Source organism: the organism of the source record quoted next, unplaced genomic scaffold (genome assembly GCF_019419815.1).
Source record: "Pyrus x bretschneideri cultivar Hongxiangsu unplaced genomic scaffold, Pyrus_bretschneideri_v1 Contig11, whole genome shotgun sequence".
Taxonomy (NCBI): domain Eukaryota; kingdom Viridiplantae; phylum Streptophyta; class Magnoliopsida; order Rosales; family Rosaceae; genus Pyrus; species Pyrus x bretschneideri.
Genome location: NW_025999402.1, coordinates 8845854 through 9121493, shown reverse-complemented (window position 1 = coordinate 9121493; position 275640 = coordinate 8845854). Strand labels below are relative to the sequence as shown.

General features: G+C 37.8%; 40 protein-coding genes and 3 long non-coding RNA genes across 64 annotated transcripts in view; 20 read left to right on the top strand and 23 right to left on the bottom strand.

The window, feature by feature from the left end:
• Positions 1-2075, top strand: part of LOC103930376 (fibronectin-binding protein PlpA) — a 3408-nt gene extending 1333 nt beyond the window's left edge. Inside the window, exons 2-4 of the mRNA XM_009339704.3 lie at positions 1-779; positions 900-1006; positions 1517-2075. The exon at positions 1-779 is cut by the window's left edge and continues 708 nt beyond it. Coding sequence (XP_009337979.2) covers positions 1-779; positions 900-1006; positions 1517-1744 — 1114 coding nt within the window. The 3' untranslated portion in view covers positions 1745-2075. The remainder of the gene's footprint in view (positions 780-899; positions 1007-1516) is intronic.
• Positions 2076-3535: 1460 nt separating this feature from the next.
• Positions 3536-6295, top strand: LOC103930375 (probable UDP-arabinopyranose mutase 5). Of its 2 annotated transcripts, none has more exons than XM_048577259.1 (3): positions 3536-3826; positions 4740-4853; positions 4954-6295. In XM_048577259.1, the coding sequence occupies exon 3, from the start codon at positions 5086-5088 to the stop codon at positions 6139-6141; it is 1056 nt and encodes a 351-aa protein (XP_048433216.1). In that variant the 5' UTR covers positions 3536-3826; positions 4740-4853; positions 4954-5085; the 3' UTR covers positions 6142-6295. The 2 variants fall into 2 exon arrangements, with proteins under 2 accessions (XP_048433216.1, XP_009337978.2); XM_009339703.3 differs by having other exon boundaries at positions 3537-3826; positions 4724-4857; positions 5100-6295.
• A 558-nt stretch (positions 6296-6853) lies between these two features.
• On the bottom strand, positions 6854-7396 carry LOC125473927 (wall-associated receptor kinase-like 6). The gene has a single exon (XM_048577351.1). It carries the CDS (start codon positions 7394-7396, stop codon positions 6854-6856), a length of 543 nt encoding a protein of 180 aa, XP_048433308.1.
• A 2125-nt stretch (positions 7397-9521) lies between these two features.
• Positions 9522-10682, top strand: LOC103930374 (uncharacterized protein At4g13230-like). The gene is made up of 3 exons (XM_009339701.3): positions 9522-9678; positions 9850-9909; positions 10003-10682. The coding sequence occupies exons 1-3, from the start codon at positions 9556-9558 to the stop codon at positions 10225-10227; spliced, it is 408 nt and encodes a 135-aa protein (XP_009337976.2). The 5' UTR covers positions 9522-9555; the 3' UTR covers positions 10228-10682.
• Positions 10683-11812: 1130 nt separating this feature from the next.
• Positions 11813-13684, top strand: LOC103930408 (probable rhamnogalacturonate lyase B). Its single transcript, XM_048577350.1, has one exon. The coding sequence runs from the start codon at positions 11813-11815 to the stop codon at positions 13682-13684; it is 1872 nt and encodes a 623-aa protein (XP_048433307.1).
• A 272-nt stretch (positions 13685-13956) lies between these two features.
• On the bottom strand, positions 13957-21699 carry LOC103930373 (DExH-box ATP-dependent RNA helicase DExH12). The gene is made up of 4 exons (XM_009339700.3): positions 21537-21699; positions 18343-21333; positions 17523-17912; positions 13957-17365 (listed from the first exon to the last, which is right to left on the bottom strand). Exons 2-4 carry the CDS (start codon positions 21301-21303, stop codon positions 14174-14176), a joined length of 6543 nt encoding a protein of 2180 aa, XP_009337975.2. The 5' UTR covers positions 21304-21333; positions 21537-21699; the 3' UTR covers positions 13957-14173.
• A 16560-nt stretch (positions 21700-38259) lies between these two features.
• On the top strand, positions 38260-43427 carry LOC103930371 (protein LUTEIN DEFICIENT 5, chloroplastic). The gene is made up of 16 exons (XM_048577255.1): positions 38260-38542; positions 38631-38793; positions 39146-39362; positions 39457-39528; positions 39637-39747; positions 40372-40563; positions 40688-40849; positions 41003-41098; positions 41173-41274; positions 41420-41452; positions 41573-41653; positions 41757-41839; positions 42070-42201; positions 42659-42719; positions 42816-42881; positions 43036-43427. Exons 1-16 carry the CDS (start codon positions 38275-38277, stop codon positions 43222-43224), a joined length of 2028 nt encoding a protein of 675 aa, XP_048433212.1. The 5' UTR covers positions 38260-38274; the 3' UTR covers positions 43225-43427.
• LOC103930372 (sterol 3-beta-glucosyltransferase UGT80A2-like) lies at positions 43424-49157 on the bottom strand. Of its 3 annotated transcripts, XM_048577257.1 has the most exons (15): positions 48905-49155; positions 48639-48811; positions 48286-48537; positions 47685-47796; positions 47194-47364; positions 46727-46790; positions 46409-46466; positions 46122-46299; positions 45624-45754; positions 45188-45290; positions 44990-45066; positions 44696-44743; positions 44458-44607; positions 44141-44325; positions 43424-43814 (listed from the first exon to the last, which is right to left on the bottom strand). In XM_048577257.1, the coding sequence occupies exons 1-15, from the start codon at positions 49023-49025 to the stop codon at positions 43727-43729; spliced, it is 1911 nt and encodes a 636-aa protein (XP_048433214.1). In that variant the 5' UTR covers positions 49026-49155; the 3' UTR covers positions 43424-43726. The 3 variants fall into 3 exon arrangements, with proteins under 3 accessions (XP_048433214.1, XP_048433213.1, XP_048433215.1); XM_048577256.1 differs by having other exon boundaries at positions 48639-49155; XM_048577258.1 differs by lacking the exons at positions 43424-43814; positions 44141-44325; positions 44458-44607; positions 44696-44743 and adding an exon at positions 44749-44875 and having other exon boundaries at positions 48639-49157.
• Positions 49158-50843: 1686 nt separating this feature from the next.
• Positions 50844-55082, top strand: LOC103930370 (ferrochelatase-2, chloroplastic). Its single transcript, XM_048577254.1, has 9 exons — positions 50844-51326; positions 51580-51723; positions 51873-51974; positions 52304-52407; positions 52488-52614; positions 53102-53254; positions 53870-53970; positions 54140-54341; positions 54518-55082. The coding sequence occupies exons 1-9, from the start codon at positions 50973-50975 to the stop codon at positions 54740-54742; spliced, it is 1512 nt and encodes a 503-aa protein (XP_048433211.1). The 5' UTR covers positions 50844-50972; the 3' UTR covers positions 54743-55082.
• Positions 55083-55986: 904 nt separating this feature from the next.
• Positions 55987-61055, top strand: LOC103930369. 2 transcript variants are annotated; one of them, XM_048577253.1, is made up of 4 exons: positions 55987-56195; positions 58139-59181; positions 59273-59583; positions 59662-61055. In XM_048577253.1, the coding sequence occupies exons 2-4, from the start codon at positions 58263-58265 to the stop codon at positions 60889-60891; spliced, it is 2460 nt and encodes an 819-aa protein (XP_048433210.1). In that variant the 5' UTR covers positions 55987-56195; positions 58139-58262; the 3' UTR covers positions 60892-61055. The 2 variants fall into 2 exon arrangements, with proteins under 2 accessions (XP_048433210.1, XP_009337970.2); XM_009339695.3 differs by having other exon boundaries at positions 55990-56195; positions 59276-59583.
• Positions 61037-63451, bottom strand: LOC103934943 (putative wall-associated receptor kinase-like 16). Its single transcript, XM_009344707.3, has 2 exons — positions 62517-63451; positions 61037-62288 (listed from the first exon to the last, which is right to left on the bottom strand). The coding sequence occupies exons 1-2, from the start codon at positions 63328-63330 to the stop codon at positions 61162-61164; spliced, it is 1941 nt and encodes a 646-aa protein (XP_009342982.2). The 5' UTR covers positions 63331-63451; the 3' UTR covers positions 61037-61161.
• Positions 63452-64859: 1408 nt separating this feature from the next.
• On the bottom strand, positions 64860-66080 carry LOC103930407 (receptor-like protein kinase FERONIA). Its single transcript, XM_048577251.1, has one exon. It carries the CDS (start codon positions 66002-66004, stop codon positions 64880-64882), a length of 1125 nt encoding a protein of 374 aa, XP_048433208.1. The 5' UTR covers positions 66005-66080; the 3' UTR covers positions 64860-64879.
• Positions 66081-67784: 1704 nt separating this feature from the next.
• On the bottom strand, positions 67785-69030 carry LOC103934967 (receptor-like protein kinase FERONIA). The gene has a single exon (XM_018644431.2). It carries the CDS (start codon positions 69028-69030, stop codon positions 67927-67929), a length of 1104 nt encoding a protein of 367 aa, XP_018499947.2. The 3' UTR covers positions 67785-67926.
• Positions 69031-92235: 23205 nt separating this feature from the next.
• LOC125473874 (receptor-like protein kinase FERONIA) lies at positions 92236-93859 on the bottom strand. Its single transcript, XM_048577250.1, has one exon. It carries the CDS (start codon positions 93378-93380, stop codon positions 92256-92258), a length of 1125 nt encoding a protein of 374 aa, XP_048433207.1. The 5' UTR covers positions 93381-93859; the 3' UTR covers positions 92236-92255.
• Positions 93860-95062: 1203 nt separating this feature from the next.
• Positions 95063-96610, bottom strand: LOC103930363 (receptor-like protein kinase ANXUR2). Its single transcript, XM_018643281.2, has one exon. The coding sequence runs from the start codon at positions 96477-96479 to the stop codon at positions 95100-95102; it is 1380 nt and encodes a 459-aa protein (XP_018498797.2). The 5' UTR covers positions 96480-96610; the 3' UTR covers positions 95063-95099.
• Positions 96611-97488: 878 nt separating this feature from the next.
• LOC103930364 (putative disease resistance protein At1g50180) lies at positions 97489-100963 on the top strand. 2 transcript variants are annotated; one of them, XM_048577249.1, is made up of 3 exons: positions 97489-98630; positions 98934-100715; positions 100945-100963. In XM_048577249.1, the coding sequence occupies exons 1-2, from the start codon at positions 97598-97600 to the stop codon at positions 100703-100705; spliced, it is 2805 nt and encodes a 934-aa protein (XP_048433206.1). In that variant the 5' UTR covers positions 97489-97597; the 3' UTR covers positions 100706-100715; positions 100945-100963. The 2 variants fall into 2 exon arrangements, with proteins under 2 accessions (XP_048433206.1, XP_009337964.2); XM_009339689.3 differs by lacking the exon at positions 100945-100963 and having other exon boundaries at positions 98934-100893.
• LOC103930367 (F-box protein At2g02240) lies at positions 100947-114635 on the top strand. Of its 2 annotated transcripts, XM_048577252.1 has the most exons (4): positions 100947-100957; positions 113153-113489; positions 113738-113856; positions 114057-114635. In XM_048577252.1, the coding sequence occupies exons 2-4, from the start codon at positions 113208-113210 to the stop codon at positions 114487-114489; spliced, it is 834 nt and encodes a 277-aa protein (XP_048433209.1). In that variant the 5' UTR covers positions 100947-100957; positions 113153-113207; the 3' UTR covers positions 114490-114635. The 2 variants fall into 2 exon arrangements, with proteins under 2 accessions (XP_048433209.1, XP_018498802.2); XM_018643286.2 differs by lacking the exon at positions 100947-100957 and having other exon boundaries at positions 113018-113489.
• LOC103934968 (receptor-like protein kinase ANXUR2) lies at positions 101470-102931 on the bottom strand. Its single transcript, XM_009344735.3, has one exon. The coding sequence runs from the start codon at positions 102840-102842 to the stop codon at positions 101817-101819; it is 1026 nt and encodes a 341-aa protein (XP_009343010.2). The 5' UTR covers positions 102843-102931; the 3' UTR covers positions 101470-101816.
• Positions 104010-112377, top strand: LOC103930365 (vacuolar protein sorting-associated protein 54, chloroplastic). Of its 3 annotated transcripts, none has more exons than XM_018643284.2 (19): positions 104013-104980; positions 105491-105553; positions 105664-105743; positions 106058-106175; positions 106737-106814; positions 106956-107112; positions 107293-107381; positions 108279-108535; positions 108774-108945; positions 109069-109152; positions 109241-109659; positions 109868-110021; positions 110323-110404; positions 110525-110604; positions 110978-111139; positions 111230-111297; positions 111469-111549; positions 111636-111884; positions 112045-112377. In XM_018643284.2, the coding sequence occupies exons 1-18, from the start codon at positions 104183-104185 to the stop codon at positions 111769-111771; spliced, it is 3078 nt and encodes a 1025-aa protein (XP_018498800.2). In that variant the 5' UTR covers positions 104013-104182; the 3' UTR covers positions 111772-111884; positions 112045-112377. The 3 variants fall into 3 exon arrangements, with proteins under 3 accessions (XP_018498801.2, XP_018498800.2, XP_009337967.2); XM_009339692.3 differs by having other exon boundaries at positions 104014-104980; positions 106740-106814; XM_018643285.2 differs by lacking the exons at positions 111230-111297; positions 111469-111549; positions 111636-111884; positions 112045-112377 and having other exon boundaries at positions 104010-104980; positions 110532-110604; positions 110978-111119.
• Positions 114636-115895: 1260 nt separating the features above from the next.
• LOC103930361 (putative F-box protein PP2-B12) lies at positions 115896-117586 on the top strand. Its single transcript, XM_048573254.1, is given in 4 exon segments — positions 115896-116313; positions 116316-116527; positions 116639-116757; positions 116900-117586. Coding segments are annotated over 4 exon segments (912 nt in total). The 5' UTR covers positions 115896-116222; the 3' UTR covers positions 117390-117586.
• Positions 117587-117859: 273 nt separating this feature from the next.
• Positions 117860-120644, bottom strand: LOC103934969 (subtilisin-like protease SBT3). Its single transcript, XM_009344736.3, has one exon. The coding sequence runs from the start codon at positions 120551-120553 to the stop codon at positions 118271-118273; it is 2283 nt and encodes a 760-aa protein (XP_009343011.2). The 5' UTR covers positions 120554-120644; the 3' UTR covers positions 117860-118270.
• Positions 120645-127814: 7170 nt separating this feature from the next.
• Positions 127815-130164, bottom strand: LOC103934952 (subtilisin-like protease SBT3). Its single transcript, XM_009344718.2, has one exon. The coding sequence runs from the start codon at positions 130122-130124 to the stop codon at positions 127830-127832; it is 2295 nt and encodes a 764-aa protein (XP_009342993.2). The 5' UTR covers positions 130125-130164; the 3' UTR covers positions 127815-127829.
• A 1680-nt stretch (positions 130165-131844) lies between these two features.
• LOC103934953 lies at positions 131845-136105 on the bottom strand. 2 transcript variants are annotated; one of them, XR_007255663.1, is made up of 4 exons: positions 135524-136105; positions 133063-133171; positions 132927-132971; positions 131845-132283 (listed from the first exon to the last, which is right to left on the bottom strand). It is a non-coding gene; the product is annotated as an uncharacterized LOC103934953 (long non-coding RNA). The 2 variants fall into 2 exon arrangements; XR_007255662.1 differs by lacking the exon at positions 135524-136105 and having other exon boundaries at positions 133063-133401.
• Positions 136106-138187: 2082 nt separating this feature from the next.
• On the top strand, positions 138188-141795 carry LOC103934954 (tryptophan--tRNA ligase, cytoplasmic). Its single transcript, XM_048577248.1, has 12 exons — positions 138188-138463; positions 138562-138681; positions 138865-139050; positions 139483-139534; positions 139636-139701; positions 140129-140215; positions 140428-140520; positions 140617-140697; positions 140815-140886; positions 141116-141184; positions 141267-141377; positions 141518-141795. Exons 1-12 carry the CDS (start codon positions 138237-138239, stop codon positions 141566-141568), a joined length of 1215 nt encoding a protein of 404 aa, XP_048433205.1. The 5' UTR covers positions 138188-138236; the 3' UTR covers positions 141569-141795.
• A 190-nt stretch (positions 141796-141985) lies between these two features.
• LOC103930355 lies at positions 141986-145394 on the bottom strand. 6 transcript variants are annotated; one of them, XM_048577246.1, is made up of 3 exons: positions 145258-145394; positions 144185-144318; positions 141986-144061 (listed from the first exon to the last, which is right to left on the bottom strand). In XM_048577246.1, exon 3 carries the CDS (start codon positions 143944-143946, stop codon positions 142156-142158), a length of 1791 nt encoding a protein of 596 aa, XP_048433203.1. In that variant the 5' UTR covers positions 143947-144061; positions 144185-144318; positions 145258-145394; the 3' UTR covers positions 141986-142155. The 6 variants fall into 6 exon arrangements, with proteins under 6 accessions (XP_048433203.1, XP_009337951.2, XP_009337950.2 ...); XM_009339676.3 differs by having other exon boundaries at positions 141986-144047; XM_009339675.3 differs by having other exon boundaries at positions 141986-144042.
• A 1361-nt stretch (positions 145395-146755) lies between these two features.
• LOC103930354 (F-box protein PP2-B10-like) lies at positions 146756-149447 on the bottom strand. Its single transcript, XM_009339674.3, has 3 exons — positions 149001-149447; positions 147534-147652; positions 146756-147364 (listed from the first exon to the last, which is right to left on the bottom strand). Exons 1-3 carry the CDS (start codon positions 149355-149357, stop codon positions 146854-146856), a joined length of 987 nt encoding a protein of 328 aa, XP_009337949.2. The 5' UTR covers positions 149358-149447; the 3' UTR covers positions 146756-146853.
• Positions 149448-158807: 9360 nt separating this feature from the next.
• LOC103930403 (probable serine/threonine-protein kinase PBL26) lies at positions 158808-162032 on the top strand. Its single transcript, XM_009339741.3, has 5 exons — positions 158808-159357; positions 159842-160020; positions 160121-160310; positions 160403-160794; positions 160918-162032. Exons 1-5 carry the CDS (start codon positions 159261-159263, stop codon positions 161809-161811), a joined length of 1752 nt encoding a protein of 583 aa, XP_009338016.2. The 5' UTR covers positions 158808-159260; the 3' UTR covers positions 161812-162032.
• Positions 162033-162864: 832 nt separating this feature from the next.
• On the top strand, positions 162865-164052 carry LOC125473926. The gene is made up of 2 exons (XM_048577349.1): positions 162865-163218; positions 163495-164052. The coding sequence occupies exons 1-2, from the start codon at positions 162865-162867 to the stop codon at positions 164050-164052; spliced, it is 912 nt and encodes a 303-aa protein (XP_048433306.1).
• An 11325-nt stretch (positions 164053-175377) lies between these two features.
• Positions 175378-178328, top strand: LOC103930350 (putative leucine-rich repeat receptor-like serine/threonine-protein kinase At2g19230). Of its 2 annotated transcripts, XM_048573239.1 has the most exons (8): positions 175378-175544; positions 175653-176237; positions 176363-176386; positions 176486-176917; positions 177024-177139; positions 177378-177638; positions 177724-177924; positions 178001-178328. In XM_048573239.1, exons 2-8 carry the CDS (start codon positions 175784-175786, stop codon positions 178073-178075), a joined length of 1563 nt encoding a protein of 520 aa, XP_048429196.1. In that variant the 5' UTR covers positions 175378-175544; positions 175653-175783; the 3' UTR covers positions 178076-178328. The 2 variants fall into 2 exon arrangements, with proteins under 2 accessions (XP_048429196.1, XP_009337946.2); XM_009339671.2 differs by having other exon boundaries at positions 175378-176237.
• Positions 178329-182695: 4367 nt separating this feature from the next.
• Positions 182696-184794, top strand: LOC103930351 (bidirectional sugar transporter NEC1). Its single transcript, XM_009339672.3, has 6 exons — positions 182696-182875; positions 183091-183127; positions 183241-183451; positions 183582-183743; positions 183841-183960; positions 184051-184794. The coding sequence occupies exons 1-6, from the start codon at positions 182827-182829 to the stop codon at positions 184273-184275; spliced, it is 804 nt and encodes a 267-aa protein (XP_009337947.2). The 5' UTR covers positions 182696-182826; the 3' UTR covers positions 184276-184794.
• Positions 184795-184940: 146 nt separating this feature from the next.
• LOC103930352 lies at positions 184941-188392 on the bottom strand. Of its 2 annotated transcripts, none has more exons than XM_018643279.2 (8): positions 188175-188392; positions 187248-187571; positions 186970-187141; positions 186437-186614; positions 186252-186335; positions 185844-185951; positions 185342-185611; positions 184941-185229 (listed from the first exon to the last, which is right to left on the bottom strand). In XM_018643279.2, exons 1-8 carry the CDS (start codon positions 188176-188178, stop codon positions 185116-185118), a joined length of 1254 nt encoding a protein of 417 aa, XP_018498795.2. In that variant the 5' UTR covers positions 188179-188392; the 3' UTR covers positions 184941-185115. The 2 variants fall into 2 exon arrangements, with proteins under 2 accessions (XP_018498795.2, XP_018498794.2); XM_018643278.2 differs by having other exon boundaries at positions 186970-187144; positions 188175-188390.
• Positions 188393-190345: 1953 nt separating this feature from the next.
• On the bottom strand, positions 190346-193190 carry LOC103930402 (transcription factor MYB1). 2 transcript variants are annotated; one of them, XM_048573226.1, is made up of 4 exons: positions 192687-193190; positions 191205-191334; positions 191016-191122; positions 190346-190925 (listed from the first exon to the last, which is right to left on the bottom strand). In XM_048573226.1, exons 1-4 carry the CDS (start codon positions 192784-192786, stop codon positions 190603-190605), a joined length of 660 nt encoding a protein of 219 aa, XP_048429183.1. In that variant the 5' UTR covers positions 192787-193190; the 3' UTR covers positions 190346-190602. The 2 variants fall into 2 exon arrangements, with proteins under 2 accessions (XP_048429183.1, XP_009338015.2); XM_009339740.2 differs by having other exon boundaries at positions 190346-191122; positions 192687-193188.
• Positions 193191-198929: 5739 nt separating this feature from the next.
• On the bottom strand, positions 198930-200190 carry LOC125473925 (lon protease 2-like). Its single transcript, XM_048577348.1, is given in 4 exon segments — positions 198930-198936; positions 199535-199979; positions 199982-200112; positions 200168-200190. Coding segments are annotated over 4 exon segments (606 nt in total).
• A 166-nt stretch (positions 200191-200356) lies between these two features.
• LOC125472135 lies at positions 200357-203260 on the top strand. Its single transcript, XR_007254068.1, has 3 exons — positions 200357-200547; positions 202034-202149; positions 202550-203260. It is a non-coding gene; the product is annotated as an uncharacterized LOC125472135 (long non-coding RNA).
• Positions 203261-209314: 6054 nt separating this feature from the next.
• Positions 209315-212365, top strand: LOC125473873. Of its 2 annotated transcripts, none has more exons than XR_007255661.1 (4): positions 209315-209614; positions 209756-209802; positions 210723-210809; positions 212098-212365. It is a non-coding gene; the product is annotated as an uncharacterized LOC125473873 (long non-coding RNA). The 2 variants fall into 2 exon arrangements; XR_007255660.1 differs by having other exon boundaries at positions 209318-209614; positions 212107-212365.
• A 6950-nt stretch (positions 212366-219315) lies between these two features.
• LOC103930349 lies at positions 219316-222021 on the top strand. Its single transcript, XM_009339670.2, has 4 exons — positions 219316-219755; positions 219864-220091; positions 220911-221201; positions 221687-222021. Exons 1-4 carry the CDS (start codon positions 219750-219752, stop codon positions 221735-221737), a joined length of 576 nt encoding a protein of 191 aa, XP_009337945.2. The 5' UTR covers positions 219316-219749; the 3' UTR covers positions 221738-222021.
• Positions 222022-224484: 2463 nt separating this feature from the next.
• Positions 224485-227444, bottom strand: LOC103930348 (U-box domain-containing protein 9). 2 transcript variants are annotated; one of them, XM_009339668.3, is made up of 2 exons: positions 226893-227444; positions 224485-225963 (listed from the first exon to the last, which is right to left on the bottom strand). In XM_009339668.3, exons 1-2 carry the CDS (start codon positions 227226-227228, stop codon positions 224884-224886), a joined length of 1416 nt encoding a protein of 471 aa, XP_009337943.2. In that variant the 5' UTR covers positions 227229-227444; the 3' UTR covers positions 224485-224883. The 2 variants fall into 2 exon arrangements, with proteins under 2 accessions (XP_009337943.2, XP_048433202.1); XM_048577245.1 differs by having other exon boundaries at positions 226886-227095.
• A 1277-nt stretch (positions 227445-228721) lies between these two features.
• Positions 228722-234429, bottom strand: LOC103930347 (U11/U12 small nuclear ribonucleoprotein 48 kDa protein). 3 transcript variants are annotated; one of them, XR_664666.3, is made up of 7 exons: positions 234295-234429; positions 232418-233825; positions 231875-231989; positions 231466-231573; positions 230148-230883; positions 229292-230046; positions 228722-229088 (listed from the first exon to the last, which is right to left on the bottom strand). XR_664666.3 is itself a non-coding variant. In XM_048577244.1 (6 exons), exons 2-5 carry the CDS (start codon positions 233764-233766, stop codon positions 230167-230169), a joined length of 2289 nt encoding a protein of 762 aa, XP_048433201.1. In that variant the 5' UTR covers positions 233767-233825; positions 234295-234429; the 3' UTR covers positions 228722-230046; positions 230148-230166. The 3 variants fall into 3 exon arrangements, 2 of the variants coding, with proteins under 2 accessions (XP_048433201.1, XP_009337942.2); XM_048577244.1 differs by having other exon boundaries at positions 228722-230046; XM_009339667.3 differs by lacking the exon at positions 229292-230046.
• An 18-nt stretch (positions 234430-234447) lies between these two features.
• On the top strand, positions 234448-236369 carry LOC103930346 (pentatricopeptide repeat-containing protein At5g18390, mitochondrial). Its single transcript, XM_009339666.3, has one exon. The coding sequence runs from the start codon at positions 234448-234450 to the stop codon at positions 235984-235986; it is 1539 nt and encodes a 512-aa protein (XP_009337941.2). The 3' UTR covers positions 235987-236369.
• Positions 236370-236503: 134 nt separating this feature from the next.
• Positions 236504-245010, bottom strand: LOC103930344 (probable UDP-N-acetylglucosamine--peptide N-acetylglucosaminyltransferase SEC). The gene is made up of 28 exons (XM_009339665.3): positions 244637-245010; positions 244186-244331; positions 243973-244071; positions 243830-243880; positions 243457-243573; positions 243259-243315; positions 242635-242754; positions 242426-242488; positions 242252-242330; positions 241648-241757; positions 241495-241548; positions 241344-241411; positions 241147-241249; positions 240516-240718; positions 240258-240354; positions 239815-239886; positions 239610-239686; positions 239396-239512; positions 239218-239302; positions 238974-239141; positions 238591-238701; positions 238422-238508; positions 238186-238313; positions 237988-238070; positions 237653-237758; positions 237400-237546; positions 237065-237185; positions 236504-236944 (listed from the first exon to the last, which is right to left on the bottom strand). Exons 1-28 carry the CDS (start codon positions 244791-244793, stop codon positions 236831-236833), a joined length of 2940 nt encoding a protein of 979 aa, XP_009337940.2. The 5' UTR covers positions 244794-245010; the 3' UTR covers positions 236504-236830.
• A 3371-nt stretch (positions 245011-248381) lies between these two features.
• On the bottom strand, positions 248382-249188 carry LOC125473924 (ankyrin repeat-containing protein BDA1-like). The gene has a single exon (XM_048577347.1). The coding sequence runs from the start codon at positions 249186-249188 to the stop codon at positions 248382-248384; it is 807 nt and encodes a 268-aa protein (XP_048433304.1).
• Positions 249189-256050: 6862 nt separating this feature from the next.
• Positions 256051-269789, bottom strand: LOC103968110 (probable leucine-rich repeat receptor-like protein kinase At5g63930). The gene is made up of 15 exons (XM_048577346.1): positions 269138-269789; positions 268864-269035; positions 268302-268519; positions 268024-268084; positions 267662-267734; positions 267208-267285; positions 266911-267068; positions 266202-266370; positions 265492-265957; positions 264923-265357; positions 264370-264573; positions 264063-264196; positions 263789-263933; positions 256817-259775; positions 256051-256685 (listed from the first exon to the last, which is right to left on the bottom strand). The coding sequence occupies exons 1-15, from the start codon at positions 269624-269626 to the stop codon at positions 256300-256302; spliced, it is 6147 nt and encodes a 2048-aa protein (XP_048433303.1). The 5' UTR covers positions 269627-269789; the 3' UTR covers positions 256051-256299.
• Positions 269790-270679: 890 nt separating this feature from the next.
• On the bottom strand, positions 270680-273096 carry LOC125472129 (GDSL esterase/lipase At5g18430-like). Its single transcript, XM_048573218.1, has 5 exons — positions 272820-273096; positions 272529-272659; positions 272055-272297; positions 271616-271868; positions 270680-271143 (listed from the first exon to the last, which is right to left on the bottom strand). Exons 1-5 carry the CDS (start codon positions 273094-273096, stop codon positions 270911-270913), a joined length of 1137 nt encoding a protein of 378 aa, XP_048429175.1. The 3' UTR covers positions 270680-270910.
• Between the last annotated feature and the right edge of the window lie 2544 nt (positions 273097-275640).

Sequence of the window (275640 nt, the reverse complement as noted above, 5' to 3'; positions counted from 1 at the left end):
TCAAATGGGAGTGGCACCGATTGAAGTGACTAGCGTAGTAATCGAAGAGAGCGAGGATCAAGAAAGAGTGAGTGATATTGTAGAAGATGAGGAGTTGGTGGAAGAGACAAGGGGATTGCTAGAAAAAATAAGGGATGAAGGCAACGCTGATAATGCAATGGAGATGAACAAGCAGTATGTGGGAGAAACTGGAGGAGGTGGGGAGGTAAGAAATAAAAAAATTGGTTCACATGCTGAAGACATTGAGATACCAGTTGAAGCTAGAATTGCTGGTATTGGATCGCAAGAACCGACTAGTATCTTGGAAGGTGGAGTTGGGGAAGTATCAGATGAATGTGAAGGTATGCAAGGATTCCAAGAAATGAGATATGCGAACGATGCAAAGACTGTTTCTGAAGATGTCAAACCGACTAGAGATATTGGGAGTGTTTCGGAAAGCAAGAATGCTGAGAAAAATTTAGAAGTGGAGAAGCCAATAGGGGAAACCAAGAATGTTAACGATGTTTTAGAGGAAGAAAAGAGAATGGCAGATAAGAGAAATATGAAACCTGTGGTGAGCAGCATTGTGGAAGACGAGCAAAAGCCTGTGATAATCAGAGAGGAACCAGTACAGGAAGGAAGGAGAACCAAGGATAGCATCAGTGACGTAGATTTTCGGTTGATTAAAGAGAAGGAAACTGTGGTATCCTCAAATTCATATGCAGGCGGGCTTCATTTGTTCAATGACAAAAATGTTTCTGGTCAGCAAGACTGGTGTGCTTCTTGTGAAACTTCTGAAGGTGAAGTTTTTAAAGCGATCATCACAGTAATTTTATGCACTGTAGTTTCTTTCTATTGCAAATAATTTGTTCCCAGTTCAGTAATTCTAGTATTAACTCATACTTTTGGAGGACCTTCAGGTAATGTGGGTGATGAAGCTACAGAACTTCCCGTTTCAGGCATTGCTCATGAATCTACAGATTCTGGGATGTCATCCGGGAAGGACTTCAACGTGCATTCAAATGGGGTTAGAGTTTATTTTATGTTCTACGAGCTTAAATAATAATCTCAGATACACTTGTTCTTAAATTAATAGGGAAAGGAGAATCCTTGCACCGATTTTTTCTCCTTGTAATGTTCTCGTTGAGTCTATCTGCATGCTTAAGCACATATAATTCTTTTTAGCATGACACTATTCAGTTACATATCACATTTGATTTGATAAAATGGTTGATTAGTTCATGTTCTATCACAAGTTTCACCCAGAATGTGAAGCATTCTATGGACACCGTTTGCGAGCCGATAGAAGTAAATTGACAATTAACAGAATAGAAATGATGTTGTAAGCCGAGTAAGAAAGCTGAAAATAAGAGAATCTACATGTTTCGTTGATTATTGAGTTGTCGACCTCGTTTTAGAGGGAAACTTAAACTGGTGATAAAAGCCCGCTGATCGAATAAGTATATTTATAGTTGCAAATTGTTTCAATAATTTAATGTGACCGATAGCTGAGTTGCTTCATTCGCTGCATCTTCAGGTACTGTACGATGAGGCTAAAATACGGGAGAAGATTGGTGCTGTGCGAAGTATAGTCGGATACAAGGGCACACCCCATGCAACATGCATAGAGGAACTGAAGGCTCTTTACCTCTTCACCGGGGTAGAACCCCCGACGATATCATTTGGTGACCCTCCCGATCTCGAACAAGTTAATCACAAACTTCGCTTTCTCATGTCCATCATCGGAGTTAAACTGGACTCGTGAGTTGCTGGCGGCTTGTACTTGTAGATTTTGTGTTGTCTGTTTCCGGTTTGATGTCAGATTAAGGGCAATTAGTAGATCATTAGATCGTGTGTATCGGTTTAGCATTTGTAAGCTGCAGATACCAGAAAACGTTTTGATCCAAAGTTTGTGCTCTCCGCAAGCTAGAAACTGTAAGATTTCACATCCTCTGCCGGCAACCGGCCCGCAGGGCGCTTTAGTCTCGGAAGTCTCAAGTTATCTGTAAACTTAAGTACCTGTAACTGCAAGAGTTGTATATTTGGCTCTACTTTTACCATTTTCGTCGGTCGATATAATGTTTGCTTCTCATGGTGGTTTCTTCTGTAATTATTTGAGGCTTTAAATCTCAGTCTACTAAACATGTCAACGGTATTGCGGTTTAAAATTCAATTGTAGAAGTGCAGAAAACCTAACAAATTGACTTCGACATAAAAAAAGCCTAACGAAATGGCTCGGTTAGGCTCTTGCCATAAAGGAAGTCAAAAGGTTTTAATAAGTGCTGCAAATTTTTCTTTAGGAATTTTAATACGGGATTGATTTCTAACACCTAACTTTTGCATCTTGTACTTCCCTTTTATTTCGTTCTTGGATTGGATAAATACTCAACTTAAAGAAATAAATTAAGCAGAAGAGGCTAGAAGATAGAGAAGGGAAGTACGAAAGTCACTTTTTTTATATATTTTAAGTGATTAAGTGAAAGTCTTTTATAATCTTGAAGAACTATAGATTTTTCGACTAAATGTAGTCAAAAGTATCTTTAGTTATCAATAAGATGTAAAACACGAATTTTATGGCATTTGACATATCTCATGTGATGTACTAAAACCTTTTTTTTTGGTAAAAATGTACTAAAACCTTTGACAGTAGGTTGAATGAGTTTGATTTACATATATATATATATATATATATATATATATATATATGCCATGATATGAAATAAAAGTACAAGTGCTCTTAGAGCATCTCCTAGGAACTTCTATTACCACCTTTAAAGACTTATGTAGGTACTAAAGAGAATCTTCGAGGTTATGTATAATAAAAAAGTCCATATAGTATAAATCCTAAATTTGAGAACTATATAATAAAAAACTCTAAGTTAAATCTAGACGATTTATTTATGGTAAAAAAAAATGTGAGGCCCAACCTGTAGGTGCGTCAACAGTGGTCTGGCGACTAGCATCCACACGCTGCTAGAGCAAGTGGATGAGCTGCAACATCGCTCAAACCCAATTTTTGGAAGAAGCATGCAACCTTTTATGTGGGTGGGCCTCCATCCCCATCCAAAGTTGTCCCTATTTATAGTCCTCAAATGTGAGGAAACTTTTGAGTACTCCCGCCAATCCCTATACTATAGGGGACTAGAACTCTGCCAAGCCACAAAGTCTCTAAATTTAAAGACATATGGTGATAGACAGTGGTAAGGATTATGGGACTTCATTAGAGATGTTTTTAGAAAAGCACTTGAAGTGCTCCATGTAAAAAACGTCTAACTGTGCTTCTTATAGAAAACACATTAGATAATTTTAAAACTCCAAAACATTTTTTCTTAGTGATTTTAAAACACTTCCAAACAATCGTTTTTTTTTTTTATACCAATTTTACGTTAAATAGAACATTATTGGATTATCGACCAAAAAAAAAGGAACTTTATTGGATTATCCAAGCTTAAATAAAACATGTCGGTCACACGTGCGAACGACAAGTGACGTGCAAACCCAAACACAGGTGGCCAATGGCCGTGATGGACGGAGAAAACACAGTCAGAAATCTCGAAATCTAAAAAACCAAAAAAAAGCGATCTTCCTTCTCTCGTCTTCCCTGCAGTCTCTGCAATCCCGGACAAACCACGTTGGACCAATTATTCTCTGCTATTAATTTTCGAGAGAGAGAAAGAGGAGAGAGAGAGAGTGATTTCTAGGCATAAATATTCATGTTTGTACGAGTGACTGAATGAGAACTCCGCCTTCTCTGCTATCTCTCACTATTGACTTAGCTGTCCTCAACCTCCCCAGTATATCCGATCTCTCTCCTCTCCCTGACCACATCCTCCTCGATCTCTTCCTGGTACTCTCTCTACCCTCCTCTATTTCTTCATTCATTCATTATTTTCACCTTACATGACCGATTGGTAATTTGGCATTCTTGTTCTTGATTTTACCGCGAAAGTAACTTTCTTTAGGGTCTCAAATGGATTGTTTGTTTTATTGTGGACATGGGCAGGCTTGATTTGGTGAGATATGAATTGGGTTTGTCTTAATTTTTGAAATTTTTATGTCAATCGACGTGGGTTGAAATTAATTGCTGATTCGCATGATTTGGGGATTTTAGGGATTTCTACCTCTTTTGGATTTTAGGTTTGTTTTGTAATAGCATATGTATGTTGTCATCCTGCATACATTTACTGAATTATTTCTTTTAAAGACCGTTTATCTGTCTAATCTTTTATGGTAAAGAATGTTGAATGTGTTAGCTTCCCGGATATTGGAGTGCTACCTGTATCATGTAAATTTGATGACTTTATCAATGTTTATATTCGATCTGTTCGTCGTGTAGCTCCACATGGACAATCATGGGACAGATGTGGACTGCCTATGATCAAGATTGTTGTGTTTCCTGCAATTTGTTGTAAAAAATTGCTCTCATTGATCACTAGTGGATAATGTCGATTTAGCAGAGAGAAAATAACATCATCCCCACCCTCAGCCCCCAACCGATCCCTCTCCCCATTGTGAAAGATCAGCAAGGTGTTCTGTGTTTGTTACGTTGTGAAACGTTGTGCTTGATGAGAATTATAGATTGAAATTTCAGATTTAGCTGAAATTGAAAAATAGTGTTTGATTGTTTGATTCTAATCAAGAGACCTTCGTCATTTTGGCTTTCTAAGGTCTCTGTTTGCCTTCTGCTTTCATGTATGATTATGCATTTGGTATATGGGAATAGTAATGTTCAGTTTAATGGCAGAAAACTTTGAGAGCAGGAAAGCTAAATGAGAAAGTGTTGAAGCTGTTTGTAGCAACTGGCAAGGAAGAAGTACTTTCACTAATCCGGGCACTTAATATTCGGCAGACCCTTACCCCTGTCCTTCCTACCAGTAAGTTTTGTTTGAAAATTTCCAGTGTCCTTCCTTTCCTGTAATATTTTGAAACCGATTTTGGCAGCCTTCTTCTGACCTACAATAATATCTCTTGCAGGATGCTCTGAAAAGTTTTGAGATTGGGTGTTATTGTGTGAGCAGAGTATATAACTTTTGGAAGACAAAGATCAACTAATTAAACAAGCACGTGCAAGTTTTGTTGTTTTTCTCTCCCAACTCCTGTTTGAAGATGTCTGACACAAGCATCAACCCCAGTGAGGTTGACATCGTGGTTGCAGCAATCAACTCCGACCTGACTCCATTCTTGAATGAATGGAGACCAATATTCTCCCCATTCCATCTGATTATTGTCAAAGACCCTGATATGGATGGGGAGCTCCATGTTCCAGAAGGATTTAACGTGGATGTCTTTACCAAATCTGACATAAATCGGATGGTGGGCTCTTCTCATTCCATTCTCTTCTCTGGTTACTCATGCAGGTATTTTGGTTACCTGGTCTCAAGGAAAAAATATATTATCTCAATTGATGATGACTGCATCCCGGCTAAGGACAACAATGGTCATATAGTAGATGTGGTGGCACAGCATATTACCAATCTCAAAGCTCCAGCTACCCCATTCTTTTTTAACACACTCTATGATCCGTATCGGAAGGGAGCAGATTTTGTTCGTGGTTACCCATTTAGCCTGAGGAGTGGGGTTACATGTGCGCTATCATGTGGACTGTGGCTCAATTTGGCAGACTATGATGCACCAACACAGGCCCTCAAGCCAGAGCAGAGGAATTCTCGATATGTGGATGCTGTAATGACTGTTCCGGTGAGATCTTTAATGCCTGTAAGTGGAATAAACATTGCTTTTGATCGTGAGGTGGTAGGGCCAGCTTTGTTCCCGGCTTTGAGGTTGTCAGCGGAAGGAAAGATCAGGTGGGAGACAGTGGAAGATATATGGTCTGGAATGTGTGTAAAGGTCATATGCGATCACCTGGGAATTGGCGTAAAAACTGGGATACCTTATGTATGGAGAAAGGAAAGAGGTGATGCCATTGAAAGCTTGAAGAAAGAGTGGGAGGGTGTGAAGCTGATGGAGGAAGTGGTTCCTTTCTTTCAGTCAGTTAGGTTGCCACGATCAGCCGTGACAGCAGAAGACTGTGTTGTCGACATGGCAAGGGCGGTGAAGGAGCAGTTGGGAAAGGTAGATCCTATGTTTGCTCGTGCAGGTGATGCCATGGCGGATTGGGTGAAGCTCTGGAAGTCGGTGGGATCCAGCGCACCGGAAGTTTAATGCCTGAATTCTGATTCAGCCTCTTCTGTTTTATTCCTTCTTTATTTGATACAGAATTTTCTAAGCTTCTAATGTTGATCTCCCTTGTAGACTGACTGATGATGAGATTATATGTGGGTGAAAATAATTGATACCTTGTTTGTTGTTGTTTTCATGAAGATGGTTTATATAATTTGGTCTTTTATGTTTTTCTAATGACTATTTTTCTAATAGAAGCAATTGTACTGTACTAAGTTAATCTAAACTACGGGGAGGGGAATATCAGACCGGTAGGACTAAACACAAAAGCTGATCCGAACAAGCACGTAGAAGTACATATTTAACAATGGGAAGTGATTTTAGTGTATCATTTTTCTTTTCTTTTCTCGATTGACCTCACAGTGGGCTTGTCATAATAATTTGGTTCGAATTAGACTTTTGGTAAGAATTGAACTTAAGATTTCTAATTTATAAGTGAAGAGAATTATCATTAGACTGTAATACTAAGCAATTATTTTAGGCCTTTTAGATTGAATAAATCATAATAGAATAAAGGGAGAGAAATAAACATGGAGTGCAAAGACAAAAAAGGACATGCGAAAATCATTTCACCAAACGATAAACCGTCAGAAAACATGTACCAAAGTTAGCAGCTTACTCATACGAGAAACAAAATACATAGCTCGATTTCTTTCACGCTCCGGCCTTGAAAAACAAATGACCTGCTGACCAGTTAGCAGCTCACTCTGAAACTATAAACGTCACTCTTTTCTGTTAGTTGGCTACTCAGAGAGTATTCCGGGTCCAAATATCCAAATGTTCCTCGTGCTAACGTAGTTAAGTGACTCTCATCGATCCAAATAAGCCTCGAAGTTCCAAAGTTGGAGATCTTTGCCGTGTAATCCTCATCCAGCAATATATTCGCAGTCTTCACGTCTCTATGTATGATAGCATTGATAGGTATGTAAGTTTCCGAGTGTAAGTGCAAAAGAGCTCCTGAAATCTTTATCGCAACTTTAAGACATGTTTGACACGAAAGAACCGAGGAAGAATATCCTTGCTTCCGATCATAAATGTGGCTGTAAAGATTCCCGTTCGTGATGGACTTGTACACAAGTAAGGGCACCCCCGTCTCCAAACAACAGCCTAAAAGCTTAACCACATTACGATGGTTTATCCAAGAAAGCACGATCACCGTGTTAACTGATAGAACTCCTTTGTAAACTGTTCCAAAACTTCCTTGGCCATGGACATTGTTTTTATCATAATTGTTCATGGCCTTTTCTAGTTCCTCCGCGCTAAAAATTTCGTCTCAACGGGTTCTCTATGATCGGAGAGTTGTTGTAGCAATAGCCCACCATTTTGTTTGAGCTTCATGCACCTTCTTCTCTTTATTCCCCAATAAATCCATAAACAGTCCCTATAACCGCCAAAAGGCATTGGCAAATGTATGCCTGAGCAAATTCTGAAAATGCTTATGATTTCGTTTTTTGAGAAGAGGACGGGCACAATGTCATGACTAAATATCTTAACCCACATATTTGAGAAATGTTAGTATTCAAATCAGACGAGCAAATCCTTCATCCTATTATCATATCATAAACTGCTACATGTAAGAAGCAAACGAATATAATCAAATTAAAGTACTTAATTACCTATTGCAATAGCAAGCCTTCTAAATGCAGTATCATCGTTTCGGACGCAACCTTTTTCATTTGTCAATCCATCCCCCTTGAATCCTTTTCGACATTTGCATTTTACGTCTCCAACCAAGTCTCTCTCTTGTGAAAGTCTAGAAGATCTGAAGACGAGAAGTTGTATTCATCAACTTCTACAACAAAGAATAATCGCACGGATGGCTATGTTGGAGTTAGGGAAATATGGTTGTCGTCGTCCGCTTTCTCTACTGTTACAAGCAATGAGAAAAGTTTATTCTAGAGATCTTTCAAAAGGATTGGGAATGTCGGTAAGATTGCCATAATTGCTTGAGCATCCGGGCATCACCATGATGATCATCATCATCATCCGGACTACTCGTTCGTGTTCTCTTGTTATCTTCGGTTATATAAGAACATTTAGTTTTCACACATCCCATTTTACTTTTCACACACCCTTCTAAGTTTCGGCCGTCGGATCGGATGAATTAAAAAAATCAACGGATAGAAATTAACGAGGGATGTGTAAGAAAAAAAATGAGGTGTGTGGATAGCACACCCCATGTATTTAATATTTACCGACTGAGAAAGAAACATGGACCCTTCCTAACCCGCTCACTGACAGACTAGAAGTTTAACAAACCTTATTCCTCTTTACTTGTAAACGAGAGGCTTTAGGTTTGAATCTCGTGGATGGCAAATTCAATACTAAATTAGGTTGCTCATTGTGTGGCTTTGCTGAACTCCCTCTAATTTAAAATATATTGTTGTATTAAAAAAAAAAACCCTATGTTTTTTATTTATTTAATTAAGTTTTTTATATAACGAGACCATTCATGAAATTTGAACTTACCTTCCATGATTACAAATGAAAAAAAAATATCATTAAACTATAGTCGTTTCGTAAAGAATATTATGGCGCCTAACCCGAGCTAGCCAACTTCTGAAATCAGATGTACAAGGCATAGTGGAGCATATCCATAGGATAACTACCTTCTTTTATCGAATAGTTGGTATAGATAGCAAATTAATTAAAGATTAATATTTAATTGAAAAAAAAAAGATTAATATTATTTATTAAAGACTTTGGGTGGAAATTTATATATAGATAAAAGAAAATGAACATATTCTTGGAGAGGTTACTTTCCAGAAGGGTTCAAAATCAATAATAAATCAAGGGAGAATCAAAATCAATAAATTAAATCCTGTATGAAGGCAACATTAAAACTTAAACGTTTACAGTTAAGTGTCAATTAAACCATGATATTCATCTTATTTGCTGAGCATTAAGTTAAGTGGCATATATAATACAAGCAATCGGAAAGTAGGGGAGAATCGAATTCGACACTCAGGTCTCAAGTTCAAGGATAAAAGCTCTTAACAAACTGAACAACAAAGTCTCTTCCTTCTAGCTTAGTGTTTAGGACGAACCATTTTTAGCTATATAGCCTGTGGCCCCTGTATTATATAAGTCATGTCTAAGAACAGCGCCTACTATTTTTACTAATTAATTAGCATTTGGCAAATCCTCAGAGTAATTTAGTGACAACATTAGTGAATCCCATTTCTTACTGACTGGGTCGTCCGATCGACCGTTAAAAGACCAATTTTCTAGCCAACCATTTACGGAAAATACTCCTCCATGCAATTTGCATGCATGCACATCCACACCATCTCACTTCTCTTGCTTCTTTATATACTTGGCTTCCTGCAATCTCTTACAAATTCAGTACAAGAATTAAGAAGCAAATCAACATTAATTAAGGATCGAAAAACAACGATGGCAAGCTTAACTAGTCTGTTTACCACCGTCCCCAAATCCGGCCTTGTCGGAGCATCCGTTGCAAGGAACGCCACTTCAACCCCTAGGATTTTTTTGGCTGCAGCCCCTAGACGTATTCAAGTAAGTATAAATTATATCACTAAACATGTCCCGATTTTATTGTTGTATTTTTTTTGTTTATACAAGCGGTACTAAGGGAGGGGGAATTGAACTCGGAGCCTCGGTTGCAATTTAGTGGACTTGATGACATTACATGTATAGAAGAACAATTAATTTGGTTCATGATCGCAGGCAAGTTCACAGCAAGATGCAGCTGCAGAAGTCAATGAAACTAGGAATGCTGCTGAAAATGTAAAAACAAGACTTACTCTACTGCGTAGCATGTAATTAACCACAAATTTCTCGGGAAATTTATAGTATTGACGATTCATCGCGTGATTCCAGGTTTCACAGACAGCCAAAGACATGGCCAGCAAGGTGTCAGCAACCGCACAAGATGTGTCTGAGAAAGCAAAGCAGACAGCACAAGATGCATGGAGCCAAGCTAAGGGCACCGCCCAGAAGGCGGCAGACACTGTCATGGGCAAGGCCGACGAATCCAAGGAATTCGTCAAAGAAAATGCTGAGCAGGTCAAGAAAAGCATGAATACCAAGAAAGAGACCATATAATTCGTCCTGTCCCTTGTTCATATTTCATATGTTAACCCTCCTTTTCAAAATTGTGTTATGTACGTATTTCCCGTTTCAAATGTATCCACTATGGGAGAGAGACTTACCTACATTACCGGGTGTGTTTTAGATTAATAACATGATGGCATGTTTTAGCCTCGTATAATTGGTCTGGAATACCACCATCTTAGGGTTTCACGTAAGTCCTTCTCCCGTTGTTGAGATATTTTGTTCCTTTTTTCGTTTTTTTATTTTATTTTGTTAAATTGGGATATTGTTCCTTACACTGCAAGAAAGTGTTTGGTCTCTCTCTTGTATCAAATGTAAAGGAAATTCCAGTGTCAATAAATCCTTCCCAATTATCTGTACAAATAGTTCAAAGCTGTTATTGTTTTGAGTTTTTTTCATTCTCAGTTTCTAAATAATTTAGATTCATGAGCGGCCACTCCTTGGCACAACCACAACCTGAGAAAAATAAGGCATTACGGGTTGCTGTAACCATTCACTAGAACCGAAAGCAAGCGAATTTTCGCAAATGCGTGCCTTATAGATGCGAGATTTATCATCAGCCAACACATGAGCCAAATGTTATAGAAACAGATAGCGCGCGGAAATTGAAAAACATAACAGAAGGAAAAATGTTCAGAAGAAAAAAAAGCATCTCATCCTCTCCCCGCAGAAGGAAAGATGTTCTGCAGGAGCAGCAATTCAAGCTTCACCTACCTTGACCTTTCTTTGCATCCTAACTCAACAAGGAAATTCAAACCGACACTAGACGGATTATCAATGGAGTATTACAGGAAACTAGTTGTTGGAAATTCTAATTAACAAAGAAACATAAAAGGAAAAGGGAAATCAGATGTCACCTGATCCTAGTCTACCCGAAGCTGCTCCATTTTAGCAAATACTAGGTTTAATTCGAAGGGAGACACCAACTGCTGGAACATGCTTAGCAGCACTCGAATCAAACCCGAGGATTTGAAACACAAAAATTATATACCAGAAAGCAATCAGAACTCTGCCAAAAATCAAACCCCCTAACCTGAGAGCAAGAAGGAGCCAAACCAACCAAACGGAAATCCTAACTTAACCAGGAAAATTCAAACCAAATCCTAAACAAATTAATTATCTACCGAATATTAAAAGGAACAAGGCATCCTAAATCGTCCAGGAAAACTTTTAAGTAACAAAGAAACATAAAAGCGGATGTATATTCTAATTTAAGGAAAATCAAACCAAACTCTAAATTAGGAGTTCCAACATCACGTGGAGTCTTAACTACATGAGGATGAATGTGCCTGACTATATAATATCGAATATAATCTGTTAATCTCAAAACAGAAAAACTACATTGATTTGTTATTACGAACAAGTATTCTATTTTTCCAAGCGGAGAGAGGGTGACATGCTTTCGATGGAGGAGGTGAGGCAATGGAGGAGACGGGGTATCCTCGGAGTTTTATCAGTCGCACTACTGGGTTTGCTCTTCTTCCTCCACAATAATAATGGTGCTTCTGAGACGATAACGATTTCTGGAAGGCGAGCACTCAGGAGTGTTAATGGTAATGAGCTCAACTTCAACCAGATGCTAACACAACAAACTCATAACACGGTGGAGCTGAACAATGGCATTGTCAGAGTCACTTTTTCTTATCCTGGAGGAGATGTCACTGGAATTCAATACAAGGGAATTGACAACTTGCTCGAAATCAAAAACCCCCCAAGCAATAGAGGTTACTGGGATCTTGTCTCGAAAAATGGCTTGGACAGACTACAAGGAACAACATTTAAGATTGTTACATCGACAGCAGACCAAATAGAGATTTCTTTTAATAAAACTTATGATATTTCCCTCGGTGATTCGACGCTACCCTTAAATGTTGACAAAAGATACATAATGCAGCGTGGCCGCGCTGGGTTCTATGCATATGCCATATATGAGCGTCTAGAAGGGTGGCCGGAATTGCACCTAGGTCAAACAAGACTGGTTTTGAAACTTCGAGAAGATAAATTTCAATTCATGGCTGTATCAGACGACAGACGAAGATTCATGCCAACAGCCAAAGATCGCGATGGAGACCACGCTCAGGCCCTTGCCTATCGCGAAGCTGTTCTTTTAACTAATCCAAGCAATCCCGAGTTTAAAGGAGAGGTGGATGACAAATACCAATACTCCAATGACATCAAAGACATCAAGGTTCACGGTTGGATTAGCACTGACGATGCTATAGGTCTTTGGATGATCACACCTAGTACTGAGTTTCGTTCAGCAGGGCCGTTCAAGCAGGAGCTTACCTCTCATGTGGGACCAACTTCCCTCACTGTGTTTCTTAGTAGTCACTACGTCGGGAGAGGTTTTGGACTGACCTGCGCAGAAGGTGAGGCTTGGAAGAAGGTTTTTGGTCCTGTCTTTGTGTATCTTAACTCGGACATTCCAAGCTCGAATGCATCCTTCTCTCTCTGGGAAAATGCAAAGGAACAGATGTATGAAGAAGTAAAGAGTTGGCCGTACAATTTCACTCAGTCCGAAGACTTTCCTAGCTCCGATGAACGTGGATCAGTTGCTGGTCAGTTACTAATACGGGATTCGTACATCCCCGAGGGCCTAGATTCAGCAAGTTATGCTTATGTGGGATTGGCTGCACGCGGATACGCGGGATCATGGCAAATGGAATGCAAGGGTTATCAGTTCTGGACTCAAGCTGACAAGCAAGGTTATTTCTACATAAAAGATGTTCGACCGGGGAACTATAGTTTGTATGCAACTGTTCCCGGCTTCATTGGGGACTACAAGTACGAGTATGATATTACAATTGAACCAGCAAGTGAAATTAACTTAGCTAATATTACCTTCGAACCTCCGAGAAATGGTCCAACCTTGTGGGAGATTGGCATCCCGGATCGGTCAGCCGCAGAGTTCAACATACCGGATCCATATCCAACCCTTGTGAACCGTTTCTTCACTGACAATTACGCAAACAAGTTTAGGCAATATGGCTTGTGGGAACGATACGGAGATTACTACCCTGACCATGATCTCATCTACACCGTCGGCACAGACAATTACAATGATGATTGGTTTTACGCTCATGTGACAAGAAACAGAAACGGTACATACGAGGCGACGACATGGCAAATTGTATTTCAACTTGAAGACGTTTGGACCGGTGATTATACGCTCCAATTGGCATTGGCTTCGGCAACCTATGCTGAACTGGAGGTTCGATTCAACAACCAGAACGACACACCTCATTTTTCGACAGGGCTAATAGGGAAGGACAATGCCATAGCAAGGCATGGAATTCATGGTTTGTACTGGCTTTTCAGTGTTGATGTGCCGAGCTATCGACTACAAGAAGGATACAACACCATATACCTTACTCAATCAAGAAACTGGGGACCTTTCGCCGGAGTTATGTACGACTACATCCGACTGGAAGGACCTCCACCAGAGTGATTGTACTTTTATGTATTACACTTCTATAGTAAATACGATTTACGATTTCTTTCATATTTGGTTTAAATGAGAACTTCAAATATACAATGTTTTGATAAGCTAAAGGCAAACTTGACGCAAAATTCAACGCAATAACGTTCTAAAATTCATACAGCTGACCTCACTTAACGAGACTAAGCTTGATTGTTGTATAATTTTAATTTCTTCCATATTTGTTTCAAATTTGTTTCATATTTATTTCAAATTAGAACTTTATAAATACAAAGCTTCGATAAGTTAATAACAAAATTATAAGCAGAAAATATATCGTTAGAAAAAACAGCCCCAACGAGCCCTTTAATCTAAAAGGGGGCATACGTGCAAAATTATCATCGTCCAGTAGAGTATATTACATCATATGGAACATACGAACCATAACCTTTAAGAAACAAAAACAGCGGAAATCGAAAAACGTAACAGGAGAAAATGCTTGGAAGAACAGGGAACATATCATTCGCTGCCGCTGTCGTCGTCAGGCCCTGCTGCATCTTTAATATCAAGAGTGAAATCATATTCCTGATCGCATCCCAAATATGAATCACACATGAAATAAAGAATGAAACTCTTCTCTCCGGGTTCGGCAGGAGCAGCAAACTCGAGCTTCACCTTGGCCCTCCGTTGCAGCGAAACTCTCTTGATGGCGAGCAACGAGTTTGTCTTGGTATCGCCGACCACAAGCCACCAGCCCTCTTCTTTTGCCTTGGGATACCTCAGGGCATCCACAGGACCTACCTCAGTCCTCCCTTCAAGGTCACGTTCGAGAGTAACTAGCAGAGTGATTTCTTCCCCGGCCCTTATGTTATCCCTATCAAGCACCTCATATACCATATCAATGTTGGGAAAGCGGTTGCAAAATCGTGCAATATCCAGCAGCTGCGAGTCTGACATTTGAAGTAGGTCGCGCCTTTCATCATCGTCCAACTCAACCAAATCAAACACTGTCTCTATACTCTTTCCTGGATTTTCCTGGCATCTCTTTGCCAACTCCTTTGTGAAGTGAGGAAGCTGTAGAAGCATCGAGTCCCTGTCCCACATGCCCTGAGTCACCATCTGGCTGACTTCCATGGCTAAGACAGCAAGGCTTAGCCAGCCATTGCTGGAAATGACATCAACCATCGCCTGAAGCAACCTACTAGCGGAAAGGATCACCTCTCGCTGGTCCAAAGCTAGGTTACCACCCAGAGGCTGCCTAGCAAAGTGGGCCTGAAGCAGAGCATTTGCTTTAACATGAGGATCTGTGCATTTGGGACTATCAAAGGAAAACCTCTGGTGGTTAATTAGCCTCCGAACTACCTCTTCCTCCCCTGGTCGAATAGGAAGTTGTGAATACTCCGAAGCGTGAGTTAGAATCTCAAGAAGACCCTTCATCTTTGTTTTGGAAGTTAAAGACGAACTGAAACGCTCAATGGTGGTATAACTGATGTAATAGTATGAAGCTATCATGCCAAGATTCAAAGGAGAGAGGTCCATGTCATCCTCAATTGCAACACACTTGCTTGCCTCCAAGTCGCTCAGTGTATTTTCAATAAGCTCCGAGAGGTGATCAGAAAGATGCCGCTGAGTAACTCCCTGCAGATTGTAATAGTTGGGATTTTGTGTGAGCCTCCGGTACAAGAAAGTCCATGTAAGGTAATCGACAGCATCTTGCTTGTTCTCAATTATTCCTGCAACAACTTCTGCATTCAGATTATCATGTAGATAATGGTGCAAATGGCTTTCAACAGGGAATGCTTCGTACAAGAACTTCTTGTAGTATTCTTTACGAGGCGCGTGGCAGAGGATGACACATTTCCCAGAATTATCTAGCAGAGGGCGACTAGCATGACCCATCATCTGCAACAGATCAGTAACAGGGTAATCAGTGTGAACATTTTCCCGGCCATCATAATACTGAGTTCCCATCACAACCACCAAATGGGCTGACAACGGCACTCCCCAGCACATTGAACTGCTCATGACACAAACTTGAATCCACCCAGCTTCAAACAGCTGTGACACAACTTCTTGGTCCAAACTGCTTAAACCTTCATGCAGGTAGCCCACTCCACTGCGCAAAGTGCCTTTCAAAATTTCATCACCAAGTCTTTCAATGAAAGGCTCAATATCATCCACAGACCGCAACAGAAATGACGGTTTCTCCCCACCATCTGCATTTGAGTAGGTCATCAGATCCACAGCCGTTAGTCGAACATGTTTCCTTGTAGGAACATAAACAAGAGCTGGTTTCCCATTCTTGGCATGCTGGACAATTGCTGTGTATGTGGGTTTTGCCATTGCTTGCATCCTGGCTTCGAAATTAGCCAGATCCACCCCCTGAATGTGTATTTCCAGAGGCACTGGGCGCACACCAGGAGGAAAATTGAAAAGGCCATGAGAGCTAGCCCCTATCCATTCTCCAAGATCCTTTGCATTTGCAAGAGAAGTTGACAGAGCCACAATACGAATCTTGTTCTCAGGTTGACTCGCTATGTATCTCATTCTAGAGACTATTACCTCCAAGATGGGACCACCCTGACCACCAATCAAGTGGAGTTCATCTACAATAAAAAGACTAACCTGTTGAACATGCTTTCTCTGTTTCCAGCGGCGGGATAAAGCATCCCATTTCTCTGGAGTGCTGATGATAATCTGACCTTTCTCAAGCAGTTTTAAGTCTGTGGCTGTTTCCCCTGTTAATAATTCAACACGCAGATTGAGACCCTTTCCAAACTTCTTCTCCCAGTCACGGTAACGTTCCTTAGCAAGAGCTTCAATAGGTGCAATATACACAACACGCATGACATTATCAGAGCCCTTCTGATGATTCCTCAATACAGCAAACTCTGCACATATGGTCTTCCCACTCCCTGTTGGTGCAGCAACCAAGACATTGTCATCTGAATTGTACAAAACAGTGAAAACCTGAGTTTGAACAGGATTGAAATGCTTGAAATCTTGATACAGAGCTTCATATAAGGGATTCCTTAATGCAGTCACGGGAAGTGGTTGCAAGTCCAATAACTCTGTTGGTGGAGGATACTTTTCAGGTAAAATGAGGTGTCTGAAAGAAACAGGTAAAACAGTCTGGGACCCAAGCCACCTATCAGACACAACACGAATGAAGTACTGAGGCGGAAGAGGCTCATATATTGGCACTGTAAAGTTCAAAGTATGATCCTCATCAATATACTGCTTCTTCAGAAGAAAATATTCATGATGAAGGACAAACTCGCCATCATTATCCTCCACTATTACCCAAAATGGCTCCACATATCCATGAACTTTGTCCTCCCATTGGAAATCTGGTGTTATAGTGAGCTCCACCCTCAATACAGTGCGAGTAATCGGCTGCACATGGGCTGCAAGGTTTAATTTGGGGAATTGGTGGATGAACTTATGAAGTGTTCTTCCCATCTTTGGCATACGAATAAGCTCCCCTAGCTCCTGTGAAGATAGATCATAATACCTATCCCAGGCCAAATCCTTCTTCTCCAGCTTCATCAAAATATCATTTGAAATACCAGTGAATTGGCGAAGAGGTGTTTGGACACTCCACATCTTCTTGTTAACCATCTTACACATGTTCAAAGCCTTTTCAGCTAGTTGAGCCCATCCTCGTTTCAAGACAATCTCAAAAAGAGCTCGTAGAAGACGCCCTGCACTCTGAACAAATCCAAAGCCGAAAAAAAAGAAGCAGAAAAATGAACAACAGGATAAGAGAGACAAAATAAATACGTAAGCTAGAACAAGCTGGCAGCACAATCCTAACTGTATCTCAAACAATAAATGAGAAAAGAGCATGAAATATAATAATACAAACCTGAGTAATGTAGACCATATCTGATGTCAACGAAAGCCCCTCAAGCTTCAGCTGTGAGATATATGCTTGCAGCAAGACATTGATCTTGGCACTGGGCTCTTCCAGGCTTTCCTTCACCGGAATGGGAACACGATCCAAAAGCTTTGCTAACTCCATCTTTTCATCCTGCCGCACAGTAACATACTTAAATTCTTCACTGAGTGAGAACAATCGACAAAGCTCAATATCCCCCATCGTAGGCTTCAAATGCTCATTATATGTGGATATTGTTCCATGAGTTATATAGTAATAACTCGCAATGCGACCCAAGTCTGTAACTTGGAAATATCCACTTTTTCTGTCGTACTTAATCAAATTATTCTTGTCCAAGATGGTTGCAGCGGAATGGATCTGCAAAATGAAATGGTTGAGACAAAATGAGAGATCCATAAGAAATACAGAATGCAGGAATCCAGATAAATGCTACGAAGTGCCACAGCAATGATAAGAACAGAATGGACGAGAACTAAATGAGTCCAAGAGAAACCAGATAGAATTAAAGATGACAAATATCAAAACCCAAAAACCATCATGGTCAACACAGACTCAAATGCCATAAAATATCTAATAGAATGGGACAAGCAAATTCCTATAACCAATACTACTTTTTGACATTACTGTGTCAAGCCCCTTATGTTCGCGTGTTTCCTCTCCATTGATATGCACTTGTTTGTTATCTAGTGCAATTAAGAATATGGTTATATACTATACTACTATTACTAATGCTGCAAGGGAATGAAAATATCAACAGCAAATAATGCTAAGTTTGAGCGATTCTTACCAAATCAGCTCGTCTCTCCTCCAATGTAATATCTCTGGAGAGAACATCAGCTTCCAAACCATAGAGTGTGGGGTTCCGTAGCATGCGAACATACAGGTAAGTGTATCCTATCCAATTGCAAGCTTCTCTAGCATTTTGAACAGTTCCAAGAACGATTTCAGCATTAAGTTGGTCAGCCAATTTGGATATGAATTGACTTTCAATGGGAAGCTGTTGGTTCATCAAAGAAAGATAGTACTGAAGCTCATTGTGGCCAGTAATGATAATCCCTTCTCCATACGAATCGTACTGAGGTCTACCTGCACGCCCCAACATCTGCATGACATCCAAAGGACTTAGTTCAGTCCATGCTCCCTTTTCTGGATCATAGATCTGAGTCCCTTTGATTATCACAGTGTGAGCTGGCAGATTCACGCCCCAAGCAAGTGTTGCTGTTGAAACCAAAACTTGTACGTGCCCATCAGCAAAGAGATCCTCAACCAGTTGGCGATCTGCCCTGTTCAATCCAGCATGATGAATGGCAAAACCGTACGGCAGAAGATCTTTGAGATCATTGCTCTTGACCAAATCTGTATGAGTAGTTAGAATCTCTCGGCTAGCACTGTCTTCTTTAAGAAACCTGCCAAGGGTGTCCTTGGCAAGAGCAGTATCTCTTATAGCACGAGCTGTTTTGGCTGTTTCTTTCCTCGAATGGACAAAGATAAGGACTTGATGTTTTCCAGCTACAGCTACGACCTTCTCATAGCAGAGATCATTCATCAACTGGAACCTCTGTAATGGTTTCCTCACCATGATTCCAATATACTGTTGAGATAGGGGGACAGGTCTGTAACTGTTATCAAAATAAAACAGTCCCTTCTTAAGGTCAACACGCAAGAACAATGCCACATCTTCGTAGTTAGGGAGAGTAGCAGATAACCCCACCAACCGAATATGATCTTTCGTGGTCTCAATCTGCCTAACAGTTCTAGCAACAATACTTTCAAGAACGGGGCCTCTATTATCATGAAGGAGATGAATTTCATCAATGATAAGAAGTTTGACCAGTTGAGTGTAAGTCCGGTCTCCTGACTTTCGGGTAATGATATCCCACTTCTCAGGGGTTGTCACAATAATTTGAGTTTCTTCAATCTGTTGGCGAGTCAATGTCTGGTCACCACTTAGCTCCCGCACATTGACACCATAATCCTTCAAACGATTAGAAAGATTTCCAACAACTTCCGCAACAAGAGCTTTCATAGGCGCAACATATACAATCTTATAATCACTGTGGTTTATGGAACCGTCCTCCTTGTTCATGTTCAGCGCAAACTGCTGAAGTATAGTGAGCACTGCAACATTAGTTTTTCCAGCACCAGTAGGAGCACATAGCAGGATATTGTCCGCTTTGAAAAGGGCAGTCTCATAGACTCTACTCTGTACCCTGTTCAACTGGGTCATTCCTTTGAAAGCCGGCTGAGCCCACTCTGGCATGGCAGATATGTTTACAAGCTTCTCATCAGGATTAAATGGTCTCTGTTTCAAGGCTGGCACATGGATTTCTTCATATCCCTTGCTGGGATGTCTGTAAGACCCATCTGGAAGCACGCACTTCTTCGACACCAAAAGTCTACTTTGCTCTTGTGCAAGGCTGTCAAGATCAAGTAGCTCTGCCTGCCCCTTCAACCAACCACTGTCAGCATCTCTATCGACAAGGCCCCTCCTAACCCTGTCTCCATCTCCACCACTCTCATCCTTCAACCTGCGAGCCTCTTCTCTAATACTCTTCTCCAAGTTCTTTTGCCTCTCCTTTGCACTAGCCCTTGTGGCATGCAGCTGTTCTACAATTGCAGTCAAATCTGGACCCAACTGCAGCATTTCCTCCTCAATTTTCTTCCTCTCATCTTGGTCTTCGGCTCTGGCCAAACGCGTGCACCAGACAATCTTCAGCCTGTTTCGACATAGAAACTTAATAAGGCTGAATTTGTCAAACTGAAGGTGAACCAACAGCTTGGTTTCAACTTCCCTGTCATCACCTTCAGCGAGTATCTTGAGCACCTCTTCAGCAAGCTTCTGGCATTGTTGTGGATCGATCTGTTTCTCATAAGCTTCAGATATCTTCCTCTGAAGCCAATAAGCATCAATGTCCTGAACATTAAGGCCCATACCCTCGTTTGCTTCCTGCATTTCATCATCATCAATCCCACCACCCATTTGCATAGCCCCAGATTGATGTGGTTCAGCCACATCATCGTCGTCCTCTTCGTCGTCCTCCTGGACCATATCAAGATCACTCTCCTCATCATCATCTTCATTTTCTTCAAACTCAACCGCAACACCCACATCATCATCTAAGGCTTCATCACCATTAGCCACGGCAGACCCTCCAGCATCACCCCCATCTTGGAAGTCAGTAATCAACCTCCCAATTGAAACCAACTGATCAAAGACGGTGTTGGGTATAGGATTCAACATTTTCTCAATCTCCTTTTTCTTATCAGCATTCTTAAAGCTCTCGTTCTTAAGAACGGCCAAAATCTCGTCCGCAGCGCCGCTTATGATACTCGAAGGCTGGCCACCCAGCTGCTGCTGAATGACGCTGAGCATAGCCTCATAGGCAGCCCTCGTTTCCTTGGTCTTAGGCTGATAAACCCCTTCCTCAGTGGCCGTGAGCACGCTCTCTTCATGAAGCCGCCGCTTCTTACTCTGCCGAACTGGAGCAGGTTCAGCATTCGGGTCCCGCTCCTTCTTCTTCTTCGACTTCTTAAGCTTGTCATCGAGCTCCGGCGGCCTTCCCCTGTAAGCCCGGTCACCGAAATGCTTGGGGTCAATCTTTCCCCATAGAGACTCCGGCTCGCCGGTGGGCTCGTGCGTGTCACGTGGGCGAGAGTCGGTGGTCAGCACCAAACTCGAGTTAGCACGGTACTCGTATTGCTTGAACCGGGCGTGCGCCTCCGCACCGCCGCCCAAGTGCTGCGCCATTTCGAGATCTCAATCCGAATCTCAGAAACCCTAATGCACAAATTCAAAACCCCCAAACAAGTCAGTCTAGGGTTTTACTGCAACTCCAATTTCAAATTACGACGAAAACGTAAAATCTGAAATATATATAATACAAGTAAAAAAATAAAGATAAAAATAAAAACCCCAGAAAACGCAAACAGAAACCCTAGCAAAAAACGATGCAGAAAAGTAGAGAAGATGAAAGCACTCACAGCGAGTCGCGGTTTAATTACGAGCGTGCAACCGGTTCTTGTACTCGCTCTCCGTCGTCTCGGACGCCGCCTTCGGAAAGGGTGGCGGCCAGGTTTTTACTATTGGCCAGTTTGAGAGTGTAAACCGAATTTAACGATTGTTTGAATTTCTTCCTCCAATTTTCTTCTTTTTATCTCGGCTTTGATACGCAATTTCCACAGAAATGTGTAGAGAATAGGACCGCCTTGGATTGCTCGGGCCTAATGATGTTTGGTCTGCGTTTAGTTGTCGATGAAGTGTAGGGTTTTGTGGCCCAATATGATTTCTATGTGGTTTGTTTTGATGGCCTTCGGCACACAATTACCCAAAACAAAAAAAACTTTAATTTTCATTTTTTTTCCTCTCTTCTGCATTACTATTATTATGCATGTTTACTAATTAGTAGTTAGAGTGGGATGAATTGAATGGAGATTAATGAACTAAATTGAGGAGAAGTTGGATTGAAAAAGAGTCATAATCATATATTTTGTTGAAGTTATTTGTTAATTTATTAAAATTACAGTATGAATTCGTCTAACTGTGTCTTATAAGTTGTTTACTAATTTTCTTTGATTGAAATTAAAAACTCATACACCCTTTGTGCTTTTTTTTTTGGTTACAAAGGGGCCCAAAGCCCAAGTAGAAATGCTAAACAAGGAAGAACATCAACCCAAAAGGCTTACATAAATAGCCCGAGTCCTAGCAACCCCGGAAATATCATCTAGAAGTAAGCCAACAATTGAAGGAAGAGGGTCATCCAACATATAGCCCAAGTCCAAAGAAAAGCTCAACTTTGCCAAACCATCAGCCACCATATTCCTTTCCCTATAAATATGACTCAAATCACAGTGATCAAATTGAGTAGTCAAATGATTACAGCCATATAACAAATAAGCCAAGGGATGCAACTCATGCCCAGTACATTTGATGAGTGACATGAAAACATCAAAGTTAGATTCTACAAGTATTCTCCTAGCACCCTTATCCAAAGTCATTTTAAACCTAAAAAGAGACCTCACAGCTCGGCTTCAAGAACTTCTCCCACTTTCATATTAGCTGAAAAAACCCCAATCCAAGAGCCCTAATGATCTCTAAGTACTCTTCCTGAACCGATAGCATGGTTTTGCACTTGGCAAGAACCATCAATATTCCAATTTCAACCATCATTTGAAGAAACCCAAGGCAACAACTTTCAAGAATTTTGTGGGGCTTAGAATGACTAACCTTGTTAGCATCAGTCCACTCCCAGGCATACTTCAAAATAGTGTTCACAATGTCAAAGGGAGCTTGATATAATGGATTGAAGACAATACAATTTCTTCACTTCTAAATATTGCAACACGCAAACCAGAAAAGATTACACCATTACAACCCTCGATGAGTAAGAGTTTTACAATGTATGTTAGCACTTAGCAGCAATCCATCTTTCCAAGTCTAAATTGAAAGTAGAGCGGATATTACTAAGAACCTTCAATGAATTCCAAACAACTGTAGCTTTAGAGCACTCCCTCAAAAGATGAATTAAATTTTCATCAGGGCCACCACAAATAGGACAACTAGTATCTAATATGAAAAATTAAATATGTCAAATTAGTAATTTTGATTTAGATATGTCAAATTAAAGTAAATTAATTCAAATAAAAAATTAAATCCATACAATAAAATTAAAATTTTAAAAAATTTACGCTAGAAAATATTTTATTGTGCGAAAGATTAGTATAACAAACAATTGATATAATTAGGTTTTGTGTGATAAAAATTTTCGCCGCACGTTGCATAAATTTATGAGATAAGGACTTTCTAGATGAACCATGTGTCACATTTCAGACCCGACTCAACTCCACCGTAGCACGATATGGTCGACTTTGGGTCCCGACCACGTCCTCACAGTTTTGTTTATGAGAACTCAGACGAGAACTTCCCAATGGGTCATCCATCCTGGGAATGCTTTCGCCTGAACTCTTTTAACTTCAAGTTCCAATGGAACCCGAAGCCAGTAAGTTCCCAAAATACCTTGTGCTACCATGCGCTGCGAATTATTTTTCATCACAATAAGTGTTTTTTGTAGCAGTGGTAATGCAATCTCCCTAGCATTTTTCATATTGTTCAATTAATACACAATTAATCGACCAACTCTTTGACATTCACAAAACGGTATTATGATCGATCGCATAATTTGTTATGTATAAAAGTAAAAATAAATGATTCGGCCCATTGAAGTATAAAGGTGGGCATCATTTTATACCACACTATATATCTAGTAATTAAGAAGACATTAACATATATGCATACAAGAAATGCGACCAAATTATATGCATCCTCCCAACTTTTTATGGTAGATACAATTAAGACTTCATATGTGATTACCTTAATTGCTTAGTAAAAAAAAGACTACCTTAACTGATTCCATTACTAAATGTTATTACAGGAAGATATTAGAAATATATTAGTGAAAACAGTGTCCTATTTTGTCAACTTTATTAGTGAATGCGCTGTAAATTCATGAACTTTATCTGAGTAATTAGCTAGGCTAGACATCTGTAAGTACACTTGTAAATAAAATTTTCCATTTCTGAAATTAGACTTAATTACATGTGTCATTAAATTATTTTATAGATGAGTGCTTTACTTGTGATGTTAATCTATTCGATGCCTTTGTCTTTTCTTGTAGGTATATATAAATAGGACTACAAAGACAAAGCAGTGGAGTACTTCGAAGAGGCCAGTGAAGGTTAGTGAGTGCTTAGCTTCCTATAGTTCTTCTCTATATCAAGGCTTGCAGAGATATCAGAAACTTGCTCAGCCAACTAATTAAAAGGCTTTGATTCTGATTTCTATGATGCAGATCTAGCCATTTTATGCACCATTTTTCATCATCTTCTCTCTTTTTTCACTGTTTTTTTATCAGAAACATAGCCAACTATTTAAACAAACTCTGATTTACGTGATTTCTTTTTGTGTAGATTTACCTTTGGTTTTGATTTACGTGATTCTCGTTTTCCTTTTGTTAATGTTTATCATTTCACATAGCCAACTAAAAGGCTTTGGTTTTGATTGCTATGATGCGTATTTAGCCTTTCCAAATAACATTTTCATCATCTTTTTTTTTTCACTGTTTTTTTTATCAGACACACAGATAACCAACTGATTAAACAAGCTTTGATTTATGTATTTTCTTTTTTGTGTAGATTTACCTTTGTTTTGTAGCTAGAATTCTCATTTTTCTGTGATGCACATTTAAGCTTTGTATATACCATTCTCATGATTATCTCTTTTGCTTCTTCTTTTTCTCAATCAAATCATACTTTTTGATCATGTTATCCATCCTTGATGAAGAGATATTTAAGATCTGTATGTGTATCATATATTTTCTTGTTAATTATGTATTCACTCTAAACCCTCCTCTCTTCATCATGATCTGCAGGATTCAAGGTACTCAAGCTTTGGATTAATTTTGGAAGAATTCTTGCAAGCAACTAGCTAGAAGATAAAAAAATTAAAAAGTCAGTATGCTCTCTTTGACACTTGTAGTAAGATCTGTGCATGCATAGCATAAACTGTTCAGCATATCCTACTAGCTAACCTCTCTTAGTTGGTAACATGATTTCTTTGACACTTGCAATGCAATATTCATGCATGACACAATTTCCATGCTATACCTCTACCTAATTGTCAGATTTTACAAAATTTTGTTCTTATAGAGGACGACAGTGATGTACAATTACCATTTTAAATAATATTTAATTGTAGATAAACTACAAAATCCGACTTATCAATTAATTTATCAAATGTTTGAACTCGACTTTTCATATAGGATCATGTTTCACTTATTTTGATAGAAAAATCTATGCACACGTGGAGCATGTCATAGCTACATGCATCTTCAAATTAAGAGTACTTTATAATCTTTTATGAACTGAGTCTGAAAAAAGTGAAAAGATTGTAACATACACCTAATTTGAAGATACATATAGTTATGACATGTGTCATATGTTCATAATTAGCATTTACATTAAAAAAAAGAAGTGAAATATTATCCTACTTGAAAAGTCGAGCTCAAATATCTGATAAATTAACATTAAATTTTTGAATTCGACACATTAAAATTTTGCATCCAAGTTATATACCAGACATGCCATAAGCATTTCGTTGGATCTGAGTTGAGTGGTTAGTTGTTGCCTTAAGAACTAGGGTAATGAGAAAGAAACCAATATCGAGTTGATACGTCGAAAAAAACACTGGGTTTAAAATGGCCAATCATCAATTGGTTCGGTGAAACCTGGGGTGGGAAAAAACTCACACCTCTCTCTAGCCTTGCTCCGTCCTCCCCTCTGTCCTCATTCCTCACCTTCAGCCCCTATGTTCTTCCGTCCTATCTTCCCTTTCTCGCCGATTCCTCCTCCGTCTCATCTCCTATCCCATTTCCTCTTCTTCCACCGGCTTCTACAACACCTCTTTCTAGTTGGGTAGAGTCAGGTTATTATCTTTCTTATTGATAACGACCTAATTTTGTTTTCTCCTGCACTACTGAGCGTGTTGGTCGTGTCCACGGCGGTGGTAGTTCGGGTGTTCGTGGTTGTTCGATGTTCATGTCTGAAGCCATTGATCTCTCCGTTGGTTGGATTTAGTTTACTAAGGCATGCCCTTTGGAGGCTTCAACCTCGATCCTTTGGTTTTAGGTTAGTGATGTTGGCTGGCTACAACAGGTGTCGTCAGTGGCCTTGGCGTGGCATTCCTATGCTACGCACGCCACTCTTTGATGTCTTTGCCAAGCACATGGCCTCCAAGTTGAGGCCTTTGCCGTTGCCATTGAAAATTTGATGCACACTTGCCCAAGTCATTGCTTCAGTTTATGGGTAGTTGTCGGAATAATTCAGAAGATGACTTGAAAGATTTCAATTTTTTCATGTGGCCTTGGTGTTCATAGATCTTATATTTTTCCCAGTCAGCGAAAACCCTTGGCGGTTTTTGGTGCTAACGATTTTATACTTGTTACTATGGGCTCGTGGTGGCGACGATGACAATGTCGACGGTGGCTCTGGCGTGTTATGGGATCTACTCTGCCACTTAAGCCCCAAGCCCTTATTTTTCTTACTACCCACGCACCCACATGTTCCTGCAAACCACGCCTTTTGCCATGTCTGTACTCGTGTCTTCGCTAGGGACACGTCATCTACTTTAGTTTAGCTTTAAGCATTTGTTTGTAGTGCCGTGAGCGAGTTGGGTTAGTAGATTTTATGTTGCTCCGATAATATGTTACGATTTGTGTGGCCTTGATGACTTTATGTCAGGGTACCGGTGTAAGAATTGTTGCTTCTGCTGTCTTTGTGATAGTTTTACACGGTATTTTTGTTTGTGTTGGTTTATTATGGTAGCTGTATAGAGGTTTAAAATCATTTGCATCTTATGCAAATTATCTTCAGATCAAGAAATTAATCACTGAAGAAATTGTACCTATATTAATTTGATTGTTTTTAGTAATAAAACACTATATCTTTTCTATTAAAAGAAAAAAAAAAGGTGTCCAGACCGCCCTAACCATTGATTCGGTCAGTTTGTGGTCAAAACGATCACCCTCAGATAAGATTAATATACACAAACCAAAACTACTCTTATTGCTTAAGGAGAAGGATCTATAAAAGCGAGAGCCACTTGTGGGTTTTTGAAGAAAGAAGTTGGTTACACTATAAAATTATATGGTAACAAAAGGAGTAACCATGAGGGGTGGGTCTTGGGGTCGAGCTTCTTTCTTCTTTTGCACTCGATAGCCAGTTTCCGTATGACCTAAGGAAAACCTTTACATGCGTTTGTTACCTTTTGAGAGGCCTATGGCCCATAGAAACTATCTACTTGAGACTGTCCCTTAGCCCGTAGATCTTGACATGAAGAATTCTAACTCTTCTAAAGTGGTATCTCATTAATGGCTCGAACCCTCCCCAAGTTGTCTTCTTTGCCATCCACCCAAGCTGCATAAAAAACCAAGGCCAATCCCAGGGAATTGCCTGTATGAATTTTGACCTATCACTAGACTTTATCTTTCACACATTTCTCACAATTTATAAAGGAAAAGAATAGAAACAGCGCGAATAGTTGTAAAGAATTAGGAGTGACCCCCACTTATATGATTTTTTTTGTTTGTAAAAAATAGAATTCCATCTCCTAACGCAACCTACTTGTGTTCAATTATATACAAAATGAGGAACTCACAAATAGATTAGGATAAGTCTCTTGTACTCGCATCTTTATTCATGTGGTATTCGATAAATAATCATGTGGTCTTACTATAGCTAGATATTCCATTAATTTGTTAAATGCACATATTCTTATTTCTTCTTATATTAACAATTTTCCGTAAGGATTTTAATTTGATTGCCATACGTACTAGCTGTTAAAAATGGATTTGTCAATATATTTATGCAATTATGGAAGCTTTTTAAATATATATACATTCTATGTTTTATTCTAATTGTCTACCTTATTTATTTTTTTCTTTTTTCTTTTTTTTTTTGAGAAAAGATTTATTATTTTCTTTAGCATATTGTATATTGTTTATGTAATCACATTACTTTTTCACTTAGTTCTTTGTGATAGCCTTTTTTTTTTATTATTTTTTTAATTTATAATCGTTCATTTTATTTTGAACTTTTGTTGTCACACTTTTATTTTCTACGTAAATTTTGATTGACATTTTTTGCATTTTTTTTTTCCTTCAGGATCTCTATATATACTTTATTAGCTATGTCAACCAATCAGAGCAACTCCTGCAACAACATCCTTGAAGTCACTTCAAAACCTACAACCAAAAAAGGGGTAATGCGGGAATTCTAGCTTCAATATAAATGGATTTGTAATATGCATGCTTGCCTCCCATTATATATACAAATCTTAAGAATGTAACGATTAATTATTATTTTAATGTAATAAAAATTAATTATAACTCATTAAATACAAAAGCAAGAGCATACATGGCAACGTCAAGCGTCAGTTTGAGTGTTGTTCAATGAGATCGTATTATAATTTTGAAATTATGTTAGAGTAGTTGTTCATTATAAATTTTCATTAATTATGAAATTATGTTAGAGTAGTTGTTCAATGAGATCGCATTATAATTTTGCATATTTATTTTTTAAAATGTTTACTTTTAATCATTTTTCAGCAAGAGCATACGGATGGTACTAAAGTAGACGCATATAGCTAATTAATTACTGTATAAAAATAAGCTGATCAATTGTAATACTAATTAAACAAGTTGATCAAATTTTCTTAATTACAATTAAATGCCTGCAGCAGGAGCAAGTAGAAACTGCTGACCAGCATGTAATGGATGTAATTGTGGCTGATCCTGATTTTAAAGAACAAGTGACAGTTGCAGTTGATGAGAAAGTTCATGTTGTGGGAAATGAGCAAGTTGTTCTGAACAATGAACAAGTGGACGATCTACCTGAGCAAATAGAGATGATGAATGAAGATGAACAGGCAAATGAGAAACCAATTATTTCTGAGAACCAAGAGAATTTAATCGGCAGTGGTGGATTCGATGATGATGAGCAGGATTCTGCAGCAATGCTGCTTCAGCCTCATGATCAACAGTAATATTTATACATATCGTTGTACTATAGATTAATTTGTTCTCTAATTTTGGGTCTAATCATAGATTTAAATTGACATCTTACGATACACAAATAGGCCGGTGTTGGAAGAGCCCCAACCCCAAGAGGCATTTGAGATAGGTGTTGGCGCTGGCAGCAGTCCGGTTACTCCAGGGTACTACGGGATCCCTTCACTCTCCACTGATTCCGCATTAGCAGGGCCATGGTCAACCTTCTCTTCAACTGCGGTATTATCCCTCTCGTGTACTAATATTATATAGTTATTTCTATAAATAAATTCAAGGGAATTTTAGAATGATATATTTTTCCTAATATTTTTGTAAATTTGATGTGCATGATATATTTTGAAATGCCAATACACAGCAACTTCCATATGCATATATGTTATTCCTTTTACTTGATGAGGAATTACCATTTATTATTATTGTTTAGGTGAATTATGCACCTGCAGCCAAAGCGTCCATGAAGTACACACTCAACTCTGAGCAAATTCTCATGGGCCATATCCCTGGAAATAATCAGCAGTCAAGTGTTCCTCTGCCAAGCGGCATCCAGCAGTCTTTTCACCAACACTTTCAACAAATGCCTATGTATGTGTGTGTGCGCGTAAGCTAATTACCTCAGTATTTTATATTATATTTTTTTTGGACAATATGTATTATATAATTAATATTGACAACCATTTTTGTTGCCATATTAGCTATCAGTTATTCACCAATCACTATACTATGAATACTACCAATTCAATATAATATATAATTGTGATAATTGGTTCCCAATGAATCACATTAACCCTAGCTGCGTTTCTTACTTCTTTATTTAGTTTTCAACAAAACATGGCATCTGAAGACAGCCGAAGCAATCGTATGTTTTTTCCCATTGATGATCAAGTTCCACTGAGGAGCTTCGAAACTGGCGGTGCAAGTGGTTACACAAATGCCACCAACAATATCCCAGTGGTGAGGAATTAATTGATATTATTTTTATTTGTGAAATTCGATGATAAACATGGTCTTCATATCTTACATAAATTAATTTCATATTTTCTATTATGTTGGTCCTTGTCGATATATGCAGGCACAGTTGGATAATGGAAATGGTGGATCCCCCTACATGAGGACGCAGACAATTGCTCCCTTGAGTCCCCAGCAACCCATGCAGCTGCATCAGCCTGTAACTCTTTTTGGGTATAATTAATTAATTAATCACGTATCATAAGTGTCTATGAGTTTAATTCTTATAATATATAACTCTCTGTGTGTTTGTATATATTATACATATTTGAATTGAATCTTCTAGTTATTGTCTTATAGTTAAATAATTTTCTCCTATTGATTTTCAAATTTTAATTATTGTTTATAGTTAATTCCCGATTAATAAACCTGGCTGTTGGTATTATTATTATTTTTTTTATATTTTTTATGCTGAGTTATTTGGTAATTGGTAGTCTTTTCTTCTTCTTAAAGAGAGTGAGCGAAATGTTAACTCATATTAGTTATATATAAGAAAACGGAATGTTATACATAATATTAATCCCTTATATTTATATTGGAAAATAGAGAATATGTGAATTGATACATTGGACCTCCTTTTTTAAATTAAAAAAAGTTGAAAAATATTACCTTTGTATCGAGTCATATTTCAATTAAAATATCAAAATATTAGCTTTCCAAATATAGATTAAATGGAAATTAGTATTCACTAACTCAGTATTGTACTTGCTTTGGAAAAAAAAGAGTAATGTAGTTGCATCATATATATAGGTCCCCCGAAATCCAATTTCATGGGCTGATGGCAAATCAATCTGCTGCTGCATCCAATGGCAGCCTTCCATCGGCCGGATACCAGAACATCGCCATTCAAGTAAGCATTATTTCTTCCTAAAATTTATACTTTCTGTATAATTTTGTTTCCTTTGACACTGACAATCACGGAAACATATATATCACAGTTATGAAGTAGATGTGCTTGTTCTTGATTACGTTTAATTGGTCCTCACAGGAACGTGTTTTAAGTACCTTACATACCAGTAACACTTAAAAAACCCTAGAAAAATATTCAAGATATCATCACATTCACCTATAGATAGTAGCTCTGCCTCCTCCATATAAATACATGTAGCAATATTTAGACCTAGCAGACACACACATTACTTTCCACCACCGTTTTAGATCGATATATCTGGTTCCGAATCCTTTTTCAGCAAGGGATGCCTTCGAGCTTTACGAACGTGAATGCGTACGACCAGCTGGCGGGAGAGTTTCAGAGGCCTGCTGCAATGGTACGTACTACTCTAATTAATCTAATCTAGTGATTTTTCGTTTTGTCTCATTTTATCAGTGATATGATATATATTCTCCATTACATATACGTAGATTCCAACGAACAACTGGCAAGGGAGCATGAATTTTCCAGTTCCAAACTATAGCAACAGTGCTCCAGCTCCTCCCCCTAGGTAATTAATTATTAATCATCTTTTATTATCAAATTCATTGGTTAAATTAATTTCATATGCATGTTATTTTTAAAGAATATTGTCTTTGATGACTTATATTTTGCTTACCAATGCTGCAATGGCAGCATGGTTTATATACAGTTTGCATATACACGCATGCAATAAACAACAATAAAGGTGGCAGAAACTAAACAACAATAAGGGTGACAGAAACTAAACAACAATAAAGGCTTCAGAAGCCATGTGATTGTCTGGCTGGGAGTATTCCTTCTGTTGTCCAGGTTGTACAGCAGCTAGTGGGATTATTAGTGGACAGCATGGGATTATTAGTGGACAACATTAGCTTCATCATCCCCCCGCAAGCTCATGAGCGGACGACGAACGAGCTTGGACTTTAAGAAATGAAAACGATCAGCAGATAAGCCCTTGGTGAATATGTCTGCAATCTGAAAAGTAGTAGACACATGATAGACATTTAATGACTTTGCCACTACAAGCTCACGCACAAAATGATAATCCACAACAACATGTTTTGTTCGAGCATGGAACACGGGATTAGATGCCAATGCAATGGAGCTTGTGTTATCACACCAAATTAAAGGAGTCGAAATACGGATGCAAAGCTCCTGCAGCAGTTGTTGGATCCAAACAAGTTCAGTTGCAGTGATGGCCAACTGCCGATATTCGGATTCGGTACTTGAACGAGCAACTGTGCGTTGCTTTTTGGAGCTCCAAGATATTAAATTTGGACCAAAATATATGCAAAAACCACCAGTGGAGCGTCTAGTGTCTGGATCCCCGGCATAGTCCGAGTCTGAAAATCCAACCAAATCAGTACCATTGCGACTAAACTGAAGCCCGTCCTCAGGTGTGCCTTTTAAGTAACGAAGGATGCGTTTTACTGCAATCCAATGAACTGAGGTGGGCTGGTGCATATGCTGACATACCTGATTTACTGCATACGTGATGTCAGGTCTGGTGATGGTTAAGTATTGCAGAGCGCCGACCACACTGCGGTAGCTGGTAGGATTAGGCAAGGGAACACCATCAAGAGAATGAAGTGGGGAGCTAGATTGAGCTGGAGTAGCACAAGGCTTGGTGTCCAACATATCTACACGCTGCAACAAATCGAGAACATATTTTGTCTGCTTTAGATGTAACCCATCAGCTCCACGAGTTGCTTCAAGACCCAAGAAAAAATGGAGGGGTCCCAAATCTTTCATAGAAAAACTCTGACCAAGTGCATGGATAAGGGAGTCAACATGAGAGCATTGATTACCTGTGATAAGGATGTCGTCAACATAGATTAGAAGAATCAAATATACTCCATGATTATTAAAAATGAAGAGAGAATGATCTGCTTGTGATGCCACAAAACCCAAATCAAGAAGATATTTAGAAAAGCGATGAAACCATGCTCTTGGGGCTTGTTTCAAGCCATATAAGGACTTGCGTAAACGACAAACATGATGAGGATACTCGGGGTCTTCAAAACCACGTGGTTGTTTCATGAAAACTTCTTCAGAGAGATTCCCGTGCAAAAACGCATTTTGGACATCAAGTTGGCGTATAGGCCAATTATAAGAAACTGCAAGGGCAAGAACCAGACGAATGGTGACATGCTTAACCACCGGACTAAACGTCTCCGTGTAATCAACACCCATCGTTTGATGAAATCCATTGGCAACAAGACGAGCTTTATATCGCTCCACTGTACCGTCAGATTTCCGCTTTGTGCGATAGACCCACTTGCAAGGAAGAACATGAGTAGCAGTTGAAGAAGGTACCAACTCCCATGTACCAGCAGCTTTCAAGGCCTTAAACTCCAATGTCATTGCATCACGCCAATGAGATAATTGATTTGCCTCGCGAAACGAGGTTGGTTCAGAATCAGGAGCTTGTAATGATGTCAATAAAGCATATTTGGGGTTTGGTTTTCGAATGCTAGATTTAGACCGAGTGAGCATGGGATGGGGAGTAGAAGCGGAGGAAGGTGGAGGAGCCTCATTAATGGAAATCAAACTGTCAGAGCTATCAGGAGCAGGTTGAGAATGAGGTGGCGAGGAAAGTGAAGGTGTAGACAATGGTGAACTTGAGGAAGGTTGCAAGGGGAAGAGAGCTGCTGCACTAGAAGAGGATGTTAGAGTATGAGGAATAGAAATATGAGATGATGAAGGTACCTGAGGGAGAGGTGGTAAGGGAGAAGGAGTGATAACCACGGGAGAGTAAGCTTCTGACGGCAAGACTGAGGAGAATTGTGTAGGGTTGTCGAATGGAAAAGTTTCCTCATCAAAAACCACATGACGTGACAAATAAACTCGTCCATTTGACATATCATAACAGCGATAGCCCTGATGATGAAGTGAGTAACCAATGAAAACACATTTTTTTGAACGAAATTCCAATTTATTTTTATTATAAGGGCGTAAATAGGGAAAGCAAGCACAACCGAAAACACGAAGACATAAAAAAGAGGGCTTGCGACTATACAATTTTTCATAAGGCGAAATATAATTCAATTGGCGTGCTAGAAGACGGTTAATTAAATAAACTGAGGTGTTGAAAGCATCCACCCAAAAAGAAGAAGGCATTTTAGCAGTGGCAAGTAAAGTAAGACCCATGTCAACAATATGGCGTTGTTTCCGTTCAGCAGCACCATTTTGTTCAGGAGTATGAGGGCATGTTAACTGGTGCTCAATACCATTATTAATTAAAAATTGTTGAAATTCCTTACTCATAAATTCACCCCCGCCATCAGTTTGGAAAGATTTTATCTTATAAACAGTATGGATAAATAGAAGATTTTCAACAAGCAATTTAAATTTTTGAAAATAAGAAAAAGCTTCATGTTTAAATCTCATAGGAAATATCCAAGTATAACGAGAGTAATCATCAAGAAATATTATAAAATACTTGGAACCCTTAACAGAGACAATTGGTGAAGTCCAAACATCACAATGAATCAATTGAAGAGGACAAACTGAAACTGATGGAGACAAAGCAAATGGTAATTTAGTGCTTTTGCCCAATGGGCAAGTAGGGCAAAAACTAGGGAACTTAGAATCCTTAATAGGAATAGAGGACATATTTTTTTTAAAAATTGCAGGAGATAGATGACTGAAACGCTGATGCCACATAAATGAAGAGGTTCGTTGTCCAAATAATGCCACGTTCTTGAAAGGAAACTTCGACAAACCCACACGAAACGGATACAATCCATTCTCACTCTTGCCGTGGAAAAGCGTCTTCCCCGTGGATAGATCCTTCACAAAGAAATCAGTAGGAGTGAAAATGAAGTAGCAATGATTATCACAACAAAAGCGATGAACGCTCAGTAGATTAGTAGAAGCAGAAGGACAATGCAACACAGAATTTAAAGGAAATTGAGACACGAAACCGGAACCAATATGCTTTATAGACAAACCTGCACCATTACCAACCGCGACTTGGTCTTGGCCAATATATTCTGTGGAGAGGCTCAAATTAGCTAAATCATTGGTGATGTGTGACGATGCGCCACTGTCGGTATACCATGTAGGGGACCGTGCATTAACCACAGGAGAGGCAGCCATCATCGCATGAGATTGTGGATAGCGGCCTTCGGAAAAAGGAGACTTGAAACAATTTGCGGTAGAATGACGATGATCACCACAATAGTTACAAATATTAGAGGAAGATGGAGCATCCGCAGCATGGTTGGGAAGATAAGAAGAGCGACGAAGACCAGCATTTGGTGTAGGAAGAAGTCCTCGATTCTGAAACGAGCCACGACCGGATCCACCATGAAACAAACCACTGTTTGAACCACCACGACGACCAACAAAAGGATTACCAGCACCGCGACCTTGAAAAAAGCCACGACCTTGAAAACCACCACGACGGAATGAGAATGTATGACCATTTCCTTGGTGAAGTGTGGTTCCACGACCAGGATTAGGAGTGGAGCCAGTAGGGGCAAAGAGAGCTGTAGTGGTGTGATCAGGATTGAAAGTAGGGCTATAGTCGTCCATACGGCTTTCAGCGCTCAAGAGCAAAGCAACCATATCGTCAAGACTCATAGGATTTTCTCTTGCTTGAACCGAAGTAACTATACTTTCGAAAGCAGGACCAACACCATTCAAAATTAGTTCCATAAGATCATCGTCATCAACAGGTTTTCCCGCAAGAGCCAATTGATCAGCAAAGTTAGTTAATTTATCAACATAGTCTGTGATGGACATGTTACCTCTTTTAGTGGACTGCATCTGGTGCTTAAGTTGAAGAACACGGGTGCGAGATTGAGAAGCAAAACGTGTTTTCAGAGTATCCCAATCAGCTCGGGATGTGTCACAGGTTGCGACGATGGAAAGCACATTGGGTGTCAAAGTTGAGTTAATCCAACTCAACAATTGTTGGTCCTGTCGCTGCCAAGTTACGTACTCGGAATTCAGAGTAGTAGTATTCTCAAGAAACTTGGTTGGACATGTTTTTGTACCATCAACATAGGCAACAAGATCATTACTTTTAAGTAAGGGATTAAACTGGGCAAGCCACAACATGTAATTGGTTCGATCAAGTTTGATGGAAACCAGATAGGAAATATTAGGAAGGGAGCTGGTAAGAAGAGAAGAAGAAGCAGCCATGGAAGCGGAAGAAAATTTGAGAAGAAGAGAAGGCAGAAAAAAAAAGAAGAAAAAAAAAAAAATACAGTCGCGAGCTTGCTGGGTTAGAGGAAGGAGGAAACAGATGCAGGAGGTTTTGTCGTTAGACAAATGGCTCCGATACCATAAAGAATATTGTCTTTGATGACTTATATTTTGCTTACCAATGCTGCAATGGCAGCATGGTTTATATACAGTTTGCATATACACGCATGCAATAAACAACAATAAAGGTGGCAGAAACTAAACAACAATAAAGGCGTCAGAAGCCATGTGATTGTCTGGCTGGGAGTATTCCTTCTGTTGTCCAGGTTGTACAGCAGCTAGTGGGATTATTAGTGGACAGCATGGGATTATTAGTGGACAGCATTAGCTTCATCAATTTTCACTGTCATGTGTACTTTCTATATTCAGCAGTAATCTTCTCAAATTAATTATGTGTAATTTCCTGCAGGGCGATCAAGAACTCCCTGTATGATCCGAAGTACGAAGCCATGGGGTTACCCATTGATCCGCATCTGCGAATGTTTCTTGCTCAGCAGAGACGTGAAAATGGTGAGTATTCTCATTAAGTTCTACAGTAATCAGGGTTTATACGTACCAATTAATTAAGTTCAAAAATAGCTAAAAACAAATATATTAATATATTAAGCTTTATATTTTTGTGGTTGCAGGGGGAGAATGATAAGCCATAAGAGCAATGCGGGACAAAACAATAAGAGTTTAATTGCTATATTTTTGCTGGAGCCGCAGTTGCAGAAAAGTTGTCGTCTGATTTTTATTTAGTAGTAATAAAATGAAGAACCCCGGAAAGGGATGTGAGACCCAATATCATATACATTGGTGTTCTGGAAACTGTATTTGCATTGCATGGTTTTTATTGGTATTTTCGGATGACATATTAAGTTGAGTTTTGGTTAATTAATTATTTTGGTTATTCGTGTGAATATTTGATTGCATGTTTAATTTGCATAACAAATAGTCATCTTGCATCTATAATTCAGAACGTACGTATGCATGGTGATTTTTTTGCAATGTTAAATGCATTACGTGGTTGATGATCAACAAGTGAGTTATACTTTTCTGTGTACAATGTTGAATAATAGTGTTCTTAGTAATAATTAGTGTTTTTAGCCCCTTTCTGGGACTGGTGATAGTCTCTTTATAATCATTAGGGACATATCATTAGGTAGTGGCCTTTTTGGTTGTGAAGATAAACACATTTTTTTTCATTTTTTTTGCACATTTCTGCATAATTTCGCCGATTAGTCCGTTTGATTTATTTGATTTAATATTTATAAATAAAGAGGAGTGAGTGAGAATTTCAATATAATATGTGAAAATCACTTCTTTTTTCATATATAGAGTGAGAAGTTAGTTTCCACATTTTCAATTATAATATTCAAACAGTAAATATTTGTTAATTTAAGTGGATGGACAAATAAGTCCCGATGAGGGTATACCAACATTATCCTTCTAAATTTTACTCTACAAAATATTTTTTTTTAAAAAAATTCGAATGCGGAGTAAGGAACACATCCGTTCTAGCCATTTTAGCCACCGTGGCCTTTGCAATAAATTATTTAATTTTGGTTTGTTTCAAAACAAGACAACAGATTAGTGCCTTAGGTACCGTTTGGTACGTGGGACAGGACGGAATAGAGTGGGATAAGGCGTTCCGTCCCACGTTTGGTGCGCCTAAAACGGGTGGAACGAGCTGTTCCACGGGATGAGTTTTGGGTGAATTTTCGTTCCACCTCACCCCCCTGGAACGACTCGTTCCACATCCGTGGAACACAAAACTATAACCTCTCCGTCTCCTTCTTCTTCCTCCTTGTTTCCATCCGAAGGCATCTTTGCTCCCGCTCCGTTCCGTTCCGTCCTGTCCTGTCCCGTCCCGTCTGCATACCAAACGATACCTTAATGACAAGAATATTTTGACTTTGAGACAGGACAATGAAACCGAATTATGGGTGGTTGAGAAGATACCGAATCCGGACGCAATTGGATTTTAATGGGCGGGTATCTAACCGCGAACCCAGCCAAAAGATACTCTCTTGCCAACTTCTTGTTGCGCTTGAAAACGGCCATATTTGGCCTCTGGATTATCATCTTCTTCTTCCTCCTCCTCCCTTCCTCTCTTCCTAAACCTCCAATCCGGACGGCTGAAGGGACACCGCCAATGGCCGCTGCCGCCACTATTCCTCTGCTGCAGTTCGTCCCCGCCAAAACCTTCCAGGCCAAGCTCCACTCCAACGGGCTTCGACCCACCAAACAGAGAGGTCCATTTCTCCTAAAAGTTCCGATCTTTAAGCTTATTTTTGCTTAATTCGTACCTTTTTTAGCTGATAAGTTTGGTGGGTTTTGCAGGAAGGTTTGGGTTGTCCACGATTACATGCTCCACTTCTAATGGCAGAGAGCCTGATTCTGTCGACATCGGTGTGAAGACCGAGGAACGGTTGCTGGAAGAGAAGCGGCGCGCCGAGCCTTCTGCTCGGATTGCCTCAGGAGAATTCACAGTGGAGAAATCTGGGTAAATGATTAGTAGTGATTGAAATTCTGCGTTTAGTTTTGATCTGTTTTGGAAGTTTCAGCTGCTTTCGATCAAATTTGCTTAGTAGTTTGTTTAATGAATTTTGATTATACTAAATTATAGCAAAAGCAAGGTGTATAAGTTCAATTTTACTTAGATGTTATGTATTTGGTGGTGAAAAGTCGAAAACTTTTTTTGGTGTTCTTAGTTGTCTGAAGAAAGTCTATTACTTTCTTTTGTTGGATTTGTGGAAGTAGATTATTTTCTGGGGAACCTTTACTTTTGTATTATTATACATCCACATTTGTGTTTATGCATTCGTAACTCTGAGTCTCTTGAATGTTGTAATTAGTTTTCCATCTCAATTGAAGAGCGGTTTGTCGAAGGTTGGTGTTCCTACGGGGATACTAGATTTCTTGTTCAGCTGGGCTGATGCACCTGAAGACTATCCAAAAATTCCAGAGGCAAAAGAAGCGATCAGTGCCATTCGAAGTGAGGCCTTTTTCATCCCACTATATGAGCTTTACCTCACATATGGTGGAATTTACAGGCTGACGTTTGGACCAAAGGTTTTTATTTCTAATTTAGACCTCAAACTTAATGCATTGTTCCGATTTAAAAAGTTGCTATTCTCAGTGGATTACTTGTTGATTCTTGCTGCAGTCCTTTTTGATAGTTTCTGATCCGGCGATTGCCAAACATATATTAAGGGAGAATTCAAAGGCTTATTCAAAGGTTAATCAATTTGTTAATTTATTTTCCTGTCCCCTCTCTCTCTCTCTCTTTCTCTCTCTCCCCCCCTCTCTCTCTCCCTCTCTCAATTAATAGATACTTTGTGCACAGGGAATCTTGGCAGAAATTCTAGAATTTGTCATGGGGACTGGTCTCATTCCAGCAGACGGTGAAATATGGCGTAGACGGCGACGTGCTATAGTTCCTGCATTGCATCAGAAGGTAGTTTGTTCTTATCCGTTCTATTTCAGTTGCACCTTGTCAATCTTGTGGAAAAATGTCTCTGTTTTCATAAATTCAATGTTTCCAATAGCAAAACCATCGGGCAAGGCATCCCCAGGACAAAACCTCTTTTAAAATTGCATATCTATATTTGTAGTACAGGGGAAAAGTTGGATATTAAACATGACCAAGATCTCTGATATGGAAACCGGAATTAGAATGATTCCGAGAAATTCAATTGTTACTTGCATGAGAAGGTGTTGTGCACCTTGAAATTCTGATGCCAGGCATTCAGTTTTTCTCTAGAATGGCAACTCCTCCAAATTGTTCCTTGCAGTTTCTAAGATTAAAATATTGTATACGGTAACCAATCTTCAAAAGTTTGAAGAGCGTACTGATTTTGTTCATATATTAAAAATAATGCTCTTTCTTTATAACAAACACACATGATTATTAAGAAAACTGCACATAAGAATCTTATGAGCTTGTTCATTTTCTCATGCAATTTGAAGCTACCTCACTGTAAATGTAAACCTTGACACGTGACATAGGAACTATTTGTAACTTTCGTTTAATTGATCAATTCTTATTGTTGATATCTATTTTCTTATTTTGTAACTGTAGTATGTAACAGCTATGATTAATCTCTTCGGAGAAGCTACAGACAGGCTTTGCCAAAAGCTAGATGCTGCTGCATCTGATGGGGAAGATGTAGAGATGGAGTCACTTTTCTCCCGTTTGACACTGGATATCATTGGCAAGGCACTTTTTAATTATGATTTTGATTCATTAACAAATGACACTGGGATCGTCGAGGTACTCCTTTCCATTCCTTTTGTCTTAGTTCCAGTTATACGAGGTTCTTTCCTGTTTCGCATCCACTTATCTTCAATGATTCTCATGATCATTTATTGGTGTCAATCTATTTTGGCTAGAGCAGGCTGTTTACACTGTCCTGAGAGAATCAGAAGATCGTAGTATTTCACCAATACCAGTATGGGAGATCCCAATATGGAAAGACATTTCACCACGACAAAGAAAAGTCTCAACAGCCCTCAAATTAATTAATACTACACTGGATGATTTGATAGCAATTTGCAAGGTAAAGCCATCTCAATTGTTTGGCAAAACATGTTTCTGATCACACTCACACGTATGTATTTTCCTTCAAGATCATACATGGCTGGGCAAGGCTGCTAATCTGGTGCATTATTGCTTTATTTTTCATTTTTCATCTGTCATCTGTCATCTGCAGAGAATGGTAGACGAAGAAGAGCTACAGTTTCATGAGGAGTACATGAATGAACAAGATCCTAGTATTCTCCATTTCCTTTTGGCATCTGGCGATGATGTATGTAACCACAAACTATCAGACATGCTCGTCACTAGCTCATATGGTTGAACATTTTGCTCCACTGTTTGTAGGTTTCTAGCAAGCAACTCCGTGATGACTTGATGACAATGCTAATAGCTGGACATGAAACATCAGCTGCAGTCTTAACATGGACGTTTTATCTTCTTTCCAAGGTAGCAAATTTGACGCTTGGTAATGGAACTAATTTCTCAATTTTATATTCTTTAGAACATCGTAATACGGATTTTTTTACTTGAAGTGCATAAATACAACAACTTGTAAATCTCGGGTGCTTGCTAAATTTTTTACTGGCTGCAGGAACCTAGGGTCATGGCCAAGCTTCAAGAGGAGGTATGTTAATGTCTTAATATTAATGCATCCATATTTTTTCAAGAAGAATCGATAGGAGTCATAAATACTTTAGCCTATATCATACTGTTTCTTTTTAATTATAACACTTCATGTTCTTAGGTTGATTCCGTTCTGGGCGACAGATTTCCAACCATTGAAGACATGAAAAAACTCAAGTATGCAACTCGAGTGATTAACGAAGTAAGCAGATCATCTTTTCTCAGAATGACTAGAAGGCTAACCTTCTGATTAATTTTCAATACGATTGATTGTTTTTGGTTTGACCTTCCTTCTTCCTATGTAGTCCTTGAGGCTTTACCCACAACCACCAGTGCTAATTCGTCGTTCTCTTGAGGATGACAAGCTTGGAGACTTCCCTATTAAAAGGTCATACCTGGGATCTGTTGATATATTCTTTCTTAAACGAGCATATTATTTTTCAAAAGAAAATTTTCTTCCTTGATAGTGTGAAATTATCGTACCTAGCATTCACGGTTTTTTTTTGGGTTTCATGTATGGATTATTTGATACTATTGGAGAAGCTTGCTTTTAGAAAAACACATACATTGAATATTACTATGCAAAAACTAATTCCTTAATTATATTTTCATTTACAGGAATGAGGATATATTCATTTGTACTTGGAATCTGCATCGCAGTCCAAAACAATGGGATGATGCAGATAAGTTTTATCCGGAAAGATGGCCATTAGATGGACCCAATCCAAATGAGACGAACCAAAATTTTCGGTAATTTTTCTCTCTGCCTCTTGCATGAATCGGCTTCATGTCGCAAGATACTGTCTGGTATCATTAAACCTTTAAATGTGAACATACAACAACCACCACCACCAAGCCTTAGTGGGGTCGGTTGTATGACTGGAATGCCATTGCTCTCGGTTTTAAATGTGACATAAAATTATAAAATGGGCTACTACTGCAAATGTTAAGTTTCTTAAGTTACGTCTGAAGTTATTCTGTTTTGGAGCTAACGGAGGACTTGGCATAACACCCGACCACAGTGGCGTTCTAGGATTCATACAACTGACCCCACTTAGTGGGATAAGACTTTGTTGTTATTATTACTTGAAGTTATTCTGTGCTATCTTCGTTGAGATGGGATTGAGGATTAGATTTTCTCTTGAGGTTTCATGTAAAGTATCTATGTCTTTTTACAGATGAATGACTCTGGTAGTTATTGTTTCAGTTACTTGCCCTTTGGTGGAGGACCACGGAAATGCGTAGGTGACATGTTTGCCACATTCGAGGTAATGTAAATATTTGAACTTGGTGAATGAGAAACACTTACTTTTGCATGCTTCTCACGATGACCGTTTACAAACTTTCACGTTGCTGATTGCCAGACTGTTGTAGCTCTTTCGATGCTTGTTCAACGATTTAACTTCCAAATGGCACTAGGCGCTCCCGAGGCAAGTATCCCTGTGTCGTTTCGTGCGTGTATTATTTATAGCCTAACCGGAGCTTTTCGAAGCGTGATTCTTAAACACGGTAGTTGTTGGTGGTGTTGTGAAGAACCACAAGGAGTTTTTTATGATTCTATCTAACGAATGGTTCTCCGAGCAGGTCAAGATGACAACGGGAGCCACCATTCACACGACGGAAGGGTTGAGGATGACAGTCACTAGGAGGATAAAACCTCCGATAGTTCCCACATTGGAGACGCCTTCATTTGTAGTGGACACGCCCGGCGGTGTCCCAAAAGGGGATTCTTTAGTTGGTCAGGAAGGTGAGGTTTCTTCTGCTCATCCTTGATTATTTTACGTTCTGATGTGTTTGATGTGCTTCGGTTAAATCTTACGTTCGACGATGTGAGGTCTGTAGATAATGCTATAAATTGAGAGGGCGGTCGTGCCACAGAAAAGGGTTGCGAAACTTAGAAAGAAAATGTGTTTGTATAGTGCATTTTAAGCATATTCAACTCATCAATATAGTTCTTAATCAGCATTGTTGGTAAAGTCCCGCAACGAGTCATCGCGCTCTGTAAATCTGGCAATCTACTTTGTTTCTCATATGAATGAGGATCATTTGCTCGGAATTCTCGACGAACTGGAGGACTTACTCCAGTAGTTAGCTAACTTGACGAAACATACTGATGAACGTATCAAATGTCACCTGATCCTAGTCTATCTGAAGCTACTACATTTTAGCAGATGCTAAGTTAAATTTCAAGCGAGAGCCAACAGCCAGAACCTGCCTAGTAGCAACTGAACCCACCCGAGGAACTCGAACACACAAATTTTATGCCAGAAAGCAATCAGAACTCAGCCAAAAACCAACCCACAACCTGAAGAAGCAATCCAATGCAGAGAGAGCAAGCAGCAGCCAAGCCGATAAGGAAAATCCTATCAACCAGGAAACTAGGAACCCTAAATCGTCCAGTAAATTTAAGTAACAAATAAACATAAAAATGAAAGTATATCCTAATTTATCCAGGAATATCAAACCAAACTCTACGAAGGAGTTCCGACAACACGAGGATGAATGTGTGAACTATTTATATCAAATATAAGATTGATTTGTCATCAGTTAATCTCAAAACAGAACAAGTACATTGATTTGTTATTACGAACAAGTATTCTACTATTGCAAGCGAAAAGATACTAACATGCTTTCGATGGAGAAGGTGAGGCAATGGAGGTGGTGTAACGTTAAAGAAACCTACACTTACCATGTGTGGGAATAGCCAAAACATCTCCTGATAGATAATAACCCTTTTCTAGCTGGCAATGACTGATCGGGTTTGCCATCATTGAATTTATTGCAAGGAAAGTGCCTATGAAAGGCCTTCACTGCTCCAGTGACCCCGTCTTCGTTATCCATGGCCTTCGCAATTTCTACGGCACACTCTTTAACCTTTCAATGGAGAAGTTATGTACTTGTTACACTACTGCGTGTGCGGGTGTGAGAATTTTACATGAAAAAATGACAATTCAAAGCATCGACATTTGTGAATCACTTGAGGTTAGAAAAGAAAACGGTAAATACCTTTGGATCTAACATAAAGCGTATGGCATCAACCAACTTGTCAAGCGAGAATTCCTCAACCGGGATGGGTGCAGGACCTACACCTCTGGCATGCACCCTCTCACCCCAAAATGGCTGGTCCCCGAAGAATGGTATAATTGTAGTCGGACACTAAAAAGAACACAAGAGTATCACCCATATATAAGCCACTAAATCATTCACAAACATAAGATTCCCCAAGAATAGTATTATCAGTTACCGCAGCTTTCAGACCAGCAGCAGTTGTTCCAGCACCACCATGATGTACCTAAAATTTCCATATCCAATTGAAACCAAGTTCATTTGGAAAGCAAACAAAGTACACGCAAACGCTAAACCAAGGGGGAAAACCAACGACAAAAAAAGTGTGTCCAGCTTATGCATGACAAATGACAACAGACTGCAAAGGAGATACCATTTCAGCACAACTGTGAGAGAAGAGAATGACGTTGTGCACACCGCGCAGTGAAATCTCAAACAATCAAAATGAGTCTAAAAGCAAATTAGAATTTACCACAGCAGAGCATCGTTTGAATAGCCAATCATGGGGGCAATTGTCCACCAAGTACACAGAATCACTTGGTTCTACCGCTGGAAAGACAAATATATAATGGTTTTCAGATGTAAAGAAGCAACAATGTGCTTGTGAAAACCATAGATATAATATTATATGTATATATTTATCTTGTTTTATTAAAGAATCAAGACTTACAATTACCAAGGCCACCCCAGCCTCTGTTGATAATGCCTCTCTGTCCAGTTATTTCCAGAGCTTGAAGAATAATATCGGTCATTTTCTCCGGTTCTTGAAGAGGCTGTTACAATACAGCAACAAAGGGAAAACATTAGCATGTAGCAAGACAATTTAATAAATGTTCAATCAACTGACCTTAACTATACAATTCACGGGTATCCTCTGCATTAGAAATGTCTCATTAATATCAGATATGGAACAACTAAGCAAAGTGGACAATTTGTCATGAATAGAACCCCCACAGCCTCTTGGTTGGGGGGGACCAACATGATGGCGATCACTCGGTGGTGATGTGTGGTTTTGGCTATTACGGTTTCATTGGAATTAAACAAGTAGTTTTTTAGTGTATGGAGGAAACAAAATGAATAGAAAAAGCTTCAAAGAAAAAACTCACCAGGCTACCAAATCCAATATAGACAGGCTCGTCACCAGCTTCAAGCCACTTCACAAGTGGCTCTGGGGGTTCATAATTTGAAGCAAGGTCAAGAAAACAAAACCCAACAACATCAATCTTTGGTCCCCAATCTGCCAGACAAGTGAAAACCAAAGCATATTAGCAAATAATCAGCATACTGTGTTCTCATTTGGTCAAGCTAGTATATTTCTACGCTATCAAATCAAATTCCAGGAGGCTTGTGTAATAATATTAGCACACTATTTCTGGAACAAGAGGCCCATGTATCATGACAAAGCTTATCTAGTTCGCAACCACTATGAGTATTTTGAAATGACCATGTATCTCTATCATATCTTCAGCAAGAAATTCTAACCAATTAATTTTCCATTATGACATTCAATATCAGTTCATTTAACATCGAAGAATCTGTGACTTCATATCAAGTCAATACATGCAAAGTTTTCATCTGAAAGAAAAAGATTTAAAATATACGACCTTTAGGTTTGGGAACAAGATGAGGACTCCATATATACCCATAGGGCACGTCAGGAGGAGAACTATAGTTTCCACTTAAATATGTGATGGGTCTCAGCTTCAGCATTCTCTTCCTAAACTCATTTATCATGTCTTGAATTCCTAGCCAAATTAATGCATCGACTATTTGATACGATAGCTGGAAAGAAAAAAAAAATCTGTTTAATTACATAATATAGGCCTGGCAAACAAAAGCATCAATATAATCACAATCAGTAAGGTAGAAAAGGATATCATATGAGACTCACTCTATATCCAATTGGTTGCTTGACACGAGATAAAGGATGGGGGAATTCACTTGTCGGCCTGATAAAAGGTAAATAATTATCAAGTGATTGATCAAACAACAAAGAATATTTCATGATTTGCTGCTTTTCTCTCTTTTATCAGTACGTTTAAAGTACATATATATGCAATGAATAGTCCATATACCGAATAATCAACTGTGTGTGGTTGAGAATTATGTCACACCAAAATGGACAATGGACGATGAAATTGATATGCAACAAGATAATCATTGAGCAGAATATATCAGCATTTGATTTAACCCAGGAGACAACACTTACGTCCACGGCATTGTGAAAAATATATGAAGCGGTACTTTTAGTGCCTCAGCGACATGAAAGTGCCCTGGACAAGTGTTTTGCCAAGTTAGGAGTCTACTAAATGATTTCAAACAACATAAATATTCATTCTTCCTTGGATATAAAGTAAACCATGCAGATAATATATAAAGATCTTCTCGTAATTGTTATCTCCAAAGAACATAGGCATGGGAGTTTTGGAGCATTTCAAGTGGTTGAGGCTATGATCCCATGCATCCATCACCATTGTCAGTGGTAGATGCCTTAAACACATCAATATGTGATGAAAGATTCTTCAATTATTTCAACGATAATAAAAACCACAAACACACAAACACCTTGTGCTCTTAGAACTTAAAGCCAAATATTGCGCGGCAAATTCAACTTTTTGAAGAATTCCATTGATACTTGAAAACCCAAAAAAATACAATAAGATGATGAAATCTAACCGTAGGCTGGTGGGTTGGAAATTATTGCGTCTGCTTTAAATGGAACTTTGGAATCGGGATCAGGTTCCTTGCATGCAGGAAGTAAAGAAAAAATTATTTCCTTTAACTGATGTCGCTGAATTGATATTTCCGAAGGTCCTGATGGCAAGAAACCTTTGTTCTTGACCATATCTGTAAAGAAACAAATGCATTGCATCAATACAAAACCCGTAATAAGACGGGCATGTTACATTTGTGTTTTTTTTTTCTTTTTGTTAAGGAACATACAAACAAATGATCCTGAATCTTATGTGTTTATATTTCCAAGATTATTTCGTGATGATCCAAACAAGGAGAACAAGGTACATGAAAATTACACCCTCAATGTCTAAATAAGTTTGCAAAATAAGAATTTTAGCAATTACCAAATGATTAAATAACCAGACCAAAAGGCAAAAACTCATCATTAAAGTATGCAAGGCACCGAAAAAGAAAACAAATTCTGCACTTACAACCAGCAAGAACTTTTGGATCTCCACCTAAAGGATAGAACTCCAACCCAGTGGTAAGGACAAAATCTTTGAAATTTGCATGAGTTGCTAGCCTAACCCTATGGCCATATTCCTGCAAGCAAACACATCCATCAATTCACATAAAGTAAGGGATAAGCTTCGCAAGAAGAGCTATATTTTCTTTTCACTCATCGCCTCTGAAATTTCCATAATGAAAAGTCAAATTTTCAAAGTACTCAACTAAAAATTATATCTATTTATGCTTATATGAACACAACGCGCATAAGAAAGTAAATGAACGTGAGCAAATCCAAAGCGTTGCACTGAATCCAGAAATCAATGTCGTGGAACACTTCTCACAATAACGAACAGGTACAAACCAAGAAATAAATCGAAAAACGACTGAAATTTCACTGAAACAACATCAATTGTCATCATAAAATTAATCACCAGCAGAGAACACTAAGAAACCCGAACACGAGCATATATCCAGCAAAAGATCACAAATGATGTCAACATTGCTAAGTAACTAATTACACGTAAAATCATGAAACATTTTACTGATAAGTTCTAAATAGCTAAAAGCAAATCAATGCAAGACCTGCAAACGTTTTCCAATGGCAACAAACGGCTGCACATCTCCTCGGGTGCCGACAATAAGCATTACAATTTGCAACGGAGGAATATCTCGAACTTCAGCTTCTGTTTCGCCGAAAGCTTCTGCACCAGAAGCTGCTTCACTGTGAGCAGCTCCAGTTCCGAAATCCAGATACTGTGGCTTAATATCTCCCGGAACGTCAAATTGCACCGTTCCGTCATCTTTCACTGTTGCCAGCTGCTTTATATATTTCCGCTGCAGAATTTCAAAGAAGTTCCAATTAAATCCTAGAAATTTCAAGTAGTAAATTCTAAAAATATTAAATTTGAAAAACTTAAAAAATTTTAATTCAGTACCTTTTTTCTAAAAGGAGTTCTTTGATCGAAGAGCTTGGCGAGAGTCACAGACAACGCCTGGTTCTGACTCAATCTTGAGCTCGCAGTGAGTTGACTCGAACCGGACGATGTACGGACGGCGGATGATGATTCTCCGGAATTTCTCACTGTTTGCACATCCCTCTCCAACTTCCCTACGAAATCCACATTTTTCCACAAATTCGAAACCAAAATTACGAAAAAGACAATGCTTATGAAGAAGAAGACTAAGAAGGCAACGACGGCACCTGAGGAAGCGGTGGCATATTCGTCATTAGGATTGGGAGGGACTTCGGCTTTGAAATAGACGGACATGTCGCTGGAGCTGCCGGAATGGCTCCGGCGGTCGTCGGCGGAGGACTCCATCATGGATTCGCAGCGAGAGATAGATTCTCTCTCGAGGTTTGGCGATAAATGGGGAAGGTACCGGAATGTTTTTTCTGCCTCGAGTTGTTGGAGCAGTCGGAGATGTCACGTGGAGGGAAAAGAGTTGGAATTGCCTACTTGACACGTATCCTAACGAGAGGGCGCCAAATACAGTATTAAACCCGACTTAACCACCGACCAAACCGGGAAAAATGGCTCGTATTTTGGAAACTTTAACAAAAAGTTTAGTATTATTTATTTTAACGAAAAATTATATTTTTATACTAAAAAATTAATTTTGATACTATTCACTTTACCTTTTATTTTGTCCTTATCGTTAAAAGTTAAAATACAAGGTTTTCAAATCATTTTCATTAGTTTTCTTAAAAGAGAAAGTGACGAAAAGGGAAAAATAATGATAAGGACTTTAATTTTTTAGTGTAAAGATGTGGTTTTTCATTATAGTAAACAGTACTGTGAGTTTTTCGTTAGATTTATTATTATTATTTTTTCTTCAGAATACTTCATTTTAATCTTTAATAAATATGACTTTTGGATTAAAACTATGAATAAGATCAAAATCTAATTTTAGTCTCTTGATACATTAATAACCTCATTTATTAATTATATTTTGATTTTTAATTATTTCTCTTTTCCTTCCTAATTTTTAATGTATTAATTTTATTTCATAATAATTTTTATTTTCATTTCATTTATCGTAATATATTTTATTGTAAACATTTAGATAAATTAATTTTTGTTATACAATATATTTCCATGTACTTTGTTTTTTTTATTTAGGTACATTAATACATATCGGTGCATACATTTAGGTACACACATTTCGGTATATACATTTCGATACAAACATTTAGGTATATTAATTCAATATAATACATTTCGGTACACATATTTAGGTACATTAATTTAATATAATACATTTTTGTGCATATATTTTGGTATATATATTTCAGTACTAACATTTAAATACATTAGTTCAATATAATACATTTCGGTACACACATATAGGTACATTAATTGAGTCTTTTAAGTTTGAAGAATGTTAAATAAAATTAATAAATTAAAAACTCTTTTTTGGTAAAAAAAAAAAAATTTAAAATTTGTATATTAATAACTTTAAATATTTAGTGTACTGTATTCAATTGAGATTTTGAGTGATTTTAATTCTTTTAATGAATCTAGGGGTATTCAATTAGGATTTTAAGTGATTCTCTGAAATTCAAAGTGTATTCAATTAGAATTTTAAGATAGTTTATTTAAATCCTTAGAAATCCGGGTGTATTCAATTAGGATTTTAAAGAAGTTTATAACATTACATGTGTATTCAATTAGAAATTGATTTTTAAAGAATTTGAGAAAGTTGAGGAATTAAAGAGAATTAGAGAGATTTCGTAGTGTATTTTAAGCATCCATAAATCTCACCTCTCCCTAAAAGATTTTGAGAGAATTAGATCAAAATTTTATATGGAATCTATACAAATCAATTAAACTCTATAAAAATCCATTAAAGTCTTTCAAATTCTCAATTGAATACATCGCCCTTAATGTGAGACATTAAATAAAATACTCACCAATTATTTCGAACTAAAAATACATTAAGGGATTATAATCAATATGTAATCTAACACTAGATTTATCTTAAATTTCAAATTTTCTTAAAGGATTAAAGTTAAAAAGTCCTTTTTTTTCTTACCGCGAATCCGGGTAGGATTAAATGATGGGAGCGTCACGGGTCCGATTCAAACCCGATTGAATGGGGATTCAAATCCTCAGAAGTGAGAGAGAGAGTGAGTGAGAGTGGCTCCAAGCACGCCACGTGTATTAACGGCGCACTCAGCACCCATAGCCAAACGCCTACCGCTTGTTCTTCTCTCTCTGCTCTGTACACTCTGCAACTTGCCCTCTCACTCTCAGTCGAGGCCTCGAACAATGGCGGCCGAATCCATAGCAAGGCTACCGTGGACAATCTCCTCCTCCGTCGACCACCGCCTTCCGCGGCGCGGAGGTTTATTCTGTGCCTCTCACAGTCACACCTTGGCAGCTCCAGCTAGAAATTGCGTCGTGGCCAGATACTCCTCGACGCAATCCGCTCTGCTGCTCTCCAAGAGCTCGCTTCGGAAATCCCTGCCACCGCTAAAGGCGTTGGTGGCGTCGGAAACTTTGGATATTGCAACGACGCCGATCAACGGCGATGATAAAGTCGGAGTCTTGCTGCTTAACCTCGGTGGGCCCGAGACTCTCGACGACGTCCAGCCCTTCTTGTTTAACCTCTTCGCCGACCCGGTAACTTCCTCGGGCTTTTATTTTCGGGATTTTTTGAGTTTAATTTCTGAATTTAGTAACTTTAAAGTGTGTGAATTTGAATTTAGTAAATTTTAAGTGTGTGAATTTGAATTTAGTAACTTTAAAGTGTGTGAATTTGAATTTAGTAAATTTTAAGTGTGTGAATTTGAATTTAGTAACTTTAATGTGTGGATTTAAATTGAAACTTATTGTATTGGGTAGTGATTTTGAATGTGTGTGGAAAAATGGGCAGGATATCATTAGACTGCCAAGGTTGTTTCGGTTTCTTCAGAAGCCATTGGCGCAGTTTATATCCGCACTGAGGGCGCCAAAGAGTAAAGAAGGCTACGCCTCCATTGGTGGCGGCTCTCCTCTGCGACGAATAACTGATGCACAGGCATGAACTCTCTAACTTTCTCTTCACATTGACCTCAAGTTCTGTTAAATAACTTAAATTGCATGCATATCGTAGAAAGTGTAGCGCTTTGAGCTTGATGGAAATGCTGTCTAATCTGAATTTCATTTGGTTCTCTTTTCTTCATTCAGGCAGAAGAGTTGAGGAAGGCCCTTTATGCGAAGGATGTCTCGGCAAAAGTGTACGTGGGAATGCGTTATTGGCATCCATTTACTGAAGAAGCTATAGAAGAGGTATTTTGGTATGCTTTCATCTTGATTTTCGATGTATCTGTCAATGATATCAGAGTTATGTACTTATTATAGTTTACGTTGTCTTGTACAATAAACAAATATATAGTTCTTGTTGAATCATTCCACTTCAATTTTTGCTTCACAAATTACTTGAGACATGCTCTTCTGTCTTTAACTATGGTGCCACTTAATAATTATGGTTGTTCCGCACTGTTGCCAAGTCTTGGGTTAAGTCCACAGGTAACATGCAAATGTGTTATGAGATTTAGATTTTTGATTGGGGTTAAAAGTTCATGGATCTGGTTATTGATTTTAAAAATATGTTGTAGATAAAAAGAGATGGAATTACAAAACTTGTTGTCCTTCCACTTTATCCGCAATTTTCAATATCGACTAGTGGTTCAAGCCTTCGGCTCTTGGAGAGTATATTCCGGTGATGTCTAACTCTAACTATGTTTTCCCATATCAGTGCCTCAAATTATAATCTTTAAACTGACCCGATAAGTTCATCAGGGAGGATGAATATCTTGTCAACATGCAGCACACAGTTATACCATCTTGGTACCAGCGTGAAGGGTACATAACAGCAATGGCAAATTTGATTGAAAAAGAGCTTCAGCGTTTTGACAGCCCTGAGAAGGTACTGTTAAATCCTTCTTTTTTGCATTGATTTTCATGTCTCTAAGTGAGTTACTTATCCTGCATTTTGAACTAAATGAAAGAAAAACTACCTCATAGGGTTTTACAATTCTCATGGCAGACCAAAGGTTCCTTTAATATCTATTTAGTGGGGTATATTGGGAATTGTCTTATTATCCCATGTTTGCTCATAAGTTTTCAAACAAGGCTGCCTCAAAAAGCATGCTATCTCGCTGTAACTTTCCTTTCTTCTATTATAAAATGACACATTTGGATGTGGTTTCTTAGCGGTTGAGTGTTACTGTAGCAAGTTTTTAGTGCTGCGGGAGACTACAGTTATGGTGTATAAATGTGCGGTATGATATTCAATTTTTTTTCTGTTCTGCTGTAGCTTTTCTCTTACTGACACTGAAGTTCCAAAATGAAGTTACTTGTCATATCATCCTGTTGTAAATGTTAGTGTGCTTATTTAGTAATGTGCATTGCAGGTAATGATATTCTTTAGCGCGCATGGGGTGCCACTTGCATATGTGGAAGAGGCTGGTGATCCATACAAGGCGGAGATGGAGGAATGCATAGATTTGATAATGGAAGAGTTGGAAACGAGAAAAATAACTAATGCGTACACCCTTGCCTATCAGGTGCATTTGTGCTTTTAATTTGATCTGATTTTAATTATCTTCACATTTAGAACTATCAGTAGTTAAAGTTCACTTTATCTAGAGCTCCTTTTGTCTTTTAAATTCCAAACCATCTGGTAAGTACATTCAAATGAAGAGAAGAGTCATGAAACGAATCAAAACATCATAATATATGAGAAGAAAGGGAAACTAGAACTTGCTTAGTGCAGATGCAGTGGCCATTGAGTTGTGACATGTGAGTCCGCAGTGATGGAGAGGTGGAAGAGTGCAAAGCAATTCTGGACAATATATTTATGTAAATAAAAGAAGTAGCAGTTGTTGTAGCCCCTTATGCACATGTATACTTAAGATTTTTTTTCTTAAAGAAGTACATCAGAAAGTGATCCTTGATAAACAAGAAAACAAAATACTAATTCAAAATCAGAAATAATATCTAAATAAATCCTAGGAAACATGAATAGGGATACGTTAGGGCTTTCATGAATAGGGATAGGTTTTTCAAATATCATGTACTTATCATTTTTTGTTTAGATTTGTTTATTATTCCATATCTGTCTTATACATCCACGATATATTCTCTGTGACTTGGTTGATAGTTAGTGAATGTTCTTACAGAGCAGAGTTGGACCTGTGGAGTGGTTAAAACCTTACACGGATGAGACAATAATTGAGCTTGGGCAGAAGGGAGTTAAAAGGTTGCTGGCAGTCCCAATAAGGTAATTGTTGTCATCGTTTGTTTCCCCCATTGCTAGCTGTATATTAACTGCATACTCTCTCATATTGTGGAAATTAGTTCCGTGTCATTAAACCCCTTCCACATTCGAACATACGTATGAATTGTGGAAATTAGTTCCGTGTCATTAAAGTTTGATGCCTGATCCACAGCTTTGTCAGTGAGCATATTGAAACTCTAGAAGAAATCGATGTTGAGTACAAAGAATTGGCTCTGAAATCTGGTATAGATGTCTGGGGGCGTGTTCCTGCACTAGGATGTGAACCCACCTTCATTTCCGACTTGGCAGACGCGGTGATTGAGAGCTTGCCATATGTTGGAGCTATGGCAGTCTCACATATTGAAGCTCGACAGGTAAACTCTCTCCTGAACAATGTTGTGTTGTGTGTGCCGTCTGCGTGCTTGAGTGCATGGGTGGTGGCAGAAGCTGACTTAATAGTATCAGTTTTCATTTGTTTGCCCCTGCTGTTTTATAGTATCAGTTTTCATTTGTTTGTCTTTGGATGGTGGTTTCGGGTATTTTATTGCAGTCTTTAGTTCCACTTGGGAGTGTGGAAGAGTTGTTAGCGACATATGATTCACAGCGTAGGGAGCTACCGGCACCTGTGACAGTTTGGGAATGGGGTTGGACAAAAAGTGCCGAGACTTGGAACGGAAGAGCAGCTATGTTGGCAGTGGTGGTTCTTCTGGTCCTAGAAGTCACCACCGGGGAAGGGTTTCTGCACCAATGGGGCATATTGCCTTTACATCGTTAAATCTAACCTCTACATCTCTCTCCCTTCTCCCTTGCCCTCTTCTTCTTTCTATATCTTACTTAAGTGTACCTCTTCATAGTATTGAGCCTCCTTTTTTCTCTCCTCCCATACATGTAAGTTACATACTGATGCATTTGAGTCCCGCTTACACGATCGGATTTCAGCTGTCCGGGTGCAGCACTCTGGGGAAAAAAGTTGAAAACTTGTATGATGTATAAATCGTCTGTAATTTGTATCGCACAGTGTTCTGTGAAAGTTTTGAGCTCTACTTTGACACGTTTTCTTGGGGTTGAACTCTCATTGTTCAATGGCAAGAAGCTAGCCTAAATTCAAATATTCAGAGCAATTTGTGTACTTAGGCAGATGATTACTGGTTGAGTAGGAACCAACCTTACATGGTTTTCGGTTATTTTCATCTAGTTTGGACGTTAATGTGTGCACGTTGTTTTACACACACACACACACACACACATACCTATATATGTATATATGTATATATATATGATGACTCTTCATTTTTAACTATCGGATCAAATGAATCGAAAAAAATTAAATCACAAAAATTAATAAAGGGTGTGTAGGAGGTAAAAATGAGTGTGTGGATAACATCACTTTTGACTAAACTACATCAAACTAATGTTAAACCGTGCAAGATAGAGAGAACAAATTTATATGACATGAGCATATTCTCACGATATTGAGGATAGTATATCCATTGACGTTTGGTATACAATATTATATATCTATTCTACAATTTTCATAATATGTCACCGTTATAGGGTTCCTTAAAAGTGCTTTTAAAATGTCTGAAAGCACTTTTAATAAAATTGATTTTGAGTTCCAAAAGCATTATGTGTTTTTTGACCGAATGTTAGATATGTATTTTTTGCAAAAAGCCCTTAAAAATGTTTTTTTTAAAATCCACTTAAATTTTTACTAAAAGTTGGTTTTAAAAAACTTTTTCACTCAAAGCATTTTTAATTATTTAAAAATACTTTCAAATGAGCTCGTAGTATACCCTATCATGATCGTTAAGTGGATGTTCTTTCACATTAATAATTTATCATACGTTGATCTATGTATAGTGTACAATTTTTTGTACTTTTTGAACTCACATTAAACGTGATATTAATCATTCTTTAATATAAGAGAGCAATTTATATAAAATAAATTTAATTAGATATTATATTATATTATTAAATTAAAAAGTCACTGTGTTCCTTCTCTCGTGGTTGGGAGACTTTTAAAATTAGAAGCCGAAAAAGACGAAAAAAGAAGAAACGTTTCGATGAGTCACTCTGTCACTTCACACTCACTGATAGATGCTCTCTCTCTCTCTCCCCTCTGCCTTTCTACTGAGGAACAGCAAAGCACTCAAATTTTTCTACAAAAAACAGAGGTCTCACCGGCGGTGGGTGCACTGCTTCGACGTCGTTTTTTTCGCTGAGCTCCGGTTTGATCCATCTCCCTTTTTTTATCTGATGCTTTCTATTCAAGTGTATGTTTGTCTGTGGAAATTGCAGAATTTTCCTTTTATTGCTTCTTGAAAAATGAGGTAATTTTTCAATTGCTTCGTGGAAAACGAGGTTAATGCTGGAAAACAAAAACAAATTTAGAAAATTTAAACGGGAATGATGCTTGGCTGCTCAATGGAACATTTTGGGTGTTTAATTAGCAAACCCATGTGAGAAAATGTGTGTAAATCGCCCTCGAATTGCCAGAGGACATGGAGTTCTCTGCAATTTTGTAAGCTTAGAGAGAAGTCCATGAATTCAAAGTTGAATATTTAAGTAAAAGTTGTGTTCTTGGAATGTTTTATGGGTTTTGATTTGGTGGAGCATGTTTAGTTTATAAACAGGTATGCTTTTGTGTTGGGTTTTGGTTAAGGTAAAAATTGTGCTCTTGGTTGAATTTCGAGCTCTTCCTTGAAGTTCATGAATTCAAAGTGGAATACTAAAGTAAAAGTTGTGTTCTTGGAATGTTTTATGGGTTTTAATTTGGTATAGCATGTGTTGCTTGGAAACAGGTATGGTTTTCGTGTGCTAGGTAGTGTAAGTGCGCGTGTTTCGGTTTTGGTTTTGAGTAAATTTTGAATTTTTAGCTCTTCCTTGAAGTAAGAGTTGTGTTCTTGGTTGAGTTTCGAGCTCTTCCTTGAAGTTCATGAATTCAAAGTGGAATATTAAAGTAAAAGTTGTGTTCTTGGAATGTTTTATGTTTTTTTAATTTGGTATAGCATGTGTTGTTTGGAAACAGCTATGCTTTTCGTGTGCTAGGTAGCGCAAGTGTGCGTGTTTCGGTTTTGGATTTGGATAAATTTTGAATTTCCAGCTCTTCCTTGAAGTAAAAGTTGTGTTCTTGGTTGAATTTTGAGCTTTTCCTTGAAGTTCATGAATTCAAAGTGGAGTATTAAAGTAAAAGTTGTGTTCTTGGAATGTTTTATGGGTTTTAATTTGGTATAGCATGTGTTGTTTGGAAAGGGGTATGGTTTTCGTGTGCTAGGTGGTGTAAGTGTGTGTGTTTTGGTTTTGGGTAAATTTTGAATTTCTAGCTCTTCCTTGAGGTAAGAGTTGTGTTCTTGGTTGAGTTTCGAGCTCTTCCTTGAAGTTCATGAATTCAAAGTGGAATATTAAAGTAAAAGTTGTGTTCTTGGAATGTTTTATGTTTTTACTTTGGTATAGCATGTGTTGTTTGGAAACAGGTATGGTTTTCGTGTGCTAGGTAGTGTAAGTTTGTGTGTTTCGGTTTTGGATTTGGATAAATTTTGAATTTCCAGCTCTCCCTTGAAGTAAAAGTTATGTTCTTGGTTGAATTTTGAGCTTTTCCTTGAAGTTCATGAATTCAAAGTGGAATATTAAAGTAAAAGTTGTGTTATTGGAATGTTATATGGGTTTTAATTTGGTATAGCATGTGTTGTTTGGAAACAGGTATGGTTTTCGTGTGCTGGGTAGCGTAAGTGTGCGTGTTTCGGTTTTGGATTTGGATAAATTCTGAATTGGCAGCTCTTCCTTAGCATATAGAACTAAGGATTTACAGTAAAGTAGTCGAATTCTACATGGAGGCATGGACTATAGGGCCTATGTTTGATGACAATGAATATCATTACTATGAAGAAAAAAGAGAGACGGAATATATGAAAAGTAGAAGTGGGAACAAAAATCTCGTTTTTAACTATTCTAAACAGATTTTCTTTTTTCAAATTTAAATGCTTTTAGCTAGCAAATATTAGCGCTTATAAATGTCAAGTACCATTGGTATCTGCTGCAGTCCCTATGAAACTGATCACCATTTGGGAATAGAATGGGAATCTATCTTTTGCCTTCATCTGTCATTGACTTGTGTTTTATGAGTTTTAAATTGCTTTTTAGTTAACTAGATCTTCTTCCTTAACTTTTGCAGGTTTTTCTGTGTTGTAAATGTTAATGAATAGTGGAAGAACTAGATATTTCGTGTTGTAGAAGTGTGTTTTTGGATGGGGTCTTAAGGTTTGGAATTGCTGCAAGATTTCTCTTGAGAAGCTTAAATGTCAGGGACCAACGTGATTTTAACGTACAAGCGAAAGCGGCAATCAAGAAAAGATCTTGTAGAGGGACATGAGTGCCATGATGCTCTTTTTGTTGCTCCGAGTGATACTTCTCCATGTAGAGAAGACTTGCAAGTTCATTTGATTGAAGAGCGTTCAGCCAAAGACTATAGCAGACTGGAGGATAAGAAACAAGTTAAAGTATCTGAGCCGAGACAATTGACAATTAATTCCCATAAATTTCTGACAAGTCTCAATGAGGGTCCCTCCGAAAGGGATGCGTATGGATCGTCTTCTATGGACCTATCATTGGAGAATAAGTCAAGTCACCAGAAAGTTGGCTCATCCTCAAATACTAATAGTGAAGCGTTGGTTGATGATAGTAATGTTGGAGGGAGGTTAGTTTGCAGGTTGACAGGGAATGCCACTGAAATGACTACTGATTTTGTCCGACCGAAATCATCATCATCATCATTTGAAAGAAAAAGTGGCTCTAAATGTGTTGGTATATCACTAAGATTGAATGTATCAAACCTGGAAGACACTGATTCACTCTCTAAAAATAAGGTAGACAACTCATGTGGTGATTCAGCTGTGCAGACCAAGTCGACTGCCGCGTTGATTACTTTCTGCCGAAGGAAAAAAAGAAGAAAGGATACAGATAAGTCTGATATACAAAGAAAATCTGTGCCTGTGGAAAACAATTGCTCATTGGTAACCAAATTGAGTAATTCTGTTTGTGCTAATGCCGCTTCATGTGACGAAACTTCCCCTGAAAACTGCTCAGTAAATCATGAGACAGATTTGAAGCACTCCATAGACGAAGCTCAAGTTTTGTCAAGTGATGATCTTAAAGCGACAGAAATCCCTCGTTTAGGCAGATCACTTCCTTACTTGGACCTGTCTGTTATCCCAACTGGTAAGACTTCATAAATTTCTAGGCATGCATTATTGAACCAGTAACACTATTAATTCACATTCCATTTTAACTGACAAGACATTCTTACTAGCAGATTCATGCGGCACCGTGGACTGCAATTTTGACTTAAACTTGAGTCCTGCTAAGCAACCTGACGCTGATGTGCCAAAAACTGTGGGGGACTCGTTGGATTCTACTAGCAGAAATCATGCCGCTGTATTACATAAACTGTCTCCTCCACAAATGTTGGCTGAGAGAACTGGAAGAGTGGAAACTCAAGCCTCACAATTACACAGAGATAGATTTGAATTTTTAGAAGTTGGTGCCAGAGGCAAAGATGATGATGATAAAGTTGGTTCTCTGATTTCCGAGGAATATACTTCCAAAAATAAATGTCTGCAGGTACGTTTTGAAAGTCTTCTTGTTTGAATATTTGGGATTAGTTTGCCTGCCAAATAATTTTAGTTTATATCATTTCAGCTGTTTCCAGAAGAAAAAACCAGTGACATTTTTTGCCCTGTGATAACACATCCTGAGGTAGTTGCTTCTATAGCTACAGAACGGAGAAAAGTTCTTCAGTTGGGAGGCCAACATGATCAACCAAAACAAGGATCTCCTATGTTTTTGGGTCCATCCTTAACAGAAAAACCTGTATTTGCAGGATGTGCTGCCAATACCTGCTTCAATACATCTCCCTTCTTGAACTCCATCATTGGAACAAGAGAATTCATCCGAGATGCAGCGCTCCAATCTTCTTCAAGCCGTTTATCATCAGTTTTGAGGCACAAGCTTATGTATGACAGTGTAGTAAGCCAAGTAAAAGCTTTGAATGAAAAGGGTGGTTTTCATGACAAATATATGCCATATAATACCATGTGGTCTGAAGAAGAGTTGGATTTTCTATGGATGGGCGTGAGAAGATATGGACGGGACAATTGGAATGCTATGTTAAGGGATCCAAGATTGCACTTCTCACCACGGAGGGTGGAAAGGGACTTAGCTGAGCAGTGGGAAGAGGAACAATCAAAACTTTTTAGTGGCATTTGTGTTCCCCAATTGGGATGCAACTATTTCTCGGGTCCAAAAAGAGGAATATGGAAAGAAAATACAGCAGACATGACCCAAGTTTCACTTGGCGATGTTGATGCTTGTAGAGGAGGTGATGTCTCGAGGAGGCCACTATTCAAGTCGGCTTATACTTGCAACAATGGCAATGAAAACCACCGGAGGCCTCTTGGTTACACAAAGAGGACATCACGTTTTGAAATGGGAAGGGACACACATGAAGATGATGAATTTAGTATTCTAAATAGAAGTAGAAGAATTCGGAGGGGTGAGTTATTATCGACTGATGTCCCCACAACTTGCACTGGAGCACAGGGAAATTTGCCCCACTGGCTCAGAGAAGCTGTTGCTTCTCCACCCCCAAATGTGCCTTCAACTGTTTCATCAATTGCTCATTCAGACAGGTTGAATGTCACCCTTGCTGGTTTTGATCGTCGGGAATCACATTTGGCACCAAGGAATGAAATGAAGGTTACATGTGGTGGTTTAAGAGTAAATGCTCCTCTTTTCAACTACTCATCGGTAGGACTTGGGACGGGGAAACAGAGAAGGGATCATTCTCGTCGTGACGGTAAACAAGAAGACGTAATTATTATAGCCAGCGATGGTTCTTCTGAAGAGACTATATCTGATGATCGTAGGTAGCTTGGCAGGTGGAAATCTGTTTGTTTACGGGAAGCCGTACAAAGGTGGTGTACACAGTTTGTTAGTCAGGCAATTTGTTAACGAGTTTTAGTCTCTGTAATTCCACTAATAGAAGTATAATACTACTAGACCGCAGCTTCAGAAATTTAAAAAATTTGATACGACTTTGCTAAATTTCAACAAAATATTAACTTACAAATCCCGGTTACATCGTACTGAATGGAACTACCAAAAACTAGGGAAGCAAATTAAAATAGTTGTGTTTCGAATTCAAAGCGATGCAGATTCAATTTCCATGGGGAAATCAATGCTTTGCTCTATAGGATCTTCTTGGAACGTTTCATGGCATCTTTGAGCGTTCCTCAATCCTTCCAACTCTGTTGATACCTCTTTCATACTAGGCCTCTTTGCCCCATTCAGCCTCAAACACCGCTTTGCAAGCTCTGCAATCGTGCGAATTTGCTCAACATCTGCATCTCTAGCCACTTGAGGATCCAAAATCTGAACGAGTTCATCTTCCCTCGTCAATGAAATGAATGATGCAACCAGGTTTTCTCCTTCATCTTTTGCAAAAGAATATGGGGTGTGTCCAGTTAGTATCTCCACGAGCGTAACTCCGAAGCTATAGGTATCACTTCTGTCTGTGAACTTACAAGATTGGAAGTACTCGGGATCCATGTACCCGAAAGTCCCCTGTACTTGTGTCGTCAAGTGAGTTTTGTCAAGGGGAACTGATTTGGAAGTCCCAAAGTCGGATACTTTAGCACTGTAGTTATGGTCTAGAAGTATGTTAGACGACTTGATGTCTCTATGATAGATGGGGATTGAAGCTGCTGAGTGCATATAAGCTATTGCTCCGGCAACTTCACAAGCGATCCTTAAACGGTAATCCCACGAAAGTGATGATTCGGTGGAGTCTTTCTTCTGACGGATATGATGGGTGAGAGTTCCATTAGAAATATACTCATATACTAGCAATGGAACCTCCGTCTCCAAGCAACAACCAAGCAATTTCACGATGTTTCGATGATTGATTTGAGTTAGAATGACAACTTCATTGATGAATTGCTCAATCTGATTTTCGTCTATCGCCCTCGACCTTTTAACCGCTACTATGGTACCGTCAGGTAACATCCCTTTATAAACTGTGCCATAACCTCCTTCCCCTAGAAACCGGCTCTTGTTGTAGTTATCTGTTGCTCTCTCCAACTCCTCTGCAGTAAATAGTTTTGCATTGCTACTAATTCCATAAGATGAGAATTTTTCTCGCAACAGGAAGCCCCCATTTTGCTTGAAAAATTTCTCCTTACGGGTTTTGGTTCTCCTTCTCTTCAGGCATTGATATAAATAGTAGCATAAAAGGAACACGCATATGAATGCAAACCCAATCCCAATACCTGTCAAGTAAATTAGACAACAAAGAAAAAACCAATTAGCTCACGTCAAGTTGAAAATTCGAGTACTACACACAGACATAGTTGTTAGAAGAATGTAAAGTCCGACATTTGAAACGTGACAAAATAAAATACGACATGTAATGAATAATTTTACTACTAATTACATCGATGCATTTTTGTACGTCGGCCTGCTAGACTGTGTAAGATATAGAGGATAGATATATATACCTAGCAGCGTGACCAACTTTGCCGGAAACTTTTTGCCGTTGCGAATGCAATCGACATTTTCTAGGATACTCCCATCTGCAACGAAATTACCATCAGAAGTAGGGCATTTCTTGCTTTTGAGGGGAACAAGAACAGTTGTATTAGGGTCGATAATGCTGTCCCGTGACAACAAATTTGCCTCCAGTATACTTTGATTGTTGACCCCAAACATCTCTCCGATTGTTGTAACTGTATCGTTCATGGCTACTATATATGTCAGCAGGGATGTAATCCCTTCTGCAGTTTGATTTTCGCTTGGACAAGCGCATCTCACCGGAACTGTTAACACTGCTCCCACCGGAATCTCTTCAGGGTCGTAGTAATTCTGACCTATCAGAGACTGACATGTAGTCAGGCCTTGGAAAGTGCCGAGGGCCGTCCAATAATACGTATCGCCTTCTGTCACGGTGTAAGGAGAGAAGTGCTGGAAGATATTGCCCGAACATGAACAAGAAACTGGAACTACAACCAACCTGTTGCTTGGAATCTTGTCACTTGCTGAAACTTTGTTAACTGAGGCAATCTCTGAGGCTTCGGAGGCGAGGAGAGGGGCGATGCTGATGGCGGTGTCATGGGGTGGCCGCGATCTGAACGTGACGAAGGACTGGCAGGACTTGACACTGCCATCACAGAGGTACCCTTTTGATATGGCAGGGTTACTGGAGCAGTTGAAGTGTGTGTTGTTGAGGTATTCCTGCTGAGCCTGTGTTGGTTGATAAAATAGGGACACACACAGGCATGCATAGAGGAAATAATAGAAAGAAAACAGTTCCATTATATCTGGTTAATGGAGTTTTAGTTTTTCTTTCGAAATCTTAGAGCAAGCAATAAGTAAGCAAGCTAGCTTGAGCTCTTTGATCCTTTACTAAATCAAAAAAAAAAAAAAAAGGAGATTAGGTTTGGCGTGAATTTCGTATTGATGTCCAAACTTGTCAAGGTTAGCAATATTGTGCTCTAGTCAGAATGATCGGCTTGAAGATATGAAAGGGATTGTCACGTCGCATTGTCATTGGTGGTACGTGTCGAGTCATCAAATCATAAGAAAATTCAAAAGATTTGTTTGCACGACTTAAATTATCGCATAGCATCTGGTCAAATTGGTTTAGGACACCGCAATGAACTTAATTAATCTTGGATAATATTTTAAATATCTTTCTTTTATTCTTCTTTTTATTTGCTAACTACTTATAGTGAGTGGTAGATACTCAAATACGTTGTGTTTGTGTACTTATTTTTTTATTAATGATTTGTAAATGTAATCTAAAAAATTGGTATCTATTTATCATTACTTATCAGATAATAAGTACGTAGAGTGTAAAATCAAATTTTAAAACGCAACACAAAATTTAAGAATTTGGGAATCAAGGAAATAAACTCAAGTGTGTGTAGATGACTAAACTAAGAGATTAATTGTCTTTGTCGAGCTATATATTCAAGTAACAAACACTAACGCCACCGTAAAAACAACTTATACAAAGTAATAGAGGGGCGCACGATTGATAAAATAATCTTTAAAGGCTTAATTAGTTTTAAGAAATGAAACAATTTAGTAAAAAACATATAGACATTAACGAATAGGGGACTCGTGTTTTTCTTGAACATGCACCCTGATTCTTGGACCTAGGGTTTCGAATTCATGAATTCCCCCTATCAATTGCGTGAAAAAACAAAAAAGATGTGTCGCCATGCATGTAGAGTATTGTTTCCTAGCTTAACCTGGTTAATTATATAGTTCCAACTTCTATTTTTGTTTTAGATTACCTTGCAAGTTAAGAAACAAGAAAAATGGAAATGTTCTAATACTTTTTTACATTTGTTTATTTTCCTCATGGATTTCTATTTTTGTTATTGTCATCAAGTACATCGTATTAGTCCATCTGATAGCGAGATTAACACAATTAATTCCAAACAGTAAAAAAGAAAACAAGGATAAAAGGAAACAAACATGAAAACTTGAAAAATTCGCAAATACAAGAAGATACCCATTGTGTGTTCTAATAAAAAGGATACACGGTGGGTGGTATACATGAGAAATCCAAAACCTGCCATTTAATACTACAATTTATTGGTATTCCTCTTCACTTTGTAAGTAGATGTCTTAGGTTCGATATTTGAATCACATTATTGCTAGCTCATTATGAGGCTAAACCCACCCTCTCTCTCGTTTGCTCAAAAAAAAAAAAAAAAACCGAAATCTAACCCTAACCCTCTTTAACAACCCTTCACCCCAACTACAAAATGGCTCAACACTGAGAATTAAGTGTTTATGCATAAAAAGGTCTACATTATTGTTGCCCCGTCGGAAAACAGAAAAATCAATGCTGTTATTCAAACAAAGAGCTGACATCCGAAGTTGTGAGCTGCCTAAACAAAAATGAGAAAATATCATCAATTTCACAAATTGACATCCCTTGGTAACTATAGTCACCTGCAAGACCAAGGGAAGCGTCCTTCTTGGCATCTGCGCTGTCTTGCAGCTCCAATGCGCACTCGAGTTCCATTTGCACTTCGCCTACTGAGGGTCGCTCTGCTCCTGTTGGACTTACACATCTATAAACGATATCCATAAATTTTTGCAAACAATCAGGAGCTATTTTACCCCTCAAAGAAGGGTCCATTATATCGCATAAGGTGTCCGGCCTGCCTGTGTATGTATGAAACTCTTTTGCCCATTTGGCAGTCAACACTTCCAGCAGCACCATTCCAAACGAGTAGACATCAGATTTTTCTGTAAATTGTTCCGAATGGATATACTCGGGATCAATATACTCGAAAGTGCCCACGATCCTATCAGAGGTCACTCGTATGAGTTTATTTGACAAACTAGGAGGACCCATCTTGAACGTTAATAAGTTTGAAACCCTTGCTTCGAACTTTTCATCCAATAGTATGATGGAGCATTTCATGTCGCGGTGGACAATAGCATGTTTTAGCCCTGCATGGAGATAATGCAATGCGCGTGCTATCCCGATACATATGTTCAGCCTCTGCCTCCAGGGCAGCGGATCAAGATCCACTCTTTTGAACAGCTTCGAAGAGAGGGTACCTTTGGCCATGTAGTCGTAGACAAGGATGAGTTCCTCCTTTTCTTCACAGAATCCAATAACAGGGAGAAGGTTGGGGTGGCGCAGCTGGCAGGACAGCAGCACCTCATTCCTGAAGTCTTGTCTGCTGCCTGTAAATCGCTTGATTGCAACAACAGTTGCCCCGCCGTTGATGTACCCTTTATAGACTGAGCTCACGGCACTGCTACCAATATGGAACCTGTCGTTGAAGCATTCAGTGGCTGCTATGATCTCAGCTAGCGAATATCGGCGGCATAATTCCCCCATAAAGGCCCAGTCTTGGTTTTGTCTGCGTTTTCTACTTTTATCCCATGATGCTAGTTTCTTCCATGCAGAGAAGAAGAAACATGAGGCGGACTCTGCAGTAGTACTGAAACCCATCATTGTGCTAACTGTTGTCCAATTCCAAGATCAGGAGCTCAAAATCTTAGATTTAGACATTAAGAATCAATTGATGATGATCATTGGCACTCCTGGGCAAAGAGGACTCACTATTGAAGCGGCACCCCAAACTCAACTCAACATACTTTTCCAACTCAGAAGAGACCCCACGCATTACATACGGGGTGAATTCGTAATGGGGACATGGAAAGAAATGCGAGAAAATTCAGAACCAAGTAATTTCTTCGAAACTGGCCAAACTTCGACTTGGATTGGGATGCCAGCAACGCAGACGTCACAAAACAGACACGTCGTAAATGGCGCTATCAAAGCAGACACTACGTGCGCCTATTTTTCATACACATCTAGGCAAGTTGGGCGTCATTGACATCCACACTCCAATTTAAGGAGGAGTGTTAAAGGAAAAGAAATGACACGATCTGATTGAGAGTGATTGTAGATTTTGAAATTGTCAACTCTTGGGATAGAGTGATTATAGGATGTAATTATAATTAACTTTATTCTAGGATCTTTTTACTTAGAATAGCACGTAGGTTCTGTATAAAATCTTACCTTGTGTACCAATATTCAAATCAATGCAATATACAAATTCTTAATTCAAGTATATGGGCTAGCGTCTGGTCAAATTGGTTTAGGACACGGCAATGAACTTAATTAATCTTGGATAATATTTTAAATATCTTTCTTTTATTCTTCTTTTTATTTGCTTACTACTTATAGTGAGTGGTAGATACTCAAATACGTTGTGTTTGCGTATTTATTTTTTATTGATGATTTGTAAATGTAATCTAAAAAACTGATATTTATTTATCATTACTCATCAAATAATAAGTACGTAGAGTGTAAAGTCAAATTTTAAAACGCAACACAAAATTTAAGAATTTGGGAATCAAGGAAATAAACTCAAGTGTGTGTAGATGACTAGACTAGGAGATTAATTGTGTTTGTCGAGCTATATATTCAAGTAACAAACACTAACGCCACCGTAAAAACAACTTATACAAAGTCATAGAGGGGCGCACGATTGATAGAATAATCTTTAAAGGCTTAATTAGTTTTAAGAAATGAAACAATTTAGTAAAAAACATATAGACATTAACGAATAGGGGACTCGTGTTTTTCTTGAACATGCACCCTGATTCTTGGACCTAGGGTTTCGAATTCATGAATTCCCCCTATCAATTGCGTGAAAAAACAAAAAAGATGTGTCGCCATGCATGTAGAGTATTGTTTCCTAGCTTAACCCGGTTAATTATATAGTTCCAACTTCTATTTTTGTTTTAGATTACCTTACAAGTTAAGAAACAAGAAAAATGGAAATGTTCTAATACTTTTTTACATTTGTTTATTTTCCTTATTAACACAATTAATTCCAAACAGTAAAAATGAAAACAAGGATAAAAGGAAAAAAACATGAAAACTTGAAAAATTCGCAAATACAAGAAGATACCCATTGTGTGTTCTAATAAAAAGGATACGCGGTGGGTGGTATACATGAGAAATCCAAAACCTGCCACTTAGTACTGCGATCTATTGGTACTCCTTTTCACTTTGTAAGTAGATGTCTTAGGTTCGATATTTAAACCACATTTTGCTCTCGGTTTGTTGATGGGTGTGAATTGTCAATCCCCGTTTATATCTTACCTTTCATATATAGTGGTCCCAATGACAAAAATCTTTTTGTTTTTGGTCAGATAATTTGAAACACAAGTTAGAAGAAAAAGAAACAAAGTGTACTGAATCTTCGATATTGTTCCGAAAGTATGTAAATGAGTTTGTTGTAAAAACAAATGGATTTAAAGGGGCATGGTGTACATAAAAATGTCTACATTATTGTCGGATTTGAAGCTACCATCATCAGAAACTGAAAAACTGGATTTTATTCAAATAAAGGCTGACATATCCTAAATTAATGGCTGCCTAGACAAAAAAGAAAAAATATCATGAATTTCACAAATTGACATCCCTTGGTAGCTATAGTCACCTGCAAGACCAACAGAACCATCCTTCTTGACATCTGCGCAGTCTTGCAGCTCCAATGCGCACTCGAGTTCCACCTCCACTTCGCCCATTGTGGGTCGTTCTGCGCCTGTAGGACGCACACATCTCTGGACGACATCCATAAATTTTTCTAAACAATCCGGAGATATTTTACCTCTCAGAAAAGGGTCCATTACATCACATAAGGTGTCCAGTCTTTCTCTGTATGATAGAAGCACTATCGGTTTGGCACACAAAATTTCCAACAACACCATTCCAAACGAGTAGATATCAGATTTTTCTGTAACTTGTCCCGAAGTGAGGTACTGTGGATCAATATAACCAAAAGTACCCCCGATCGGGCCGATCCTATCAGAGGTCACTCGGATAAGTGCATTTGACAAACTAGGAGGACCCATCTTCAATATCGTGAAGTTCGAAAGCCTGGCATCTAACCTTTCATCCAATAGAATGGTGGCGCATTTCACGTCGCGGTGGATGAGAGCGTGCTTTAGCCCTGCATGGAGGTAGTGCAACACGCGTGCTACCCCTATACATATGTTCAACCTCTGCTTCCAGGGCAGCGGATCAAGATCCGCTATATTGAACAGCTTAGAAGACAAGGCACCGTTGGGCATATAGTCGTAGACAAGGATAAGTTCCCCTTTTTCTTCGCAGAATCCGACAATAGGGACAAGGTTGGGGTGGCGCAGCTGGCAGGACAGCTGCACCTCGTTCCTGAAGTCTCGTGTGCTGGCTGTAAATCGCTTGATTACAACAACAGTAGCCCCACCGTTGATGTACCCTTTATAGACCGAGCTGAAGGCACCCCTGCCAATATAAAATTTGTCGTTGAAGCATTCGGTTGCTGCTCTGATCTCAGCCAGCGAAAAGCGGCGGCATAGTTCCTGCATAAAGGCCCAATTTTGGTTTTGGCTGCGTTTTCTAATTTTATCCCATGATGCTAGTGTCTTCCACGCACAGATGAAGAAACGTGAGACGGACTGTGCAGTAGTACTAAACCCCATCATTCATGGAGGGATTTTTGTATAACGCTTAATTATCTGATGATGAGCATAAGTACAGGCACTGGGCATCCTCAGAGTCAACTCTACATAATTTTCAAATTCACCAGACTCTTACCTGTACATGGCGAGTTGGTGATGGTGATTGGTGACATGGAAAGCAAATGTGAGAAAATTCAAAACCAAGTAATTTCTTCGAAACTGGCCAACCTTCGAGTTGGAATGGGTTGCAAGCAACGCAGACGTCACAAACAGACACGTCGTAAATGGCACTGAATATCGTATTTGATGAGCTTGAAAAATTCACATTAAACCTAAAAGTCAATATTCAAACCTACCCAACGACTGGTAGGCTAGCTAGCTAGCTAGAAAGCCACACCAAAATTTCAATGCGAAATTTAATTTAAAATAGCCAATGCTAATACAAGAAACACAAGACTAACTATACATCAGATAGTTTTTTTCCCGACAGCATCGCATTTTTCCAAGTAATATTTAACTGTTTACCGGCCAGAATATTCGAATTCAGAGCTCCCGTCATCGGAAAGTACTGAAAGATCAACACTATCTGATTTGAATCAAGATCAGCAGACCCGGTTGGGCTAACTACTGGATGGCGTGGAGTTCGTGGACGATTACACGAAAACTATATATATATATATATATATTTAACCTCGCGCGTTGCCCTCAAATATTAATTTACTATACATTGGAAAATAATTGAAGTGTTGTGTGGATATTATATGATGATATAATAGCCCCACCGTAACAACCCATCTAGGGATTTATGAAACAAAAATAATATTTTTGTATTTTCACTAAGTTTGAATATATTTTCTTTTTAAAAATGGTTTTTGGATCTTAATTGGTGTGCCCAAAGGGCCCACCCCTGATTTGTTTGTCCCCAGTCCCCTCTCATTAGCTGCCACATGGCAGTCTCCTTGAGCCTTCTCTCGCCCTCACTCTTCTCTCCCCGAGTTTTCTCGCTTTCCCTCACTCCTCACAACTCTCATCTCTCTCTCCCTCCCAGCTCTCTTTCCCTCTCGGTGCTCTTCTCTCCGACAAGAACACACACACACACAACCATAAATACATACACATAGCCATCACGAGGACTTCACCATCATCTTCATCATCTGAGCTTCATCTTTCTCTCCCTCACCTTCAGTATCCATCTTGGCATTGCGCACAATCACTGTGCACGAGATCTCTATTGAGGTAAGTGCAAAGCACACCTAAATCTCCTTAGATCGTGCTTATTATTGTTTAGATAGTGTTTGAGTTGTTGTGGTACAATTTAAACACAAAAATAACTCAACAAGGCATTTTCCAGATTTTCCAGCGAGGTTTGACAGCTTTCGAGGTATTTTCCGGCCAAACCACGGCGAGTTAGAACTCATGCGGGGTACCATTCTCTTCGTCTCGTCGAGTACTACAACCTTCATTTTGGTCTCACTTGATTTCGTTGAGTCTTGACAAAGTTATAGATGTTTAAAGTTGTCTCAGTTTTCTGACAAAAACCCTCAAATTTCGATGTTCTTCTACGATTAGCTCCGTCAAGCAGCAACCACACCAGGCCTTTGGGCCTTTAGCGCTGGCCCTCTTTACTAACCCAAGCTCTTTAGAACTCGGGCCTTAGGCCCGTTATCCTTTTAAACCTAACCAAAATCCTTTAATCTATTTATATTTATTTTTTTAGTTTTATAAAAACCCAAATGGATGCTGGGCTAGGCCTTCAGCCTAAGGCCTATTAGGACCAAACCCAAAACCCTTAGAGGCTTAGGCCTTAGGGTCGTGTAGGAGTAAGGCTTCAGGCCTTTGCATTCAAGCCCAAACCCTAGGGCCTCCAGCCCGTTAACCCCTTGAAGCCCAAACCCAATAACCTTTTTATTTTCATTTATCTTAGAACCCTAAACCCTTTTTCCCTTTTGGTCCAGGCCTTAAGCCTAAAGCCCTTTGGACCTAAGCCCAAAGCTTAAGCCCAACTCAAATCCAACCCAAGCCTAGACCCGTTGACTTTGACCTAATCTGATCATTGACCAGACACTAGAGTTGACTTTAACTTTGACCGGTCAACGTTGACATTTTGGGTTTCCGTTCAGGACCTCTCCTAGGCTAATTTCGACGTCCTGAGCTCGTTTTTGAAGTTCGTTTTCCTAAATTCAATCGTTTGAGTAGAGTTTGATTAATTGTACCCTTTATGTGCTTATGGGCAATTTATTGTGGTGTTTTGCTTCCGCTAGTTTGCGTGGCTCTTCGGCGGCTAAGTATTTGTGAGTGGACCCCTTCTAAAAATGCATGGTTTGATAGTAGAAATGCATACATGAAAAGCTTGATTTGATGATTACGTTTTATGAGATAACATGCTTACTGAGGCTAGTTTGAATTATTACTATTTTTCCTATAACCCATGTTCTTATAGAATATTTAATGGATGATGATATGATATTTAGAACATGTTTAGAACACATCTTTATAGTATAGATGATGGATGACTTTATACTATGAAGTTGTTTTTCAATATATATATGCTCAATGGTTTTTTACTTACCTAGTGGTCCCTATTCCGCTACAGGACGAAAGGATAGATTCCGGTCTGTCTCGGGTGACGGTTATGGTGTTTGCATAGGGCATGAAGTGGTTTTCCTCTGGCTATTAGCACATGGACGGGAAGCTGGCACAGGGCTTGGGGGTAATTTTCCTCTAACTGTTTGCTCAGAGACGGGGAGCCGACATGGGGCTTGAAAGGATATTGGACATTCGCTAGTGATTATTATATATACAAGTTATGATTTGAGACATTGCACGACATGCTAGGTTTTGGAAAACCTATGTTTATCATGATATGTGTGTTTTCATAAAACCTGGGGGTTAGTACGTTGATAACTATTATATATATATATATATATATCAACTTGGTCCACTCATGTTTGTTTTGCGCCCCCTTCAGGACTTAGAATCGAGGCATACAATCCCAGCATCCAGGCACTTCCACATCGGCATCTTTGAGTCCTCTCAACGTAAGATCCATCCTTTGTTTCATTCAATTTTGTATTATTTCTTTTAGTGTTCTAGTTAGTTATATGATCTGAACACGTTCCTTAAATACATATTCTTTATGCTTTTATGTTTATAGGTCTTATCTATCCATTGTTTTCAGCTTTTGCACTCAATAAATGGCTTTTGTCACCCTCGGGTGTCGGCCAGCATGTGCCTATCCTTGTATTCGGAGAAAATCGGGATCGGGGCGTGTCACCCCTATTCACGTCAAAATATTTCCAGTCACGCACGCCAGATTAGACCATTCACCACTTTCCCAACAAGCGAAGAGAAACTCCCTGCTGTATAGACAGACACAAGCGGATATAAACTCGAGATATATAATTTAGCTATGAATCTTCCCAACAATTACCTACTGAAAGGGACTTGGTCTTGTTTTCAATTTTTTTTTTCTTCTTTCTCCACTGAATGAGACTTAGATGGTGGAAAATATCAAAATAATTGCCAGTTGGTTATACAAATCACAAAGAAAGAAACGAAGAAAGAAAGAAGGGAAGATTTTTTTTTTCTTCTTCTTTTCTTGTGTGTGTAAAATCAACCTTTGTTTTGCTGTAATTTTGAGGATCAGGAAGTAGCTAGCAAGCACGAAGCATGGCACAGTTTGTGATATCCTTTGTTGTTGACAGGCTTAGGGATCTGCTGATTGAAAAAGCCACATTCTTATTGTTAATGTATATATTATGAACTTGTAAGAACAATATTACAGAGAGAATTTAGAGATAGAGATAGAGGGAGAGAGAGATTCATATATTGTAGACTTAACTTCTAAGTTATTACATGAATGAGGTATTTATACAACTCACAAGATTCTACTACAATAACTGCTTATATAGGATTTAGACAAGTGTCAACATCTCAAGTGCATTATCTCTATCATCCCCCCCACAAACTCATGCTTTGATGGCCCAAGCATGAGATTGTGGCAATGAAGTGTGAACAAATGTGCACTAAGTCCCTTAGTCAAGATATCGGCAAACTGCTCCTTGGAAGACACAAACTGCACTTGAAGTTTGTTTGAAGCCACTCTTTCGCGAACAAAATGTACATCAATCTCGATGTGTTTAGTATGTTGATGGTGTACAGGATTGAAGGACAATGCTATTGCAGAGAGATTGTCACAAAATAACACAGGTGGTGATGATATTGTGATTTGCAGAAAACTCATAATATGTTGGATCCAATCAAGTTCAACTGCAGTTGTAGAGAGGGCCCAATATACAGCCTCGGTAGAAGAGCATGAGACTATTTGTTGCTTTTTAGAAGACCATGATATAGGATTGCTGCTTAAAAACACCACTAAACCAGTAGTGGACCTCATGTTATTAGGGTCACCTGCCCAATCAGCATCACTAAAAGCCTTGAGGGTCAAGTCTCCTCGAGAATAGGTAACACCACACTCTTTAGTTCCTTTCAAATAACGCATGATTCTTTTAACAGCAGTTCAGTGAGAAACCATGAGATGTTGCATAAATTGACATACTTGATGCACAGAGAATGCAATATCAAGTCTAGTGAATGTGAGATACTGTAAAGCACCTACAACACTCCTATATAAACCAGGATTTGAATATGGTTCTCCATCATCCTTCAGTAAGTGATTATAAGGCAAGCAAGGTGTGTCACAGGATTTGGACTCAAACATTTCTATTTTCTGCAATAAATCAGTAACATACTTGTGCTGGGACAAGAACAAACCAGTGGAAGTTGCAGTGATTTAAATACAAAGAAAGAAATGGAAAGGACCTAAGTCCTTGATATCAAACTCAGAAGTCAAATCAGAAATCACTTGTTGAATGGCCTGATATGCACTGCTTGTGTTGATAATGTCATCCACATAGAGTAGAAGAATGACAATATTAGATCCCACAGGTTTCACAAACAAGGAAGAATCCGAGTAGGTGTTCTTGAACCCCAATTTAGGTAAAAATGTGGTAAACCGTTCATTCCATACCCGTGGAACCTGTTTGAGGCCATAGAGACATTTATGCAGTTTACATAGTAGGTGAGGATTAGTGGAGTCTTCAAAACCAAGTGGTTGGGCCATATATACCTCCTCTTGAAGAATGCCATGTAGGAAAGCATTCTTGACATCAAGTTGCCGACGAGACCAATTGAAATGAGCAGCAAGTGCAAGAACAATCCGCATTGTGGTAGGTTTAACCACATGGCTAAATATATCACAGTAATCAATTCTAAGTTCCTGACTAAATCCTTTGGCAACCAATCGGGCTTTATGTCGTGCAATAGACACATCAGAGTGTCTTTTGATTTTAAAAATCCATTTGCAACCAACAAGATTCTTGTTTGGTGGCAGTGGAACTAAACTCCAAGTACCCTGAGTATACGATGCCCCAATTTCTTCTGTCATAGCCTTTAACCACACTGAACTTTTAAGAGCAGTTTTGTAACTAAGAAGTTCAATTTGAGACAAGTCAATCTCCTTGGAAACTGATAAGAAGGCCTTTTTCTTGATAATTTTGCTTCTTGTCTGCATAGGATGCAAATTGAGAGGAGGAATATCCAACACTACTTGAAGATTGTCAGGATTATAGTCAAGTGCCACAGGGATACGAGAGAAATCACTTGGTGCACTAATAATGGACTGAGAGGAAGCAGGAGGAATGAACAATGATATATCAGATGGTGGGCTACTATGAGGTGGTGAGGAAGCAGGAGATGATAGTACTGGGGATGGTAAGACAGATGAATCAGGTGACATTACCACATCATCATAAGTAACAACTGGTATTGGACTCACTGGTTGCGTAATCAAGCAAAACGTCGAGCAGATCCGAGTCGAACTGAGTCGGATGCAATACTTCTTGAAAGATGCCGATAAGAGGCAAGACGAGGATGAAGCATTCGGAATTGGGTTTCCGAGATTAGAGAAGTTGCTTATGATGCAGATGATGTCATTGGAAGTTTTACCATCAAAATTGCAACACCAATTTCCAATCCGCTAAAAAGGTACGCTTGTTTTTTCAGCCGAGCTTCAAACCTTTATGGAGTTGGGTCTGAGATTGAGGCCATCAAAGCTAGAATTTCTGACCTTATTAGAAGTACACAAACTTACGGCTTGACTGTTGTAAGAGATCATCAAGGCTCGTCGAGTATTGCGTTTGAGAAGCAAAGACAATTGAGGTGGTCTTATTCCCATGTTATTGATGATCATATCGTTGGTTTACAAGGAAACATAAACGAACTAGTGGCGGAGCTTATGAATGAAGAAAAACACGGTCGAGTTGCGTCCATTTGTGGGATGGGCAGTTTGGGAAAGACCACTCTCGCCAAGGAAGTTTACCGCAGTGATCATGTTAGGCGGTATTTTGACGGTTCTGCGTGGGCTTATATATTTCAACAATGCAAACCAAGAGATGTTTGGGAAGGCATTCTGATTAAGCTAACCTCTGCGTCGAAAGAGGAGAGGGATCACATTTTGAAATTGAGAGACGAAGAGCTTGCAAAGAAGCTTTATCAAGTTCAAATAGAGAACCTCACTGCTACTAACTAGTCTATGGCTGGAGAGGAAGACCGTGCAAATCAAGCTATAGAGAGGACCTCACTGCTACTAACTAGTTCCTAGCTTGTTTAATTATCTCTAATTTTTAGAATTTTCCTATGTATTTATCTTAATCTTGAGAATTCAGGAAAGAAATTCAACTTCATGGGTATTTTTTTTTTTACACTTGTATGTAATCACATGATTAATGAAAAAAAAAAAAATTGGTGTTCCCAAGTCTATTTTTCGTTTGTTTATCTGCAAATGTATCTCAAACATGTTAGAGTATATTAGTGGTCAAGGATTAGTGGTCAAGATTATGACATGTGTCACTGGATTATATGAGTTGAGATAGATAGGTTGACATGTATTTATAATGAAAAATATCTCTTGTAATGGATAGAACTGAAGGAATAAAAATCAGTTACAGCACTCCCTCTCTTTCTGAGCTTTCTCTCTTTCTCTCTCTAGTCTTTCCTGATCTTTCAGATTCCATAGCTATTGTTGACATGGTATCATCGCCGATCAAGGGTAACACCATTGATTGACGATCCTCTGCTTCCGCATTGTTTTGTTGTTCTCGTCGTTCGTCGTTTGTCGTTGCTTGGCGTTACTGCTCGTCGTTGGTGTCGGTTGTTGAAGGTTGCTGGTGCGATTGATTGTCGGTTGCGTCGCGAATTCTATCTTTTAGAGTTCTTCGTTTCATCGCTGGTGTTTTGGCGGCTGCATTCTTTCATCTTTGAGCTTCAGGAAGGTGATCTTGTTTCTTCTCATATCTACTGAAGTGTTATTGCGATCTTGATAATCTTGATCCTGTATTGTCTGAAACCCTAGATTGTGGAATTTTGGTTTCTGCGATTGTAGCGTCATTTGTGGATTGCTTCTGAGTGTGCATTTTGTATATTTGCGTTACTTGCTTTGTGGTGTTTTCTGGTTAAACAATGGTTACAACTGCTCAATTGGCTCTTACTCAATCCCCAATTTCGTCTCTCATTCCCACTGTGGGTAATACTGTCACTGTCAAACTTGATGATTCTAACTATGTGACTTGGAATTTTCAAATGGAGTTATTGCTGGATGGAAATGGCATTTTTGGTTTTCTTGATGGATCTGTTGTATGTCCTGATAAGACTGAGTTGAATTCTGATGCTTATGATGTTTGGAAGATACATGATAAGGCTTTAATGACGCTTATTACTGCTACCCTGTCAACTGCTGCTTTATCATGTGTTATTGGGTGTAAGAGTTCTAAGGAAATGTGGACTAGTCTTCGAGAAAGATTTGCAAATATGACTCGGACGAGTATTGTTCAAATGAAGATTGATCTTCAGAATATTAGGAAAGGTCCTGAATCCATTGATGCATATCTTCAGAGGATTAAAGATGCTAGGGATCATTTAGCTGCTGTTGGGGTTGTTATTTCTGATGAGGACATTGCTATTGTTGCATTGTGGGGGTTACCTCCTGAGTATAACACTATTAAGTCTGTCATTCGTGGACGAGAAACATTGGTCTCTCTAAAAGAACTGCGGTCTCAATTGAAAGCTGAAGAAGATACGTTGAATGAAGTCACTAAGCAAGTTCCTCTTATGTCTGCTATGTTGGATCATAAGTCTTCATCTGCGTATGACACTGGAGGTATCTCTGGTACTAAGGATGGTTCATCTAGCAGCTATGTTGGTTCTCAGTCACCATATTCCTATGTGCCTCTTCAACAACCTCCTCAGTTTTTCCCTATTCCTTTCTCACAATCTTTTTCACAACAACAATTACCCTATCCTCAGTTTCAACAACTTCCTTTTCCTAGACCCTTGGCTTTTGTTTCCCAAAGTGGTTCCGGTACATACAATAATTTCAGAGGGAATAATTTCAAACACAAAGGCAAAGGCAAGAAGTTTTATCAGGGTAATCAAGGCCAGTTTCCACAACAGTTGTCATTTGGTGGAAATCAGTATTCACCTCAGCCTCCTTTCCATTCAGTATCAGGACCACAACAACAAATGCTCTCTCCACAGAGTTATCAACCATTGTAGAAATGCCAAATATGTGACAAAAAGGGTCACTCTGCTATCAATTGTTTTCAACATGGTTGTCAGATTTGCCATAGAGTGGGGCATACGGCTGCAACCTGCTTTGACAGAAATAATTCTTCAGCTCCAGGATATCAGTCATCTCAGCAGTATTATCAACCACCATTTCCACAGTTCCATTCTCAACAGCCTTCGGCCTCACACCAGTCTATGAATTTCCCTGGTCAGTCCTCTGGCATGCATTTCAGTGGTCAGTCCTCTGGCATGAGTGGTTCTTCTTCTTCTCCTGTGGCTATGACAGCTCAAGCCACTCCCACTCCATCTGCACCTCAACAAGAGTTTTGGCTTCTTGACTCCGGTGCTACTCATCACATGACCTCTGATATTTCTAATCTTCAGATGGCCTCTCCTTATCCTCATACGGATACTGTCACTGGTGCTAGTGGTGAAGGTTTGCTTATTGCTCATATTGGCAATTCTAACCTTCCAACCAAGTCTCATATTTTTAACCTTCAATCTGTATTGCATGTTCCTCGTTTGTCTCAACATTTATTGTCTATGCATCAATTATGCAAAGATAATAATTGTTGATGTATCATTGATGAGTTTTCTCTCTGTATACAGGACAAGATCACTGAAAGAATATTGTTCCAAGGACTGAGTAATCATGTCGTTTATCCTCTTCCTATGCTTCCAAAATCAAAGGTCTTACCAGCAGCATTTCTTGGTCAAAAGGTGTCCTCTTCATTATGGCACTGTCGCATGGGTCATCCTACTAATCACATAGTTAAGCTAACTCTTAGTAAGTCTGCCATTCCTTTCCATTGTACTGCACCACCTCAGCCTTGTACTCCCTGTTTGGAAGGAAAGTTTACAAAACTTCCTTTTCCTTCTCATGCTTCTAAATTTGTACTTCCTTTTGCAGTTATACATTCCGATGTATGGGGACCTGCACCTTGTATGTCCATTGAGGGGTATAGATACTATGTCTCTTTCATAGACGAATGTACTAGGTATACATGGATTTTTCCAATCATCAATAAAGCTGCTGTCTTTGGTCTTTTTGTGCAATTTCATTCCTTTGTATTGAATTCTTTTGATGTTCATATTAAAATTCTTCAGAGTGATGGGGGTGGGGAATATATTGGTGCTTCTTTTTAGTCTTTTCTTCGGGAAAAGGGTATCACCCATCAAAAGTCTTGTCCTTATACTCCTGAGTAGAATGGGTTAGCTGAGAGGAAAAACAGGCATGTTGTTGAGACTGCCATTACTCTCTTGCAGCAAGCTTCCTTACCTTATAGGTTTTGGTATCATGCCTGTGCCACTGCAACCTATCTTATAAATAGGATGCCAACCTCCACTTTACTCATGAAGTCTCCCTTTGAAGTCTTGCATAAATCACCTCCTCCACTTGCTCACTTACGCATTTTTGGTTGTACTTGTTTTCCTTCTTTGAAACCCTACAGAACAACTAAACTTGATCCAAAAACCACTGTTTGTATTTTTTTTGGGGTATGCATCTCAGTATAAAGGTTATATTTGTTATTCTGTCAAAGATCACAAGTTAATTGTGTCTAGACATGTCCTGTTTGATGAAAGTCAGTTTCCTGGTTCCACTAACCTTCATCATCTCCAGTCTACTTCACCTTTGTCCTCAGGTGTTCCACTCTCTGGTCTTCATTCACACTCTTTTGCGCATCCTTCCTGATGCGAGAATTATACGCACACAAATTAAACCCTCTTTTTGACAATTGTAGTAAGTATGTAAGTAGGGATCGTTCTGGACCGGGGATTAGGAGGGATTGTTAATCACTTGGATTTGACTCAAAAACGCTAAAAACACAATCTAAAACACTATACTAGACTCAAAGAATGCAAAACTAAACTTTAAAACACTAAGACAAACCAAAGACTCAAAATGCTTTAAAGCATAAACTAAATTGATTTCTAACTAAATTGAACAATAAAGTAAAGGGGGATTTAGGTTTTGATTAAACTAAATGACAGATTGTAAATTAAAGCATAAGGAAATGAAGTAAACAAAAAATGAATGAATCAACAGCTAATAAAAAGAGATAGCACAAATGGAGATGAAGCTAGAGATTCGATTTCACCATTGCTAAGCCAAGTCCATGCTTGTTAAGTCAGATTATACTCATCCCTCTACTTATTTCTTGGGTTTGTTTCACTTAGATATGATCAGCCATATGATGTGTGGATTTGATCAAATGTCTCTAATCATGAGCCTAATTGTGATGTGCAACTTTGGTTCCTAATCAAGACTATGTAGTGCACAAGAAACTTTCACAAAACCAAAGGGAACACTCGGCAGGATGTTTGCAAAACAGTCCCTTCATTCATTCACATATCTACCAAGATTATGCATGATGTGTGCTTTAATCTTGGCTAAACAACCTGTGGTTAATTCAAATGATGATCAAGCATTAAAATCAACACACTAAGTCACAATTAAATCGGAGAATGAAACAAGAAATAGATAGATTAAATGAGAATTCCGCATTAACTACATGGCAATCTTGCAAGGCTACATCGAATCCCTAGAGAGAGATTAGTTACACTTCATGTTTACAAAAGGTTTGACATAAAAATATATAACATGAGTGAACATAGGATTAAGAAGAAAGAACCCTTGAAGCAAAACTGATGTCGAAATCCTTTAAGAAATGGGAGAGTGTATCTAATGGAATGAAGCCGAGAGGAAGTTCCTCATGGTACAAAACAAAGAGAATCAAAGAAACACCTAAACATTCCAACAACTCAAACTTGAATTGTATGAACGTTTAGGCCCTCTTATCTTCCTCTTCGTCGTAGCACAAGGTTTAAGGGATGTTGTTGGTGTGTTGAATGGATTGGGGAATTATGGAAATGGATGAGGAGTGGTGTTTGGATTATAAGGGAATGGTAGCTCAAGGCAATGAGGGAAGATTGGATGTGTTTGTGATGTGTTGTGTATGAAAATGAGATGTGATTTTTGTGTATGAATGCATGGGTTTTTATAGGGGGAATGGGAGAATATGTGGGTGATTGTTTAAGAGTGAATGTGGTTGTTATGATTGAGAGTGCATGTGGATGAAATGATGAAGTAGGAAGGTGGAAATGCATGTGTTGAATTGGTGGTGCAATGATGAAAGAGTAAGTGCATGTGTGTGTGAATGGTGGTAGCTAGGGTGAATTATGATGAATGCATGTGGAATAAAGATGGAGAAGGTGGTGTAATGATGAAGGATTAAGTGCATGTGTGTGTGAATGGTGGTGCAATGATGAAAGAGTAAGTGCATGTGTGTGTGAATGGTGTTTCTTGATGGTTTTGGGGTTGTGATGCATGTGAATGCATGTGGCTAAGGGTTGTTGATTGAGCTAGAGGTTTTGCATGGCTCAAAGGATTGTTTGATTGGGCTAGGCCCTTTGTTTTATGTCCAAAGTGCATACAAGGCTTTCAAATTCATCCAACACTTTGGCTCCAAGCATATGCTATCCATTCCAAGCCCAATTTTGCTCCAAAATGCTCCAAAATGCATCTTTTTGCTTCCTTAGCCATATGAACCTAAAAACACACGAAAATGGCTTAAACTACTAAAACAATTATGAATTAACAACATAGATGCACGAAAACAAGCTAAGTAAGTCGCCTAAATATGCTCCTATCAAATTCCCCCACACTTAGCTTTTGCTAGTCCTCGAGCAAAACAAAATAATAACAAATAAACAAAACGACACTAAACAAGTAAAACACAACCTAAACCTTCCAACAACCGTCTTAGGGATTTCCAATGCACATGACAAGTTAAAAATCATTATTCTCACAGATTTTAGCCATCTTTACACTTAAGTACATTCTTAATCATAGTCACCACATACTAGTTCACAATTAAGCAATTAAAACACATTTCAAATGTAGTAACATGCTTTAGAGAATTTACTCAATTCCTTACTAGAATGCACTCTATTTTCACACAGATTTTCTGACTACACACCCTACACTAGTTATATGTGAGAGATTGATGTAAACATGAAAGACTAGTATCTCACATATGTTATAACAAAGAAAGCATTTTCTGGATTTACGATAATGACATGAATATGATCTCATGAATGGAATGCTACTACTTAGAATGAGAACCAGTGATTCCATAAGCTCATATCAAATCCAAACTCCACATTATTGAACACATAACCATCAAGATAGAAGTCAAAGGGGTGTAACGGGGCTAGGGTACTGGTTAACAATGAAAGGTGAAGGATAAACAAACATTCTTAAAGCAATAGTGAGCAAAGTATTGAATTAGGCACTTAGAATTCCCTTTAGAGCGCGGAAAACAACTTTTAGACTAATAGGGGAAATTCAAACAACTCTTATTTTTCTTTTTCTTTTTTTTCAAATTTTTTTTTTTTCTTCTTTTTTTTTTTTTAGCCGTGCCTATGGCACAACAACTCTCATCAATAATCCTTCCCCCACACTTATTTTCTGCAACATATTAATCAAAAAGGAATTCATTTTCCGTCATGCTTACTATGCTTTAAGAACAAAGGCATGGATGGTCCTATTCTAGGCTAGGTAAGGATAACATGGGTTAACAAAGAACATAGGCTAAACAAGGCTCAAAGGGGTTAAAACTTACAACAAATACGAAATATGGGAAGTAAGGCTATTTGGCTATGGTGGCAACTACACAACTTTATCTTGATATATGTTATGCAATTCAATGTCATGCTTTGAATGAAATGGATATAAGTTCTAGCATTTAGTTCTATCATGATACAATTGCATTCTAAGTAGCAACCAAGCAAGGAATAATGAGATCATGCAACAACTTTAGAAAACAAAGAATCACATAAAATAACTCTCCAAAGAAGGTAATGGCTCGAGTCTCACAGGGTTGTAGCGTTTGTTTGAGTTCCTTCCTTCAAGCATGTCACAAAAACGAATTTTTCTTTTATGATTGCATGTGAAGTCATACATTATAACCATAACCAAGCATATACCAAGAGTAAATCAAACTTTTCTCTATGTTTATAACTCTTTTTAACCGTCATGCAATTACAAACCAAATCCATGTCATTGTGTTGGAAGGTACCCTAAGACATAAACACACAAAAACGACTCAAAACACTCTTTTTAGGCTTTTTAAAACATGTTTTTCAAATTTTTATGTGATTTTCGGAGTTATAAAAACAAAACATACTAAAACACTCTAAAACAACTTAAAAACACCTTAAAACAGCAAGGAACAACATTTGAAGTTATGGGTGATAAAATCCCACGAATTTGCATCAAATATACTTAGTTACCCCCCCCCCCCCCCACACTTAAATCAAACATTGTCCTTAATGTTTTAAGCATAGATTCACACAAAACATAAGTAAACACACAAACAACAACTAAACATACTAAACATGGCAGAATGTAATTAACAAAGAGAAGAGTTTAGGGACGCAAATCTGGTTATAGAGTGTAAATTCCATCTTCTCCTTGGTAATTGCATTGAGGCATTGATCATGGTGATTCCACAGGCTTACTCTTGAACTGGGCTGGAGGATTCTTTTGGTCTCCTCCAACTCGTTGATTTTCCTTTGTGCTACTCTTGAACTGGGCAGCAGGAATCTTTTTGGTCTTCCCCAAAGGTCTGAGCTTCCTCCTTTTATCTGTTTCTTTGTTCAATCTCTCCAATTCGTATTGAAGAGGGTTAGAGGATAGCTCAGCATTGCTTGTCTCTACATGCTTCAATGCCCTACTTTCACTTGCCTTACTTACTCCCCTTTGCAGAAGTGGTCTCTTCTCTGGAAGTGTATCAACCGTTGAAGATGACTACTCGAGAGCAACGCTAGGTAAGCAATCAGGAATAGATTCCAGGCAGTTGGCCCAGAACAGAAGACTGACTCCAAGTGCCGGCTGATTGCTTCTTTTACTTTGCCATGCGAGTAAGAACAAGGACAAAGAAAAAGACAGGGAAAGAGCATGATATGAGATACTTTTGCTTTTGACCTTAATGATATGAGATACCTTTGCTTTTGACGAAGCGGTGAATGACTCAGCACACTTCAATCCGCCGTTTCCTCCTGGGTCATCTGTACTCCAGGCATCTGGTATCATCTTTGGGGAAGAAGAAAGAATTGAGTATTTCGAAAGGCTTTGCTGGGAGTGCGCCCTCAGAGGTGAGGAAGAGTTGGGCATTTTCTTCAGGTCTGCCTTGCCATAAAAGACGAAGGTCGACATATATAGAGATAATATCAAGTGGTGGTACTATTCTTTTACCATTGTCGACAAACGTTTTGATCCCGCAAATCCGGCTTTTTGAAATAGCAGGCGCCTCTTCGATTTCTGAACGACGCCCCTTCGATTTCTGAGCAGGCGCCCCTTTGCTTTCTGAACGACACGTAGTAGTGCGGATGCGGCTCCTTTTGACAAAGCTGCACGCGTTTTCTGAAAAGCAGAGAAAGCGTCGCCGGACTTTGCGCTTGTCGGCTAACGATGTGTAGTTGCGATGATGGCCTCCACGTGTTTTCTGAAAAGAAGAAATCTTTTGACAAAGTTGAACACGTCTTCTGAAAAGCCGAGAAAACGTCGCCAAAATTACGCCGGAAATTCCGGCTTTTTGAATCGGTGGACGCGTCGCCTTGGCTTTTTATAGAGGTATCGATCACCGCCAACAAACACACTCTGAAGATTTCCCATTCTTGAAAATCGACTCCGGCCCTTTGAAATTTAACTCCATCCCTTCTCTTTGAACACTTTTGAAAAATGGCAAACCCATCGAACCTTAGCTTGGAATTGAGCCTTAGCAGTGATACGGGCGCGCCACGTCAAGGTAACGTATGGCGCCCTTCTTTCTTATCTTCTAACGGTCTTCTTACAGGTGAAGACTCCGTGATGCAGGACGCCACAACAGCTACAATAGTAGCTAGGAACCTTCTCACTCCAAAAGATAGTAGGCTGCTGTCAGGACGGTCCGATGAGTTGGCCGTTCAAGAGTCCCTCGCACTTAGTGTTCAGTGTGCGAGTTCTGTGTCCAACATGGGCCAACGCCTGCTTGCCCGCTCCCGTCAGGTGGAATCATTGATGGCAGAGGTGGAAAGTCTTAAGCAAGAGATCCAGCAGCTTAAGTACGAGAATAGAAGTTTGCATGTGCTTGCAAATAACTATTCGTCGGGCATGAAGAGGAAGCTTGATGAGCTGCAAGAATCTGAGGGTCGAATTCACAGTGACCGTCAAAGGCTTGCGGCTTATCTCCAGAGGCACATTTTTCCTGGGTCATCCAGCGTTTGGGCAAGTATTGAGGCCTGGAATGCTCCCGCTCCGATGCCTCCCGCTTCGATGCCTCCTGCTTCGATGCCTCCCGCTTCGATGCCTTCTGCTCCGACGCCTTCTGATCCGAAGCCTTCTGCTCCGACGCCTCGTAGTGGGGCTTCACGTAAACATCCTTTGTGAAGGCTCCATCTTTTTGCCATGTTTATTTTTATTCTATATATATATATATATATATTTTTTTTTTTTTATTTATTTATTTATTTATTTTTATTTTTATTTTATTTTTTATTATGAACATGCTTTGCTTTATTCAGTGCATTGGGTTGCCTCCCAAGTAGCGCTTTCTTTTACGTCTTGCAGCCGGACGAAGAACCCAATCACTCCAGGATATGTTCACGAATCGGATGAAAACTCCGAGTCATAAACTAGTACCTAAAACAAGAAACAAAACAAGATTAAGAATCTGGAATAAAATAAAAAGATCAAACGAAAATAAAACAATCCAAGGGATTAGCAAATTTTCTAATCCCCGGCAACGGCGCCAAAATTTGATGCGAGAATTATACGCACACAAATTAAACCCTCTTTTTGACAATTGTAGTAAGTATGTAAGTAGGGATCGTTCTGGACCGGGGATTAGGAGGGATTGTTAATCACTTGGATTTGACTCAAAAATGCTAAAAACACAATCTAAAACACTATACTAGACTCAAAGAATGCAAAACTAAACTTTAAAACACTAAGACAAACCAAAGACTCAAAATGCTTTAAAGCATAAACTAAATTGATTTCTAACTAAATTGAACAATAAGGTAAAGGGGGATTTAGGTTTTGATTAAACTAAATGACAGATTGTAAATTAAAGCATAAGGAAATGAAGTAAACACAAAATGAATGAATCAACAGCTAATAAAAAGAGATAGCACAAATGGAGATGAAGCTAGAGATTCGATTTCACCATTGCTAAGCCAAGTCCATGCTTGTTAAGTCAGATTATACTCATCCCTCTACTTATTTCTTGGGTTTGTTTCACTTAGATATGATCAGCCATATGATGTGTGGATTTGATCAAATGTCTCTAATCATGAGCCTAATTGTGATGTGCAACTTTGGTTCCTAATCAAGACTATGTAGTGCACAAGAAACTTTCACAAAACCAAAGGGAACACTCGGCAGGATGTTTGCAAAACAGTCCCTTCATTCATTCACATATCTACCAAGATTATGCATGATGTGTGCTTTAATCTTGGCTAAACAACCTGTGGTTAATTCAAATGATGATCAAGCATTAAAATCAACACACTAAGTCACAATTAAATCGGAGAATGAAACAAGAAATAGATAGATTAAATGAGAATTCCGCATTAACTACATGGCAATCTTGCAAGGCTACATTGAATCCCTAGAGAGAGATTAGTTACACTTCATGTTTACAAAAGGTTTGACATAAAAATATATAACATGAGTGAACATAGGATTAAGAAGAAAGAACCCTTGAAGCAAAACTGATGTCGAAATCCTTTAAGAAATGGGAGAGTGTATCTAATGGAATGAAGCCGAGAGGAAGTTCCTCATGGTACAAAACAAAGAGAATCAAAGAAACACCTAAACATTCCAACAACTCAAACTTGAATTGTATGAACGTTTAGGCCCTCTTATCTTCCTCTTCGTCGTAGCACAAAGTTTAAGGGATGTTGTTGGTGTGTTGAATGGATTGGGGAATTATGGAAATGGATGAGGAGTGATGTTTGGATTATAAGGGAATGGTAGCTCAAGGCAATGAGGGAAGATTGGATGTGTTTGTGATGTGTTGTGTATGAAAATGAGATGTGATTTTTGTGTATGAATGCATGGGTTTTTATAGGGGGAATGGGAGAATATGTGGGTGATTGTTTAAGAGTGAATGTGGTTGTTATGATTGAGAGTGCATGTGGATGAAATGATGAAGTAGGAAGGTGGAAATGCATGTGTTGAATTGGTGGTGCAATGATGAAAGAGTAAGTGCATGTGTGTGTGAATGGTGGTAGCTAGGGTGAATTATGATGAATGCATGTGGAATAAAGATGGAGAAGGTGGTGTAATGATGAAGGATTAAGTGCATGTGTGTGTGAATGGTGGTGCAATGATGAAAGAGTAAGTGCATGTGTGTGTGAATGGTGTTTCTTGATGGTTTTGGGGTTGTGATGCATGTGAATGCATGTGGCTAAGGGTTGTTGATTGGGCTAGAGGTTTTGCATGGCTCAAAGGATTGTTTGATTGGGCTAGGCCCTTTGTTTTATGTCCAAAGTGCATACAAGGCTTTCAAATTCGTCCAACACTTTGGCTCCAAGCATATGCTATCCATTCCAAGCCCAATTTTGCTCCAAAATGCATCTTTTTGCTTCCTTAGCCATATGAACCTAAAAACACACGAAAATGGCTTAAACTACTAAAACAATTATGAATTAACAACATAGATGCACGAAAACAAGCTAAGTAAGTCGCCTAAATATGCTCCTATCACTTCCTTAAATCAAACTCTCTTACCTCGGGCCATTGTTCCTGCATTTTCCCATACTCCTAGTCCAATTACTCAGTCTCATATTCTCAATCAAGGTGATCTTGTCTCCACATCGACGGATATCTCTGGTTCAGTCACAGATTCTGCCGTGGGTTCATCCTTACATCCACCTACTCCTCCGTCTCAAACTCCTATGGTTTCGGACTTGCATCCAGCTACTACTACTTCTCAAGCTCCAGAATTACAACTTGTTCCCTTGAATTCTCAGAATTTCCATCCTATGCAGACACGGTCTAAATCGGGGATTTCTAAGAAGAAGCAGGTGTATCATACTACAATTCATCTTGATTCTGTTAAAGAACCGACGTCTTACTCTGCAGCTTCTAAGTCTCCACAGTGGCAGCTTGCTATGCAGGAGGAAATGGATGCATTACTACAACAACATACCTGGCACCTTGTTCCATTGCCATCCAATAAAAATTTGGTGGGTTGTAAATGGATATACAAAGTCAAACGACATCCTGATGGGTCAGTTGCTCGATATAAAGCTCGTTTGGTGGCCAAGGGTTTTTCTCAAGAAGCTGGGTTGGATTATTACAAAACATTCAGTTCGGTGGTGAAGCCTACTACTGTGCGCCTTATTCTCTCTCTCGCAGCCACTCAGGGATGGACACTGAAACAACTTGATGTCAAGAATGCCTTTTTACATGGCTTTCTTGAGGAGGAGGTGTATATGTCCCAGCCACAGGGTTTTGTTAACAAGGATCATCCCGACTATGTTTGCAAATTACAAAGGTCACTTTATGGACTCAAACAAGCTCCCCGAGCTTGGAATGACAGGTTCACCACCTTCTTACTTTCATTGGGGTTTAAGTCTTCTTATGCCGATCCTTCCATGTTTGTTCACCATAATGGTACCAACATGGTTGTGTTATTGTTATATGTGGACGACATCATACTTACTGGTGATAGTGATGCTTGTGTTCAGTCTGTTATCTCTCAGTTAACCACAGAGTTTGACATGAAGGATTTGGGGATTCTTCACTATTTTCTTGGCTTGCAAATTGACTATCACTCTTCGGGCTTATTTGTGCATCAGTCTAAATATGTTCATGATCTGTTGCAACAGACGAATATGCTTGAGTGTAAACCATGTCTCACACCCTGTCATCCTAATCAGAAACTTCTCACTCATGGCAGTCCTAGTTATTCCGATCCCACACATTACAGGAGCATTGTCGGAGCTCTTCAATACTTAACATTTACACGGCCTGATATTGCCTATTCTGTGAATCAAGTGTGCCAATTTATGCATTCTCCTCTGGACTCTCATTATGTTGCTGTCAAGCGGATTCTTCGATATTTCCGTGGTACTATCGGCTGGGGCGTCTTTTTTCAACCTGGTTCTCTGTGCTTACGAGCTTACACAGATGCTGATTTGGCTGGTGATCCCAACGATAGACGGTCTACTACAAGTTTTGTTGTCTTTTTAGGCTCCAATCCCATTTCTTGGACCTCTAAGAAACAACATACTGTTGGCCGGTCATCGACAGAGGCTGAATACAGGGCTATGGCCACTACCATTGCCGAAGTTGTTTGGCTTCAACAACTTTTGAAGGATCTTCATCTTGACATTTCCTCTCCTCCCAGTTTACATTGTGACAATGTCTCTGCTATGACTTTGGCTACAAATCCGGTTTTGCATTCTAAAGCCAAACACATCGAGGTGGATTGTCATTTTGTGCGGGAAAGGGTTCAACAAGGTGTTATATCTCTGCAATTTGTTGCTTCCCAAGCTCAATTTGCCGATATTTTCACCAAAGGCTTATGTTGTTGGAAATGTGCCCTAAAACCAATCATATGATGATACTTTATGGACATTTCACATGTTAAACTAATCTAGTTTAATATTAAGGGCAAAGATTATTGTTTGAGCCGTCTCATATAAATGTTATATGCTTAAACGATAAGTCCAAGGAATATGTGATTGGGAGAATGCGATTTAAAGAAGTTAGATTCATGAGACCATTCTTTCGTAGACACATCCTAAACGTTCCTGATCATAGGATTGCCAATTGGGCATTGACAGTCCGTTAAGATCAGTACGTGTTGTGTCTTCTCTCAGGGAGAGTGACTAGTCTCGAGTCATTGGTGTGAGTGACACCAAGACAAGCATGTAGGTGCTCAATAGAGAATGAGTTCACTGAACACGATCAACGAAGAGTTCTCATATTCATGTCACATGAGAACTCATGGTTGGGATAATGCAAATTAGTCTTTTGACCTGAGGCATCACAGTTGTCTTGTGGTTAGGTCCTTAATCTTTGATTATGTCAAAGTCACTCCATCAGGAGGGTGTCCACGGCATCGTTGGGGTTAAGCCACTTAGCCATGGAGGCAAGTGAATGCGCAACAAGGGATCTCTAACCTTCAAACTGTTTGAGGGAGAATACTCTATGATATGATTTAGAATCTCTGGCCAGAGTATGAATGAGATGTTGGAATGTGTTCCAAATCACATTCAAGGTAATCATATAAGCACAAGACTCACATTGGATAGTAGACATGAATAAACTATCAAACCAAACAATGTGGTCAAGAGTATTGTATTAGAGAAAGACCGTATTGCATTTGTAATCCTAAAACTGAATAGGTTCTCCACCTCTTCTGATTAGCTTGGGTAACCATGACATGCTGCTAGGCGTCAACCATGGTTTGTGGAAGCCCTAAAAGTGTATTATCACTAACGGGAGAATTGAAAGTAAGTTTCAATTCACAATCGATTTGAAAGAGTTTGAATCGCCCACTGCCTCGCTAAAAGGAACCTAATGGATCGTACACCGTGTAAGGTAGAGATTGAAGATTCAACGGAGATGAGTAAGAATAATTAAATGGTTTAATTATTTATGGCAAGGATTAATTAATATGATTATTAATCAAACGAATAAGTTCGTTAAAGACCTCGGGATAGTTTTGGACCTTAAGGCCCAATGGGCTTCGAACGTCAAGTCCATTGACTTAAGTTGTATGACAACTTAATGAATAATGATTCACAAAGGCCCAAATAGCCCAATAAATCCCCTTAAATTCGGCCATTTAGAGGAGGGTAGTGAACTTGGCTTAATTGCAAGTTTGCCACTCCATTGTGAGGTGGTATAAAGACATCTTTATAGCCATTTCATCCTTAGGGTTTTCTAAGGAGTAAAGATGAGAACAAAAAACCTCCCTTTGCTCTCAAAGAGGCCGGCCACCCTAGAGGAAAACATCTAGCAATCTTACTTCCTCTAGGTCACTCATTTCTTCTACAATATGCCTTGGTGTGGAGACTTAGAGGTTCTCAATTTTGGGAACTTGGAGAAACCTTTTCATCCATCCAAATCCATGGATCTAAGATGCAAGGAATGAAGGCCCTCTCTTTGGGTGATTAGCCTTTGCTTATGCAAAGAGGAATCTACAAAGGTATTGATTTCTCAACTCACTTTGTTTTGAGTTGAGTCTTGGTTCACCTACTTACTAGGCTTTGAAGTTCATGGGTTAAGTTTTGTTTTTTAGTGCATATAAACATGATTCCGCCTTTTAATTGTTAATTGCATGTTGTTGATGTTGCTCAAATAAACTTGTTTTTCACAAATCTTCCTTCATATGTTCCCCATTGTTTACCACTCATTGTTCCAATCTTATGCTTGGTTTACCTAAGCCATAAGATTGAGGGGGAATGTTAGAGTATATTAGTGGTCAAGGATTAGTGGTCAAGATTATGACATGTGTCACTGGATTATATGAGTTGAGATAGATAGGTTGACATGTATTTATAATGAAAAATATCTCTTGTAATGGATAGAACTGAAGGAATAAAAATCAGTTACAGCACTCCCTCTCTTTCTGAGCTTTCTCTCTTTCTCTCTCTAGTCTTTCCTGATCTTTCAGATTCCATAGCTATTGTTGACAAAACACTTATCAAAATTTATAAAATGTAATGAAGTTTAGAAAAATCACTTGATTTCTTATTAAAAAAAAAATGAAGAAGAAGCATGAATTCTACACCTCCATAGAAATTTACAAGTTTATGATGGTAGTCTATAACTTTAAATATAATTAATAATCTTATATAAAAAATATATAGTATTAATTTTCTCACCTTAAGGCTTCATATATTTTAGGAATGTTCATTTGCATTTTTTTTTACTAGAATTTACTTTTTTTAAGAAAAGAAAAGATATTTGTCCAAAAATAAAAAAGAAGATAATTTGTGTGGCAGTCAAGTAAATTGAAAACAACGTCAACGACCATGGATAAAGCTAGTATGTGAAAATCTTTTCACTTTAACTAAAATATTATTTTCACTAATTCTTTCAATTGATTATATTCGAGTTCATTTTTTTTTGTTAAACAAATTAGCGGTTTACAGGAATTACAAAATAATATCGTGAGGTTTAATTCGCCTTAAAATACCTTTGCTATAGCCTATGTATGCATATACCTGGTATGTGAATATGTATTTGTGGGGAAAAAAGGTAAAATAATTTAATTAACGAATAAAAAATTGGATATACAAGAAATTACCAAAAAATGGCAAAAAGCAAAGAACAAACGCACACACCACCGCTGTCAAGCCCCGCTTGTAGATATAGTGCTCCCAGTAACTCTCAACTCTTTTTGTTTTTAGTCAGACAATTTGAAGCACCTAAGTTAGAAGAAAAAGAAACAAAATTTACCAAATCTTCGCTATTGTTCCGAGAGAGTATGTAAATATGAACCTACTGTAAAATTACAAATGGATTTAAAGGGCATGGTATGCATAAAAATGTCTACATTATTGTTGCCCTGTCGGATTTGAAGCAACCATCATCAGAAACAGAAAAATCAATGCTATTATTCAAACCAAGAGCTGACATTCGAAGTTGTGAGCTGCCTAAACAAAAATGAGAAAATATCATCAATTTCACAAATTGACATCCCTTGGTAGCTATAGTCACCTGCAAGACCAAGGGAAGCGTCCTTCTTGCCATCTGCGCTGTCTTGCAGCTCCAATGCGCACTCGAGTTCCACTTGCACTTCGCCTACTGAGGGTCGCTCTGCTCCTGTAGGACGTACACATCTATAAACGATATCCATAAATTTTTGCAAACAATCAGGAGCTATTTTAGCCCTCAAAGAAGGGTCCATTATATCGCATAAGGTGTCCGGCCTGCCTGTGTATGTATGAAACTCTTTTGCCAATTTGGCAGTCAACAATTCCAGCAGCACCATTCCAAACGAGTAGACATCAGATTTTTCTGTAAATTGTTCCAAATGGATATACTCGGGATCAATATACCCGGAAGTGCCCACGATCCTATCAGAGGTCACTCGTATGAATTTATTTGACAAACTAGGAGGACCCATCTTGAACGTTAATAAGTTCGAAATCTTTGGTTCGAACCTTTCATCCAATAGTATGATGGAGCATTTCATGTCGCGGTGGACAATAGCATGTTTTAGCCCTGCATGGAGATAATGCAATGCGCGTGCTATCCCGATACATATGTTCAGCCTCTGCCTCCAGGGCAGCGGATCAAGATCCGCTCTTTTGAACAGCTTAGAAGAGAGGGCACCTTTGGCCATGTAGTCGTAGACAAGGATGAGTTCCTCCTTTTCTTCACAGAATCCAATAACAGGGAGAAGGTTGGGGTGGCGCAGCTGGCAGGACAGCAGCACCTCATTCCTGAAGTCTTGTCTGCTGCCTGTAAATCGCTTGATTGCAACAACAGTTGCCCCGCCGTTGATGTACCCTTTATAGACTGAGCTCACGGCACTGCTACCAATATGGAACTTGTCGTTGAAGCATTCAGTGGCTGCTATGATCTCAGCTAGCGAAAATCGGCGGCATAATTCCTCCATAAAGGCCCAGTCTTGGTTTGGTCTGCGTTTTCTGCTTTTATCCCATGACGCTAGTTTCTTCCATGAAGAGAAGAAGAAACATGAGGCGGACTCTGCAGTGGTACTGAAACCCATCATTGTGCTAACTGTTGTCTAATTCCAAGATCAGGAGCTCAAAATCTTAGATTTAGACATTAAGAATCAATTGATGATGATCATTGGCACTCCTGGGCAAAGAGGACTCACTATTGAAGCGGCATCCCCAAAGTCAACTCAACATACTTCTCCAACTCAGAAGAGACCCACGCATTACATACGGGGTGAATTCGTAATGGGGACATGGAAAGAAATGCGAGAAAATTCAGAACCAAGTAATTTCTTCGAAACTGGCCAAACTTCGACTTGGATTGGGATGCCAGCAACGCAGACGTCACAAAACAGACACGTCGTAAATGGCGCTATCAAAGCAGACAGATGCGCTGAATATTGCATTTGGGAAGCTTGAAAAATTCATATCAAACCTAAAACTCAACAACATTCAAACCTACCCAACGACTGGTAGCTAGCTAGGAAGCCATGTTGAGGAAAAAACTTTAGAGCACACAAGTCTAACATAAGTGTTGGAAATACAACACAAGTAAACAAATTACTTGTATTACACACAAAATATTACAAAACACAAACTCTCAAAGACATTTTAAAAACAATGACATTCGCTTACTTTCTAGAGATATTCTAGATCGCCCACACTACTACAAGACTATTCTTGCTTCTCACTTTCACTTGATTGCCTACTTGCTTCTTCGCTACTTGATTACTTGGTTACACACGTACATACATATTTATAGTGAGGTTTGCTGACTTCCTAAGTCGGTTAACATGGCTCAAATTCATCCTAGCCATATTCTAGGCTTTTCTACAACCAGCCCACCCTTTGCATGACAACCTCACAATTGTAGAAATAGCTACATCTTTCTAGCTAGTGATCCACCGACATTCTTGCTAGAGCTTTAAAAGCAATGCGAATTTAATAAACTAATATGAAGAAACCCAAGACAAACATACATTCGATGGTTTTTAATTTTTTAATTTTATACTTTTTTTTCCAACGGCATCACATCTTTCTACATAGTCTTTAATTGTTTACCGGCCGAAATATTCGAATTCAGAGCTACTAAGTACAGGCACTGCGCATCCTCAAAGCCAACTCTACATTCTTTTCTAATTCATCAGAGACTCTTACGCGTATGAGTATTGAGAGTTGTCCCACATCGGTAAGGAACAATGTTTGCTATATGCTTATATAATCTTAAGTTACTTCCTATATTACCAATTAATTTTATGGTGAAACGTTAATTTCATCATGGTATCAGAGCAGGTTGTCCTCATGTGAAGCCAAACGGTCACACATGCTACACGTCATCCAATTGTTGTTCATATGTAGGTTTGAAAATCCACCACACGTGTTTTATGCTGGAACCAGCACACGCGTTTTAGGCTGAAACCCAACCGGAATATTCGAATTCAGAGCTACCGTCATCAGAAAGTACTGAAAAATATCAGATACGCGTACTTGGCGAGTTTGGTGATGGTGAAAATATGAGGAAATCCCAAAACCAAGTAATTTCTTTGAAACTGGGCAACCTTGGAGTGGGATTGGGATGCAAGCAACGCAGACGTCACGAACAGACACAACCCAATTTCAATGCGAAATTCAATTTAACTAATCAATCCTGATGAATTGAAATGCTAATACAAGAAACACAAGGCTAACTATACATTCGATAGTGTTTTTTTATTTTTTTTTATTTTTTTATTTCTCCAACAGCACTGCATTTTCAATTAATATTTAATTGTTTACCGGCCAGAATATTCGAATTCAGAGCTACCATCATCATCGGAAAGTACTGAAAGATCAGTACTAATTGAATCAAGATCAGCAGACCCAGTTGATATAACTACTGGATGGCGTGGAGTCCGTGGACGATTACACAAAAAACAGAAAACATCATTAATTTCAGAAAGTGATATCCCTTGATAATGGTAGGCATAGTCATCGGCAGGACAACCAAGCGAAGTGCTTGGTGTCCTCAACTCCTTTTCGGCATCTGCGCTCTCCTGAAGCTCCAGCGCACACTCAAGTTCCACCTCCACTTCACCCATCGTGGGCCGTTGGGATCCTGTAGGGCGCACACATCTTTGGAAGATGTCCAAAAATTTTATCAATGAATCAGGTGCTACTTTTCCCATGAGAAATGAGTCTAGAATATCAGCTGGGTGAGCGATACATAATTGTGGTATCTCTCTTGAATATTTAGCAGACAATACTTCGAATAACACCATTCCGAACGAGAAGACATCAGATTTTTCCGTAAGCTGGCCAGACAAATCATACTCCGGATCAAGATACCCGAATGTACCTGCCACCCCGGAAACGGAGTTCAATCTGATTAATGCATTTGACAAAGTAGGAGGACCCATCTTGGACAGCCGGAAGTTACAAAGCTTGGCCTCTAAGCTTTGGTCCAAGAGTATGTTGTCACATTTGATGTCTCGGTGGATTACAGCATGCTTAACCCCTGTGTGGAGATAGTGTATTGCACGCGCCACCCCAATGCAGATATTCAGCCTTTGGCTCCAAGACAACGGATCTTTATTATTGTTATGAGGATTGAAAAGGAAATAAGAAAGGGGACCATTGGACATGTGGTTGTAGACAATGGCGCACTCTCCCTTTTCTTGGCAGAATCCGATCAGAGAGATTAAATTGGGGTGGCGCAGCTGGCACAGTAGCTGCACCTCCGCCTTGAACTCGCGTCCCTGCTGAATGTCTGATTGTGTGCTGGGAATGCGCTTGATTGCCACCGTAGAAGTTACGCCGTTGAGGTTGGTGTATCCTTTGTAGACACCTGCAGCACTAACATTAATACCGTCTTCTGTTTTCGGACCTTCAAGGTGATCAAACACCAAAAACTTTTCTATTAGGCCATTAACTTCAAATGACAAGTTTCTGGTACTGCAAATCCGTAACCTAGCATTGAAGTTTTGAGTTACTGCTATGATCTCCGCGAGTGAAAACCGACGACACAATTCTTCTGGAAACGCCCATTTAGCTTCATCTCGATCTGTATCTGTAGGTTTTCTTCTATGATCAGATGAATATGGTGCACATTTCTTCCACAAATTATTGAAGAATCGTGACATAACTGACTGTGCGGTACTACTACTAAATCCCATAATCCATAGAACAGAAATATAACATGGATCTTAATTCGTTTAAACCGCGTTGGCTAACTAGTCTTGATGCCTTCCATTGGGGAGATTCTTAGCTATATATCCCGAGATTCTTAGGTAATTGTTGGGAAGATTCTTCCTTTGGCATGACCGTTGAGGGATCCTGTGTACGTCTTACTCTATATCGGATTTCAACGATCAAACCATTTTTAAGTTTTTCCTCAAAGATTATCTCTAAAAAAATCACTCAGATTCAAAATCATTTGACTGTTGGATTAAATGGTAATCGTAATATTATTTCTTTGAAAAACCGTATTCGTTCATTTCTTCACTACAATTGGATGTCTTAATATTTTTGAATTTGTCTAAATTTTTACAAAGGTGATCTATGAATGATGTGTACTAAAATATAGACAATTGAATTGTTGAAAAATGTTATAGAATGAGCACTACATTCATAAGGAAGAAAATGAATGAATACGGTTCTAAAAATAAACACTAAAAATGATTACCATTAAATCGGTTATAAAGTTCTAAATTTTGGTGATTTTTTAGAAGAGATCATTTTTGACGGAATGAGGCTGTATATGTATGTGTATATGGACACACAGATATGACAAGGACCTCACACGTTGCTCTCAAATATTAATTTACTTTAAAGTGGAAAATAATTGAAGGGCTGTGCGGATACTATATGATGATAGAATAGCCCTAGCCCCACATCAAAATATTTCCAGTCACGCACGCCAGATTGGACCATTCACCACCCTCCCAACAAGTGGAGAGAAACTTCCTGCTGTATCTCCCCTTGTAACGACAGAGAGATAGACACAAACGGATATAAACTCGGGATATATAGCTAAGAAGCTTCCCAATAATTACCTACTGAATGAGAGACTTGGTCTTGTTTCCAATTATTTTTTCTTCTTTCTTCACTGAATGAAACTTGGACGGTGGAAAATATCAAAATAATTGCCAGTTGGTTATACAAATCACAAAGAAAGAAACAAAGAAAGAAAAAAGGGAAGAGCTTTTTTTCTTCTTCTTTTCTTGTGTGTGCAAAATCAACCTTTGTTTTGCTGTAATTTCGAGGATCAGGAAGTAGCTAGCAAGCACGAAGCATGGCAGAGTCTGTGGTATCCTTTGTTGTTGACAGGCTTGGGGACCTGCTGATTGAAAAAGCCACCTTCTTACACGGGGTCAAGCAAAACGTCGAGCAGATCCGAGTCGAACTGAGTCGGATGCAATGCTTCTTGAAAGATGCCGATAAGAGGCAAGACGAGGATGAAAGCATTCGGAATTGGGTTTCCGAGATTAGAGAAGTTGCTTATGATGCAGAGGATGTCATTGGAAGTTTCACCATCAAAATTGCACCACCAATTTCCAATCCGCTAAAAAGGTACGCTTGTTTTTTCAGCCGAGCTTCAAATCTTTATGGAGTTGGGTCTGAGATTGAGGCCATCAAAGCTAGAATTTCTGACCTTACTAGAAGTACACAAACTTACGGCTTGACTGTTGTAAGAGATCATCAAGGCTCATCGAGTATTGCGTTTGAGAAGCAAAAACAATTGAGGTGGTCTTATTCCCATGTTATTGACGACCATATCGTTGGTTTACAAGGAAACATAAACGAACTAGTGGCGGAGCTCATGAGTGAAGAAAAACAAGGTCGAGTTGTGTCCATCTGTGGGATGGGCGGGTTGGGGAAGACCACTCTCGCCAAGGAAGTTTACCGCAATGATCATGTTAGGCGGTATTTTGACGGTTCTGCGTGGGCTTACATATCTCAACAATGCAAACCAAGAGATGTTTGGGAAGGCATTCTGATTAAGCTAACCTCTCCGTCGAAAGAGGAGAGGGATCACATTTTGAAATTGAGAGACGAAGAGCTTGCAAAGAAGCTTCATCAAGTTCAAATAGAGAAGAAATATTTGGTGGTTCTTGATGACATTTGGTCGATTGAGGCCTGGAAAATTCTAAGTCCTGCCTTTCCATCGTCGGGAAAAGGGTGCAGCAGAATATTGCTTACAACTCGTAACAAGGACTTAGCTTCCTTTGTAGACCGAAGCGGTCTTCATGAGCCGAGGAACTTAACTGAAGAAGAGGGTTGGGAGTTGCTTCAGAAGAAGGCATTTCCAAGAAATGGTGATCCGGGTAGTTTACCATTCCAATTTATTATGCATTTCCCAATTATACATAAATAGTTTCAAGTGCTAACTAGTTAGAAACTTAATATGACACTAACCAAGAAATTAATAACTTCTCTTCTTGCAAGATATATTTGAACGATTTCAAAACAAAAAACAACGGTGTCCAACTCGAATTAAGCGAACCTACATATGTTGTTTAGTTGTTGATCCCTTTATGTGCATACTCAATTTCAACACATTTTCGTATAGGATTGCTATTCCCAACTGAGAGAGTTTTGCTAAATTGTTTTCTTCCTTAATATTGCAGATTTTACCAGAAGCATAGATAAGGAGCAGTTAGGGAGGGAAATGGTGAAAAAGTGTGCTGGCTTGCCTTTGGCCATTGTTGTGCTTGGAGGACTTTTGGCCACTAAAGAAACAGTGCACGAGTGGGATATCGTCCTCAGAGATATTCTTTCATATCTAAAGCGAGCCAAAGGGCATGAGCAGCACTCTACGGTACCTGAGGTTTTGGCTTTGAGTTATCATGATTTGCCTTTCCAACTGAAACCCTGTTTCCTTTATTTGAGCCATTTTCCGGAAGATTTTGAAATTCCGAGGAGAAAACTGGTTCAATTATGGATTGCAGAAGGCATTGTATCGCCACACCATGAAGCAGAGGGAGATGAAACAATAGAGGATGTTGCAGAACGCTACTTGGGTTACTTGATTAATAGGTGTATGGTTCAAGTGGGAGCTCTCAGCTCAACCGGAAGAATTAAAACTTGCCGCCTGCATGATCTTATGCGTGACTTGTGCTTGTCGAAAGCAAAGCAGGAAAATTTTCTCCAGAATGTTCACTATTCGGATGAAGGTATGATGGTGGATTCTTCTTCTTCTCGCATGCTTTCTGAAGCAACATCAACTGGTAAAACTCGCAGACTTGCTGTCTTCTTACCTTCACATGTTGATAATCTTATCCCGTCTAAATACAAAGAAGATTCCAGCCTCAGTCTCAGGTCACTTGTATATTTCCATGCAAGCAAGTGTAGATTGGTAAGTTGGCAGCTTACAAAAACAATTTTGGAGTTCAAAATGCTCAAAGTTCTCGACCTTGAAGGTGTCAAGGGACCGTACGAAAAGTTACCTAAAGATATCGGGGGCTTGGTTCAGTTGCAGTTTCTAAGTTTGAAGAAAACACGTATACAAGCATTGCCATCATCCATCGGCAATTTGATCCACTTGAAAACTCTAAATTTGCAAACCATAAGCAAATTGAGTTGGGACCCGACAGTGCAAATTCCAAATGTGATTTGGAAGATGGAAGGGCTAAGACATTTATATCTTCCCAAATGGTGTGGCAATGCAGTTGATAAGCTGCAACTGGGAAATCTGATTAACTTGCAGACACTCGTAAACTTTCCTGCAAACAAATGTGACGTAGAAGATCTTCGAAAGTTGACCAATCTTAGAAAATTGGTGTTGAATGATCCAAAACATTTCAATAGTTTGATGAAAATTTTCAATCCCCAAAGCAGAACGTTAAGCTGCCTCGAGTCTTTGTCCTTGACGAGTGAGACACTTTCATTCCCTGATGAGGTTGTTGATGTTAGACAAGTAATGTTAAGTTGTCGCCGTCTTCAAAAATTGCACGTGCAAGGGCGGATAGAGAAGCTGCCAGAATACCATCAGTTCCCTCCAAACCTTGCCAAGTTAACGTTGTGGGGCACTAAACTTGAGGAAGATCCAATGCCAACACTGGAAAAACTGCCGAACTTGAGAATTTTAAGTGGATGGCAAATGTTCATGGGGAAGAAAATGGTCTGCTCTAACCAAGGTTTCCCAAAACTCAGGTCTCTACTCCTCCGAGGGTTTTCTAAGTTAGAGGATTGGACGATGGAAGAAGGAGCCATGCCTAGTCTTTGTCGTTTGGAAATATCAAATTGCACCAAACTGAAGACGATTCCGGATTCTCTGAGGTTTGTGAAAACACTTCAGGAATTGGAGATATACGGATGCCTATTCAAGATCAACATTGGAAGTGAAGGAGAGAATTTTTACAAAGTGCAACACGTACCGTCCATTGTAGTTCGCAACTGAAGTTAATTCGGTAAGAATTGTTGAAGAATGTAAAAGAAAAGAGTTTATTTCTTCATTGGTTATTTCATTGTACCTTTTGTAAGGTTCTTGTAGTGAGAAGTAATAGCTACTCTTATGCACTCACAAATCAGTACCGAATGAATCTCACAGCCACTCTCGCAAATATATATTTGAGAAATTTTCATTGATCTCAGTAAATGATGTATCTTAGTTGGTATAGTCTTCCATGTAATGGACAGGAGGAGGAGGAGGGGCAAGAGAAGTGGTTGTAGTTGTCCCCGACTCCTTGAGCTGGTTGGCGGCATCTCCGCTCCCTTGCAGCTCCAGTGCGCACTCAAGTTCCACCTCCATTTCACCCATCCTGGGCTGTCCAGCTCCTGTCAGCGTGCACATCTATTAGCGATGTTCATAAATTTTCTTAAACAATGTGGAGCTACTTTTCCCACCAGAAATGGATCAATCATAGGCTGGAACAGAGGTCAGCGTTGGACATCTAGTCGTAGAACGTGATGAGAGGAACAGTAGCACCATCGTTGATGTACGCTTAATTTACAGACTGAGCTCTAGGTACCATTACCGATATGACTTGTCGCTGAAGCATTTGGTGGTTACTATAATTCCTGCTATTCATACGCGTGTACATGGCAAGTTGGTAATGCTGACACGGAAAGACAACGCGAGAAAATTCAAACCCAAGGAATTTCTTTGAAACTGGGCAACCTTTGAGTTGGATTGGGATGCAAGTAATGCTATAGCGATGAATATTGAATTGGATGAGCTTGAAAATTTCATATTAAAGCTCAAACTCAACATACAATTACCCAACGACTGGTAGCTTGAAATTATTAATCAAATCAAGTAATGCTGATATTGGATTCGTGACAATACAAGTGCTAGCTAATACAAAAAAAATACAAGACAAACTATACTTAACAGCATCACATTTCTCTAAATTATTGTTTACCAGCTAGAATATTCGAATTCAAAGCTATCAGAAAGTACTGGAAGATCATAACTATTTGAATCAAGGTCAGCAGACCCAGTGGAGCTAACTACTGGATGGCGTGGAGTCCGTGGACGCATATCCAAAGAGGAGAAATCATCACTGATTTCAGGAATTGATAGAGAAGGGCTGTTTGACGGCGTCTGCACTTTCCTGCAGCTGTAGTGCGTTCTCTAGTTCCACCTCCACTTCCCCCATTGTGTGCCGTTCAGCTCCGCTAGGGCGAACACATCTCTGGATGATGTCCACAAATTTCTTCAAACAGTCCGGAGCTATTTGTCTCGTCAGAAATGGATCGATCATATCAAGAGAAGTTTCACCCGTTTTCAGTGAATTCAAAATATCTACCGGCCGAGATTTTCCACACAAGGCTTCCAATAACACCAATCCAAATGAGTAGACATCAGATTTTTCCGTGAGTTGGCCAGATAAAGCCTCTGGAGCAATACAACCGTATGTACCATCTACCGTCACGGAGTCCCATCTAATTAATCCATTCGACAGAGTACGAGGGCCCGTCATGCACCTCCCAAAGTCGGAAAGCTTTGGCACGAACTGTTCATCCAATAGAATATTGGAACTATTCACAAATCGATGGACAATAGAATGCTTAACCCCGGTGTGGAGGTGTTGTAATGCACTCGCCACCCCGATGCAGATATTCAACCTTTGTTTCCACGACAGTTGTAGTACTGGATCCCTATCGAGGGGATTATCCAGGTACTTAGAGAGGGCACCATTGGACATGTAGTTGTAAACGATGAGGCACTCTTCTTTTTCTTCGCAGAATCCGATGATGGAGATAATGTTTGGGTGGCGCAGCTGGCAAAGTAGCTGCACCTCCGTCCTGAACTGCTCTTTTGAATCTCCCACAAAGCGTTTGATTGCAACCACGTTGTCGCTGTCGATAGTACCTTTGTACACCGAGCCGTAGCCATCTGAAGCAATACGTAAGCTGTTGCTGAAACATCGAGTTGCTGCTCTCATCTCGCTGAGTGAAAACCGACGGCAGAAGCCTTCCGCAAAGGCCCGGTTCTGGCTTTGTGCTGTGCGGTTGCATCTGGTCTTGTTTTGATCACCGTCATTGCTCCGACGAGAAAAGAAACGCGAGATAAACCGTGCAAGAAACCCCATCAGGCATCAAAAGTTGATGTCTACTAAGAAAACTCAAAGAGAACAAGTTCATACGTTTAGACCAGGTCATTTGCATCTACTTGAAATATAAATTGTCAGAAAACGAAAGCCCTCTGCAGTTACAGTTGCCTCAAAAGTCAACTCATTCATACTTTTCCAAATTCATCAAATAATCTCAAACGCGTAAAACATGTCAGCAAATCATGGATCATCATGTGTTATTCGGTGTATTATTTTGGGCTGCTTTTGACATTTATTGTTTTGGGAGCATTTTTGTTTAAAATTTTTTGGTGAAGCTTGTGACCCCAAATGGGGTTGTTGGCTTTATATATAAAGAAGATATATAAAGATAAGACCTCATTCACGAGATTTTTTCATATGTTGAAATCATGTTTCAATACACAAAGTGTAACAGTACAATTTATTGAAAACTTAAAAAAAAAAAAAAAAAATTCAATCAATTTTATTATGACACTAACTGTATCGGGCCTTATTCCCAACACGCTGGAAAATTTATCCACGTTCACTTTCTGCGTTCAATAGAACTTTTTTCTTCCAAGCAAAAGAAAAAAAAATGTCACTTAGTACTACAATTTAGTGGTATTCCTCCTCACTTGTAAGTGAGAGATCTTAAATTTGATTCTCGCTGAAGGCGAATTTGAACCATATTATTGCTAGTCCATTGTGAGACCTAGCTCACCTCCCACCCCTAATATAGATAATATCGTTTGTTTAAAAAAAAAAAAACTTTAATTTATATAAACCTATATCATGTAAAAAAAAAAAAAAAAAAAGAATAAACTTACTCGATCCTGAATTTTCTAAACTCTTTATAATATGAAATTCACAGACCAAACTTAGCCAGCTTGACTAAAACAAAGTGATCTTTTTAAGCATTCAAATTCGAATCTTCAGAAATTAGGACGCTTGAATAAAAAAAATAAACGAAAGAAAGGAAATATAAATTGGGCTTAGGCCCACAACCCATAGTAATTGGATAAAAACTTATTGGGCTTCAAATTGCAAAACCGGCTTTTCATTCACACCAATTTGCAATTTCTACCAAGCCGGGTCGGCCCGATTTTCCCCTGTGAGAATTTTCGAACCATCATGACGAACTCCACCTCGACCTGTCTCTGCGATTTTATCAATTAAATTACCATTTTCTCCTCCACTTTCTCCTATCTCCTTTCCCAGATCTCCCTCCCATACGAGAGAGAGCATATGATATGATCACCTGCAAAAGCACCAAATCCCAGATCCACCACCACGACGCGCATTCCCCTCTTCCGTTGTAGGGTTTATCCCACTCGCCCCGAGTCGACTCACCCGACTCGCTCATGAACCAGAACCACAATTACAAGAGCAGCAGCTCCAACAAAGAGATGGTAATCATGGACGCCCGACCCGGAAAGCTGAACAGCCGATCCAATTCCATATCCGACCCGAACACCAGCCAGAGCCTCGCCTCCATCCTCAACAACCCCAATGCCTCCGACGCCTCCTCCTGGGTCGGTTGGTGGTCCTCCTCCGCCTCCGTCGCCCCGCCCGAATTCGCACCTCTCGTGCCGAAATCTGCGTCCGACCCCGTGACCCGATCCGACTTCCAGCCCTACCTCGCCTCCGTCTCCGATCACTACAACCGCTTCGAGGACATCATCAACCACGTGAAGAAGGAGAAATCCGACGTCGATTCCATCGGTGGCCAAGGCGAAGCCCTCGTCGCGTGCCTCCGGGAGGTTCCGGCGCTCTATTTCAAGGAGGACTTCGCCCTGGAGGATGGCGCCACGTTCCGGTCGGCTTGCCCGTTCACGAACGTCTCAGAGAACCTGGGACTGCAGGAGAAGCTGTCGCATTACTTGGACGTGGTGGAGCTTCACTTGGTGAAGGAGATCTCGCTGCGTTCCAACTCCTTCTTTGAGGCGCAGGGGCAGCTGGAGGACTTGAATGTCAAGATCGTCGAGGGGTGCAGTCGGATTCGAGAGCTCAAGGAGACGATTCTGCTCATGGATGTCGATTTGGTCGAGTGCGCAACGCAGATTCATGATTTGAATGAAACCAGGAGCAATTTGTTGGCTCTGCAGCAGAAATTGAGGCTCATTTTATATGTTAATCAAGCTCTTTCGGCACTTAAACTGGTATTGCATTGCGCTTCAATATCTTTCTTTCGGTTTTGTAGTGTAATGAATTGTGCATGTTGTGATAATTAGTAGCCATTTGGTCTAGAATTCACTTCATCAAGAATTGCCAATTTGCGATGTTGGATTTTATCTTTGTTTTCGTAGTAGATTCACTTCATTTGAAAATCTGATCGTAGTATAAAACTTGATGACCATTTACATTTGTTGCAAATACTAGTAAGGGCCAATTTAAAGCACTGATATGCACTCGGTGGCGTTTTTAGTAGTTTGATTCGGATTCAATAATAGGTTTTGAATTTGTTGCCCAACTAGTTTAAATTATAATCCACACAAGTCTTTTGTTGCAATTTTATCCCCGACCTGTTCAGATGATTAGTGGCTTGTTTTTCGTCCCTTTCTATAAGAAATGCTCATGATTTTCATTTGAGTTGTGTAAAAATGTTTATCGTCATTTTTATAAGTAGCAAGTTTCTTGATATAAGTTGATTTACATTTTCTGTCATACAGCTTGTTGCCTCTGCAGATTGTGCTGGAGCCTTGGACGTCACAGACGATTTACAGCATTTGCTGGTATGTTTTTATTTACGTTATGTTTGATCTGCCTCCACAAACTAGTACTAAAACAAGGAATAGTGGACTAAACTTTTTTGGTACCTAATTGATGTCAATACGTTTAATAGGATGGAGACGAGCTTACTGGTCTACATTGCTTCCATCACCTTAGGGATCGCGTAGCGGCTTCAATTGAATCCATAAACAGGTATGTTTTCCTGTTGCGGTGACACTATTTTTAGTGAAACAAGTGACACCATTTGAGTTGCTTTTGATGTTTTTAATTCTGATTCCATAATTATTTTTGTCCTTCTCGTTTTAAATATATGCGGTTCAATATTTTGGGACTGGGGTTGGCAGCTTTTAATTTTTTTCTTCCGAGAGTCTGAAATAGAGATGCTTTTCTTCATCCAGTTTGGCTTCTATTGACCAAAATATTTGAATAAACGTTTTTCAGTCTTTCAAATGGAATAATATGATATGAGGCATGTTTATAGTAACTTATTAAATTTATTCTTGTAGCATTCTTTCTGCAGAGTTTATGCGTGCTTCAATACACGATGCTGGAGATACAGACATTATAATTATATCCAGAGCAAAAGCAAGGGCATCTAGTCTGATGAATGGAGAAGATGGTGAAGTAAGCTCAAGTTATTTTCTTAAATGCCACAATATTTCTTTACTTCATTTCAAGTCTATTCTCTCCTGCAAGGAGCTGCTCTCCACTGATCGGAAAAGCAGATAATTAAGTTTTGTAGCCTTTGCATTTCTTTTTCTTCCGAATTCGCTTAAATTCTCACAGATAAATATAATATTGTAAGGAGTGAAGATTTCTTTGCAGATTTTATTTGGAACCATATCTTTTTATATAGTATGCTTTGAAATTTGTTTTTACTACAACCGTATCTGAAGATGGCTCAACAACCAGTGCCCTGCCATAAGCCATGTTGCAAGTTTTGTTGAACCCTGCAAGAAAGTGTTTAATTTAATTTTGACCATTTACGTAATCTATAAAGGCTTTGTAGGATCTTTTGTTGAATTAACTTTCTATACACCGAGTGCCTTGTCCAAATTTGATGGTTTCTTGTTTGCATTTCTTATATGCTATGACTGCTTTTTTAAGTTGATATCCTTTATCGTGATTTTCAGGCATCTGTGCAAGATTCTATATGTGAACTGATCACCGTTATTTTTGTATCAGCAGATTAAGTTGGATGACGAAGAAACCTCCAATTTTCAAGATCGTCTTCTTCCTGTCATTATTGGGTTGCTTAGAACAGTGAGTAATTATCGGTTTGTCAAACCTAATATTTTTCAACATATTTTTATTTCTTCCTTTGGGATGAAGTTTAGTTCTTTCCATGATCAGTGAGTACCTTTAGTGATCTTTTAAGTAAAGATGGTATTCTTTTACTTTCAGGCCAAGCTCCCTTCTGTGTTGAGGTTATATCGCGACCAACTTACAGCTGACATGAAGTCTGCTATCAAAAATGCCGTTGCAGAGCTGCTTCCCATTCTTGTTTCGCGACCACTGGAGTCAGATTTTACACCGGGGGAGCGAATAGTTGATGCAGATGGTGAGAAATTTGTAATCTTGTCTATCATCTACGCCTATGACTGAGAATTACACCTAATATAGGAGAAAAAGTAGATGCTATAATTCTCAATTTTTATGTTTACATTCTGTCTTGTTCTTTTCTTTTTGTACCATTTTTTAAAGATGAATTTGTCCTTGATCTTTTAAACATGTTTTTTAGGTTTTGGCGCATCACTTGCGAGCAAGTTGAGGAGCCTGTCATCTGAAAGCTTTGTTCAACTTTTAAGTGCTATTTTTCTGATTGTAAGGGTATGTGTTCTAGACTATTCTTGTATTGTTTTCTAGGCATTGTATTGTTGACAAGAAAATGCTTTATTATTAGTTTGTTGAATTCCCAGTATACTCATTGTTCGTTTTGTTGTAATTTAGTGTGCATCTAGAAGTTAAATTTGATATTTCTAATGATTATCAATGATTGGGGATGGATACAACATACAAGTTCTTCTCCTCAATGAAGAGCTTAGGCTTAGCTTGAAGATAGATTTGGCTTGGGGTTGTCTATGATGCAAAATAGTCAATTTTCCATTCATTACTGAGCTTAAATATTTAAGCATCCAGTTCAATTTATCACCAACTTTTATTTATTTCTACTTCAATTTTTGTTCCCTGTTGCAACTACATAAACTAATTTACACGTTTTACTACGCTGTAAACAGAACTTTTTAAGGCACTATGATTGTCCTTTTGTCCTTTATATATTTTGTTTCTTGCAAGTTGCAAACCATTGACTAATTCACTAATTTTTCAACCACTTGAGAGCCAGTTGAACCAATTACAGATATTTTCTTTAACTCTAACGCAAGTAAAGAAATGATAGACAGGTTTTCTCCCTGTCTACATTTTGGTCACTCCTACTCTTTCATTAATATTTCAGTCTATCAGTAGAATTCATTTGGCAGCATTAGGGTAAGGGACAACTGGTTTTAAGTGTAACGGTTCATATAAAAGAACGGGTACTGTCACATCAACTCATCATACATACATTATCTGTTTTTAGATTGTTCGATAAGTTATTATCAGATGGCATATGTGCTGTATTTCATTCATTTTTTGTTGTGCTAGCTTCATCTAAGTTCTTGTCTATTTTTTTTAAGCATCAACCACTATTTGAGTGTGATGTCATATGATTTATTTTAGTGAATGCAGGCACATCTAGTGCGGGCTGCTGAAGTGAAGAAGGCCATTGAATGGATTATGTGCAACCTCGATGGTCACTATGCAGCCGATTCTGTTGCTGCAGCAATTGCAGTTGGTGCCGCAGCTGCAGAAACAGCTCAAGAGAGTGATGGTCAAGGTGGCTTGCTTATGCCATATTCACATCAGAGGGTTGCTACAAAGGCCCTTTCAATTCAAGGGAAGGCAAATGATGCAGCAAGTCCTTCAAACATCTCTAAGAATTTTAGGTGAGGTCTTGTCTCTTGATTATGTTACTTTGATGTCTAAAATTTCAACTTTGCTGAAAACCTTTTGTATCATTTAATTTTAAGATTTTGTTTTGTGCTTGTCTTGTCAGTAAAATAAATTTTGCCCTAATGAATGTCAGAAATTCTTTTGTTAATTTTAGGGTTTACCTTTGATATGTCCCCATGTTAGAGTGTTTCCAAATGTATGCGTATTCTGAAGAAATGTGATTCTAAACAGAGCTGATGTATTACGAGAAAACACAGAAGCTGTTGTTGCAGCATGTGATGCTGCTCATGGAAGATGGGCAAAGCTACTCGGGGTTCGTGCTCTTCTTCATCCTAAGTTGAGATTGCAGGAGTTTTTGAGCATATATAACATCACACAAAACTTTATAACAGCTACGGAGAAGGTATTCATATTTTATACTTTTTATCTGTCCCCTTTGTTTTCTTGTCCTTCTTCTTTCCTTTAGTTTTAAGATCAACAATGTTATGTCTCTGGTGCCATTTTGTGGCACTGCCAACCTAAACAGATCGGGGGAAGGCCAGGATTTAGCATCAGGGGAACACTACAGTCGCAGGCCAAAGCCTTCATGGATTTTCAGCATGAATCTCGAGTTAGTTTCTGATCGTGTATACTTATACTTCACTTTTTATTTTACCAAGTATGTTGCTATGAGCTAATTGTTTTTATGGTTGTTGTAGATGGCAAAAATTAAAGCTGTTCTTGACCAAGAAACGTGGGTGGAAGTGGATGTTCCTGATGAATTTCAGGTCATTGTCACTTCACTATTTAGTTCTGAATCATTGGTAACCGAGAACCTGGATACTGTCCAAGATAATACGGAAACTGGCTACAATGAGGTGGCCACACCCAGTAATAGTTCACATGCAGCAGATACAGGACCATCAATTGCTGAACAGCAATCTAAAGGGGCGGATTCTAGTGAAACATCTGCAGGTAGTACTGCAAAGGAGACACCAAATTCTGATGGAACTGAGAAAAATAAGGCTGATGTTGCAAACTCTGTTGCTCAAAATAACCACAGCAACGTGAAGGAGCGAGGAAAATCAACCTCTCAAACCCTTTTCTACAAAGGTGTTGGTTTTCACATGGTAAACTGGTCAGTTGCCTTAGTTTTCTATCTTTCTGTTTCCCCATTTATTCTTTATTTTTTATACCAATCCTGATTTGCAATTTGGAGTTTTGATTTGTACTCTTCTTTTCCCTATTGAGGAACTTTATTAAATTTTTTTCAATAAGTAAAAGAATATTTCAGTATAAGCCACCCTTTAGTTACGTTTTCTCCTTGTTCTTGGTTTTTCTTCCAGTGGCTTGATATTGATGAAGATGTTGTCAGAGTACATTGATATGAACAACTTTTTTCCAGCACTGTCCTCTGAAGTTGTTCATCGTATTGTAGAAATTTTAAAATTTTTCAATACAAGAACGTGTCAGCTTGTTCTTGGTGCCGGTGCCATGCAGGTAGAATTTCTCTCAATAATAGATGATATTGTTGCAGACTATTTAGTAACTTTCACTTAGAAACTCCAAAAGGTTTATGCAACTGAGCGAATCAAATATCTACTGTTCTTCAATGTACATGTATCAAAAACTCGTTTCACGGGTTTTATATGTAATTTTCTTTCTTGAGCTCCTAAATGCTTTAAGTGATTGTTTGAAACCCCTTTCGATGTTTTTGGTTACTATATCCTGTTATATCTACTGACTATGCTCCTCGGGGTCATTCTTGCGGCTTTTTGATACATCACATGTGCTAATGCAGGTATCCGGTTTAAAGTCTATCACTTCTAAACACTTGGCCTTGGCAAGTCAAGTCATCAGTTTTACATATGCTATTATTCCTGGTAGGCGACTAAAAAATTTTAAAAAATTGTTGGTTTTGCTGTGAATGTATATATCTATTTATTTGTAGAGTTATACTTTGAGCAATGGAGTAATGACTTTATTCATTCCATTTCTGCAAGAAATCAGGCAAATTCTTTTTCTAAAAGTGCCAGAGACAAGAAAAGCATTGTTGTTATCTGAAATTGATCGAGTAGCTCAGGTTTGTCTTTTCACACTGGGCAACAGATTTAACATTTTCAGGGATTTGTATTCTACTTTTATTTTAGTTATATAATTTTTCCCTTCATTTTGATGGTGTTTTACGGGATTGTGGTACCACGCACTTTTCTAGATAATTATTTTTTGGTCCCCTTTCATGAATTATCAAACGTATTGCATGTGCTTGCTTTTGTGTTTCATGACTCTGACCATGATTATGTAATTTTACATGTTTGTCAAGATTGTTATCCTTTCATAATGCATCTGTATCTCGAAGTCTAAAATCAGATTATTTGAGCTCATATTTACATTAGCCAGTTATTATGCTCATATTCCAGAAACCATTGTGATGTTTATTCATTCAATTTAAACAGGATTATAAGGTTCATAGAGATGAAATACACACCAAACTAGTTCAGATCATGAGAGAAAGGTTATTGGTTCATCTACGCGGGTTGCCTCAAATTGTAGAGAGCTGGAATAGACCTGAAGAGGCTGACCCACAGCCCAGCCAATTTGCTCGATCCCTTACCAAGGTACCTTTTTTTTTTATATAAGCACTTAGTTATTGTATTAGTTTCTTTATCTTAATTGATCTGATGGGGCCTTGCCCAACTGATTTTCAGGAAGTTGGATACTTGCAACGTGTTCTAACTCGAACTTTACATGAGGTCGATGTTCAAGCGATTTTCAGGTAAGGTTCATATAACTTGAAATTATCTTGGGAACTTGGTCAAAGACTCAAAGGATCATCCAGTTCCATTTGTTAGCTTGACGTTCTTGCTTCTTCCCTCCACATTTTTAATCAGTGTGATTTGGTTGATGAAGAGGGCAGTTAATGATTACTGTGGTTTGTAATTTTCAGGCAAGTGATTTTGGTCTTCCATTCACAAATATCAGAGGCATTTTCACGGTTAGAGATCAGCACACCACAAGCCAAGGACAGGTACTACCTTTTCAGTTCCCCCCCCCTTGTGCGCATACAATTGTTAGGACTCCTTAATAAACACAACTTTTCACTTTGTCCACCAGGCTGCGCCGGGATGTCACACACATTCTTGGATGCATTCGATCTTTGCCCTCTGATAAAATGAGCGAATGTAGTATTCCAAACTGGGGTCAGCTAGATGAATTCTTGGTGCAGAGATTTGGCGCGGAAGCTGGTTAATGTTGTTGTAAAGTAGTGAATCGGTTGCTTCTTTGGAGATGGCTAATCAATTTTTTTGGATGTCAGAACCAATTTCGGTGGTCTATGCATTTCCCTTGTACAATTTCATTGAGGTAACTTTCGGTCCACATTCTGTGTTTATCGTGTCATGTTTATGCTGCATAAATTACTTTCGTTCAAAATTCAGTTCTCTCTCTCTCTCTCTCTAAACACACGCACCGTCTATTTTTTCTTTTAGCTTACCAGATGCCTTTAATTGTCTTTAATTTTCAGGTTTTGCATTTTTTCTGAGATGTGTAAAGTCAGTGTATCAGATCCAAATATTGCGAGAAGAAGGTTGTCGAAACCAGAATGTTTGTTCTGTAGCGGTCACACTCGAATTACCATTTGTATTTACTAGGATTCAAATCAATGTTTACTGTAATTTTTGAGTTAAAGGATGACGACGATTGATTTTTTTTTGCTTAGTGAAGGGACAACGAGCGGTATCGGCTTTTGAATTCTCAACTTCCGTTGCCGGAATCGCATCTATTGTATCAATACTTGAGTTATTTGCATGAATGCCGTTCTTAAATGGTAAAAGGATAAGAGCTTCTTTTTCCTGCACCATTAGTATCTAGCTAAAGCTTGTTATTCTTCGTGTTGGGCTTTTCTTGTTATTGGGCTTGCTAATCTTTGCTATCTTCGGCCTTTAACGAAATTACTTTTAGGCCCAATATAAAAAGTTGGATCATTCCACTCTAGAATGTGATGCTCAGTCATCTCCTTTAATATCGATTGCAAGAAAAAAAAAAAATCAATATTTCTAAACTAATTTTAAAAATCTTACGTTGTGAAAATATTTGCAAGTGATCTTATTATTTTATTGAGAAAGACAAGGTTAAATATTAAATTCCAAAAAAAAAAATGTTCGGGTCTAAAATATAGCAATTTGGTGGCCAATTATTTTTTGGAATACAACTAGTTTTAGATAGTTATCGGAGAGAGTGTGAATTGACCACATATCATAGTGCATGTGCATGATTGTTTTTCTTCTGCTGCGGTAAAATCTCTTATGCTCTAAAATATTCTAATTTAATTCTAAGAAGCTTACACTGTGTCGAAAGTGAGAAATAAATTTTGGAAATAGTTTTCTAGAAAGTGTAGCGTTTGTCAACATTAGAAAACGAAGCAAAACTCGTGGAAAAATTGAACCCTGACTTAACGCGTAAGGCTCTCTCCCTACAAATATGACAAGTTTCTTACACACAACAGAACACTTACCACAAAGTACACGCACGACGCGAGAGTCAACGTCACAGACAGAAAACATGAAGAGACACCGCCGCGGCGGAGATCAATCAGAGATGCAAAAGAAGACAGTCGACGCCGGTGCATCAGCAGGAGGAGGAGGAGGAGAAGGAATCACCTGCGGGGGCTGCGGGACGCCGGTGTCGATGGTACTCGATGACGATCATCATCACGTTCACATGGATCTGCAGGAGTTGCCCGAAGGATGCATAGCTAACGTCGTCTCCTTAACGACGCCTCGAGACGCGTGCAGGTTTTCGGCGGTGTCTAAGAGTTTCATGTCAGCCGCCGATTCCGACGCTGTTTGGGACAAGTTCCTTCCCCCTGATATCCCCTCCATCCTATCTCACTCCTCCTCCTCCTCCTCCAAGAAGAAGCTTTACTTCACTCTCTGCGAAAACCCTGTCCTCGTTGACGACGGCAAGATGGTAATTTTATACATTCTTTTTCGCTTTTGTGGTGGGATTAGGGATAGCTCCCAAAATTTGAAACATGAATATATTGAAGATTTTATTTGTTTCTCTCTACTTTCTGAGAATTTTTTATTGTCATATATTAATATGAAAATATGACTTTAGACTTTGAGATCGTGCCTGCTGGAACTAATGCATGAAAAACTAGCCAGAATAAGTTTTTGTGTTCTTTTCCAATCTGTTTCTATGATCTATATATGCAGAGTTTTACTCTGGACAAATGGAGTGGGAAAAAATGTTACATGATATCGCCGAAGGACCTTATGATTATTTGGGGTGATACTCCTGCCTACTGGAAATGGATTTCTCTTGCCAACGCCAGGTCTGTAAAGTTCATTCATCTTACGTTTTGTTGGTTTGATTAAGCTAACAGCTATGCTTTTAAGATGTTGAGAAAGCGCTTCCATATCGTGCTTATTCTGCGGTTGGATTTGTTTTAGCGACGTATATATATAGATTGAAATATGTGTGTATGTGTGTAATTAGGCGATTAATTAGTATATGTCATGTTAAATGAAACAGGTTTCAGGAGGTGGCTGAGCTTGTAGTTGTTTGGTGGCTTGAGATCCGTGGCAAAATTGATACACGGATTCTTTCCCCCTCCACTGTCTACAAGGCTTATCTTGTGTTCATGTTAAGTGAAAGGGCTAAAGGATTTGATCATGACGATCCCTTGGAGGTCAAGGTAGGACTTTTTGGAGAAGAAGAGACTAGTAGTCAGCGCATTGTGTTTCTGGGGAGACAGAACATTACCGGGAGACCCATGGAAATCGATGAAACTCAATATCCAAAGAAAAGGCCCGACGGCTGGCTGGAGGTGGAGATTGGAGAGTTTTTCTGTCCAGGAGAAGAAGATGGGGTGTTAATGGAGATGATATGTAAGGAACTTGACGTTCATAGAATGAAGAGAGGCCTTATTGTTCAGGGGATTGAAGTCAGGCCCAAAAGAGTGTAGAAAGTTAAGCTTTTTCTAAGGACTTACACGTAATGGGTGCATTGTCGACGTTACATATCAGGAAAATTACTAGTAAGAGAAACAAAAAGGCTCACTGTATTATAATTTTGTTGATACAATGGTTGCAATTGCTCATCTTTGAACTACATGGTTTGAATTGAAGTCATACCAAACTACCCAAAATGCTAGCTAACGTGTTCTTACACAACGATCACAGTAGGGCTACACGAGATCACAATAGGGCTCCTCATGGTAAAATTTTCACTCTCTTCTTCCCAAACAATTGCACCAAATGGGATGGCTTCTTCCTCGGAGCTCTTGTACTTGATTGCCAAAGTGTAGTCTTGCTTCTCTATTTCTTACCGGACACCAATTTTTCTGGTCACACCGCGACAACAGCACCCTTTTGGTTCTTTAACTTCGACATTATAAGTGGCTGAGCCCTGGTCATCAACGGTGGTTACAGTCCTCTTGAATAATTATTTAATGATTCCTTTCACCTTTGAATACTTGTTGTAAAACGTTATAAACTTATTTGATGGATGGAGAGATCGGGAGATGTGTTATCACACGTATAGTTTTTTGACCTAAGAATGCCTGCATTCTCTTCTCGGCCAAGTTCATGGTGCACAACAAATTGAACCGAGGTCATCTGGCGTCGCGTCGCAAATCAAACCGAGTTCAAGTGCTCGATTTGGACTTTTTATCCTAACTTGGGTCTGCCACTGTCGGTGTTATTACATTAAATTCGTTAACAAGATAATTTGAATTTGAGATTTCTAACTTAAAAGAATATACACTAGATACTAGATAGTGCTGATGACTTATTAAAGTAAAAAATTTGAAATCAAAAGGGAAAAAGGAAACCCAATAACCTTTTCTCTTATTTTGAAAAGAGTTATCCTTCGATTTTCTCGTAGAACTTTAAGCAGTTACTAATTTTCTCTCTGAATTTTAATTTTAGCTAATTATCCTTCTGAATTTTTATGATAAGTTAATTTCCCTTCTAACATTAGGTTTAAAATTTTTCATCCAATTTCCTATCCATTTAAGTCTGATGAAAAATGTTTGAGGGCAATAAAGTAATATTACCCTAATGTGGATAGTAGATTGTTTTTTCTTCTTCTTCTCTTCAGCTAGTTGAAATCCAATTCGCAGCTGCAAACTACTGACTTTGCGCCCAATTTATCAAAATAAAATTATCTTTTCCCCGTCATATGCGTGCCATGTGATGTTCGCGTGATCAAGATGAATGGAAGATTAGATGAAAATTTTCAAAATCTATTTATAAAAGTTCAGGGATAATTAGCTAAATTAAAATTCATGAGGAAAATTGGTAGTTGTATACAAGTTTTGAGGGTAAAACGACAAATAGGTCTTTCGAAAAATTAACCTTTTATATGTGCATTGAATATAGGCTGAATAATGTATTACTAAATCTAAGAGAAATAAAATCCATTCTTATTAATTAGGCTGATACTCGAAATTTAAAACCACTCTATATTTGTATGCATCCCCAGAGAATAGGTCAAGATCTTTTCTTTTTGTATTTGGTCCAAGAATCCAACGAATTTAACGTTTCTATAAACCAGGTGCATACCATATACTTTGATGCGTTATAAAACAACCCTAAACTTAACCTCTAAGACTTCATCTAGGAAATCCCTGCATATATTACACTAGTTTACAAACACCAAAACGCAATACAAAGACAAACTACAGGAACGCCAGCGATGGATCTGGAGGCGTTGCCAGAAGGATGCAAAGCCACCGTGGCCTCCTTAACGACGCCTCCAGACGCGTGCAGGCTTTCAGCGGTGTCTAGGGGTTTCGGTCGGCCGCTGAATCGGACGCCGTTTGGGACAGGTTCCTTCCGCCCGATGTCTACACGATCCTCGGCAAGTCCTCCGTACAGCCTCAGTCCCCCTCCTCCCTCCCGGTCCCTCCTTGCTCTTCTTCTTCTTCCAGTTGGAAATCCAAGAAGGACCTTTTCCTGTCTCTATGTGACAACCCGGTCCTCATCGATCAGGGCAAGATGGTAACTTCATATTAACTATACCTTATTTTTTGTTATTGACTTATTGTGATTAATTTGTTATTCATGTATGTAATTATAATTGACATCATGCATACGCAATATTAATTGCAGAGCTTTTCGGTGGACAAATGGAGTGGGAAAAAATGCTATATGATATCTGCAAGGGAGCTTATGATTACCTGGGGCGATACTCCTCAATATTGGGAATGGATTTGTCTGCCTGAATCCAGGTCTGTTAATAATTTTTCATCCATATTCTAATTAAGATTCTGTTTGACATTGCTCGTAGACAGCCTAATTAAAAGTGCTTTCGAGAAAAGTTTGTTGGTTTTTTTACTAGTGTGTAGAATTCAAGTAAATGGAACTATGCAGGTTTGAGGAGGTGGCTGAGGTTGTGCATGTTTGGTGGCTTGAAATTCGTGGGAAAATTGATACGCGCATCCTGTCCCCAGCCACAACGTACGAAGCTTATCTCGTGTTCAAGTTGAGGGAAGGGGCATACGGATTTGAGGTGCCTGTAAAGGTCACAACAGGAGGAGATGGAGAGCCCCCCATTGACAATAAGAACACTACTGTGTTTCTGGACCCAGAAGCCGGAAGAAGAAGGCAGAAGAAGAAGAAGAAGAAGAACAGAAAAAACGAAGAAACGCATCGATTTCCAAAGGAAAGAGCGGACAGCTGGTTGGAGGTGAAACTGGGTGAGTTCTTCTGCCCAGGAGGAGGGGATGGGAAGTTAATGGAGATGACATGTATGGAGGTGGCTGGTGTATTAAAGGCTGGCCTCATTGTTCATGGGATTGAGGTCAGGCCCAAAATGCACAAAGCAGAACATTTGCTATCACATGACGTGTCAGCAACATGAGAAAGACTTACATGTATTGGTGCCATTTAATTGGCACCCAGATCCTAAAGTTTGAAAATGTTCCACTGTACCCATGTTGTTTACATTAGGTTGCAGTTTGGTGATCTTTAAACTACATGGATTGAGTGGAAAGTCATACCTAAATACTGGAAATACTAGCCAGGTAGTGTGTTCTTAGCCAATGATAAAGTAGAGAGATCATGGAATTAGAAGAGTAGTACTAGTTTGTGTGGAAAGATATAGGAAAAAATAAAATATGTTATAAGTTGGAAAAAAACAGCAATAATATCCAGCCAAATCAACTTCACATGCAATGGTGTGTGTACACACACACACACACACACACACACATGTATAGTTCAATAGCAACAATGCAAGAAACCTTTTAGCATATCCGATCCAGCCTACTGGCCGGTACTGCACTAGGCTGTAAGTTGGAGGAGGGTTCCTTTCACTCACTACTTGGTTACCCAAAATTTGAATGCAGATAGAGTCTGGCATTGCACGGTGATCGTTCATACAAAATAGTCAATTATTAAGTTCACATTCCATAGTGGACTATAATAGTTCACCACTTGAGCGGTAACTTTATCTCAGAAGTAGAAACAAAACCAAGATTCGTCCTTGGTGATGGAGCATGTATATGCTGGTCTTTAAGCAAAACACCAGCAATAGCCTTGCGGTGGGTAGAAACAATATGATTAAGTTCAATCCAATCATGTTATATTTTTCAAAGAGAAGTTTATTCCATTAGTTCATTAGTTCATGATCATTCCATTAACTAAAATAGACTCCTTTTAATTTTCTTAATACCAAGCATGCAGCATGCTTAAATTTTATTCTAGCTACATACATGATCATCAAATCAATTAAACAAGTGGTCACGCTACAATCGGGCTCCTGACAGTGTATTTTCCATTTTGTTCGATCCAAACAAGTGCACCAGAAGAAGCCTTCCCCTTCTTCTTCGCTTTGTAATTTAAAGTGACCGTAAAACTTTGCTTCTCATACTTGTATGCAAAGATCAGTATCTCTGGGGAGACTGTTACCTGCGAACCCTTTGGAGAAGTCACCGAAGCCCTGTACCTAGCCGCACCATCTCCCACATTTGTTACGGTCCTCTGAAATGTTTGAACCCTTGTCTTTGTTTTGTGATGATTGTTGGACAACGCAATGAAAGATGGATAGTTGAGATCAGAAGATGGTTTGGAATAATCATAGGCGTGTGATCTAGTGATGGATAAGATTTGGTTATGAGTAAAGTTCGTGGAGCATAAGAGATTGACATATTCTTGTGGAGTTGCATCGTATATTAGGCCCGGATCAAGTGCTCTATTAGGATCGATGTGGCCTGCTCCCATAGCTAATGGTGAAGCAAAGTTGAAATTGTCACCGTCGTCAAGAATTGGATTGCCAGTATTGTCCAATGGGTTAGCTGTGGTCATCAAAGCAGATCTAATTGCCGCTGCACTCCATTCCGGGTGCGCACCTTTCAGTAGAGCAGCTACACCTGAAGCATGAGGGCATGCCATGGATGTCCCGGATATCAAATTGTAGTCGCTAGGTAAGTTCACATTGAACCCGATCTTACCCGCTGCAACCTTGGGAACCCAAGCAGCTAAAACTAATGACCCCGGGGCCATTATGTCCGGCTTCAAAATGCCCGGATAACTTTTTGAAGGACCTCTCGAAGTGTAAGAAGCAGCAGCGGGTGCAGGCTTTGTATTGAGCAACGTTTGTTGGAAATTTATGCTGACAGTAGGGTTTTCACTTTTTAGTGCGTACTCGATCACAGTCCGCCCATCCTTCGTATTCACCACAACGCTAGGAGTTGCAACGTAACCTAATTCGCGTATCTCAGGATTATTGGTAATAAAGATAGCTCCAAGAAGCCCCGACCGAATGATGTGAGATATTTGATAATAAATAGGCTCCGTGTCATCACATATGATGATCGCATCTGGTGCAGTTGCTAGCGCTGCTGTTGAGTTGCATGCTGAGAAGGTCTTGTTGTAAACCAGTGGCGAGTTTTTTACTAAGGCGTTTGCTGGGAACAAGGTAAATCCAGTAATGGTTAAACCATTACCAAAGGTTAATGCTCCTCCAAATGAGCGGTCTATTGTGCCGGCTGCAACGGTCAAGACCCAAGGGATGCCATTGTGCAATTTCCCAAGCTCGGGGCCTTCATTTCCGGCTGAAGCTGAAACCACCACACCCTTCTCCATGGCTGCAAATGAAGCAATCGCTACGGGATCCTCGTACAATGGTGTGTCGTCAAAGCCAGAGGAAATTGAAATAACATCAACACCATCAGCAATAGCTTGGTCCATTCCGGCTAGAACATCAGAGGCATAACGCCCCTCATCCCAGATAACCTTGTACATGGCAACTCTGGCACGCGGTGCTACGCCTCTGGCTGTTCCTTTAGCGTAACCAAAATAAGATGCCCCGTCCACGTAGTTCCCCGCAGCTGTGGAAGATGTATGCGTCCCATGCCCTGCACTGTCTCTAGCCGAGTTCATGCTGAGTGTGACACCGGGGTTTGCAGCCATGACACCCTTGTTAAAGTATCGAGCTCCAATCAATTTATAGTTACAAAGAGAGGCATTGAACTCTTGTCCAACCTCACATTTTCCTTTCCACCTAGCTGGAAGACTTTTGGTCATACCTTCATCTCTGAAGCTTTCACTCTCCGGCCAGAGACCGGTATCAATGACACCAATGATGATGTCGTCTCCGTAATCCGAAGCAGGCCACAGTCCGGCGAAAGGATTGAGGTTGAGGAACTGAGTGGTGTGGGTGGTGTCGAGCGTAATGGACTTGTCAGCGTAAGCTGAGACGAAACCCGGGGACTTTTTTAGAGTCACTAATTCATCAGCAGATAGCACAGCACTGAACCCATGAAAGGCATTGTCATAGGTGTACAGAATGGAAGGCAAGATTTTGTTGCCATCGAACGAGGTAGGGTTCTCGGATTTGAATGAATCGACGATGGAGGAGTACCAATGGTCATGGCTAGTGTAGGACTTGGGCATGAGGGACTTGTCCATGTGGACAATATATGTCGACCTATCTGCGAAAGACACGTTGACTTGAAGAGCCAACAGAAACAATGCAACAAGAGAGAAAATGAAGGGAAGAGGAACCCCATTGTTATGCCCCATGGTTTCTTTTAGTAACCAGAGCTTTGCTTGTGGAAGGATTTATAGTCTACTGCTTGATATATATGGAAGTGAATGAGATGTACCGAATTTCGGAAGTAACAAAGAAAATGCAGTGCAAAAGAAGCCAAAAAATGATGACAAGGAGCCGGCATATATGTTGTTGAAATTTTTAAGGTCGACGGGCCCCAGAGGCCCCACTCTAATGACACTGATACTACTTCTAACCTTATCACCTGCCCAATCCGTCAAGTGTGGGGTTTTTACTGCAAAAAGTTTTGGTATTAGTTAGAATGGGGTAATCATATTTAAACCCATGGTTTCCTTTTATCCCCACCGATGTGGGACTTTAACACTCCCCCTTACGTGTAACCCTATTTAGTGGTTCACAAGTGAAAATCCACATATCGACAATTGAAACTCAGAGGTCAGCTCCAATGGAGTCCAAACTTGTTTTCAATCATTTTCAGGAAATGACTCTCAGAACTCAAAGGCCAACTCTATGTTAAGCGTCCAAGCTTGTTTCCAAGCCCACACTTCCTTGTGACAAGCCCTTGGCTTGCACGGGCTCGTAACCATGGGCTCTGATACGATGTTGAATTTTTTTAGATCGACGGGCCCGAGCCCCACTCTAACGATACCGATATTGTCCCCAACTTTATCACATGCCCAATCTGTTAAGTGTGAGGTTTTTACCACAAAAAAAACCTGTATTAATTAAAATGGGGTAATCATATTTAAACCCATAGTTTCCTTTTATCCCCACTGATGTGGGAACATGTGTAGCATGGTAGCTTCAATTTGTTGTGCTAAATAGGAAACCTTTTGAATTGATAATCTATCTTAACCCAAGACAATTGATAGCCCATGCACAAAGAAATATTCATGCACATCCTAGAGAGTTCTAGCAAAGTCTAAGTCAGTGTGTTATGACTAGAAAACTCTAGCAAAAAAGCATCAATTTAAAAAAGCCAAGTCGGTTGACTTAGGCTAGAATAGTCAAGAAAATGTTTAGTTGTAAAATTGTGAGGAAAAAAAGAAAAGAAAAGAAAAGAGAGCAAGAAGTGAGAAATAAAGAACACTCAAGGTAATACACAAAAACTTTTTATTCCCACACAAACTAATACAAGAGGAAACACTCAAACACTAGCCATGACCATTGAGAGTGTTTGAGTGTTTCCTCTTGTATTAGTTTGTGTGGGAATAAAAAGTTTTTGTGTATTACCTTGAGTGTTCTTTATTTCTCTTGCCTATCAAATATCCACTGCATTACATTTTTTTTTTGTAAGATAAACATCTCCAAAGTAGTGAAGTTCCTTTAAGCCCCAACAAAACCTACATGTAAAATTATGAACTAGCTAAGTCAGTACATTAGGATAGAGTACGTATCTTGATATAATTATTACAAACCACGGTTAAGAATCTATTATATATAAAGAGAACACAAAAGGTGAATGGTGTTTTGGTGTTATAATGCTTTACCAAAAATAATTGGACAAAAATGCCCCCAAAACAAAAATCTTCAAAGGCATTCTAAAATAATACATCAAATAAGGCAATGGCATTTTCGTCATTTTCAAAGTATTTTTTTAATAATATACTTTTTGGTGCTTTTTATTTTTATTTTTTTTTTAACTAGTACCTCACAATAGGCTAGCAATAATGTGATTCAATTTCTCTATTTTTAAACACGTTCAAAACATCTTAAGAGTCGTGTAATTCCGGTTATAAAAAAGGTTTTTCGCCCGCGGATAACAATGTGATTAAATAAGTTGTCAAATGATTGTTTGTTTTATTTTATTTTATTTTAACAAACGATATTATCTAGGGGGTGGATGAGTTTAGCCTCACAAGTGACTAACAATAATGTGATTCAATCAGTTATTTATTAAATTTTATTTTCTCTATTTTTAAACACGTTCAAAACATCTTAAGAGACGTGTAATGTCGGTAATTAAAAAGGTATTTCACACACGGATAATAATGTGATTAAATTAATTATCAAATGATTCTTTTTTTTTTTTTAAATAAACGATATTATATGCACTAAGGGGGAGAGAGGTGAGTTTAACCTCACAATAGGCTAGCAATAATATGATTCAATCAATTGTTTATTAAATATTATTTTCTCTATTCTTATTGTAAATTCTATAGAGACCAATTTTATTATGTGAATTCAGTTGCTTTAATTGGTTTATGAGGGGTTTCTTCTAGCATGATCTTATTCATTTACTTCAAATATTTGACTTTCCTTTTGTTAATTTACGCATATAAATACATTTAAAACGTGTAAGTCGCAAATAGCACACCGTGATTCAAAAAATATCTTCTGCATGCGCATGTGCGCGTGCATGAAGGCTAGTAATTAAGAAAGCGAGAGTAATACATCTATCATGTGTTTTAGGCAGGTTAATTGAGAGCATCGTTAAGACGCCAAGAAAATAATACCCATCTAATCAAGAAGTTGGTTGTAAAAAATGTTTAATTACTTAATTAGCAAGCAGGCTGTCAAATTGTTTAATTTTTAGTATCCGAACAGAAGGGATTGAGGTGTTGTTTATCTGGTGCCAAACCGGGGCTAACGTTTTCTTGTCGTTGGATCATTAGCCGATGGATTAGGTCCTAATTCCAATCAGGATTTGGTATATAAATATTCCAGAAACTCACAAAGCATACATTTCCAAAACGCCAGATACCAAACAGCAAACAACAAGAGAGGGAGTGAATAGCATAAACACCTAATTCAAACAGAAAATAGTGCCAAACACTTATGGTTGTTTCGGTCATTTAGGCCGGGTTTTGCAGTACTTCAGATTGAAAGTTTGGAGTGTATTTTTCTTTCTAATTATAGAAAGTTTGGAGTGTTAAATGAGATTTTTGGAGTGCTAATAACAATTTTCTATATTTATATACATTTTATTTTAGTTTGGAAGTCGACTTCCTTTTTTTTTCTTTCTTTATCAAGTTGGGAGTATCACTGACTGTGACCCTGTGCAACTAGTTGTTGATTTGTTTTGAATAATCAACACTATTTCTTACAATGTATTGGGCGTATGAATAACAAAAAAAAAAAAAAAAAAAAAGGCTCATGATACAAGCTAATAGCAGTAATACTAATTAGTAAACAACTTGTGCATGATGTTTGCTTAGAACCAAGTGGCATGAAGGGACAAATGTGTAGGTTTCATGCATGACTTGGAATAGTATTAGTAAATGCATGATGTTTGCTTATAACCAAGTGGTTGGAATAGTATTAGTAAATGCATGATGTTTACTTATAACCAAGTGACATGAAGGGATAGATGTGTATGTTTCATGCATGACTTGGAATAGTATTAGTCATCGGGAGATTTTGCATCAATTTGTTTTTGTTTTTAATATGTATATATTAAGTTCTATTTTAATGGGATTGCTCACCACCCCTAAGTTGTGATCATGTCTTTATTTATCGTTGTTATGTGAGTTTAATTAAATTTTGAGATTGTGTTTATCCACTACATACATTTCAATTTTTTTTTTTTTTGAGTCAAGCGATAGCATTAGTAAGTTAGATGTTAGATTACTCATCGACAGAATTCGAACTCACGCCGTCATGCAAGAGCACAACACTTTTTCATCACTGTGATAAAGGGCCACTTGACAACAAGTTGATTGGCCTATGTGACTTTACTAATATTATTCCAAGTCATGCATGAAACATACACATTTGTCCTTTCATGCTACTTGGTTATAAGCAAACATCATGCACAAGTTGTTTACTAATTAGTACTACTCTTATTCAGCTTGTATCATGACCGTTTTCTTTATGTTATTCATACGCCCAAGACATTGTAAGAAATAATGTTGATTATTCAAAACGAATCAACAACTAGTTGCACAGGGTCACAGTCAACGATATTATTAACTTGATAAGGAAAGAAAAAAAAGGGAAGTCGACTTCCAAACTAAAATAAAATGTATATAAATATAGAAAATTGTTATTAGCACTCCAAAAATCTCATTTGGCACTCCAAACTTTCTATAATTAGAAAGAAAAATACACTTGTGCAAAGTGTAGAATGAGATTTTTGGAGTGCTAATAACAGTTCCCTAAATACATCTTAACAAATATTGTACATGGCATTGACTTAGATTTTCACGAATAGACTTATAATTTCTGGTATCTAATCAATATTCAGATTGAAAATATTCATCGATCTACAAAATTTTCTCATGGAGGTACCCATTTTTTTGCCACAGATACTAATATAAAGGCTAAAAGACACTATGATATTAAATTCATAAGTGGCTGAGATATTTATGAATTTAATCATTAAAATGCATAAACTCAATTATACATTCAAGTTAGATCAATTCCCGAAGTTTTGGTCAACAATCAAAACTGCTTACCTATGAGTTCACTTGTGAAACGTGCAAATGCGATATACTTTTTTACCACAATTCTATGTATTGTGAATTTTTGTCCGCAACTTTTGTGGCATATAGAGGCTAAAAGATACTACGATATTAAATCCATATGTATTTGAAATATTTATCAGTTTAATCATTAAAATGCATAAACTCAATTACACATCCAGGTTAGATCAATTCTCGAAATTTTGTTCCACAATAAAAACTACTTAGCTATGAGTTCGCCTTTAAAACGTGCAAAGGAGATATACTTTTTAGCCACAGTTCAATGTAATGTGAATTGTTGTTCGCAACTTTTGTATCTAATAAATATCCACAGTTTTGACAAAAAAAAAAAAAAAAATCCTCGGTTAAAAATATTCATTGATCTACCAAAAGTTATCATGGACGTACCCATTTTTCTACCACTTATAGGAATATAGAGTCTAGAAGATTCTCATTTAATTGAAACATACCAAACTCATTAAACACTCTAACCAGAAGCTCATTTAATTGAAAAGAAAAAGGAATCAATACATAAAAATTGAACCAATCGATTGAACACATACCAATTATTAAGCTAATTAGTGCTCTAAAATTTTAGAGATGTCAAATGATGAAGAAAAGGAAGAGGAAGAGGTTTGGATGACTACGGAGGAGTAGATGAGGGTGCAGAATGACAACCATGGGAGATGGAAGGATTTTTTAAAGAGAGAGAGAGAAGGGGGTTTGCTCCATGGAGATGATTGACTAGTTAGGGTTTTATTTTTTATTTTTAATTAGATTGAATTGGGTGTAAAAAGAAATTTGATTGAGTTGAGTTTTGATAAGTAAGGACGGTTTCAGAAATAACGTTGGGTGTAAAGAAATAATGATAGATAAATTAAATACAATGTGGGTATAAAAAGTAAGCTGGGTGTTGAGATACAAAATATGGGCTCAAATAAAATTTCTCATAGCATAAACACCTAATTCAAACAGAAAATAGTGCCAAACACTTACGGTTGTTTCGGTCATTTAGGCCGGGTTTTGCAGTACTTCAGATTGAGCTGATCAGAGTGGTACATTTTTATATCAGGCAACAAACAGAAGAAAACATATCTTAAAGCTAATCTAAGTTCAGCCAAAGATCTATCTTGGCAGCACCTTAAAAAAAACGGAGAAGAAAAATGTGCCTAACAGAAATTAAATTAAACATGAACATAAGAGATCAGATAATATATGTAACAAGTAAAGCACATAGAACATGTACATTGTCCCAAAAAAAAATAGTGAATGAATTATCCTAACGGCAGACCCAGATTGTCCCAATTTTGCAAAGCATGAGTACTAAACTGTTAAAATTCAAAATAAGCGTTCTAACATGCCTTAATTATGGCAAAAAGATGACGCGGCGTTAATTAATTAAACTTGAGAGCATGGCCGCCAAGTTGATCAGAGAATACATCAGTAGCATCGTCCTCCATTTTGCGCTGTTCAGGAGTTTGATCTTCCCTGACCCCATTTCCATTGAAAGTGAATCGCATTACTTCGAACAGAAGATTTTTACGTTCAAAATAATCTCGCATCAGATATTGGAGCGGCACAGTGCCATCAGTCCTGTAGTACATGTCAGGTTCATGCTGTTTTTGCTCCCTAGGAATTATTCGAACTTCACCTTCCATAAGAGAAAGCCTGATGAAGGATTCCGGGATGGCTGCCGGTCTTCTGTCCATTCCCACAACTAGTACTGCTCGAAAATTCTGTGCTTGGAAAACCTTGCAATCCCTCAACATTGTATACGCACACACACAGATACATATACATATACATATATATATATATATATATGTGGGGATTTCAAAAGCCTTGTATAATTAATTTGAACATTATCTCAAAATTCTTCCCTGCATATATATGTATGCAATGGTGGATCCAGGATTTAGACATTGGGTGGTCCTAACGTAAACAAATCAAGGATGATTTTTGCTTGTAATATCGTTCCATAATTCTAATTTCTACACATATCAATTAATCAAAACAAAAAACCATATCAGCTGATGAAGCTAAAAAAATTATATAAGAACTAACAACACATCCAAACAATATCAAAAAAATCATAACAAATTAATAAGAACAACAATTCTATTATGAAATTTGTTGGTATTCAAGAGTTTACAAACTCAATACCAATTATGTGGGTGACAGGTTTTCTAACTCAGTCACACCTCTCACTTGTTACTCTCTTTACGAAGCTGGACAAGAGAAAAGAAAGAAGCAGCAAGCGTCTTGAAAAAACATTCGCTTAATATATTAAAAGATTTTCAACTCTATTGCTGAAAATGGGAATGGGATTACAAAAGAGGTGTGATATCCACACATCCCATTTTACTTCTCACACATCTTTTTCATTTTCAGTCGTCGGATCGGATGAATTGAAGAAGATCAACAGATAGAAATTATCAAGACGTATGTGAGAAGTAAAATGGGGTGTGTGGATAGCACACCCCTAAATAGCCTTACGGGAAGGCTTACTTATACATGCAGACTAAAGAACCACACAAGTGGTTTTAATAAACAATAGAAAACAAAGACTAACACATGCAAAATAAATAAAGGTGTTCAAAGTCTTTACATCCTTTAAAACACATGCAGCAGCTTTAGACTTTTGCACACACACACTCTGCATTATTCCACTGGTTGCAATCCACAATTTCGGCCAACACATGGGAAGCTTTAATTTTTGGAAGGTGCAGCTGCAGAAGGATTAAAACCATGCTAGTTGAAAAGGATAGTTTTGCAGACAACTATTTCAACTATTGGCATTTATTTTTCTTAGCAGCACGCCAACATTGTAATAATGTTTTTATTTGAACTTCCAACAAAATTAACATCCTACTTGACCATCAGCTCAAACAAGAGGTGACACTACAATTGGGCTCCTGACAGTGTATTTTCCATTTTGTTCGATCCAAACAAGTGCGCCAGAAGAAGCGTTCCCTTTCTTCTTCGCATTGAAATTTATAGTGACCGTAAAACTTTGCTTTTCATACTTGTATGCAAAGATCAGTATCTCCGGGGAGACTGTTACCTGAGAACCCTTTGGAGCAATCACCGAAGCCATGTACCTGGCCGCGCCATCTCCCACATTTGTTACGGTCCTCTGAAATGTTTGAACCCTTGTCTTTGTTTTGTGATCATTGTTGGACAACGCAATGAAAGATGGATAGTTGAGATCAGAAGATGGTTTGGAACAATCATAGGCATGTGATCTAGTGATGGATAAGATTTGGTTACGCGTAAAGTTCGTGGAGCATAAGAGATTGACATATTCTTGTGGAGTTGCATCGTATATAAGGCCCGGATCAAGTGCTCTATTAGGATCGATGTGGCCTGCTCCCATAGCTAATGGTGAAGCAAAGTTGAAATTGTCACCGTCGTCAAGAATTGGATTGCCAGTATTGTCCAATGGGTTAGCTGTGGTCATCAAAGCAGATCTAATTGCTGCTGCACTCCATTCCGGGTGCGCACCTTTCAGTAGAGCAGCTACACCTGAAGCATGAGGGCATGCCATGGATGTCCCGGATATCAAATTGTAGTTGCTAGGTAAGTTCACATTGAACCCGATTTTACCCGCTGCAACCTTAGGAACCCAAGCAGCTAAAACTAATGACCCCGGGGCCATTATGTCCGGCTTCAAAATGCCCGGATAACTTTTTGAAGGACCTCTCGAAGTGTAAAAAGCTGCAGCGGGTGCAGGCTTTGTATTGAGCAACGTTTGTTGGAAATTTATGCTGACAGTAGGGTTTTCACTTTTTAGTGCGTACTCGATCACAGTCCGCCCATCCTTCGTATTCACCACAACGCTAGGAGTTCCAACGTAACCTAATTCGCGTATCTCAGGATTATTGGTAATAAAGATAGCTCCAAGAAGCCCCGATTGGATGATGTAAGATATTTGATTACGAATAGGCACCGTGTCATCACATATGATGATCGCATCTGGGGCAGTTTCAAGCGCTGCGGTTGAGTTGCATGCTGAGAATGTCTTGTTGTAAACCAGTGGCGAGTTTTCGACTAAGGAGTTTGCTGGAAACAAGGTAAATCCAGTAATGGTTAAACCATTACCAAAGGTTAATGTTCCTCCAAATGAGCGGTCTATTGTGCCGGCTGCAACGGTCAAGACCCAAGGGATGCCATTGTGCAATTTCCCAAGCTCTGGGCCTTCATTTCCGGCTGAAGCTGAAACCACCACACCCTTCTCCATGGCTGCAAATGAAGCAATCGCTACGGGATCCTCGTACAATGGTGTGTCGTCAAAGCCAGAGGAAATTGAAATAACATCCACACCATCAGCAATAGCTTGGTCCATACCAGCTAGAACATCAGAGGCATAACGCCCCTCATCCCAGCTAACCTTGTACATGGCAACTCTGGCACGCGGTGCTACGCCTCTGGCTGTTCCTTTAGCGTAGCCAAAATAAGATGCCCCGTCTACGTAGTTCCCCGCAGCTGTGGAAGATGTATGTGTCCCATGCCCTAAACTGTCTCTGGCCGAGTTCATGCTAAGTGTGACACCGGGGTTTGCAGCCATGACACCCTTATTAAAGTATCGAGCTCCAATCAATTTATAGTTACAAAGAGAGGCATTGAACTCTTGTCCAACCTCGCATTTTCCTTTCCACCTAGCTGGAAGACTTTTGGTCATACCTTCATCTCTGAAGCTTTCACTCTCCGGCCAGAGACCGGTATCAATGACACCGATGATGATGTCGTCTCCGTAATCCGAAGCAGGCCACAGTCCGGCGAAAGGATTGAGGTTGAGGAACTGAGTGGTGTGGGTGGTGTCGAGCGTAATGGACTTGTCAGCGTAAGCTGAGACGAAACCCGGGGACTTTTTTAGAGTCACTAATTCATCAGCAGATAGAACTGCACTGAACCCATGAAAGGCAGTATCATAGGTGTACAGAATGGAAGGCAAGATTTTGTTGCCATCGAATGAGGTAGGGTTTTCGGATTTGAATGAATCAACAATGGAGGAATACCAATGGTCATGGCTAGAGTAGGACTTGGGCATGAGGGACTTGTCCATGTGGACAATATACGTCGACCTATCTGCGAAAGACACATTGACATGCAGAGCCAACAGAAACAATGCAACAAGAGAGAAAATGAAGGGAAGAGGAACCCCATTGTTATGCCCCATGGTTTCTTTTAGCAACCAGAGCTTTGCTTGTGGAAGGATTTACAGTCTGCTGCTTTATATATATGGAAGTGAATTAGATATACCGAATTTCGGAAGTAACGAAGAAAATGCAGTGCAGAAGAAGCCAAAAAATTATCAAAAAGAGCCGGCATCTGTGTATCAGTGGCTTCAACTTCTTGTGCCAAACAAGAAACCTAGGTGTAAAATTATGAACTAGCTAAGTCAGTACATCACGAAAGAGTACGTATCTATATAGCTACCGATTATCGAACCGTTACTCAATTATTACAAACCACGGTTAAGATTAATTAAGAACGTGAGAGTGATACATCTATCATGTGTTTTAGGCCAGGTTAAACTTAAGACGCCAAGAACATAACCCATCTAATCAAGACAGATGGTTGTAAAAATGTTTGATTACTTAATTAGCATGCAGGCGGTCAAATTGTTTATTTTTTAGTATCCGAACAGAAGGGATTGAGGTGTTGATGTGTTGCCAAACCGGTCATGGCCTTGATGTGTTGATGTGTTCTCCAAAAAAAACCGGTCATGGCATGGCTAACGTCTTCTTGTCGTTGGATTATTAGCCCATGGACTATGTCCTAATTAATTCCAAACAGGATTTGGTGTATCAATATTCCAGAAACTCACAAAGCATACATTTCCAAAACGCCAGATACCAAACACCAAACGACAAGAACCAAATACAAACAGAAAACACTGCCAAACACTTATGGTTGATTCAATCGTCTAGGCCGGGTTTTGCAGTACTTCAGATTAAGCTAATATATGATCCTCGTCGATGAATTCATTGTTATATCAGGCAACAAACAGAAAAGACATATGTTAAAGCTAATCTAAGTTCAGCAAAAAGATCTATCTTGGCAGCACCTGAAAAAAAAAAACGAAGAAGAAAAATGTGCCAACAGAAATTAAATTAAACATGAACAAAAGAGATCAGATGACATATGTAACAAGTAAATCACATAGAAGTATAGAACATGTTCATTGTAGTGAATTAATTAACCTAACGGCAGACCCAGATTGTCACAATTTCGCAAAGTACGTGTACTAAACTGCTAAAATTCCAAATGCAAGTGCTAACATTCCATCGAAAAGAAAAGCATATCTTCGTAGAGTAGATGTTTGCGTTTGCAGTAATCTTGCATCGCATACTTGAGCAGCACGCTTTCGACTGATCTTGTTCTTTAACAAGAGCCTGATGCAGGATTCGTCGGTGATTGTTGGCCTTCCGTCATCCATTCCCACACTGCTCGTAAATCCCCTGCTGTTTAATTTCACAGATTATCTATGGATTTCAAACACCTTGTATACTTTTAATATGAACATTGATCACTATAGAAAACTTATTTGTTTTCGTTTATTCTTAGGTTCTAGTGTGACGGACTCATCCTTACACAACGAAACCACTTATTAAATAAGGCCGCACTACCATAATAATGAAGAATTAATTATCAATATCAAACACAGAACCTCGAGTGGTGTAGGAGCCCGCATGCCAGAAACATTAACAAACCAACCTCAAACGAAGAGGCCCAAGCAAAAGAAACCAATATGAAAGAGTGACCCAAACATGGGGGTGCAGATAGGCAAGGGGCTTGCTGGTTACGAACATTCAACCCTGTACTCGAGGTCCTGAGTTTCGGTTGTATAAAAATAACAGTCATGATTGGGGGTGGGGATGGATAGAAGGAGAGTATAGACGAAACCCGAAGCAACTCCTCAAATATCAAAAGATTACATTCATCCAGTTGCAGATTGTCATCAACACAACAATAAAGCAAAAAGTCACCACACATCTGCTGAATCCAAAATATTGTATCTAGATTTCCCAACAGAAATGAAACATGAACAAAAGAGGTCTTTCTTTCTCCATCAAACAAGCAGCATAGACTGTAATCTAGCCTAGGCAAATTTCACAAGATGATGAGTTAATTTAGACGTCTGCAGTAATCTCGAGTTACATGTTTAAGCTGCATATGGAGACCGGTAATGTAGGAGATGACAGAACCCTGTTAGCTCTGCACCTTGATAAGAATCATAGGATCCCCGTCTTTCTCAGGAGAAAGCCTGACGAGCGGTTCACTGGTGATTGCTGGTACATGATCGTCCATTCCCACAACGTTCAAACAAGTGTTCTGTAAAACCGCAAATGAAAATCAAGAAAATATGAATCAAGCACAGATATATTAACATTGTGAACTATTGCAGCCGCTAAAGCTACATCCATCCATATCAACATCTCATCTGTACATACTCTCTAATGTAAATTTGAACGATTTGTAATGCTCAAACCTTAAAGATGGATGTTTTATGTGCACATTACAAAGGTCAGACAGCATCTTTTGAAAGCATTTAACCAAACACCTAACCAGTTAAAGATGATATCTTTCAAATTCAACCAAAACATGAGATTTTGAGGACGAATGGGGATCTGAATAGACCATTTCACTCCTATTTTCGATACAAAATGCTGAATCGAAAGCATCGAAAAATAGGTCTGATTCTGTGCTAGCCTAATCAGCTCCTAGTATGGAAACCAAACCCCCCATACCAAATCACCGAAAACAAACCCAATCCACTCACCATAACAAAACAAAGCAGCAAAATAAACCAAAACAGAACAGAAATCTGCAGAAGTGATAGAAGGAAAGGATGGACTAGAGAGGAACAAAGATAATCCAACAAATTCAGAAAAGATTTCAACTCTCAAGTTGAAATAAGCCAACAAATTCAGAAACTTTCTCAAACCAAAACCAAATTTTTCAAAAACGATTTTACCTTTCTGCAGAAATGACTGTGAATGTGTTCTCCCAAATGAGATTCCTGCCATGAAAAAAGACATCAATACCAAGATACAAGAAATAAATTTAAAGAAAGCACAAATTTTAAAAAACACAGAGCAAAAAAAGATAACCTTTGTTTTTTTCCAGAGGAGAGTAAGAGAGAGCTTTCAAGTTTTTGAAGTGGGAAAATGTATGTCTCTCAGCCTCTCACCTGCTTTCTGCAAACATTATTGATCCTTCCTGCCATCATTTTTCCCTTTTGTTGTGTGAGCTTTTGTTTTGATGGTCCAATTTGTACAAGTAGTACCAAATATTTCCTTTTTGAGTCATCATTCGTGCGTGTTATCTCTGCATTCTGAAGGACCCTAGGAGGGAGGGAGGGAGGGAGGGAGGGAGGGAGAGAGAGAGAGAGCGAGCTAGGAAATCAAATTTCTTGTCCTCTAGTCAATTAACTGGTTTTTTTTTTTTTTTTTTCGAATGAATTAGTAGTTGGATTAATTAAGAATAGTGATATTCACACACTCTTGTTAACTTTTTGTCATTGATCTTCTTCATTCATTCGATCTAACGACCGAAAATAAGAATGTGTGATAAGTAAAAATGAGTGTGGATCGCACTACCCTCATTTAAAAGTGACAAGTTTAATAAAATATGCGAATGATTAAAACACACATTTTTTAGCCTCTCACACATATGTTTAATCATGTTCATTGATCATGTTTGATTTATTCAATCTGATGTTCAAACACAAAAGGAGGTGTGAGAATTGAGAAACTAAAAAAAGTATAAAAATGACCTTTCTATTTCTACCCACGTGAGAGAAATTTGCATAAAACATTCTGATCCATGATTAGCTTGATGGCCAAGCACTATACCCTACTCAAAACTCTTCTTCGACCCACATTATCCTTTCTCTACCAACCAGTCTCAAAACTCTTCTTCGACCCACATTATCCTTTCTCTACCAACCAGTCTCAAAAAATAACATGCCCAACGGCCGGCGATTCTTATTCTTGACATTGAGAGTGGCCGAGAGTTAACTTGGTGATGACAGTTGTAACTTGTCTTGTATGTGATCATCCATAGTTCCCATCAAAAAACAGAAACAGCCGATGATTATTTTATCCATGTGCTTTGGTAAATTGGTAAATGGGACAGTTCGGCCTTGGTCAATTAATTTAAATTGGCTTGGTTTTCCCGCCAACTTTGCTTACTGCCACCATCTCCTGCTCTGCTGCAGGCTGCAGCTGCAGCAGCACTACTTAATGAAAGAAAAGACGTCCAGTTATTACTACCTAGTACTATCTTTCACAAAAGAGGGAATTACACAATCCACAAGGCAGAAGGCGGATCACATTGTAATTACCACTTTACCAATAAACTAAAGGGGGTCCTTGGCCGTTATCCACAGGGACCCTTGGCCGTTAGATCTTTGACCGCACATCCAACCATATATCTATATTGTACATGTCATACACTAGAGTATAACAGAATTATCGTAAATTAGAATAGGTGTTAGTACAATGGTATTGAAATAAATGAATAATGGAACTCTCCTCAGGTTGTTCGAGCACACAAAGGGATTAATGATTAGTTAACTATGACGAAAAATGCTACGTTTTCTTATCACTAAGGAAGAATGTCATCGGTTCTCATTCCGGAAAGAGTCCAAGTAAGTGACTTAACTGAAAATGTACCTTCCATCTAGAGAAGCCTGTTCCTTCTAAATTTTATTACAGGAAAGACGCATTTTTATAGTGTTCAATCAACGTGATCGTTGATTTTCCTAAATCAGATTGAAAACAGGAAAATAGATAAACCTAAATTAATGAATGTTCTGTTTCCTACAGGCCAGCCAATACCTTTGAAATGAACTTTGATGAGGTTACGTTTCCAAACAGATGAGTTTGAAAATCTCTACTTTCCAAGTCCAACCACCATTCACCAATGCATTTGAAATTTATATCACTAGATGCAATCCACCGAAAAAATAGTCTGAAAACTTAGCTTAGACCAACACAGAAAACATTTTTTTAAGGCATTAATGTTTTTTAGAATGCAAGGGGTTTCTGATATCCTAAAATGTACACACTTCGATAAAGGTCTACAATTTGACGTTCTTAAAGAGAATAACGGCTTCTTTACCCAAGAAATTTTTAGGAGATAGGGTGCTAAGATTACTTGTCAACTTATTTGAGCACTTAGAAACAAGAGACAACACGACAAGATAGTTTAGTTATATTTCCCCGCAATTGACAAGACATCATCTTTCCATCTTGCAAACTTACCCTTTGCTAACTGGCATTATCGCGTCAATCAATTTCCTTACAAATACTGAAGTTTTTCTTTAATCAGAATAATTGATTATTTTCTGGAAAAACTAAAGTAAGGGTGAACTTGTAAATCTAGACTCTTGAACAATCCTATCTTTATCACTACCACCCAAATTGGAAGAAAATAATCGTAAACTCTTGCCCGAGAACACAATATGATATCTGAACTGAATCATACTACATGAAGAATCATAGAGTGCCACAAAATATACTGAAAATCATAATGGAAGCATACAAAATGGAGGATGTTTTCTCCTACCTGTAGCATCAAGATTCAGTATCACGCCATGGCCAAGCTCAGTCACTTCATTTCAATGGGGGCGAGCCACTTCTTCTACAATAAAGCCCTGTGATCTCCAGACACTAAACTCGAAGATTCAGTATCGGCCTCAAGATGAACGATCATATAGGATTGTGGGTCTCTTTCTCTTATATGTTAATATATGACAAGCAAAGAGGTGGCTTTTGGGTCTCCTTCTCTTATATGTTAACATAGAACAAGGATTGAGTTTTTTGGGCCTTCTCTTATATGTTACCATGGACTGATTAACCGTGCTCCTTTTCCTGTACTTGAAGTAAAAAGGATCAAGTTTAGAATTGCGCCTTTTGTCTTTCAGCGTTGTAACACACACACATTCATCTAGCTCTTGTTTATTGAGAGCATCAACGCCATTGGAGCTGCTCCCTTGTCCTTCCATCAACAGCCCGTCATCGTCCTCATTCTCCTCTTCGATATCCAGCTTCAAACAACCAACAGCAGTCCACGAATCACAAACACACACACTCAAATTCGGCGAACACAGCTTCTTAGCAGAGCTATTCATGGCAGCCAAATGCCCATTATCATCATCATCGTCATCGTCATCGTCATGGACATCCGCATCCTTTGAGCCTTCTTCAGCACCAGACACATCATGAATTGTCCTGCCATCCAGCACGGCCGAAACCCTATACTTCCTCAATCCCAAACAAGCTCTCCCCTTTCCACTCCTTCGCGCCTTCTGACTCCTCATAACCCCTCTCCACCGTGCCAGCGACTCCGGCAGCCAACAATCGGCGCAAACCCCAACCTCCAACGCCAAGCAAGAATCCTGAGACAACAGCGCAATCCCTCGATACTCAGAATCGCAATGCCTGTGTACTCTCCGGTTACACTGGCAGCAAATGAAGGAGTCGTCCTGCGACGGCGAAGTGGCGGCGAAGCAGTAGGAGCAGAGCTCCGATGACTCGACCCGCGAGAGGCATTTCTTGCAGAGGAGGACGACGCGCCACTCGCTGTAGAGGATGTGAAGCTTGCTCTTGGAGCTGGCGTTGGCAATGTCGACTCTCAGGTGGCAACAATGGCACTCCGACAGATTCGGCAACTCTCTGGTTTTCTTCGTCGATTGCGAGTGCGGATCTTCGTTGTTCGTCATTGAAGCATTTGGCAGCGACGATGATTCGCTTTGAACCAAAAGGGGGTTTATTTTGTTGTAAATTAGGGTTCAAATCAAGCTCTATTGAATGTGCCGGCCAAGACGACGCCGTCTTGGTGTATGCTTAATAGACCTTTTTGTTTGTATGCCCCTTGTGCTATGGTTAACTTTACATTTTTCCCCTTGAACTTGCAATTGTGTCAATATGCCTAGTGTGATGATGTTTCTAAATTACCAAAAATCGTTCATTCTATTTGTAAAGTTACTTCATAGTCAAGTTTGTCACAAAAATTATTAACTTAGATGTTGTGAAATTATAGGTAAAATAAAGAAAATACCAAGTTCGATCTAAATTTTAGCTCCACATCCAGACTTAATTTTCCGCTTACCAAAACATAAACAGATGTTTTAAAAAACGATTTACAAAGTTTTCAAAATGGATATCAATTCTGATTTCATAATCGAATTGATGTGGTCCTTGCATTATTGAAACTTTCACTTTCGTCCTTGAATTTGTAATTGTGAGAGTTTACTGCCTCATGTACATTTGTGCTTTGTCCCATTTCACATTAATTAAGTTAATGACTTTCTCAATCAAGATGATGAATATAAAACGATATATCACGTGTTATAATATAAATGAAAGAAATAGTTGATATGTCACACTTTAAAGTATAATTTTATAATGACTTCACTTAAACAATGATAAGGTATATCGTCTTATATTCCTGTTACACTAAAAAGTCTCTCGAGGGAATGAGATAGGGCACAAAATGAAAGTACTTGGGGCCAAGGTGCACAATTGAAATTTTAGAGGGAGAAAAGTGAGAGCCTGTTTGGTATTCTACCGAATCCAATTTTTTAAACTCAAAAACAAATTTTTAGTTTTAGGCCTTAAAAACTTGTTTGGTATGAATATTTTTAAAAACTGAACTCAAGATTAACTTAAAAATATAGTATATTCTCTAAAAACACAAAAAATGAGTTTTTAAACTTAAACTCACTCATTTTTTTTTCTCTCACTCCAAAGCTATCTCTCTCTTTTCTTCTTTCTCTCTATCTTCTCCTTTTTTTTACCTTTTTCGTCTCTCCTTCAATCCGCTCTCATTATTTTCTCAGTTTTTTTCTATCACTCCTCTTCCTTTTCCTCTCTATCTCCTCCGATCCTCTCACTTCTTTCCTCCTCTCTCCTCTTTCTCTCTCAACCCTCTCTTTTTAGATCTCTTTGTCTAGTTTAATTGTAAAATTTAAAATTTTTAAATCGCATACCAAACAAGTTTTTGAGTTTTAAAGAAAATTATTTTCAAAAAAATTTTTAAAAAAATTTAAAAAAATTATAAAAATTTTCAAGTAAAATACCAAACAACCCTAGAAATTTTCGTAATAATACGGGGCGCATAAACAAATAAGCCTACAGAACGTGGTGATAAAATCCGTGAAAACACCAAAATACCCTCCGAAGAAAAAGAAAGGAAGAAGAAGAAGACGCCGCCGATTTTTACAGAGATAGTGAGCGAACGACGGGGAGAGAGAGAGAGAGAGAGAGAGAGAGTGACGATGGAGGAGAGAGTGGAAGAGGCAGAACCAGAACAGCAGCAAGAGGAGGAGCAGGTAGTGAATCCATGGACGGTGTCGGCCAAAGGTGGCGGGAAAATCGACTACGACAAGCTCATCGACCAGTTCGGCTGCCAGAGAATCGACCAGCAGCTCGTAGATCGCATCCACCGCCTCACCGGCCGTCCTCCCCACGTATTCCTCCGCCGTGGCGTCTTCTTTGCCCACAGGTCCCTTTCTCTCTCTCTCTAAAGTTTACATTTTTTTTTCTGAAAATTTTGCAAAAAATTGAATTGGGGATCGAATTTCGAATTTATGTGTAATGTAGGGACTTGAATGAGATTCTGGATGCCTACGAGAGGGGAGACAAGTTCTATTTGTACACAGGAAGAGGACCTTCCTCCGAGGCTTTGCATTTGGGGCATCTTATCCCCTTCATGTTCACTAAGTAAGCTCCCCCTGCATTGCTATCTGATTATCTGATGTTGGTCTTTTATGAAACTTTTTATCTTTTCGGTTTTCGTGAGCGTGATCTTCAGTATCTGTGTGCATTATGTTGGATTTGGCGATTGGTCGCGTGTTGATATGAAGTAAACTTTCTAAGGGTTTATGAATTGAATGCTTTGTGCAGATATTTGCAAGATGTCTTCAAGGTTCCTCTCGTTGTACAACTTACCGATGATGAGAAGTGCATGTGGAAAAATCTGACTGTGGAAGAGAGCCAGAGACTTGCCAGGGAGAATGCTAAAGACATTATTGCTTGTGGTTTTGACATATCAAAAACCTTCATCTTCTCCAATTTTGATTTCGTTGGTGGGTAAGTATCAGATATATAGGCTTAACTCCATTTTGAAGTTCATATTAATTCGTGTTGATACTTGTTATGTATGTGAGTTTATGCTTCAGTTTTGAATTTGATCAACGGATTTAGTGGATTACTAAGCTATTTGCTTCTCTGCCCATGTCAGAGGGGTTTGAGATTTTATAATCTTATCAAAGCCCTTTTTTTGGGTTGAAATTGATTGACACTCACATGAGGTCCCATTTTTCTTGAACCGGATGCCCTTGATGATTTAGTTGGCCGCAAACTGCTTGACAAGCTACGATAATAATTAGGAAGCTTTTTAGTTTCAAACCTAACAGGGCTTGATTCTATCATGAATACGTTATGTGTGGGTGTGTGTGTTTGTGTGTGTGTGCACATGTTGTATCACTTGCTTGCTGATCTTATGTCTAATTTCCTGTGCAGTGCCTTCTACAAGAACATGGTGAAGGTTGGAAAGTGTGTCACATATAATAAGGTGATTAACAATCTTTTCCCCCCATGGCGAAATATTTTCTTTGTCTACCTCTTTGTTTGAGTTTTTGTAATAATTTTATGAGTTTCGGATTTAATATCCAGGTTGTTGGTATCTTTGGTTTCACTGGAGAAGATCACATAGGAAAAGTTAGTTTTCCACCTGTACAGGTATTTTCCTTGGCTACGCTGCTTATCACATGAAGAATTATGAAATTTTAACTGTTTGTTGCTGACTAGCTCCACAAAATGACTGAAGCTTGTATCTGTTTTCCTTTTATATCTTCACTGAAACCTCAACTCCTGTAAGTTCGATTTAGCTCATAAGGGCTTATTCTTTCCTATGAGCTCTTATTGTTGACTTGCTCCAGTCAACTGTACAATTCTTTCACCAGTGAACATCTTTCATATTTTCCGTCATATAAAGAAAACAAAGCATTGCTTAGTCCAAGTCAAGCCTCCACCAAGAATATTGACTTTTCTGAAACCTTCAGTTTGATGTTCTGTATCGATTGTGTGACTATGTAAGATGACACATGGATGCGACATGTGCTGTGATACATAAAAGGAGATCCAATATGGTCGTGTTTTAATGCAGGCAGTTCCCTCATTTCCAAGTTCATTTCCTCATCTCTTCTCTGGCCAAGACAATCTTTGTTGCTTAATACCTTGTGCAATTGACCAGGTATGCATGATATGGATAATTCTCAGCTATGATATACGTGTTTTTCCCCTTGGCTAAATGTTTACGGATCCACCTTACCTATAAATGCAGCACCTTTTCAGAGTATAAAATAGTTTTAGTAACTTTGTGTGCTAGTGCATTTGATTTAACGTTGTTTTCTTTCTTTTGTTTATTTTCTAATACCATGATTTATTTGTTTGTGATTTGTCAAGGATCCTTATTTTAGAATGACACGAGATGTTGCTCCACGAATTGGATATCACAAACCTGCATTGATCGAGTCTTCTTTCTTCCCTGCCCTGCAGGTACTTTTATGATTTTGGCAAAGAAAACTTATTTTCTACTGTTAGTAGCCTATGTTGTGATTTCTGATACCTTTTCTGGAATGTGGATACTTGCAGGGAGAGACAGGAAAAATGTCGGCTAGTGATCCAAATTCGGCCATATATGTAACTGATGCTGCAAAGGAAATTAAGAACAAGGTTTGCATTTACGTGGCCGTAGTCTCACAGTGCCAATCTTCTAACTGAAATCACAATCCAAACGGTCCAAAACTCTTCAAAATTAACCTAAAACAAAGAACTTCTGTGCATATGCAGATAAACAGGTATGCATTTTCTGGGGGACAAGATTCGGTAGAGAAACATAGAGAGCTTGGAGCAAATCTCGAGGTATTTGGATTCTCTCGCATGTTAGTAATAGAAATGGGCCCTCCCCGATTGGCATGACAGTGTAATTTGTTGCTGGGTGTGCTGCCTTATTTCCTCATTAGATTGTCCGAGCAAGAAGGCAAATTTACATGCCGATTTGATTTCATATGTTATGAGATTTCTTTGTTAGTACTTGGTTTGTGCCTTGTAACTTATTGAGGAATTAATTTATCTTCTGGAAATTATTCAGGTAGATATTCCATTCAAATATCTAAGCTTTTTCCTAGATGACGATGATAAACTCGAAGAGATACGGAAGGTGAGACTGATCGCCCTAGTGAACTTATTTGTTTTCTTTGTCAACATATTCTTTTTGCTAATTCACTGGGGATTGCTATTAGGAGTATGGTTCCGGACGCATGCTAACAGGTGAAGTGAAGCAACTTCTTGTTGAAGTTTTAACCGAAATGGTAGAAAGACATCGTAGGGCTAGGGCTGCTGTGACTGATGAGGTAAGCTTCTAGCATTTTTAGACAATTGGCTGTTCTGTAAGTTATTCGTTGGCGATGAAAGCGTGGTGCTTGATCCCTGAAAGTAAACATTTTGAACTATATGCTCAGGACTTACGGAAATGTTTTTGCATATTCTGCAGATGGTGGATGCATTTATGGCAGTGAGGCCCCTACCGAATATGTTCAGCTAAAGTCGAGGCTGAGAAGCTTACACACACATCGTATAATCACTTCTCAAATTGAAGCTTAGCATTCAACTCTTTACTAAATTGAGATTTAATTGTCTTTCGATTATCGATGCAGCTACGCCTGTTTTCTGTAACAGTCGTGTGAATTCGGACTGCATTTCAGCTGAATACGATGGTTTTAAGCTTGCATTTGTACGCTATTTTTCGATGATAGCTGTTTGTTCACATCATCTCCATTAACTTTCAAATGAAACAGAGTTGTTAATTGCAGAATCTGTATGAGCGAACACAGTTAAACAGAACGACGACGCAATGAAGCTGCAGCGTTTAGCAATCACCGGAAGTTTATGCCGATAGAACTGAGAGATGTGTATCCCCGGACAATTATGATACGATCTAAGAGGATAAATAGATTGAATGTGCAAAAGAAAACGAAAACGAATCCTTATTTCGCAATTGAAGTAGTTAAATTAAAACATACATTAACATTACTTCCACACAACCGATTCTACTGCGTTTTTGAACAAGTGAAAGGGAAAAAAGGAACCGAAATCTAGGGGTACGAATGATTTTAAACAGTCTAATTCAGGTCAATGCGGCAGGGTACATTTCTTTTGAGAATGCCCTAACATATGACAGCGACCGCATTGAACCACCCTCTTCGGCCTCTTGAAGTTTTCTACACGAAGGACCTTCTTCTTGGGTCTTCCAGGTGGCCGTCGGGTCTTGGGTGGGCGTATCATGATATCAACATTGGTGCTTCCACCCTCTGTTCCGTCGCCTGGCTCCTTCCACAAGTTCTTATCCGGAATGGGATGAATCATCTGCGAATAGGTCTCTCGGTAACTTGCTACTGTAAAGCAAGGCTCAGCAAACAAATGGACATTGTGTCCACAAGACATAAGTGCAGCAGCAGCATGTGCACAAGGTAGACCATATATATGCCAACGGCGACAAGAGCAAACACGAGTTTGTATATCCACAATATTTGTCCGCTCCGTAGACACAATCTCAAATTCAACTTCATTTGCACGAAGTACTTGATAGCATCGAGCATCAGCCATTGCCTCTAGAATCCGCTTCTCAGCAGATGGTACTAAAATTGACGTCCATCTCATTCCCGTATCCCGGCGGTCATTATACCACGATGATAACTGATCACGAATATGCTCCATCATTTGCACAATAGGGAGCTCATGGCATTCAAGAGCCCAATTATACAACAACTCCGTAACACCGAGAGTAAAATGGCCATATCGCACTCCTTCAAAATATGCTACAGCCCAAAGTTGGGGAGGGAAGTGTTGAAACCATGCAATCACGTCTTGTGAAATCTCTGTCATCTCTGCAATCTTGCTGTCAAATTCAACTGCAGTGAGAGCATAAACAGCATTCCAGAAGATATTCACCAACTTCGCATTCTTAAACGTATCACGAAAATTTTCACTAACATGACGCAGACAAAAACCATGGAAGGCACTAGGAAAATGGGTTTCCACCGCCTCTACAACACCCCTTTGTCTTTCAGAGAGTATTGTTAGTCTAGGCATGTTGTCAGTGTTTACTCCAAGAAGCTTTCGCAATTCTGACATAAACCACATCCAATTTTCATCGCTTTCCACATCAACAATAGCTATTGCCAGTGGAAATAATGTATCATCAGCATCAACAGCTGCAGCACAAAGTAAGGAACCCAAGTATTTGCCTTTGAGGTGCGATCTATCAATTTCCAAAAGTGGCCTACAAGCATGTATAAACCCATATATTGATGCACGGTAAGAAATGAAGAGACGGTGGAAGCAATTTTCTTGTCCAGTGGTAAAAACTGAAGCGATGCTTCCAGGGTTGGTTTTCTTTATTTGCTCACAGTATGCAGGAAGAAGCTGATACCCTTCTTCAAAAGTTCCATGAAGTGCTGCCATGCTACGCTCCTTGCCACGCCAAGCTTGCATGTAAGAAACAGCAACTCCATGCTGATCCCGGATATCTTGCAGGATCTCTTTTGGTTTATACCGTGGATTATCCCGAACCCGTGATTCTACAGACCTAGCAACCCAACCTACTGATGCTTGCTGATGATGAAGGTTGAGAACTCCTTCACAGGTGTGCTCACCATGCAGGGTTCTTACTGTAAAGGTTGGACCTCCGGGACATTTTGCCACATGGACACGCCATGGGCAACCTTCTTTGGAGCACTTCGCTATAAACCGGCTGCGATCTGATTTCACTATACGAAGATCAAAATGTTGTACTAGAGCAATGTTCTTCAATCTTCTTCTGCATGTTTCAACATCAGGAAATTCTTGCCCAATAGCCAAGTCTAAAGCATATTCTGTCAAAGCATGAGAATTGTTCTGCACAGCTAAAGATTGATCTTCCATGTATCCACGACAGTAGCAGAAGTTTCACATGATTCTAACAGTTCCCCTCATCCCGACACAGATTGATGATTCTTCTGAAAGGGTGTATCGTAAACACTGCACTACATGAGACCTCCTGTTATATATGGATACAGCATAGGAACACAAGAACAAGGAAGCAGCATTTTTCTGTGTGTGCATGCGTGCATGTGTGTGCACATAACTGATCAACAGGAGACCCAAATGGGAAGAATCATACCTGTCCTAACTAATCAATAACCATAAGTGAAGGGCGGTTGTGATATAGGATAAGAGCATTTCAAGGTATATCCTTTGACCCTGTGGTGTTGATGAATTACATCTTTTACAAGGATAGAAACATTATTACCACGCCTATGAAACAAAAAAACAAAAAATACCATGAGCAATTTTATTAATAAATGGTATCAACTATTGAACAAATTTTGAAGACACGGAAAAATTCACTTATCGGCCCAATTTTGAAACTTTGGATCCACCGGTATTAAGATTACTTGTGTTCGAGCCACATGCAACAAGCCATTCAAATGAGGGGTACACCATTTTTATGCAATTAACTGTACTAAAACTCCGTATCACTCTTGCTCCAATAGCAGACTCAATTTTCATTTGCCACATAATCTACGGATAACACGGTTAAACTACCTAGTAGCTGTAAGACCTCGCACATTTCTCACTGCTACACACAATTTCTCATCCCATCATCCTCAGACTGAAGGCAAAAACAGAAACCGAAAAGCACGGCTTAAGAAAAGTCTTATCCAACAGAATGTAGGTTAAATTTGATGAACCCTCAGACCCGACTCGACTGCACAAAAGGCAAACGTCACCGGAACAGTCAATGTGGCCATTTGAGTCACCGACAAACTGGTGATTACGTACAACACTATAAACTAAATTACTCATAAGCCATTAAATCAAAATGGAGCATTCTGCCCCCAAAATTATTCCCAACTCAAACCCAGGACTTGAAATTTTACAACAACAACAATCAACAACCAGAAATTCCCAAACTTTTTTTCCAAACGACAATTTGGGAATCTCAGAGCGGCGGATCCAAACACTAATCAATCCCAATACCCCAAAAGGCTTTTCATATAAGCACTTTTACGAAGTGGGTTCTTCTCCTTTTCAACAATCATTGCACAAAACGATTAAAGTCAACAACTTGTGCTTTAATTTCTAATTTGAAGTGAGTGGTTCTTTTGTGGGATGTGGTGGAATATAAATATCAAATTATGTGAGATTAAAATAGAAAAACTAGAGAAGGAAAGGGAGGAAGAAATGGAGAACCTGGTGGGGGTGAGAGCGAGAAGCTGCGTTCTGCTGAAAGTGCTTTTTTCCGCTTTTGGGTGTTCTTCGTTCTCTAAGCTGGAGTCCGGCAATTCGAGAGGAGATAGACCAAAACCTTTCCTCTTTTTGTTTTTTTTTTTTTTTTGTTTTTTTTTTTTTTCCGTTTTGAATTGTACGACAAGTTTTTATCATTTATAACTAAAATTTAGTCGTAAATTCACAAACATCATTTTTATAAAAAATTAATTAATTAATTAAATTAAATACAGAGAAATTTTTCACTTCAATAAACTTGAATACCTTTGAAATAAAAAACTCAGGTCCCATTAGTGTTCAAAATAAATCTTCTCTCCAATCCCTATACACCATGAAAGGTCGTGGAAAAGATGTAATTTCAATTTTTTTTCTTTTAAAGTCTAGGTTTTTAGTTAAAATAGTCTTTAAAATTGGCATAACTCCTCATTTTAGTATCTGACATTGAAAATCGATAAAAATATTTCCTAAATTTGTCTATAGTTAATCATTTTGGTTATTGCATGAACATTGTTCGTTAAATTGAAAAGCAAGTAGAGAGACTGATCAGACAAAATACCCTCACTTTATCGGTGGTGCCAACTCTAACATTGGCTGGGGTCGGCTGCCAATTTCCCCTTCTTCTTGTCTATTCTTTTCCCCTTTTCTGCTGCTTACTCCCCCTCCTCTACATCTTGATATGTCATCCTCTTCATACCTTACTAGTCTCCCTTCCTCTTGTTCATCTAAGCTTCGATCTCACTCATCTGAGCTTCGTTTTTCAGTCATACTTTCTCTCAAGATAGTGCATAGAGTTCTAGTTCTTCAACCGTCTCAGGTGTTCCCAACACCACCACCTTTTGATGTCTGTTGGATTTGGCATTTTTGCTCATGATTTTCCATGGGCTTCTTTTTCTTGATAGCCGACTCGTTTCTTTCAATTGCTGGTTATCCTTATTTCCAGTGTTCCAAGTAATGTCAGGTGATGAGTGTGGATTGTGCAGATCGAAATGCACTGTTTTAGTGGAGGCGAAAATAGCAGATTTCTTGGTTGTGTGTTTCTTTGTCTTTGAGCTTTAACTATTTGGCTGGGCTCTTATTGGTTGGTTGCAGATCGAAATGCATTGTTCCAGTAGAGGCGACAACAACAAATTTCTCGGTTGTGTGTTTCCCTGTGTTTGGGCCTTAACTACTTGACTGGACTCTTGTTGGTTGGTTTGATTGACCCCTTTTTTGCTTGTTTATGTTTCTTTGTTTTTTGACTTTTTGCTTGTATATCAGTTTCTTTGTGGTTAATAATAATTTCCTTCACCAAACTAAAGATTATACATAAAAACCAAACTCACTCTTCACAAGTCACTTTTCTATGGAACCGATAGCTTTATATTTCTATAGTACCAACACAAAGACAACAACAAAGCTAGCAATTGACTATGACATTGACACGTTTCAATTGCGACGTTTTCCAAATGCGAAAAAAAAAAGATAAAAAGGCAGACACCTTTTTTAATCTGAATTACCATAGCTCAATTTTATAATATTTTGAATTCAAAAGGACAATATTACCCTACTGCCACTTGATTTCTACATCCTTTTAGGCCTGACCTCAATCCCTTGAAAAATGAGGCCACCCTTCCACTGTCCACCCCTAACCTCCAAGCAAGTCATCTCCAACTCCCCACCTTCACCCCCTTCACAGAAGAACTCCCCCAGCTCTATCTCCAGCCACCCGTCGTTCCGCTCTTTCGGGTACTGGGCCTCGTTGATCTCCCTTGGCTGGAACGACTGGAACGACTGGAGGCCGGGAATGTGTCTGCGGTTGAACAGGCCAATACGCCAAGGCCCGGCAATGTGGTAGCCCTGACCTTGGGTTTGACCTCTCTGCCCGTCCAGAAACACCACATGTTTCGTGGGCTCCTGCCCAATTAAACCCACTGTGACCTCCACAGGTTGGTTCCCAAATCCATGAGCCCCTGCGGTTGACTTGAACACAAGAAAAGCTTTGTAAAACGTGGATGGGGACAGCATCCGTGTCCCAATTTTGCCACGGATTTCAAGCCAGCACACACTAATAAGCTCTGCCACCTCCTCAAACCTGTTTGTTTACAATAACAGAGAGTTTATGTAACAAAAGCATGGAATTGTTATCGCACTCCAAAAATTATCTACAGTCATCAATCACGAGGATGGGATGCAAAACGGATGACTATTTCAAAATGCTGATAACAATTTCTTTAAAAGAAAAGAAGAAAATTTTAAGAGACCTCGAGTCGGGGACAGAAATCCATCTCCAGTAGTGAGGAGTGTCAGCCCAAACAATCGAAAGGGCCCTTGCAGCAATCATGTAGCATTTCTTCCCACTCCATTTGTCCAGCGAAAAGCTCTGCATTATCATTCCAATTAAAACTCGGGATCTTAGAACAGTGAGAAATAGAAAACGCTTTTGAAAAACAAACAAAAAAACCGGAAACAATAGAATGCATTCGAATTTCTAACTCAGTTTTTCAACCGTTTCATCTTACTTCTTCTAATGCTAAAAAGAATTGAACACTATTCCCTCAACCATCTGCACTTCAAAGTGAATAATTCACAATTTGTTATTAGTGGTGGATCCAGGATTTCAAGCTCGGAGGGTCCGAACATAAAAGCTCAAAAAAAGAAAAAAAAATATTTGACTAATTTGGTTTCGTATCACTATTTTCTACTGAATTTGGTTCATTGAATAAATCAAGATTAATCTTAAAGGTAATAAAACGAACAAATTCTCCTCAACAACATAACGCTACAAAGATAAAATTTGTTAATGTAGCATATATATTATTAACTGGGAGTTACGACTAAAGTTTAGGATTAAAAAACTTATATGAATTTGGAAGAAATAAAATTAGGCAGCTAAAGGCGGTGGAAGGGCAAATGGTGGTGGGGAATAGGGTAACTTGGGTTCAAAGTTGGAAGGTCGCGATGATTGGGTCTGGGTGTTCTTAAATATAATTTGAAGATACTAGAAAAGACCGGGGTTCTCGGGCTCTATAGAGAAAACAAAGAATTTTAGTTTTTACATTTTTTATAACGACCTGACTTAAAAACGTTGTCGATTTGACTAGGTTTTTTAAAACAAAAATTAAAAACCTATTCTTTTTCTTTGTTATAAGCACTGCTGCTTGCACATTCATGAAGGCAATAAGCCTCTCCACTGCATCTGCCCAAATTGTTGGAAGGTCTTGAAGGTCGATCACAAATATTTCTTCAAGCTTCCAAAGGGTTCCGAGACCCCTGGATCCCTATATAGATCCGCCGGTGTTTGTTATGTAGTTACAAAAAAAGAACGAGTGCTAAAATCGCTAGACAACTTTTAAACTACGAAGTACAAAACAAATGGGCATGACATCCCATATGTCATCACAATTTTGTCAACATTTTTCCTCCATTTTTGTCACATCTCATCAATATTCACATCACCAAATGTACACAAAATATTTGGTCCCACCGCCTACTCACTCTCTCCTCGGCCAACAACAAAACCTATGATCTTCCTTGGCCAACAGCAAAACCTATGATCTTGCCGGCCTCCAAAGTTCCAAACTTTGTACTTTCCAGTACGGAAATTTCACGACAAATCCATATCAACTAAGACTCTATCACATCAGTGAAACAGAACGCTAATCCACAACTAAAATAAACAAACAATCCCACAAAAGAAAAGGAGCAAAGGAGAAAAGTAGTAAAATTACCAACTTGCCCTGTTCGATGAGAACAGGGTTGTCGCACAGAGCGAGGAAAAGCTCCTTCTTGGTTTTGGAAGTGGAGGAGGGAGACACAAGCGGCGGCCGTGAGGGCGACGAGGAGGACAGGATAGTGTGGATCTCGGGGGGAAGGAACTTGTCCCAAACGGCGTCGGATTCGGCGGCCGACCTGAAACTCCTCGAAACCGACGACATTGTGCCCGCGTCCCGAGGCGTGGTCAGCGAGACAACGGTGGCTATGCATCCCTCCGGCAAGGCCTGCAGATCCATGGGGTCGCCTCCGCCGCCACCGACATCATCTGTTTTCTCCTGGTTTCCGCCACCGCCTAAGAAGAACTTGCACATTTTTGTGATTTTAATGGGTTCCTCGGACAATGGAAAATACGTTGTAATTTGTTTTCGTATGTTTTCTGATTGCAGAGGGCCGGTTGTGTATTTATAGAGTGATGAATGCTTAGCCGTTAAGTCTCTCCCGCTGTGAAAGGGTCTTAGGATCCTCCTGGACCCTACCACAAAAAAAATAATAACATTAGAATTTACAGAGTTTTAACGAAAAATTTTCGGTACTGTTCATTTTAATGAAAAATCATATTTTTACACTAAAATATCAATTATGATACTATTTATTTTATTTTTTATTTTGTTCTTATCGTTAAAATTTAAAATTTTAAAATTATTTTCATTAGTTTTTTTTTAAATTTATTATGCTCAATTTTTTTTAGGTCAAATATTAAATTTGTTAGATTAGATATGGTTTGAACTTACGCGAACGCCGTAATGCAAGAATAAGATTCATGACTGTGATAGGCCCACTTGCCAAATCTTGTTAAGTTAAAGCTATAAATAAAAAGGTAAAAGAAAAAGGTAATATCTTTTTCCCAAATCAGAATCCGTTTTATTTATTTGACTTCCCCTTTTTATCATTATTTTTTTAAAGAAAAGTGAAAAAGAACATTCCATGTACTTTATCTTCTGGTTGTGACAACAATCCACGAAGAATGTTACAACAATTATTCATACTCAAAATTATTAGTTATCGATTTATAAAATTATGTTTATAGTTTTCGTTCATATTATGAAATATTTTATAAAAATTGTCTCTGTGAAAAATTAAACCTAAGTTTAATCATCAAATTGTATAAAACAAATTAACAGTATTAGTAAAAGTATTACGAACCGTTTATATATTTTTCATGGTAGGTTAACTAAACAACTTTAGTTTTAATTCATATTTTGCAGAATGATCTTTATAAAGTAATTCATAATATGATTGATTATGATCATAAGCATATAATTTTGTAATTCGAACATGAAGAATTTTGAATAGGAGTCCACACTCATCCTTAAACTCTGCAAAAGAAGATATTAAATTTGCTACTTTACATCGGTCGAGTCCCCTACTTACAAATTGAAAACAACACTTTTAGTCTACAGTAACTCTCTTGTTAGAAACGGATCTTGCACATTTTTTTGGTTAAAAACGACTTGTAGTCTTTAGTTGGAACTTGGAGATGGCGTAAAGTTACCTTAACACAAAACTCACATTTTCTTATATAGGTAAAAAATGGTGATGAATTTGAATTTTCTTATTTTCTTTTCAATGCACGAACCTTAATTTTGAAACTTTAATTTGAGTCTTAAGTCTAAGCCTTATATTGGAGAAGGAAAGAAAGTATATTTGTGTTAATTACTAATATAATTTTTGTGATATATTAAAATACAAATTTGAATATGAATTTGGCAAAAACTTAAATCAGAATTTTGAGATTCTAATCGAATAAAGAAGGAAAAATAAATGTTTTTACCTAAATACAACATTTCTGCATTTGGGTCCAACATCTCAGTTATGTTATTGTTTGGACCCAAAATTACACAATCCGTCCGAATAATCGAAGTTGTTGAGTGAATGAAGTTCTAAACTGTTAGATGACTGAATCAAGATAATTTTAATTATTATTAGGGAATAATATCCTGATTTTTATCATAATAATTATCTCTAAATAATATATTGAATTATCAAAAACACAGTTGGGTGATAAAGTCGTGGTGATATAATGTCAATGTGGTTTAATACTGCTGCAATTTCGTGGAAAGATAGCATGACTGTCATGAAATGAGTCAGAGTATGGCAGAATGATTATCAAGTTCTGTGAGTCAGATAATGAAGGAGGCCGCATGCAACGGCATATTCCAGTAAATGGGTGATAAGATTTGCATGGATTATGCGTAAATTGGAAGAAAGCATGTGGCATGCATGGCTACACTCAGACAGATAAGGGGCAAATTAAAAAGAAAATAATGGTCTTGAATAATGATGACAAACCTAGGTAGGCTAGGCTGTGATGATAAGAAGACTTTTATTTGGATAGGCTTTTATGAGGTTTGGAAAATCACGAACATCTATCTGAAGGATATGCCTTGGTTTCTGACTTTGGTTCTGTGAAATAGAGTTGCAATTGGACTACAAAATTATCTGGCTATGCCAAACAAGTACATTAACCCTGTGAAGGCAACCGGTGACATCTTCAGTTTGGATAAACAACAATGTTGCCGTAGAATCAGGCGTTCCCGGAGCACCTTCAGTTTAGATAAACAGCAATGCGTCGAGGCCGACTCGTTATCTAACCAAGTCTCGATCGAGAAGAATTTTCGAATTCTTATTAGTAGAGGTCATCTTATTAGCCATCTCGACGAAGTGATGTGTTATAGGTTACTACATTGGGCACATTGAAAGTCGAATTTGATATTGAACTTCGCAGAACTAGCAGCCTTGTCTTCAGACTCTAGAACCCGAAGGCCGATGAGTGTTCCTTCCTCAGCTGCAGTCACAAGATCAAGAAGTCAGCAGCACGCTCAATGCAACATCAACACATTTTACTCCTTGGCCGTGCTTGGCCGACGAGTTGGCACGCCCTGCATACAATTGGAGGACTTAGTTAGCTTATTAATTACTCGGCCTACGCGCCACGTAGGCTTGTAGTTTTTAGGGTCAACAGTTACACAATGACAAAATTTGTAAGGATAATGTTTAGTGAAAACGAAAAAAAAGGATGAAAATTCTAGGATGGGTACTAGTTTAACCTATATGGGTGAATAGGTTCCAACTTAAAAATTCAATTCAATTTTCAGTTTAATTTTCATATTCACAACACATATCAAATTATCCTACACATATGCAATTACAACGATAAATGAAATGTGCACACAGGATGTAGGATTTAACGAGGCAAAATCCACTACTGGGAAAATCCTTGGGCTTTCAAGCCAAGACAAACACTAAGAGAAATAAGTACATAAAGACTTACAAAACTCATTAACTAGGCACGCATACTAGTAAACAATTTTATCTCCGCGCTTTGCTACTCGATCTCTCTTTAGTTTTTGAATGGAAGTGGAATGACACTAACCCTAACCTAATGCATCTATATATATATCGGTTAGATTAGAAAGGAGATAACAAAAACAAAAGCATACTAGTCGTAGCAAGTGATTGATTGCCTTGGTGTTAGAGTATTTCTTTTCAACCGAATTCATTTTGGATTCATACCTTCTCTCTCCTTAGGTTGTAATAAGAAAAAAGCGGTTCACTTGAGTCGTTCAACCGCCCCTTATCCCAGTGCTCATGATGTGTTACGGAATCTCTATCGTGCCGAGGGACCAAGCAAGGCATAGCTAATATCATAGGACCGGCTCGGTATCAACGACATACAATTTAGAATAGAAATATCGCTTTTATTAAAAAAGAAACATAAGTAAACGTAATGCTCCTTAAATATAAATGCCACTTTGGCATTGCTGATCATAATACTGGTGACGATAACCTCTAGGCTACATCAGCGAATGCTGAAACGTTCGTCAATCGTCAAAACGTTGAACAAAAAAAAAGAAGAAAGATGTATCGTCACACTAGTTGCGAGTAATTTGACCTAAGAACAACAATGACATATAGGTGAATGTGATCAGCTGGTTGTAACAATGCATTTGTCCCACTGCATTTAAATTTGAACTAGTCTCCCGTAAATTAGTAAAAGTTTTATATTATACCGGTGCATAGAATGCACCAATGTATTGAACGGCTTGATTTATAATTGGACTTTTACAATCTTTTATGGTAAAATCAATTAAAAATATGAAGAGTAACCAAAGTCTTTATAAACACACACACACACACATATATATATATATATATATATATTTCAATGCAAAATTCATTCTCAACAGTTTAGATCTTATAAAGTATTATAACAAAACTTCCAATTATAACATATCATAGTAAGTAATTTTGTTACACATTATTTCGTTTTATACAAACTATTTTTTTTTAGCATTGGATTAATTAAAAATCACAAAAAAACACATGCATGAAAAAGAAAAAAAAAATTAAATGTTCTAGAATCTTTCGTAGATTGTAATATCACTTTTGTCAAAGAAAATGACGATGGAAAAAATAAAATAAAAAGAAAAGAGGGTTTGGGAATTGAGACAACACAAAAAAGATTAGGATGGGGGAAGAATGTGAATATGATGAAGGAAGCATGTGGGGTGTTTTTGACGTGTCGAAGAGGGACTTTATATGTGTCGACTGTTTGGTTTGCATGTGCTCGCTAATTGCCGCCACGCATGTCACAATCCTTGTACTCCTTCTCCTCCTCCTCCTCCCCTGTACTAATCTTTTCGTCACTTTGCTTTGGCTTTGGCTTTGGGGTCGGAAACGCACTCACACCTTGTTTTACTTTCTATTTTCCACTTCACTCCCACATGTTTACTTGTTTCCTCAATATAAAATTAAAAGTAACAAAAGATGTTAAAAGGAAAAATTAAACAAATGTGAGTTAGGTTAGATGAGCAATCAGTGGCGAAGTCAAGAATTATTGAAGGGAGGGACGAAATTTGAAAAGGTAAAAATTGTTGCTGACGAGGTTTCATGTCATGAAAACATTCCATAATGTGCTCATTCACTGCATAATGAAACGTTCTTAGCAAGGGTAAAATGCTGTATGAAAAGGTATTGAGCCGTTGGAAAAACTTTTCGAGGAAAAAATTTGTCGTTGATCGTCGCAAATTCTTCTATTCAAATGACTTATTTTTTTTCTTTTCTGATTAGTCATCCAAAAAAACACATTTTCGACACCAATGACCTTTCAGTTTCGGTTAAATACTCGTCGAAGTCGAATTTGAAAAAGGTTAATAATCCTAAATTAAAGAGGTTTTTTGTCAATCCGGTGCAAATATAGTTTACAAGTTAGCTCATATAAGGTTCTCAAGCTCACAATGTCATCAATTTAATAAATCATCATCAATTTGGCCGAAGATAAAAATTAATACACTTATAATATATCTGTTGACCCTAAAAATTACAAAGCCTACGTGGCGCGCATGCCGAGTAACTAATGAGCTAACTACGTCCTTTGGCTGATACGGGACGTGCCAACTCGTCGGCCAAGCTCGGCCGAGAAGTACAATTTGTTGATGTTGCGTTGAGCGCGTTGCTGACTCCTTGATCTTGCGATTGCGGCCAAGGAAGGAACAAGTCTCGACCTTTGGATTCTTGAGCCTAAAGAAGGCTGCTAGTTCTGCGAAGTTCAATATCAAATTCGGCTTTCAGGGTGCCGAATGTAGTAACCTGGTAATATCTCACTTCACCGAGAAGGCTAATGAGATGACCTCTGCCAATAAGGATTCGAAAACCCTTCTCGACCGAGACTTGGATAGGTAACCAGTTGGCCTCGACGTAGTGCTGTTTATCCAAGGTGCTCCTCGGTCGGCTGATTCTACAGTAACAGTGCTGTTTATCCAAACTAAAGATGTTCGCCGGTTGCCTTCACAGTGTTGTTTATCCAAACTGAAGATGTGTTGGCAGAAAAGAAAATAAAAAATCTCAAGATGTTTGAGAGGTTTGCGCAGGGCAGTTGTGTGTTGAATTGGAGGTCCCCTTCTCATCCTAGTACATCCTGTATTTATAGAGCTTGTATGTTTGACCACATTGTATTATTGTATTCTGAGAAGTACGAAAGCTGCCAATAATATTCCTAAGAATATCTTCAAATATCCCCACGGATTACTATTCAAACTTGTTGAAATCATGCTATTTAGGCTTAGTTTGTGGCCACGTGCATGCAATCCCATCTTCAAATTAGTCTTTTGATTTGATAATGCCTAACAACATCCATCATCATCTCAAAAAGACTTAGGCTTCTTAAATGTCATCATTATCCAAGATCTTTATCTTAGCATTACCCTATGCTTTCAGACCAAGTGCATGCAACAAACTTGATATCAAACTTGGAAGATAAATCCAAGCTGCTCTAATCCGATGCACAGCTAACAACTCCAAATTAATTCGGACTGTTCCGCTTGCTTGGAGATATCTATCCCGCTTAAGAATATGTTAAAATAACTCATTAAAAGATAATTTTTATGGTAAAAACCATAATATTAGCCTTTAAAAATAGAATTATCCTTATTTTTCCATCCAACAGTTGGGAGCTATGCCCATTTCAACGACCTTGATTGCATGGGCCAATGATGTAAATTTGGGTCCAAACAATATCTTATAATGCATTATGAGAATTTTAAAACTTCGTGACCCATTTTAAAAATCATTCCAAATGTGAACAGTGTAAATTGTAGTTGACCTATTTTTTTAAGGTAAACTCCAAATACATACGACTCTTCATTTTTTTACTCATTTGAAAAGATTAAAATGAACACTACTATGAAAACAATCAAAATGAACACTACCAATTATCAAATATTTACATATATGTAAGAGATTGAATTATGTGCTAACTATTAATCTCCATTAGGTGATTGTAGACTAAAATTTATTTTCATGTATACAAAATTAAATACATTGCCAATATAATTTAACAAGTCAGAACTTGAGGGTATATTTGTGAATTGTGAGTTTTGGGGCATAGTTTGCTGCTCTCGTAAAAGGGATGGGGTGTGAGTGAGTGTGAAGAAGAAATGGGGGACTAATGGTCCCTACTATAATCATATAAATATTTTTTTATCTCAATAAAGTAAAATGGTGTCTTTCCGCCTAGGAATTTTCAAAAAAAAAATTATAACCTTCGTTATTGCTGCTGCTGCCTGGGGGTTCACGCTAATGACACCGATATTGTCCCCAATTTTATCACATGACTAATCTATCAAGTGTAGGATTTTAGCACAAAATGCCTCGATATTAGTTAGAGTAGGTTAATCATATTTAAAGCCACCCTTGTTGACTTCCCCTACCGACATGGGACTGCCAACACGCCCCATCACATGTAACCCCATTTAGTGGTTCACACGTAAAGATCCACACATCGACAATTGAAACTTAGAAGTTGGCTCCAATGGAGTCCAAACTTGTTTTCAATCTTTTAAGGAAGTGCCTTTTAAGAACTCAAAGGCCGACTCTATGTTAAGAGTCCAAGCTTGTTTCCAAACCACACTTCCTGGTGACAAGCTTTTGGCTTGCACGGGGCCATTACCGTGGGCTCTGCTACCATGTTGAAATTTTTTGATCGACGGGCCTGAAGGGCCCCACTTTAACGATACCGATACTAATGTTGAAATTTTTTAGATCGACCAGCTGGTGAGGGCCCCACTCTAACGACACTGATATTGTCCCTAAGTTTACCACCTGCCCAATCCGTCAGGTGTGAGGTTTTATCACAAAAGATCTCGATATTAGTTAGAGTAGGGTAATCATATTTAAAGTCACCCTTGTTAACTTCCCCCATCGATGTGGGACTGCCAACATATTGGTCATGATTTTCGATGTTCTTTAAAGCCTTCTCTAAATGAGAATCTTAACTAGTGTCCCTCATCACGTCTCTATTAGTTAAATGTTAACTAGGGCGGAATAACTTGGGGTTCAAACTTACCACTTAGAGAATGCCACACGTCCCCTTATGAATCACCATCAAGCTCAAATTTATTACTATATAAAGGCATGACAGCTCCTTATAAAGGTACATTCCTTAGCCAATAAACCTAAAGCTTTGTTATAATATGTAAGAAGAGGAATGTGAATATTGTAATTGATTATACTAAGGCTCCTTTCTTAGGTTTTCTAGATCAATTGTGATTAAGGTTGTACAACTATATATATTTGCTCCTCGTAAAAAGAATAAAATTGAAGTATTCATGAATTCTAATTTGGCATCACGAGCTAGTCTGAAGAAAAAAAAAAACGAAAAAACTTTTTGAAGAACAGCCAAACTGCCTACACCGAAACCCTTGTCCACCGAATAGTCGCACCTACTAGGTCGAAAACCTAAGATTGAATAGTCGCACCTCCTAGGTTGAAAACATAGAACTTAAACTTGGGAATTGGAGGTCCCAAATTTTAAGTTTTTTCCACGCGAAATTCTAAATATCTATGTTTATAAATCCAAATAAGGGAATTAATACATGTCAATTTAGAATTTTTGACTTTTGTCTCAAATTTCAAGTTTATTTCCTTCATCCAAAAATAATGTTATAGATATGCATGATTGATAGTGCAAGGGAATCATAATTTAGAGTTTAAACTTCAGAATTCTAGTGTTAAATTGGTTAATCGCTTTGATTTTCTGCTTTATGTACAAAGCCCTAAGTGGCCATTTTATACCATAAATACACAACTAGGATTAATAAAGAAGAAAATTGAATAAAAGTAAATTAAATTTTTCAATGCTTATATTCTGTATTTAAAAAAGAGACGTCATGCACATAGACTTAGAGCAGTTCCACTGGGGGTGGGATAGGCCGGCACACAGCCAAAAAAATGGCCCGGCACCTAGGGAAGTCTCTCCATCCCACGGGATTGCCTGGCACCCAGCCCAAGCTGGTCTCCAGGCCAGCACAAAAGTGACAGACCTTGGGACCGGCTCATCTGATGCCAGAGTGGCGTCAGAAGGAAGTTTGAACTGGAGGCCGTCTCCCGTCGACCTCGCGAACACCACTGGCCGCTTCATCTTCCTGTACTCCATCCACAGCAGCAAGTTCGTGTGCTCCAGTGCCGTCCAGATCTTGTTCAGGTCCCGCTTCGAAAACCCGATGGCCACGAACACCTTGTTGAGGTGGTCCAGGTTGAGCTTTGCGATCGTGCGGTGGAGGTTGAAGCCTTGGGTGTTGAGGTCTTGGTCGGAGATTGAGTGAGCGGCGCGACATGGTGAGGTTGAGGGGGAGTGGGAACGGTGGATTAAATAGAGTTTAATAAAATTGATAATATTTTAATAAATCAAATTATTATTTTATAATAAATAATAATAATATTTAATAAAATTGACTAGGCTATTTAGTTTTAGGGGTGGATATGCATTTGGTCTATTACTGTTCATTAGGGTCTATCACTGTTCACTGAGTGGATAAATGGACTGGATGCTGGCGCAAAGTCTTTAGGGTGGAATTGCTCTTATACTAATTAATTAGTGTTTGGGAGTTACTTTATATAAGTAAAGTTTATTTTAATGAGGCTCCCTTCTAAAAGGACGCCCATGAGTCCAATCACTCTCTCATTGGGATTTAATTTGGTATAAAAAAAAAAAGAGTACTAATGCATTCATACTACTCACACAAGCATCTAATCCTATTATCTTACTCATTTTAGGTGTTAAAATCTTATTAAAAAATTAAAAACAGAGAAACTAAAGAAATGGAGTTGGAACTAAAATGGCAATGCAAAGTCAAATAAAAAATTTATGTCCTTAAAATAACTGCTGACGAAAATTCCTGGGCTGTAAACCCTCCCTCTATAGCCTGTCTTTTTAACTAAAATTCAATAAAATTCCCACATTTCTCTCTCCTTAGTTTTAAACGGCCAGACACATCCACTCACATCTCCACCTTTTTCTGCGAGACGTCTAAGGAAAAATCTCACATTTCCCGACCCCCCAAAACCATGCAGATGCATTGCCTCCCATTTCTCCTTCTCCTAAGTTAGTTTTTTGTTTTTGTTTTTTTGTCCTCGACATTGCAATTAGCTACCCCCTCCCCGCCTCCGGGGTCCTCCTCCTTCAATACTCTCGGAGGACCCTGATCCGCTTCTCCTCCTCCTCTATGCGCCTTCGTTTGTTTCTTTCTTGTCAAACAAGTTTTGAGTTTGACCTACATTTTTCTTTTTAACTCTTGTTAAATTGATTAATTTTTTGGAAAAAGTCTGGCATTGTGATATTTTAACTACATTTTGAATTAGCAAGCATTCGATTGTTTGCCAAAGTTCTTCTGTATGTTGAAAGGAGATTCCTGAATATCAGAGATTAGTCAGAAGACATGAGTTGTTTTCCGTGTTTCGGCTCACAGAGAAGTCAGAGATCAAATAGCAACAAGAGATTAGAGAATGACTCGTCTTCTCCTCCTATCGCGCAAGGTAAGTTTTCGTTTTTATTTTTCTTTCACTTTTCTCAATCTTTGGTTATAAATGATTTCGAAACAATGAAGGGCTGGTTGTAATTTACGGTGAATAATGAATATGTGTGCATGAATCTGTCGCTCAATACTTCTCCATATATATACATGTGAAGTATGAAGTAAGAAATATCAAGAACTATCGTTACAGAAATAGCGTAAATATTAAAGATGAATGCATGTCTAAATTACAATGCCTTCACAATTTCAGATTTTGCAAAAGGTTTTAGAGGAGGTTTTCCATGACTAGGCGACCATATTTTTGCGCTGCTATCTGTTGTGGTATCAATCTGTAAATTGCTATAGCTACGAAATGTGGACTGTTAAAAAAGAATCAATTAGCTAGGGCAGTTATACACTAGATATAGAAACTAATCCAAAACAACGATTGACAATGCTGTCAAAAGGTATTGGAAAGGGCCTAAAACCTTATCATTTTTCTGCAGAATTGAAGAAACAAAAACCTGCAGAGGCCACCGAGGCAGTTAATCCAGCAGATATTAATGCAAAGACTTTCACTTTCCGGGAGCTTGCGACAGCAACAAAGAATTTCCGGCAGGAATTTCTTTTGGGGGAAGGTGGATTTGGAAGAGTCTATAAGGGAGCTCTTCAGTCGAGCGGGCAGGTTATAAAAATTCTCGGTTTCTTTTGGTTATTAGGTTTTAATGAGGACTTGCTACTGAGTAATGAATTTACTAAGACTGGTTTTTCCATCTTGGTTATAGGTGGTGGCGGTGAAGCAACTGGACAGACATGGAATGCATGGGAACAAAGAGTTTCTTGGGGATGTTTTGATGCTAAGCCTCCTACACCATGCAAATCTGGTTAACCTAATTGGATATTGTGCTGATGGAGATCAAAGACTTTTGGTGTATGAATTCATATCCGGGGGTTCTGTAGACGATCGTGTTCTTGGTACGTGCGCAACCCTCCCTTTTTCTACCGCTTTCTTGATTTAGAACCCTTTTATCAGCTGCCTAACTATGGATGAACAAAACTATCTGCAGGCAATGGACCAGATGACAAGCCATTAGATTGGTACACCCGAGTTAAAATAGCTTATGGTGCTGCTATGGGACTGGAGTACTTGCACGAAAAAGCCAATCCCCCAGTTGTCTATCGAGATTTGAAATCTTCAAACATCTTGCTAGACGAAGCATTCAATCCAAAGCTCTCAGATGTTGGACTTGCCCAGCTTGGCTCCGAGGGAGATAAGAGTCATGGACCATCAAGACTGATGGGAACCTATGGTTTCTGTGCTCCTGAGTATTCAAAATCGGGTGAATTCACAATGAAGTCGGATGTGTACAGTTTCGGGGTTATACTTCTGGAGCTCATTACCGGAAGAAGAGCCATTGACACAACAAGGTCAAATGATGAGCAAAATCTAGTATCTTGGGTAATTATCTTATAATTTTTCACTTATCCAATACGTCTCTTTAATTGACCTTATGATTTTCACACTCTCGTTCATCATTACCATCGTGTGTAACTTCGTTCTATTTTTAATGTGTGTGAGCAGGCACAACCCATATTCAGGGACCCGAAAAAGTATCCTGACATGGCAGATCCTCTTCTTAACAAGCAATTCCCAGAAAAGGATCTAAATCAAGCTGTTGCAATAGCATCCATGTGTTTGCAAGAGGAGGCAGAAGTTCGTCCCTTCATGAGTGACGTTGTGAATACTCTAAGTTTTCTTTCCACAACTCCTCCTCCTCCTGAGGCTGTTCCTGCTCCTCGTCCAGCTGATCTGACCCCAACTGAAAAACGTGAAGAGAACAATGACGAATCAGAATGTGTTTCTGAATATTCAGAAGACGATGATCTTGATGATGCAGGAGATGATGACGAAGATCAGGAGGCTTCTGATCAAGAGAGTATCAGAAATTCAAAGAGCAACCGCCGTAGCGTTGACATTTCAGAAGGTGAAGGTAGCGAAAATGAACGCCAAGTAACTTCTACAGAATCCAAAGAATGGCATTCATTTACAAGGGGCAGCATGATATCACGGAACGACAGTGTTAATTCAAGTGACCAGGGCAGCAAGGGTGGTAATAATTTGGATGGTAATTCAAGCCAAGTGAGCAGCAATCAATCCAAATATGCAAGTGCATCTTCTAGAAGCAGTAGCAGTGGGTCAACAGAAGAAATCGTTTCCAATAGCAGAAAGAACAGCAGAAAAGCATCACAAAAAGAAACTGCTACTGTTACATTAGCTGGCAATAGCTGTACCGAGGAAAAATCATCAGAAGGCGGAAGTGTTTGCACAAATGATCAGGATCAGAAAAGCATAAGCAAGGTACAACAACTACCACCAGTACTGAAAGATGGAAAAGTTTCGGTAGACCAACACAGAAACAACGAGGAATCGCACGATTTTAAATCATCGAAAAAATGTCAATCCAGTCGCTACTAAAATGTCTCTAACTTGCACATACATTTGAACATGAGATATTTTTTGTATGGATGAGCCATGCATGGCTTTTGTCATTCAAAGATAGCAAACGAGAAGCATTGCTACAAAGGTGCCCTATTGAGATGCATAAGTACGTTGGTAGAAGGAGAAATGCTGCCCAAGGCCAAGAATTTAATGATGTGCTTCTTTTCAGTTTTTTTAAGATTTCGATTATATTTCATTTGGAGGACTTCAGTATCGTGTTTCTTCATTGACATACCCTTAAAGTAAGAGTAAACAAAAAATTGAAAAGAAACAAAAGAACCTACTTAATTATGGGTGGCTTCAGATAAGAAGTTAATGTATTTACCAATGGTAGATTGCACAGAGCGATGACAAGAAAAGGACATGTACGTATAATAACTTACCTCATCGCTCTTACATTTACGGTGCTTATGTGCGAAGTTGCCAAGTTGGATATACGGATAAACATGATCTTGTAAATTAGCTTTTGTGAAATAGAATGCTGCATTAACAATTTACTCTGCAACCAGTAAAATCAATTGAAAGCATATAGAGCTAACTCGCAGAATTGTTGGAATATAAGTGCTTGTGCAAGAGAAATATTAGCATAACTTTTAGTATTTCATATTTAAATGTGAGACATTGGATTATATTTTAATTGGACAACTAAGATGTAATCTTAGTGATAGTAGTGTGTGTTGCCACTCGTAGCTATCTTATAGGGTAGATTACATGAATGGTGGAGAATGAACTTTGTGAGAGAGAATCTCTCTCTCCTCCCAACAGTTTTATTCTTGCACATGCTTTGTGTGCTGTCTGTGAATGAATGAAGCAATTTTTGCTCTGTATGAATATCCTCTCTGCAACTCTCTAAGATTTTCCAGAAAATTTTCATCTCCATTTTCGCTTCACTCCTTACAATAGAGATCATAGTCTCTACATTCTAACATGGCCTCAGAGCCAGGTTTGCTCGCTTAACATTGGACGATTGAATCTGTGAAGGAAACGAGTTGAAATTTGAAGAAATTGATTGCAAGATCTATGTCTAACATGGCAGGGTCTGGAGGTGGTGAGATAAGAGCGTCGATCTTCAACGGCGAGAATTATGAATTCTGGAGCATAAGGATGAAGACTATATTCAAATCTTATGGGTTATGGGAGTTTGTTGAAAAAGGAGTAGAGTGCTCATATTCGAATGGAGCTGATGAATCTGATGAAAAGAAGAAGGAGAATGAGGGATCGAGTGATGCTGCATCTCTCTCGGAGAAGCTCATGAAAGATGCCAAGGCGTTGGGGCTGATTCAAGGAGCAGTTTCTGATGAGATTTTCCCTTGGATCTCTCACGAAGAAACCTCTAAGGGAGCTTGGGATATCTTGATGCAAGAATTCCATAGTGTCAAACAGGTTAGAAATGTCAAATTACAAAGTCTTTGTAGAGAATTTGAATATACCAGAATGAGAGATGTTGAGTCTTTGCCTGCTTATCTTACAAAATTGTTTGATCTAATAAATTAAATGAGAAGTTATGGAGAGGAATTGTCTAGAGAGAAAATTGTGCAGAAAATGTTGATTAGTTTACCTTCCGTGTATGATCCTATATGTTTTGTAATTGAACACTCAAGGGATATAGATGTGATTGAGGTCCAAGAGGTAGTTGCCTCGTTAAAAAGTTTTGCATAGAGATTGGAGAGACATAATGAGAATAAGATTGAGAGAGCATTTACAAGTCTTAGTGTGAATCCCAAACCTATCAATGCTTCTGGGAATCAAGGGAATCAATACCAGAAGAATTGGAAGCCAAAGTTTAAAAAGTGGGATCAAAAGCCTATTTACCAATCTGGGAAGCAAATTGCAGCTGTAGAAGGTGGCAAAAACCCTTGCAGGCACTGTGATAAGTATCATCATGGAGAATGTTTTCTTAAAGGCAAACCTAAGTGTCATTGTTGTGGAAAAATAGGGCATATTGCAAAGGACTGCAACAACAAGAAAAATGTTCAGCAGCTGAATTATGCAACTCAGGTTCTTCCTACACCAACCATGTTCTATCTTAATAATGCAGTTGATAAGAAGTCCATGGAAGATGTATGGTATGTGGACAGTGGTTGTAGTAATCATATGACTGGCAGAGAGGATATGCTAGTTGATATTGATAGAAGCATAACTGCAAAAGTAGAAATGGGGCATGACAATTGGTTGATGTTATTGGAAAATGAAGTTTGGTGGTTGACACTAAGATAGAAAAGAGGTATATCAAAGAAGTAATGCTAGTCTCTAGTCTTAAGGAGAATTTACTCAGTGTGGGACATATGATGAAGCATGGATACTTTTTGATTTTTGGAGATAATAAGCTGAAATTTATGATGACTGCTCTCTTTCTCTCTCTCTCTCTCTCTCTCTAATCTTGTTGTTAAGGTGCCAATGAGAGGAAATAGAAGTTTTCCTTTGAAACTTCAAACAAATTTGCATTTTGCATTAAGAGCAAGTGTGAGTAAGTCAACTTTGAGTTAGCATAGAAGAATGGGGCATCTGAATGTCAATAGTTTGAGGCTGCTACAAAAGAAAGAAACAGTGCTTGGATTGCCAGAAATCAAGAACACCAATGAAGTGTGTGAGGGGTGTATTCTTGGGAAACATTGTAGAGATTCTTTTCCAAGAGAAACAACAAGTAGAGCCACTATTCCACTGGAATTGGTACACATTGATGTTTGTGGACCAATGCAAACTGTTACAAAGGTTGGAAATAAGTATTTCCTTACTTTTATAGATGATTGTACTCGAATATGTTGGGTTTACTTTCTGAGATACAAATATGAAGTGTTTAATGTCTTTAAGAAGTTTAAGGCTACTGTTGAATTGCAAAGTGTGTATAAGTTGAAGAAACTGAGAAGTGACAGAGGATGAGAGTATACATCCATTGAGTTCAACATGTTCTGTGAAGAAATGGGAATGGACATGCAACTCACTGTGTCATACTCACCACAGTAGAATGAAGTGGCTAAAAGGAAGAACATGACCATTGTGGAGATGGCTAAGTGTATGATGTTTGAGAAGAAGATACCACTGAAGTTTTGGGCTGAGGCAGTTAACACTGCAGTATATGTCCTAAATAAGTGTCCAACTAAGGCATTGGACAAGAAAACTCCATTCGAAGCCTATAGTGGAAGAAAGCCAGGAATTAAGCATTTAAGGGTGTTTGGTTCTCTGTGCTATGCACATGTTCCGGAACAACAAAGACAAAAGCTTGATTTGGCTAGCACAAGATGTGTGTTTTTGGGGTATAGAAGCTGTGAGAAAGGCTACAAGCTTTATAACATTGAATTTGGAAAAGTTGTTATTTCCAGAGATGTAGTATTCAATGAGGAAGCAAGTTGGGATTGGAAGGCATAAAAAATGCAGTATCTCAATTCCACTCACTGATATGCTTACTGAGAAAGAAAAGAAAACTAGTGAATCAAGTCTGATTCAAACTGAGATTTCAGAAGGTGATGGTGAGACACCAGAAAATATTGAAGAAGTACATGTTGGAATTGGTGCTGCAAGAGATAGTGGAAGTTCAAGTCCACATGATGTTGATCACACTCCACTGAAATATAAAAGCATTGCAGAAGTGTATGAAATGTGCAATTTGTGCATCATTGAATCTGAAACATTTGAAGAAGCTGTCAAGGATGAAGCATGGCAGAAAGCAATGGAGAATGAAATTGCAATAATAGAGAAGAAGAATACTTGGGAGTTGGTTAGTAGATCATCTAATAAACCAGTAATTGGTGTCAAATGGGTTTACAAAACCAAGTTGAATCTTGATGGCTCAGTGCAGAAAAACAAAGCAAGACTATTTGCAAAGGGTTACTCTCAAAAGCCTAGAATAGACTTCAATGAAACTTTTGCACCAGTTGCTAGGCTTGATACAATTAGAACATTGGTTGCTTTGGTTGCACAGAAAGGGTGGAGACTATTTCAATCAGATGTGAAGTTAGCATTTTTGTATAGAGTATTACATGAAGAGTTATATGTTGATCAACCCCTGGATTTGTGATTAAGAACAAGGAAGAGGGAGTTCACAGACTCAAGAAGACATTATATGGTCTTAAGCAAGCTTCAAGAGCTTGGCATGAAGAAATCAACTCCTATTTCACTAAGGCTGGTTTTCAAAGAAGTCCTAGTGAAGCAACATTATATGTGAAGATTGCTAAAAGTGGATTACTCATTGTTTCTCTATATGTGGATGATATCATCTACACTGGAAGTTCAAACAAATTGATGATGGAGTTCAAAACTGAGATGATGAGACAGTATGAAATGACTGATCTTGGGTTGTTGCATCACTTCTTGGGTTTAGTTGTGATACAAACTGATTCTTACATCTTCTTGCACCAGAAAAAGTATGCAAAGACATTGTTGGATAAGTTTGGTTTCAAAGATTGTCAATCAATTGCTACCCCTCTTGCAGTGAATGAAAAACTATCTAAGATGGATGGAAGTGAACAAGCTGATGAAAGTCTATATAGACAGATAGTTGGGAGCTTACTATATTTGACTGCAACAAGGCCAGACATCATGTTTACAGTAAGTCTGTTAACTAGATTTATGCATGGTCCTACCAGAAAACATATGGGAATTGCCAAGAGAGTACTTAGGTACATTCAAGGCACTCTTGATTATGGTATAGCATATGAGAAAGGGAAGGAAGCAATGCTTATTGGCTACTGTGATAATGATTGGTCAGGGAGTGAGGATGATATGAAAAGCACATCTGGATATGCATTTAACCTTGGTTCAGGTGTATTTTAGTGGGCATCAATCAAGCAAAGCAGTGTTGCACTATTTACTGTAGAGGCTAAATATGTCAGTGCAGCAGAAGCCACTGCACAAGCAATCTGGTTGAGATTTGTTCTCTCAGATTTTGGTGAAGAACAGGTTGAGCCTACAACAATTCTATGCGATAATACATCTGATATAGCCATAACCAAGAATCTTATGCATCATCATAAGACAAGGCACATAAACAGACGATTTCACTTCATTCGAGATACATTACAAGATGGGGAGATTGATCTACTGTACTACAAGACTGAGGAGCAAGTTGCAGATATCCTTACCAAGGCATTGGCTAGAGATCAGTTCGAATACCTGAGAAAGAAGCTTGGAGTAATCTCAACACAACACTTAGAAGAGAGTGTTGGAATATAAGTGCTTGTGCTAGAGAAATATTAGCATAACTTTTAGTATTTCAGATTTAAATGTGAGCCATTGGATTATATTCCAATTGGACAGCTAAGATGTAATCTTATTGATAGTAGTGTGTGTTGCCACTTGTAGCTATCTTATAGGGTAGATTACATGAATGGTGGAGATTGAACTTTGTAAGAGAGAATCTCTCTCTCCTCCCAACGGTTTTATTCTTGCACATGCCTTGTGTGCTGTGAGTGAATGAATGAAGCAATTTTTGCTCTGTATGAATATCCTCTCTGCAACTCTCTGAGATTTTCTAGAAATCTTTCATCTCCATTTTCGCTTCACTCCTTACAATAGAGATCATAGTCTCTAGATTCTAACAAGAATAACCTGTAATATCAGCTTACATTCTACAAAAATAAATAAAATACAATATGGTATAAACAAGAAGCAATATGCTCACTGTTTCATAACACTCAATTATCTTAGCTTCTTCAGCGGAAGAGTTTGTCCAAAAAGTTTTTCTGCTTCACCTGCTTCGATTTTTAGGTCGCTCAGCTGATCCATCTCTTCTTTGAGAAGACCTCTCAAGAAGTTCTCCTCGTCTTGTTTAAGCTCGTTAAACCCTTCCAGTAACTTTTGGAACAATGTCAACTCAGACTGTTCACCCTTTTCAACTTCCCCCCTCTATCTGTTTAACTTCCTCTATAATGGTATTTTCCCCTTCTTGAATTGTCATTTGCAACCTCTCTACAAGCGGAGGCTCAGGTCCACAAGTATTGTCTGTTCAGATAAACTTGCTGAAGTCCCTTCCTACACTTTTAGCTGCTCTTTCAAGGTCAGGAACAATGCGTTCTTGCAAAACTGAACTCCTTGTATGTACAACAGCACCACCGTTTCCATCCCATGCGTCATTCCTTCCACAGTACACAAATATGTAGTCATCCGGTGTGTTCTATATCTTACACAATATACATGTGTTCTCGTAAGGTTTCTGGGCTTATGCAGAAACCAAATGAGAAACAAAATGGTGGAAACCGCCACATAAATGGATGGAAGTGTTGTGCCTTGGCTCGTTCGTTAGTGCGGAACCGAGATTCAGATTACAACCTCACCAAAATCACACACAGTTGAACAAAATAAAATACAAGAAATAAATACACAGAGAAATTTACGAGGTTCGGCAAAAAACTGCCTACGTCCCCGGAGAGATATTGCTCTTCACTATGAGAATAACAGTACAAGTATACATGAGTTAAATCGACATAACCCAATCCCATATCCCTTGTACACCCACTCACAGAATTTTCCCAAGAGCCTCACTCTACCCCAAGAGTTCTTTCACTAGAATACTTTTCACTCTAGCTCTCTTGATTTTCTCTCAACCCATGTTCAACCTTTTCCATGGGAGAGCCGAATGCTCTCCCCCTTGGATGCTCTCATTCACTCTTCACAAAGGCATAACCAAATGCCTTAATATAAACAAAAGGCCCTGCCTTCTCTCTCTCCTCTTCTCTCTTTCGGCTCATCACACAAGGCCAATTATTTGCCTTTGTAAAAGCCACAAATCAAGGGCTAGACATCATAATGATGTCCCCCTTTTTCTTTGTCCCTTTCTTTAGCCGAAAGTAGCTAGCACTCCACATGGTTGAGATGAAATTGTTGCCAACTCATAATATGAGCCAATCACAACAATCTCCACCTTGGCGAATACACCATGCAAAAATCCTTGCACCCATCACCAAAGCCCATTGGCCTTACGTACCAGCATGCACACTCTGAATCCACCTCGTTGGTCCTGTTCCGATTCAGTTACTGCCAATGCATGTGCAGCTGCTGCAAGCTAAAAATCACCATTTAGCTTCAGACAAGATCTCAACACATCATCGTCTCCTCCAGCAGGTTTTCCTCCTCTTCATTGTCTGCAACCTGGAAACTCGTCAGCGCGCCTATTTCCAGCAACAACCCATCGAGCCAGACAAAATTCCCACACTTCCTCCTACCTCAGGACCTTCTCATCACCTGTGAATCCCATAGCTCCACCTGCTGCAAAACCCCTGCAACACTTGAGACTAAACATCACCAGGAGAAGTGTTGCTTCAAGTACCTAGAGGGCATACTCAAAGTCTTCCACCACAAACTTGCTAACCCGGCCTTGCACCCGTAGCACTGTGGACCCTTGCCTCCGGAACCGGATCCGAACCTGCTGTCTCTCAGATCCTCTTTCCAATTTTCTTCCACGATTTCAACCTTGAATAGCTTAAGCAGTCTTGTGCCCACCATCATCCATGGTCTCTTGTGTGTATCATTCCACACCAAAGAAGCTTGCACCTGCTCCAAACTTACTGTTTCTTTCCTTTCAGTAAAGTTTCACAAGGTTCTCGTACAAATCTGAAAGTGAGGTAAGAAGAAAGAGGCATTTGTCTTCTTCCTCAACATCAACTTTAGCAGTTGATCCAAGCATCCCTAAACACGGCTTCCATTTCTTCAGGCTTCCATTACTCTCCTTTACCAAGAGCAAAACCGCCTCTCCCTTTAAACTGCTCAACTGAAAATTCCATGGTGAACAACAAATCTGGACCTCCAACGAACCAAAGCCCCCAACGATGCTCTGATACCAATTGTTGTGCCTTGGCCCGTTCGTTAGTGCGGAACCGAGATTCAGATTACAACCTCACCAAAATCACACACAGTTGAACAAAATAAAATACAAGAAATAAATACATAGAGAAATTTACGAGGTTCAGCAAAAAACTGCCTACGTCCCCGGAGAGATATTGCTGTTCACTATGAGAATAACAGTACAAGTATACATGAGTTAAATCGACATAACCCAATCCCATATCCCTTGTACACCCACTCACAGAATTTTCCCAAGAGCCTCACTCTACCCCAAGAGTTCTTTCACTAGAATACTTTTCACTCTAGCTCTCTTGATTTTCTCTCAACCCATGTTCAACATTTTCCATGGGAGAGCCGAATGCTCTCCCCCTTGGATGCTCTCATTCACTCTTCACAAAGGCATAACCAAATGCCTTAATATAAACAAAAGGCCCCGCCTTCTCTCTCTCCTCTTCTCTCTTTCGGCTCATCAACAAGGCCAATTCTTTGCCTTTGTAAAAGCCACAAATCAAGGGCTAGACATCATAATGATGTCCCCCTTTTTCTTTGTCCCTTTCTTTAGCCGAAAGTAGCTAGCACTCCACATGGTTGAGATGAAATTGTTGCCAACTCATAATATGAGCCAATCACAACAGGAAGCATGAGCAATCCAACAGGAAAAAGATAAGAAGGTAAAGACGTGACATGTATTACCAATAATCTTGATCGTGAAGATAGCCATTGTCGTGATTGTATAGAATGCCTTTCATCACTTGTAAGTCCCAACCTAATACAAGCATTTCCTATACTATCTTTATGGGAAAAGAAGACCGAGCATCCAGCCAATGCCATACTTCAGAATTTTCACTTCGAATTCTGGCCTGCACACAGTTCATTATTTCAGAGGCATTCGTTCTTTTTCCCCGGAATGTAAATAATCAGAAATCCATTCCCTTAAAAAATGTTATGACAGCCTTTCATTTGCTTCTCCTTCACAGAAGTTAATTGCCCTCAATACATTTGTTTTGGCCTAATTCTTGTGATAGTTGATTCAACCTCAGATTATAAACGAAAACAAAAATTTACGACAGTTCAATTTGGCCTTCACTCTCTACAAAAAATTACTGATGGGCAGAATCACCCAAATGTTTCAACGAATAAAAGAGCCAAATCGCATTCTGAATGCAAACAAGTTTACTTTCCATGCATATACCGAATGAAGTGATTTCTCTAATAACCTATGAAAACCATATAGTATATTAAACCCGTATAAATCTTGACATGGGAGTAGAACACATTCAAATAAGAAAACTTTGTTTATTTTTTCTCTCAAGACTATAAACACATTTCGAATTTTGAATTTCTATATTTGGACAAAGAACTTTATACAAAAGTTCTAAGGAACTCCAGACTTAGATTATTAAAAATACACTACAAGAATAATATTAACTAACTACCCAAGTGCTACAAAACTAAAACACTACAAAGACACCAAAATGTGTCATTTAAAAGTTTTCTGTATTCTAGTCATTTTCAAGTCCCTTGATCTAAAACAAGAACTTATGGCAAAAACCACGTATTCATATAATTACAAGATAAAAATTAAAAATCTTGGCTGCCCAGGGAGCCTCATCAAACAACGTGAAACAATTTTGGCTGAAATTCTCGAAATATACCCGAACGAGCAAATACTTGAAACAAAAAGTTTGGTAGAAGTTCTACGCAACCTTTGACTCACAATACAAAATATCTAAAATGGTAGATAATATTCACACACACACACAAAAAAAAAAAAAAAAAAAAAGAGATTAACTCCAAAAGAGGATATCAACTCAAAGAATTTCTCCAATTTAATAGCTTCAGGAGTTTTACAGTAGAGAGTTAGCTTTTTCCACTCGTATCGTATCACATTTTTTTTAAGGGATCCAACCTATTCTTCGCAAGACGTCAACTATTCTTCTTGTACTTTGGTTTCTTTGGATTAAACTTAATACAGATAGTTTGTCTAAAGGAAAATCCTGGTCCTACTGTGAAGGAGTTTTCCGGGATAGTCATGGTCAATTTCTTGGTGGTTTCTGCTAAGGGATTGGTCATCACAATTCTTCTTTTGCAGAATTATTAGCAGTTTATTACTGGTGTAGAGTTTGTATATCAGACGGGTTGACATTGTCTTTGGCTGAAAAATGACTTTTCTAGTGTTATTTCTAATCTCAAATCGATTGATTTTGATCCTCCTTGGCTTCTTCGTATGCAATGTATATTTTTTTGGACCGCATTCGAAATATGACTTTTTGCACCTCTCACATATATATTGCGAAGGTAATGTGTTAGCACATTATTTTGTTAACATGAACTTGTCTTTTCCAACTTTGATATGGCATGATTTCACTCTATTAATGACACGAGATACTTTGTTTTCAGACTATTTCATTACTAGAAAAAGGGCTATAGGATACCGTTCTTGAGACACTATTCCCAAATCGGGCACATTTGACGAAAGATGTGACCCTGAAAAAACATTGGTGCATTTTACAATTTTTACACTTAAAAACGGTGCCCAACAGATACTTGACAAAAAATGCATTTTTTTTTGGAAATTATTAACTTTTACTGGTGTCTATATGAATTATGGAGCCTGCCCTGACCACTTTTATAGTCAAACCTATTTGATATTGCATAAAAAATTGGAATGCAAAAGATGCTGTAGATATAATTACTGACCAAGTCCTTTTAAAACGCTCTCTCTAAATCCAACCATGTGGCTGTGTGTTTCTCAATTTTTTTTTAAGAAAAATTAATGAAAATAGATTAAAAATTTTAAGTTTTAACTATAAAAACAAAATAAATAGTAAAATTACTAGTACTAAATTTGACATTTTAGTGTAAAAATATGATTTTTCGTTAAAATAAACAATATCACCAATTTTTCGTTTAAACTTTATTTTTTTTGTTATCAAAGTATGGACTGGAGCATAAAAGTAAAGTAATAAACAATATTTCACCTCCACTTCTTTTCACATCACTTTCCGGATTCCTCTCCTCCTAAAAGCTTCTACAGTTTTTCTCCCAACACATCAAGCGGTTGCATGTCGTCCTCTAGATCAGCAGCCTCTCATCCGCATGTCGTCATCAATATGCATGTAGTCCTCTGTGTTTTTGTCGCTCTCTGAGTTTTAAAGTTGTTGGGATGTGAAAGGCCGAGTCCACGAGAGATTTGTTTACTGGGTTCGTAAGTTGTTTGATGGGAGTTTGATTCACTCTTAAGGACGTGTTTATCAAACCGGAACGGAATGGCAAGAAACGGAATTGCATTCTTTTCCATGCATTCAAGCCGTTTACTAACATTTCCGGAATGAAAAACAAGATGGGGTCCACTTAAAATCAGGAATTGGATCCCTAAATCTCCCTGAATTGGATCCCCTAGATGGAGGTGGTATTTAGATTCCAGGAAGAAGGCTCTTCCAGAAATCCAGCTTTTATACCCCAAACTACCCCCTAGATGGATGGGCTTCGAAGACTAAGTTGGTGGAATGGGTTGTCGTTGGTGAAGAACGGTGAAACTCGTTCGGTGCCGCATCTGCCAATTAAATGACACGCTAACACCTGGAATTGAAGCTGCAGTGGTGGTGGATCCACTGCTATGGTGGTTGTGGGGTATATTCCAGTGGCTGTGTGGTTGGAGAGAGATGGAGGGAGATGAGAAGCAGATGGAAAAATAAGAGGGGGAAGCTGAAGATAGTTGGGGTATGTGCGGTGCGGACTATGAAAGAAGATAGTTGGGGTATGAGACGGCAACGAGACCGCAGTGCAACTGGACAAGGAAAGGCAAGGGGGGTGAAGCGCAGTGCAAGGAAAGGCAAGGTTGGCTATGGAGGCGTAAGGGGGTGGATTTGGTAATTGGAATGTTTGGAAAGGCAGGGATGGGTGGAGAAGGGAATCTGATTAAGAAATTTAATTTAATTAAGATATAGATGAATTTAATTATATAAACTTAATTAATTAGTATGAAAATAATTTATTTATGTAAGGGTAATTTAGTAATTAACCTAATTTTAATTCCGATTGAAATAAATTAGTAAACAACTTATATGGACTCAACATCATTCCTACTCCGATTCCATACAGTTTTAGTAAACAACTCCATCAGGAATTTGATTCTGATTCCACCTTATTTTAATTTCTCCTCAATCCAATTCCTCTCAATATGATTACGGATTAGTCTACTTCTTAGAAATTAGATTATGAAGAAAGAAAAATCGATTAGTTTAAAGAAGAAGAATAATACCTAGTAGTGACAAATAGGTTTAATTAAGTTGGTTAGAGCATTGTACTTTTTTTTATACCTAAGTTTGAATACCTTTTTCGTAGTTGTAAAATATCGTTTGTGTCAAAAAAAAAAAAAAATTATATTCACACACTTCAAATTACTTCTCCTACACCCTTTTAATTTTTTTTAATATTTTCTACACACCACTAACACTTGATAGAAAAATATTTAAAAAAAATAAAAGGGTGTTGGGAAAGTAATTTGGGGTGTGTGAATATAGTCTCCCATCAAAAAATTAGCATCATATCTTGTAATGGCAGACTCTGGTTTAGCCAAGTTTGTTAGAAAAATGTGATTCCTCTATGCACTCAAGTTTCTCCCACCGTAATTTATATGAATTTAGTGTAATATTTCTTCCATAATTTAGATGAATTAAGTGTAAAATATCGCAATTGCATGTGTAAGAAAAATAGTATTTTAGCACTGTTGGGAATTTAGGCATAATAAGCACCAAAAAATTTGCCATATAACAGATAAGCTTGGCTTTTTATTTCTCACACACCCCTTGTTAATTTTTGTCCTTTGATCTTCTTTAATTCAGTCGATCCAACGGCCGCAAATTAAGAAAGTGTGTATGAAGTAAAAATGGGTGTGTAGATAGCAAACCCCATAAGCTTTTGTTATAAAACAAGATGATGTTGTATAAGGAGATATTAGTTTGTAGTTTTATACAGAGACATGTATATGCGGCGATGTGAATGAAGATTAGATGATTGGTTCAAATCTTAATAAGCATATGCTTTTGGAGCCACTTTCCAAGTGGATGTTATTTTAATTACCACTTAATTAATATCCCTTAATTATGGTTTGTGTACATTATCAAAGCGACCGGAAGTATCAAGGTTGTAAGAGCAGCTGGCTATCTCAGAACCAAAACTAGAAGAAACAAAGAATATCCCTATTCGTTTTTCGACGTCGACGAGGAATGCTAGGGTTTCTATAAGTATTCAGTTCCACTGTTGCCTTGGAAAACTTTCGGGTACATTGTTAATCTTTCACAAAACATAACTTTTCGCTGCTTAGTTTCTCGGATTTGTATAGAACTTGTAAAAAATATGACACGAAGAAAGTTTTCTTCCAAGCTTGCCATCTTACTCCTTGTCACTTATTTTACCTTAATTTCTGCAGATGATTTACCTTTACCAGAAGATCCCTCAGGTCCTTTTATCTTTTACTTTTAGTCATTAGTTATTTATTTATTAATTTTTAATAACTGTATGAGAGAGTTGAACCCGTACATCATCCAACAAAGTAGAGAGTTGGTTCCATAAAACCAAAGGACCCTGTGCTTATTTTTAGTAAATTAGTCCTCTAGGGAGGCATAGTGTCTTCTAGTTTATTAAATTTTAGTTTTTTTTTTTTTTCTCTTTTGCTGCCCAACATTTTCTAATGACATGAAACATGAACTGGGATAATGATTTAAAGACTGATAGCTAGATAAATTAATCGAAATATGTATGTGGTTGAAATGGAAATTGTTTGGTTTCTTACATGCAACAACATTTTTTTTTTTTTTTTGTGATTTTAATGAGTTATTTTTGCGTATTCGTCGGGGCTGTGATTTTAGCAAAGTAACGACGTACAACTCCTTCACGTAAGGAGCCAAGTGTTCGTTTAACATTAGATGGTTATCTACTACTTTACAGCGTTTGTGTCTACTTAGGAAGATTTATGATTGTTTGAACTGTAGATGCAAAAACTTGGAAACCAGATGCTTATACATGCCTTTTTGCAGGAGGCTGTGTGTTAAACTTCACATCCAATCCATTCCAACCAAATGGGGAGTGCCTCAATCACGTAAAACAGAAAATAAACGTGTGGGGGAGCTACCTCACGAGCCCGTGCTGTCGAAATGTCCTCGCCACCATGTCCAAAGCCTTAGCCATTCACGCAGTCAAGACGCAGGGCAGCGCCCGCGTCTTTCTTTCACAGCAAGAATGGAAAAACTGCAGCGGCCCTTTTCAGAAGGAGCGAAGCGTGTCTGCAGAAAATTGTCATTTTGGTGACCTTTACTACGGCAGCAGCGCGTGCTCGAACACAACTCTTGCATCCATCAAGACAGAGCAGGCTTTCCAAAACGCAATAAGGAAATGCGCAAACCTCAGCAATGCATTTGACAATGTTTGCGGAAATTGCAGCAAGGCGGTGTTAGGCTTGAGGGACTCTTTGCTGAAAGCATATGGAGTGAAGGACGGGAACGCAACTGAGACGGGCATATGTGGTATAGCAGCTGTTATTTCTGTTTTAGAAGAGAAGATGAACAATACCTTTTTGATCGACAATGACTACATGTGGTGTATGTCTTTGTTAGATGCCTTCGGTATGAAAACTGCTTCTGCCTCATGCTTGCTCAATCAACTTCCAATTGGCCCAAATTTTTTCTATGATTCTATCTGCTTAATTAATTTTCTGTTTCATGTGTATTCGCTTTCGGTCCATATGCAGATCCAGGCTACGTCAAACTCAAATGTAAGTAAAGCTGTATTACTATTCAATATACTCTTTTTGGTGAAAATTGACAACAAAAGTTAATGCGTACTCAAAGAAATTAATCATTTAACCTATCAGATTCTTTGGCAGAAGCGATACTTTCAATCTTAATAGGCATCACCGCAGTGACGCTGATCGTCCTGCTGATACATTTTGTGACCAAGAAGAAGCCTCAAAAACCGGTTCTCTCAGGACCGATTACTACATGGTCTGGCCTGTACAGGTTCTCCAAGGCCGAGATCGAGAATGCCATCAATACAGAAAGAAAGGATCTCGGACGAGGAAGCGCAGGTCAAGTTTATAAGGGGGTTCTTCCGAGCGGGCAAGTTGTGGCCATTAAGCACATAAACAAGAGCAACAAATCCGATTCTTTTACTAGAGAAGTGGAAGGCCTTTCGAGGGTTCGACATCCAAACTTGGTTTGCCTCTTTGGTTGGTGCGTCGAAGATGGTGAACAATATCTTGTTTATGAATATTGTGCTAAAGGGAATCTAGCTCAACACCTCCTAAGTAATTCCTCTGATTCTTATCGATTTCTAAACGTATTTAATAAGTTAATCATCTTGGAAATGCATTTTCTTTAAGGATAACATGAATGAACATTTATTGAAATCAGGAAACGATCCTGTCTTAACATGGGAAAGAAGAGTTAAGATTCTAAGAGATTGTGCACTTGCTTTGAGATACCTCCACCATTATATTGATGGCTGCATTGTTCATAGAGATATTAAGGTAAAATTAACCGTGGAGAACAGATTCCCGCACACCCTTTTTCTTTATTGGCACATCTCTTTATTTTTGTCCCTTAATCCTCTTTTGATTTATTCAACCTAAAGACCAGGATAACAAAAAAAGGAAGGTATGCAGAAGGATGCGGAAATCATTTCCTTTCACTTTGATATGGTTCTCCAATTCACAATTAATTCCTCTTGAGTATATTGATGTTAATGCTTGTTTGCTTAATTTGTAGCTTACCAACATCCTTTTGACCAATAACTTGGAACCCAAGCTATCTGATTTCGGTCTAGCAAAGATGTTGGGTATGGAGGAAAGCAAAGTATTTACAGATGTTAGAGGAACCATAGGGTACATGGATCCAGAGTACATGACCAATGCCAAGTTAACCTGCGCAAGTGATGTCTACAGTTTCGGTATTGTTGCTCTGCAACTGCTATCGGGGCAAAAAGTATTTGAGCTAGATCTTGATGCTAGAGACCAACTAACGAGAAAGGTATAGTAGTATACACACCAGTTCATTTGCGCCGAGAGCTAGAGAAAGAGAAAATAGATTTACAATCCTAGTTACTTTTTTGCAGGCGAAGGATATAAGTATGAACAAACGCCCACCTGAGGATCTTGAGGACCCAAGAATGAATGGAAATGTCAACAAGGCAGACTTTGAATTGATCCTGCAGGTTGCAGTACTTTGTGTTGCCAAATCAAGCAAAGGCCGCCCTACGATCGATCTTGTCTTCGAAGAGATGGACAAGGCTTGGAAGAACACTCTTGCAGACATGGTTAGGACCCTCAAAATTTATAGCTCATTTGTGGATGTGCTGTATTGATAACTCTTCTTCTTTTCTTTGATTGCAGAAGGCAAGGATTAATAAAGGGATAAGTTCATCAGCAACACCACTGTCTACATCTTCCGATGTGTTTTTAGTCTGACTTGCAGTCATGATCAACAAAGGTTCTGGCTTGGTGTTAATTTTGGGTCTTTTCTGCATTTGTTCGGCCTAGAAAAAATTGGTGTTTAATTATCGGAAAATATGCACAAATAAAAATGGAGGGACATTAAATTATGGTTCATATATGGTATTTTTTTGTTTATCGTGTTGAGTTCCTTTTTAATTAAAAGTTTGTATACGGTTTCATTTGGGCATATTTATCTTGATTATTAGGAAATAAAGATGTAATATAATCTAAGGGTTTACCACTACCACTTGCATAGTAGACTAGTTGTTGTCGCTATCCTACAAATCACTGTGATGTACATATTTTTATCCGTTGATCATTGCTTGTCATAAGCAAGAAAGATATATAGAATATGCCTTTTCACAAATAGAAAGAAGAAAGATTTCCAAGCTGATCAAAGAGAACTCCTTAAACTTTGACAACATATGAGCTATTGTTAAGCAATTAGGCAACTTTCAGCGGGATTTTTAATTATGACCAAAAAAGTACTTGCATCATCTCTAATCTTGTATTCCGGAAAAACGCGTCCATGGTAATATGTTATTGGATTGGGAATAGAACAATTTCATCGATGCGATTTCTTGTTTGAATGTGTGGTCGAGATTGAGAGTCGAGCAATGTAGTGCACTACAAATAGCTGGCAAGTTTGCCCCAATGAGAGTCTAGCATGTTTGCCCCAGTGAGTCTAGCATGAATATTAATCCTCATTTAGGATGAAAGCTAGTTAGTACGTAGATGCATGAGTGTGTGTGGTGCCTAGAATTCCACGCTATGTTACCAAATGACAGAAAGATTTAGAGCAAATAACCCAGTTATAGAAAGTGTTGTAAAAACCGTCTCTGTGTTTAAATAGAAAATGGACAGATTAAACATCTACGTCTATTCAATGTTGCTTCTAAGAAAAAGCATCGTGGACGGCCATTAATTTATTATGGTAATTTTTTTAAGTACTGTGGTTTCGTTTCTATAAGTTTATCTTCGTGGGATTTGATTATGGTACATTTATCTTTGTTGGAGCGAAATTTCTCATAAGAAGAAACACCTTCACAGGTTTGTTGATTGTGATCCGCACAGTGGTTGAATCTCTCGTCTAGATGCGTCTCCAAACATCCACTCCTAAGCTTATTAAATGTTCTTTTTTTTGTTTGGGGGATGTACCTGCAAAAGGTTCTCCAACACTCAAATCAATATCTTTATTCAAGATGACTACAGTTCATTATAAAGCGATCGCCGGTCTCATACTTCTCTCCTCCTACCATCTTGTTGGTACTCTAGGCCTTTTACAGGAGAAATTTTTTATTGTAACAGGAACATGGGTGATAAATCACATATTTTTATATAAGTGGTAGGAAATTGTATTTTTTAAGTTATTAACTTTTTAACACATATATTTCACCGTTAATACAGTAACACATGATAAACGCTACGTATTCCAGTCACATTAAAAAAAATCTCTCCTTTTACAGAACTCAGTGCTTGAGGAGGAAGTACCACTCCCTCGATTCTTTCTCCCTCTCCAATAGGGGAGTTCATTGCTCATCTCGCTCTGCCCCTCCTTCCTCTCGTGCGCGAGCGAGGAGTCACCAACATGATGGTGCACGTGGGTTAACTGTTTGTCCCTCCACGTCTTGCACGGAGTGTGAGAGTGAGACTGATGATATTGGTGGGCCACTAATCACTTGTCTTTTGGTTTAGCCTACCGCTCTTGGACTTATGCCAAAGAACCTTATAGTGACCTTCCATGATCCATGCATTTGGATAACTTGCGATGGGTCCTTGTCAAAACCGAATTTTATCCCCCACAAATATTAACCCCTTATTTGAAACCTAGTTAATACGTAGATGCATGAGTGTGTGTGGTGCTTAAAATTCCACGCTATGTTACCAAATGACAGAAAGGTTGAGGGCAAGCAAACAACCCAGTTATAGAAAGTGTTGTAAAAGCCGTCTCTGTGTTTAAATGGAAATGGATATTGAGTGATCATCTAGGTGTATGCAATGTAGCTTCTAAGAAAAACATCATGGACGGCCTAATTAATGGAAATTTTTATTGACATTTAAAAAATTTTATTTTGCAGTTCTTACAGAAAGTTTGAAGTGCATAGTAAAAATTTTAAAATACTAATTCCCAATGGTAATTGTTTCTTCTTTAGTACTTTTCATTTCTGTAAATTTATCTTTGTAGAACTTGATTGCGGTACATTTATCTTTTGTACCAATTTTATATTTAAGTATATTATGGCTTCAAAATTGAAACCACAAAACCTAAAGTACAAGTACAAATTTGACTTTTGGCCTAATTTGAGATGTCGTTTGATGGTATCTCTTGGTTAGAAGCCTCGAACTGTTCCATCAGTGATGAAAGTTAAAATTTCACCATAAAATAATTAGCTTTATACGAAGTAATTCAATTATTTATAAACACATGTAAGGTTCATTTTTTTATTAATGTAGAATTTATTCTCAAAATGCCCTCTAACTGTGGCGAATTTTCAAGCCTAGCACGTGGATAATACAAATCGGGTGACATAGAGTACGTGTGGTCATTAGGGCTTACATGTGAGACAACTTACTCTGATATTATGAAAAGTTGAGATTTCACCATAAAACCAATTGGCAATCTGAGAAGTAGCTCAATTATTTATAAGCACATACAATATCCTTAATTTACCCGAGGTGGGATTCATACACTCAACACACTATACATGAGGGGGTGTGTGGAGAATGAATTCAGATTGATGGGAGGAGAGACCTTACATGAGTTTATACATAAATTAGGCTACTCCCATATTGGCAATTACTTTTATAGTAGAATCTTAACTTTCTTCTTGGTATCAGAGCAGGTTGTTCCAGATGTGAAGCCTAACGGCCACACATGTTCTACGTCACTCTGTTTGTGTTGTCCTCATATTAAATTTGAAAATTCACCAGACGTAAAAAAACGTATTGAGAATAAATAACACATTACTAAAGAAGTGAACTTTACATAAACTCATAAATAATTTGAACTATATTAGGGGTGTGCTATCCACACATCCCTTTTTACTTCTCACACACCTCTTATTAATTTATATTCTTTGATTTTATTCAATTCATCCTATCCGATGACCGAAAATTAAAAAAATATGTGAGAAATAAAAAATAATGTGTGAATATCGCACCTCTTTTCAATATTACCACAACTTCCTGGCATATAAAAAATAATTGTAGGGCAGACCAAACAATTAAGAAGCCTCGACCCGTAGTGGTTGATTGGTAAAATTTGGTAGTCTCTCAACTGTCACATCATACATAGGTATTTCCTAGCTAGCTAGGATCCAATATTTGCGTCGAAATTGGGAGGTTCCCATCTTTGTGTAAACCTAAAGTTCCTAATTTAGCACGCTCTTGTTCACTTTTTTCATACTTTTTTTAATTGCTATTGCTTGATCTTCTTCAGTTTATTTAATTCGACGATTGAAAATTAGAAAAGTTTGTAAGAACTAAAAATAGATGTATGAAAATCACATCCCTTTTAATAAAAGATGCAGAAGAGTGTCCTCTAAAATTTGCAGATCACACTTCCCTAATCATTAAAATTTAAAGATATTTAAATATAATTTTAGAGAGAATGGTGTTGTTGAATACTTTTAGCTCGTTTATTAAGTGTTTTTAAATGATTAAAAGTACTTTTAAAGAAAATATTTTTGGATTCTAAAAGTATTTGAGTGCATTATGCAAAAAACAGTAATTATGTGCTTCTTAATTACAGTAAGCACTTCAAGTGCTTTTCTAAGATTAAATTATATTTTTACTAAGGGTTGTTTTCAAAATTATTTTATATAATAGCACTTTCAGTCATTTAAAAATACTTTACATACGAGCCATTTATGTGCATAGTGGACAAAATGTTATTCTTAATTTGAATTAAATATCTTTTAAATCTATACGTTTTACTTGAAAATTTTAATTTATCCAATTCAATCATTGTGTTTTAATTCCTTAACTATTTTGGTTTTTTTTTTTTCTTCTTTTTGTCTAACTTAAGTGTTGTTTTACACGTGCATAGCACGCAGAGGCGTAGCTAAGCAAAAGGGACCAAGATTGTTAATGGATAGCATAATGATAAAGTTTATCCAAACTAAAAACATAAGGATCAAAAGTAAAAAAAAAAAAATGGAGCAACGCCGTAATTAAGATGGTATTTACTATTTAATCTTTCTAAGCTTTCATTTTTGAAGAATGTACGGAGTCACATATCGGATACTTGACAAAGTAAATTATAATTTTATATTAAGTTATGTTACTTCTAATTGTGTGTTAGGCTAGTAGTTAGTTAATTGAAAACGGTATGATCAGTGGGTATTTTCATTTCCCATATGCAACATCAATATCTGGGCAACTCATGGATGCCATGCAAAATAACCAAGCCACCTATTACATGGTTTAGGACTCCCAGTTAGGTACTTCAATCACATATAATTAGTTACTTATCATCATAGATAAGCTGTGAACGAAGATGGAAGTTTCATTTCAGTCTCAGTTTGTCACGTAGTTGATGAGTTGCCTAACTTTTTAACTTATACCTTGCTATAAAAGGGTACCTGAAAAATGGAATCCTTAAGCTTTTTTGCGGTGTCGAATTAACTACTGCAAACAAAGGTGCTGAAAAAAGCTTCACAAGAAAAAGAAGGGAAAAAACTACAAATTTAAAACATAAATATTCATCAATCATCAGCAGCAGAATGCAGTTCTTGAATACCGAACAACTGGCTTTCATATTCGGTCTCTTAGGTATGTAAATATATAATTGTGTATATCAATTTTCTTTCTCTCTTCTATTCAGATATGGTTATATACAATTAAGTAGGTAATTAATTAAAATGCTCACTCAAACTTCATTCTTCTAAAAAGTTCTTTAAAAATCTAAAATTTTCAAGTTGTTTTATGATATTATTCCTATTATCTAATTCTGACACAAGCTTTGGATTATTGTCATGGTTTCACAGGTAACATTGTATCATTCATGGTGTTTTTGGCGCCAATGTAAGACCCTTTTACTCTAAACAAACAACCACGTACTTAAACCCTAATTCAAATCTTTATGAATAAGTTGCATTAGCGTAACTCTCTCTCTCTCTCTCTCTCTCTCTCTGCAGACCAACGTTTTACACAATATACAAGAAGAAATCATCGAAAGGGTTCCAATCCATACCTTACGTGGTTGCCCTACTCAGTGCAACTCTATTGTTGTATTATGGAGTCCTCAAGACAAATGCTTATTTGATCGTCAGCATCAACGGCATTGGAATCGTTATCGAAGTTACTTACCTCATCCTCTACATTGTATACGCATCCAAGAAGGACAAGGTCAGAGGCATACATTTTGCATGGCTCTTTTTGTCTTATTGTTTGTTAGGGAGTACTAAAGAAAACACATATGCAGATATGTATGCTATTTAAATTGGATATATGCTTATACTTTGATCATGGCTGGCAGATTACTACACTGAGTTTGATCCTGCTAGTAAATGTAGCCGCTTTCGGGTTGGTGCTGGCAGTCACCGTCTTCCTTCTTGGAGGGACAGCGCGCATTTGCGCTGTTGGATGGATTTGTGCCGTGTTTAACATTGCTGTATTTGCTGCTCCTCTAAGCATTATGGTACTTAATTAACTAGTTAAATGATAAATCTCTATTTTTCCTTTAATTTAGAATTATGGCAATCACTATCATTTGACATGTATTTACATTCCGGCAGAGGCAGGTAATAAGAACCAAAAGTGTGGAATTCATGCCATTTTCTTTGTCCCTTTTCCTGACACTTTGTGCCACCATGTGGTTCTTCTACGGATTATTCACAAAGGATTACTACATTGCAGTAAGTACCAATTTCCAATTTCATTTCTTGGAATTTTGAGGTAGCCCTAATTTTTGAAATCTGACACGAACATTTATCGGATGAGCGCAGTTACCAAACGTGTTAGGGTTTCTATTTGGCGTCGCCCAAATGATCCTATACATGACATACAAGAATTCAGGGAAAGATGTCGAAGCGAAAAAGAGTACTATGGAGATGAAGAAGTTGAGCTCCACCAACCGTCCAAATTTGACGGGCAGTGTGAGCAAAAATCCAAGATCAGATGAACTTAAGCAGACTACGGATGTCTATGAATCAAACGATGAACACGTATAGTTCCCACTGTTTCAGCTCAAGAAAGATTGAAGATTTCATATAATTCTAGCCTTAATTTTCTGTTTATCCATAGTGTATCTCTCATATGTAAAACAGTAAATGGTAATAACCTTAGGGATAGAAGCCTTGCTGTGTAGGTGTAAGTGAAGAATTGGTTGTGTCTTGTATGTTTTAGAGTTATTTAATATTAATTAAATAAATATCCACCCAAATTAGTAGGTGGATTGGAATAATATTTCTAAGGAAATATCATTGACAACCAAGAGATATTCTCCCTTGGAATATGCCAAGGATGGTGGGATTGGCTTGGTGAGCAAGCATATTCTTCTACAGCCACTATAAATAGAGGCCATATGGGGAGGGTTAGGAGTAGAGAAATAGAGCAGCCATTCCTTAGTTTCCCTAGCCGAAATTCCTTAGTGGAATTTCCCCGCACAAATCTCTCCCTACAAGTTCCATTCTAGCAAGGCGAGACAGTGGTCCGAAATTTGTCAATTCTGATAGTTTAACCTAAACGAATTCCCTGTCTATTTGTATATATTTTCAACAGTGTGCAATCCTGAACAATCATATAGCAAAAAGTAGATTAGTTCTTTTATATAAATGTCTTGTGTTGTAAGAAAGCACCTGAGCCGAAGCATTAACTGGCAATGAAGTCATCAAAATGTAAAATCGCAAAAATTTCATTAACCATCAACTATCCCAGATACACATAGCTAGCAGGATTGCAAGAAATCATTAGAACAGTTACTAATTATTCATCAAACAATGCCGAAAGTTGAACATAAAACTCAGGATGTAGACAGATATGTACACGTCGCATAGAAAGTGATCATTGATTTACATCATGCAATTTCTTGTTAGAAAACGTTCACAGCTCAAGAAGTTATCCCATATCAGCTGCACATCTTCCTTGAGTACCTCAGAAATTGAGCTGACTTCAACATTCTCTTCCTGAAAATTGAAAGAAAGGGAGATTTCGGTACACGATAAACCTTCTCAAATAAATCTTTTCTTTCAGTACATGAAATAAAAAAAATTGTCCCAGAGAAAGGGAAACTCTTACCTGCAACATTGAAATGACCTTTTTCAGCATCAGACTTGTCTCCCAAGTAGCTTCCCCAGTTAAGGTTCTAAAATCGAATCGATCAGCATGTCTTACTTTCAGTCTCAGTGATGAATTTTTATACATATTAGCTATTACGTGCCAAACCCCAACAACTTTATATTTATCTCCAGAAGACTCCTTTCCCAGAGGCCACCTCAACCCACCCTTCACATATGGATCGAGAATTGCCGAATTAATCAGATCCCTAATGCTTTGCATCTCATCATCCTGAAATACCAACAATTCATATGAATCTGATTACATAACCACATTCCAAGCTGCATAAGTTCAGCAGTTGATCCATGGTTAAACCTCATCGTCCGGTTACATTTACAGAAAATTTTATATTCTTTGTTTTGATTGTGGTTCCATGATAAATAGGTTATAACTAAATTGCTTTGCTGAAACAAGAAGGAATAGAAATGTAAATTTCCAAAAGGTACTGGGTGAAGCAGCTTACAGTCAGATCTGTTACAAGTCTCTTCGTGCATAGCATTACTCTCAGGTCCAGACTCTTAGTAGTGCATGAAATGTCCATCACCATGTTACGCAGTTGATTCAGTTCAATCTAAAATAAAGAAATTTGGCATTGCAATGTAAGTCTTAGTAAACATACGCTATGCCAAGCAACAGGGAAGAGGGAAGAGTTAAGGAACCATTAATGATGCGGAAATGGTGTTCACACATTATTCCAAAAATTGGAAAGCTTAATCACATTCACCCGTTTAACGTTTACTTTTGTTATAAAACCCTAATATTTAGAAGCACAGTAGATTATACTTAATCAGTATCATGACAACTCAATCATGAAACTGAATCACTATATACCATTTCATCCAATTTAGTTGGCAGGAATAAAAAAACTTGCCTTGTAGAGTTGTAGCTTTCCATGTTCTTTCATTACACGGCATTTGCAGGAGAGAGTTGCATCTGGTCTGGTGGAATCAGACAACTATACGAGGAGGACATAGATGAGTGATTCAATAGCCAAAGTCAGAATTGTGGAAAGCATAAACTCAGAACTCAGTAAGGTGATGTGTCTAAAAGAAATACCTTTACTTGGAATGTATCTTTCTCCTCTTCGAAATCAACTCCAATTTTTGGGACGACTTCGTTCACAATATTTTCCTTATATGAAACAGGAATGTTTGTATAAAATGATTTCCTCAATTGTTTCAAGATTTCAGGACACAAATTTTTTCTGATGGATTCCATGTCAATTGAAGGGCTCCTGATTCAAAGATTTCAACAAAAATTGTTATACATCTGTCAGTGTACAAGTATCGAAATAATACCAAAATAAGCATCAATACCAAATAATATTGTATCAGGTATCGAAAACCAAGGGCAGAGTTTTAGAATCCTGCTTCACTGTCCAACTTGGCATCCTACCTTCTTAACTAAAATGCCAAATGTAACATTTTATCATAGTATAGACTATTATTTGTTCTACTTCAACCAGTATTCTGAGGCGGATAAAAGAACAACATAAAGGTAAAAAGCATAATCGGGTTAAACAATCAACTAAATGAATGGCACAATAGGCTCAATAGCCAACCAATGAATCATATAAGGAGAAATCTAACCTACGAAAAAGTACTTTCCCCACTCTAGCAATCAAAGTAGGATTTACTTCTTTGAGCTTTGCGCACTTCATTTCATTCTTCACGTGTTTAAAAGAAGAAACCAAGTCTTCCAGCACATTTTCTGTTATAGATACCCCAGGGCTCCTTGGCAAATTCCATTTGACCTCACCACCTTCTGTCACATATCAAGCATGAAAAAAAAAAAAACCAAACATATCCACAACCCAAGTAACAACATACAAGATAAATGCACTAAAAAGAAATATTAGAGTACCAACCGTTATCTAGACTAGTATTGAATAAAGCTAGACGGTTTTCTCCAATTTTCGGCTCAGTGGACTCCAAGTAAATGGGCATAAGATTAACAGAAGGCAGAAATTGGTTATCGTCATCCAAACCAATGGTGAGCCATCTCGATGTAGAATGATCTGCATAAACTATTTTTACAGTCCATTCCACATCAGACTTATTATATGGCTTGACGTTTAAGTTTTTCTTGAATTGAGGAGCAAGCAGCTCTGGAGTCAGCAATGGCCTCTCCGGTTCCTTCGAGTACCGCTTGTGTGGTGGAATGTAAGCCATTGTAGAACTAGCACTAATGCCTAAAAAATCAAAGATCAAAATTAGGCCAACCGGAAAAAAAAAAAAAAAAAAAAAAAAAAAAGGGGGAACTTTAATGAAATACTCTCGGTACTGTTCACTTTAACGAAAAACTACATTTTTACGCTAAAAAGTCAATCATAGTACTGTTCAATTTACCATTTATTTCGTCATTATCGTTAAAACTTAACGTTTTCAAACAATTTTCATTAGTTTTCCTAAAAAAAAAGACTTAAAACAGAGTACTCACATTTATGCAGCAAGAAGTGTTCTTTCTCATGTTTATTGAAGAATATCAGACTTATCTCTAAGTTTCTTGGTTAATTTAATTCCATTTACTTCCAATTGGTTTCTGAGAAAATTGAAATCTTTCATTTGTATTCGGAAAAAATTACAAAAATTAAAAGAAGGGTTGAGCTAATAAAGTGAGAATCTGTTATTTCCTAAGAAATTGATCAACTGGGTAATCATTATTTATCACTTTATTGGAGCAAAACATATATTGGAATTGATACGAACACAGAACAGAGAGCAGACATAATTCAAACAATTTATAAGTAGAGAGAGAGAGAGAGAGAGAGGAAAATGAAGAAAGGGGAGCTTACCCATTAATCAATACACAGAGGTAGATAGAAAGTTGAAATCTAGATGGAGCAGAAATGGGGATGAAGATGAAGAATTGGGGTGATCAATCGGCAGTTCTTTCACTATATATATTTACTCTCTGCATTGCCTTTTGAAGTTTTTTCCCTTTATAAAATGGCAACTTGCTGGAGGGCTTTTTCCATTTTTTCTTTTTAGAGACACCTTGCTGGAGGGTTGTACTTATAGATACATACATATATATATATATATATATATATATATATATATATATATTTTTTTTTTTTTTTTTTTTTTTTTTTTTGTGACAAACCTTGCGGCAGGGTTTTTTCTTTGGAATCCTTTTTGCTAATTAACCTCGCTGGAGGGTTTTGATAACGAAAAAAAATTAGCTTTGTGCAAGAAAGGGAGAATTGTTTACGTAACTTCGAGCGAAAGAGTGAACATTATATTTTTAACCATTCGAGGTACAAACTCTTAGCAAATGGATTATAGTGTAAGGGAAACTGCAATTGAGGGAGGAGAATTAAACTTGGAAATGGAAATTGTCCTTAACTAACCATATATAAACTATACAAGTACGAGCCCTCTCATAGTTTAAGAATCACACTAGAGGACAAAAATAACGTATAAAAATTTGGATTTTTAACATGTGATATTGAGTGTTGTTCGTCATCAAAAAGTTAAAAGACCTTGCATTAGCTTATTAGAAGTTAGGGTTGATATCCTGATATCATAAAATTAAGCAAAGCAAATCACTCTCACAATAAGCACTTAACTAATACCACATAGGTTCACAACGAAGCAGAAAACGGTTAGTTATTTCAATAGTGAAAGGCTTGCAGCTGGCATGCAGTAGTTTCATTTCATGTTAGAATAAGGTTTACAGCACAAGAAGTTGTCCCATATCAACTTCACATTTTCCTGCAGCATATCAGAAATCGAGCCGACTTCAACATTTCATGGTATAATTCTTCCTCCCCTTAATTTGAACTCCAGTCCAACCTTCGGGACAACTTCCTTTACAGTGTATTCCTTATATGACACCAGAACGTTTGTGAAAAATGATGTCTTCCATTGTCTAAAGATTCCAGAATCCAAACTTTCACTTATGGATTCCAGGTTCATTCAAGGAGTCCTGAGAGTTACAAAGAAAGAAATCAAACCTAAAAATATAGCACATGCTTTCTGTCAAAGTTTCAACTGTGCAATCTAATATGTCGTAGATTTTATACAAAAGACTTCGATACAATTAATTGTAGAACCATCCATTATAAGCTTAATTGTGTCAAGTTTCCCATGTGGGACTTTTACATTGTTCAACACTTCAATATATGCATGGCAAATCAATGAGCTCACTAATTAAGAAGGAAACCAAACATATGAAATAGAAATTTTCCCACTAGCAACCAAATTCGGACAAAATTCTTCGAGCTTATTTCCACACTACTCTCGACTTCATTCCTTGCATTTTTAAATGAAGAAACAAGGTCCTCAAGCACATTCTGCTATAGATACCCAAGGAGTCTTTGGCAATTTCCTTATAGAATCCAAGTAACAAACTTACAAGATATAAATCAATGTACTAATTAACAAAATGTTATACTAGCTACCATTATCTAGATAAGTGTTTATCAGAGCTAGAGTTTTTTCTTCATTATTCCTCTCTGCAGATTCCAAGGAAATGGGCACAAGCTTAACGCGCGGTAGACGGAAACTGGTTCTGATCATTCAAACCAATAGTAGAAATTAGAAAATCTCGATGTAGCATGGTTTGCATATGCATAAAGAAATCTTGGATCAAAACTATACTTAGATGGCTTCACATATTTTAAATTTTTCTTGAACTGGGGAGCAAGCAGCTCTGGCGTTGGTAACGGCCTCGCCTTTTCCTTTATGTGCTTCTTGTGGGGCGGGACGTAAGCCATTACACCAGAACTTGTGCCTAAAATTAAAAAGGAAAATTAATGAAAAAGGCTTGAAAACCTTGAGTTTTAACGATAAGGACAAAATAAATGGTAAAGTAAATAGTACTAGGTTTAACTTTTTAGTGTAAAAATGTGGTTTTTCGTTAAAGTAAACAGTACCGCAGGTTTTTCGTTAAAACTCCCAAATTAAAATCGTAGCAAGGCAAAAAGAAAATAAAGGAGGTTAAAACATTGTACTTTATACCACAAGAAATTCCATTTTCTCATGTTTATTGATTTAAATCAAACTAATCTCTGTCTCTTGATAGAATATTTCTTAGGTTAATTTAAGTTGAACTGAAAGGACAAATGTTTCCCTATATGGGTCATTATTCACATCACCTCTTAATTTCATTAACATTCGGTGGTACATGTTGATGCATAAATTAAAATTATATCATACTAATAATGACGAACACCTAATTAATAGTTAAGCAAATCCCTCTCATAATAAGTTCCTAAATTAATCAGTCCAGAGGTCCATGTCGGCGAAGATGGAGTCGTCCCACTCCCATTTTCTGTTGACCTGATCACCATCATCGCTACCTTGATGATATTCTTTAACTTGTTGATCAAATGGTGGAAGGTCATCATCCATTGGATGGTGACTCGCATTAATACCAGTACTATTATTATTCTCAAATATCTGATTATTATTCTGACCATTTCCATTAAAATTGCATAGCTTTGGCATTGGCCCTGTGCTGCTACCTTCGTCTTGTACAAATACAATAACTGGTTGATGAGGAGTTGGTGCATATGACGGCCTCTTTGAGCTGCTTGTACCTGCAGAGTTTGAAGCTTGGGATCTTATGACTTTTACACCATTATTAATGTTCCTTACTGCATCATGCTTGTTATTAATATGATATTCACTTTGATGATCTTGTTGAGCGTTTAGCCTTTTGCTCAAGTGACAATTCCAGTAGTTCTTCACATCGTTACCGGTCCTTCCCGGAAGTCTAGCTGCAACCGATGACCACCTGACAAAAAAAATCGACTGTTAGGGTTTATGCGCAAGAGTAGATATGTGTGGTTTGTGGGTGATTATTAACTAGAACTTACCTGTTTCCCAGGAGCCTGTGGAGCTTGATGATGAGATCGACTTCCTCTTCTTCAAAGTTTCCTCTTTTGATGTTTGGGCGGAGGTAGTTTAACCACCTCAGCCTACAGCTCTTTCGGCACCTGTTTAGACCTTAATTCACAGCAATAATATCCATGTTTGAGGGATTAACATGCTTTTTGACACTGAGAGTAGCCATAATTTATTTATTTTTTAGCAATTAAGATAGCTTGTTTAATTCTAATCAACTAATTAGGGTTTGTCTGTGAAAGAATTTTTTGGTAGAATGCTTCTTTATGAAGCATTTCCATTTTTCTTCTTTTATGAAGCCATTAAAATTTTATGGTATTTCTATTAAAAGATCGTAGTAAAAACACTTCTAAACATAAATGAGTCATTAGTAGTATCCCCAAACTAGATCATCACTAGGAACACCATCCATGTATGTATGTATGTATGTATGTATATATATATTCAATAATCATATATATGGAGGTAGACTAATTTCTTCAAGAACCCAACGAGATGCCTAGTCTAAAGGGTGTGTATGACCCACTAGCATGTTTTCCATGAAAAGTTGAAATGTATACATGAGATTGGTAACCAAAAATGAACAATCTTTGTCTCCTAACCTAACCTATATATGGGGTAGAATTTCAATAGCATGTCTGAAATGATATGGAAGTGATATGACCCACCCTTTTAATCTCCACTTTGGTCCCATCTCCTTCTTTACTATAAAATTTATTGTTTTTTTATAGGGAAATTTAGTGTTTAAAATAGTGTTAATTGATAGCAGGAGGATATGATTTTCGCATTTTTTTTTTCCTCTTCACGTGTTCTATCTCTTCTTAGAGTTAAATAAATCAAAAGAAAAAGTGCAGAATGAGAAACTGAGAGTGTGAAAATCAATATCCTAACAAGTTCTATTCTTGATAAGAAAGTTGAGAACAATACTAAATATATACTGAGAAGGAATTCCACATTGATGAGAGAAAATATCATACATGAAATTATAAGAAGTTGAACTACTATCAATACAGTCAATTTAGTTTATGATGAAAGCTCAACTTTTTCAATATATTAAATATAAATATATTCAGCCCTTTATACAGTAGTGTTATACATGCCACAGGGGTCCTATTTTCATGTCAAAAAAGAAATTAATCGCTCATAAGATGCCATTGAAAAATAGTTAAGGAATCTAAGGATCCATTTGAAATTGCATTCTAGAATAGCTAATGTGTTTTCTGACAATCAAAAACCTTTTTTTAGTATGGTTTGCATAAAAACTTAAAAGCACTTCACAATATTTCTTTATTGTTCCTTAATAAGCGTTTCTTCAAGAGTCAGTGCTTTTCCAAACAACGCTTGAATTTTAAAAAAAAATCGATTTATTTATAATCGAAGTGCTTTTTAAAAAATCTTTAATATAGAAGCAGCCTTCAGTTGATGGCAAATTATGAAGTTAAGCAAGCAAATACCAGCCAAGAGAGGAAGACGATGCCATTTGCCTTCTCCATGCTGCTCTATGCATTTCCTGAGCAATTGATCCTCTTCCTTAGTCCATGGAAAGCCACCCATCTCTCCTCGTGATCCTTTACACTCTTACACTACTCTCTGATGAATCTAATTTCATTGCAGCCAGAGACTTATATATATCCACTCAATTACAATAAAATTGTACTTTTGATCTTCATTTTTGTCACTTTAATTGAGGATGGTGCTATCCACACATTCATTTTGACCTCTCACACACCTCTTGCTAATTTCTATCCTTTGATCAACTTTCAATTCATTTGATCCGATGACCGAAAGTTGAGCAATGTATGTGCGAGATAAAAAGGTGTGTGTGGATAACACCGTCCTTAATTTAATGCATTACAGGAAAACCATGAAATATGTTCACTTGAAAAGATTTTTCAATGTGTTCGGAATATGGGAGGATATACCACATATTATTATACAATTGGAGGGGCACTTGAAAATTTTTTTTACTCCACTTGTATAATGACATGTGATGTATATATTGCTCCATATGTCCTGAACGCACTAAAAAATCTCTCGTTCACATGAAACTAGAATTACATGGTGAATGGTCCATATTCTTTCTACGAGAGTATGGCTATATACATGTTTATAATGAGGCAGCATTATTATGTCTTCCTGATACATCTTTTTCAAAATTTGGCCTAGCTAAATAGAAGTGGGACAACTCCATTCATATTTTATTTATTTATTTATGCGCTGGTTTAATTAAAGTCTCTCATGCTCGATTTGTTTGCGTGATTATAACTATATACGTGTTTATACTGAGGCAACATTATTATGTCTTTCTGATACGTCTCTTTTTATTATATATATGGCACATGTGACGGATCAGAGCCAAAGAGAGGGACCATATATATACGTGTGGTTTGCGCTTGAGAGACCCTTTTAGCAGGGTGTTTGAACTGGAAATAAGCATTAGGCTTGTTTTAGGCTCAAACTATTTCTTCTTTCTGAATGGACTATTCATTTTCATAAACGAGAAGGCCGGGGGTGCGAGCCCAAACAAATTCAAAAGTGCTTTTATCTGACACTAGAGTCGGTGAACAACCGGTCACGGTAAGAGCACTATAGTCGACTTTCACAAGAGAAAAACTACTTTACAGTGGCATTCTGGGGGGTTTTGGAAGAACGAAAGACCAAGTTGAAAAGATAAACGTCTTCTTCTCTGATTCCAATCATGTCATCAACTTGACTCAAGGGGATTTGATCCGAAACGAACTTCAAATCAATGACAAGCTCTCTCTATTAAAAGCAGAAAAGAGGTTGAAGACATGGACACTCAAATCAAAAATAAAAAAACTTTGCTCTTCGCAGTCAGATTTTTTATTTTGTTACAAGTATTTTTCAATACATTCAGCACCCTCTATACTTTTATAGCTTTGCTATATTTCATGGAGTATCGATTTTCTGTATTCAAATTCAATAAAAACACTCATTTCAGTGTTATGAACTAGCCCGAACAGCTCGTGGACTTGCCCGAACAGGTTCAAGCTTTCCCAAATGCTTGTGTTTCACATTCCCCTCTACCTTATTATCTTGTACCTTCAAATACTTATCTTTTTGTTCAAGTTATTTATATGTTGTAAACATTTAACAAGCACTCAAGTCTTTCATTAACTTTACTTTCAGTCTTTTCCTTTTTCCAGCTAAACGGTCTTACTTTCTGTCTTTACGTTTACATGAGAATTGCAAACTGACTTGGAGCCATTTTGGATCAATTTGTGGTTGTCTTTTATTTGGCACCAACACAAAGAATAAAGTCCATGGGGACAAGGCATAGAAAAGAACTTAACATAGATTTAATATCTCTATTGCACAGTCCCGTGATAACGAAGTTCAATTTACTTGTGGCGCAAGCAAACGACCTAACTAATAACAAACAATCAATCAATCTGTTAGTTTTGGCCAACATTGTGCATCTGAAATAACAAATCTCATTTGAGATAGCCTGAAGGCCTCCCAAAGGCACCCTTAATAAGCTTAAGCTGACACAGAGTTCTCAAACACTCGCAACGGGAGTTATGGCACCAATACAGGGATTATATTTTATTATAGAAAAAAAGGGGATGATAGGGCCTCCGTAGATACCATGTCTTTACCGTATAGGATCCTCGTTGTAGAGCAACAAAATTGAGTACAAAGTGAAACATATATAAGTTCATGGGTATATGGTGAATGCATGGCTTCTACCACGTTTAATTTGGCTTCTGTAAAACGGAGTCCTGTTAAGAAATTGCTCCAATGTCATATATGTGTATAACATACATCTGCATGAATTATTATGCATGCGGTCCACGAAAAGAAGTAAAGGCGTAAGGAGTCAAGGACCATGCATTTGCATTAAATTTGCATGTGTATACATTTTTTTTAATTTAATTATTTATTAAGAGGAGAGGAGAGGATTCGAAACTATTACAATAATTTAAGAGATGAGGAGTTTCGAAACTGAAAGGCATGGAAAGGATATTGGACCTTATGCGATTTACAATTTTGCATGCATATACATATTGACTGCATCAACCATATAAAATGGCCTTTTCGACCAAAAAATAAAAAACTATATAAAATCGCCTGGCCCTAAACCGTAGTCAGCAACTTGATTTATTATTGTTTGAATAAATTCTCACATGGAATTGTTATTGGCACTCAAAATTCTTATTTTTTACTCTAAACTTTCTATAATTAGAAAGAAAAATATACTTATAAGGAGTATAGAATAAATTTTTAAAGTGCTAATAGCATCCCTCTGATTCAAACTGTATAACTAGCCACCTTGATGGCTATGACATAAATACACGCATATTTAATAGTCCCTGCAATTTTCATCTCTATTGTCTCACTGGATTTGAATCTGGGAAGCTTTGGCTGGTGACATTGAAAACGACATCGTAACCATATGCAAGTCGTGTGAGAACTACAACCCACATGCAAACATTCTAATATATTATACAGCTTAATTAGAACATAATTAATAACAAAGAATCATATAACAAATTGTTCCATTAATTAGTTTGTTAGCTATGAGGGAAGAGGGCTAAAACTATTTAACTCGTATGCAAAGCTTTACGTTTCTGATGTGTGATTCATATATATAGTATCAAAATCTCAATAAACCAAAGAAATATGAAAGTGAAGAGGAATAAATTGAACTACCATATTGTGTTTAATCTCGTAAAAATTATAGGCAATCATCTAGGCTCAATTGTTTCATAGTTTTCTTGAAGTATCAAAAAAATTAGCTTATGAGCACCTTAGGGTTTTGTTTTAAAACTTCCATTTCTATTTATTGTTTCATTTTTATGTTAGTGGTAAAGGAAAATGCACAAGAAAAATGAGGAATGAAGAAGGGAGAGATGAAGAAATGTCAAAGGAAATCTATATAACGAAAACTAAAACAAAAAATAAAAAGTTATTTTGTTGTTTTCACTTCCAAGATTTTGTTTTCACTCATTCTTCTCTATTTCTTCCCCTTTCTACCATACAATTCTTCATCTCTCAATTCTTCCATATCAGTAGCGCAGGCAAAAATATTTGAAGTTGTATCAACCTTAAATAACTATAAGATTAAAAAGATAATAAGAAAAACTCATATAAAAATAAAAACTGAAAATATAACTTTAGCCCCTGAAACTCAAGCTTCTTTACAAAAAACCCGACATAGTCTTTTTACCTGAATAAAACCCAATGACTAGGCTCCACATAAGCAAATTCATTAATTATGTTTGCCTTTACACATTTTGCATTTTAGATGCCTAAAATACCCCTACTTACGGTTTTAATGTATACATTTTATTCTATGCAAATTTGAAGGGAGGGATTAATGAAAAAAAATGCATTAATGTTTAAAATCATTGCATATTAATATATCATAACAAATTGTATATTATTGCTTCTGGCAAAAAAAAAAAAAAAAAAAGAGCACTAATGTTATACTTTCCTTAAGATTTCGTAATTGTTTTTCAAATTTGCATAAAATTAGACAATTTTAATTTAATCTTGTTATTTTCTTACCAAATGAAAATATGAAAGGGCACTATAAAATTTGCTCAGTAATAATACATGCAAAATAATTTACTTATAAAATAAAAGAAATGTTATTTGATTCAAAATAATTTTATCTATATTTTATCTAGTAGTAAAATGTGCCCAATATATATGTAATAATGCATGCAAATAATTCACCTAAAAATAAAGGAAATTTGGTTAAAAATAATATATCTACTACCTTCAATTTTCCCTTTTTTAAAAAAAAAAAAAAAAATTTACTAACATAATTTACCTATTGTTTATTCTTATAAAAAAATGTATCTACTGTTTTATTTTAATGGTGATAATTTGTCTTGGTTTAGTTTTTACGAAATAATTTAGGCACTGTTAACTTGACCAAAACAATGTAACTACTATTTTAATTTACCTACAAAATAAATTCTATTTGATTCAAAATTAATTTACTTATATTTTACATATAAATATAGATAAATTATTTTTAACACACATATATAATAACAAATAAAAAATGTCTAATGTATGTAATAATCTATGTAAAATAAGTTACCTACAACATAAAATATTAATTGGTTTGTTATTTTATCAAACAATATTATTTGATGCAAAATAACTAATTGTACAAAAGATTTTCTTTTTTCATACGAAAAAATGTGCCATAATTGTTTATGAATATGGATAAATTAATATTATATATATATATATATATATATATATATGTTACTAATATTTATGATACAAGAAAGGTAAAATTTCCATATGGGGTTAATTGCTAATCATAATTAGGGTGAGTAATAATATCTATTGACATAATTAGGGTTTTGTGGCATAAGTTGTAAATATGTTGTAATAATTGGTTATATATTTGTCTACATGGTATTCTATTTGAATTTTGAGTTTTATTTGAATGTTTAATATTATGTGGGTTTTTGTTTGGAAAATAGAAGTTTCAAGGGTCTTTCTCTAAAGAACCCAAATAAAAATCCTTAGTATATATGTTTCATAAAACTTTCTAATAAAATTACAATTGTCCTCGAGGAGTTTTAATAGTCTGAAATTTTCTCATAATCACATCATTATAATATTATCTATCTATCTTTCTCGATAAATATAACCATATTGTTATCAACCACATATCTCTCATTCGGTTTCACAAATCACTTGTTAGTATATTCATAACATAAAAAGCTCTTTATACACTAGTAGTAGCAACTAGTAAGATTAGCGCCAATGTCACAAGCAAGTAGACCAATGGGGATACCTTGTCTTTTTTTGTCTTAACTAGTTTTAAAAGTTTAATTAGAATATCTCTCAATAACTCTATAAATTAGAATATTTTTAATTAGAGAAAAATAATAATTCTTACCAATAAACAACCTAATCCCAAAGAAAATTGTAAATTTAGGATTAGGAATTACCTAATTGATTTTTTTGATTCATAAAAGAAATCCAAAAGATGAACTGATGAATGGTGTATTGTTTTTTCTACACTGAGTTGGAGACGAGAAAACTTTGAATAAGAGAGGGTTTAAAAGTTTAATTGCTAATTGATACGTTTTAGGTTTGGTAATTATCTAGTGAACCTAAAGGGTTAAATATGGATAACCACCCAACTTTTTAGGTAGGTTCCAAATTAGTCTCAATATTTTAAAACATACCAAATAATTTTAAAATTAGACATCCGTTAGATCATCGGCGTTAAGTGATGACTTTACGAACATTAAGTGATGATATTTCTAATATTAACGATGAGGTGGACAAATACTAAAGTTGGTCATTGCCACCTTTGGGGCTCTAATTCCCAAATCAACTCCTTTAAGCTAAGATATGTTGTAAGTTTGTGTTGCTAAACTGCGTCGATTTGGAAATTTAAAGTTTCATACATGGCTTGAGAGTAAAAACCTGCTTTAATAATTGTCGACATCATCACTTAATGCTAGTGTACCAAACAAATATCCACTTTTCAAAACTTTAGATATTTATTTGAAATATTTTAAATAATTAAGACCATTTTAGAATAACTCCTAAAAATTGGGTAGTTGTCTGAACTTGACATTTTCCTAAATATTATAAATGTTGTAAATAAAAAGAGAAGACTAATAAGTGGGGCTTAGGATGTTTTAGTGGGCCACAAGGGGCAAATTATAAGCATATTGTACATAATTAATAAATTAGGATCTGTTTGGAAATATTTTTAAAATGATTATAAGCATTTTTGAAAGAAATTGTGTTTAGAATTAATCTTTAGTAAATATACAAGTGAATCCTGGAAAAGCAATACTTCCTGCAAGAAGTACCACTTCAAGTTCTTTTAGAACCCAAAAATGCTTCCAGACTTTCAATCATTTTAAGAACACTTCCAAATAAATCCTTATTATATAATATATTCTATATATACTAAAAGCTGGTGGATTGGCACTGTTCATTAACAGTGCCCATCCGGTTTTAACCCTCATTTTATTCATGGTTTTTGTACTTTGGTGGGATTGTGCAGTAAATGGTCTATTTTGCCCCTCTTTCATTTTTGTTTGCAGCTGTTGCTCCTAGGGCTGGGCACGGGCCGGGCCGGGCCCAATTTTGAAGGGACCGGACCGGACCTAGGTTCAAAGAGAACGGGGCGGGCCGGGTCAGGGATTACATTTTCTAATATAAGAACCGGACATTACCCGGCCCAGTTGAAACGGGCCGGTTCGAGCCGGGTCCACGGGTCCTTTATTTTTTTTTTTATTTTTTTTTTTTGGTTGTTTGAAAAAAAAAAAAAATTGTACGGGTCCACGGGTCCTTCTCTCTCTTCAACCGCGCCGCCGTGTCCTCCAGTTCCAGCAGCGCCTGCTGCTCTCTCGGTGCCCCTTCAAAAGTGCTCCCAACGAAAAACGAAAACGGCGTCGGAAACAGGTTTCGTCGCAGGTCCTGCACATCCTTCTCCGGCTTCCCGCCCAACCGATTTGACAACCGAATCACATCCTTCATATACAACTCGACCTCGCTGGCCAACGCCTCCAGGTCCTCCTCGCCGTCGTTCGACGGCAGGTCTTCGAGCCATTGGACCTCCGCCACCAGGTAAGGTTTGGTACGGACGAGGTCAGTGACCCGGAACCGCTCCTGGCCTTTGCAGATGAGGAAGAACCGGTCATCGACGAGGCGCTCGTGCTTGACGACCTCGCCGACGCAGCCAACGTCGACGGTGCCGGAGACGGCATCATTGTAGATAACCCCGAAGATCTGGAGCGGAACTCGAAGATCTGGAGGGGGAGGATGGCGCCGGGGAAGAGGACGAGGGGGAGGGGGAAGATGGGGAGCTCGAGCGAGGTCTGAGACGAGAGAGGAGAGGAGATTTGGGGAGTGGGGTGTCGACTGTGGGAGGTGGAAACGGTTCGGGTCGGGGACCCGTTTCCTCAGCAATTAAGACCCGTCCCGCCCCGCAAATGACATGGACCCGCCCCGCCCCGCCCCGTTTCAGGATTTTAAAAACAGGACCCGCCCCGTACCCGCCCCGAATCGCTCGGACCCGCCCCTACCCGCGGGTCCAGGCCCCGTTTGCCCAGCCCTAGTTGCTCCCGTTTGAAAGGTGCTTTTTGGTGTTTTTGGTTGAGCTTTGGCCACGTTGCGTTTTATAGGAAAGATGCCAGAAGCATCTTCTACTTTTTCTTTTCCTCTTCGTTTTTCTCTCAGTCGTTCCGTTTCTCTTTAGTTTTCCCGTCTGTCTTTTGATTTCGGTTCCGATCGGATCTTCTCGAAGGTGTTTGGCGTTTTTCCCCTGTTTTGCACAAACGAATTGCTCCCGTTCAGGTATGTTGATTCATGTGTTGGTTTATTTTCTGTTTGGTTAGGAAGAAAATTTTATGATTGATTGTTGTGAATATGGGCTATTCAGCTTTTTTGCCCAGCGTTTTCTTTGTTTTTTCGTGCTCTACGTCTGGTTGTTATCTCTGATTTTGCATTTCGGTTGCAGGAAACATTTTTCTTCAAGTTTTAGGGTTTTATTCTTCCTAGCTTTTTCTGGGTCAGGTATATAATTTATCTCTTTGGTGTTTTTTTTTTTTTTTGTTTGTGCTTTGATTTTTCCCTCAAACTTAAAAAAAAAAAGAAAAAAAAAGAGGAATACTGATGATTAATTTTTGGGTTTTGCTTTGTATGTTTCGGTTTTGTACTGTGAGTGAGGAATTTTTTATTTTGGTGTTTTAATTAAGGGCTAAACATTTCCAGCTATACAAATGGATGATCATGATTAATTTTTGGGTTTAATTTAGCTGTTGATTATTGTGGATGAGTTGCGAAACTTCTTTTCGATTATGTGATATGTGCCTGTTATGTTTTTTTTTAATTATTTTTGCGTTTTAACTAAAATTGAAAGATTGCCGACGAATGGATATGGCTACGGTTATATAATTTATCTTTAACCTTTTTTTCATTTTTTTTGTGTTTTAATTAAAATTTAAAAATTGTTGAGGAAGGATATGGCTGCGGTTTAAGGTTTAGACTAATTAATTTTATTGTTGTTCAGGTTTTTTTTGGGGAAATTTTTGGGTTTGGTTGTTCTAATTATCTGTGGTTTGATTTTTGTCCGGAATTTAAAAGAAGAAAAATGGCCATGTTTAACTTTTGGGTTTTCTTTGTCTGTTCTGCATTTTAAAGTTTGAATTATGGATTTTTTTTGTATGTCAATCTTTAAATGATCACTGTATGGATTTTTTTTGTGTTTCAGCATATGCCCTTATTGGAATTTTGTGATTTGAGAATTGTAGAAGTTAGTAGCAATTCAAAACCCGTTAAATGGCATGAGAATTAGAGTGATTTGAAATCGGCGAGCAAGTATATACTAAAGCTCAGCGGATTGGCACTGTTCATTAACAGTGCCAATCCGGTTTTGCTCCTGATCTAACGCACAGTTTTCAGCCCTTTAAAAGATGCTACATGAATTGGCGATTTTGCCCCTTGGTAGAGTGAGTCTACATATGGGAAGGTGCTCGAACCCTCTCTCATTTTCTTCCTTTGCTTTTGGCTTTCGCCTGCTCTCTGTTTCTCTGCTTTTTTCCATCTTCGATCTTCGTGTTTCCTTGCTTCTCTGTTCATGTTGATCGTCTGCCGTCTGAAGAGGTGGGTTTTCTGGCTGATTGCGGTGTTTTAGGTGTTTTAGGTGGTTTGTCTATTTTATTTGTAGATCGATTGGTTGGTTGGTGTAATATTGAAGTTTTTTCGTATTGCATTGACTGTTTCGTTGATTTTTTACTGTATTCAATGCCGTTGTCTAATGTGAATCGGTTTTTTCTTGCAGGAAATATTGGTGTTTGAAGAAATTAAGGCTTAGCAAAGTGTGACTACCTATGCTTGAATTAATGTTGAAGTTTTGAGCTCAATTAGATTAAAGTGCATAGAACATCCATAGAAGTGGTAAAAGTTCTTCCCTCAATCAGCTTAATAGTAGTTAACATGTATGCTTACTTTTCAATTATTAAGAAACTGTACCTTCCAGTTGTATGAATCTCTAATGCATCAACATCATTTCTTCTGAGAAGTTCAGAGGTTGCATAAGCATCTCTTATGTACGAGCACACTCTGCTATTATGAATTGGAGTAGTTCTTATTGTCTTTAAGTGATTCTTATCACAACAATTAGGGAAGAAATCCCTTTCTTTTAAATTGGATTATCCCAACCTGCATAAAATTGAGAGTCATGTTGATAAAATCTTTATCTTTATTATGCTGTTATTAAAAGTAGCCTTGAAATATTTTAAATTCGTTTTATATTTATTTGAGAAGTAATTATTTCTTTGTTTGCAATCATCTGCAGATTAATTTTGGTTGAAAAAAAAAAAAAAAATCTTTGCTGCATCTCAATTCCTATTCTAATTTTAACTGCCAAGTTAGCTTTCAGCTGTCAAGTTTACAGACAATTGATTGTGTTTGTAAGTGCTTTTCACTTTGTTAATATTGTGTTCAAGATTATATTTCTTCCTTTTGTTTGACAATTGTCTGATTGTAGTTAATACTGTGGCTCTAAATTGTATATCAAATCATTCTTTTCAAATATTTCTTTACTTAAGTTATAATGTTGAGCTACTTTATGTTATAATTTTATAACTAGATAGTACATTATCATAAAAATAGAATGTTTTGTTTTTTTTTATCAATGTTATCTATGCAGTATAGTCTTTTTGTTTTTTTTTTTTCCTTTACTCTGTATATTACCTTTTTATCTGAGAAGTTACTTTTAATTTTAGCTTATACATTTTAAACCCATCGGTTCCACGTTGTGTTAATCATGATTCTTGGAACCATAGATAGTTTTTATTTTTGTAGTTAACTGTGTTATCGTTTTTAGTAAAACTGTGAATATCATAGATAAATTATATGTAAAATGCTTTTTTATAGTCATATACTGTGTTATTAAAAAAGTTAGATGTTTGCAACAACTGTCAATATCACGGAGTGATATTACAATTTTCTATTGTGATAACAATTTTTGTTTTAGTTAACATATACATTTCTTTGAACATGTGTATTTGTTAATTTTGTGTCACCCATTGTTTAAAAAAGTTTTAGGGCTCCTATTTTCTCACGATATATTTGATAATCTAGCCATCAATTTATATAATTCATGTATTAGTAAAAATCAATTGGCTTTTTTTATTTTTTGTAATTTGTGTTTCATTGAGAATAAACATTGTTAATACTGTTGATCTTTGCAGTTTCCACAGCGTGGATAAGACAAGTAAGAAGTGATACTCCCATTGAAAACTTATCTACAAAATAAATTTTGCTCTGTGGTTACATGGTGCATTAGTGCATAGTTTCACAACTGAACTATAAGAAGTAAGAATGTAGTTATCTTATTACTTTGTTAATTTTTAAATTTTTTTAAGTTCTATTTATTATTTGTTTTATATTTTGTGTCTTGCCATTTGTTGCTGAACTAAATTCTATTGTCCATTGTAATAATTGTTTGTTGTTTGCCTTTTTGAACAGATTGGCTATCGTATTTTCTAAAATTTCAATTGTTAAAGGTGAGCAATTTGAAATTTGAAATTATTTAGTTTTAAACTTTACTTTTTTTAATCTTTTTTTTTTTATAACTTTTTTTTTCCAGTCGCATTTTAAAATTTGGGTGATCTATTCTTTTTAATCATTATAGTATATATTTGTTTAATCTTCACATTATGTGTTTGTTGATACTTCTTTTTTTCATTTTTTTGTCTTTTTTTCAGCGTGGTTTGCACTAATTTGTTTTCAAATTTGTATTACAATTTGATTCCATCATGTCAAAAAGACTTGCAAATGCTTTAACAATTAATGATACAGAACACGAGAAAGAGTTTGTCAATAATCAATCCTATGCTTTATCTGACTATGACAGACAATTTAAAAGAGTGTGTAGAATAAGTTGTATACAAAACCATGTCGATGTTTTCTTATCTAAGAGTAGTCCAATTATTCAGGAAAACTCAGCCATTGACTACCAAGATGGTACTAGCACATCTTCTGTTCAACAAGATGTTGAAAACATAAGTTCTTCCAATATCAATGAATCACATTGCATGACTGTTGTTGAAAAAAATGTTCTCTTAAGAGATAAAAAGGGAAAAAAGGTTGTCAATGTATTAGACCAATCTACAAAAAATACTCAACAAACCCTTGATGATCAGAATAATAATCTTATGAACAAGGGTCAAGCATTTTTTCAAAAGAATAGAAAAGGTTAGTTCTTAATTTATGCATCTATTAATTTGATATATCATGAATTTCAATTTTCTAATTGCCTAAATAATATTACGCTCATTTTGTTTTGTTTTTGTATCTTTTTTTGTAGGAGTTGTTAAAGAATATGCGGACTTAGGAGATAAAAGTTATAAGTGTGTTCATTGTGGTGCTTATTTTTGGCTAAAAGAGTCTCTTAAACCGAAGTGTAAAAACGATCTACCTGTTTTCACTCTTTGTTGCCAACAAGGAAAAATTAAGTTTCCAAATCCAAAACCAGCACCACCATTTTTAGATTACTTGCTTGATCCAACTAAAGGGCAAAAAAATTTATCATTTCGACAAAATATTAGAACTTATAACTCAATGTTTGCATTCACTTCAATGGGAGCCAAAGTTGATAACTCAATTAACAATGGATCAAGCCCTTATGTTTTCAAAATCAGTGGTCAAGTTTGTCATTTAATGGGATCTCTTTTGCCTGTTGATAATGAGTCTCCAAAATTTGCTCAAATGTATGTCTATGATACATATAATGAGGTGGAAAATCGACTTAAAGTTTTTAATTCCAATGGAAACAATCAAAGCCTAGATCCAACAATTGTAGAAGGGTTAATCAAAATGTTTGATGCATCAAATGAATTGGTTAAACTTTTTCGAATGGCAAGAGATAAATTTGAAAACGATGCTCTTTCTTCATTAAAAATGACTTTGCTAGGCAGGCAATTAAATGATAGCAAACAATATGAGCAACCTACAACTGATGAAATAGGTGGTTTGATAGTTGGAGATATAGGATTGTATGATTCTAATCGAGATATTATTATAGAGTCTAAAAGTCACGAATTAAAACGTGTAACAAAGTTGAATCCTAAATTTATGTCTCTGCAATATCCAATTCTTTTTCCATATGGTGAAGATGGTTATAGACCAGATTTAAAATGGAATGAAAATTATAAAGGTAAAAAAACTAAAAGACAAAGAATACCAATGAGAGCTTTCATTGCTTATCAAATTCAAGAACGAGAACCACCATTAAGTACATTGTTAAGAGGAGGAAGACTTTTTCAACAATATTTGGTCGATTCTTTTGCAACACTTGAAGAAGATAGATTAGATTATATTAGACAAAATCAAAAAAAATTTGAGAAGTGAAGTTTATAAAGGAATATATGATGCATTCTCAAAAGGTGATACTGATGCAAATAATTTGGGACAAAAAATTGTATTACCTGCTTCATATACTGGAAGTCCTAGATATGTGATAAATAATTATCAAGATGCTATGGCTATTTGTAGAGAATACGGACATCCTGATTTGTTTATAACATTTACATGTAATGTTAAATGGCCAGAAATCACAAGAGAGTTTGAGAATAAGCCAGGATTCAAACCTGAAGATAGACCTGATATAATTTCTAGAATCTTCGAAATGAAGCTTGATCATATGATTGATTTCATCAAGTCCGGGAAGCCTTTTGGAGAAATTCAAGCAAGTAAGTTACTAAAACTCATTCTAGCACTTATTTCAAGCTTTTTAGTTTTCTTATTTATTATAAAATTTACTTTTATTCTTTTCTTTGTTTTCATTTTTTCCTCATGAACAGATGTTTGCACAGTTGAGTTTTAAAAAAGAGGTTTACCTCATTCTCATATGTTAATATGGCTGAAACCAAATGTGAAATGTTTTTGCGCATCAGATATAGACTCAATTATTTCTGCTGAATTACCTGATAAAAATTTGCATCCACAACTTTATGAAACTGTTAATCAGTTTATGATTCATGGTCCATGTGGTTGTATTAATCCAAAATCACCTTGCATGCGAGAAAATAAATGTTCTAAAAACTTTCCTAAGCCATATAAAAGCGAAACAATTTTTGACACAAATGGTTTTGCTGTTTATAAACGTCGTGAAGATGAAGAAAAATTTGTGATTAAAAACGGTATAAAAGTTGATAATAGATTTGTTGTTCCTTACAATGCAGAGTTATTACTAAAATATAATGCACATATAAATGTTGAATCCTGTTGTCAATCAATGCTTATAAAATATTTATTCAAATATGTAAATAAAGGTTCAGATAGAGCACGTTTAGTTTTTCAAGAAAATTTGAATGATGAGATTTTAGCATACCTCAATTGTAGATATATATCACCTTATGAGGCTGTTTGGAGACTATTTCAATATTTCATACATCATAGAGAGCCTTCTGTAGAGCGATTACCAGTTCGTTTACCATTAGAACAAAATGTTGTTTTTACAGCTGATCAATCACTACAGTCAATCATTAATCAAAAAGCTTTTGAAAACACAATGTTAACAAGTTGGTTTGAATTGAACAAAAATTTTCCTAACGCACGTGAACTAACTTATGCACAAATTCCCACAAAATTTTTGTATGATGTAAAGAAAAAAACTTGGAAGCCAAGAAAATATAAAGCATCAATTGGCAGAATAGCATATGTACATCCTGCATCTGGCGAATTATATTATTTGAGAATGCTTTTGAATTTAAAAAAAGGCGCCATTAGTTTTGAGGATTTAAAAACAATTAATGGTGTTGTACATTCTTCCTACCATTCTGCATGCAAATCATTAGGACTATTAGGTGATGATAAAGAATGGATTGAGGCTTTATCAAGTGTTGCACATATTGCATCATCTGCTCAATTGAGACAATTGTTTGTCACAATAATTTTATTTTGTGATGTAGCAAATCCTCAAAATCTTTTTGATAGTCATTGGCAAAACATGTATGATGACATTTTATATAAATTGCGAAAAACTTTTGCAATTCCAGATATGATTGTGCCAGAACATGAATTAAAAAATTCAGTGCTATTTGAATTAGAATTACTTTTTAATAATGCATCTACCTCTTTGAAAAAATATCATCTTCCCATGCCTAATGCAGAAAAAATGTTAGAAATTCAAAATAGGCTTTTGAGAGAAGAATTAAATTATGATTGTGAAGAACTTTATAAGAAACATGCACTTTTGAAATCACAGCTTAACCAAGGTCAAAAACATGTTTATGATTGTGTTTTAAATGCTGTGAATGCAAAAAAAGGAGGTCTATTCTTTGTTTATGGTCATGGAGGCACTGGAAAAACATTTTTATGGGATACAATTACAAGTAAGCTTAGATCAGACGGTAAAATTGTTCTAGCTGTTGCATCATCAGGAATAGCATCATTATTATTACCAGGTGGTAGAACAGCCCATTCTAGATTTAAAATCCCTTTGATTATTACTGATTCTTCAATTTGTTCAATAAAGAAAAAAACTCATCTTGCAGGATTAATTGAAAAAACAGATTTAATTATATGGGATGAAGCACCTATGAATCATAAATATTATTTTGAAGCATTGGATAAATCATTTTCAGATATTTTGTCAAATTCACAAGCTTTCGATAAAAATGTTCCATTTGGTGGAAAAACTCTTTTATTGGGTGGTGATTTTCGACAAATATTGCCTGTTATTCCTCAAGGAACTAAAGAGGATATAATAAATGCTTCATTGAATAGTTCTTATTTATGGCCATATTTTAAAATTTTTCATTTGAAAGAAAATATGAGATTGTCAAAAAATGGATTGAGTATTGAAGAAAAATATAAAATTAGTTCTTTTGAAAATTGGATTCTACAAATTGGTGATGGACAAATTAATGATGCAAACAATGTGAATAATTCAATTGATAGGGATTCATCTTTGATTCAAATACCACAAGATTTGATAATTGATTGTTCTACAAATGCTATCCATTCAATTTTTTCTGCAACATACCCGAGTTTTGAAACTTTTTTTGACAATTTTGCTTATTTAAGGGAAAGAGCTATTATAACACCTCGAAATACAACTGTTACAGATGTGAATAATTATATAATTAATTTATTACCTGGACAACAACAAACATTTTTGAGTTATGATTCTTTATGGTTTTCTAATGCAAATGTTGAAAATCTTGAAATAATATACCCCACAGAATTTTTAAACAAGCTTGAATTCAATGGTTTACCTGCACATAATTTGGTATTAAAAATAGGAATGCCTATTATGCTACTACGAAACTTAAATCAGTCTTCAGGTTTGTGTAATGGAACTAGATTAGTTGTTACTCAATTATTTGATAGAATTATTGAAGCTAAAATTCTTACTGGTACTAATATTGGTCATAAAGTTTTTATACCAAGAATCACTCTTACAGCTACAGAAAATAAGTGGCCTTTCATCTTCAAAAGACGTCAATTTCCAATTAGAGCATGTTATGCAATGACAATCAATAAAAGTCAAGGACAATCTCTTAAACAAGTTGGTTTATATCTTCCAGAACCTGTTTTTACACATGGCCAATTATATGTAGCATTATCAAGAGTGACATCAAGAGAAGGTTTAAAAATTTTAATAGAAAATGTAGAGAGTAGTGTTAAAAACTGTACTTTGAATATTGTTTTTAAAGATGTGTTACAAAATTTACAAGAAAATTAACCCAGTTCAGAGACTCTGCATCTCTCACTTTCTCATCTCACAAATCACTTCTCTCTCTTCCATCTCTCCCAATGTCTTCGTCTCTCGGCTTTCTTGCTCAATCTCTGTCGACTGAAATTTCGAGGTGATTTTCCAACCCTAAATTAATATATTCCATACCTTGATTTCATCTTAATTTATTGGGAATTGATCTACATATGTGTAGTATAGATAAATTTTTTCTTTAACTAATGTTATAGAATCCATGTCCTATTTAGAAATATTGAGATGGAAAAGGTTAAGGAAAAATTGCGAGGTAGAAATTCCATTATGAGTTCTCCGGCCGATTTGAGGTGAGTAGTACAAACTTTTATGTTAAATTGATTTGTTTTGGTTTTTCGGGATGCTTAATTTCATCTGCAAACAAGGTTGACCATCCAAAAGTTTCAGTTTTGTACCCATTATTCAATACTAGCTCAATAATCATAATGTTTCCTCCGACTTTGTTTATAAATTCTGATATATAATCATATTTTAGAGTTAGAGTTTTCTATTGGGGAAACTTTAGGAACCGATTGTCCTACATCGAAAAAATAGCAGCAGCTGATCCTATTTAAAATGAATCTAATTGAAGACATTAAGGATTGGGCACCTTCTACAAACTACAGTAGTATTACTCTTGATGAGGTCTATTTCATTTCCTCTATGCTGTCTCAATCTTCATAACTCACGTTTATGTGCATTTTTTTTCTGGTTCTTATTTAAAATGTATCTAATTGAATATTTATAACCAAAAGAATTAATTTTTCTAATTGCCCAACTTTACAGGTTTTGCATCATTGGAACATCAGGCCTATGTCATTGCTTTACCTAAGGTAGTTGAAATGTACTTACAATATCTTAGCTTTTAGTTTTTTTCTTCTTTGGCTGCTTAGAGATTATGTGTCATGAGCCTGGCCTTTAATAGTTTAGGAAAAATTTTGCATCTCTTTGAAAGCTACGAATTCAACTTTTGGGTTCCTTCAACTCAGAATTTATAGATGTAACATTTCAAGGCTCATGTTGGTATGAAATTGTAATTCCTCATCCGTCATTACATTTTTTTGACAGGGATTTCAGTTCATAAAACAATAAACTGCATAAATTTGTAAAAGTCTACTTTTTTAGATGGTAAAATCTTAGATTGCCAATTGAGGATATAATTGCAATTTGAATTCAATCTGCTTTCCGTGCACATGTGATATGTATGTGTGCACTAAAATCTCCAAAATATAAAATTCCAATTTCATTCTCTCCCTTAACAACGTTATTACTGAAGAAATTAAAGAATATTTTCAGTTCAGAGTATGAGTGCTATATGTGTTTGTTTCATTCCTAAAAATTATGGGACATAATTATGCAAAACTTAATTGATGATCGTATGAAAGCTATAAAATATCTCTCTGTACAATTCTTTAAATCTGGTTCAGTTTTGTCTTAGGTATCCATACAATCATTATTTGTGAGATAATTAGTTCCATGGTTCAATTATGTTTTTTCCATGAGAATATTTCCATGTTGTAATAGAAGAATTGTCTAAAGTTCCTTAAACCTTTCATCTTTTATGTTTACCATAAAACAGATAACAATGCATGATAATGAATTACAAATTGTTTTTTATTTCTTACATTCAAATTTGGTTTTTATACTTTCTTCCTACGTATGGCACCATTTTTCCATCGATGTCAACTAATTATTATATATTATAATTAATTGCCATAAAACTTTTTTTTAACACTTTATTTTACAATTTTAGGAAGGAAAAAAAAAATTGCTAATTCAGCAAGGAGCTTACAGTGCTGACAAATACATTTTCAAACAATGAAGAGGCAAACATTCAAAGGTATGTAAAATTAATTAATACTTTATTAATTTTGTTTTGTTAATGCTTTACGTTTAATTACAATTTTTACTAAGCTTTCTCTTCAGAGGAATTAGCTATTACTAATATATATACAAACCATCTTCTTTTCACATGATCTAAATACATGACAAATTACTTGTTTGCATATTGAAAGGCTAAATTGAACATCCAAAAGTATAAAAGTAGACATTTTCACTAGAGATATACCATGTCCACATATTTTAATCTAATATGTTCTTTCACAGATTTACAAAATATGGACAGGATTTATCTTTAATGGAAGGATGTCTGTTTATACTTCCAAATGTTAGCCTTAAACCTTTTGCTAGACAAACAAATAATTAACCATGTATTCACAATAAGTTAGAAGAAGAAAGTATCTATATAAATTGGTAATAGTTAATTCCTCTGAAGAGAAAAGACGGAAATGATGATTCTTACTCCATATAATTAAACCTAAGTTTACCAATTTACGTAAATCTGATCCGTCTTAGATCGCCAACATTTAACTTTGTTTTAAAAATTATAATATTGCCAAATAAACTACTATTTAATCATAGCATGATTTGCAATACTTTTCTAAGTCTTATATAACACTATCACTAAATATATTTTATTGCAAAAGACATCAATTTTCATTTTTGTTGTACTAAATTGCAACAAACTTATATTTTCTGAAACATTATTCAAATTCTCATCCCAGGTATGCATCCAATTTCACTTACTCTTTATTTGTATAAATTAAAAATTACCAAATGCAATGGATAGTCGGGGGGCTAAGAATTCACAGTGTTAGTTTTTTTTTTTCATCTAAGGTTGTTTTTTAATTTTTATTTTAGATTTTTCCTAATTTGGATAAAACCCTAATGATTTCGTTTTGCTGTCAGTATATACATGCTTATTTAGAATCAAATGACACAACTTTATATTTACAATTATATTTTGTTTCTAATAGCTTATATAAGTTTTTCTTCGTTTTCCTATAACATCGTATCGTAACATGGTCTAATCATATTCAATATAATTGAACAAACTGTTATCGACCGGTTAATGCCAATTTAAACACTTCTAATAAGTTACAGCTACATTTATTATCTCGAATTTCAACATCAAATGTAAATTTTTTTACTTCAAATATTTCGTTAATTATTAATAATCGTTTTGACGTGTTATATACTCACACTCATAAAAGCAGTTATCCTCTTATACATAATTCTTCACCACAAATTTATATCACTATTAAAACACTTCTAACCTTAATTTATAGTTACTGCAGTATGTTCTATGTGCACATCATTTTCTTCTTCAGTTTCTGCTGTTTTTTGTTCTCTGAGTTGTACATGTTACCGGTGTTCACAACTAAAATCAATTACACAGACTTGACTACAGGTATGCCGCAACTTACATCACTTTCTGCCAACACTCTACTTCTTTTTCTTATTATATTTTCTGTGTTTAAATAGCATGAACATACTAAAAACCTGTTAATTACAAACTATCCATTACAAGTTTGCATTGACTGTTTTCTTCTTTTATGTCCAATAGTTTTAAGACCCGCAGCAACGCGCGGGCACTATTACTAGTACTAATCTAAAGAGAGGCATGAGAACTTCAGAAGGATCAGATAACCATTGTGAGCCCATACTGGCTCTGCAAGTATTCCATATATTTCCCAACCAAAAACCAACAGCGAAACAGTTATCAAATTGACCCAACAACTGCACACATGTTCCAAGCCCAATGCAAACCCAAATGAAAATAAGGCTTTCTAATAAAATAAAAAAGCCCAAAAAAACCTTTTCCTTAGTGGGTCATCAGTAGCAGCTATAGGTCTCTAGCCCAAGTTTTGTAAGTGGTTTCCTATTTGCAGCTATAGGATTCTCCTTAAAAGGAGAAACTTATCTGCAAGAAGGTGCGTACCATATTTTTCCATCTCCATCCTCACGCGAAAGATAGAGAAAAAAAGGTTGCACATCATGTTAGCTATAATGTGAGTATTTATACATGGCTCTTTTAATCTTTTAATTTATTATACAATATATCAAATTCGTCATTTACGAAATTCAAATTTAATACATCTCACTTATATTGTTCTTTTCCTAATAAATTTAATAATGACTATACTATAGATTAAAATTTTAAGAGAAGTGAGACCCATTTTTTCACCAAAGAATCCTATTTTAGGAGGACTATATTGGGTATTTTACTTGTTGAAATGTTTTCACACATGACATTGTTTTATTGGCTCAAGATGCTATGGTAGCATATTCTAAGAGGTGCATGTAAGTCTCTCTCTCGTTGTAGATCACACAAATTTGTACGTGATCGTGTAGCATTTTTACGTTAGACTATTTATAGAGTTGTTCAGTTAAAATAACCCTATAAAAAAAGTATTTAACAAGAATTAGTACTTCACAAATAACGTGATCTTGTAATAAACGCCTCACATAATGTGTTTGGCTTGCATTATAAGATTAAAACATCCGTGACGATAGACTTCATTTTATGCAAGTTGATCTCGACACCTTAGCCAAGTTTTTCATCCTTAATATGTGGATGAATTTGAAGAAGAAACTGTTTGGTCCGTTCTTCTGTATTGGCCTATTTATTAACTCTTTGGTCGGTTGCTAATGTCGTTTAGCAAGAAAATGCACCGAGGACAAATATCATGTGTGTGTCAGGTCAGCTAACATACTGTGGATAGCAGAAGTGCTCAGCTAAGAGTCCGGAGTCTTGACCATGGTATATAGTGTATACAGAGCAATGGAGGCAGGGGGAGCTTGTGGGGGCCCACAGGAGGGAGAAGACGAAGGCGTGGGTTAAAGTCAACAGCGCATGTATCAAATATTCCACTGTGTAAGCTGTGTACATTGGTCTGGCATCCTGCCTCTTCAGATTTTTTCTACCAAGTCCATTAAAGTTACAAATTTGAGATTTTGAAATTTAATTCAACAACGATAAACAGAAGCTTACTTTAAAAATTATAATAACTTTGACCGTTGGATTAAATTTCAAAGGTCCGGATTTATGGTCTTGGTCCGGATCCGTTCCCCTGCTTCCTGCCCTGTGTTGCTACAAGCCCTTCACATGAATGTATCATGTATAATAAGCGGATGCTGCCAAATCTTCTCACTCGAGTCTCGGTTCTTCTTTTAAATATGCAATATTACTTGATGATTCGTACAACTTACTATCATAAGATTAACTCTACACACAATTAGCTAAATCAAAAATCGTTTTACCATTTGATTAACATTATCAAAATTTCAATGTTTATGAGTAACATCATTCTAGCATTGTCTTTGCAAAAAAAAGTAAATGACCTGAAATACAGACTATTTGGATATTGAGTGTCATTAGAAAGTAAAAACGAGAGGTAAAAAAGTAAATTAATAAAATTGGAATAAGAACCTTTGCTAGTATTCTCTCAATATATATGTTTGTAATGTGCATATATATTTGCGCAAACCCCAAGTGGTGCCTTGGAGTCAAAGTTGTCTACAACAGCAAAGCTTTTTCCAACATTGAAACCCTAATTATACTATTAGTTTAACAAAGGAAAAAAAGAGTCAAAACTTTTAGGCTCCTCGATGGCAACGATTCTTGGAGCCCCTTGCGTTCTCCTGCCGCAGTTGACGTTAAAAAATAAAACTCTGGCAAATGGCAATGGCGTTTGAGGATGTTTTTGTAATCACACAACAGATTCAAAGGCATGTTCACATGAATTTTCTGGCATTTGGTGCTGTAAGTCGGTATTTTTTTTATTGGATTTGTTCACGTGATTCGATCTTCTGGGATTTTCACCCATACGTTTTTATGTTAATTAATTTCCCGTTTTAACGGTTGCTGCTGGTGCTAATTAATCAGAGTTTGTTAATTAATTGAAAACAATATTCTCCAAGGATCATGACTTGTATAATATGTTGAAATATATGTCACCGCATCTGAATATCCAATATTAATTCTCACTTATGATTTGACTAAAACAAAGATAGCAAGTGGAATAATGTGTAAAAAACATTTGTTTACTTAATGTTCATTCTCATTTAAAATTTGACTAAAAAATTGTTGGTGAAATATGTGATTGATACAGTATGTGAAAAATTTTAAAACTCCAAACTTAATGCATGCGTTCATGTTTATAAAACATTGCCTATCAAATATCAATACTCACTTATAATAGCTAGTGAAATACGAGACTGATCCTATGTGTATAAAACTTTTTTTTTAAATGGATATTCTTGAAGCTTGAGAATTGTATGAAAAACAATTTTATTTCTTTATATTTTTATGTGTATAATATGTGTATTTATACATATACACATGTAAAAATTGGGCTAAAAGTTCTTGGATTCCTGGTTAGTTTATTTGAGTGTATAATAACACATGAATTCTCAAAACCTCATGGTGAGGTGGAGGAGAAAAAAATTGATTTTATAATGAATTGCGTACAAAATTGTAAAACTGATGAATAACACTCACGATTTTTTTGTTAAATACACAAATTTTTTTTTTTCGTGATATATTGTACCATAAGCGTTAAGGAAAAATCGTAAGCCATTTGGACTTGGTTTTACCATTATTTAGCCACAAATGTATTTTTCATAGAATATTTAAGCCGAAAACTAATCAGTAAGTGGAAAAAACGTAGTGAGCCCAACATGTCACATCCCGGCCCGGGGCGGATCACTTCCCGGACCCGCTCCACCATCGTAGCACGATATTGTCCGCTTTGGGCTTACCATTCCCTCACGGTTTTGTTTTTGGGAACTCACGAGCAACTTCCCAATGGATCACCCATCATGGGATTGCTCTAGCCCCATTCTCGCTTAACTTCGGAGTTCTTACGGAACTCGAAGCCAGTGAGCTCCCAAAAGGCCTCGTGCTAGGTAGGGATGAGAATATACATTTAAGGATCACTCCCCTGGGCAATGTGGGATCTTACAATCCACCCCCCTTAGGGGCCCGACGTCCTCGTCGGCACACCACGACCAGGGTTAGGCTCTGATACCAAATTGTCACATCCCGGCCCGGGGCGGATCACTTCCCGGGCCCGCTCCACCATTGTAGAACGATATTGTCCGCTTTGGGCTTACCATTCCCTCACGGTTTTGTTTTTGGGAACTCACGAGCAACTTCCCAATGGGTCACCCATCATGGGATTGCTCTAGCCCCATTCTCGCTTAACTTCGGAGTTCTTACGGAACTCGAAGCTAGTGAGCTCCCAAAAGGCCTCGTGCTAGGTAGGGATGGGAATATACATTTAAGGATCACTCCCCTGGGCGATGTGGGATCTTACACAACACATTGTCAAAACGGAGGTTCTATCCTTAAGAATACCAACGAAAATTCTTACATGAATTCTCAAAACCTAATAGTGAGATGAAGGGGAAAGTAAATGGAATTTATAATGAATTTTGTACAAAATTGTAATACCGACTAAAACCCGTGAGTGTTAACACCTACGTTTTTCTTTTGTGAAAAATGCAAATTTTTTATTTTCGCAAGATATTTTCTATAGGAGTTAAGAAAATTTTTATAAGGCATTTGGAATTGGTTTTACCATTTATTGAGCCAAAAATGTATTTTTCATAAAATACTAGAGCCGAAAACTAATCAATAAGTGGAAAAATTGTTGTGGACCCAAGACACTGACAAAACAAGGTCCTATCCATAAGAATATTTACGAAAAGCTTACATGAATTCTCAAGACCTCGTAGTGAGGCGAAGGTGAAGGCAAAGGAATTTTATAAAGAATTTGTACAAATTTGTAATACTGACAAAAACCCATTAGTGTTAACCCACTTTTTTTTTTTGTGAAAGACGAAAATTGTTTATTTTCAAGAAATACTTTTTGTAAGTGTGAAGGATGTAACATCCCACATCGCCCAGGGGAGTGATCCTTAAATGTATATTCTCATCCCTACCTAGCACGAGGCCTTTTGGGAGCTCACTGGCTTCGGGTTCCGTAGGAACTTCGAAGTTAAGCGAGAAAAGGGCTAGAGCAATCCCTTGATGGGTGACCCACTGGGAAGTTGCTCGTGAGTTCCCAAAAACAAAACCGTGAGGGAATGGTAAGCCCAAAACGGACAATATCGTGCTACGGTGGTGGAGCGGGCCCGGGAAGTGATCCGTCCCGGGCCGGGATGTGACAATATGGTATCAGAGCCAATCCCTGGGCGGAAGTGTGTCGACGAGGACGTCGGGCCCCTAAGGGGGGTGGATTGTAACATCCCACATCGCCCAGGGGAGTGATCCTTAAATGTATATTCACATCCCTACCTAGCACGAGGCCTTTTGGGAGCTCACTGGCTTCAGGTTCCGTAGGAACTTCGAAGTTAAGCGAGAAAGGGGCTAAAGCAATCCCCTGATGGCTGACCCACTGGGAAGTTGCTCGTGAGTTCCCAAAAACAAAACCGTGAGGGAATGGTAAGTCCAAAACGGACAATATCATGCTACGGTGGTGGAGCGGGCCGGGGAAGTAATCCGTCCCGGGCCGGGATGTGACAAAGGAAGACTTTATAAGACATTTAGAATTTGTTTTACCATTTATTGAGCCACATATTGTATAAACATTTAAGTCGAGAACTAATCAATAAGTGGAAAAATAGTAGCAGGCCCAAAACATTGCCAAAACGGGCTTCTATCCTTGAGAATATCAATGAAAAATCTTGCATGAATTCTCAAATCTCACGGTGAAGTTAAGGTGAAAGAAATAAATTTTATAATGAATCTGGTACAAAATTGCGAAACTGATAAAAAATCGTGAGTGTTAACCCACATTTTTTGTGAAATTCGCAATTTTTTTATTTTCATGAGATATTTTCTGTAAGTGTTAAGGATAGGGCATTTGAGATTGATTTTATCATTTATTGAGTCACAAATGTATTTTTCATAAAAATATATACGCGGAAAACTAATCAATAAGTGGAAAAAATTGTGCATGAGCCCCAAAACATTGCCAAATCGAGGTTCTATCCTTAAGAATATCAATGACAAGTCTTACATGAATTCTCAAAACCTCGTAGTGAGACGAAGGTGAAAGCAAATGGATTTTATGATAAATATTGGACAACATTGTAAAACTGACTAAAACTAGTGAGTGTTAACTCACGTTTTTGTTGTGAAAATTTCAAAATTTTTAATTTTTCAAGTTATTTTCCATAAGGGTTAGGAAAAACTTTGTAAGGCATTTAGAATTGGCTTGACCATTTATTGACTTTTCATAGAATATTTAATCGAAAACTAATCAACATGTGATAAAAATTGTAGTGAGCCCCAAAACATTGCCAAAACATTGTTCCATCCTTAACAATATCAATGAAAATCCTTGTATGAATACTCAAAAACTTATGGTGAGACAGATGTGAAAGCAAATGGATTTTGTAATGAACTTTGTACAAAATTGTATAACCGACAAAAAAATTCTAAGTGTTAATCCATGTTTTTTTGTGAAAAATAAATTTTTTTTATAGAATATTTAAGCCGAAAAACTAATCAATAAGTGAAAAAACTAGTAGTTGGGCTAAAAACATTGCTAAAACATGGTTCTATCCTTAAGAATATCAACGAAATTGTGCTAAAAGTGATCTTGAATTCCTAGTTGGTTTATTTGAGTGGATAATGCGTATTCTAATTATTATTCACATACATCCTGTATTCATAAATAGATCTCATTGCTAGAGGCATAGTGATCTGTATGCATATTCAATACCATATGTATCCCTATGGTATTTTTAGGGTTCATCATGTTATATTGCTGTTCACAATCCACATGACAGGTCCTGTTGACGTATGGTTGCTGGATTCGTGCTGGAAACGGACAAGGATCCCAAAATGGTGGGCGTGACTTCTCGAAAAATTGCTTCTTCCCAAAGTCACTTTTAGTACCACAATCCTCTCCTCCCACAGTAGAAGCAATTAGCAAAGTTTGGCAGCAGACCTACCTACATATTTTATTCATAAGCACTTTTTCAAAAATTCAAAGCCTTTTTTCAACTTTGGGCCATACATTTGGTCACAGTCGCACCCACTACACCAGCTAGTCTTCTCCTGCATTGCAAACAGTTGAAAGGAAAGAAAGAATTCACATTTCTCGGAGATTTTTTTTTTAGAAAGTGTTATTGGCATTTTAAAAATCTCATTCCACATTTCTCATAAATATATTTTTCTTTTCAAATATAAAAAATTTGAAATATAAAATAAGATTTTTAGAATGTTAATAATCTTTTTCATTTTTTTTTTTTTCGGTTTTTAAGTGAGAAAACCTAGAGTTTCTGCGGCCCACCTGCCAACCGCGTGAAGCGAGGAGGGAAGAAACCAATCTTTTAATCAGGCATGGTTGCAATGTGACATTACTAGATTCAGGATTGGATAAAATTGTCAACCACCACCACCAACTCTCTCTCTTCTTTTTCTCTCTTAAGTGTGTACAGTGAGTAGTGCAACTGTAAACATATATGATGCAGAACAAAAGCAGAAGCAGAAGCAGAGCAGCAGCAGCCATCCCCCTAAAAGAAGGCCCTGAGGACTGCCATTGCCTACCCAAATAAGCTGTCTTTCCTGCTGAGACCTGCTCAGAGCCTTTGCTTCTGTATGCTATAAATCTAGTAAAAAAAAAAGCAGCTTTGAGATCATCTCTCTCTCTCTCTCTCTCTCTCTCTCTCTTTAGCACTGACCATAATTTATATCCTCTGACTTTTCCTTAGGATTCTCCATAGCTTCTTTCACCTTTTTGCTCCCCCCCCACCCCCTCCTTTTAACTCCTAGGTTCTTCACACCCAATCTCCACACCTCTTTAAATTTGCTACCTTGCTTTCACCTTTGCATTCAAAATCCAATCTTTCAATTGGGTTCTTGTTCTTTCAAATCAAAATCCGATCTTTTCTATTGGGTTTCGGCAACTAACCCACAAACACAATGGATGTAAGTTCCTCACCAATTTCTCGATCAGTGATCTGTTTCTTCTAGTTATTGTTTTTTTTATTTTTTATTTTATTTTGTGTTTTAATCTGTGTTTGGATGGTGATTCAGGACTATTACAAGAGGAGTGGGCAGATTCCGGCGTTTGGAGACTGGGATTATGCAAACGATCTACCAATCACTCAGTATTTCGAGTGTGCGAGACAAGTCGGTTTGATCAGATTCAGCTCTTCTTCTGGTGAAAGTGCTGATCATCCCTACAATATGCGTCCTGACTTGTATGCTGTTCCTGTCGATCACTTCAAGAAGCCTTCTCGCAATGTTGCTCCTTCTCGAAAGGTTCTAACTTAAATTCCAACCCTTCCCAAACCCCACCCCAACCCCGGCCACCCCCCCCCGGGGGGCCCCCACATCTTCATTTTTGTAAATATTTTGCTTTTTCTTTAATTTATGATTTCATTTGAGCATTTTTGCTTTTGTTTTTCATTACCTTTGTATTTTTAGTAGTATGATTTGGATATTTTTGGTACAAGTGAGTGTAAAAGAAAATATTTTCTTTTTCGGTGATGCACCGGATTTTTAGATTATTTTATGTCTTGGAGTGGCTAATTATGATAAGCTAGCCAGCTTAGGTGAGGCAGCTCATTTTCAAAAGCATGGTGCCTGTTTACTATAAATTTTTATATGTTTACATGGAACACTTGTTATTTGGTGTATTTTTTTACATGTTATATAATTTTTAGGAGACAACGTGGTTGATTTATCCCACTTATTACAACATATTAGTATATAAAAAAATAGTGTTATAATTTGTGTGAAATCATGACATAATTTAATGGTGTTTCATTTATACTGAACAATCCCTCTTGTTTTACCATTTGATTGTATTTTATTCCAAATTTAATTTTATTTAGAAATAAACACAAACAAAAACTTGAACACGAATCCCTTGATTAAATACGATTTCTAGTCAGTTTAATGTCCTTCCTATTTTTATTTTTATTTTGAACACACATAGAGACTTGACTTGTTATATTTGTGTTATTGTCACACGTTAGCATATGCCTCATTTAATATGAGTGAAAAAAACTAGTTGATGAAATTAATTAAATGATGATATAACATGTGAGAGTGAGACATAGAATATTATTGGTGCAGGCAACAAGAGGAGTTGGTGGGGGAGGAGGAGGTGGAGGAGGGAGGGAAAAGCGAGGGCAGCGTGCGCATGTTATGGAGCAAAAGAGGCAGCAATCGAAGGTGGCAAAAGTCTGTGACGTGACCGAACCGCCAACTAAACCCTATCACTATCAACTCCATGTCCAACAACCCAATCGCACTCACCACCACCACCACCACCACCACCGCGACACCGTTCCAAGAAGACCTCCCAAGCCTGTCGACGAAGATCTCTACAAAATACCCCCTGAGCTCCTCCACACTACCAAGCGGGTACAATAACTAAATTTCCACATTTTATTTGTTTTTGTTTTAATTTTTTATAGGCCATAGAAATTTTTATGTGAAACTTGCATGAAAGTTTTTACTCACAAATGAACATGATATGGATTTCTATTCACCAAACGTAGTATTTTTTTTATTCAAAACATGTTGCGTGAGCATTTTATACCGCAAAATTGGTATAAAACTCTACACCGAATCACATTAGAATTTTTATGAAGCATTTTGCTGGACAGTTTTACTTGGGGACATTGTAGGGTTTCAATTTTCAACATGGTAGTGAAATTCAATTTTCACATGATCATGCATAAGGGAGGGTTTAAAACTATCATGCATAATGATTTGATTTTCTACTTTAATTTTTTACACCTTGGGGGCACTTGAAATGACTGTCAATGTCTTGTCACCTTTACTGTTTTACTTACCCGTTTGATTAATTTTTAAAGTTTAGTTTTGATTTTTTTTTTTTTTGGCAGAAGAAAATGCTGAGAATGTTTGCTTGCTTGGTGCCTGCTTGTGCTTCGTGAAGCAAAAGGGGTCTCAAAACTCATAGGAATTAGAATGCCTAGTAGACAAGAAAAACTCGGTGCCTTAGTTATTTTTATGTGTTGTTTTCTTCAACGTGTGTTAGTTGTTGTACTTGTATCTAACTAAGATGGAACCAAGTTTATGATTGAGATGAAGATTAGATGTTAGTGCCACATTTGTGACTTTCTTATTTAATCTTCCTCTCATTTGTAACTTTGTTATCTATATGTTTTGTAGTTAAGAAATGAAAAGTTGCAAAATATCCGAGTTTATAAACCAACTAGTTTTTGGTGTAGTAGTACTTGTATTTCTGATATTGAATGGAGAAGCCAAATACTTTTCTCCCTTGATAGAAGCAAGACCTAGTGAAGATTCTATTGTACTTTGGTATATGACAAGTATTAGAGTAATAAAGAGTTGGACGTGTGATCAAGAATTTAACAAACAATGATTCGACAAGCAAAAACACCAATATATGATATCACCATATCAGAAGGCATAAAACAATGAAAATAAATACAATTACTGAATTGATAAAACAATGAAAATAAATACAATTTATCGATATATGATAGTTGAGTTTTGGACCACAACGTTTGAGGGTCATTTGTCAAAGCAGCCACGAGGTTTTAATTTTTATATTTTACACCACATGGTTTCTAAATTGCGCCAATTTAACCTATCCAATAATTTTATTGTCTAACTAGACGTTACATACTGATGCAACATAGACTTGACCCACATTTTAAGCACTCATTGATTGTTTATTTCAATGTTTATTACTTTGCTCTTTTAATTCTTTTATAAAATTGATAGTCAACATGTGCTTAAAGGGCCACCTAACGTCTAATTAGACAATGAAATTAACGTAGAGATTAAATTGATCCAATTCAAGAATCACTTGGTGTAAATGCAAAAATTGAAATCTTGTGGCTGATTTTGCAAATGACTCTCAAACCTTATGATGTAAATGCAGTTAACCCTTCGATTTATAATCATTAGTCATGGCATGGCCCTCATTGATCATTGCCACTTCCAGCTGGTAGCTGTTAGTCCATGCGACTTTCTCTTAACAGAGAGATATTCTTAACCATTTTTGTAATAGAAAACGGGATTTAAAATTGAATTTAAGTTGACGATCATACTATTATCGTGATTAACTAATCTAACTCACATTTTCACTTTACGAATATTTCTTCACTTTCTGCTGTTTTGTAGACTTTTGGAGATCACTTTGGGTCTGATGTTTCTGTGGCTGCCCATCTTTAGATGGAGCCCCAAAACAGAGTCGGGCTTCCTTTTCCTTGTCTTCGGCTTTCTGTTCCAGATACCCTTCTACCCAATTGAATTGTACTGAGTTTAACCCTTCAACTGTTGCATCCTTATAGAAGCCTGTCCTTAAGGGCTCAAGGCCTATAGAGATTCTCTAGTGTCACCAATGATATATCCTCATTGGTATAAACAATCTTCACTCAACCTGTTTCCTCAAGAACCCAATACCTGCAGAGATTCTTTAGTGTTACCGGGGATATATCTTCTTACACAATGAATGATGTACACTCATAAAATATATTTCTCGTTGTGTGTAAGAATTTCATTTAGCATGCAATACTTTTCTATATACGGAAAGCTTATTGGTAGTTGAGCAATTGAAGAAACTTTGAGAAACTTTGAAGAAACCCTATTTTGTATACGAATTTAGCCTTCTTCTCTATCTTGGTCATCTGACTATGAACTACAGACTACTATATAAACCATGATGTCATGTCTTCCACGTGAAGTTCTACCTTCTAACTAGAAATATATTTTCACATAAAATCTTACTTATCGCAATCTAATCACATAATACGTACACATACAATGATATATTTCCAATCACACTCAAGATTTTCTCGTCTCATGCGCATACGTGCTACTTGCTGGATAAAAAAGTAATTTGAATGGTTTCTTTGCGTGCACCACTATTTTCTTGTTTTTACTTTTACTTTCGACATGCAGGAGTCCATGGTTTCTGTTATTTTCCAAAGTCCATACTTTGGAGGCAAAAAAAGACACGTGACAAGGGATCTATGGTATTACTTGTCAAACCCCGAAAGTTGCTCGCCCCACCACCACCCTCACTCAACCGAAAGCAAAAAATAATAGAAACGAAAAAAGAAATGATGTTTTGACAGTTCGTAGATGGTTTTCGACTACCTTATCTGTAGGGTACTTTACAAAACAAGAAAACTCTCTGTATTTTAGTCACACTCAACCCGATGGTCACACTTAATTCGATGCGATCTTACTTGGTCCGAGAACTACCCTAATTAGACAACGCTATCGAATCCAAACCCACGGCTTCCAAATCTCATGGGTATCTTTTTGGTACAAAATTATTGAGAGATTCTCGAGTCTTGACGAATGTTTGTGGATAGGGGATAGGAGTAGGACCAGAAAATGGCACCATCAAATGCTGCATGATGTGAGTTGTCCTCCAGGGTTTATAATGGCTTGGCTTGTAGTGAATTGTGGTTTTCATTTTTCTTTCCTTTTTTTATTATTATTAAAGTTCGTAAATCCCATTAGCGCCGACTAAACATGTCGTTATCGAACATAATTATGGTTTAACGACTTAATCCAGTGCTTAAGTATTGTATTAAAAAAGAAATGACATCGGAAATTATGCAGCCTGCTGACACACTTAAAATATTAGGGTGGAAGAAACTATGGAGACCCTTCAATTAATCACCATTCAATCACAAAATCCAAATGAAACTTATTATATTTATGATGGCATTTCAAAGAGGCACAAACCCGACAATATAACATGTGACGAGAGAGATACTAACAGTGTGATATACCACCGATTCCATCCGAGAATCGGAAAATGAGCCGGAAACACACGGAGAAACAAAATGTACTAGTTGTGATTTCTTTTGCCATCAAAGAGAGGTGAAATTCCGATGGCCATTACAAGTCTAGAAATGGACCAAATCTTATGGACCAAAACTTTGCCTAGGAAAATTTCAAGTAATGTGTACAAATCTGTGAGCTCTTTCTGTGTACAGGTGGAGTATAGTACGAAATATACGACATTTACATGGGGTGTGATAGGGTAATATCTTCTCGGAGGAGAAAGAAGAGAAGAAAAGTTCGATTTCTGTCAAGCAGTGTGCGTTATTGAACCGGTCCTATTCAGCCTTTCAAGAATTCCGCTGGCCTTTCTCTTTGCCCTCGAAGTCCCGGTTTGTACAAGTCTAGAAAATGTACCATTAACCATTTCCTCTTCCTTAATTTCTTTCAGTTTGGTCCGGTCTGCAAAACAGATAGCGTAAAGGATTGCAACACAGTTCTCCTTGTTGCGCTCGCAGTCACTCTCCCTTGTGATGCCAATCAAGCAAGGCACAGTGCCAAGCTCACACATTTCCTGAACAGCTCTCTGATGGCTCGAGAGCATTGCAAGTATAGCTAACAACTCGGCAACTAAAACACGGTCCATAATCTTCTTCAGAATCACCCTGACTGCTCCAGCATTGATGGCCCTTCCCTTATTTTCGAGGACAGTACACAGGCTGAATACCGCCGAAGCAGCATCCTTCATTGCTAATGGATGCCCCTCATCTAACAGGTCAATCAAAGGTTTGATAGCACCCGATGCTCCAATAGTAATCTTGTTGGAGTCAATTGCTGATAGTGTGAAGAAAGTTGCGGCAGCATTGCTTCTTGTTTGAACGGTTCCAGATATTAAGGATTCAATAAGCAGACAGATGACTGAAGCGTTCTCTGCAACTAATCTTTTGTTATTGTCATGAATTGAGAGGTTTAGTAGTGTGGTGATCAGATCTTCTTGAAGATCAGGATGAGCATCAACCTGTCCTGGTGAAAGTGGGTTGAGCAATTGCGGAATGGTCTCAGTAGACTCGCCAAAAAGTGCCCGAAATGATGAACTTCGCTTTGTTAGCAGTCGAAGCTCTTTTGCTGCTGCTTTCTGATCAGATAGAGATGATGACATCTTCTCAAGCAGTGAATTCAGATATCCTCGGTCTGCATTGGTGACAAGTTGCTCATCAATATCCTGAACAGGTTTCGGAAGCTCAATTTCACGCTCCCTGCACCATTGTGAAATCATTTCTCGAACCAGGTGATTAGGGGTAAGGACAGTATGAGAGATGACTTGGTTTGTTTGAGGGCACGTTCTGTGGCCTTCGTTCAACCACCTCTGAATGAATGGTCGATCAAAAGTCTGTAATCCAATAAAGATATGTAAAACATTAGAAACTGCACGAATTCAAGGTGCTACTAACAAAAGTCGTGAACTCAAAACATCTGACAGATATACGGATTCTTAGATCATACGGTCAAGGAGGATGCCAGCGATGCTACCATATTTGCAGGAGCGGTGATCTGATCCTAAATAATTCATAAACGCAACAAAACGCAAGTAACTGTTTCTATACCTACTTTGTACATGCAATTTGCCAGTACCTGCCAAAATTGGTGATGCCGTGAAGAATAGCAAAACCTCACCGATCCCTCTATTTATAAAGTTTCCTTTTTTCATTGAACAAATTACTCATTGAGGTTTTATAATCACAGCTCCTCTCAGAAGTTCAGTTGAAGCAGTACTCCCTATTCGATCAATACCAGCATTTCGCGGAGATAAGCGCACAATATACATATGTGTGTGTCGCATTTTGTGGAGATAAACGAACAATATACATATGTGTGTGTGCATATGTATATATACACACAATACAAACACATATATCAAAAGAAAAACTACAGAAGTTTCCTTTGGGAGTACTACTCTCGTGATCAAACAATTTTTTGACTTTTCCCATTACAATGGAGGAATGACAACATAAATTACTGACAAGATTATTAAAACTCCGACGGTTCTTCATATCAAACACAAAGTAGCAAACAGTTTCACTGCAAAGAAATTGCACAACAAATGACCGCAGAAAACAAAACAAAAAAAAATCTTGAAATCCCAACTCCAAAAATGAAGAACCAATCTTGATGCGAAAGAAAAAACGAAAATCCCCAATATAAGAACAACCCAAATCTTAAAAACACGAAATTCTTGCATGCAAATTCGAATTAGTCACGAATTCCTCAAAATCTTCACAGATACAGAAAGGAAAAGGTGTAAATTTGTGAACCTGATACCTCTCCAGTGGCCAAGACAACAGGGTCGGCCATGAGCTCTCCGGAAATGGGACATCTGAATTCTTTAGGAACGCCCGCAAGAACACCGCCGCCATGGCTACCGCCTTCAGCGAGTTTGAAAGAGAACGACTTTTCGGACTTCAAGTCTTTCAAAGAAGCCAAGGTTCTGATGGCCTCGTCGGCTGTCTCGACCCTGTAGTCATCTTCGTCGACAATGGCCTTCACCAGCCTCTCCAGCTGCTTCTTTATCTCCACGGCCTTCGCCTTCTCCGCCGCCGTGGACGCATCGGCGTCGGTCACAGTTCCCTCCCCGGAGACGAAACCCTTCCTGGCCATTTGCGGAAGAAAGAAGAAAAATTGAGATCAGGGGTTGCTGTTGCTCTGATTATTCGTCTCAGATGAATGGGACGTCGAGAATTGTAGACCGCTGCTGCAGCTGCATCGTCTCGTCTGTCAGAGGAAGGCGAGACAGAGAGACAGAGAGAGATGCTCTGTTTTCCTGGATTTCTTTTTGTTTTGGTTTCTGTGTGCGACTGACTGAGAGGAGAGAGAGAAGGAATGAGTGTGACACGCAAAATTCCTTTCAACTGGCACATGTCTAAACTACCTCAACAGTACTTACTGTTCCGAGATTTTTTTAAATGAATTTTAACGAAAATCTATAATACTGTTCACTTTAATGAAAAATCACATTTTTACATTAAAAAATCAAATATGGTACTATTAATTTTACCCTTTATTTTGTCCTTATCGTTAAAATTCAAATATAAATTTGAACTCAGGTGAAAGAATAGGTATACTCTTCTAGCTTACAGATAGGGGTGGAAAAAATTCCCAAAAATCCCGAACCGAACCGAAAAAATCCCGATCCCAAACCAAAAATTTCCCAAACCGAAATTCCCAAAATTTTCGGGATGCTATCCCGAACCGATCCCAAAATTTCGGTATGGGATTTGGGATTGGCTTCTCGATATTTTGGGAATCCCATACCGAACCGAAAATATATAATATTAATTATTATATATATTATTCTTTTATAATTGATGCTAGTAGTTTCTAATTCATGCTCTGCAACCTGGAATGCCCTACACCTTGCATATTTTTCATGTTTTGTTTGATATTCATGTGGATTTTATTATTGCTGCTGTTATGGCTGATGATTTTAGAAGGCTTGATTCTTTTGTCTCTCAACATATTGCAAAAATGGTTTAATTAATTTGAATTTTGACTATGATAAAAACAGTCAGGCATGCCAGTGTTCAATTAAATGGTAGTGTGAATGAAATGAAATTCCTAGTTCATGAATGTGTTCTTGAATTATATATTTGAAGAACAATTCATAATTTCATATTTCAATTTGGGATTCCCGATTTGTCCCAAAATCCCGAAAATATTTCGGGATTCCCGAAATTTGGGATTCCCAAAAATTTGGTTTGGGATTGGTCTTCAAATTCCCGTCCCGAAAAATTTTGGTTTGGGATTCGGGATACTAGTTTCGGTATGGTATCCCATACCGAACCACCCCTACTTACAGATCAACTAGTCTGACACAAATGTGTGAAGTCGGTACAATTAGGAAAAGAGTAACTTGAGTATAGCAGCATGACAAGCTGGATGGTCAAACGCTATCATGGAGAATAAGCCTCTCTATAATTGAAGTTGTTCCCAAGACACGTGGCTATCCAATAATAATAAGATAATGAACATTACCACCACTTGAGATAGGCCGAACGGATGATTTTGTGTCTTGGTAAAGGTGGCCGAGCTGACACGGCCAACCATGCACCCATGAACTTCTAAACTGTATTTAAATTTAAGTACCAACTGGATAAACTTAACAAATTTACTAATAAACATATAATTAAATAGAAATTTTACATAATCTCTACAAAATTAAAAATGCCAAGAGTACATAACAAGCATTCTTCTTCCATCTACATATTTCAATGAAGGTCAGAAGAAGCCAGGTTTCCGACATGCACTGCTTCCGATTTGTATGAACTCGTCGAAACAATTCATCGGAGAACTGCATTCCATGAGCAAAACAAAACTATTGCATACAACCGAGGGTCAAGGCACCAGTTCTGTGCTTCATCCACTAACGTCATCACTCTCCATGTTGACATAACCAGAGGACAGAGACGTTCCTTTCACGAACTTGTACATTCTAGCAGAAGCTGGGGGCATTTTTCATATCTACAAGGCAAAGAGACAAGGGCATCAGAAAATTCAACCATGACATCACATGCAATGCTGTATACTACAAAACCGGAGTAGAAAGCAAGTAACAAAAAAAGGAACCGGGGGGGTAAGGAGGAGGAGTTGAAAGCTTCCCCAATCGAAATTACAAGGACCGAGAGATTTATAATGATGCTATTCTTTGCAATCCAACGACAAACCTGTTTACCCTTATTTGCAGATTGGGATCTGATACCATGGCCCTCTGTCAGACAATGACCCAGCCGGTCTTTGGAAAGGATTTATGTTATGTGTACTTTTCTTTCTTTTTTTTTAATGCATGAAGCTTTAAGTGCAAAGAAATGGAGAAAATATATCACTTGGGTAATCGGATTCCCTCAGACAAAAATGCAGCACATACATGCACAACATGGAAGTAATTGGTGAGACAATCAGTTAGATTTCTCGGAGAGAGGTTAACAGGATTTAACTTGGCTCATTGATATCGTTAATGTACTTAATTTGGTTTGGTCAGAGAGAGGTCTGGCCCAAAAGAAAATTCAGAGCGAGGTTAGCGTGTAAAGAAAGAGGATTGACATGTACGAGGAGTTTAACAAGGTGGTGGTGTTTTGTCTCACTTCACTTGACTAACAATTGCTAAATGCGAGACTTCACTATTGCAAGGGTTATCATAATGAAACTGACGTAAATACAGACAAGAGGAATGCAGTAAATAACAATCTCAACTGATAACATGTCGACTAATGAGAGGAAAAAATCATAAGGAATATGGGAATAACCATGCCAGTACGAGTAATGATTTGCCATCAACTTATTATCTACTCAGAATGAGAATGAGCAAGGAAACAAGGACAACTGCAAATATCTAAATCCTTAACAGCTCATAAAAAAACAGTCAAGGATACAAAGGAGGATACAGGTGAAGTTAAAATTGCTGAAGCCTGATGACTTTGGGCTGCAAATTTGGTCAGTAATGTCACAAAAGAAATGTCACTTTCAAATTCAAGTGAGAGCATACTATAAGTACATTAAAAAAAAAAATCAAGAATAACTTACCGACATGGCAGTCATATTTCTAATGGTAGTCGGAAATTTTCTCTTTTTCAGAATGTCTGCCTGCTCTAGCATACTTTCTGTTAGTAGAGAGATCGTCTTCATATAAGTCATGAGGCTCCAGAGGATCATATCTATCATCAAACGTATTTTGTTCCATAGAGTTTGAACTGTGATTCTCATATGTGTATCTATCCCTTCTAACTTTTGATTTCAGATGAGAACTTGACTGAGAAGATGATCTATCTTGAAACTTGGATATGCCAGAAGATGACATTTTGGTTTCATAATGCTTCGTCTTTGTCACCTCCAGATCATCTCGTTCCCTGCGATTGCGAGTATGTCCGTGTGACCATCCATGATCTCGGCGACTTTCTGGACTTCTCGAATGATTTTCTGTATCGCGCCTGTCCCTACTGACACTCCTCTGATCTTCTAGATATTCATGGCGTCCCTCAAGACTATGGTTTGGTTTTTCGTGAGCCTTAGTATAAGCATCCCTGGCTGTTGCAGAATGAATAGCATCACTAGAATGAGACTGTTTCCTGCTACGATACGGGGTACTTGCCGCTGACTCATAACTACTTTTTGTTGCCTTATCAGCATCCATGGTGATGTCAGGAGCTGATGGTAGCTCCAATGGAATGCTCCCTTTCCCTTCAGTTCCTTTCTCAAAGCACTCAATCCCACCAGCCTTCTTGATTTCCTCCATGTATACCTCTATAATATCCCTCATTTTCTTCAGAAAGTATAGAAGTAAACATTAAATGCCAATAAAATAAAAAGGGCAAAAAACTGCAGACGTAAATGCTTCAACAGAGAAAAAAAAAAATATTTTCTTTAGTTATTCCTACTTTCCTACCATCAGTCCAATAAATCACAACATATTAAAATCAATTATTTTTAGCTCCACCGACCGAGCTTGAAACATAGATCACTCAAGGATTACCATTGTTTCTATAAGTACACTCAAAAGAAATGTTCTCGATGTTTTACCAGCCTCAGTACCCTCCCTGCGTTATTGTGTGGTATCTTCAGTATCAATGTCAATGTCATATATTAGCAGGTAGAGAAGTGCAAATGTATCCTTTTAAGACAATTCTTTGTATTTAGGTTTAATTTCAAACATCGAGGGCTTCTGATGAGGTTTTCTTAGAGTCTACCCATAAAATTCTTTTCCTTTTCAATATTTTGTTTGTCTTTCTTTTGTAAGAACTCAAGAAAGCCACAAATAATACTAGCCAGAATAACTAAAATGATATGCATAGTATAAAATAAGCAACAAGAAATAAACATTCCACAAATATGAACTGCGCCATACCTGCAAAGGTGATCCCTTCACCTTTTTACCACGATATGACATTCTTCGTCTTTTGTAGTCTCGTTCTTCTGCCAATAACTCTTCTCTAGTCTTAGTCTTGTTTGTTTCCTTGAGTTCAACCAACAAAGAAGAACCAAATTCAGGAATTTCAGGCTATTACTAGGTTTATTCTTCATCTAATTAAAACCATACTTTAAAATGCAATAATCGCTAGAAAAGACAAGATCTTTAATCATGATAGGATACTCTCTACACTGTTGAAATTATTTTTGATCTCTCTGAGAACCCTTTACTTAATCTAAAATGGCAATAAAGAATCCAGACTCCCAGCAGAAAGATAAGCTGAATCACTTTAAACAAGCATCATGTGTCTTCTAAGTTATCTTGAAACAATGATATTATCTGGTACCTGGTCACGTGATTTCTCCCAATGAATCCCATCATGGTCAATAATGGGTTTATACTGACTTCGGTTTTTCCGTTCCTCATGAGCTCTTTGTGATACATAATCATGATCAACCACCCTACAAAGAAAGACAGTACAAGAAAAACTTAGCATTTCATAAGCAATCCCAAAAACAACAGATATGTCAAAATATGGAACTGACAAATAGCCATATGAATAAGAGTCTAAGACTTGTATGTGTGTAACAACTAACAACCCAGTTGGAATAAATGTTAGCAAAAGGACAGTTTGCTCCAAACAGCAGAAATGGCCAACAATAACAAAAACAAAGTATTGGCTATTTTACAAAGGTTTCTATGAAGATCCGAAGCACTGGCAGATCCCTGGCCTTTTCAGTTACTAATAATATTTCTTCTAACAAACTCCCGTGTTTAGCATTTGTTTCTATTCACCTCCCTCCGTTATGCTTCAACTAGATTTTCAACATATTAAAAGTAAACCTGAAAGCAAGCTCAACATAAAAATGAAATTGAGCATAGTGCATACCGTTGATATCTAGTAAGGGTGTTTGAAACCCGTTGTGCTTTAATTTTTTCTTCTAGCAAGGACCTTTCATGCAATGCTGCAACGGCTGCTGCAACCTGGGACACAAATACCACCCTACCGATAATGTTTTCCTTCATCATGCTATTCCCTTCACCATCTGTGTTTAGTGGTTTCATAATTTCAGCATCCCTCACACCATTGCCATTGGCATCCAGATTCAATGAACCCCCTTCTAAAGAAGGAGACTCTGTCACCAGTTGCTCCAATGGGAAAATTAACGAGCCCATTGCAGCATCTGATATGCATTTCTTAAGGACGCTTATGACAAAAACTTTCCCATTTTGTGCACCATACAGTATGGAAAGCTGAGAAGCCAGCCACGTCAAAGCTTGAACCATAGTGGGACACTCAAAACTTTTACTCTTTGGATCTCCTTTCTTTACCTTACTTAAAGCTTCCCTTAAAATCGCCTTCAAGCACAACTGGAAAAGTAAAAGTATATGATCCCTCATAGCCACATCAATCACAACTCCATATTGTGGTGAATTTGCAATCACCCATATGGCTAAATCACATTCTCTAACCACACCCAACCCCAAAATGACACGAAGAACACAGTACGAGTACATAAAAGGAAACTCATTCCAGCCCTCAACTTCGGATTTAATAGCCCACAACTCAGATGGAAGAATTCTACACCACTCGTTGTCAAAATCCGCAACCTCTCTCTCTCCTGGATCAATAAAGTTTGCACACTCAGCTGACAAAATTAATGGAAGTGTGAACATTCTGTCAACACCACCCAGAGCAGAAAAGTTAACGACACCAGGGCAATCATTGTAGAAGAAATTGGAATCAAAATCCGCAAAGTATTGCTCCAACGACAAGCACAGGTCAGCCTCTGAGCCATTAACTGTTTGAAGAAAACTTTTTCCAATGTGGGATTGCTCAGACGATTTGAGGGTTTTGGTGTAGTTGCGAGGCGGGAGAGTGTCAAGCTGGAGAGGGTGAGGATGGGAAGGGCAGTGGAGGGAGTGGGAGAAAAGAGAGTCAGGGTGCACACGGTGGTGGGGGTTAAAAGGGCAGGCGACAAGGCCACTATGTAAATTATGGTAACTTGAGTTTTCGAGAGGGAGGAGAGCGGAGAGTGAGTCGAGGGTCCTGTTAGACTCGCGAATGAGGCTATTGAGAGATGAGATTGTGGTTGAAAGATCAGGGGGCAGAGGATGAGTGAGGATTCCGGGAGGTGTGTTTTGTGGCTCAGAGTGGAAGTAATCGGGGTTAGGATTATGACTTGAAGGATGGAAAGTGAAGGGTGGGTGGGAAAATTGAGCAGGAGGACGGTTCATGGCGGATTCTAACCAATGTCCAGCTCAAAAATTCACAAAATTTCCACCTGCAATTTTATCTGATACAATGATACGGTACAAAATCAGCTGCCAGAAGTTCCCAACATATAAGCATGCATATACACGCGAGCGCACACACAACACATATAATAAATATATATATATATATATATATATATGTATATATCATATGGGTCGAAATTCGTATGATATAAACAGAAATAATCTCCAGATAAAGAACTGAACTAAATAATTTTGAAGATTTAAGCATTTAAAAGAGCAAATCACACCATACTAAGAGAAATATATATACAATAATACATGAATACAAACATATATACACACACATATATGCATATGCATGTATATATATTTATTTATTCCAAATAATTTGATGAATAAAACCAGAATCTCAGTAAATATTTTCTACAACCATCTTTAAACCACCAAATCTTAGCTTGTTTTACCGCCATCGGAACGGCAACGTTTAGCTTTACAAGTTCGACGGAGAGAGGGAGAGGGAATTACCCGATGCTGAAACCAAAGCGACGTCGTTTGCTTCCTTCTTTCCAGCCTGAAAGAAGCGAGAGCTGAGAAAGCCTTCTGCTTTCGTTTCGAGATGTAAAATCAGAAGGTTGAAGACGAAGAAGAATAAGAAACGACGTCGTTTCCTCAACTACAATGGGGACCAATTGGGGTAATTTCGTGAATACCACTAAATACATAATGTCTCTTATACCCTTCAAAATACGGAATTTACCAATGGTATTATTGGGAATTCACACTTCACTCCGCTTTAAAGTAAAATCACTCAATTTTGCAACCTCTTTGGAAGCAGCGAAACATATGTTGGGCGCCGCCAAAAACTCACCGGTCCTCCACAGACCGCAACCACTCCGCCGCATCCTCCGCCACTTCACCACCGCCCTTAATGCCGCCCCTCCAAACGGCGTCGTCCCGACAAAAGACGACTACTTCTCAGCCATCCATCACATCTCCAACATCGTCCGTCGCGACCACTACCTGGAGCGGACACTCAACAAGCTCCGAATCGCCGTCGACTCGGACCTCGTCTACCGCGTCCTCCGCGCCTGCTCCGCCCACGGCACCGAGTCGCTCCGATTCTTCAACTGGGCCCGGACCCACCACCCCACCTACCACCCCACGACCCTAGAGCTCGAAGAACTCGCCAAGATCCTCGCTCGCGCCAAAAAGTACGAATCGATGTGGAAGCTCCTCGAATCGATGCAGACCCACCACGAATTAACGCTCTCGGAAGAAACCCTCTGCTTCGTGATCGAAGAGTACGGCCGCCACGGCCTGGTGGATCAGGCGGTGGAGCTTTTCAATCGGGCGCCGAAGACCTTCCGGTGCTCCCAATCCGCCGGAGTTTACAACGCTCTGCTGTTCGCCCTCTGCGAAGGGAAGCTCTTTCATGGGGCTTATGCTCTGGTGAGGAGGATGATCCGAAAAGGGGTTGTTCCGGATAAGAAGACGTATTCGATTTTGGTGAATGCTTGGTGCTCCAATGGGAAAATGCGGGAGGCCCAATTGTTCTTGGAGGAGATGAGCAGCAAAGGGTTCAATCCGCCGGTTCGCGGCCGCGATCTTCTCGTCGAAGGGCTGCTCAACGCTGGCTACGTCGAGGCTGCGAAAGGGATGGTAAGGAAGATGGTGAAGGAAGGATTTGTGCCTGATGTTTCTACTTTTAATGCATTGATGGAGGCTATATGTAAATGTGGGGAGGTTGATTTTTGCATTGATTTGTATTGGGAAGCAAATGGTTTGGGGCTCTGTCCTGATATCAACACTTACAAGGTGTTGATTCCGGCGGTTTCGAAGGTGGGGAGGATTGATGATGCGTTTCGGCTTCTGCATAACTCGATTGAAGAGGGGCATAAGCCGTTTCCGAGCTTGTATGCTTCTATAATTAAGGGAATGTGCAGGAGGGGGCAGTTTGATGATGCATTTTGTTTCTTTAGTGAGATGAAGGTTAAGGGGCATCCTCCCAACAGGCCGGTGTATACCATGTTGATAACGATGGCTGGACGCGGAGGGCGGTTTGTTGAGGCTGCGAATTACTTGGTGGAAATGACTGAGATGGGGTTGATGCCGATTTCGCGGTGCTTTGATTTTGTTACTGATGGATTGAAGAACTGTGGGAAGCATGATATGGCTAACAGGATTGAACAATTGGAAGTTTCTCTCCGTGGCGCGTGATGTGTCGATAGAGCGTTGAAGACGACGGATTTTGGGAGTTTTGAGGATCTGGTGGCTATGTGCATTGTGCATTGCCGGTTGTGCTCGAGGAGAAGGATGAGGCACCTGCTTCCCGGGGTACGATGTACAGAGCGCATGGAAGAAACGATGGCCATTTTGGTACTCAATTGGGGTATACGATGAACAAAGCGCATACCACGCCAACAGTTAATAGAAAAATTGACTCGCAGAGGATTAACATTGCTACAATTTGTAAGATAAAGTATGAGATTATGATACAATCCATAGATTTTGTGTAATTTAGACGATAAATTATTATGCTTCTGGTTCGTTTATTTTATAAAAGGTGAAATAAGAAACGTAGGACAGAATTTGCTTGCAAACTGAATGCCAAAGAGAGCCAAGGCGGCCGCAAATCGCAATTAATTTTCGGCAGAGTTTCGGTTCAAGCCGAAAGAAAACGGAAAACGTCTCAGAAAGAGTAGTTTACGATCGAAAATGTAAAAGAACAAGAGCGGACGGAACCAATACATTACCATTAATGATACGACGGTTAACGTGGGAGACATAAATCAGCACACAAGTATACCATCTCCATTACATAAGAGACGTACAAATCACAAGATTATATGGTAGATGGAGGGAATGGTGCGGAGGGGAGCAAGTGGAAAGAGTGACATACTGAATACTGCTACGTCGAGCTAATCTCTCCTCCGACTCGAAACTTGTCCAGGATTTAACATATTGGGTAATAATTATATGGATCTCCTAATCCATTGAAGCAACTTCCCTATTTTGTTTCTCTCCTAAACTATCTACAAATCCCGTCTCTAACTTTGCCCTTCTACCTGTCGTAGGGGAACTCTAAATCGTTCTCGGTGACTTTGAAATGCTGCGGCTTCTGGCCCGAGCAATGCAGATTCCACATTTTGAAGTAACTCCTCTCCAGATTCCTCACCTGCAACAGGTTGTTTCAAGAGATTATTACCAGTTCTTTAATTCCAACGGTTAGTCATATGCGACAAGAATTTGAAAATACAACTGATATAAATGCGCAGGACATGCTGCTTTAACTCACCCAGCGTGCGGTGTCGAACAGAGGACAAGTCAGTCGGGCTGCCTTGAGCTTGGTGGCAAGAGCACGGAGCTTTGGAGGATTCAACGCCAGAGACACTGCCCTCTCTTCATACTCTTTCATGCTATAGGAAGTCAAAACAGGAAAGGAAAATTGTTACACTCGTGTATACGTACGACAGAAGCGTCAGGTGAGAGGACAAGAACAAAGCCTTCAGAAACAAGTATTTCGCAAAGTGACAAGGGCTCTTTGAAAACGGTGGATGATAAAGACATCATTTTATGAAATACTTGCAAAGCCGCTAGAGAGTCTGAAGGTTGCCCATAAAAAAGGCATACCTGCTAACAATCATCTCATCTCCCAGTCCAGTGGCGAGACACAGTGATCCAGCAACCCTGGTAGCCATCTTTTCAAGGGGAAGGGTCACCATCGGCAGACCTGCCCATAGAATATCCGTGCCTGTCGTATGTGCATTGCACAAAGGCCTAAAGACAAAAACTCCCACAATCAATATTTTAGCTTACTATGACCAGTACACAATGAAAGAGAGCCTTCAGATTTCTCAAAGGAATCAAGGGAAAAGAAGATTACGTGTCAAGGAATAAATCTGCCAACGCACTCCGCCTGATATGTTCACCTTTCATAGCAACATCCGTGAAGATGATTTGGTCTGGCTGGACTCCTTGATCAACAGCATCTGAACAAAGTCCAATAAATAACAAAAATATCACAAACGGGTTTAATTTTTTGGGTGAAACCAGAGGTTAAGGCCCATTATTAAATGGTTTTAAATTCAGACTGAAACATCAAAGGCTGTGTTATTTCTTTTACTTGGACTGGGTATTCTGAAATGGTTGCAAAAATGAGGTTTAAGGGAATGCAATCAATTAATATAAGGGAGTATATTAGTAAATTGTAGCACTTACATTTACGAAGTCTTGTTTCGCCTGCAGCTGGGAATCTGAGGAGCCAAAGTGCACTGTTGGGTACACGTTTAAGAATATTGCACCTAGAAAACATAGAAATGACTAGTGAGATGATGAATTATGTACAATATGCACTAATATAATTTTTGGTTCTTTAGGAATTGCTTCTATGAACATGGAGGAATATGATGATATTACCAAGTATTAAAAATTTCAGGATCCATTTTGTACAACTGATTGAAGCATGCAAATATAAATTTATCCTCGGGCAGCCCATAATCTGATCGCTTGTGCCGGCAGCTTGGATCCAACACATCTTGATTTTTCTGAACACAAAATTGAATGGTGATTCAGGTGCCATGTAACTTTGCTCAAGTGAATAAAATAAGAAAACAGACTAGAGAACTTTCTGTAATATGATTATTAACACCAACCTGCTTATAATCATTCACAAAGTAGCAATGCGGGAGATGAACAATTTTCTCAGAATAAATATGTGCGTAGCGTAAAGGTGAAACGAACTGAAAGCAAAGACACAGCAAATCAGACAACTACAGCCAACAAAATTGTGCTCTCCAAGACATAAGGTGGCCCAATTCAAACCTCATCAGTGACTAGATAATCGATATAATTTGCCCCCGTGGTACCAGGGAACCCCATGTATGAAACCTGAATGGGAGCTGGCTGCATAGCAAATATCTCATTTCTTGCCCCCTGCATGATAAATGTGTAATTAAGTCATTTAAACAAGTAACAACAGATATATGTTACAAATGCCATCATTAGAAGCTGAGTGTAGAATAAACAACTACAATTTGTTGATGTACAATCATAATTATAAGAAAAATGTAGTCATAGTTATAAGAAAATATTAACAAAATGTATCACACAAATAGGCACATTTTCTAGGTCTACTTATTGCTTGCTATAAGGTTTATCAAAGATTATTTGAGGACGAGAAACAGAAATCAACAGAAGAAGTATACCTTTGTATAGCCATTGAGGTTAATTAAGACTTGTATCTTATCTTCATTAATCATTTTGGCAATCGTATCTGATGACAAAGAAGAGACATCCGTAAAGTGCTCCACTTCAGACTGGATGCGTTGTCTCCATTCCGTTCCATCATTTGGACTCAAGGCATAACAGAAAACCTATATAATAATGCTAAGTTTAACAGGCAGTAAAGAACATAAAAAGAACCAATAAGAGAGTACAAAAAGTACAAACCTCAACATTGTCCTTGTTATGCATCCCAAACACAGATCCCATAAGATGTGACAAAGGGTGATTACCGAAGTCACTGCTTACATATCTGCAAATCAAGAAAGGTCCTCACACATTTAAGGAGAAGTAAAGGAATGGCAAATAAAGCGATTAGTCTTAAGCATATCCTCTCAAAACATACCCAACCCTTAGTCTCTGAGGTCCACCATTACGCCTTATGGGGACAGGAGCAGGATGGTTGAAGGGAGAAAGTCCAAATCGGGATGCAACTATGGAGCAGTGTGCAGCATATTTACGACTTCGAAAGAGAAAACAAACTTGTGAATGAGAAGAAAAATAATTCCTGCTAGTGCTATTGCTTCTTAAAGCCTAAAACACTGAACATACAGCTCTACCTAATTTCAAGTGCCAGAATTGGATCAATAGGATATGCTATTGCGTGGAAAGGTTGCACACTAGGCAGAAGAGACATCTGAAATAATAAACAATTAGCGTTCAGGTAACTCTGAGCAAAGTTATGAGCGATAGAAACAAGACTAGAAATGAAAATGATCAGTTTTAACAAAATAAGAAGTACAATGAGGATATATCAAGACTGACATTAATCTGCCTCCTGATTATGCCTTCCACTTCAGAAAACATTTTGTCACGATCCTCCCAACTGCATACACACTGGAATATACAATCATATTAATTTACATGTAAAGATTTCAAAATCTCAGCTGCATTGCAAACAACACAAGGCATACAAGTAGAGGTGAAACATAGATATCTACTTTTGATTACAGCATAAATGCTTTCATTTTTCACTTCTACTTATGGAGTCATCAACAAGAATAAAACCAATTCCATGGTCGTGGATACATCCACATAACTCCAAAAGTTTTCAAGTGTACAGGCACGTGTGTGCACATTTGTGTCAGTGTCCAAGAGCAAACCAACATGCAGAGTTTAGATTCATTCAAATTTCTGAGGAAAAAAAAAAAACTATACATTAAAAAGTTCGAAAAAATCACTTCACTTCCATCAAATTAAGATAATACCTGTAATGTATGTAAAAGATTACAAGTTGCCTCTGGAAAATCAGTTCGAAGATGCAATGCCTGACTATAGCTCTTAATAGCAGCCTCGACACGTCCACTGCAAGATGAGTTCAAGAAATGTTAGTTCCACTTCCACACAAGGGCTGTGATAGTTTTCATATCCATCTGAAACATCAAGCTACTTTACTAAAATTTACTCGATTGGAGTTTGTTATAGCCCAAAGATGAAATTCCCTGATGTAAACACGAGTACCATACCTATCCTTGTAAGCTGAAGCCAAGTTTGCATGAGCTTCAGCCATAGTTGGCCGGACAGATATTGCATGTATGTAGTCCTGAATTGCTTCACTGACTCTACCAATCTCCTTGTATGTGTTGCCCCTGTTGACAAGCCCATCAGCTGCCAAGGGATCAATGCGAAGAACCTCATTGTAGCAAGAAATTGCATCCGCATAGTTCCCCTGTGATGAAAGCATGCATAATAAAGAATTAGAGCAGAATACAAATGATAAATAAAAGATAGAGCAATTCTTCTTTTGATGCTTTTAGATTTTATTTCTACTCTTAACCTTAGAAACCAATCCTTTCTTGTGAGGGTTTCACCTATTCCTGAAAATATGGTTATTACAGCCCTCCCCCTAAAATGACAGCTTTTTGGTGTGCGGAATCTTCATCTTTATAAAGTTTGCATGGATTTTAGTAAGAGGAAAAAAACAGGTCCACATTTTCCAGAAGCTTTGAAGGAGCAATTTTTTGTAGTACCATCCTCCCCCCTCTATCCCAACCCCAAAAATGGCAGTTTTATTTTTGTTCAAAAGAAACACCCACACCCCATGGGAGGGAAAAACAAACTTGCTACAACCTAAGAATGGTATCACAGAAGCAATACCTGTTGCTTATAGATGATGGCAAGATTATTAAAAGGAGCAGACAATCCAGTTGTTACGGTCAATGTGGCCTTATAATATTGAGCAGCAGCAGCCACCATGTTCCTACATATACAGTACTTTAATTGTTAAAATCCCGAACTAATTGTTTCAACATTAATAAATTAATAAAATTCACAAGTATTTCAAGATCGCATACCATTCCATATAAATATTCCCAAGGTTTGTAAGCGCTTGTGGATGGTTAGGTTGTAAAGTAAGGCATTGCTGCATGCAGTAACACAAAAGGTTATGTAAAATGGAAGATCATATGCAATTCAAACAAACCTGACACCACAGGTTGAACCTACATTGTAGCATTGAATTGCTTCATCCACTCTGCCAATGTCTTTCAGAGCATTGCCCTTCAAATGGTGGAAAAAAAAAAAAAAATTAAGTCGGTGTAAGTTGCAATTACAAATCCGAAAATCATAATTTATAAAATTAAATATATGAGAACCAACCAAATTATTGTAAGCCTCCAAAAATCTTGCATCACAGGAAATGGCTTGCTTATAATGTAGGATTGCCAGATCCAGTTGACCTTGCTCATAATACGAACTAGCCAAATTTCCTGCGCCAAACAATTCAATAAAGGTCAAAGAAAATCCATGAAACTGCTACCACAAAAAAAATATATCTGAACAGATGGAAAAGTAAACGAGGATTCCTCAACAGAGTTCAAAACAAGTTAAAAAAAAAAAAAAAAAAAAAAAGCTTTTAAGTTACAAATATTTATTACACTGAGATGCATAAAAGTAGTCAGTTAAGACGAATGTAGCCATCAACTGACTCATCCATGTGCAATAATTTTAGGAATATTTACCATTCTCTTTCTGCTTAAAGGAAATGTTTCAAGTCCATAATGCCAAATTACAAGTTATTATGCACGTAGACCGTTAAGCGTTGAGACAAAAAGTAGCTGTCAACCATATCCATATTACTACAAAGACTAGTAGGGACAAAAAACAAAGATTTCTCATAACCATAAGGAAGAACCACTTAATCTAACAAGTCAAGAACAAATAAAAAGATGAAAAAGCCAAGACATGGTAAGATATTACTCACCGAAAGCCATTGCATAGTTGGGTCTTGTCTGGAGAGCACGCTGATAACACACGATTGCCTCCTGAGGCAGTCCCAAAGCCTGGAAAAGGCAAAAGAAATAGCTTGTTTTTCTCCAACACAAGTCCAGCCACTTGCACCTACCCAACCTTACTGGCATTAGGCATGACAGCTTACCTTATAAACATTCCCAAGGTTGAGATACGCATCTGGAAAAGAAGGTTTGAGTTTCACAGCCTCCTGAGATAGAAAAGTATCCATGGAAAAAGAACACAATTTAAGAACAATTCTAAATAGGGCAATCATGTATTGTACTAAGATGTAAAAGAATCAGTACATCACAAAGTCAGAAGATGATTAATGGGTGAACACAAAATTTATGATACCTTATAGTACTGCAGGGCTCTATTAAGATCACCAGACTCCATGAAAAGACCAGCAAGATTAGACCATGCAATAGCGAAGTGTGGTTGTATACGTATAGCCTCAAGGTAGCAACTGTATGCCTGCACAAAAGGTTAGAGTCTGACTATTTGCAGTCTTGGGGATGGGAGTAACAACAAGAATCATCTGAGCCCTGGCCTGGGGACAACAACTTCATATCTGTTTGAACTGTAAATTCACATTCAGTTCCACACATGAATTATTCCATCAGTGACTTTACTTGAGATGCATTACAGAATTTAAATGTTGAACAGAATTATCATTCCAGTACACTGTTGAGAAATCCAAATTTATTTAACCCCACAAATCTGGGCAGGGGAAAAGTTTGGGCCAGGTGGATATTAACTAGAGCAGTAGCTCAGACTTTCAGTACCACATTCTGTACTGGTACTGGATCAGAACACAAAGTGATACAACAGTAGGTCTAGGCAAACAGTATGGAAGCTAGGGAAAAGAATAAACAACAGCCCTAAATCCTATACAGCGCAATCTAGATTTTAGCTTCCAATACATATACGGTAACTAAAACATAATGCAAGGTAATACATTTATTTTCTAAGACTTACCTCTTGCACCAATCCCCGTGCCTTCATTAGATTTCCAAGATTACTATGGGCATCAACCTGTATACCAAATTACCAATTTCCCACTGTAGTTAGCTTGCAGATAACATTGAAAGTAAAATAGCGTAGAACCTTGGATCGGACAAAAGAACAACAAGAACATCCTGTTGTAAGTCAAAAACAAAGAAGATAGAAGCCTACCAAATGGGGATTTAATGCAAGTGCCTGGCGACAACACTGTGCCGCTTCTTCATGTCTTCCCTTCCGCATGTATGCACTAGCTAAGTTTGACCATGCATCACAGAAGTTGGGACGAAGCTGCAGCCAAGAAAAACTAAGATCAACAAACTACACAAGAGAATGAGAAGACAAGGGCACCTAAACCATTCAAACTGAAGCAGAACAACTTAAACTTTATAAACAAAGGACATCCAAAAAGTTTAAGAACCAAACCAGGGTAATTTGACACTATAAATTACAAACTGAAAGAAAACTCAACATCCATTTTAATCCCTTTCTAAGGCTTGAGGAAATACAAGCATAGTCAGAAAACAGTATAAAATAGTATACGAACCTCAATGGCAACCAAATAATAGCGAATAGCAAGGTCATTATTTCCTTTTTCCTGCAAAAAGAACAAACCAACTCAACATTATGGACAATTATTCAACAAGAAAAAATGGGTGAAAGTAGGCAACTATGCGTTCATGACATTACCTTCCAAGCATTAGCCATGTTCCCATAACACTCAGCAAAATGGGGCTCAATTCGAAGGGCTTCTTCATTTTTGGCGATACACATATCAAAGTCATGCAACTGGAACGGAATAAAGCACACATAAAATTAATTAATTTCAGGTTCCCAACACCAATAGAATGGAGAAAAACCAGCGAAAGAAAAAGAGATTAGTTTGGTGAATTAAAATTGAACCTGATAATAGATTGCACCCAAAAGCAGGAGATTGTCGGTGCGAATCGGGTTTTTCTCATACACGATTTTGCTATGCTCTAGTGCCTCCTTATAGTTTCCAGCCTTGTACATTTGATGAGCAACAGTCAAATGTGCGTCTTCATCGACTACATAATCGAATAATTCATCAATTAGCCTCAACTATCAGAAATTCAAATAATTTACCAAACGAGCACCTCCGACGCCTCCCAACCTGGAATAATTGATGAAAACCCTAACCCTAAAATTCGAAATTTAGCTTTTCCATCAAATTTTTAGCTAAAAATTAATCACCTACACAGCAACATCGATTAAAACAACCCCAAAATTGCAACCGAAGTTTCAAACTTTGATTAAAAAACAATTTGGAAGTTCATATTCCGATTAAAACAAAAAAAAGAAATTAGACAAAATTGGGATCAGAAAATGGAACCTTCACGAGCATCGTGATGAGGCTTGAAAGGGACCAAGCAGAGCGACGACGGCTCCGGCTTGATCCCAAAGGAGTCATCGCGAGCGACGCCGAAGTGAGCCCTAGAAGCTCCGACCACCGCCGGCGGCTGACGAGCCTCTCCCTGAACCGTGATCATCGTGGCGAACCTCCTCCTCACCCGCCCCCGATCACTACCATCCAACTGCGATCGGACTGCCCGCAACTCTCTCTCGAGCTGTCCGGCTCTGCCCCTTGGCTTCTGATTTTTTTTTTTTTTTTTTTTTTTTTTTTTGGAGTTCTGAAGTTTGCAAGAAGCGGCTTTTGTTGGAAGCGCTTTTTGTTTTTCGGTGCTTTTTTGGTGCGGAGAACAGAGCACAACGCGACAGAAAGAGGGGTTTAAATAAATGGTGGAGAAGTGGGGCTGAGGGCGCTAGCGATCTGGGCCGTCGGATGCGGGGAAGTGATTGAGATTTGGGATTGGAATTTGGATGTCGTGGCGGTTTTCTTAAGATTCAATGAACTTATTCGGAATTTTTCACCCAAAAAAGGAAGAAAAACTTAAAACGTGTTTTGGACACGTAATCTTAGGCTGACTAATGAATGCAAAAGCGCGTACATTTAATTACTTCGGGATTAAATGGTTCACCTGAAACATTACTAGTACGTTCGGAAATAAATCACGAGTCATTATATAAATAATAGATATTAAAACATGTATTTTTTTTACCTTCAGATTATATGTATTGGAGGATTTGTGTTTGAACTCTCTCAAACAATATCGTTTGTAAAAGAACATATCAACATCATTTAGTGTTTGAACTCTCTCAAATAATATCGTTTGTATAAAAACATATCGACATCGTTTAGTAAGCTAATCTAGTTGAATAAGGTTAATTATAGTAAATGGAAGAGACGCAATGTCCATTCAAGTAGAGTAAAATAAATAAATGTATATTTATATATAAAAATATAATGAGTGTTTATTCAAGTATTCAACGTGTCTCTTATAATTTATTGAAAAAATAAAATGTAAAATGAAAGTTATATATTTTCTGTCTAAATGAGAGTTACGATTTAAAAGGGTCTAGACTCCCTTTCTTAGATTTCAAACGTCTAAGGATTAATTAAGGTGGTAGTCAACCGTCTAGTGCCTAGGCAGATATTCTTTAGAGTAATGACTTAAAGTAACCTTATTTCTTAATTTTTAAACTTCTAAGAATTTGAATCACATTAGTATTAGCTCATTGTGAGATTAAACTTACTCCCACCCTTAGTGTAAATAATATCATTTGTTTAAAAGAATAAAATAATAATAATCGGATCAATGACCAACCGCCTAATGCCTAAACGGATATTTTTAGAGCATCGATTTGAAGTAACCCGCATCCAACTTCCTACATTTTTTACTTGCGAATTACATGGAAAAAAAATTATAACACATGGAAAAATGGCTTCTTATCAACTTTTTTTTTTTTTTCATAGAGAGAGAGAGAGAGAGAGAGAGAGGGGAAGTTACTGACAAGCCTCATTGGTTCACATTACTATTAACTCATTGTAAAACTAAACTCACTCCTACCCTTTAGTGTAAATAATATCATTTGTTTAAATAATAATAATAATAATAATCGGGTCAATAACCAACCACCTAGTGTCTAAACGGATATTTTTAGAGCACCGACCTGAAGTAACCCGCATCCAACTTCCTACATTTTTTACTTGCGAATCACATGGAAAAAAATTTATAACACATGGAAAAATGGATTCTTATCAACCTTTTTCTTTTTTCATAAAGAGAGAGAGAGAGAGAGAGTTACTAACAAGCCTCCATTGGGCTACACGGAAAAATGGATTCTTATCACCCTTTTTTTTTCAGAGAGAGAGAGAGAGAGAGAGAGAGAGAGAGAGAGAGAGAGAGAGAGAGAGAGAGAGAGAGAGAGAGAGAGAGAGAGAGAGAGAGAGAGTTACTAACAAGCCTCCATTAGGCTACATTACTGCTAGTCTATTGTGAGATTAAACTCACTTCTATCTCTTAGTGTAAATAATATCATTTGTTTAAAAGAAAAAAATAATAATAATCGGATCAATGACCAACCACTTAGTACCTAAACGGATATTTTTAGAGCACCGACTTGAAGTAATCCACATCCGACTTCCTACATTTTTTACTTGCTAACCACACGGAAAAAAAATTTATAACACATGGAAAAATGGCTTCTTATCAATCTTTTTTTTTTCATAAAGAGAGAGAGGGGTTACTGACAAGCCTCCATTGGGCCTTTTTAACATTAGTCATTGGGTCATTTGAATCCGATTCAGCCAGAGTCCATTGGACCAATAACAAGAAAAGTATAGTCGGGTCAGTCCTAACAGCCATCAGAAGGGAGGGAACTCCAAGCAAACTGCAATCCAATGACCCAAGCCTACACTACAATCGGAGCAACTTGTACCAATGTTACAATGTTATACATCAAATTTTCTCCACATTATATTGTATAAGGGACACATAATGTCTAGATGACAGTGTACCTATTTGGTCGGCCGCTCTAATAGCACTTATATCAAATAAATGCATGAGTATGTTACTTGACATATACACTCTCAATTTTTTCATACATGTAGATAACTAAGCAATATTTAATTCAAATGATTTTTTTATGAATGATTTTCAAATGAAGATTATATAAAATTTGTTTGGTGAACGTACGTTATTTGCACGGGGTGATTATGTGCATCCACTCGATCGGTAGTTACAAGTATTATTAATTTATTCACAAACACACACACACACACACCCACACACATATATAAACTTTAATCTTAGGATGGTACTTGTGTTCCCAGCATGGAGGAATCCACATATTCTATCATTTTGATTAATTTATCTTTACCATATAAACTTAAAATTTGAATCGTTCAATTTATAATAGGTGGTGTATCCATCCATCTTTTTTAATTTTTAGTCATCGGATCGAATGAATTGAAAAAAAAATCAAAGGACATAAATCAACATGGGATGTATGAGAGGTAAAAAAAGGTTGTGTGGATAACACTACCCTTTAGAAATCTTCATTTGAAAATCATTTATATAAAAATAAATAAATTAATTAATTAATCAGAAATCATTTGATCATCGAAATCTAGTCAATTATTTGAATAGATTTATATATCTTCTTAGAATAATACTTGTCTCCCCACGAGTAACGTCACATAGAAAACCAATTCCCTCATCCAAATCTAGTCACTTATTTGAGTGGGTGCAGCTGCCATGTGGACGTTCTAGATAATTACATTAGGATAAAGTCAGGGAAACCAAATTTCTAAATCAAATTTGTGAACCAAATAATTTGTCATCAATAGGGAATAAACACGTTAATTAACACTTAATAACAATTTAATCATCAATAACCATATCATTTGATTTACAAAATTTAATTTAAAATTTTGGTCTCTATATCTTTACCGGCCATTACATTAATCATAAAAAGGATGAGTTAAGGGGTGTGATATTCACACACCCCGTTTTACTTCTCACATACCTTTTTAATTTTTGGCCGTCGGATTGGATGAATTGAAGAATATCAACGGACAAAAATTATCAAGGAGTGTGTGAGAAGTAAAATAAGGTGTGTGGATAGCACACCCCTAAGTTAATTAACCGAGAAAACTCATAACAGTAGTGTATTAGACAAATCATAATATCCTTAAACTAGTTCAATTAGCAAGTCAAGCTCATTAGCATTCTTAATCAATAAACGATCGAGACTTGACCCAGCCGCGTCACTCTTTTTCGCAACCCGAAACGGCGGGCCTCTGCCTTTGATGGCATGTAAAGCCAGTTAACTGCCGCCAAGTCTCGCCCTCTCAAAGCTCCCCCGCTGCGAAGAACACCCTCCGTTTTCTTATCCTCGGCGTACGATGATTTACTAATCTTGGGGAGACGCAGCACCAGATCAAGAGCCGTGAGACCAGACTCGTTCACATCATTTAATTCCGTAACTGCACTGCCAACCAAGCATCTCACCACCTCATGCCGCCGTTCAGTGATGGCGACGTGAAGAGCTGAATTCCCCGTTACGTTCTTCATGTTAAGGATCTTCCTCTTCATGTCTACCGTGATCATTGCTGAGTCGACCGTCAGTTCCACCAAAACATGAATCGCTTCGACTTGGTTGTTTTTAGCAGCAAGGTGAAAGGCGGTCTCTCCGCTTAAGGTTACGTCTTCAAGGCTCTCAGGACAAGCGGAGATGATTTCTTTCAGTATTTCAACGCGGCCGCAGATGGCAGCGCAATGAAGAGGAGTCAAGTCGCGTTTTCCTCCTCTGAGATGGCAGACTGCCGCTCCAAAGCGGCAAAGATTCTCCTTCACAATGTCCAAGTATCCGTTTGCAGACGCTATGTGCATCGGAGTGAAGCCGCCCTGGTTTCTTAATTCGGCGAAGCAGGTTTTGTTAAGGAAGCAAACGTCACGCTGGCCGCCACCGCCATTTGTGTTTCGGCGCGAGAACAGTAGCATGTTTCCTGCATGAGAAGCCTCGTACAGTGTTTGATCCATAGGTAAATTCTTGCCAAATTCTTGTGTAGAAAACCGAACGATCTATTAAGTAATGTAAAGGGTGGCTGTAATTTCCTAAATGGTGTCGGATTTTTCATGTCCTATTGCACCAACAGGATCCTCTCCGGATGAGAATCCAGAAGATCCGTGAATATGTCCGTTTATCCTAAATCGTGCTGTTAGTTTTTGTTAAGTACTGTTTGTGTTTAATTTTAAATAAAAATATTTAAAATAATTTATGATCGTACGATGTACGATGAACGGACAAGATTAACGTTTCCCCAGGATCCTCACAAAGAGGATCAAGCGAGGATCAGGATTTCCTATTGCAACTAGGAGGAGTCAATTTTTTTTCTTTCCTTTTCCTTCAAGGAGTGGATGTTTTGGAGTCAGACTCACTGCAACATAAGTTATTAACTGAGCAAAAGCAAGTACGAGAGATGGAGAAAAAATAGTAACTTGACTTCCAAGTAATTAATAAACGTGCTGTTGATAATCTAATATGTAGAATGCACCATACAATTTTCTGATTTTATGTTAAATACTTACGCATAATAATAATAAAAAGTTCTTAGGTATAATTGTTCATCTCATGTCATCTGTTCGTGCAAGATAATGAAAATTTTCGTTTTTGTTAAGTACTGTTTGTGTTTAATTTTAAATAAAAATATTTAAAATAATTTATGACCGCACGATATACGATGAATGGACAAGATTGACGTTTCCCCAGGATCCTCACAAAGAGGATCAAGCGAGGATCCAGATTTCCTATTGCAACTAGGAGGAGTCAATTTTTTTTCTTTCCTTTTCCTTCAGGGAGTGGATGTTTTGGAGTCAGACTCACTGCAACGTTAAGTTAGTAACTGAGCAAAAGCAAGTACGAGAGATGGAGAAAAGATAGTAACTTGACTTCCAAGTAATTAATAAACGTGCTGTTGATAATCTAATATGTAGAATGCACCATACAATTTTCTGATTTTATGTTAAATACTTACGCATAATACTTAAAAAAATTCTTAGGTATAATTGTTCGTCTCACGTCATTTGTTCGTGCAAGATAATGCAAATTTTCGTTTTGAGTCCCACATGGGTCCATTTTGATGAACCCGAATGCAGAGCGTTGATCCATTTGTGTGCGCCTTTGGCGAATAGATAACATGGACAGCTATGCTTAAAATTTCTCGAATAAACAAAATCCATATATCCAATTAGTATATTATAAGTTAGATGTAATTTTAATTAATCTTTACTTTGTGGTTCACACTGCCCTAAATGGTGTGGGATTTTTACTTGCCTATTACAACTAGGAGGAGTGAATATTTTGAAGTCTGTTAATTTTGACAAACTGACTGACAGCAAAATTAATTAGTATCTAAGCACAAACAAGTAAGATAAGCCAAAAAGCAAGTAACTTGACTGCCAAGTAATTAACCAAACTGGTGTAAGTTAGATTTTGTAATTGAGTTAGAGATTGAGAATACACTATACTAATTGTTTTGTATTTTATATTTGATACTTACACGAGAAATAAAGAGAGATTCTTGAGTATAGTTGTCCTTGTTATGTCATCTGTTCTCGCAAGACAATGAAAACACCCTAAATTCGTGTCTCATACGGGTCCATTTTGGTAAACCTGAATACAGAACATTCATCTTGTATGTACCTTTGGAGGATGGATGACGTGCCATGGACGGCTGTACCAAAAATATTTCCGAATAAGTATTATTTCATATATCCAATTGTATATATGTTGATGAAAATTTAACCAATCTTTACTTTTAGTGGTTCACAATGTTCCTTCCCCTGTAAAAATGTCAAGACAAACTCTACAAGAGGAACTAAATCTAATTTTAGTGTTCTTATTGATTAACTAGTGATTTAGTAACTGCCCACATGGTTCTCCATTTAAGTAGCATGGATTAACTTGTAAATCCATATTAATTAGCAGAAAAATAAAAGATATATCACCCCTAATGTAATATGATCCCCTAATCTGCTGATTGTGTCTCTACAGCAAGTTTTTATGGATGCATAACCAACAATAGCCACAACTAGCAAGCACACAATCACCACATTCCCTCGTCTCACAACCGGAGCCACCACATTCCCTCGACTCACAATCGGAGCAAAGAAGCCCGTTGAAATGGCTAGGAAGTGGCGGAAACTAACTGCTATCGGCCATGCCGAGCCAAGAATCATTGGAGTATAATGTACGGACATAGCAGCAGCACCACTTCAGGGACTGCAAGCGGTAGAGGAGAGCTCACTTTGTGGTTTGTAGAGCTAACGTCAAACGCTTTCATTTTTCATCGATATATTGGAAAATGGATATCGATCTCCATGAAAATAACATGAGATCAAGAACTTACCAACATGTTATGATTTAATCTACAGAAAAACTAATACAAAATCAATCCTTATAATATGAAATTTCATCGTTCCATCATAAACACAACCAGAAAATCATCTATCCATCAATAAATTGAGAGTATAACATACAACAAAACAGTACTTAAGAATCACATATCGAACCGTCAAATATAATCTTCTATAAAAATATGAACAAAAAAAAAAAAATCCTTCATTAAAAGTTAAAGGATCTACAAAACAGAAACAGCAGTCTCAGTTTTCACAAGTGTTGCGTTTCTACTTCTTGTTCGTGGATGATTCGATTACTTCCTGGCTGGCACTAGCACGACGACTACTACTACAACCGTTTGTATCTTTTTTCCCCTCCTCATCTTTCTTCATCATCGATGATTCAGCAGCTTCTTGCCTATCAGTAGTACTAGCACCACCATTAACATTTTCTTTAAGCTTAACCACTGCCAAGCCGAGAGATTCTTGGTTGCCAAGATCGGGATTGTTAACTCAAAAAAACCTCCTTATTCGTAGAAATTGAGTTCTAAGGCAAAGCTAAAGCTGCTTTTGGTTTGAGTAACCCACTTGGTCAACCCTAAATCGTCATGCACCATTAAGCATGGATCTACCACTCTCACATATATTACTCCGTTGTTCAACCTTTCATCGTCTTGGCCAAGAAGGTTCTTATTGATCACTTGATCACGCGGCATATAGAATCTCACTGTTTTCGGGAGAAACCAAGAATCAACGGAGTAGATGGCCATACAAGTACTAGAGAAAAGGTCATTGTACATCTGAATACAACTGATCCTACCAACCTAGCTACATTCTTTTTTCCGTCTCCGAAGATTGCATTACAGCACAAATTAATATATGCACAGGAGGTTTAGTTGCTGGTAAGTAACATGACCTTAAATGAAACTAGCCCGTAACTTAAACATATATACTCTTCAAATGTTAAGAATCACATACGGTAGAAAAAATACATAAGAATAATAACATAAACTATCTAATCTTCCATAAAACTATGAACAAAAGTAACCCTCAATGAAGACGGAGGATCGTTTTACACAACAGAAACACAAGTCTTAATTTGTCTAAAAGTTACATTTCTAAACTTGAGGTTTAGGCTGACATGCTTCGTGGCTTTAACCGCTGCCTGCAGGCTCTTGTTCTTGGCCGTAGATGATTCAATAGCCTCCTCGCTGGCGGTACTGCAAATACTATCTTTTTTCCTGTCTTCTTTCTTGATCATCGCCAAGTCAACAGGTTCCGGCCTCTCGGTGCCCGTACTAACATTGGCATCTGTTTCCATCTCATCATTCTTGATAGCTTCCTGCCTGTCAGTACTTGTACTACAATTAACATTTTTCTTGGTAATTGCGGATTCCATTACTTGCTGCCTCTCGATACTAGTACTAGCATTGAAGTCTTTTTTCCCATCACCTCTAATCTTAACAAGTGCGAATCCGAGACCTTCTTTTTTGATATCAGGATTGGGATCGATATATCGGAACGACCACACCTGAATTACATCATTTTCATTAAGCCCAACCTCCTCGTCCTTCAAAATTGTTCTCCAACCCCTGCCTAGGACATACGAAAAGCTGCTTTGGGTATGAGTAAACCACTTGGCCAACCATAATTTACGCTCCTTTAAGCATGAATCTATTACTTTCACTTTCACCACTCTGCCTTTCTCCAATCTTTTCTCGTGTTCGCCGAGAAAGTGCTTATTAACCACTTGGTTCCTTGGCATCGAGAGACGGTCATGACCATAGCTCAAATCGGTCTTGAAAAGTTGCTTCTGGATCATCAATTGCACTTGGAAACCATGCATTGATTCAATCTTTTCCTTGAATTCTTTAGGCAACTCCGGCGGTGGAAGAGGAATTGAAGAAGCCGATAGTTTCACGCTCTCCGCTTTCTTGGCCGTCTTCTGCTTCTTCGTCCTCGCTTTCTTTCCATGATCTTCTTCATCACAATCCTTATAATATATGTACTCATCTTGCATGCTCTGGCTGCTGCTTCCGGAATTATGCTTCTTGATTTTCTGATTGTTAGAAGCAGAAGCAGCTTTCCGCTTCTTCAATTCTGTGGATTTCTTGCCTTTGTTTTGAAAGAGATCAAGCAAAACTTTCTGTTCGAGCATAGAAAGTTCTTCGTCTCGGTTTTTCGCGACCGCTTTCACCTCCGCCAACATCTTTGTAAAAGACTCAACTTGAAGCTTTCGCACATAATCCAACGTAATCTTCGTCGCCATTTTCGGTTTCTTGGAACTCAAAAGATCACCACTTCTTAATTGGGATTAGGGTTTGTGAGAGAAGATGAAATGGAGATAGCAGAGACGAATGCTACTTGAATATTTGGGACGCAAGTAACAGAAGTAGTGTGGTTTAGGGTTTTTATAAGGAAACAAGACCCCTTCCTTATCGATCAAGGAAGAAGCACCAACTATTTCCTAAACCTACAAGGACAATATTAATTTTAGTTTGATCCTAAATTCACCTGGATTAATTAATTATAAAAAAAACTTTCTAATCTCCGATAAGGATTCATTTAAAATTTGATAATTGGGATTTTCTACTCTCTTTTACTATACCATGTTGGCAATGTCTGTTACCCTTAATTAATATATGGTTTAGATGCTTGGCGCAACAATTATCCTGGATTTGGGTCTAGTTGGATCGTGCTGGTGGCTCTTCTCCTCTTGTGCGACGGTTTTGGTGGCGAAATATGGTTGTGCCGGGGATACTTTCTTGTTGTGGTTTGAAAACTTTTGTGCTACGAAACCTTCGTTGAATTCAACACGGAGTTGGTGTTCTTAGGGTGGCTGCTGTTGTAGCTGACGACGAAGTGGTTGCGGCGGTGGCGGCATTCTGCTTGATAGGGATTAGGGTTATGATTTTCCTTTTATATTTTGTCTTATTGTTGAATGTGCTTCTTGTCTATTCCAATTTTTATTATGATGTTTGTTGTAACTTGTATGATGCCATTTAACAAAATTATATGTTCTTTCGACAAAAATAAACAATTGTCTTAGATTTATTAGTTTGCCCATACACGATTTAGTGAATTGCAGAACTGTAAAGTGAATTACTACTTTTTTTAACTCTGCTAATTAGCCACAAAATGATATTGTACAAAATTATATCAAGGATGAACATGTTTTGATTACTTGATGATTAAAAAAACACTACCTCAAAGTTTGAACAGAGTACTATTCCACTTTCTTTTACCTGAATATTTTTATACAAGCGATATTAAAGAAGGTGGAATCAAGCGAGAACCTCGAGTGTAGAATTAAATGATGAACTAGGTAAATATTGGATATAATGAATTAATGATGATTAGACTAAACTACAATTAACAATTAATTAATATCTTTACATGTAATGATGATTATGTTAAAATTAAACAAGAGTACTACCAAATCAACAAGAAAATTTTCAGTACGCCAGAAATATGGCCTGGTGCACCAAGTGTTATAATATAAGTAGTTGAATTTTTTTTTTCTTTTTTTTTTTTTTCCAAATATCCAACTACTTGTATTATGAAACTTGGTGTACTGACCGTCTTCTCGACACACTGAAAAACCTCTCCAGATCAACCACCAAAAACCGCTAATCAAGACAAGTGAGCAAAAAGAAGTACCCCAAAGAGGAAGTAACTTGGCTGCCAAGTCATCAATTGGGAATACACACACACACACACACACACACACACACATGAAGCCTAGCTATCTATTGTTTCCGACAAATCTTAACCCTATCTAGCTAGTAGTAGAAGAGAGAAACTAACCCTTTCAATCAAGGCAGCTAAGCCTCGGATATACATCATGCAATCCGGATCAATTAGGCGGATGCAAATCAAAGAAAATGTGAACATGAAAGGCCTAGTAAATTGGCTCAAAAGTTGTGTTTTTTCGACGAACTATGGCACTGATGACAATGCTAAGCATGTTCATCATGATCAAACCACCTCCGATCACCTTAATGACGGGAGTATTAGGCAGAGTCAAGGAGTATAGAACCCTGATTTCGACAAAAGAGCGCTTGTTGATCCGAGGTGGGGATATTGTCAAGGTTTAGGGAGGATACTACTGGATTGGAACAAGATATCAAGGAATTAGTGGCAGAGCTTGCTCCAACTACTGATATATTTTGCAGTACTAGATCATCATCTAAAGTTGTGGCCACCTTTGGTAAGAAAAGTTTATAACAAGGATCAAATTAGGCGCCATTTCGATTGCTTTGAGTGGTGTCTGAAAAATGCTGAGGGATGTTTTGGAGTCCGTTTTAATTGATCTAGCTAGAAATTGTAAGTCTAGATCATCTGATGATGAAGCTATAGTTGCAGGTATCAGAGCACTCTCGTACACTGAGCTGCAAGGCGGGTTTATTAGATCCAGCAAGAGAAGAGATGCTTGATAGTTGTCAACGACATTTTGAGTGTTCGAGAAACAATATGTATTGTACTTGAATAACAGAGCAAACAATGAATCAAAAACTGTATAAAGTTCATCAAATATAGATCATAACAGATATAGACTGCTTCCCGTATGAAAAACGGAACATGTTATCCACGTAAATGGATCGAGAAGAGAAGCCATAGGGTGTATGCACAGGGAGAAGCTTATTGTATTTGTTTAAATAATACAGGGATGAGTATATATAATTGAGAATTAAAAGTGAAAAACTCATCCTGGCTAAACCAAAATCACCAGAAAACTTAGGATTAATTGGAATTAAGGTTCAGTATTATCCATGGAATTGGTATCATGATTTGATGAATCACTTTCAAGGTGTCCTTCCCACTCATTTGACCCAATAAGCATGGAAACGACTTCTCTCATGGTCGGGCGGTCGAAAGGGGACATACTTGTGCACATCAAAGCAATTTTCAAGACATTAATCATGTGAGAGACAGTACCTTCATCTTGTAAATCTAATCGAGCATCGAGTAATCCTGAAGACAAAGAATGGTGCAGAAAATAGTTTCTTACCCACGTTACCAGGTCACCACCTTCCTCTATCGACTGTACGGGCGTTCTTCCAGTCAGCAGCTCCAGAAGGACTACTCCGTAGCTGTAGATGTCACATTTTTCTGTGACCTTCAAAGTGTATGCATACTCTGGAATCAAAAGATTATGTATCAGTATCTATAGCATTAATCATCCTAACTGTAACAGACAGCGTTCGGGGGTTATATCAAATTGATCTTCCGAGCAGTATTGTATTAAGATTAGTTAAAAGATAGCTTACCAGGGGCAATATATCCATAAGAACCTGCAACTGCAGACATAGTCTCAGAGTGTGGCATGTCGATCACCTTTGCCAACCCGAAATCCCCAACACGAGCTTCAAACTTATCATCAAGAAGAATGTTATTGGACTTTATATCACGGTGAAAGATCTTCGGTTTGCAATCATGATGCAAGTAAGAGAGACCCTGAGCAGCCCCAAGAGCAATCATGAACCTCGTTATCCAATCAAGACTACAAGATGTTCCATGAAGCAATTCTCCCAAGCTGCCTCTTGCCATGTACTCGTAAAGCAGAAGATTGGAACCCTGGTGGTAGCAGAAGCCGTATAGCTTTACAATATTTCGATGCCTGATTTTTCCTAAAGTTAAAATTTCAGCATGGAAACTGTTATCCACATTGCTCCCCTCCCTGTTGGATACTACCTTCTTAACAGCAACTATATGACCCCTCGGTAAGACTGCTTTGTACACGGTCCCACAAGCTCCTCTTCCAATTGCATAGCTCTCATCAAAATTTTCAGTTGCCGCAACCAAGTCTTGGAAAGTGAACCCTGCAGCCTTTGGGCAAAAGTACATATCCAAAACCGGCGAAGTGAATGATTTTTCTTGCAATGAAGCAACTACGCTTGTGGGACGTCTCTTGACATATACAAGGATTGCAATCAAAATGAGAAAAGCACCACCAATAGCTGCTGCAATGATAGCAATGATTTTACCCAAGCGGGGGTTTATCTTCACCATATCCGGAGTAAAAGAGAGTGAAGATGTTGGTGTTTTGCATTCACCAAGAGGACCGCCACAGAGTCCTTTATTCCCAACAAAGCTGTCAACAGTTGTATTCTGAAAGAGCCGTAACTGAGGAATAGGCCCTGTCAAGGCATTGTACGACAAGTTGCAGCCAAGTAGACTCAAAAGATTCTCGAAAGAACCTGGAATTTCACCGGTCAAATTGTTGTTATTGAGTAGAAGGAATTCCAGTAAGATAAGATTCCCAAGTTGAAGAGGTATCTCGCCAGAGAGGTTGTTAAAACTGAGATTTAACGCAATCTGCAGGCTCGAAAGGGCACCCAACTCAGCTGGGATGCCACCAGAAAATGAGTTGCCACCCATTTGTAACTCAGTCAAACGCACGAGGTTTCCCAGCGCAACTGGTATGTTCCCAGAAAGATTGTTTTCAGAAAGCTTGAGAAGCTCCAACTGAGAAAGTGTTCCTATCTCACTTGGCAATGCATCTGAAAAGTTGTTATTGCTAAGATCAAGCCGTTGAAGTGTTTTACAATTGAAAAATTCAGGTGGTATCCTTCCAGAAAGAGAATTTGATGAGACATTAAAGATCACCAACTGCGGGAGGCTACCAATCTCTCTAGGCAACTCTGATGTGAAGTAGTTGTCCGAAAGGTGCAGCGTTTGCAAAGTTCTGCAGTTACCAATTTCCGGAGGAATGGCGCCACTGAACTTGTTCTGATTCAACACCACTGTAGAAAGGTTAACCAATTTGCACATTTCGGATGGAAAAGTCCCCGTGAGGTTGTTTCCAACTAGACGAAGCTGTACCAATGACTTGCAGCTTGTGATGCCGTTTGGTATATTCCCGGTGAGCCTGTTAGACCCCAAATTTAACAATATCATGTTGGAATTTCTGCAGAGATGACGAGGAACTTCCCCTGTCAGGAAGTTTTCAGACAAGTCAACCACCCAAAGCGGGCTATACACTCCAAGGCCTTGAGGGATTACGCCACTCAGCGAATTGTTGAACAATTGCAGCATGATCAGTTCAGTCAAGTACTGGAATCCGGTAGGAATTGAACCTGTTAAAAAATTAATAGAGAGGTCGAACTTAGTCAGGTTTGTAAGACTTGTGAACTCATCTGGAATAACACCTGTGAATTGGTTCTGGAAAAGATAAAGCAATTGCAATCCCGCTATCTTACTGAGCTCAACTGGTATCTCTCCCGACAATAAGTTCTCCGAAAGATCAATCTCTGTTGCTAGAGCAAGATTGCCAATCTCCCTTGGAACTGTCCCATTCAACATATTTCTGTAAATATACAACTTCTCCAGATACACAATGTTTCCAAGCTCCTTCGGAATCTCTCCCACAAGCTTGTTCTCATACAGGGCAAGAATTTCCAAATTTGTACAATTGCCAAGCTCCTTTGGAATAACCCCGGAAAGCTTGTTACCCCAAAGAATTAAAGTTAACAGATTCTCAAGCATCCCGAGCTCCTTAGGCATTTCTCCGGTCAACTGATTTTGCGCTAGACCAAGATACTCCAAGCTCACACATCCACCTATCTCTGCAGGCAAGCTTCCGGATATCAAGTTCTCCCCCACCCTGAAAGTCGTCAATCTTTTGAGATTTCCAAGAGAGAGCGGCAGAATTCCGCTAAGATTGTTAGAGTACGCAATCAGCTGGGACAGGGATGAAAGATTTCCAATTTCTTCATGGAGAGGCCCTGATAATCTATTGTTGCAGACATTCAGTACTCGTAAACTTGAAAGTCTAGCTATTGCTTTCGGAATTTGACCTATAAACTTATTGTTATTCAAAGCTAGAACCTCCAAACTCGAACAATTTCCGATGTCTTTAGGTAAAATCCGAGTCAGTTCATTGAAAGAAAGATTAAGATAGTTCAGGTGAACCAATCCACCAATGCTCGGAGACAAATAACCTGAAAGATTCATGGAGTTCAAGTCAAGAGACACCACCACCGGATTGTATCCGTTGCTGCAATTCACACCTCTCCATCCACAAGGTGTGAAATCATTGGAATTCCAACTACCAAGATGATCAAATCTATCAACTAACTTGCTCTTTACTTCCAGCAGATATCGACCCTCATCGTTGATCCCCTCGGATTCGAAAACCATAAGGGCAACAACAAGAACAGTTATAGTAATCAACAAACCATATGACATTTTCACCATCACCACCAAATGGAATTGAAAACAATAACCCTAAGTTTGCAGGGTTTCAGCACTCACAACATCACTTTCTCATCAACAATTCCATGATTTTTTCGACGCAAACTAGAATTCGAGAAGTTGACACAACAAATATGAAGGGTGATCACAAAAGAAAAGATTCAGGTTTGAGAAGGATACAAGGGTTTTTGATAACTCGTAGGGAACTAGATAAGGACAATGATTTTACATACCTGGAGTTGATGACCAATAGAGGAAAAAAAAAAAAGGAATCCCATCAAAGAGAAGCAACGAAAACTCAAGAAAGCAGAAAGAAATACTCTCCACTTTCCCAAGAAAATAAAATTTTCTGGGAAAATTCATTGGATGTTTATGGTTGAAAAGAGAGAGTGGTGCATTATTGGAAAGGTTGAGCTTGACTTCCTCTAAATTTTTCTTTGAGTAAATAATAAGTAATCAGGTGCAGTGAATTGCCAACTTTCTATCTAAAGATAATCTAAAAGAAGATAAAAAGCCAAGTGTTCATTCGTTTTGTCACCCTACAGAATGATTCAGAATATCCACTTAGTGTGAATGCGGAGGGGAGATAAAGAGAGAAAGAGAGAGAGTGAGATGCAGAAATGGCCGACAAAGCATGCATAAGCTTTCTCCTCTCTCACTCCTCTTCCATAATATTTTAGTGTTTCTCGAAGGCCAACTGAGATTGTTTCAGTTTTGTATTATTCTGCTGCTATTGTACTATCATAAAATACATGAAGTGTGCCTGTTTTTTTTTTTTTTTTTTTTAATACATTGATATTTTTACATTAAGAGATGGAGACTTCGGTTAAACTACACAATGGATTGCCTAATCAGATAACTACAGATGCTTTCAATAGCGTTTAACAGGATAATGGCTTGTTTGAAATTGTTTTAAAATAATTGAAAGTTTTTTTGTTAAAATATTTTTGGAGCTAAGCATTAGTAAAAATGCAAGTAAATCTTGCAAAAATACTTGAAGTACTTCATGTGAGAAGGATCAATTATGTGTTTTTTAAAAACGATTTCAATCATTTTACAAATATTTTTTCAATTATTTTAAAAACACTTCCAAATGAATTATAAGTTAAGAAATTGTGCTTCTTTTAATAAACAGTTTACCCTTTATTAAAAAGTTAATATACTTCTAATAAAAGCGTTTCCAGTATCAATACATTAAAAAAAAAAAAAAACACATAGGAGACTCTTGAGTCTTATTAGTAAATGGTTGGTTGCCGTGATCTAGTTTTGAGCAAGTCAAACTTGACCTCATCTTCATAACTTGCTTAAGATAATTAAGCTCTAATTAAACTTCTAATTATATATATGATTGACAGCCACCTCAACATATACAGCACTACCCCTTTCGGTCTTCGTACGCCTTTTTCCACCATAACTTTTGTTTTGTTTCTGTATTTTCGTTTGGGCTAACACGTAGTTTTTCCGTACTTGTTTTGGATTGGAAAGTGTATGTGCTTTATATTTTTGAAGATGATTAAGCAATTTGTTTGTTTTTCTTTTGCTATGAGTGATCAAGACTGCGGATGTCAACGTGAAGTGAGTCGTCCAGTAATATAATATTATTTCTAAGTTTTTCTTTACATGATATTATACTACTAGATAAAGACAATGTTGGGAAGGAGCGAAAGATGCAGTCACATAATGCCCTAAATTTGAAGGGGCCCCCAAAATTTTTGCCTTATAATGTTATGTAATAATTTTATATATTTAGAAAATTGTTTTTGTTAGTACTTTAAAATCTCATTGTGCATTCCTTATAAGAGTAATTTTTTTTCGTTTCTAAATATAAAAGGGTAATGTTAGGGACACTAAAATTGTGAACTAAATGATGAGTCACCAATAGAAAATGATCGCATTTATTAATGCTTAAGTAATAATACAATCATCAATTTACATATCATTTAATTTACAAAAGTGTGTCTACAAATTTAGTATCCTTAGTATCAGTCAATATAAAAAATTCTAGTATAATGATATATTCTGATTGTCAATAATAACACCTTAAAAAATAATAGTTTTCCAATTTTATTATATAATAAGGTTATAATATATTCAAGTGAACTTTAAAGTTCGAGTTTTGAATGTCTTTTTTTTGTTTTGTTTTTTTTGTCATGTTTGGTTGTTTAAGATTGAATTGCTTTTGATTATCTAGTGAATGTTATGTTTGTAGCTTTTTTACTTATAATTAATGACATTTGTAAACTTGCAATTGGTGAGTGCTAAAGTTTATTTTGATTAAGTGATTTTTTTCTAACATCAATACATTGTTTTACATTTTTTAATACTATCTTAAGGAGGGGTCCAAGCCAAGAAACTCACTCCGAATAGTCCTGACAAGTGATGATTTAGACGACCTCGAAATCTCAGAGACGACCTTGCTATTGGACTGTGATGCTATGTAACGGTGAATCTGTTCATGAAGTTGCTCTATTTCTATATCAAAGTTCGAATTCACCTATTTGTAATTTTTAGTTTAGGTTAAAAATTATTTCTTAAAATAATAACAATAACATTGATGGACCGATATATATATATATATATATATATATACACACACACATATATGTATATATGTATGTATGTATGTATGTATAGCGTTGACTACAATTCCTAAAATAATTCAAATATAACTAAGTAAAGAGTAAAATGAGTGTGAAGGAGGAAGAACATAAACACGATGTGACGATTAGTATACTCAAATTTAATAAATAAGTTTATTTAACTATTAATCTTCTTAACCTTTTTTTCACAAATAAAAAAAGGATTAGTTTGTGGATTGATCATGGAAGTCCAACCTTCTGGATGCCAAAAAGATTTGCATAGATTTTCAGACCTTTTTTTACCACTATCATGTGATTCACTAATGCCAAAAAAGTCTTCTTTAACTTTAACTTAGCTAAAAATTGAAAAACAAGAAGACATTGTAGCTATTGTTTAACCGAGCTTTGCTCTGGTGCACATCAAGACACGAAAAAGAATGGTTGAGATTTTTCAACCATCCACTTGTAAAAAAACATGTGTAAGAAAAATCTTTCGTAAAGCAAAAATGTTATTCTTACCATTTATTTATATAATTTTTCTAATAAAGATGAAACTTATATACATTGACAGTCCTACATTTAATGGAAATATGGTACAAGTGATGTCTATCTTTACCTAACATTAGGTATATACTTTTAAGCCTATCCAAGTTATATTTGGGTTGGCTTTTCTTTTTAATTATTTTGGATTATTTTATTACTAATTCGCAGGCAATAAATAAAAAAGGTGACAAAATCTTGAAAATAAACCGTCACATTTGACCGTTTATATGAGTTGGACATGGTTCACAATATATATACGTCATTGCTGACGATCACCCTTCCCACTGCCACACGTTTTTGTTGAAATTATTTTGTACGGAATTGCCGCGCATGGTGCGCAAGCATTTATCAGGTATGAATTCTCTCAGCTTTGAACTGTTACATTTTTTTAGGGTCGCGTGATGGCAGTTTGTTTAGGGGTCATCATTTGGTCTCCAGGCCCAAGAGGGGCCGCCCGAACCCACTAAACGGGGTTTGGACTTGTCATCTTTAAAAAAAAAAACCTGTCATTTTTTTTTGATAATACGATATTCTTAGCTATTATAATCTATTAGAATAGGGATTCAAACTTGGGACTTGGGAGCAAGGCACCCGACATGGATACACCACCCAAAGGATGCCTCATCAAAGAATGTATGATTTTATGCGATTAAAAGAAAGTTTTATTAATTGGTACTATTTACCTGCCTTCAATTTTTTAGAAGCATGTGTTGAGCTGTTTCAGCTTTTGGCTGTTTTGAACCCGTGATTTTGAAAAACATTTTTTTTTTCATTTACAAAACACAAGTGAGGCCCCAACTTTTTTAAGAAGCTGCTTTTAAAAACATTTAAACAAGGGCAAAATTTAGTTCTAGTTACACAGCAAGGGAAAACTGTTAACAAATTTTAACCCTTGCATTGCAACTATCGTTGACAGTACTATCAGGTGGTCCGCTTAGCAGAAATCACCGTGTCCAATGTCTCGTCTGGGACTGTGATTCCGGTCGTCTCCATGTCTGCAACAATTGCAACGGCTGCATCTAGCTCCCCGAGATCAAGACACAGCAAGATGATTTCATCGTAAAGAGGACTGCCATGGAAGAGAAGAAAACATGATGTAAACACGAAACCTCGAATACATGAGATCAAATCAGCTTTGACAAAGCTTCCATTTGTGCGGATGGATGTGTCTTACTCAAATTACGAAACGTGGTCTTACCTGCCGAATACATAACCAAGACTATGCGTCGTCTGTAAGATCTTCAAGAAAGCTGACGGCAAAGGAGCCCTTACTGCTGCACGCAAAATCATGGCACAATCACCAATGGTGGGCGTTCCGCCCAATTCCATCACCTGAAATGAAATGCAGTACCTATTTCAGATAGCCAAAGGAAATAACCGCTGTTTCTGCTTTTGCTTAAGTTACAAGTGTTATGAGGGGATCAAGTGACAGTTAATGAGAACGTTGGGAGAAAACGAAAAACAGCATTGCAGGTGAAGAGTGGAGTATGAATATAAGAACTTGCCTTTGTCATAATTTTAATCGCCAGCTCAACTTCCCATTCCTGTGACCATCTTCTAGGAGCTCTGTTCTTCAATTCTTTTTCCCACGTCCAACCCCAAGCATCAGCTAGCGTGTACATGTCAGATTCGTCAAAAACTTTCCTTTTCCTCAGCTCCTTAAATGCCTCGAATATGTCCTCAGGAAACCAGTCATCGTCATTATCATCCTGCATCCGTACACAAAACGTGTTTAGATATATCTTTAAATTACCTTTCTAAGGTAGAACTTTGAGCCCTAGAATTAAATTATGGTGCACTCGACAGATATTATATACTTGCATACACGTCCATAAGCAATGTGCATCGTATAAATATTACGTGAGGGCTGACTAAAACTGATATTGTAAATGCAAAATGAACTGATAGTCCAGAACAGTCATTAAACTTTCCACTTTCGTATCAAAAACCAGAAGGAAATTCAAAGATTTAGAAAAATTAAGTTGATGAGTTGCCCATATCCTTCATATCCCGATCAAAAAATTATGTGAAACACAAAGTAAAACTACAATGTCGTACCTCAGCTGACATTCGAGATCTTCTCCTTGCTTTTTTAGATGTCGTACTTGTTTGGTCAGAATCTTTCAACAACTGCACTCCAATCATTTGAAGAGGTTTCTTGGCTTCAATTTCTTTTTCCTTAACTCTTTCTACGTCCTGTCTCTCAGCTTGTTCAACCTCTACCTCTGCCTCTACCTCCTCTTCTTCCTCCTCCTCCTCATCGTTGTCGTCATCATCATCATCCTCATTATCATCATCTTCGTCATCATCATCGTCAGCTTCGTCATTCTCCACATCTTTTGCAACATCATCAACAGTGGCACTATCCGAAACATCTAGAGCCTTTTCTTGATCAGTACCGAAGCCTTCTCCCATGAAACGGCGCTTCCAGAACTCTGTATTTCCTTCTTCTAGCTTGATACGTGAGATTAGTTCGTCAAGCTCTTCATCAACCTGTAAGATGAAACACATTCAAATTTGATCAGTTTAGAGTGAAGTTTCAAGTGCAGCCAAAAGGGGGAAGCATTGCTTTCAGAGTATGCAACCCCCCAACATAAGAAGCAAGAAGAATAAAAAATTAGATAGACCTCTTCTTCTTCCTCCTCCACAGGAGGAACCCAGAGGGGTCGGCCACGAGAGCGGTTTATTCTCCTTGCTTTTTGGACACGCTGGTAGAGAACATTTCTGGTACCATCAGTTGGCAGACCTTGTGCTTCTAGTTCTTCCTTCAATTCAGATACTACCATCTTACTAGCAGCTTTGGGCTTTAAAACATTCGTGTCAGGGCCCTTTATAATTTTCCTTAACCTCATCTCAACTCTAACATAATCTGACTCAGAGGCGTCATCTCCTAAAGCTGCAACTCCTTCATTTCGTAGCGTTCTCAAAAGCTTTCTGTGGTGTATCTTCCACTCCTCAAGACATCTTTGCTTGAATGAGGTTTCAATAGGGTTTGAATATATAAACCCATCAACATCAGGATCTAGTGGAGTTTTCCCTCTTCGAGGCACCCATCGCTTGCGCTCACCGGTAAGCCCACCCTCTGCAATGTACCTGATACAACAATTTAACATCATGTGATGTGTTTGTTAACTTGATATACATGCCCAAGAATTTAAACTTTGGGAGTCCGGTATAAGTCAAGCTTGGTTCTACCTCATGATTCTCTTGTAAAAAAAGGGGGCCGTATTCATCTATATTGTTTATTTTTGTGTTGATAACTTCTAAAGTGCAAAATTAAAATTAATACTTGCACATAACAACCGCTGTAACTATTAACACATATGGAGCCACCAACCTGGCCATGTAATCTATCTCATGTCCAAGTTCGGCTTCCTCTTGCAAAGGTTCAATCCATGAGCTCACCAGTGTCCGGTACTTTCTACTCAAAATCATAGCTCGTGGTGGAATTGTTTGGTTGTCCGCAGCCATAGCTTCTAAAGCTTCTAGCAACTCGACCATTCTTCCTGAAGACGAACAGATCATCAATCAAGTCAATAAGTTATATTCAATACTAATAATGAAAGATCCATACAGTGGGCCAAAAAATTACAAAACGTTGATAGAACCTAACAGGTGGACCAAGACGTCAATGCCAACATGCTACAATATATGATAGGTTACTGACCGCAAATCAAGAGAGTGAATCTCAGAAAAGCTTCATTATTTATTTGCTTGCCTAAATTTCAGAAAATATAGAATCCAATATTCGGAGTAAAAGCTTCAGCTTTCATAATTCTTGTACTTCCGCAATTCCTTAACATCACATGAACCATAAAGAAATTGATTGCTTCTGTTAATATATTGCCCTTAACTTGTTTGATATACAAATGAAAGAGCTGAAAAGAAACTATTACTTTGAAAATTTTGGTCATTGACCAAGTGCAGGCTACATACAATACAGTGATAAATGGTTGCAGCAACTTATATCTCTAAGTATTAGGTACACAGAGCGAGAAGAAATGAGATTACTCTTGTTCAGAATACAAAATGTAAAATAGGTATACCTTCTCGACATAAGGCTCGAAGATACAAAGACAGGGGGTCCCCAAAGTTTCCTTCATTATGTAAAGCTTTTGTTCCTCCTTCAAATCTTATGAGGGCATGAAAATGCCGTATTGCCTCTCGAACTACACAGTACTTGGTAAAGCACTCAACTAACAACCTGAACATCAAGGTACAAAAATACATTTCGAAAGAAAAGAAAGCGAAAATGATAGAAGTAAGATTCAATGTAAACATAAGATGCTGGTTTAATCTGACCATCAAGGCATAACAGTATAATGCAAAAAGAAAATGCTTACGCATGGGTTTTCATATTGGGCTGCAAACGCTTGTGGTCTTCAACCATCATGCCAAGTAACTCAGCAACATCTTGTACTCTACATATCATATTAAAACCCCAAGGTAATGACGAATACCATTGTAAAGAACATATTGAATTAAAGCCTTGAGCTCCAAAGTTGTCAAAATTCCATAAAATTAGATAAAAGTATTATAAAAACATAGAAATGATTTTAAAAGTAAAATTTAAATCTCTCAAATAATGCACTTCGCATAGAGAACTATATGCTATGAATCAGCACATTGACATCTAAGCACGAATACATAGTAAAGAGGGCCGAGCTCGTTCTATACTTATCATATTCATATTCATCATATCTAAAGTTTTTTTTACGTTCACTACATAAGCTAGGCAAAAAATATTCATAATTCTTAAGGAAACGTAGCAGGAATTATTATGGCTACAGACGCTACCTGTCATAAGATTCAGCTCTGGTATATGCTTGGATCACCCAATTATATGTCTCTGTATCAGGTTTCATGTGTTCTGTTTTGTAAAAAAAACTGTAAGATTAAACCCTGAAAAACCTAAAAAACAAAGGCTTCCGAGAAGTATTAAACTTGAACAAACAATTATAACTCTGCGTCCAGAAATGTACAACTCAATTTCACAATCCACAAATATATTAAACCACATGTTACGCTGAAACCAGAATACTCAAAAGACAACTAACTGAAGTGATCACTGATTCGAGAAAGGCCATAAGGTATTACCAAAATCAAAAGCAAGATTCATAAGCCACAAACAAGAGATTTCAAAACATAAAGAAACGAACCATCTCCATACTCCATGTTCTCAAACGTAGCAAACGCTATTTCAGGAATTCCGCAAGTAGCCTATACATTCAAAAGGAAAAAAATTACATGAATAAGACTGGAAAACGAACTATAATTATAAACAACTAGGTCAGAAGATGCTTGCAGTAATTCACTAGCAAAATGTGTGACACTTTAATCAACTGCTATCCCTAATGTAATTTCAAATCTTGCCTGGAACTGTACAACGTAGAAATACAACATCGAAGATAACACAATCCAGAAAAAAAAGAGTCACCTGCACACTAAGAAGACAATTGAAATGAAAGGTTGTTGCCATCCGCCCTGCAGCCTCCATTTCATAGGCAATATCCAATGCATTAGAATGATCCCCAGCTTTACAATCCTCCACAATAAGAAGATCATAGACCTCATCAGTTGCTCTGAGCCCACCTTTGGCACCCTTCAAGAACACTTTGTTGGCATCTTCTAAATGGCGGGTCCGAACGAGCTCCTCTGTTCACATACACAGATAAGAAATCTCCACATCTTAAGGAACAGATAATAAGGGCCTCGTTGGGACTGCTTCTGGTCATAAGCACTTCTACTAGAAATGATTTTATGATAAAAGTGTAGAAATTCTTATTAAAAATTTAAGAGCTTTGTGGAAAACACTTGGAAGTGCTTTTGCAGAAGTACTTTCTAAACCACAAGCTTCCTCAGAAAGTGCTTCTACGACCCAAAAGTTTTCTAACCAAACGTATTCAGAGACTCAAAAGCGTTTTTAATCATCACAAAGCACTTTTATCCCTTCCAGAAGCAATCCCAACCCCTAAATAATGTGCAATTCATTAGTTTACCAACAAGAAGAAGCCAAGCTTGGCGAATGTCGTATTGCAATTTCTCCATGGCAGCAAGAATTTCTAATCCCCTTATAGCTCGACCTTTTGATCCAAACAGCCGAATCAGCGCAATGAACGTTTCGTGGAGAGGCCGAAGCCCCGTACTCAATTCCCTTCTCAGTGATTGCATCTAAAATTCACATCAAGCGACAATGGAAACAACATTATCTCAACAAAGTAGTGGAAATTAAAATTGAAAAATCAAATTTTGAAGAACAAGTATTGTACATACCGCCCCCTCGGCGTCTCCGTTGAGAGCGTGAGCTACGATCAAGCCGTGGAAGGAGCGAGGGCCGGGGGAGAGGCCGGCGGCGACCATGTCGTAAATGACATCAGAGACTCCATTGGTGTCGCGATTGCGAGCCCGGACCATGAGCTCCTCCATGAAAGCGAAGCGGAGGTTCTTCTCGGCTGCGGAGGAGGAAGGGGAAGAAGAAGAGGAGTCGTCGTCGTCGCCCTTGGTCTGCCTCCGCTTCCTTCTAACTCGCTTCTCGGGGGCGGAGACTGCCGAGGCGCGTACGATGAGGGAAACGGCGTCGTTGGGGCATTTGAAGTTGCGGGGTAAGGCGGGGAAGGGAGTGACGGAGGAGGGGAGGAGGAAGGCGGACATTTGGAGGGCATACGGTAGTGGATAAGGTGTAAAGGCGGGTGCTTTTGTTTCTGACAGTGAGTGAGGGAGTGACGAGCGGCTGAGCGGGAGGGGTTTAACTGTTTTTTTCATTTCCTTTTTCCAGGGTTTTAACTGTTTTCTAGTTTTTGTCCTTCGAATTTTATTTTCTATTTTTTTTTTCAACTCTTTTTATTTTATTTTTATTGCTAAGGGTTTTTATTCTAGACTCTAGTTAACGAAACGGGAATTCAAATGAGATGGGTACGATTCAATAGTAAATGATAGATTGATAGACTTCTTTCAAACTAAAAATTAGAGGTTTCGGGTTTGAAACCTACTAATGGTGTGGAAACCAGACTTTTGACCAGAAAGAGACTGAAATGTCTCTATGAGTCTTTACGATCCCCAAAATGAGTGGATAACTACGGTTTGCTACCAATCGTCCTCCTTAAAAAAAAAAAAAAAAGATGGGTACACAATCTTCACCAATTGACTTAATTTACAATTACAAATCTAAATAAGGTCTACCAACTGCATTATTATATGTCGAACGCTTATAATATGTGGTGCTATCATACACTTATTCTTACCGTTTACACCACTTCTGTTGATCATGTTCTTTGATCATTTCCATTCATTCGATTCGAAAGTCGGAAATTAAGGTGTGTGGAAGGCTACAATGAAGTTTGTGGATAGCATTAACATTCTTTCTATTTTTTAGATCAATTTAATCATATCAATTTTGCAAAAATAACCATATATTATTATTATTATTATTATTATTATTATTAAGGATAAGATGAGGGTTCGAAATTTTACAATAATTTAGGAGAGGGTAAATTTTGAACCCAAATTATTAGACCACATTCAAGTGGAGACAAACACTTGTTCAAACAACAAAAATCATTTGAATTTGTTTGATATATTTTCTAATCTTCTATGTTCTAAATCTTTATGTCCCAAACCCAAGTTAACTATTCTAAAATAAGGAAGAGAGATTATAACTCAAATGCATGCAACATGCAAAAGAAAGGCACATTATTTTAATTAATTGACATAACTCAGATTTGCTTATTTTAAATCTTTTCATTGCGGTATTACATTCATTTCTACCAAAATTTTTGACTGGATTGGGTTTGATGGAAGCAAAATTCCTTCATTGGTCTTACACCTTGATCCCAACGAATCGGATTAAATTCTAAAATGTACAAATTAACGATTCTAAATTGAACTTCTTGTATGTATGGCACCATCTGAATTATTACGAAATATTGAAATTGAGACATTTGACCAAAGAGAACAAAGCAACCTGAATTATTGTAAGTATAATTGTTAAACTACACAATGACTTAAATTGTCCAAAGAAAATTAGAAAAACATATTAATTCTTTCAGGTCAGGTGGTGGAGTCCAAGGCCAGGATAGTACTGAGGTTCATGGGGCTCATATAGTTAGTTGAGCCTGTGGTGATCATCTCTGCAAACATTCTATTAGCCTTTTCAGATGGATGAAAGGCATCCCAAAACGCATACAGGTTTCTGTTTGGGCACAAATTGGACAGAAATGTGCAGAGACCTTGTCCATTGTAGGGTCCTTGCCCACAACATGCTACCTTCGATGTGGTAAAGCCTGCAGTGAGCACACAACCATGCGTTATAATATGAGTGAATGACAGAGTTAATATGCCTCGAATGTAAGGAGGCTTGTAGTTATAAATAGATATATGTGCAATAATATGACTAGATTAGTATCAGTCTCTACTGTTGCTTTTTATTAAGCACTTGTTTGAGCCTGTTTTTTTCATTTGAGATTGCTTATGTAGAAATTCATTTATGAGCAAAAATTCTTTTGCTAGAAGTGCTTTATTAGAAAAATGTTGATATTTTTGTTAAAATCCTAGTGTTGCGTAAAAAAACAACTTAAAAAGTGCTTCCTTAAGAAGCTTCATGAATAAGCACCTAACATGTGTTTCTCCATAAGCATTTTCAACTTTTGCAGTTAGACGCGCTTTTAGTTATCAGAAGGTACTTCTAGTCATTTCAAAAGCAGTCAATATATCATAATTTAAAGACGAAAACCAATTAAATTCCTGAATTAGTACCAAATGCTTGGGGGTTGTTGATGAAATCTGCATGCATTTGCCTAGTGTTGGCAGATATGAATACATCTTTGCCAAGTTTCTTGTTGAGTCCGGCCAACATTTGAGTGAGTTGTGGGTTGTACAGGGCAGCAGCTCGTAGAAGTTCAGCCGAGCATCCTCCATTCGTGCTTCTAGCCGCCAACTCTGCCGGAGCACATCCCATCGGTCCTGTACCAGTAACCAGAACTCTACGTGCTCCGAGTTGATATAAATTCTGCCAAGTTAACTAATTAAACTTCTCTTATATTGAGTAATTTTTCTGTGTGATTGTCACCAGTCATGTGGTGTTACGTCAATGCATCCGTATATTATAATACAAGCATTAATAAGATTATGTGACAGTATAACAGTCACACAAACGAATTTATCGTGTATTGGTGCAATGATTAATATTAATTACCATGAGAGTTTTTCGGTACTCAGAGATGAGAAGCTTGACGTAAGTAGGGAGGGGGAGGTTGCGAGATTGAGAAATGGAAGAGGCTGAGTAGTAGTTGTTGACGAAATCGTTGCCACCGACGGTGATGAGGACAAGTGATTGGCTTATGAGTCTTCTGGTCTGCTGCTTTCCGACCAGGGCTTGCACTCTTTGCTGGTATTCTTTGAAGTAGTTCAGTTGTCTAAACATTCTGAGTATATCTAGCTGCATGGCCGCAGTGCAGACTAATCAAATTATCTCAATGAGCTTATCATTTTTGAGTAATTATTTTGCGGTACTGTAATAGGGCTACATGTCATAACCAATTCATGTGTTATAGTACTGAGTTAATACTACTATTAGTGTGTAGTGACTTACAAACTGAGCGCTACATGACATAACCAATTCATGTGTTATAGTACGAGTTAATACTACTATTAGTGTGTAGTGACTTACAAACTGAGCGCCAGTTTCATTGAGAATTCCAACTCCGGCGGAAGCGAAGTTTGCACCAACAAGTAGCCGTCGTCCGTTAAGCTGTGGACTCAAGTATGGCATTGGGGGTTCTCTTGAGCCAATTTTCTGACCTTAATTATCATGATCATGTTAAATAATTAGCTGTTAATTAACAAATAATAGATGAATTAAGTGATCGCGTTAACATGGTACGTACACATAAATTAATTGAGGCCAAATTAAGCATATTTATCTGCATGCATGCAGAGTTAATAACTGTATATACTTAACTGATAAGGTCCGGGATGATGAGGCCATTAGAGAAACGGCCGGTGGGACGGTGAGTCGGAAAATCGATTCCATAAGGGTAAGAGTCGGCTCGAGCAATCGATATCAGATAGTTGTTGTTGCCATTGTCGACCAGTGAATCACCGAAAACAAAGAATGCTCGACTACCCTCTGCTACTTGAACCATTTGAGGACCAAGACTGTAATTACTAACAATAACAATCAAGTAAATCATCAGTCGACATGTAAAAATCATCGACGATGAAGAGGCTGCAGCCATTGTTACGCTTAACTCTGGATTGGTCAGGATCGATATATATTGCAGTGTAAAGATTGGGTTGGTTGGAAGTAATGAATTGACAGCTGAGAATTCATATAAAGCAAACTATATAGGGCACGCGTAGTACGTGCATGGAGTTAATATTGTTAGCAAGGTTTGTATTAACCCTTGAGCATCTTTGTAGTGGTTAGGTTTAAGGGGGAGGTACGTGGTGACGTCGAGGAGGGGAAATAAGTATTTTGTCACACCATTTATCACGTAACGAGGGATGTAGAGAGAACCTAATTAAGGCGTTTAGAGAGGTGTATTACATGAAAGACATCATCATCAATATCGAAGTCTATCTTTTGTGAAGGAGGTGCCTTGACGTCGACGAAATTGAGAATAGTACTGTAGATCGATCGATATCGTTCTTCCAACCTAGAAGAGAAATGTAGGCACAAACATTAGAAACATATTCTAGTCTTTATAAATCACTTGATAGTTTTGTTTAAAAGATGGTCCTTGAAATTGAAAATTAATTAATGTAGTTCTTGAAAATAGATGTCGTAAATCAATGTGGTTTTTTTTTGTTACAATTCTGTTAAAAAGTTTGTTAAGTGCTGATGTAGCACATAAATGGGCCCTATAAGTCGTTTTTTTCACAAATGGTCTTTGAAATTGACTTGCGACATCAAAATGGTCTTTGAAATTGAAGATTGATTAATGTAGTTCCGCAAGTAAAGTCTCAAATTAATATAGTCATTCCGTCACAATTCTGTCAAAAATTCTGTTATGTATTGAAGTGACACATAAATGGGTCACATAAGTCTAATTAAATTAAAAAAATTATAAATAGGCTTAATAATTTAATAGTTAATAAAAAAATTGTCAACCCAAAAGCCCAGTCCTATAATCACATCCGATCACAGTCCACATTTCTCTACCTCCTTCGCTATCTAGTCTCTAAAAAAAAATTCTCAATACACCCATCTTTATACATTCGACACCCATCACCAAATTGAACCTGGATTGAGATCACTTTTGGTGATGGCTTGGCCGATTGGCCACGACTTCTGGGATATTACCATTAACATTTAGGCGATCAACATCCTCACAATCTTAATCTTGGAGAGCATGTTCGGCGGTTCCCTGGTGGTCTGGTAATGCAAATAACGACAATGTCTGCCTTGAGATAATGAGGTTACAAACGAGGTGCGTCTATTGTTGATTGAAAACTATTTCCACACCCCCTCTTAGGACTACATTTATTGCTTTTTAATTTCAGGAACCATCGTAATAGTGAGGGTCAATTTCATGGATCATTTATAATAAAAATGTATTCACAAACATCATAATTTTGTTGTAAACTTTCTATATTTATAGGGATGTGCTCTCCACATACCCCTTTTTACTTCTCTCACATCCTTTGTTAATTTCTGTCCTTTGATCTTCTTCAATTCATCAGATCCGACGGTCAAAAATTGAAAAGGTGTGAGAGAAGTAAAAATGAGTGTGTGGATATTACACCCCTATGTATAAGAGGATTGTTAATTTGCTCGGGTATTTTATTGTATATAGGTAGGATATAATAAAGGTATGAAACGCTCGAAACTTGGCGCACCAACAAGAAGTATGTGACATGCATTATTAAACTGGATGGAAATAGAGCAACTTGACCAAAACAGCTAGCTACAGCAAGCAGGCACAAATTTCTCGGGAAAACTGAGAAAGTCTTGCAACTTGGAAGACAAAAAAGTGTAACCTTGCTAAAATTATTCACTGACGGATACTTTTGCGTAGTCAAATACTCAAATTAGTGACAACAGTTTGCTTCTCATTTTTTCATAATTTAGATTACGTTAATTAGAATGTCACTCGAACATATCAGAAAAAAAAAAGTATTTTTCACTTATGCACAAAGTTTGAATTCGTAGTGAATTTGAGGAAGTGATTTCCACACCCTATTTTTTATTTTTCTCACTCTATAACCTCATGTTCATTTTTGACCTTCGAATTGGAGGATCAAAAGAGAACCGAAAAAGGGAAAAAAAAAAAGAAAAAGGGAAATTATTCCCCTAAAGTTGTAAGAGATAAACATTCAAGATGGAATATTAATCTCTCTCAAAAAATAAAATAAAGTACCAATTCACAGAAAGCAGGTGGAAACTGTATTCAAATACAGCAGTTAAACAAGCACTCATATATACTTAAGGTTCAAGAAAACACCAGTTACACAACAAAAATCACCATGCTTCCTACAGAATTATGTCATCGCATTCATCAACTTTGGCTGCCCGAAAACACCAGTTACATGCTTCCTACAGAATTACATCTTCACTCAGAAACTTCAGGTGCCTGAAAACACCAGTTACACAACAAAGTCACCATGCTTCCTACAGAGTTACATCATCACATTCATAAACTTAAGCTGCAATAAAACACCATTGCAAGACCTAACATGTAGATAATGCACAGTAAAAAGAGGATCAGGTTCATGCAAAGCTCGATCGAGGAACCCTTGTTGAGGGTTTTCTTCATCCAAATGGAGATGAAAAACACAAC

Excerpts from the sequence above, each read along its gene's own strand:
- LOC103930354 (XM_009339674.3), bottom strand. The coding sequence starts at position 149,357 with ATGTGCAAGTTCTTCTTAGGCGGTGGCGGAAACCAGGAGAAAACAGAT. Across the intron at positions 147,653-149,000 it reads TCATCGAACAGGGCAAGTTG|AGCTTTTCGCTGGACAAATG; the intron begins GTAATTTTACTA and ends ATGATAATGCAG. Across the intron at positions 147,365-147,533 it reads ATTTCTGTCCCCGACTCGAG|GTTTGAGGAGGTGGCAGAGC; the intron begins GTCTCTTAAAAT and ends GTAAACAAACAG.
- LOC103930347 (XM_048577244.1), bottom strand. The coding sequence starts at position 233,766 with ATGAACCGTCCTCCTGCTCAATTTTCCCACCCACCCTTCACTTTCCAT. Across the intron at positions 231,990-232,417 it reads ACCCTTACTAGATATCAACG|GGTGGTTGATCATGATTATG; the intron begins GTATGCACTATG and ends CTTTCTTTGTAG. Across the intron at positions 230,884-231,465 it reads TGAAGGGATCACCTTTGCAG|AAAATGAGGGATATTATAGA; the intron begins GTATGGCGCAGT and ends TACTTTCTGAAG.
- LOC103930363 (XM_018643281.2), bottom strand. The coding sequence starts at position 96,479 with ATGGGATTTAGTAGTAGTACCGCACAGTCAGTTATGTCACGATTCTTC.
- LOC103930407 (XM_048577251.1), bottom strand. The coding sequence starts at position 66,004 with ATGATGGGTTTCAGTACTACTGCAGAGTCCGCCTCATGTTTCTTCTTC.
- LOC103930403 (XM_009339741.3), top strand. The coding sequence starts at position 159,261 with ATGAGTTGTTTTCCGTGTTTCGGCTCACAGAGAAGTCAGAGATCAAAT. Across the intron at positions 159,358-159,841 it reads TTCTCCTCCTATCGCGCAAG|AATTGAAGAAACAAAAACCT; the intron begins GTAAGTTTTCGT and ends ATTTTTCTGCAG. Across the intron at positions 160,795-160,917 it reads AGCAAAATCTAGTATCTTGG|GCACAACCCATATTCAGGGA; the intron begins GTAATTATCTTA and ends GTGTGTGAGCAG.
- LOC103930364 (XM_048577249.1), top strand. The coding sequence starts at position 97,598 with ATGGCAGAGTCTGTGGTATCCTTTGTTGTTGACAGGCTTGGGGACCTG. Across the intron at positions 98,631-98,933 it reads TCCAAGAAATGGTGATCCGG|ATTTTACCAGAAGCATAGAT; the intron begins GTAGTTTACCAT and ends TTAATATTGCAG.
- LOC103930351 (XM_009339672.3), top strand. The coding sequence starts at position 182,827 with ATGCAGTTCTTGAATACCGAACAACTGGCTTTCATATTCGGTCTCTTA. Across the intron at positions 183,128-183,240 it reads ATGGTGTTTTTGGCGCCAAT|ACCAACGTTTTACACAATAT; the intron begins GTAAGACCCTTT and ends CTCTCTCTGCAG. Across the intron at positions 183,744-183,840 it reads CTGCTCCTCTAAGCATTATG|AGGCAGGTAATAAGAACCAA; the intron begins GTACTTAATTAA and ends ACATTCCGGCAG.
- LOC103934967 (XM_018644431.2), bottom strand. The coding sequence starts at position 69,030 with ATGGGGTTTAGTACTACTGCACAGTCCGTCTCACGTTTCTTCATCTGT.
- LOC103968110 (XM_048577346.1), bottom strand. The coding sequence starts at position 269,626 with ATGAAAAAAACAGTTAAACCCCTCCCGCTCAGCCGCTCGTCACTCCCT. Across the intron at positions 265,958-266,201 it reads GAGATAGATTACATGGCCAG|GTACATTGCAGAGGGTGGGC; the intron begins GTTGGTGGCTCC and ends TTGTTGTATCAG. Across the intron at positions 265,358-265,491 it reads TGGAGGAGGAAGAAGAAGAG|GTTGATGAAGAGCTTGACGA; the intron begins GTCTATCTAATT and ends TTCATCTTACAG.
- LOC103930367 (XM_018643286.2), top strand. The coding sequence starts at position 113,082 with ATGAAGAGACACCGCCGCGGCGGAGATCAATCAGAGATGCAAAAGAAG. Across the intron at positions 113,490-113,737 it reads TCGTTGACGACGGCAAGATG|AGTTTTACTCTGGACAAATG; the intron begins GTAATTTTATAC and ends CTATATATGCAG. Across the intron at positions 113,857-114,056 it reads ATTTCTCTTGCCAACGCCAG|GTTTCAGGAGGTGGCTGAGC; the intron begins GTCTGTAAAGTT and ends TAAATGAAACAG.
- LOC125473927 (XM_048577351.1), bottom strand. The coding sequence starts at position 7,396 with ATGAACAATTATGATAAAAACAATGTCCATGGCCAAGGAAGTTTTGGA.
- LOC103930370 (XM_048577254.1), top strand. The coding sequence starts at position 50,973 with ATGGCGGCCGAATCCATAGCAAGGCTACCGTGGACAATCTCCTCCTCC. Across the intron at positions 52,408-52,487 it reads CTCTTGGAGAGTATATTCCG|GGAGGATGAATATCTTGTCA; the intron begins GTGATGTCTAAC and ends TAAGTTCATCAG. Across the intron at positions 52,615-53,101 it reads GTTTTGACAGCCCTGAGAAG|GTAATGATATTCTTTAGCGC; the intron begins GTACTGTTAAAT and ends TGTGCATTGCAG.
- LOC103930348 (XM_009339668.3), bottom strand. The coding sequence starts at position 227,228 with ATGGCCAGGAAGGGTTTCGTCTCCGGGGAGGGAACTGTGACCGACGCC. Across the intron at positions 225,964-226,892 it reads TTGTCTTGGCCACTGGAGAG|ACTTTTGATCGACCATTCAT; the intron begins GTATCAGGTTCA and ends ATTGGATTACAG.
- LOC103930371 (XM_048577255.1), top strand. The coding sequence starts at position 38,275 with ATGGGCGGGTATCTAACCGCGAACCCAGCCAAAAGATACTCTCTTGCC. Across the intron at positions 41,654-41,756 it reads CAACTCGAGTGATTAACGAA|TCCTTGAGGCTTTACCCACA; the intron begins GTAAGCAGATCA and ends CTTCCTATGTAG. Across the intron at positions 42,720-42,815 it reads ACATGTTTGCCACATTCGAG|ACTGTTGTAGCTCTTTCGAT; the intron begins GTAATGTAAATA and ends GCTGATTGCCAG.
- LOC103930373 (XM_009339700.3), bottom strand. The coding sequence starts at position 21,303 with ATGGCGCAGCACTTGGGCGGCGGTGCGGAGGCGCACGCCCGGTTCAAG. Across the intron at positions 17,913-18,342 it reads AGGAGAGACGAGCTGATTTG|ATCCATTCCGCTGCAACCAT; the intron begins GTAAGAATCGCT and ends TTCATTTTGCAG. Across the intron at positions 17,366-17,522 it reads ATATGGTCTACATTACTCAG|AGTGCAGGGCGTCTTCTACG; the intron begins GTTTGTATTATT and ends GGATTTGTTCAG.
- LOC103934968 (XM_009344735.3), bottom strand. The coding sequence starts at position 102,842 with ATGGGGTTTCTTGCACGGTTTATCTCGCGTTTCTTTTCTCGTCGGAGC.
- LOC125473924 (XM_048577347.1), bottom strand. The coding sequence starts at position 249,188 with ATGGATCAAACACTGTACGAGGCTTCTCATGCAGGAAACATGCTACTG.
- LOC103930375 (XM_009339703.3), top strand. The coding sequence starts at position 3,713 with ATGAGAACTCCGCCTTCTCTGCTATCTCTCACTATTGACTTAGCTGTC. Across the intron at positions 3,827-4,723 it reads TCCTCCTCGATCTCTTCCTG|AAAACTTTGAGAGCAGGAAA; the intron begins GTACTCTCTCTA and ends GTTTAATGGCAG. Across the intron at positions 4,858-5,099 it reads CCTGTCCTTCCTACCAGTAA|CATCAACCCCAGTGAGGTTG; the intron begins GTTTTGTTTGAA and ends GTCTGACACAAG.
- LOC125473874 (XM_048577250.1), bottom strand. The coding sequence starts at position 93,380 with ATGATGGGTTTCAGTACCACTGCAGAGTCCGCCTCATGTTTCTTCTTC.
- LOC125472129 (XM_048573218.1), bottom strand. The coding sequence starts at position 273,096 with ATGGCTGCAGCCTCTTCATCGTCGATGATTTTTACATGTCGACTGATG. Across the intron at positions 272,660-272,819 it reads CATCATCCCGGACCTTATCA|GTCAGAAAATTGGCTCAAGA; the intron begins GTTAAGTATATA and ends ATGATAATTAAG. Across the intron at positions 271,869-272,054 it reads AGTACCGAAAAACTCTCATG|AATTTATATCAACTCGGAGC; the intron begins GTAATTAATATT and ends TTAACTTGGCAG.
- LOC103930355 (XM_048577246.1), bottom strand. The coding sequence starts at position 143,946 with ATGGAAGATCAATCTTTAGCTGTGCAGAACAATTCTCATGCTTTGACA.
- LOC103930352 (XM_018643278.2), bottom strand. Across the intron at positions 186,615-186,969 it reads GGGAAAGTACTTTTTCGTAG|GAGCCCTTCAATTGACATGG; the intron begins GTTAGATTTCTC and ends TCTTTGAATCAG. Across the intron at positions 185,952-186,251 it reads GAAAGCTACAACTCTACAAG|ATTGAACTGAATCAACTGCG; the intron begins GCAAGTTTTTTT and ends TCTTTATTTTAG.
- LOC103930365 (XM_018643284.2), top strand. The coding sequence starts at position 104,183 with ATGAACCAGAACCACAATTACAAGAGCAGCAGCTCCAACAAAGAGATG. Across the intron at positions 107,113-107,292 it reads GCGAATAGTTGATGCAGATG|GTTTTGGCGCATCACTTGCG; the intron begins GTGAGAAATTTG and ends CATGTTTTTTAG. Across the intron at positions 111,550-111,635 it reads ACACCACAAGCCAAGGACAG|GCTGCGCCGGGATGTCACAC; the intron begins GTACTACCTTTT and ends TTTGTCCACCAG.
- LOC103930372 (XM_048577256.1), bottom strand. The coding sequence starts at position 49,025 with ATGATGGAGTCCTCCGCCGACGACCGCCGGAGCCATTCCGGCAGCTCC. Across the intron at positions 45,755-46,121 it reads TCTTGTTCCCAAACCTAAAG|ATTGGGGACCAAAGATTGAT; the intron begins GTCGTATATTTT and ends CTTGTCTGGCAG. Across the intron at positions 44,608-44,695 it reads CTGCTGGTCTGAAAGCTGCG|TGTCCGACTACAATTATACC; the intron begins GTAACTGATAAT and ends TGTTCTTTTTAG.
- LOC103930402 (XM_009339740.2), bottom strand. The coding sequence starts at position 192,786 with ATGGGTGGCTTTCCATGGACTAAGGAAGAGGATCAATTGCTCAGGAAA. Across the intron at positions 191,335-192,686 it reads TCGTCTTCCTCTCTTGGCTG|GTCTAAACAGGTGCCGAAAG; the intron begins GTATTTGCTTGC and ends CTGTGAATTAAG. Across the intron at positions 191,123-191,204 it reads CACAGGCTCCTGGGAAACAG|GTGGTCATCGGTTGCAGCTA; the intron begins GTAAGTTCTAGT and ends TTTTTTTGTCAG.
- LOC103930408 (XM_048577350.1), top strand. The coding sequence starts at position 11,813 with ATGCTAACACAACAAACTCATAACACGGTGGAGCTGAACAATGGCATT.
- LOC103934952 (XM_009344718.2), bottom strand. The coding sequence starts at position 130,124 with ATGGGGCATAACAATGGGGTTCCTCTTCCCTTCATTTTCTCTCTTGTT.
- LOC103930346 (XM_009339666.3), top strand. The coding sequence starts at position 234,448 with ATGGGGACCAATTGGGGTAATTTCGTGAATACCACTAAATACATAATG.
- LOC103934969 (XM_009344736.3), bottom strand. The coding sequence starts at position 120,553 with ATGGGGCATAACAATGGGGTTCCTCTTCCCTTCATTTTCTCTCTTGTT.
- LOC125473926 (XM_048577349.1), top strand. The coding sequence starts at position 162,865 with ATGGCAGGGTCTGGAGGTGGTGAGATAAGAGCGTCGATCTTCAACGGC. Across the intron at positions 163,219-163,494 it reads AATTCCATAGTGTCAAACAG|AGATTGGAGAGACATAATGA; the intron begins GTTAGAAATGTC and ends AGTTTTGCATAG.
- LOC103930350 (XM_048573239.1), top strand. The coding sequence starts at position 175,784 with ATGTCCAAAGCCTTAGCCATTCACGCAGTCAAGACGCAGGGCAGCGCC. Across the intron at positions 176,238-176,362 it reads GTCTTTGTTAGATGCCTTCG|ATCCAGGCTACGTCAAACTC; the intron begins GTATGAAAACTG and ends GTCCATATGCAG. Across the intron at positions 177,639-177,723 it reads GAGACCAACTAACGAGAAAG|GCGAAGGATATAAGTATGAA; the intron begins GTATAGTAGTAT and ends ACTTTTTTGCAG.
- LOC103930349 (XM_009339670.2), top strand. Across the intron at positions 220,092-220,910 it reads ATGTTGCTCCTTCTCGAAAG|GCAACAAGAGGAGTTGGTGG; the intron begins GTTCTAACTTAA and ends TTATTGGTGCAG. Across the intron at positions 221,202-221,686 it reads TCCTCCACACTACCAAGCGG|AAGAAAATGCTGAGAATGTT; the intron begins GTACAATAACTA and ends TTTTTTTGGCAG.
- LOC103930374 (XM_009339701.3), top strand. The coding sequence starts at position 9,556 with ATGGCAAGCTTAACTAGTCTGTTTACCACCGTCCCCAAATCCGGCCTT. Across the intron at positions 9,679-9,849 it reads CAGCCCCTAGACGTATTCAA|GCAAGTTCACAGCAAGATGC; the intron begins GTAAGTATAAAT and ends TCATGATCGCAG. Across the intron at positions 9,910-10,002 it reads CTAGGAATGCTGCTGAAAAT|GTTTCACAGACAGCCAAAGA; the intron begins GTAAAAACAAGA and ends GCGTGATTCCAG.
- LOC103930344 (XM_009339665.3), bottom strand. The coding sequence starts at position 244,793 with ATGATCACGGTTCAGGGAGAGGCTCGTCAGCCGCCGGCGGTGGTCGGA. Across the intron at positions 242,489-242,634 it reads GAGCCCTGCAGTACTATAAG|GAGGCTGTGAAACTCAAACC; the intron begins GTATCATAAATT and ends TTTCTATCTCAG. Across the intron at positions 237,759-237,987 it reads CGAAACAAGACTTCGTAAAT|ATGCTGTTGATCAAGGAGTC; the intron begins GTAAGTGCTACA and ends GACTTTGTTCAG.
- LOC103934943 (XM_009344707.3), bottom strand. The coding sequence starts at position 63,330 with ATGGAACTGTTTTCTTTCTATTATTTCCTCTATGCATGCCTGTGTGTG. Across the intron at positions 62,289-62,516 it reads AAAGTTGGTCACGCTGCTAG|GTATTGGGATTGGGTTTGCA; the intron begins GTATATATATCT and ends TTTACTTGACAG.
- LOC103934954 (XM_048577248.1), top strand. The coding sequence starts at position 138,237 with ATGGAGGAGAGAGTGGAAGAGGCAGAACCAGAACAGCAGCAAGAGGAG. Across the intron at positions 138,464-138,561 it reads GGCGTCTTCTTTGCCCACAG|GGACTTGAATGAGATTCTGG; the intron begins GTCCCTTTCTCT and ends TGTGTAATGTAG. Across the intron at positions 138,682-138,864 it reads ATCCCCTTCATGTTCACTAA|ATATTTGCAAGATGTCTTCA; the intron begins GTAAGCTCCCCC and ends TGCTTTGTGCAG.
- LOC103930369 (XM_048577253.1), top strand. The coding sequence starts at position 58,263 with ATGTCAGGGACCAACGTGATTTTAACGTACAAGCGAAAGCGGCAATCA. Across the intron at positions 59,182-59,272 it reads CCTGTCTGTTATCCCAACTG|CAGATTCATGCGGCACCGTG; the intron begins GTAAGACTTCAT and ends CATTCTTACTAG. Across the intron at positions 59,584-59,661 it reads CCAAAAATAAATGTCTGCAG|CTGTTTCCAGAAGAAAAAAC; the intron begins GTACGTTTTGAA and ends ATATCATTTCAG.